This window comes from Lithobates pipiens, unplaced genomic scaffold (genome assembly GCF_037356315.1).
Source record: "Lithobates pipiens isolate NorthernLeopardFrog02 unplaced genomic scaffold, aLitPip1_a1.2 Scaffold_8, whole genome shotgun sequence".
In the NCBI taxonomy this organism is placed as follows: domain Eukaryota; kingdom Metazoa; phylum Chordata; class Amphibia; order Anura; family Ranidae; genus Lithobates; species Lithobates pipiens.
The window spans coordinates 210,385,954-210,674,311 of record NW_027507903.1 but is presented as its reverse complement, the minus strand read 5'-3'; the positions used below and the strand labels follow the sequence as shown (position 1 = coordinate 210,674,311).

The following is a 288,358-nucleotide window of genomic DNA, read 5'->3' as shown; positions in this document are numbered from 1 at the left end:
GGTGGACATCAGTACTGAATGCCCAATGTCTGAAAATGCTACCAGCAGGAGGAACCATTCCTGACACTATGATAATGATAAAGTGGGGAAAATCCAACAGGGTGGTTGTACAGAAGTCGATCAATAGATTGACTTCTGTACAACCATAGTGCATATACGTGGTTCAAAATTTGGCCAGTATCCATGTATGGTCAATGTAGGCAATACCTGGATGCCTCAGGGATACAGAAGGTTTTCTTTCTGCCTGAGGCTCCCCCCCACCTCCATATTCCTCAGGTGCCCCGTCCACCCTACATATATTCTTTTATTTTCTTCTCTTCTACCTTTCTCTTCTCTTACTTGTTATGATCTGCTACTTACCAAGATAACAATGACCTCACAGTTGGGCCAACCCAATACCTAATTAATGTACCATTTATATTGATGATCAGACCAATGTGGATACATTATGACTTTGGGTATAAAAGTTGTTGATTTGTGATCATTTGGGATTGTTATGTAACATGCCAAAATATGGAGAAGGATTCAACTCCTGTAAAGGTTTTATTGCTATCTAGGGCTCTGGCAAAGAATTTTACATTTATTTACTTTACTGGTTACAGTAATATCACCATATGGGACATACTGGAAAAAAACTGTAAAGTTTGGGGGATTGTATCTCCACAGGACAGAGTGCAAACTTTAAACAAAGAGGTTTTTATTTTGAACAGGGAAATCAAAATAAGGCTCCCAACAGCACACAAGCATAACAATACCAAATAAAGTCTGCTTATCTTCAGCACAAATAAAAAGTAAAAAAGCACATACAGTTCCCGGATGGGTCTTCACCCCAAGGTTTCAGCAGGCGGCTATTTTAGCAGCCTCCAGCACACTACAGCTCTCCAAACAGGTGTCTACACATAACTCCTCCTCACCACCACACCCAACACTACTTCCTGTCTTTTAGAGCTGCATCCTAGAGTTTCTTAACCCTGTGTGTGCTAGAATCCCTTCAGGGCCTCAAATTCTGGATCCCAAATATCTCGCTATTAACAAAAAGAGAACTGCGAGTCAGTCCTCTCCTGATTATAGCTATTCCCAGAAATTCCTCACCCATCCTGGGTGACCCACTGAATACTACCACACTTCCCTTAAAGGGACCATAATGCAAATATTGGTGCTCTATAGCACCCGTCGAGGACCCAACCTCGGCGTTACACATCATACAGAAACACAGACAAAAATATTTTGTTCCAGTAGGCTAAAAGAAGGTCAGGACCCCCATCATCTTTTCATTACTGTCTCTGCTGAAGAATGCAACCCCCCCCCCCCCCCCCCCACACACACACACACACACACACACACACTTCTTGCCTGGTGAAATCTTTGTCAGTAAATATGAGGGGAATTTCGATAATGGAACCATAAAATGAATTGAAATAAAAATCCAGGTTCTAAGGCCACGTACACACGGGCGGACTATCCGTCCAACTAAGTCTGTCAGACAATCCGACAGACAGTCCGTCCTACTTTTGAATGAACGGACTTGACCACACACGATGAACAGACAGTCCGCTGAAAGCTTGCGCGATGACGTGTACAGCACGTACGACGGGACTAGAAATACGACGTCCAATACACTGCAATGCAACCTTCGGCCGTGTAAATCCTTTCTTAGCATGCGCCATACTTAGTCCGTCCAACTTGCCTACTCACGAGCGGACTGTCCGCTGAAACCAAGTTTGGACGGACAATATTACGGAAATTCCGAAAGACTTAGTCCGCCAGACTGTTCGCTGAAAAAGTCCGCTGAAGCCCACACATGAGCGGACTGTCCGCTGAAACACGTTTCAGCGGATTAAGTTGGACGGACAATCCTCTCGTGTGTACGCGGCCTAAGTCTTGCCGTCTCTATCAAAATCTCAAAAAAGGATTGGCTTATCATTTACTTCAATACCTATTCTATTGTGATGTTTTCAGCCAAGGACCTAATGGGCTCCATTCACAAAAGTGAATGCATGTGGTATATACAGTAGGTAGGTATTAAGACACATTTTCCCTCAATACTGCATGCGATCCTTATCATTCTGTGGTATTTGTCCCAAAACACTGAAAACGGTTGGTAAATACTACATGAACAGACATTCAACTTAATTCACAGAAGGAGATAAATAATTAAATTAATGTGGTAATTAAGTAGTGATCAAAGCATGCAATATTTGGGGAATGTGTACTGGTTTTTAAAGAGGGGGCAGCTACCGGTGTCCTTAACAACCAGTAAACAACATGGTTGTTAAGGAGCAGGTGGCTGCCGTGTCCTTAACAACCAATGAGCCATTAGCTGTCAGCAGGGTTGAGAGCTGAATGTAAAAAAAAGAATTGCCGGCAATGGAAAAAAGGCCCTTCAAGTCTGGTATGGATTTTGAGGGGATCCCCAACACCAAAACTTTAAAAAAAATGGCTTAGTGTCTTGCCCAAAATCCATACAAGACCCTTATCTGAGCATACAGCCCAGCAGGTCAGGAAAGGGGAGGGAATGAGAGAGCGCCCCCCCTACTGAATCATAACAGGCCCCATGTTCTCAATATGGGGAGGTGCTCTTCCCTCCAAAGCACCTTGCCCCTATGTTGTCGGGCCTCTTTCTCACAACACTGGCCAGTGGTTGTGAGGGTCTGTGGGTGGGGGGCTGATTGGAATTTGGAAGCCCCTTTTAATAAGATATCACCCCCCCATGTGAATGAGTAGGGGTACATATTACCCCTACTCATTCACAAAAAAAGTGTAGTGCAAAAAAACAGGAGCCAGTTTTTGTCAAGTCCTTTATTGAAAAAACAAAAAATTTCAAAAATGTCCCCTGGTGTAGATTCATCTTCAATCACGATGCCCACCGCCACTGCCGACCCCCCCAAAAAAGCCTGGCTGCCAGTTCTTAACCACTTTTGGACCGCCAACCAGACATATACTTCGGTAGGGTTGCCTGGCTGCGTGAGACAGTGTACCTGCACATTGTTTCAAGCATGAGATACTGTGGGCGCGCATGTGCCTGCGGCATGCTGGGGGGGGTTGCGCGTGGGTCTGGCAGATGTAATGTCCACTGGCCACCCATGATCGCTCCACAGAGAGGCAGAATGGAGATCTGCCTATGTAAACTATGTGGATCTCCATTCTGATATGGGACAACACTAAGATTGACTGTTTCCAGCGATGTGTTTTATCAGTGAGCCCATCCTTCACACAGTTAGAACACACACTAAGGGAACACAGCTAATCCTTTGATCACCCCTAATGTTAACCCCTTCCCTGCCAGTGTCATTTATACATTGATCAGTGCATTTTTTTAATACTGATCACTGTATTGGTGTCACTAGTCCCCAAAAAGTGTCACTTAGGGTCAGATTTATCTGTCGCAATGTCGCAGTACTGCTAAAAATTGCTTTGGTGGTATTTGATCACCCCTGCGGTTTTCATTTTTTGCGCTATAAACAAAAAAAGAGCGACAATTTTGAAAAAAAATTTATTATTTTTTAAATTTTGCTATAATAAATATACCTCAAAAATATATTTAAAAAAATAGGGGATAGTTTTATGGCATTTTTATTTTATTAATTAATTATTTTTTTACTAGTATTGGTGGCGATCAGCGATTTTTATCATGACTGCGACATTATAGTGGACACATTGGACATTTTTGATACATTTTTGGGACCATTGTCATTTATACAGCAATCAATGCTATACAAATGCACTGATTCCTGTGTAAATGACACTGGCAGTGAAGGGGTTAACCACTAGGGGGCAGTGTATGGGTTAAGTGTGCCCTGGGAAGTGTTCCTAACTGTGGGGGGCGTCGCTATGTGTGACATGTCACTGATCTCTGCTCCCGCTCTCAGGTAGCAGAGATCAGTGACACTGTCACTAGGCAGAACGGGGAGATGCTTGTTTACGTTAGCATCTCCCCGTGAGGCGATCGCGGGTATCCCCACGGCAATTGAGTCAGACGGACCCGCAACCCATCTCATGGAGCTTGCCGCGTGTGCCTGGTGTCCGCCTCCTAAAGGGCCATGTATAGGTACATTCGTTTTCCTGTACGAGCCCTTCTGCCAACGTATTTTGGCATGAGGCAGTCAGCAAGCAATTAAGGGGGTAAATCCTTTCCGGGGCTGAAGTGGTTAAGTAACTAAGGGGAGGTTCCACCTGGTAACATCACCAGGCAGCACCACCCCCATGTGATGTCACCTTTTGTGTTACTGGGCTGTACTGTTAGGTTGGAAGCTATGAATGTCTGTCCTCCCTTTCCACATCTTTAGAGGCTTGAGAAAGGGTAATTGATCAAAAGCACATTGCTTATTAAATCCAACAAAAGCTAACAATTGCTTGTAGGTAACAGAATGTGATGAAATGACAGTTCAATTCTGATCCAAACAAACACCAAAGTGAGCTTGATCAACAAATTGTGCCACCACCTTAAGAAAAACTCACTCACAAGCAAAACCAGACAGATGGCTTTAGCCTAGCCAAGACCTTTGCTTGTATGGAAGATCGTCTGGCAAGCTTTGATTGGATGGCTGCATAAAGTCTCCAAACGCTCCTGGCGCCATACAACTCGGACTTTAATGCTCAGTGCCTCAGCCATGCATAAGGAGAGAAGACCAACCATAGCATAATATGGCCTCAAACAGTATTTATTATAAAATTAGGTATTGCACTTACATTAAAAAAAGTTAAAATCACGCATAAATAGAAGTCGGCTACAAACAAAACCTGTTCCCCTAGCAAGACAGTGTGGTGACGTCAGCCCGTATCCTCCTCCAGACGTGTTTCGTCATATGTGACGTTGTCATTGAGGAAAAACACAGGTGTAAGAGACTTGTAGCGGATGACATTTTGGACAGTGTCATACAGATGAAATACAGATGAAAATGTAGTTTTTGCCTCAGAACAGTAGGGGTTCTGAGGGTTAATTATGTAGGTTGGCCTTGACATCAGTCTGGCTGGGCTATGTTAGAAGTTCTGCCTGGTCATGTGCACAGGGAGGTGCACATGACAGGCTAGAACCATGCCTGGTTGGACGTTTTGAGTATCAACCTTCTCGGAACCAATCAGTGGGAGTGTCGGGCCCGCTGGGGAGTCTGGGAAGGGGTACTTAAGATGTGTGGGTCACGTGTTCAGGAGAGGAGTTCATGAGGCCCGTGTGGTCTGGTATGTTCCAGGAACGGGGTAGCCCCGTGAGGGATCCCGGTCACGTGGTGTTTGACATCCCGCAACATGTTCCTGTTAGATGCCCCCAATAGACCCATCTGGTCTGGGGCAGGGATCCGTCTGTTCCCGAGTCTCTGTACCGGCTGGTCCGAGGCGCAGTAACTGAGGGAGTATTCAAGGTGTCCGGGTGTGCTCTCGGCTTGGAGGGGCACCACAGCTCATGGAAGTGACCGGGGGAGGACTCTTCGGAGGAGGGCCGACAAGTGGCATCCTGAGAAGTGTCTGGTTACTGAGTTGGGAAGGATATTGACGAATCCACGCTTTTTCCAGTACTATTAAGGAGACAGAGAACATTCCACGTACTGAATAAAAAGGTTCCTGTTCACCCTTAGTTACCACTTGTACAGCTTCATAGGCTCATTTCAAGTTTTGAGTCTACGTGCTGAATGCCATGATCTCTGGCTAGAGGTCTGTTCAGCCTTGAAGTATCCAGCTGCGAGTGGCTACTCTCTGGGTGGAATTAGAGACTTTGTTAGATCTGCAGTTCAAGGTGCCTGAGTTCTTCACCCGTGCCCTCTGTTCCCATGAGAGACTGTGTTATTGGATGTTATCAATGCAAAATAAAACCTTTCAACAGGACTTTATTTGTGTCAGAGTTCAAGTTGTTGGGTATCAACCCTGGGAACCCCTAGACGTGAAAAGACAAGCCAAGCGGAGGTAACCAGTAAGCCCAGTTAATTAAGGCCGCCCTACAAAGGGTTATGGCCACTACAGAATGATGGGACTAGCAGTAAGAAAAAGAAAGACAGTACATCAAACTCACTGTGAAACATTACTAAGCAGCAAACACTGCCCGTATATGCAGTTATTAACTATGACTGAAAATCTCAGCACACACATCAGATGTTCACCAGAGCACCCCACAAGGAGTGATAGACTTTACTGGTGAGTGTACCAGGTTGCAGCCCTGAGATACACCTGTGGTTATGGAAGTTGACCAGCAATAAAACCAGACTATTATGGAAAAAAATACATAGGGGACCCTCTGTGGTATCTGTGTGTTGCCAATGGTGTCATTTCTTAAAATGACAAGGTGTACACCCACCTCACCAGAGCACCTTGACAGGAAAAACAAACATTTCTCATGGGTGTAGAAAAAAAATAGAACTAGAGCATTGTACACAATCGACAGGTAATATCACAAACAGGGATAAGTAAAAGGCCAGGGCGAGTGTCAAACAAGCATAGTCAGATACAGGCTGAAGTCAAAAATGAAGAAACAGCAATGCAAGAAATAACATGGGATGGGTCTGGGGAAATTAACCTAATGTTTAGTATGCAGGCATTATTATTATTTATTATTATACAGGATTACACATCGCTTTACAATATAAAAGGGAGACAATACAGTTATAATGCAATAAAATACAAGAGGCATTGGTATGAGCATAGCTAATCAGTGAGTTTGACTGATAGGCTGGGTGGTGACTTATCCTGTAGGTGATATAAAAATCAGCAGGTGGGTTCCAGTAACATATAACTCCCAATCCTTGTACAAAGCTTGCTGCAGCAAGGAAGGAGTGACCACATATAACATATCTATTTTACTGCTGATCTGTAACATAAACTAGGTATTATTAGAAGGAATGAAAGGCCAACAGTCTTTTAAACAAGATGGAACGGGCAAAAAAACTGAGCTTTGATAGAACCAAGAGCCAAACATTGAACCAAACCCAGAAATGTTTTTTTAAGTGATTTACAGATTGGCATTTTATTATCTTTTTCATTTCAATTTTTTTTTGTTTTTTTTCCCTCATAGGCTGTCCCTACCCTGTTTAAGCAAACCTCGCAGGTAGGGACAGCAAGTCTGTAGTGTAAGTGAAATGCTTACAAGCAATCACACAGTATCTCCTGAATTAAAACTGAAACATCCTTTTTCTGCTTCTACAGATGTGTATACCAATAGAACAGTGTTGCTATTACTATGCATTGGAAGTAAAGATCTAAAGAGGATTGATATGGATGCCAAAGCAAAAGGTCTTCTGTCAGGCTTACTTTATTGTGGTGATCACACGGAGGCCAAGAAGATCAAAGTTAATGAATATTTTCTGATTGAAAAAGCAGACATTACTCCCTTGCCTGACAGAGAGGAAGGGTTTTAAAGGAATGCACCAGCCGATATTACTAAACAACCCAATGCTTATAGCATAATTACCATTTATGTAGCTCATTGTGTAAGGTCCTAAGGTCTAAGGCCTAAGGTCCCTTTCACATCTGCATTGTCAGTGGAAAATAAGCTGGTTGAGGTGCTTTTTTTTAACATGCTTTATCCACTTGTCAAAGCCTAGAAAAGACTGCCAACCAGCACCATATACAATTTCACAGGCAGGATTCTTCGCAGCAAAAAAAGTAGGGCAACCTAAAAAAGTAGCCTATTGGATGCAGCTGCAGCACATTGAAGAGGAATTTCAGTATGAAATAACTCTTCAAACAGGCATGTAGGACATGCATGCAAAATGATCCCCTGCGGATCATAAGTCAGCAGCAATGTTGTCAGCAGCAGTGTTGCATGTAGACCACTGTGGAAGTGGCGTAAGTGTATTTAGTAGGAATGGACCTCTGTTCGGTTCGCACCAGAACTTTCGAACACTGCAAAATTTCAGACCTGAATATGGAATCCCATTAAAGTCAATGGGATCCAAACATCAAAAATCAAAAGTGCCCATTTTGAAGGCTTATATGCAAGTAATTGGGCATACAATGGTTATAGGTGTCCGGTTCCTGCCCAGGGGGACATGTATCAATATTTTTATTTATTTTTTGTGAAAAACTTCATTTTTAAATGAGCAGTGATTTTTTTTTTTTTTAAAGTGAAGGCATAAAAATTAAAACAATCTTCCAATTTAGTGCCTGGGGGGTCCCTTTAGTCTACCTGTAAAGTGGCATCTCTGTACCATGTCTAGAATCTGCTGCAGCAATAATTGCATTTATAAAGCCAAACATTTTCCCTGCAAGCTGCCTTTATGTTGCTCAGCAACAGCTGGGGAGCCAGTGTGTATGATGAGGCTACAATGGACTGTAGTGCACTAACAGAAAAGAGGATTTCACCATGTCAGACCAGTGTGTTGCTGCCACATCCCTAATTTTATATCAAGAAAAGAAAATCTCCCTTCATTGGGACTTTGCAGGCAACAACCACACATATGTAAATTTAGAAAATATAATTTATTGAGTGGACATAAAATAATTCGGTCATAGCAATGACCTTTAATATACCTTTAAAAAGGTATAACAAAAATAATACAAAAGTGTACAAGAATTGAAAAAAGGGAAAAACTAAGAAAAGACAAAAAACAACAGGTTATATGGTTTGTTACTCTCCAGGATAAAGTGGTCTTCTGTACCCGACGTGTTTCTGGTGCAAGCACCTTCGTCAGGGGGATTTAATAAGCGTGTATACAGTCATACTTTTGTCTTATCACAAAAAATAGAAAAAAACATATCATAGCAATAAAGAACATGAATATTTGACAACCATAGGGGACAGATGATCACCACTAGTTAAAGGCGGCACCCGCCATGCAAAATGTTCCACCATGCAACTTGGAGAAATCAAGCACTGCCAGCGGGAGTGTCAATGAATGCCCACCAAGGGCATCAATGGTATGGGAAAAATATCTGAAAAAATATCAGAGAAAGGGACTTGCCTACTGAAATTTTGCCTGATGATCACAAGGAGTCATATGTGGCGAATTGCCAACTGGTGAGTAAACAGAAAAAATAAAAATAAACACAAAAGAAAAAGAGAAAAAAACAAAATAATATAATAAAGAATAAGAAAATGAAATAAAAAATAATGTAATTCACTGAAAAAATTATTGGACAAAAATAAGCAATATTTCTAAACAAGAAATATGCCTATGTATCCATGTTAATTCTCAATTGTCTAATTCAACATAATGCCAAAAATAGTTTTGAAGAAAAAATGGAATCAAATAACAAAGAACAGAATATTTACCAAGGTTTGTAGGTTATGAGTAATATCCGAAGCCTTAAAATGTGGCTTCTTATCCATATGTAGCAGCCCAGTCATTTAGCCTTAGACCTACTAGGAGATATCATTATACAAAGAAAGGAGTATGAATAATTACCAAAAGTAACCATTGGTCAAAGATTATATAAATATAAATAGATTCCAGATAGAAAGCAAAGGCAAGGCTTATCCTATAGGCGAGAGACCCTCTGTCCAAACATCATCAGACTGCCCAGAGTGGGGGTCTATTTCAGTAATGGCGCCGGACGGCCACGCCTGAGCAATCGGCCGCCGCAACCAAGTAGTGCGTGATGATGCAGCGAGAACACGCATTGGGCGCCAAGTGGTCACCAGGTGGTGGAACGCATGATGCAGCCCCCACATCAGAAAGGGGGCAGTGCCTTGCACGCCACAGAGGCAGACAAGTGGAGGACAGTAAGAGGCAGTGAAACCATAACGAAATTTAGGATCCAACGAAGTACAAAAAAAGGAAAGAAAAAACAAGTGCAGAGTCTACTAAATGATTCAATGTGATCACAGGTTAAAAAAACCGAATGTATATATATATATATATATATATATATATATATATATATATATATATATATATATATATATATTGCATAGCAAAACAATACCATCAGCGGGCAGTCACAGCAGCCCTGTGGCCAAAGCGCCATCAAGTGGAAAAAAGATAAAATTACAATGAAGGAACATCGCAGGGGGAAGGTGAAACCTAAAACGCTCATAGGGAATGGGGATAAGCTTGCATATTGGACTATAGTTAGTGGGACACAGATTGAGATCTATCCCATATATAGAAGAAATTACATGAAAGAGCAAGATGGCATGGTTGCCAGAGGCAAGAAATCAGAGTTAGGAACACCATGCCCCCTGTTCTCCTGTTTCCCCCAACCCCTCAATTCACCAAAAATGGAAGAGGGGAGGCGAGAGGACAACAAAGCAATGTGAAGAAACCAAGAAAATGAAAGAGAAAGAAAAAGAGAAGAGAGAGGGGGACAGCCAACTAATGTTGATTAGAAGGGGGAACTAGCCCAGTCCTTACCATCCGCCTGATGTAAACCCTCTAGGAAGGGGCAGTAGCTTATACAATCATTGAGGCCTGATGAAGAGGTGGCCCATAATGCCATTATCCACCTAGTTTCCCTCTGAAGCATAGAATTGTCCCAGTCCCCACCTCTGGCGCTGGAGTGGACAAGGTCCAGTACCAAAAATCTAATATTAGGGAATTTACCCTGGTGAACATCGCGAGTATGACTAGCTAGTGGGAGATCTGGGTTACAGGTTTTTATGCTGTGTACATGTCTATAGACCCTCTTATGCCGTTTCAATTTCATTTTGCCGACATAAAAACAACCCCAGGGACAGGTCAGGAGATAGACCAACCCGGGTGTTCAGCAATTTGCATAGTGTGAGGGTCTATAGGACTGGTCTGCTACATATGGATAAGAAACCACATTTTAAAGCTTAGGATAGCGCTATTACTCATAACCTACAAACTTTGGTAAATATTCTGTTCTTTGTTTTTTTATTCCATTTTTTCTTCCAAACTATTTTTGGTATTATGTTGGATTAGATGATTGATAATGGACATGGATACATAGGAACATTTATTGTTTAGAAATATTGCTTATTTTTGTCCAATAATTTTTTCTGTGAATTACATTGTTTTTTATTTAATTTTCTTATTCTTTATTATATTCTTTTATTTTTTCTCTTTTTCTTTTTTTTCTATTGTGTTTATTTTTATTTTTTCTCTTTACTTTGTTTACCAGTTGGCAATTCGCCACATATGACTCCTTGTGATCATCAGGCAAAATTTCAGTAGGTAAGTCCCTTTCTCTGATATTTTTGCATACCATTGATGCCCTCAGTGGGCATTCATTGACACCCCCGCTGGAAGTGCTTCATTTCTCCAAGTTGCATGGTGAAACATTTTGCATGGTGGGTGCCGCCTTTAACTACTGTTGCTCATCTGTCCCTTATGGTTGTCAAATATGCATGTTCTTTATTGCTATGATATGTTTTTTTTTCTAGTTTTTGTAGTAAGACCAACGTATGACTGTATACACATACACAATACATATACAAGGTGCTTGAACCAGAAACGCATTGGGTACCGGAGACCACTTTATATCAGAGATTAACAACAATTTTTTTGTCATGCAAACCATGTAACCTGTCTTTTTTGTCTTTTCTTTGTTATTTTTCTTTTTTCAATTTTTGTACACTTTTTTATTATTTTTGTTATACCCTTTTAAATATATATGGTCATTTCTATGACCGAATGATTTTACATACACTAAATGTAGTGCACTGGGAACAAGATTAGAGATTTTTTGGATAAATTCGGGTATGACTTTGGATAGAAGTAATGGGTGCATAAAAATTGGTCTTTGGGTGTTGGTGGCGCCTTCCCCTTGTAACCCCGTAGAATTACTCTTGATGAAAGAAAGAATTGGCATTGCTGTAAAAAAATTGCAATAATATGCACCTGTCAAACAGCTGCAGAAAAATTGGTCTTTGGGTGTAGGTGGTGCCTTCACATTGTAACCCTATAGAGGTACTCTTGATGAAAGCATGAATTGGCCTTGCTGTAAAAAAAATTGCAATGATATGTACCTGTCAAACAGGTGCAGAAAAATTACTCTTTGGATGTCGGGGTCACCTTCCCACCCTAACCCTATAGAGGTACTCTTGATGAAGGCAAAAAAAAATTACAATGATATGCATCTGTCACACAGGTGCTGAAACATTGGTCTTTGGGTGTTAATTGTGCCCAGGAAACCTATACCAAAAACATTCTTCCAGATGAAATGATTGAACACCGTCAAAGCTAGGCAGTCTTGAAGTCCTGCAGAGATTCCACATCCCAAAAAGGCTTAATCAGTGACATCAGCATTAGGGGCTTCATAGCTGGTAATCCAGGACTGATTCATTTTTATAAAAGTCAAACAGTCCACAGAGTCTGTGGACAGACACATTCTATGATCAGTAACAAAATCTCCTGCAGAACTGAATGCTCGTTCTGAAAGTATGCTGGATGCAGGACAGCCCAACAACTCAATAGAATACTGGGCAAGTTCTGGCCAGTGATCTATTCTCATGACCCAGTAAGTCAGTAGATCATCAGCTGGAAAGCTCTCCATCTCTGTTTTGGCCCCGAGGTAATCATCCACCATGTGATGCCGATGCTGCAGATGGGATGTGGAAGCTGACAGCCCTGGGTGGTGATGACTAAAAAAATTCTGAAATGTCTCACTTAGGTGGACGCCTTCTTCAATGCTCCTCTCTTGACCAACAGAAGACTCAAAAATTTGTTTTTCCCCAAAACTGTAACCTACTGGAGTCAGGAAAAACATTCAATAAAATCATCTTTAATGTGTCCTCAAGAGATTTTATCTTCTGCACTCTCTGTGGGGATGCGATTAATTCTGAGACCTACCCCTTATAACGGTGGTCAAGGAGGGTTGCCTATCAGTAATCATCCTTCTCCTTTATGCCACATATTCTTGGGTCCTTTTGCAGGCTTTGAAGAATGAGGTTGCCCATATGCCTCAAATTTGCAGAGGCTTGAGAAGCAGACTCTTCAGGGTCACTCAGGATGACAGCATCTGGAACTTTCTCCTCCCAGACAAGTAACAATCCCAAGGGTCCTGGGATTGGAAAGCCATTGCTTACAGATTTATGCATGTCTTCTTCTTCTTCAAAGCCTATGAAAGTTCCATAATATTCCTCCTCATCCTTCCCCCTTCTCTCCTCCTGTGTGTTCTGTGATATAGGAATGATGGTGTCTGGATAAAGTGGGCCTTGAGAGGAAAGGAAGTCCTGCTCTTCTTCCTGCAGCTCTGCCTCCAGTGTCCTGTCCATAATGCCACACAAAGTCTGCTCCAGCAGGAACACAACAGGGATTGTATGCACTGTCACAGCTCACCATTCTTGTGGCCTCCTCAAATACTGAAAATACAGTGCATGCATCCTTAATGATCAGCCATTAGTGTGGGGAAAAAAAGCAGAGGCGGCCTGAGCCTGTCGTAGTTCCGCATTCGCACAGGTACTCATTGATGGCCCTCTGCTGCATGTATAGCCACTGCAGCATTGACAAGTTGAGTTTCACCTGTTGGGCATGTCACAAACCACGCTGTTTACCGGCAGGTGGATTTCCTGCTGAATTTCAGCAAACTGAGCAGTGGCTGTGTATGACCACCTGAAATTTCTACAGACTCTCCTGGCCAGTTTTAGCACATCTTGTAACCCTGGGTATGTACAGTATTTAGAAAACGCTGCACCACCAGGCATGGCACAGCTATCAACTTTCCCTGTCTAAGGGTGGACAGGAGGTTTGAGCCATTATCGCACACCATCATTCCTGGCTCCAGCTGGCATGGTGTGAACCACCTCTGGGCCTTTCCCTGCAGAGCTGCAAGAATCTCTGCTCCAGTGTGGTTCCTGTCCCCTAAACACACCAACTGAAGCACTGCATGGTACCTTTTAGCCTTACCCTGAGAATAGTCCTTTGAACACTTAGGGGGTAACTGATGTTCATAGGACAATTCTGCAGAGGAGGGCATGGAGGTGGCAGAGGAGGAGGAAGAGGAGGGGGTAGAGCTCACAGATCTGGCATCATCACCACCAGCTGTATGGAGACATGGGGGCACAACAAGCTCCAGCACTGAGCCCTGTTCTGCATCCTTTTGAGTTGCAAGCAGCGTTACCCATTGTGCTGAGAACGAAATATATCGTCCCTGCCCATGCTTGCTGGACCATGCGTCAGAAGTAAGGTGGATTTTATGGCTGACTGCCTTGCCCAACTATGCCAGAACATTCCCTTCCATGTTATGGTAGAGAGATGGAACAGCCTTACATGAAAAGTAGTAGTGAATGGGAACCTGCCATTGTGGTACAGCACATTGTGCAAATTCACGGAAGGGGGCAGAATCCACCAGGCTGAAAGGCAGAGGTTGGAGAGCCAACAGCTTTTACAAGTTTGCATTTAGACACTGGGGATGTGGGTGGCAGGGACTGTATTTGTTTTCACTGCAGCAGATGGGGCAGAGAAATTTGCTGGCTACAGTCTACAGCTGATGGTGTGCTACTGGCATATGTGCTGCTAGGACCTGAGACACCCTTTGCAATACAATCATCCCTGTCAGTGGAGGCTGCTGAGAGGAAATGACTCAGTATAACAGAGGCAGCCTGAAGTGGGTAAGGAGGAGGAGGAGGAGGGACAGATTTGTGCCCTTTTTGTGTGGCTTTTAGGTGCTCTTGCCAATGGGATGAGTGGTTCAACGTTAAATGCCTTGTTAAGCATACAGTACCCAAATTGTTAGTGTTTTTGCCACGTTTGATGTGCCTGAAACAGTTTGCAGATAGCAACAGTGTAATCTGCTGCAGATGTGCTGAAAAAGGCCCAGACAGTTGAGCTTTGGGGAGTGGGCCGGGAGATAACAGCTGCAGAATGTGATGGAATAGGGAGGCTGCTCTCTACTCTTTCTTGATGTCAGCCTCCTTGGGGTTGTGCCGCCCTTCAGTTTCCTCCTCTGCTCTATCTGGCACCCAAGTTGCATCCGGGACCTCATCATCATCATCTCCATCATCATCTCCATCTCCTCCATCTTCATCAATTCCACTGGAGACAACATGGCAATAAGCTGCCGATTGGGGAACATGAATGCCAATTTGTCTACCAGTGTTCCTCCCTCTCTCTAGGCTCATTTTCCTGTCATCCTCAACCTCAGAACCAACATCTGTCTCCGGTAATGGCTGGGCATCATCAAGGGGCAAGTGGCTGAAGCTGTGGTCAAATAACTCAGCTGACTCCTCAATGGCTGATGTTGGGGCTATGGCCGGAATAGAGGTGGACAAAGAGGCAGGTGTATCCACTCTAGCAACTGCAGAAGACTGTACACTTGCCTCTGATTGTGTGACAGATGATGAGGAAGGTTTAGTAAGCCAGTCTACTACCTCCTTTGCATGCTGTGGCTAAATAGCATGGGCAAACTCACTAAACAGAGGAAATGTTGCCCTGCCTGAGGACTGACCACCACGTCCACCTTTGCTTGTGCACACATTTGTTGCTGTCCCCCTTACAGTGCCAAGGGAATGTCTGTCTCTCCTTGTTTTCTTCCCAGACATTATTGGGAGGGAGGGGTGGCGATGCTAATAAGCAAATGTAAAGAAGAAGTTGAAATCTGTACGTATATGCACTTTAATTAATCTAAATAGGTGTTTGGTGCACTTTAATTTGAGTACTCACACTACACAGACACAATCCACAGATACACTATAATATACTGCAATATATTGCGCCAAACGTACAGTGACGCACAGAACTATAGGGCATTAAACTGGCAGTAATGCACATAAAATTACATGGCGTTAAACTGGCAGTAACACAAACAAAACTATATGGCATTAAACTGGCAGTAACACACACAAAACTATATGGAGTTAAACTGGCAGCAACGCACACAAAACTATTTGGCACTAAACTGGCAATACCACACACAGAAGTAAATGGCATTAAACTGGCAGTAATTCACAAAACTATATGGCGTTAAACTAGCAGTAATGAAAACAGAACTATATGGCATTAAACTGGCAGTAATGCACAAAACGATATGCTGTTAAACTGGCAATAATGAAAACAGAACTATATGCTGTTAAACTGGCAGTAACGCACACAAAACAATATCCCGTTAAACTGGAAGTATCGTACACAGAAGTAAATAGTGTTAATTTAAACTTGCAGAAAAACAATCAAATCGAAGTGTTCAACCGTCACTACACTGACACTATCTGAACTGTCCCTACTCTAGCTATACACTACTGTAAAAATTACTGGTACAGTCTCACTACACTACATTGAATTGATCTGAGCTGTCCCTTCTCTACACTGATGTATGAATGACGCAGTCTCACTACACTACAGTGAAACTATCTGAGCTGTCCCTACTCTAGCTGCAAACTATGCAAAGCTGAATGATGGTCCTCCTCATTACACTCACACTATCCGTAGACTGACACTAAACTAATATTCTACACTGACAATTGAAGTAAAATAGCACAGTGTAGCACACTAATTAACTAACAGCACTGAACAGAGCCCTGTTCTATCTCTCTCCATGTCGAAATCACACTGAAAATAGCTGACATTGAAATAATTCTTTTATACTGTGGGGAGGGAATAATCCATGATTTGATAAAGTCAAGATTTCACTGCTTCAGCCAATCAGGGCTTGCAATGCACTGTTGAGCACCGCAATGCATTATGGTCAGTTCAGGGGGCCGAACAAACAGTCAAACGACCTGTTTGTTCGGATGTTCATTGAACAACGAAAGTTCGGCCCGAACTTATGCTCGGGCCAAACCATTCGGCCATCCCTAGTGTTTAGGCAGTTACTTCCATAACTTACTACATAGTTACATCATTTTGCACTGTGTGCCCTTAAGTCACACTGACTGTATTCATTTACCTATTAATATTGCATAAAGAATTTCTAAATTAAACAAAATTAAGATGCTATAGAGAATACAGCAGTGTAAAGTTGGTCAGCAGCTGAACAGTTGTATTCAGGAACAAAAGGCCTAACCAGTGCATTTAGAATTTTTATTTAAATGGTAATAAACCTTTTTTTTAAATTGAAATAAATAAATAAAAATATGTGAGACATATGCTCTGTGCAATCTTATTTTACAAAGAGGTGGCTTGCCTCCCATTTTTTGGTACCCTGCTGGAGCTGTCTGCTTCTTCTTTTTGCGGATGCCTTCATAACAAGCCATGCGCTGTACACACATATGGTGTGGCTGGGCCAGAATCCCACTCCCCCCTCACAGGAGTTGACAGGATTTGACTGACTGACTCCCGCTGCTCTCAGTGTTTCTTGTGAGAGCATAAAAAAGGAGCAACGCCGCTGCAGACAGACTCGGGGGGGGAGTGAAATACGCTGGGGGAGTGACCTATTTGGGTCCAGGCTGAGGTTGCCACTCCATGCACCTCTCTAGGATACTACAGGTGTATGACTTTCAGGGGCTACCCCCCTCTTTCGCTTGATAATTTGGAGGAGTCATCCCCTGTCAGCACTCCAGAATAAGTTGCGGATGCCTAATGCCGTGCTGGTGGAAATTCGGCCAACAAAATTCAGATGGAGAATACACACGTTCGCATCAAAAGCTCTCATCTGTCTTTTGCTGGCCGAAGTTCCGATCATGTGTGTACGTGGCATAAGTGTTTACAGGGGGCACAACATGCGGTGGGGCTTTTTTCACCTTAATGCAGGGAATGTATTAAGGTAAAAATGTTTTAACTAGACATGTGCATGACAAAAAAATGGTTTCTTTTTGTTTAGTTTAAATTAGTTAAGCTAGTTATTTAGTTTTGTTAAATTTGTTTGATTTCTTCAATTCGTATTCCGAATCCATATTCAGAGATCATATTCGGAATTAATTTTATGTCTTTTTCAATTTTCTTTCGAATTTACAGATTTTTTTCGGTTTGAAATGTTCGAATCGATAAATTTTGAATTGGTCGAATGGAAAACTTTAAAAAAAATGTTCTATTCAAATGTGGCAAAGTAAACAAACAAAAGAAAAATCTTCATCAAATAATTACAAACACTCTTTAACCACTTGGGTACCGCGCTATTGCAAAATGACGGCAATAGCGCGGACCCACATTTCCGGGACTACGTCTATTGACGTCATCCCGGATACGAGCGGCCTGCGCGCCCCCTGAGGGGCGCGCGCGGCGCGCTCTGTGATCGGCGAGTCCGTGAGACTCGCCTGATCACCGATCCGTGTAAGGGGTCGATCCCGACCCCTTATCACGTGATCAGCTGTCAGCCAATGACAGCTGATCATGTGATAAAACGGAGCCGGTAATCGGCTAGTATTCCTCCTCGCGCTGACAGCGCGAGGAGAAAAAAAAAAAGCCGATCGCCGGCGGCCGTGTTCGGGACATCAGTCCCGATCACGGCCAGCAATTTAAACGGACACCTGCCCCCTGCCAGTGCCCACCTGCCACCCGCAGTGCCATCCTGAAATAAAGTAAGTGCCCCCCTGTCAGTGCCACCCAGCAGTGCCCATAGTGCCCACAGTGCCACCCAGCAGTGCCCACAGTGCCACCCAGCAGTGCCCACAGTGCCACCCACAGTGCCACCCAGCAGTGCCACCCACAGTGCCACCCAAAATCTGCCTCAAAGGTGCTGCACCCCAGTGCCGCCCATCAGTGCCCAGCAGTGCCGCCCATCAGTGCCCAGCAGTGCCGCCCATCAGTGCCCAGCAGTGCCACCTATCAGAGCCACCTATCAGTGCCACCTATCAGTGCCCATCAGTCCCATCTATCTGTGGTACCTATCAGTGCCCATCCGTGCCACCCATCCGTGCCACTTATCCGTGCCACCCATCCGTGCCATCTTATCTGTGCCCATCTTTGCCCATCAGTGCCGCCTTACCTGTGCCCATCGGTGCCGCCTTATCTGTGCCTATTAGTGCCGCCTTAACTATGCCTATCAGTGCCCACCAGTGCAGCCTATCAGTGCCCACCAATGCAGCCCATCAGTGCCCACCAATGCAGCCCATCAGTGCCCACCAATGCAGCCTATCAGTGCCGCCTAATCAGCGCACTTCAATGAAGGAGAAAAATGACCCGTTTGCAAAATTTTATAACAAACTATTAAAACATGATTTTTTTTTTTTTGCATCTTTTTTTGTTTGTTTAGCAAAAAAATAAAACTCCGAGCTGTAACTAAATACCACCAAAAGAAAGCTCTATTTGTGGGAAAAAAATGATAAAAATTTCATTTGGGTACAGTGTTGTATGCCCGCGCAATTGTCATTCAAAGTGCATCAGCGCTGAAAGCTGAAAATTGGTCTGGGATTGAGGGGGGTTTAAGTGCCCAGTAAGCAAGTGGTTAAAGCACCTTTGGCTTAACTAAAACAGCATTATTTTGAAATGGCAATCTAATAACACACACAGTCTTTGATTTCAGAAACATGTTTACAGTTTGAATCCCACTGGAATTTGATCTATAATTTGATTTGAATTTCAATTCAAATGTCGGAATTCGGACAAATTTTGTTTTGTTATTCGGAGCATTCAATTGACTTCATTTATACAGTAATTTGGGTATTCAGAATTTCCAAATCTCTGAATAATGATAAATTTGTCCGAATGCCTAGTTTTAACATTAGAACCACTTTAATCTAAGGGATAGGGGGTGTGGGTAATGTGAGTGGTTTATGTGCACACTGTGCTTGCACTTTTTTTAACCACTTCCTTATGAGGCACTTCCCCCCTTCCTGCCCCGGACAATTTTTAGCTTTCAGCGCTGTCGCACTTTGAATGACAATTTGAATAAAATTTTTATCATTTAACTTCCCACAAATAGAGCTTTCTTTTGGTGTTTTTTGATCACCTCTGCGGTTTTAAATGTTTGTGCTATAAACGAAAAAAGACCGACAATTAAAAAAAAAATCTGATAGGCACTGATAGGTGGCACTGATAGGCGGGCACAGACGGCACTTATAGGCGGCACTCATGGTACTGATAGGCAGCACTGATGGGCACTGATAGGTGGCATTGAAGGACATTGATTGGCACTGATAGGTGGCACTGGATAGGCAGCACTGATGAGAACCTACAGACAGGCATTACTGAGTTGCACTGATTGGCACTTTGATAGGGCACTGACAAGCATTACTGATGGGGCACTTATTGGAACTTTTTGGGCACTGATTTGCACTGTTGTGGGCACTGATTGGCACTGTTGTGGGCACTGATAGGCGTTTATTATGGGGACACACTAGCAGGTGTTGGGCACTGATTGGCAGCTGATGGGCACCTTTTATCAGCACAGACCCCCCTCTGACAAGGAGAGCTGCCGATCAGCTCTCCTTGTCAGTGTGAATTGACGAAAAATGTTTACCGGCACTTCCTGGTTCATGCGATGATCAGCTGTAATTAATTGGTCACATCTCATCATGTGGTAAGAAGCCTCTGTCAGAGGCTCCATACCACAATCAGAGTTGCGCGCGCTGGCTGTGTTATCCTGATATCCTGATCATGTCATATGACATCCGGTCAGGATAGCACAACCACTCTTCCGCCATCATTCTGCTATATGGCGGTCGGCAAGTGGTTAAACAATGCGAAAAAAAACAGCTTTTAGATGGTCTGTCAACAACATGTGCCTGGTGTGCTTTATTCATCCAAAATTTGTAGTTATAGCCTAACATAAAAATAAGTGAAGATACCCCATCAATTAGTTATTGCAGACAGATAAAAAATAATTTTGGGTGTACAGATCTGTGTAGATAAATACAAATCCCCAGCACTGAAATTAAAAGAGCACAAGTATAGTTTGTTAATGTAGATGTAAACCCGACCACCAATATGCTATATGCTCTTTAGCAGCTGGTAATACTGATATAAAGGTCCTTGTCTGAGCACTTTGTGCTATGGGGTGAAAACACTCAGCCCTGTCTTCCACAATCTCCTGCCTGCAAATCGTTTTGTCACATACCTTCCCAAAGGAAGAAATATGCTTCTGTACTGATGCATTTTGAACTGGAATATTACACAGTTTATACAAAAAACTGCCTTTTTAAATAAAAACACACATTCATTCATAACTGTAAAAGATGCGAGTGTGGAGAGGCTGTAAAGAGACTACAGGACACATATCAGCAAAATACCCCAAGATGCATGGCAATTTTCATCCTACAGGACAATAAGTTAGAGTTTATATCTACTTTAAAGCGATTGTAAAGTCTTGTGTTTTTTTTTAAATAACAAACATGTTATACTTATCACCTCTGTGCAGTGGTTTTGCACAGAGCAGCCTAGATCCTCCTCTTCCAGGTCCCTCTTCACCACTCCTGGCCCCATCCCTTCTGTCGAGTGCCGTAACCACAAGCAGATTGCTATGGGAGGCACCCAACCCGAGCTGCAGTTATGTGTGTCCATTCAGACACAGAGCTGCCATTCGGCCCACCCCCTCTCTCTCCAGATTGGCTAACTGACTTTGACAGCAGCGGGAGCCATTGGCGCCACTGCTGTGTCTCAGCCAATCAGAAGGGAGAGTCCTGGACAGACAATGGACATTGTTGGATAGAGATGGGGCTCAAGTAAGTATTAGGGTGTGTTAGGGCGGCTGCTATACACAGAAGGCTTTTTATCCTAATGCATAGAATGATAAGGTAAGATAAAAGATAAAAAACCTTCTGCCTTTACAACTCCTTTAAAATATCAGTGCCTACAGGCACTACATTGATCTTTCCCTATGCACATTAAGCCTATGCTTTACTTAACCAAGCACATTGCTCATGTGGTTCACGTTGTCATGCTACAACCAAAAACGTATGTATTTTAATAGGATTTTATGTGATAGTCCAGGGATATTCAAACTACGGCCCTCCAGCTGTTGCGGAACTACACATCCCATGGGAGTATAATGGTATGGGGCTGCATGAGTGCTGCTGCCACAGGGGAGCTACTGTTCATTGAGGGAATCATGAATGCTAACATGTGCTGTGACATACCGAAGCAGAGCATGATCCCCTCACTTCAGAGACTGGACCGTAGGGCAGTATTCCAACATGATAACGACCCCAAACACACCTCCAAGACAACCACTGCCTTGATAAAGAAATTGAGGGTAAAGGTGATGAACTGGCCAAGCATGTCTCCAGACCTAAACCCTATTGAGCAACTGTGAGGCATTCTCAAACGGAAAGGTGGAGAAACACAAGGTCTCTAACATCAACCAGCTCCGTGATGGCATCAATGCATGGGGGAGTAGAAGAGGACTCAAGTGGCAAGAAGTGAATCTCTGGTGAACTCCATGTCCAAGAGGGTTAAGGCAGTGCTTGAAAATAATGGTGGCCACACAAAATATTGTCACTTTGGGCCCAATTTGGAAATTTTCACTTTTTAGTGGACTCACTTTTGTTGTCAGCAGTTTAGACATTTTTGGTTGTGTTGAGTTATTCTGAGGGGACAGCAAATTTACACTGTTATACAAGCTGTACACTCACTACTTTACATTAGCAAAGTAGCAAAGTGTAATTTCTTCAGTGTTGTCACATGAAAACATATAATAAAATATTTACAAAAATGTGAGGGGTGTACTCACTTTTGTGAGATACTGTACTCTGGCTGTATGTTTAGGGTTGTTGTCCTGCTGGAATGTGAACCCATGCCTCATTTAAAACTAGCAGTTTGCTTTTAGGCCAAAAAGTTCAATTTAGGTCTCATCTGACCAGAGCAACTTCTTCCACATGTTTGCTGTGTCCCCCACATGGCCCCTCACAAACGGGACTTCTTATGGCTTTCCTTCAACAATTGCTTTCTTCCTGCCACTCTTCCATAAAGGTCAGATTTGTGGATTGCACGACTAATAGTTGTCCTGTGGACAGATTCTCCCACTTGAGCTGTGGATCTCTGCAGCTCCTCCTGAGTTACCATGGGCCTCTTTACTGCTTCTCTGATTAATGCTCTCCTTGCCTGTCAGTTTAGGTGGATGGCCATATCTTGGTAGGTTTGCAGTTGTGCCATACTCTTTCCATTTTCAGATGATAGATTGAACAGTGATCAAAGATGTTCAAAGCTTGAGATATGTTTTTATAACCTAACCCTGCTTTAATCTTCTCCACAACCTTATGCCTGACCTGTCTGGTGTGATCCTTGGCCTTCATGGTGCTGTTCATTATGGTTCTCTAACAAACCTCTGAGGGTTTTACAGAACAGCTGTATTTATGATAAAATTAAATTACACAGAGGGGGACTCTATTTAATATTTAGGTGAGTTCTGAAGGCAATTGGTTCCACTAGATTTTAGTTAGCGGTATCAGGGGGCTAAATACAAATGCACACCACACTTTTCAGATATTTATTTGTAAAAAAAAATTGAAAACCATTCATATTTTTTCTTTCATTTCACAATTATATGCCACCTTGTGTTGGTCTATTATATAAAATCCCAATAAAATCCATTTACATTTTTGGTTGTAATATGACAAAATGTGGAAAATTTCAAGGGGTATGAATAATTTTTCAAGGCACTGTATAATGGTCCTTCAGTATAATGCATTCTAAAGCACGTTACTGTGCATGTAGCCTGCCACTTGCTTTTTTATCACCTGAGTCAAAGACAACATAAAAGGCTGTACTGTCAGGGGAGAAAAGCAACCACCTGCAGGAAGGGAGTGGTATAGTTCAGTTTTGTGTATTTAGGGAGTTAGGGAGGTGGGCTGGATTGTTTTTTTATAGTTTTCTGAATGTGTCCTTTAAATGCACAAGACTGTGTGACATGTGACACAAAGCAAGTAAGTAAAAAAGAAAAAAAACATACATCTTTCCTGAAAAAAAGGAAACCTGGCCCTGTTTGAATATATGTTAAATATCAACTCTAGATCTATTGGCTGCTGCTGACCTTATACCTCTTTTCTAAATATGTGAAGATAATTGTTTTTACTGTTATTGTCTAAAGTAACACTTCCCCTAGTCCAGTAATGAATGCATTTAAAAAATCAATACTATATATATTTCAACATACATTATTTAATATATGTGTTAAAGAGGAGTTTCCATTTAAAAAAAAAAAGAATTAAAGTCAGCAGCTACAAATCCTGCAGCTGCTGACTTTTAATAATCTGACACTTACCCGTCCCAGGGTCCAGCGATGTGGGGGATCGAGGCCCCGCTCATCCCCCCTCTGCTTGGCGGCGCCGACTTTGTAACTGTGGGCACCCGGCTGCGGCTCTACAGCTAGGCACCCACTGTGCATGCGTGTGCGGCGCCACTCACTGTGATTGGCCGCACATTCACCTGAGACCTGTCAGGAGGGAGGGGGCAGAGCTGAGCCCTTCCTGCGCCAAGGGGAAGTGATGTCACCAGCCCAGGCACTGAAGGAGGCAGACTACGAGGGACCCCCTAGCAACGGGCATTTAGAGGTGAGTTAAAAAAAAAATTTCCAAATGTTTATTTATTTATTTATTTTCAGGAATATTAATGATTTTTTATTTTTTGAGTGCAACACCACTTTAACCCCCATACACACTATCAGATTTTCTGCTGATTTTTGTCTTCAGATTTACCAAAACCATATAATATGAGGTCAAACCTTAGGAGTTTCAATTTGTATTCAATCAGGCAGGCCCTTGCACTACATGGCTTTGGTAAATCTGAAGACAAAAATCAGCAGAAAATCTGATAGTGTGTATGGGGCTTTAGTGTAACTCTCTGAGAGTGAAACGTTATGCACAGTGAGCCTTACAGACTGTATTGAATTGCTCAATCCTGCCAAACTAAAATTATGCTAGCAACTAAGACAGGTATTCAGGCCTTTCCAAAGAGATGGAGAACACAGGGAGTACCTGAGTTGAAGCTCTTTTATAGTCCAATAACAGACGACAGAGGAATTATAATGTAGATGTAATGGAGATTAGTGTTGTGAAAAGTGATGACATTATACTGGCTATGCAAAGTAACACTGATGTGTTAATCACAAAAGTGTCTAAACAGGATTGCAAAGAGGGTTAATTAAATCATGATAATAACGATTGTATTCTTTGAATATTTGCATATCTGATCTTAAGGCTAAAAATCCAAGGTTACCAACTATACTGCAAGGGTTCAATGCTTGTTTTTCTTTAGGACACCATTAAAAAGCTAATTACCATTTCTCTTGTTCCCATGGGCTTCCTCCTTTACATATGACAGGTGCCCCAAAGTCACTGCTCTTTGCCATTCATTTCATCCCAGGCACTCTGACATCATCAAATTCAGTGCAGGAACTGCATTCTTGCATTGTAAGAAAAGACCTGGAGGGCCCGCTCAAAACCAAGAGTGTCAGAGGGAAGTTATCCATGGCTTGGATAAGGTAATAAATGACCCCTGATGCAAGAGTAACTATGGATTTTTCCCAGAGATCAATTTTAAAGTGGAATTTCAGTCCTAAACGAACTATACCTAAACCTACTCCCATTCCATTCTAAGCCTATTCTATCTACCATGCAAAAGATCTGTATACTTACCTATTCTGAGGCCACAATGGTCTAGTCACATAATTGAGTCCCAGCGCCGGCTTCAGTATAGAGAAGGGACTGTCAACAATGGGATGCCCCATTGTAAGCCTATGGGTGACATCATCGCAGAGGAGCTGCAGCCATTGTTGGTGATCTCTCCTCCTCACTGAGGCCACCCCCTGGAGAGATCATGTGACTGGGCCAGATTGTTCTTAGCATAGGTAAATATAGACTTCTTTCCTTTACAGTTTAGTCAGCATAGGCTTAGTTAGTATTTGACTGTGCTTCCACTTTAATTCAATGGACAGCAATTTTTTTCATGAATTTTATGGTTATCTGCAGATTGCATACATCTGAATGCATGATTTCATACTGATGGTTAATTGCTAATTTTCTAACAGGAATTTAAATATGTATTTTAATTGTTTATTCAAAGAGAATGTGCAATTTTAGGGGTTTTCTTTCCCCGCATAGGCTCTAATGTCCTCCACTTACCCCAGTATCCATGATAAGTGACATACTCACCTATCCATATATTGTTGATATCTTGCTTGTTCTCAATGGGAGTAGGGGGAGCTCTATACGGCTATGTGGAAAATGGTGCTAGGGTCCAATATGTGTATGTACACAAAAAGTGAACTTACTTTTTCGCAGTTTGGCTGGCATCTGCTCTGTCTCTGAAGCTTGTCATATCATTTCCAGAGCTTGCAATTATGTTTCTCAGTGTCACGGTGTCACAGCCTTTCCTCCTGAAGCATACTTGAGCTCTGCCAGAAATCTGTTTGGCTGCCATAAGACATCACTAGCACCTGAAACATAAAACTATTCTAACCGCTGTGTGAGAAACAAGACTACAGTTACAGTACTGTGCAAAAATTGTAGGCACCTATAAAGGGATGCAATAAATAGGCTTTATTTAACAAATAACATCCTACAAAGTGCATAAAAAAATCAAAATCAATATATGGTGTTTTGCCTTCAAAACAGCATAAACCAGGGGTGTCCAAACTACGGCCCTCCAGTTGTTCAGGAACTACAATCCCCATCATGCCTAGTCATGTCTTTGAATGTCAGAGTTTTACAATGCCTCATGGGATGTGTAGTTCTGCAACAGCTGGAGGGCCGTAGTTTGGACACCCCTGGCATAAACCGTCCTAGATCATTAACTCTCCTAGGTTTACTTGCACACAGGTTTTTTTTTTTTTTTTTTTTTTTATGGACTCAGCAGATAGGCTGTTCCAAATAGTTCTTCTGTGAATCTAAGGTATCCTGGTTGTTTCTGTCTGTTCATGTAATCCCAGGCAGACTTAATAATGTTAAGATCAGAGCTTTGTGGGGGACATATGATCTCTTCCAGAACCCTGTGTTCTTTTTTTCATTGAAGATAGTTTCGCATGACATTTGCTTTATATTTTAGGATTATTGCCCTGCTGCAGAATGAATTTCCGATTGATCAGATGCCTCCTTGGTGGTATAGGTATCCACTGGTACTTTCCCTCATTGAGGGATCACTCACTCCGACCAAGTCCATGTGTTGAAATTCAGCTCCAATCTTGCAACCTCCACTATGCTTCATTTTTGATTACAGGCACTTATCCTTGTTCCATTCTCCAGGCCTTTGTTGAACAAACCGCTGTAACTGCCAGCTATTTCAAATGTGGACTCATTGGTCCAGAGCATCTGCTTCCATTTTTATGTTCACAACATCTTGTGTTTTTGTTTAAAGGCAAGTTGCTTGGCTTTGGTTTAATGTTGAAGGTGTGGCTTTTTAGTGACAAGTCTTTGGTGAAGACCATGAAGACAACCGCTGGCCCAACTAATTGGAAATCTCAAGGCACCCTTTAAAATTATGTAAAGTCTCCAGGCACCCCATTCTAAAATGTAAAAACCTATTCTAATAGTTTACCATAATACATCAACAACCAAACACGTAGGACACCCAATGTTAGAGGTGATTTATTCTTCCAAATCCAATACACTTTTGCACACTGGTACTTACTAGTATTCCAATGTTTTTCTTCTCCCTCAGTTTTTCTCCATCACTCAGCTAATGTACCTCCAGCACTAACAGGGAAGGGCAGGGAAGGGTCATTGGTTGTTACGATGCCGCCGGCTAGAAGGTCGTAATGATGCACAATGAAAACGTGTGGCTTTGTGTAACTAAAAGGCAGGCTTTATCCATCAGCTGCCTTTTTTAAAATTTTGGGGCAATTTTTATGTATTTTTGCCAAGGCACCCTTAAGAAACCTTAAGGCACACCAGGGTTGAAAAAAGGCTGCATTAGACTATATGCCTGTAAAATCTTAGCGCTAATTTTACTAATTTTATGCTGAAAATCTGACATGCTGGTTGTACTTAAGTCAATCGATGGTTCAACTTGGGTAAACCAGCCTGCCCATATATGGTTCGAATCCCGGCTGGTTCCTGCTGAACTGGGCGAGATTTGAACCATCTATGGCTGTCTTTAAGTTTTTTTTTTTCTGTTTATGCACTTTGTAGATTGTTAATTAACAAATAAAAACTATTAATTTTATTATTTTTGAAAGCACCCTCACTTTGTAAATTTTTGTTTCATGGTATTGTACATTTATAAACTCCTCAAGTGAGCCTGGTCCAAAACTTCAGATTTTGTGTAGGAAATACTAGAAGTAATCATACAAACTACATTTGAAAATAGAATTAGTCATTATATATTAACTGGAGGCTTATGTATTTGTATGCTCTTTTTCTTAAAGTTTTTAGGTAAACAATATTTATACAGAGTTCACAAAGTTCATAAAGTTTCCTTTGTGATATCAGGACAGTCTGCATCATGGAATTAAGAGACAGCGAGGGGCTTCATGTACAGATCAGGATCAATTTACAGCTGTCTATGTTCTGCTTGCTAACCCTGTAAATAACTGAAGATGGGGTGCACCTATTACCACCATGGTGTACTGTCAGCTGATGATAAAAATAGTAGAAAGAAAATGTCTGTTGCATGTCTGGAGTAGCCTGGGATATACTGGTGTGTATTATTATAATGTGTAACTAGAATAATGACAGAAGAGGTATTTTCCTGAAAAGATGATGTCAGTGACAAAGGAGGAGAGGTGGAAAGTAGAGAAAAGTGTGAGATTTCACTCAGGTAATTGTAAATATAGTGTAAAGAAGAGATGAACTGGCATTGACATGGAAGACATCTAATTTCACAGAAGTGAGGAAAATATAAAATAACAGATGCCTAGGAATAACAGAAAAACACATTTTAAGCCATAGTAATGCTCATCATACACACAATTCCATCAGGAAAGATTATTTATAGCTAGCATTTCATGGACAATCACCAAGTCACTAACACTCCGAAAAACTTTTGTTACGTATTTTGATTATTTATCATATTTATGACTTTATCACCAAACGTTTTGTGCAAAATTGTTATTTAAAAAAAAGAACTGCATTGTATTCTCAGTGATTAGATGACAGAAATATTCTAATTTTCAGTACATACACCTTTTCTGTTTAATTTTTGCTTATTTAACCACTTCAGCCCCCAAAGGATTTACCCCATTAATGACCAGGCCATTTTTTTGCGATACGGCACTGTGTTGCTTTAATTGCACAGTCGTTGATGGCCTGTTTTTTCCACAATTTTTTGGTGGTATTTGATCACCTCTATGGTTTTTATATTTTGTGCTATACAAAAAAAAGACCTACAATTTTGAAAAAAAAAACAATATTTTTTACGTTTAGCTTTAATAATAATTCCAACAAAAAAATTTAAAAAACTAATTTCTTCATCGGTTTAGGCCAATATATATTCTTCTACATATTTTTGGTACAAAAAAATAGCAAAAAGCATATATTGATTGGTTTGCTCAAATTTTATATCATTTACAAAATAGGGGATAGCTTTATGGCATTTTTATTATTATAAATTTTTTTACTAATAATGGCTGTGATCAGTGATTTTTAGCTAGACTGTGACATTGCGGCAGACAGATCAGACACTTTTGACACTTTTTTGGGTCCAGTGACATTTATACAGTGATCGGTGCTATAAAAATGCACTGGTTATTGAATAAATATCACTAGCAGGGAAGGGTTAATGCTAGGGAAGGGTTAATGCTAGGGGGTGATCAAGGGAGTGTACTGACAGGAAGTACAGAGAGATCACTGTTCCTAATCGCTAGGAACAGATGATTACACTGTACTCCCCTGACAGAACAGGGATCTGTTTTGTATACAAAGGCAGATCCCCGTTCTGCCTCTCTGTGGAGCAATCGCGGGTGGCTGACGGACATCACGACTTCTGGCCACGTGCATTGACTCTGGCGCATGCTGTATCTATTAAATTAAGCGCCTTACTGGTATGACGATTCATGCAATACAGCCGCCCTGCCGCAGTATAACTGTGGCGGCTGGTCAGCAAGTGGTTAAACTGTTTCAGACTAAAGGTTTATTACTGGAGATAAAGGAGACACAAAAAATTCTAGGTGATCGCCTACAACTTTATTTGTTTATTTATTTTGTTATAAAGGATTTGACTTCCTGTAACTGATTTGTTGTGGAAGACTGTCAGCTAGCTAAATCATCAAAACATATTTGCATGTCTTAGGGGATGAGAAACAATGGGGTGATTTCAGCAGGGTTTCTGATTCCATTTATTATGACGAAGGTTGGGCTTCTCCCATACTGCAAATGTTAAGTGCTTATTTATGCCTAGGGCACCAGTAAAAGGGACTTTTACTTAACCCCCTGGCGGTATTCCCGAGTCTGGCTCGGGGTGGAGATTCTATACCAAAAGCGGTAACCCCGAGCCAGACTCGGGACCGCATCGCTGAATGCAGGGAGAGTTTACTTACCTTCTCCCCTGGATCCAGCGATGGCCCCCCCCCCCCCGCTGTACGAGCGAGCCGTGCTCCGCTCAATCTATCACAGAGCTGATCTCCATTCCCTGCGAGTGTTGTGATGCACGGGAACGGAGAACGGCACCAAATTCAAAAAATGAAACACACACTATACATACAGTATAATGTAATCTTACAGATTACATTGCTGTATGTAACTATTTCACCTCCTCTTTGTCCCTAGTGTTCTGCCCAGTGTCCTGCATGCAGTTTTATAATATAAAAACTGTTCTTTATGCCTGGAAACTGGAGATTGTCCATAGCAACCAAAACTGTCCCTTTACATCAAAAATGGTTTTAGACCAGCTAGAAAACAGCGATAATAAATTACAATCACTTGCAGAATTGAGCGATAGCGATTTGTGGGGAGATCCATCATTAAATACTGAAAAGTAATGACAGTGACAATTCTACGACTGAGCAAATTTCAGTGTTTTTGATTTGATTACATTATGGAATAATTTTTATTATTGTTATATTGTTATTTGGTATAATTATTTATAGTTATTTATTATATTATAATTTATGATTTCATTTTACAAACTTTATCATACCTTGGATGTCTGCTAGACTCTGGTTTGGACAGATTTAAGAGAGTTATTCCTAAGAATTACAGGACTACAATATAAAACGCCAAATTTTCATGCAAAATAACTGTACCGCTTTCAGCTCCTAAAATCTGAAATAATCATACCGTCAGGGAGGTTAACTATTCCCTCACTCTTGCAGGCTCCTTCCGTGTTATAAGATCAGCTGCTGCAGCCTATTCTCTAAGATGCTCTGGTGGTCTCTGGAACTCTGACGTCATGAACTATAATGCAATAGCCCTTCATTGCACGTGGTGACGCTGAGGGACTGCCCACAAGCCGGAGTGTCAAGGAGAAGAGATGTGCGCTGGATGCAAGGGAGTGAGGGCTAATGTAAATAACAGTGCTTTTTACTGGTACCCTAGGAATAAACAAAGCATTTAACTCTTGCAGTGCAGGGAGAGCTCCCCTAAAAGGTTTAAGGTCAATTTCAGCTTTTACTGGCAATTCTCTCAGCATCCACCCATAACCACAACATCAGGTCTAGGTGGGTTCACTTTTTCGTAATTCCTGGATCCCATTATAGTTATTTACATTATCTAAAATGACGACAATACAGTATATCAAATTAATTTTAAAATGAATGTATGGAGCTCCTTGTATATGTATACGTATGTTACACCCAAATGTTATAAAGTATACCAAGATGATGTAGATTTATTTTTTAATTAGTGCTCGTTTTACTTATTTTGAATCAAGCCAAAAAAGTCTAACGCAATATTTAAAGCAAAAAATGGCTAGGAACTTTTTCTTTTTTTTTTTACTAGAGGATGCATGTTTTACAGCAGATCCATAAATGTGTTTTCAGTGCAAACACTGAAACATGTTAAATTTACTTATATTTATTATTATTAGTAATATTTTCTTTACATAAAGCATTTATACAAAACACAGGACTGTACAGTTTGCAAATAAGAATTTAACAATACTAATTAATAATATAAAACAGAGTCAACATATAGTACATAAATTGAAACAAATAGAAAGGCTTGCAAAAAAAAAAAAAAAGTATAAATAAATAATGTTATTTATATTGATAACAACAGCAACTGCATGTGTTTGTATGTTATTTCTGTTCATGTGTAGACAGGGATGTCACAGTCTGATAATATCTTATCCTTAAGAATGTGAATAAAGTCCTTGTTTACAATAATACTTTTGAATAAGATTTATTTTTCTACAATGGTCACTATGTAGGTCAGCATTTCAGAAATCCTATTTGAGTTTTGTTGTCATTTAGTATATCAAGTCTAGGTTCAAAGCACAGTTGCATTCCATGATACTTTATATCAATCAGGATTTGATGTTCACTTTATGTTCATTTGTGGCATGTTGCTTTTGTGTTACGTTATGCTCTTTAACTAAAAAAGAGCATAATGCGTCTTTGTCTTGAAATATGTCATTATAAACAGAAATTCTGCCTAATGTTAGATGTGCCTTTAAAGTTATAACACAGGAGTAACAACAAAATGACACATTTTACTTTCAAAAGCCTAATGGAACATCACTAAAGAATACAACTGGTTATTCCCAAAAAATGAATATAAAAGCTTTCTGGCTTGCAATGATAGGATCTAAGTACATATATTAGATCCAAGGTGTCCTTATTCTTCAATTTTAAGGATCATGCTGTTTTGTCTCTATCAAAAGTCACTTTTTACTAAAGCATATTGTTCTATCTGGTCAGATTCCTAACCTTTTGGAGACAAGGTGAAAGCTCAAACTTTTTGTAAAGTATACCTATTCTTTATTAAAATATCTGAGATGATTTATTCAGTCAAACCATCATCTACTCATCAGCAGGAGAACAAGGTAAGGAGGAATTATATCTTTTCTAGCATAACACTTAACGTGCAGCATTTTGATCTAAAAGGCAGAATTGTCCCTTTGAGTAAAATAAAAAAAAAAAAAATTCAGTGTCTCTAACCCTGTGGCAAGAGAGACCTCTTGTGGCCAAAATTAGTATGTTTATAAACATGCTTTCTGTTTGCATTCTTTTTCGGTGAGAAAATGAATGAAGATGTGCTTAAAGGGACTTACAACATGAACAGAGTAAATGGAAATTATAGAACTAAATAGCATTCTCAAATTGCAATTAAAACATAAAAAAAAATTAAAAATCACAACTCCATATTCTTATGGTTTCTATCATTAGAGAAACAAGAAATGTTGAAATTGTGAGCAGTTACCTTTACAGGTTTAGTGAAGTTTTGTGAATGGAGTAAAGTATTTCTGCCTATGCATAAAAAATAGGAGTCAAAAAATTAAAATTTACCAAATTATCTTTAAATTAAGCTTGATTATGTTAAGCTAAATTATCTTATAAAAAAAAAAAAAAAAAAACTTTAAATATATCACTTACATTTTTTTAAGGAAACACAAAAGGTACAACATTGTTATGGCCTGCATTCATGTCAGCCTAGGTTTATTACGGGCTGTGTGTTTTATATTGTAATCCTTCTTTTTCATTATTTCTCTTTTTTATTGCCTTACAATGTTTTGTTTATGTAAAAAAAAAAAATGTAAGGTATTACACATCTATTTAACTCCTTATTAACACCCAAAAATACAGCCATTTTAAATTATTTAATGCGTACAAATTACATACATAGTATGTAAAAAATGTTCACAACTCTACCTTAGTAATTTAGTTCTGCAACAGCAGTGTTTGTTTTGTTGTTCAAAATGTTTATCATGTGGCTTTACAGTTTTCTGTGTTTATGCTTAAAATAATATATGCAATATATTATAGCAACTAGGAATCAGTTTAATTCCTTTTTTAGGGTAAATTCAAATATTTCATACATGTTTTACATAGATGGTGAATCCAGTTCTAATTTCCTCTATCTGAAGGAAATCCTAAACATACTAATATTATCATTAGAAACATTTTTTAATTAATATGCATTTTTTTTATTAAGCAAGTGACAAATACAAGTGACATAAAGCAGCGGATATTATCTTATATGTCTATAATGTTTTCAGATTTTAAACAAATTCATGTTTAAAGTACAGTGCAGTCAAAATACTCTTACTAGGATATATATTTTGTTAAGTGTAATATTTAGTTATCCAAAATCAGACAAGAATAAAAACACTATTTTGATACAGAACATTGATTGTCTTGTTACATTTTCTACTGTTTACTGTTGATATTAAAAATCAGCAGTCATATTTCAACCCAATTGAAGTGAAATTGAAAAAAATGACTATACATTTATATTTTAACATTGCAATATTTATAATCGCCACCAACATCTTTAAGAAACACTAATGATTTTTTTATGCAGTTTTAAATGTATTTATGTGTGTTCATTGCATGCTCAGTCAGATATGATTATGTACATGTGTATCTTTTTTTTTTTAAAGTGCAGTCACAATGTGATCCTAGTAAATACCCACAAAAACATAGTCTATAATTGACTCTGAAAATTTAAACAACCATGCAAACCTGAAAATAGTAACCATAATCAATATTGTAATGTGATCTAATCTTTTTACAATGAATCTGTCACAAACATAGACTATTCAGAGAGAGCGTAAGATGAAAAAAACTGCATAAGCACAGAGTACATTCAGTGAAAAGTATATGTCAAAATGATCAGTAGATCAAGAGATGCGGGTGCTAATGTTATATGCAGATTTACATTTTTTTTCCTGCAAGGGGCAAATCTTGCATTTTCCCATTAGCATTATCATTCATACAAATACTGTAAAAGAAGCATAATTCATAAGATCAAGGTGTCCTAGAAAATATGCAAGTGAATGTCTCAATCATTTTACAATTCAAAAAATAAAAGTCCTGTTTTAGAGAAAATACCACTAGATGCCAGTTTTTAAACTGTTGGACTGAAAATTCTGCCCTGTGTGCTCTGAAATAATTTTTAACTTAAGGATTGCAAATGGATTTCCCCTGTTTAATAAGTATGTCCTTTTTGACTATTTGGACAGCTAGAGTACTTACCTCTGAAGTCATGGGCATCAAGAGGTTGATTTACTAAGGGCAAATAGGCTGTTGACTTTGCAGAGAATTTGCCCTTTGCAAGGGAATTTTCCCTTTAGCTTAGTGAATGGGGTGAAACTCTGCTGATTTCCATCATTCAGCCATGTGCAATCAAAAATTATCATTTTTATTTTTTACGTGAATGGGTACTCCTTGAAAAGTGGAATTTCACTACATTCACTAAGCTCTGGGGAAAAATTCTTGCAAAGTGACCAGCCTATTTGCCTTTAGTAAATAAACCCCTAAGCCTATAGTAACAAGTTGAATTTAGTTTCAAGGATGCACTCAGAGAGGTGATTTCTTGGTAATGCCATATGATGTACACTCTTAAGCAAGACTTTTACTTTAAGTGTATAGACTAACAAAATGGTTTCAGTGTCCATAGTCTGATGAGTTGAAGTATTTATCTGGTACTTACTTTTTTAGCACTTTTCAAATCACATTCTCCATTAAAAAGCAGCATCTTTATGTAACTTACTTACCAAATAGTAAAGGAAGGAAGAAGGTGATGTGGTCTTGGGGATTGCACCTTCAAAACAAGTCCCTAATGGCAAATGAATTATCCTGACATTTTCTATTACAGGATACCTTCAGTTAAGACATAACTGATCAGGCGGTTTACAACATAAGTATTTGGCTGTGACTATTTGGTATTTGATTGCTTTATTTGACTTTCAGAGTCCCCTTAAACATGTAAAAAGTCATATTCCAAGTATATTAACTTATTTTCACTTTTAGATGTGTCTGCTTTTGACATAGAAATCACATATTCAGACCACATTATGAACTGTGATCAAACAAATTCACTGAAAGATCATATATTATCAGAACACCTGGCACCATGTCGACAACTTTAAAAAAAAAACTTTTAAATGTCTACCTCAGGAAGCAAAATATACAGAACTATGGAAATTGTTAAAGAATAAAAAATCACACACATAGGTTGAACTGGATGGACCTGTGTCTTTTTTCAACCTTATAAAATGTATATACTGTATGTAAGACAGAACTGCATAGGGAAAACATGCTACTGGTAAGTCATCAGAAGTTCAGTGGGCTTAACATACATACACAGAAGTCAAATTTGCTCCTTTTAGGTCTTTTGTCAAGGCTATAAATGCTGTGCTGAGCAAACCCTGGGTTGCCAATAGGTTGAATACTGCAAAAAGGCTTTACGATTCATAGTAGGAAGAATTCTGGTGTAGGAGTGTTAGCTTTACTTCAAACAGTGTCAGGGGCTGAACATGAAGATGCTAGTAAGCAATTCCTTTTAAAATGTTATTCATTCATGAAATGTATATTTTGCACGTAACAGACTTGATCCTGTCTAAGTTTACATTTTGAAAGCATGAGGTCCAGAAAAAAAAATTAAGATATTGATCATGTATGTCCTGTGATAGAGGTACAATTCTTTATCAAATATTTTTTTTTTTTTTATAAAAATTGAATGCAAGTTTTTATTAGCAAACACAAATGCAAAGCAACATCAAATAGTTAATCTATTTATAAAAACTTAACCAAGTAAATAAATAAGAAATAAATGTACATTTACTTGTAAAACAACGAAGTCAAAGGTACAAAAAACAGTAAATAATCCACTTAAAACATTACTAATTCTTCTACTTTGTGTACTGTATTCTTAAACCCTAATTCTGGGCATTTTAAACATTTTGGATATAGTGGTAAAGAATTACATTTGTTGTCTATTGGAACACTAAGTCCCAGACAGCAATTTAAAAAAAGTCCCATGCTCTAGCCCACTACTACCAAAAATGCATTTTTGTTTGCATCCCCAATAAATAGACTTTATGTCATGACAGGATATGATAAATAAAATCTCTCACAAAATGTACAGATGTAAAAAAAAAAAAATTCACAAACTAAATTAAATGCATTGGCTGCAGTTGGGCTTTAAACCTCTGGTGCCTGTTGAGATATCTAATATGTGTAGCATAGTATATATGTGAGTTTTACTTTTGCAAATTTGTATACTGTGCGTTGTGTTTGTGTGTATAGTGATATTATATTTATTTTTTGTCTTTTTAAATTAGTTTTGTATATCTTACTATTTTAGATTTGTGTTTTCCTTAACTTTATTACTGCCAAAAAGGGACTGCAAAGTCCCATGTATAATAGTATGTAGAAATGATCACAGTTCAATGTATGGTCTTCTCTGTATGGCACAGAAGGAAATTGAGGAAACAGGGAACTAATCACTTATGTGTTCAACGACAGCTGAAAGGAAACTGATGAATCTAAGCTCCCATTTGCTAGCATCTACCATTCTTGCACATTATATCTTTGGAGCAACAATCACCTATCTGGGCTTGCAGCTGTGACTTATTGGATTGTTTTACTTCCGGTATTTGTTACATTGTATACCTTTGATATTGAGTTATTTCTGGATTTGCTACAGTTAGTTTAGTTTGAGCCCATTCAATCAGTGTTTTTTAGGTATACGGTCCATATGTCATGCGGCTGGCTAGCTTCATCTTGTGGATTAATTTATACCTACTTGGCTCTCAGGGTTAAGAGGTGGCTCTTTCCTGGGATCTGTGGTGGGTTTCCCTAGTGGTCACAGCCATTTGCCATTTAGGTCTGTGTGCCCTTTCTGGTGTTGGATTATACTGCACCTGGCACATGTATAATCTGGGATCAGCATTCCCTATGAATGAGGAGCCTTTAAGTTAATCACTCTATCCACCATGGTATTATTGGCCTTCTTTAAATCATGTAAGCAGCATTTTTCATAGCCCAGACTGACAATCTGATTAGTATTTTATTTTTCTTTGAAGCAAGAATTTTCCAGGAATAAATGTTATATCTCAGGTAGAAGAAGAGCTCATTAACAGTATTTGTGATGACAATGATGCAATAACAGAATCTAAAGGTAAACCATGGGTTGAAAGGGAACATAGCATTGACTCCTCAACTTTGGGCATTTTCCTCTTCAAGACAAGATGACATTTCCTTCACAGTTTGCAGCATGTCAAGGAAAACGCTAATCCTTGACTAGGTGGGCACATAGTTGGTTTCTTCAGTTCACATTTACAATATGAAATCATATGAATATGAAATCATATGAAAGAATATGAATATGAAAAAAGGGGCTAACAAGCACATACTCCTCCCCCTCTTCTGTGAACATCATTGTTCTCATTATCACAATCATCTGTCATTGCTGCTAATGACCACAGTGCATGGTCCAATTGTACTTTATTTTCTATAATAAAAAAAGAGAGACAGTAATAAAAAGTGGAAACTTAGTGGCAACTTCCCCCCCATGTTTTCCTAGATGGATCCATCATTTTTAACATGGAACTGCTCACATCCCTAAACATGCAATCTCTATGTGGAACATGCTGAAATAGTAGGAGTACCTACACTGACATTGTAAGCATTTTATAAAAATACTCAGAAGCCTCCCTTGATGGTTTATTCATAGCAGACATATTAATTGGGGGGGGGGGGGGGGGGGGGGGTTGATGAAGAGCTTAGATGGGCACACGCACAGTCCACTATGATTCAGGAAACACAATAAAGAGAAATAACCATGAGCAATAATGATATTCAAGGTATATATATATATATATATATATATATATATATATATATATATATATATATATATATATATATATATATATATATATATATATATATATATATATATAACAATGATATAGCAAATAGGATACTAAAAAAAACTGACTAAACAGAGAGTTTATATACCATAGCAGTTCTGGATTTGTACTGGTTGTCTAAAGAAAATCAACTGAACATTTTAAGATATTCAGTCTCATTATTGGATATGGTATATCCATAAATGGTGATGTATAATTACAACATACAGTATAACTGCTTTGATCAACAGCTAATATGATACAATTATGTTACCTACATGACATATTAGTTTTTATTTTGATTAAGTGTATATTGAGGCTGATGTGTAATAAAAAATGCCAATGCATGGTGTGTGAGAGTGGCCCAGAATTTGGGTAAAGGAGGTAGTTAATGCCGCTGCATGAATTTATAGGCACAAGCTGCAGCATCTGTTTAGAACAGTGATGGCGAACCTTGGCACCCCAGATGTTTTGGAACTACATTTCCCATGATGCTCAACTACACTGCAGAGTGCATGAGAATCATGGGAAATGTAGTTCCAAAACATCTGGGGTGCCAAGGTTTGCCATCAGTGGTTTAGAATAAGAACTAGCATGTGTGCTCAAAAAATTATCCAAATATAGGATCTAAATAACACCATTTCAGCTGTTAAAATAGCATTATAGCAATGTTAGTGGAGCATGACACACAACATATTCAAGTAAAACAGATTAGGCCTTTTAAACTAAAAGATGTGAAATTATAAAGGAAGCAATTCATCTGGATAAAGAGGAAAAACAAAAGGAAAAAATTAGATAACTATATAATGGACTTTTTTTGCTATCTGAACCAATGACTGAGATGTTTTAAAGTTCAAATGTGTTCATTACATAAAACATGTATTTATTATCATCTATCTATTATTTATAATTGTCTCTTTAAAACTGATTTAGGTATGCCAAGTGAATGGCATAGTGGGAGAGTGCATGGCAACCAATCCGATTTTAGATTTTTTTTTTTCAAGGCTTAACTGGACAAGCTGAGGCTAGAAACTAATTGGTTACTATGCACAGCTGCTCCAAATTCTGTCAGCTCCAGCTTTAGTAAATTCCTCTCATTGCTTCTCTAGAGTGATGATGGACTTGCATTATCATGTGGTTGAAGTTAATTGATTTTCATAAGCCAGTCAATAAAACTAGGTTTATTGGGTTGGAATCAGTGTGTAAGTAATATATGCTTTTGTTTGCACTTGTAAATTGTATGCAGCACATTTGAATTTCCTATGTTAGTGAGAAAAATACGGAAAATATTTTTGATATATATATATATTTATGATATATATTTATATATATATATATACAGTATTGATTGATTGAAGAAGAAAAGTAAAGTGTAAAATCCCCCTCCTCTGTCATTTTATCATCTTCTTCAAATTTGAGTAACTGTCACCAGTATCAGGCACTCTGTGATTTTCCTCATCAGAAGAAAAGTTTGTTGTAATATCTAGTGTTCCTTGCTCAACCTATCCTTGCCCAAATATTGAACATAGTCTAGCAATGTTGCCTTCCTTTTGGATGTGTGCACGAGTTAAATCATTTACAATGGGAAAAAGCTGCTTAAATCTAACCCTGGTTGTAGTTTGTGTCAAATTGTCGAGAATAACTGAATCTTACAGTTGGTAATCTGAGGTGTTTACAAAAATAGTGGGCTCTGCCCATGCATGTGTTATTGCTGTCAATTAACTGCCCACAACTGCTGGCTTTATATTCCCTCCCATTGTGGAGGAAGCATTGTTCTTATCTGTTCCATGCCCACTGCAGCTTTCCTGTTTCCTTGCATCTGGAAGGTGCATAATTGACTTTTCATGTTAAAAAAAAAAAAAAGCATGCTTAAATATTAGTGGCTCACAATATTTTTAAACCAGTGTATAAATGCCAAACAATATTGATCAGGTCTATAAAGAGAGAATATCAGGGACAATTTGTCAGAAACTTTTTTTTATTGCAAGAACACATTTTATACTCTATATTTTTTGTAATTCTTTATTTATCAGATCATATAAAAGACATCAGATATAAACTTGTTCTGATAAACGTTGCCATAACAACAATTCCATCAGCAAACAATGAATAACAAAGCTCAGTAGCACGTTTAAAAACATATAACATTCAGATGAGAGAAACAGTATCAAACGTATGATATCTACTCATAGAAATAATTATGCACAATAAACAGATTGTCCCATTATTCAAGTTGGCTAATGCAATATAAGGTTACTTTATATTGGTTACTGTAGAGATCAGGAGAAAAGGAATGCACTTCAGTAAAGAGAAAGATCAAGAGAAGTGGAGATCAGGGTGATGGTGAAGGAGGGAGTACACTGATTTAAATTATTGTTAGAGTAAGATAAAATGAAGTAGAGATTTTCACTCCCCGGGGGAGAGAAGGTGATGGCAAGGGAAGGGGTAGGGTGTTATAAAGGTGGACTAAAATCTTGGGTTATTTCTCGTAAGTATTGATCAGTGGTTGGAAAATGTTGCCATGGTCTCCATTTCATTCTAAATATCTCTTCAGTATTACGTAGGGTAGATGTGAAGTCTTCCATGTATAGGATGTAATTTATTTCGGAATACCAAAGGGATCTGAATGGCAGTTGGTTGCTTACATAGGAGGGGAATGAAGGCCTTAGCCGCATTCAGCAATCAGATAGTGAGTTAAGCTTTATACTTTGAGACAGGTCTCTCTGTCAGGTGGATCAAGAGATCAGAGAGAGACATTATACCAAAATGATTGGAAATTTGTACAAGACCAGAAAATGTGTGTGTACTTACTGACGAGCTAGAGTACCAACATGTACCTGGGACTGGATGATTCCTTTAATGTACCACAGCGGGCACCTTATACCATTTGGTTAATATCTGATATCCCATCAGCTATCAATGATTTGGGGGAGATATGTAAAAAAAAAAATCCTGTTGTTGAGGTGTTAGCTGTATCTCTAGCTCAGTTCCCATTTCTGGAGAAATGGCAGGGAGTACTCAGCACATAGCATAGTCAATAGATTGTAAATAAAGGTGAGTGTATGAAAGATTGGCTCCCCTAATTTGTTTTGTAATTCATAGGTCATGAGTGCACGGGGGAATAGCAATGTGATGGTGCAATAGACAAGAGATGATGTCAAAATTGTCATGTACTCCTAAAAGCTAATGGAGAATCAAACACAATGGCCAGATCTCTCTGAGTGGGCATTGTATTTTGGTGCAAGCAGTCTATCAGTCAAATTTTACCTAGTGTCAAGAAGCATTAACCCCCCCTAGCGGTAATCCCGAGTCTGGCTCGGGTTGGGAATTTACTAGCAGGAGCGGTAACCCCGAGCCAGACTCGGGATCGCATCACAGTGAGAGTTACTTACCTTGTCCCCTGGATCCAGCGATGTCCTCCGCGCTGTGTAATCGAGCTGTCCTCCACTCGATTCACAGTGCCGAATGCCGCTGAGCTCCGTTCCCTGCGGTGTTACAGCGCACGGGAGAGGAGAACGGCGGCAAATTCAAAAAAGTAAAAACACACAAAACACACACAGCACTGTAATCTTACAGATTACAGTGCTGTATTAAAAAATACACACCCCTTTGTCCCTAATGGTCTGTGCAATGCCCTGCATGCACTTTTATATTATAAATACTGTTTTTTTCTGCCTGAAATTTGGAGATTGTCCATAGCAACCAAAACGTGTCCCTTTTTCAGTGTTTTAGGATTTGATTACATTATTGAATAATTTTTATTATTCTTTATTATATTATAAACTTTATCGTACCCGGGATGTCTGCTAGACTCTGGTTTGAACAGATTTAAGAGAGTTGTTCCTAAGAATTACAGGATTACAAAATAAAACGCCAGATTTCCATGCAAAATAATTGTACCGGTTTCAGCACCTAAATCCAGATTGAATCATACCGCCAGGGAGGATAAAGATTATTGCTGGTAAGGCCTGGTAGAAAGTCAGGATTCCCAATTACTGGGGTTAAAGGTGAAGAACAAGGAGAAATAGAGGTAGAACAGAACGTCTCCTTGGCATTGCAAACAGTATTCCCCAAAATGATGGTGGTCGTGGACAGCCAGGGGCATCGCAGAAGAGAACCATGGCAGACCTAAAGCTGGTATGGGAAAATCCTATATATCATAAAGCTAAACATATGTGAGAGTCTGAGAGGGCTGCACACCCCAATTAAAGTCTTTGAAAGGAAAAAGGTGGAACGGGGCTTTTTAGCAGCAAATATTTTGGGAAAATCCTGTATTTCCATGGGGACCTACTGCTTGGCGAAACTATTAGAGCACCAGCCCATACTCTATATTTAAATGGTGATAGGGACATTTCTTAAATTCTGTAATCCATGCAATCATTTTGTGAAAGAGGGTGCTAAATAATTATTACTATTCATCGGACCTTGGTGTATACTGAACGCACAATGCAGTTGAGCCTTGTTACTTAGCCACAGAAAGCCTTTTGAGAAAACACATTTCTGTGAATTGACTGTGAGAAGGTGGAATATGGTTCAAAAACGTGTTACCTGTATCCACTTTTCAATTACAAGGATTACAGTTTTCTGCAATAGTGTGACACATATGAGCACAGGTATTGTCATTCAACAATTCTCACTAGTATATCATAGGTGAGTAGGAAATAGTTTGTTTCATATTGATGTGTAATTATTTTATTGTTTTCCAGAGTTTCATTTTTTTTTATTTAGGCTAAGTTTACATCTATGCAAGTTGCAGTTGATGGGTTTTCCGGTGCATTTTGCATTTTTGAAGATGTGTTTTGATGCATTTTGCATGGTGTTTTCTGATAGGAAAGCATGACAGTTCTGTTCATGACGTGTGACTGACGAAATTTGATGCGACTTTTCACTTTCTGTCACTCTAATTGCATAAAAAACACGTTAGGGTTAGAAGCTAGGGTTAAAGCTAAGGTTAGGGTTAAGAGCTAGGGTTAAATTTTAGGGTTAGGATTCAATTTAGAATTAGGGTTAAGGTTAGAGTTAGCGGAAATTGTTAGGGTTATCTGTAATCATTAGACATGTGCAGACTGAAATATTTTGTTTTCGGAATTTTGTTTTTGTCCGAAAAATTAATTTATTTAGTTACTCCTGAAATTTGTTTTTATTTATTTAGTTTTTCGTTAAAAAATTGCATTCGTCCAAAAATCCAAATGAATTAAGGTTGAATCTGTCATTGAAGGCTAATGGTGTCTGCCGAATGTTTAAAGAAGATTCGACGGAGCAGCGAAACTCACTTATGATGCTGCAATCATACATTCCCAGTCGAAAATATCGAATACAAGCTATAGTAGGATTCTAATGTTGTACGTCTTCTATGTTTTTTTTTAAGGCTATTTGCATTGCACACAGGTCATTGGCATTAGCATTAAGAAAAAAAATGCGTGGGGGTCCCCCTCAAAATCCATACCAGGCCCTTCAGGTCTGGCATGGATTTTAAGGGGAACTATGCGCCAAAAGAAAATGGTATGGGTTCTCCCTCAAAATCCATACCAGACCCTTATCCGAGCATGCAACCTGACAGGCCGCAGGAAGAGAGGGGGGGATGAGAGAGCGCCCCCCCTCCTGAGCTGTACCAGGCCACATGCCCTCAACATTGGGAGGATGCTTTGGGGGTAGCCCCTCAAAGCACCTTGTCCCCATGTTGATGATCATCAACAACATGTTGTGGGGGTCTGCGGGCGAGGGGCTTATCGGAATCTGGAAGCCCCCTTTAACAAGGGGACCCCCAGATCCCGCCTCCCCCCCTGTGTGAAATGGAACGGGGGTACAAAAGTACCCCTACCATTTCACCAAAAAAGTGACAAAAAAGTGTTAAAAATGACAGGAGACGGTCCTTTATTAAAGTCTTCTTTCATTTTCTTTCTTCTGGTCTTCTTCCTTCTTCCTTTGGTTTCTTCCTCTATCTTCTTCTTCCTCCGATCCTCTTCTCCCTCCGATCCGCTTTTTCTTGCTCCGGTGTTCTCGTCTGGCATCTTTCTCCACGACGTCTCTTCTTGGTTCTTGGGCCGCTCCGCGCAACGGGATGCTCCCGCTGTGTGACACTTCTCTTCTTCTGACAGTTCTTTTATAATGGAGGGCAAGGCCACCCAGTAACTTCGCCCCCCTCTGATGCATAGAACTGTGCTAAAATTCGGACTAAAATGCATTTGGACGAAAACGAATGCACATGTCTAGTAATCATTAGGGTTATCTATAATGATTAGAAATTAGGTTTAGCAGTAATCATTAGGGTTAGGGTTAGCATTCTAACCATAACAATTACCATTAACCCTATTACCTATAACCATAACCTTAACAATTACCACTAACCCTAACTCTAACCCTAACACTAACTCTAACTATAACTCTAACTCTAACCCTAACCCTTACCTTAACTCTAACTGTAATCCTAACCCTAACATTTAATCTTAACCCTTAATCCTAGCCATTAACCCTAATACTAGCTCTAGGCCTTAACCCTAACGCTAACATGAAACTTTGGCAACATAAACGTTCCTGCACTACTTTGATGCAACTTTGAAAACCCTAATCCTTACCCTATCTCTAACTGTAACACTAAACCCTAACAATTAACCCTAAACCTAGCCCTTAACCCCATCCCTAGTCCTTAACCCTAATGCTAGCCCTTAACCCTAACCCTAGCCCTACTTTGGTGCAACTTTGTTGTGACTTGAGTGCCAGAGAGTGTAAAGTTGTATCCAAGTTGCATTAAAGTCACACTCCATGAAGACTACTGTCATACTTTCCTATTAGCCCAAAAAAACACGAAACACATCAAAAACAAAACACTTGCATTTTTAGTGCTGGTCCATTGAAGTCTATTACACACAAAATGCAGTTTCTTGCAGGAAAAAAGTCACTAACCCTTTCCAAACAACGCACTTTCTCAAAACGCACAGATGTGAACTAGATCCATAAGAAATGTTAAAAGAACTGTTAAATGGACAGTAGTGAGTTTCTGCAAAATGCAACAAAAAATGCATAGGTGTGAACCAAGGTTTATACAGTGTGTGTATAAGGATTGGATTTATCCATTCAAAAATGTTATTAGTGGTGGCATAACTGAGATGATTGTGTCAATAAAATACCCCAAATATTATATAGTTGAAGAAGTGTTGTTGCTGAATTTGTAGTTGGTCTAGATATTTATTGCTTTAAGAGCAAGTGATTATTTCATGATGGATACAACTGCTAATGTTAGATAAAAATCTAGACAGTATTTAGTATTTTTAGAAAAGAAAAAAGTCATACTATGTGTGATAGTAAAATTACAATTTTATTGTCAGTCGGAATGCATTGTGACTCATTTGCTTGGTATATTAAGGTTTAATAATGCATCTTAAACTTTTGTTCTAGTTTAAAGTCTTTAAATATGTCACTCTTATTTTATATTACAATTCATTTATAACTTGCATCTGTCATTTTCAAGGACATACAGTACGGATAGATTTATGAAAAGTTAGCCTGCATTCTAAGAAGGAAAGAATTAGCATAACTTTGTGAAGCTTTCTGTATATTAAGAAGCTTGGATCACCAGTAAAAATCTGTTTCATGCACTAGTCAACCATCCTTGCTTAAATATTAAGCAAGGGAAATGACCTGTGGCCTAAAGGATCACTACTATATAACAAGTGTAATATCTATTAGCTGTCAGGGAGTGCCACGACCACAGCTCTCTCAAGGCACCCTTTTGTGGACATTATTAACATAACCCTTCCATTAAGCATCCTCACAGCAAATAACCTTGGGCTTATAAGGGTCAAACTAGAATTCTTTTAAGGAACATTAGGTGAATTTCTGCTTTTTGTCACTGTGAGATTGACTATGAGCAGCTGTCATAGTTTCTAAACTAAAACTGCTGTAAATGATTTGCCATCAAATACATATATGCTATGAATAAGGATGGTTTGAAACATATGTCTGTCTATAGCAAAGAAAATAATTGGTGATCTCTGAGGCAAGATGTCTGAAAGATGAGCCCTTCAATATTAATGCTAACATTTGATTTTTTTATGATGGAAAGCAGTAATATTTATGTTGTTAAAAAATAGTAAAACATATAGTATAGGGTAAGCTGCTGAACGCATTGTTTTAATCAGCTATAAAATATTAGGACATTGTAGTAATAGTATTAGAACTGAGTGGTAAAATTGTCTATTGGCTGAAGTAACAAATTACATTTGCTGACAATCAGATAATGAAAACAAATGTCATTTGTAATTATAGAAAACATATGTTAGCATTCACAGTTCAAGCACAAAAGAAGGAATTATACCTTCAATAATATTGTTTGATCTGTAAATCAGTAAGTCTACCAAACCAGAATTCTGCCACTAGCCGTCCTTCTGCCCTCTCCCATGAAAACACAGCAATATAATAGATTTTCAAACTCCTATGAAGCACAGAAAAACTCCTTACAGTTCTGAGATACCATGTACTCCAGCTCCTTCTGTTTGTAGGACCGGGAACACATAAGGCCTGGTTTACTGAAGCTTACACATGTATGCTGGCTAGGAGGGAGGTCTGAGTTCACAGTGACAATGAGTTCATCAATAACCCTAAATAACCTGTATGCCTGCCTCTGAAATTAACCTTGCAGTTGCTGCAGGAACTCATACATTTATTAGCGATTGATTGTGACAGCTTCCTGTTTAGGAACATGAATCCACTCTCTTCTCTGGTTGCTAGGATGCTGGCTGTTCTCTGCATCCTGACAACCAAGCAACCAAGAATGTGGCAAAGGCCATCCACCTGCATCCTGGCAGCCAATTACATAATTTTATTTTAAAACAGGCAATGCTAAACCCCCAACAAAACTTGTGATAAATTTTAGGTGGACAAATTTTCAGCTGCTACATTAACCGCTTGCTGACCAGCCGCCATCATTTTACTGTGGCAGGTCGGCACAATCCTGCTAGCCGTCGTAGCTATACATTTGGCTCATGGGATCGGGATAGCAGACATTCACGTGCCGCTGTGCAGCAGGCGCATGCTGATGCTCATGGCTGATGGTCGCGATGACAGGCCAGCCACGAGCGATCGCAGGCATTAGAGGCAGAACAGGGATGTGTGTGTGTGTGAACACACACATCCCTGTTCTGTTCTGTGAGGAGTGACAGATTGTGAGTTCCTATTACCCAGGAACCACGATCTGTAATTTCATCTAGGTCAGTCCCCTCCTCCCTACAGTTAGAAACATACATAGGGAACACACTTAACCCCTTGATCGCTCCCTAGTGTTAACCCCTTCCCTGACAGTGACATTTTTACAGTAATCAGTGCATTTTTATAGCACTGATCGCTGTATAAAGGCCAATGGTCCCAAAAATGCATCAACAGTGTCCAATGTGTCCATCATAATGTCCCAATCCCAATAAAAATTGCAGATCACCGCCATTGGTACCGCCAGTGGTAGTTGGAACAATCATTAATTCACAACTGGACTACGCAAACTCGCTTTACATAGGATTACCACAATATCAACTTGCGCGATTACAACTGATCCGAAACACGGCGGCAAGGCTGATAACAGGAAAAAAACCCTGGGAATCCATCTTTCCTTCACTGAGGAGCTTACATTGGCTAACCGTAAAAAATCGGATCACGTTCAAGACCCTGTGCCTCACCCACAAATGCGTGCATAGAGAAGCTCCGCAATACCTAATGGAGAAAATAAATCATTACACACCAAACCGCAGTCTTCGATCAGCCAACAAAAACCTCCTCCTCGTGCCCAAAGCCCGGTATAAATCCAAGGGGGATCGGAGATTCGCTGTCCAAGGGCCTCAGCTATGGAATGCTCTACCAATCAACATCCGCCTGGAAGAAAATCACCTGGCTTTTAGGAAAAAACTCAAGACCTTCCTCTTTTAGCAGATGATCAAAGCTCGCCACAGCGCCTAGAGGCGATTCAGTTCGCATTGTGCGCTATACAAGTATTTCATTCATTCATTGCTAGTAAAAAAAAAAGAAAAGAAGAATAAAAATGCTATAAATCTATCCCATATTTTGTAAACGCTATAACTTTTGCGCAAACCAATCAATATACGCCTATTGTGATTTTGTTTACCAAAAATATGTAGAAGAATACATATCAACCTAAACTGAGAAAAAATGTGCTTTTAAAAAAAATGGGGATATTTATTATAGTAAAAAGTACAAAATGTTATATTCTTCTCAAAATTGTCTCTCTATTTTTATTTATAGAGCAAAAAATGAAAAACCGTAGAGGCGATCAAATACCACCAAAAGAAAGCTCTATTTGTGGTAAAAAAAATACATCACTTTTGTTTGGGTGCAACATCGCATGACCGCGCAATTGTCAGTTAAAGTGATGCAGTGCCGAATCGCAAAAAATGGCCCATCATTCAGCAGCCAAATATTCCGGGGCTGAAGTGGTTAAAACAAACTTTTTTTTTTGTTTAAGATCTTAAGATATATATCAGACACTTATCCCCGGAGGGGCCTAGTGACATCAGTTCGCACAAAGAGGACGCTATCACCCTGTAGATTTGTTGCTATCACGACAGCCAAGCGATCCTTAATGGTTTAGCACACCTTGAATGTGCTAGGTCTGTGATCAGATTCGGTGCACCAACAAATGTGAGTTTTATACTTTTTTAAGTGTTTTATTAAAGTTTCCTATAAAGATTCAGCACTATGTTAGTCCTTTCCAGTTCCCTTTAAGCACCACTGCTCAGGATGATCATAGAAAAAGTTGCAAGTACCTGTCAGAATTCCTTACCATCAGTGATCACCAAAGACACCAACAGAGGATTTAACCATCCACCAGGGGATTCATATACCCTTAAAGGGGAAGGCACAGGGTGACCTGTATTAGGTCTAGCATAGAGGTGAGTGTATATGAGTGAAGATTGAGGGACACTGGAGGTGTTTTTGTTGTTTTTGTCAGCACAGATCACTGATTCTGTGGACAGTTTTTTGTCATGCTCTATGTTTTTTTCCGCCTTAAACGCATGAGACTCTGCTCACGGACACTGGCATCAAAGTGGTGGTTTATTGCATTTGGTTATTTGTTTAAAGTGACACTGTTGTAGTGTCCTCACTGTTGTATTCCTTATTTCATGTTTTATATTATGTTGTCATCCTCAATTGAGGACCCACACAGAGTATTGAATTAATTGATCTCCGCACTTATTAGGGGAGTGCTTTACCATCACTTGTGTTAAACTATACATATAAATATGCACATATAGGAATGTAATAAAGAAAATGTATATTCTACTACAAAAAACATGAATCAAAAGTTCCATAAATCCATCAATAACGTGATATCCAGTGTTCTTTGTGATTCTTGTACAAGTTTCTTCACAGTATGAAATATAGGTATAAACAGTCTTTTTTCACCAAGGAATACTCTAGGGTACAGGTGTCAAACTGGCAGCCCTCCAGCTGTTGCAAAACTACAAGTCCCATGAGGCATTGCAAAGCTGATAGTTACAAGCATGACTCCATCAGGCAGAGGCATGATGGGACTTGTAGTTCCACAACAGCTGAAGGGCCACCAGTTTGACAGCCCTGCTCTAGGGAATGATTGTATTTGTAGTGGTTCAATTCCACCACCAATGTTACAATGCTCTCACCTCATGGGATAAATCCAATATATATTAGGTCAGCCATGCTTTCTTCTTAAATATAGGGTTATTTTACTCCTCTGTGGATGTTTCCTCTTGGCTGATGCTTTACTTGCCTCTCAATCCATCGCCATCTTGGGTTATTCTAATGTATACTCTCATGCAAGACCCAAAAAGGAATAATAGGCATAGTGCTCTTTGTTTCTACCTTTATTTTTAATAGATGATTAAAATAAAATTCACAATTTATACAATATGAAACCGCCTCTATGTTATCCTATGGATGCAGCCTTTGAGTGCTCTGTATACCTTCAATAAAATGGCACTCTGCTCCTCTCTGGCTGCGACGTGATGTCACAGGCTCCTCCTCTCTATGGGATACATCACTAGGTCACGTGACTTTATCAAGGGATTTATTAACATAGAAAAAATGTTCTAATGTTGTTGCTGTTGCATGTTTATGTAAGAAAAAAACCTTTTACACGTGCATCTCATGTAGGAACAAAACCTTATGTATATGCAGATTGTGCTACAAACATCTCTACAAAAAAGAAGTTGCACATGAGCAGATATTTATATTGTAGGCTAGGCCATGACCGATCAGACTTATTCTGATTCCTCTGAAAAGGTCTTCAGTGATAATTGCTCCCTACGTTTTGAGTCTGTGGACTCTGTTCTCTTTAACAGGCCCTCATTTATGAATCAATATATATACCTTCAGTGATAATTACTTGTACATATACTGCCTTGTTTTACTGTGAAAGATTAGTGTACAGGTTTTTTGACATGCTTTTTTGCTTGCCACATGCATATTTCATTGCTTAACTAGCTGGTCGCATTTGTCTTTAGGATTGTGTTTGTCATCATTTCTATGTTCATTGCACTCAGCAATTAGATGGCCTTTACCAAATAGTGACAGGAGACAGACGAGGTTGCATCTATAAGTTGTTGTATCACTACACTGTAAGCCTGCACCTATTCTACAGCACTTACTATACAACACTAGCATCCTAGTTGTAGTGCTGTATTGCGTTTTATGACTATTTGAGCCAAATCTGATAGTTCACTTGAAAGGATAAGTTACATGTTCCACATGTTTTCAGGATGAAACAAGTAACATGTTCATGACCCTAAAGCAGCTTCTCAATCCCTGCACTCCCTGTGACAGCAGGTCAGGGATCTTCTCCTCGTACCCACTGTCACTATTTGAACAGTACGCAGCCGCGTGGGGCTCCACCTTTATGGCTACGTAATTCATGCACAGTTCTGTGAATAAATTAACTACAAGTAATTTCGTTGATTCTTCCTGTCTTTGTCAAACTGCCTGCCCATACGATGTGCAAGGAGACAGCTTACACTGACAGTCTGCAGGAGTCGACCCACAATGCTTTCCAGGCTCCTACAAAAAAAAGAATAAATGCACATTTTTTTACCTGCACTTTAAAGAGCGAACTTATCATTTAACTTTTACATGTATGAAGTAGTCTAAGTATGCTTGGCTGTTAGCAATAGATTTAAAGCATAAGTAAGCAGAGGTAATGTGCCTCAAATATAAGCGTCATTTATCCTCCCTCCCAAAGTTTTTATCTACAGGATTTGTGGATGGTTATAGCATTTCAATTGTGCGAAACATAAAGGAGCACAGTAATACTGCTGTCCCTTACGTATAATTTTCAGTAACAAATGGCTGCTGCGCCATTAAAGGAATAATATGCTGTTTGAAAGACAGTCATGGAAATATTAAGCATGCAAATATAACTATAGCTGAAAGAAGAATTATATAGCATTGCAGCTAAGCTATGCATTATAATATAAAAAGCGCATCTTATTTTGAGTCCTACACACTTGTTCAACAATACAGTTGTTATACTCAATTTTAAAAATTTTGAAGTGAGCGAATGTGAACCAAAGTAATATGCACCTGTACAATTCTGACATTTATATATGAGCATAGAAATATACAATATAGAATCATATTCATGTTACCGATAGCTTGAAGTGCACATAGATTCAATTCACCTCACTTAACATTTAATTTGTGTGTTTATTTGGCCTTGAGGTATTTGAACTATTATTCTTTTGGAACTGCATATACAATATACATTTTCATAGTCAGGAATACAGGGAGCACCACATATACATGGTACTGTCTATGCTTCTGAAAAAATGTCTATAGAGCTTACAGTCCCTATTTTAGTTTGCAGTTAAGAAAAAATTTGAAATGATACTGCTTATTGATAGAACATAATAGCCATGTGTCATATGTTAGCTTTTTTTTTTTTTTTTTTTACATAATTACCTATGTATTGTTACTATTTAAACAAGCTGAAATACTGAAAAATACTTATAGCGCCACATCCCGTTATCCATCCAATAAATACCACGTTTCTATGGGACTTTTAAAGCGCAACTACGCCAGATTATAAAAAATATATACATTTTAATACAATTTACAAAATGCATAATTAGAAATTGATACAACAATATAGCACAGAATCAATATATACAGTTGCAATGCGGATACATCTCAACATCTTTCACCGTACATCATTAGGCTTCTTCAAAAGAATTTTTTAATCTCGCATGAACAAATAATCAATGATTATAAAAAGAAAAAATCTGAAAAAGTATAAAGACACTGATAAATACATTACAATTTACCACCACATAGGCTATCGTGAAGATGCAAAATGACTCCAAAAGCTGACTTGTGCATTTTAGTTGAAAATAATATAAACGTTCCTCTCATGGTTGAATAAAAACAAAGATCATATGATGATACCATAGAGAGGGGTGTATTGTACACAAAGACTATGCCCTTAGGGGATCCATCTGTTGAATTAGATCAAACATAAATGAATATAGCAAGTATCCAATGATCCATAATAAATAATAAAGTATACACATATATATGGCCCACTCAATAAAATACATACCTCCAATATATAGATAAAATCTAAATGGCCTCACTTCCAATAAACTTTTATATAGTGGTGTAAACAGGGAAAACCTTTTGAATGTAAAAATATTTTGTAATTAAATTGGTGTAGTTGCGCTTTAAAAGTCCCATAGAAACTTGGTATGTATTGTAACTAATTTATGTAGTGCTATCACTGTGCATGAGCATGCTACATGGTAAGGATCCTGCTATAGGTTTTATTGGACTGATCATTTTGTCCAAACATTTGTCAAGATTTGTTGATATTTCCTCACAGTTATATTGTGTAGGGACCTTGCCTTCAGCTAGAATGTCTCTAGCTAAATTTTGTATTTCTACCTAGGCTTTATGCTGTATACATTTTATCTGTGTTTGTTAGGTATCTCCTATTCTCATGATATATTTTTTTTCTGCTTGCTGATGTTGAGTTGTTTGAGTTGTATTTAAGCCTCGTACACACAACCGGATTTTCCACAGACAAAACCTCGGAATTTTGTCCGAAGGCATGTGCTTGAATTTTGTCTTGCTGTCAGGTACTCACCAGAGCTGAAGTGCTGATAGTGGCTTCCCTTGCAGCTGGGTGCACAGTACCCCTGAGGATGGAACAGTGAGTGCAGGGCACGGAGAGGCACAGGTTGCCAGCAGGTGACTTGTATGCGGAAGGTCTTCTGAAGGAAGAGATGCCCATGCAGATGGTCTTGGAACCAGTTAGAAGGGAATGCCCGGTAGGTGTTCTAACACCTGGAGTGAAGGCCGAGGGTCAAACACAGGTATCAGTCCTTGAGACAGAGTATATTCCAGAGGCAGGCCGAGGGTCAAACGCAGGTATCAGTCCGTGAAACAGAGGATATTCCAGAGGCAGGCCGAGGGTAAAACACAGGTAACAGTCCGTGAGCCAGCAAGGCTAAGTGCAGAAAACAGAAGATATTCCAGAGGCAGGCCGAGGGTCAAACACAGGTATCAGTCCGGGAGTCAGCAAGGCTAAGAGCAGGAAGTCTGTTAAACAAACCAGAGGTCAGATCAGGAGAGAATCAGAGTAGTCTTCAAGCAATCTGGGTCACAACAGGAAGTGGTAAACAGGAACAGGAAACAGAGGAACACAGGTGAGCTGAGGAGACAAACCAGCAAAGACACAGAGCACATTGATGCCTTTTATAGGCCTGCAGGCCAATCAGGTAAGGCCCATAGCCGTGTGCACAGGTGTGCACATGCGCGTACGACATTGTATTGTATCACACATATGCGTGCGTCGTTGTGCCGCTCTTCCCCGCAGGCGCACGGGGAAGTGCCGACGTTGAAGTCTGGTGATTCTCTGACAGTGCCCCCCCCCCAAGGGGCAGCCTCCGGATGCCCAATCTGGCTGGTAGCGCGGGGTGTCTCCGGTGAAAATCCCATATCAGGCGAGGAGCGTGGATGTTACTGGAGGGTTCCCAAGAACTGTCTTCAGGGGGATACCCTTTCCATTTTACCAGGTATTGGGTCCGTCTTCCCCTTCTTCGACAGTCCGTTATGGCTTTCACCTCGAATTCTTCCTCACCTTCGACTTTGACGGGTGGAGGTGGTGCCACTTGTCTTTCGGTGAAAGAACTCGGAATCACTGGTTTTAATAGGGATGCATGGAACACCGGGTGAATTTTGTAAGAACTAGGTAGCGCCAGTTCAAAAGCTACTGGGTTTACCACCCTTTTGATCTCGAAGGGGCCAATGAACTTGGGACCGAGCTTCCGTGACGGGTATGGCAATCTCAGGTTGGCAGAAGATAACAAAAACCTTATCCCCGATCTTGAAACTCGGGCAACTCCTTCTTCCTCTATTGTAGTACACCTCATAATCTCTTTGAGCCTTCTTCATGGCCTCCTGCATCTGTAGGAAATTGTCCTGAATTGACTTTACCCGTTCTTGAACTGCAGGAGCGGAGACTTCAATGACGGAATCTGGCAGGAAAGAAGGGTGATAGCCATAGTTCGCCCAAAATGGAGTTTGGTTGGTAGCGGAATGTACAGAGTTATTATAGGCGAATTCCGCGCAGGGCAGGAGAGAAGACCAATCGTCTTGGGAGCAGGAGCAAAAGCAACGGAGGTATTGCTCTAACGTTTGATTCGTCCTTTCTGTTTGCCCGTTGCTTTGCGCATGGTATGCGGAAGATAGAGAGGTCTTGATCTCCAGTGCCTTGCAGAGATTCTTCCAAAATTTGGAGGTGAACTGAATTCCCCTATCAGACACAATATTGGAGGGGACACCATGTAGCCTCACGACTTCCTTGATGAAAATACTCGCTGTAGCCGCAGCAGAGGGAGTGCCATACATGGGTAGGAAGTGTGCCATCTATGAGAGGCGATCTACTACTACTAGGATCGTGGTAAACTTGTAAACTTGTCTGAAGATGGCAGATCCACAATAAAATCCATAGAGATCTCTCTCCAGGGACGTTCTGGAATAGGTAAGGATCTCAAAAGTCCCCATGCTTTGGTGTTAGCCCCCTTATTTTGTTGGCAGATAATACAAGACTGGACATAGTTCCTGCAATCCTTCCTCCAACCCGGCCACCAGAAGGAACGATAGATCAGATCAGCAGTCTTCTGGACCCCAAAATGTCCTGCCATTTTATGATCGTGAAAGGTCTGCAAAATCCGGAGCCTTATAGAGGGAGGAATGGATATCTTGCTGTGTGCCCATAGTAAACCATGTTTCTTTTCTAGGGAGGATGCTGTAGTTTCAGAAATTTGATCAGTGGCTTGTTTAATGGCTGTTTCTAGGTCAGGCTGGATGATTTGGAGGAAGTTGTGTGGAGACAGAATAGTTGCAGGTTCAGATGCTTCTGGAAACATTCGGGAGTGTGCGTCTGCTTTTCCATTTTTGGAACTGGGGCGGTAGGTGATGTGGAAATTGAACCTGGAGCAAAAGAGGGCCCAGCGTGCTTGTCGGGGTCTGAGGCATTTGGCAGCTCTGAGGTACTCCAAGTTCCTGTGGTCAGTAAAGATCATGATGGGTTGAGCCGCACCCTCCAATAGATACCTCCACTCTTCTAGGGCGAATTTTATAGCGAGAAGTTCTCGGTCCCCGACATCGTAATTCATCTCTGGAGGACTGCATTTCCGGGAGCAAAGGCGACTGGTTGAAGGAGAGCCTTCGGGCCACTCCTTTGAGAAAGAATCGCCCCTGCTGCGGATTCGGAGGCGTCTACCTCCAATACATAAGAAAGACTTGGGTCGGGATGCCGCAGGATAGGGACTGATGTGAAAAGTCTCTTTAGTTCATCAAAAGCTTCCTGGGCTTGCTGAGACCATTGGAATTTAACTTGCTGACGGGTTAGTTGAGTAATAGGGGAAATGATCGTGGAGAATCCCTAAATAAACCTGCGATAAAAGTTGGTGAAGCCAACAAATCACTGAACGGATTTCTTGTCTGTGGGTGCTGGCCATTCTTGAATAGCTTTGACCTTTTGTGGGTCCATTGAGATTCCCCCTGTGGTGATGATGAACCCTGAGGAATTGCATAGTGTCTTTTCATACTCACATTTCTCTCCTTTTAGGTAGAGCCCGTGCTCTCTGAGGATGAGGAAGACCTTCCTGACGTGTGTTCGGTGTGTTTCTAGTGAGTTGGAGAAAATCAAAATATCGTCAAGATACACAATTACAAATTTGTCTAGATACTCACAGAATATATAGTTGACGAGGTGTTGGAATGTGGCCGGGGCATTGCAGAGCCCGAAGGGCATCACTAGGTATTCAAAGTGTCCAAATCTGGACCTGAAAGCCGTATTCCACTCATCTCCATCGCGGATTCGGACTAAATTATATGCTCCCCGCAGGTCTAGCTTAGTGATTACCTTAGCAGTTCTTAGATATTGGAAGAGTTCAGGGATGAGGGGAAGTGGGTACCGGTTCTTAATAGTAATTTTATTAAGTTCCCTGTAGTCCACACAGGTTCTGATTGAACCATCCTTTTTCTTAACAAAAAAGATGCCTGCGCCAGCTGGAGAAGAGGATGGTCGGATAAATCCTTTTTCTAGGTTTTCATCAATGTAAGAGCGCAGAGCTTCCAATTCGGTTTCCGATAATGGGAAGATCCGCCCGAATGGTATTTCGGAACCGGGTAGCAGATCAATCGGGCAGTCATAGGGCCAATGGGGCGGCAGAGTATCAGCTTTTTTCTTGTCAAAAATGTCCAAAAAGTCATGATAAGCTGAAGGGACATGCGGGAGATTATCAGGACTAGTCTGTATTGTCAAGCAAGAGGTGGACTTGTGGGAGGTTGGCAGGAGACAGTGCTTTGAACAGTAGGGAGAAGGAAAGGATACTTCCTTCTTGTTCCAGTTAATCAGTGGGTCGTGGGCTTGTAAACAAGGAAACCCGAGGATGATCGTAAACATCGGAGAATGGATAATGTCGAAGCAAAGAAATTCACGATGGCCAGAATCAGTGGATGTCAAGATTGGTTCAGTTTCTTTTGTTGTTGTTTCTTAGTGCAGAGAGGGATGTGCAGTTTCCGAGCTAAAGTTAACTCCATTAAAACAACTGCAGGCTCCAGAGTCAATGATGGCTCCCAGCCGAACCTCCTCTTCCACCACCTGTAATGAAATCGGGAGGACAAGGTGAGATTGGGTGAAACCCGAAGTTTGAGAATTCACCGCAGCATGAGGTCGGCACTTACTGGGCCTTACAGGACAGCTGCGCAGGAAATGACCCGATTCACCACAGTACAGACAAAGGTTGACATGACGCCAATGGAGTCTTTCATCAGGGGTGAGTGGAGCCCGGACTAGGCACAGCTGCATGGGTTCACTGTCAGCAGAGGAGGAAGGGACTGGAGCAGGTATAGACAAGGGAGGTACCCGGGGTAGCATCCACATGGGTTTAGATTACTGAAAACGCTCAGAGCGACACTCCCGTAGACGTCGGTCAAGCTTGGTAGCCAACTGGACCAGGTCTTCTAAAGATGCAGGGGTATCTACCCGGGCCAGTTCATCTTTTAGGGTCTCAGAGAGGCCCAGGCGAAATTGGTATTTAAGGGCAGCCTCGTTCCAGTGTCCCCAGACCATTTGCGAAACTCTAGAATATAGTCCTCTACTGATCTTTTTCCCTTTGTTAGGGAGTGCAGGATGGCTTCGGCCGTAGCGGTGCGTTGAGGGTCATCGTACAGTTGTGACATGGCTACAAAAAAGGTCTCTACGGAATCAAAAAGGGTGCTCTTCTGTTCCAGGAGGTTATGGGCCCAGGAGTGTGGTTCATCAGAAAGCAGGGAGATGATGAACCCCACCTTCACTGATTCAGAGTGGAAAGTCCTGGGCTGCAGGGCCAGGTACAGGAGGCATGCGTTTTTGAACGCCCTAAACTTCTTTTGGTTGCACGAAAAACACTCAGGAGTAGGGACCCTGGGTTCCGGAAGGGTCATGACTACTGCAGGTGTAGCACTGCCTTGTTTCTGCGAAGCGGAAGAGCTGCTGGCTGTAGAAGGTGAAGGATCCGATGGATTGGGAGAGATTGCCAGGTGCTGTAGACGGCCTTCAATCTGAAAGTAGCCATCCTGGAGTCGCTGCACTGCCTGAGTGAGGGCTGCAACTTGCTGGCAGAGAGCCTCAAGAGGTGAGCCAGCTCTGTCGGCTTCTGACATGGCTGGTTTGTACTGTCAGGTACTCACCAGAGCCGAAGTGCTGAGAGCGGCTTCCCTTGCAGCTGGGTGCACAGTACCCCTGAGGATGGAACAGTGGGTACAGGGCACGGAGAGGCACGGGTTGCCAGCAGGTGACTTGTATGCGGAAGGTCTTCTGAAGGAAGAGATGCCCGTGCAGATGGTCTTGGAACCGGTTAGAAGGAAATGCCCAGCAGGGGTTCTAACACCTGGAATGAAGGCCGAGGGTCAAACATAGGTATCAGTCCGTGAGACAGAGGATATTCCAGAGGCAGGCCGAGGGCCAAACACAGGTATCAGTCCGTGAGACAGAGGATATTCCAGAGGCAGGCCGAGGGTCAAGCACAGGTAACAGTCCGTGAGCCAGCAAGGCTAAGTGCAGAAAACAGAGGATATTCCAGAGGCAGGCCGAGGGTCAAACACAGGTATCAGTCTGGGAGTCAGCAAGGCTAAGAACAGGAAGTCTGTTAAGCAAGCCAGAGGTCAGATCAGGAGAGAATCAGAGTAGTCTTCAAGCAATCCGGGTCACAATAGGAAGTGGTAAACAGGAACATTAAACAGAAGAACACAGGTGTGCACATGCACGTACAACATTGTATTGTATCACGCATATGCGTGCATCGTTGTGCCGCTCTTCCCCGCAGGTGCGCGAGGAAATGCCGACGTTGAAGTCTGGTGATTCTCTGACACTTGCATACAAACTACAAGGAATTGTCGGCCAACAAACACGAACGTAGTGACGTACTATGTGGTTTTTCTGCTCTTTAGCACCACCCCTTGGGCTCCTTTGTTTGTACTTTGGACTTTTGTCTGACGGACTTGTGTACACATGCTCGGAAAATCCAAACAACAAACATTTGTCCATGGAAAATTTTAAAGCCTGCAATCTAACATTTGTCCGCAGAAAATCCGACAACAATTGTCTAATAGAGCATACAAAACGGTCAGATTTTCCGCCAACAGCCTGTCATTACACATTTCCCGTCGGAAAATCTGATTGTGTGTATGAGGCTTTAGTGTGTGAAGTAACAAAGTATTATGAAGATGCATCTGCTTTAGCCAATCACAGAGGGTTTTTTTTTCAGTGATGTGAGCTGAAGGGAGAGGCTAAATATTTGCAGCCACCTTCTAGAAGAGACTTCCCAGGCAGGTTTTTACCAGGAGAGAAAACCAGTGGGAGGTCTTTTTTCTGGGTCTAGTTCCAGTTGGAGATCTGAGCCAAGTCCCAAGGAATGAAGATGGCTGACTGTCTGGAAGATCTTCAATAGGGTCTGCTATGTGCAATAATTTAACCGCTTGCCAACTGCCTCACGCTGATATACGTAGGCAGAAGGGCTCGTACAGGCACGTTAGTGTGCCCTTTAACTACTTGACCACTGGGCACTTAAACCCCCTTCCTAACCAGACCAATTTTCAGCTTTCGGTGCTCTCACCATTTGAATGACAATTACTCAGTCATGCAACACTGTACCCAAATTAAATGTTTGTCCTTTTTTCACACAAATAGAGCTTTCTTTTTATGATATTTAATCACTGCTGGGTTTTTTATTTTTTGCACTTTTAATCAAAAAAGACTGAAAATACCCACGATCATCTCACAGAGAGGAAGAATGGGGAGATGCTAATGTAAACAAGCGTCTCCCCGTTCTGCCTAGTGACAGTGCCACTGATCTCTGCTCCCTGTGATCAGGAGCAGAGATCAGTGACGTGTCACACGTAGCCACGCCCCCATGGTTATAAACATTTCCAAGGACACACTCAACCCCTACACTTCCCCCTATTGGTTAACTCCTTCATTGCCAGTGTCATTTACACAGGAATCAGTGCATTTGTATAGCACTGATTGCTATATAAATGACAATGGTCCCAAAAATGTGTCAATAATGTCCGATGTGTCTGCCATAATGTCACAGTCATGATAAAAATCGCTGATCACCACCATTACTAGTAAAAAAAAAAAAAATGCCATAAAACTATCCCCTATTTTGTAAACGCTATAACTTTTGCGCAAATCAATCAATAAATGCTTATTGTAATTTTTTTTTTACCAAAAATATGTAGAAGAATACATATTGGCCTAAAACTGAGATATTTTGGGGGGATATTTATTATAGCATAGTAAAAAAGAATGCGTTTTTTTTCAAAATTGTCGCTCTTTTTTTGTTTATAGCGCAAAAAATAAAAAACACAGTGGTGATCAAATACCACCAAAACAAAGCTCTATTTGTGGGAAAAAAAAGAACATCAATTTTTTTGGGAGCCACGTCGCATGACCGTGCAATTGTCAGTTAAAGCGACGTAGTGCCGAATCACAAAAAGTGCTCTGGTCAGGAAGGGGGTAAATTCTTTTGGGGCTGAAGTGGTAATACTCCACTTTTGTTGAGAAAAAAGCAAACCCTCTGGGTGAGTAATTTACATTGCAGAAATGTTAACAAACTTTGATTCAGATTCCTACCTGTTTCTGCTCTGAAAGAAAAACTGTTGGTTGTGCACAAAGTAATCTGCATGACTTTTTCATTTTTAATCAACTGATGCACTTTCAGAGTTTTAGTGTTGAGAGTTGCAGGGTCTTGATCTCTTTAGAAGTGATTAACCATTTGGGATTTTACCACCAATAAATAACATTTTTGTTGCAGATGATGCCTTATTCGGACATCTTAGGGCAGACTATTGGAGAAATCAGTGAGCCAATCACACATGTGGGAAACTACATTTCTGAAGAAGTTCTGTATACTAGCTGTGTACAGAAGGCCTGCAGGTCATCACATTGCATTTCATTTTACATAAAATTACAACTCTGCAGATTGAGAGTGGGTTCACATATGAGCTGCATGTAGCTCACAGCAGGAGTCTGGTGTGTCCTGGTTCACCATTACAGGTCCGATTTCAGCCCGAATTTTGGGCTGATATAAGACCTGAAATGGACCAAAAGATGCACAGCATTTTTGTGCAAATCGCATTGACTGGCTGCGAAGATGTGTGAATTGGCCCCATGGAGAACCGGTAAAAATCTTCTGTTATTGCAAATTAGGAAATCTACATCCAATAAGCAATGGTGTAAACCCAGCCTGAAAAGGAGAGGTTATGGGAGGCTGCAATTCCAGTGTCTACCAGCAGGCGTCTCCCAGCAACCAGCTGTCTCCAGCTGATGCTGGTTACTGTGAGGGTGTATATATGTCCTCCTCTGCTATTACACTGCACCTCCACGTCAGTGTTTTGCTTTTGCTTTGCTATAGCCTGATTTTGCTGCTGCCAGTAATCCAGATCTTGCTCCTGCCCTGTACCTTGTACTTTGTATCCTGCTGCCTTGTACCTTCTCTCCTTTGTTCTGGACCCTAGTTTTGGTTCGTCCTTCCCATCTACTTCCCTGCATTTCTAATGTTCCCTGTTTCTCTCTATTCCCCATGTTGTATATATTGCATATAGTTAGTGATTAGTTAGGATTCCTGTTTGTTAGGTTTACTAGTCAGGAATTCTGTTACTGGAGTTTTTGTGTACATTATTTTTATGTTTGCTGAAGAATTTTGTTTCACTGTAAATAAATCTCACCTAAAGCATATACTGTCTGGTCCCAGTTTTCTGGATGTAGCCACCCAGATCTGGTCATCTCTGCTGCTGAATCCTGACAAAAATATTGCATAGATTTTATATGATGTATTGTTTGTTTTCTATATTTTTTTTCCTACAAACATGGAGCTATCCTCTAAGGGAAGCTGCTGCTGCAGTGATGTTACATAGATACCTCATTACTAAGAACTATGTTCCTCATTACTAAGGAACATATGCCTACTAGAGTCTGAGTGCCTATTTCTATTGGCAGGCTGCTTCTGTTAAATCTAGGACCACCAATAGTGTTTTTTTTTTAAAAAGCATTAGTAACTGGGGGCTGCTACTGAGGGATCTAGGGGCAACATTCATTTTGACATAACTGGGGGGCTGTTACTAGAATACATAAGCCCACTACACACTATCAGATTTTCTGCAGATTTTTCCTTCAGATTCACCAAAACCACATAATATGAGGTCAAACCTTAGGAGTTTCAATGTGTATGCAATCAGGCAGGCCCTTGCACTACATGGTTTTGGTAAATCTGAGGACAAAAATCAGCAGAAAATCTGATGTGTGTATGGGGCTTAATAGCCACCAACCTTTTTTTTTGCTGTTGATATAAGTAGGCCACAAGTTCATTGAGCAAAAAACGTACAAAAAGACTAAAAGTGAAAAGGCTTAATTGCCACTATTAGTGTGTTGTTAGACACAGCTACAGAGTGGGTCATCACCACTAAGGTAGGAGAACCCATGAAATTCCAGAAGCTCCATTAGGGGCAAGTGCAAGAATTAATTGTTTTGAGAAAACACAAACCTGCTAAAATACCTTACTTGTAATAGAAAAAAGCACGACAGGACCTCTTAAATATGAGATCTGGGTTCAAAAAGACCTCAGATCTCATATTTACACTAAAGTGCAATAAAAAAATAAAATAATTAAATGTTGTTTGAAAAAATAAAGTTGCTTTTAAGAGCTATGGGCGGAATTGACGTTTTGACGTCGCTTCCATGCTGCAAAGCTATGGAGATGGGTTGGGGCCATCTTCCCCTCACTCATCACCATACCTAAGCCCTTGTACACACGGTCGGAGATTCCGACAACCAAATCCGTCGGATTTTGTCCGTCGGATTTTGTCCGAAACTGTTGCATACACACGGTCGGACAAAGTTGTCGGAAAATCTGACGTTATTACGTTAGTTTGTTACAATGGGATTATGTTCACGCTAGTAGCCAATAGCTTTGGTGTAGGAATTTGATCTGAGCATGCGTGGCACTTTGTCCAATCGGAATTCTCTACACATAATCGGAGTATGTCCGATCGGAGCATTTTGTCTGAAAATTTTACCAGCAAGTTGGAAAACTTGGTCCGTCGGATACTCCAATGGAAACTGTCCAATGTAGACCACACATAGTCGGAATATCCGACAAAACAGTCCGATCGGACACATTCCGTCGGAATCTCCGTCCGTGTGTACAAGGGCTAAGAGGAGACAGGACCCAATCCCCTCTGAGGCTGCCAGTGTCTCTGATAAGTGACATAAGTGACAAAGGGCACTGGAGAACAGCGGGCTGTCCATAAGTGGTTAAACCTGGATCATGTGCATATCTAAACATTCTGTAAAAGGCATGTCTAAAAAGACAAACACTTTCAATGACATACAGTCAGACTATGTGCTAAATTAGAAGGATCTACATCCTGGGCTATTAAAATAATTATTTTAAATTAGATTTTATTGAACCATTTTGAAGTAGGTACTTATGCCCTGTATACACGGTCGGACATTGCGACGACAAAATCCATCGTATTTTTTTCAGACGGATTTTGGCCCAAACTTGTCTTGCATACACACGGTCACACAGTTGTCAGAAAATCTGATCGTTCAGAACACTTTTGTCTAATAATTTATTTTGAGCATGCGTGGCACTTTGTTTGTCGAAATTGTCTACACACAATCGGAATTTAAACAATCAAATTTTGTTGTCGGAAAATTTTAGATCCTGCTCTCAAACTTTGTGTGTCGGAAATTCCGATGGAAAAAGCCCGATGGAGCCCACACACAATCGGACTTTCCGACAACAAGAGCCGAGCGCACATTTTCCATCGGAAAGTCCGACCATGCGTACAGGGCATTAGTGCCACGTACCTGAAAATGGAATTGACATGGAGAGGAAGGCGATCTCTTACACTTTCAGCATGGTACTCCTGATAAAGTAAACTGGAGGCACGGAAGCCTGGAGTGGCACGAGGGCCTAAAAGGTCAGGTGGTGAAGGCTGTAGATGAGCAGATACGTACTTGGATGCAGTCTGGATCGTGACACAGGCCAGAAGATAATTGGCAGGCTGACAGGTGGCAGGTGGCAGACAGCAGGTACTTGGCAGGCTGGCAGGTGACAGGCTGCAGGTGCTAGGCAGGTGACATCCAGCATGTATTTTGCAGGCTAGCAGGTAGCAGACAGCAGGTACTTGGCAGTCTGGCAAGTAGCAGACAGCAGGTACTTAGCAAGGCTGGCAGGTCTCAGGCAGCAGGCACTTGGCAAGTTGGCAGGTAGCAGACAGCAGGTATTTAGCAGGCTGACAGGTAGCAGACAGCAACTACTTGTCACCCAAAGACAGCAGACAGCAAGTACTTGGCAGCCTCTTCTCCCACTCTCTGGTTATTCTGCCGCTATCTTCTGCTCTTTTGCTACTCTTTTGCTAGTGGTGGCCTGGTCTTCCCTGTTGTCTTGATCCCTCTTCTCATCTTCCAATGTTCACACGATGCTCTCTCCTGCTGTAATGCCATGTGCGAGGTGCGCAACAACTTATATAGGCATGGGTCATGGTCACCAGGTGATGTCACCCAGTGACCCCGCCCTTATGACATCACAGTCCCGGGGCATAATGGGACATCACAGACCCGGGGCATGATGGGACTGTGACATCATAAAGGGCAAGGTCACCCGCCATGGGTTCCCCTCCAAGAGAATACAAGGCCCTTAGGTCTGGTATGGATTTTAAGGGGAACCCCCTTTCCCCAAAGCACCCACCCCCATTTCGAGGGCATGTGGCCTGGTACAGTTAAGGGGGGGCGCTCGCTCATCCCCACCCCCCTTCCTGACAGGCCCGGCTGTGTACTCGGATAAGGGTCTGGTATGGATTTTGGGTGGAACCCTCCAAGCCGTTTTTTGGCGTAGGGGGTTCCCCTTAAAATCCATACCAGACCTAAGGGCCTGGTATGCTCTTGGAGGGGAATTCCCTCTCGCAATCGCTGCAATAGGAAAATGTGTTTTTCCTATTGCAGACAGCGCGAGATGTACAGTACCCTATCGCAGAGAACCAGCACGATGGGATTGCGCTGGAAACACATTCTCGTGGACAGGTATTCTTATACATATTTTGATAAACAAAAATCCCAATAAGTGTATATTGATTGGTTTGCGCAAAACCAATATCATCTATAATTTATGGAATAGTTTTATGGGCTTTTACATTTTATTTTTTTGTTTCTACTGGTAATGGCGGCAATTCAGTGATTTTTAGTGGGACTGTGACATTGCGGGATTGTGTTGCCTGGGAGTGTTTTCTAACTGTGTGGGTGGTGGACTTACAGGACTTACAGGAAAAACACACAGATCAATGTTCCTGCTTACAAGGAACAGAAGATCCTTGTGTACATCCCTGTTCTGCCTCTCTGTGGTGGCCACAGTATCCATTGCACAAAATGATGTACATGTTTCGCACAATAGAGCCGCCCTGCCACCACAGTATATATAGGGAGGTCTTTGAGTGGTTAAAAAAATCTACTGATCTGGCCAGAACCACCTCTTTAGGAAGTATATTCCACACTTTCACAGTTCTTACTGTGCAGAAGTATTTCCGTATTTGGAGATGAAATCTCTTTTCCTCCAGACGTAAAGAGTGCCCCCTTGTCCTCTGCGATGACCTTATAGAGAATAACACAACATCAAGTTCACTGTATGGACCCACTATGCATTTATAAATGTTGAATATATGGCCCCCTTAATCTGGCCCCCTTAATCCCCCTCTTGTCAAGAGAGAATAAATTCAGTTCAGTTAATCGTTACTCATAACTGAGCTCCTCCATGCCTCTTATCAGTTTGGTTGCCCTTCTCTGCACTTTCTCCAGTGCCCAATATCCTTTTTATAAACTGGTTCCCAAAACCGAACTGCATATTCCAGATGATTTGTACTATATGCCTCTCTTAATACAAGAAAGGATTGTGCTTGCTTTAGAAACTGCAGCTTAGCACTGCATGCCATTATTAAGCTTATGATCTACCAGAACACACAGATCCGTCTCCCCCATTGACTCTCCCAGCCGTTCTCCTCCTAGTATGTAAGATGTGTACATGTTTCTAGCCCCTATGTGCATAACTTTACATTGATCAACATTAAACCTTATTTTCCACACAGTTTCCCAGTCGAAGCAGGGTTCCCACTTTAAAAAAAAAATATTAAAAGTCAGCAGCTACAAATACTGCAGCTGCTGACTTTTAATGATCGGACACTTACCTGTCCCAGGGTCCAGCAATGCGGGGGATTGAAGCCAACATTTTAACTGAGTGGAGACACCCTAAGACACCAAGGGTATTACTGCCCAGAACACTAGGTGATAAAAGGAAAAGTAAATAAAAAAAAAAGTAAATTTAAAAAAGAAAATTAAGCAAAGTAAATGCAGTAAAGAAGATATTTTATCCCGGATTTACACTTTTTTACTTCCATTGAGCTCCATTAGCATAGCTTTTGCTATACTTATGGTATTTCTGTCAGGTTTTCTGTCAAAAAATGCGTGGCTCTTCTACACCATAACTGTGCTATTGTTTGCTCCTCCTCTGCTCTTGTCCAATCACAGAATGTTTTATATTCTGTGAACCATTTGCAAAATATAATATGCTTACGGATGATGGAAATATGAGTAAGCTTTAATACCAAAGCTTAACCCCCTTCATGACTCAGGGTAAGACATGTCTTAATGCTTTCTATATTAAGTTGCACTATGCTCTCATATAAGTGAATTCTAGCAATAAACGTTAATAATGTTATATTTTATATGTAAAGCGACTCCGTGCATAAATGAGAAAATTGATTGGTGAATTATCACATTGTATCATATTTTGAATAGTCCGCTGTGTTAAGATGATTTTCAAACATGAAACTGGCACACTATGCACCCAAATGTTGTGGTTGAGAAAGAGAAAACCTCCACCTCTACACACATTGCCGCTTACCCACTTCAAATGATCTCCTATTACAGGAGATCACACTCGCTTGTGGCTTAATACCCAGCCAAGGCCTTTAAGAGATGGAGCGATAATCCCCAGTGTCTTCCCAGAGTGTAATCCTTCAAAGGCCCATATTGCCCATTGGTCTCCATAAAAACATAAAAGCTTCCATAGTGTAACATCCTAGGTGACTTTATTACATAAAAAAGTATTGCACTTACAGTTTAAACAATGATAGATTGCAGTATAAACAAGACGGCCAGCTCTTGATTGCAGCCCGTCACTCCGGGACCTGTGTGAAAGCGATGATGTCAGCGCATCTCTCCTCCCTGCACGTTTCGTCACACCTAACGTCATCCTGGGGCATGGGCGGCGTGCCGATTCACCACCTTATATCCTTCCAATCATTCAGAGACTCCACCTCAGTCTGAGCTTTGGGTGACACATCCCTAATTTGCCATCTTACAAGTGGGAAAATGCCCACACTCAGCTGAATGTAGCTCTAAAAAGTAAACCAGGGGTAACTACTCTGCCATAGCCAAAATCATCTCATCCATCTCAGCCATACAGCGCAACCCCCCAGTGTTGTGCAAAACGATTGAAAGTTTATTTAGTTAAAACTAATGTGTCAATACCTAAATTCGCCATGCATTTCTAACTACAGGCATGATGGCTGAGTGGTGGCGCCATATAGACCACAGTGTGACGAATTTGTCATACCTGTCGTCAACCTTCACCTGTAGCTCCTCCATGACCATCACATCATTAAGGATGTCGACCCATCCTACCATAGACAGGTACAATCCTTTTTCCAGTAAAGGGTGATATTATGGCGGGCAGCAGAGAGAAGAAATCTGAGGAGGCAATTTTTGTGCGATTTAATGGAGCCCGGTATGATGGACAGGAAAGCGACCAAGGACGAAGGGGACAAGGCAGTCTGATACATAGCATTATACGTCTCAAAAACCTTATCCCAGAAAGGACGGACCTTAGCACATTCCCACCACGTGTGAAGAAATGTTCCTTTTCCTCCGTGGCATCTCCAGCACATATCAGTTGATCCGGGGAACATCTTGTGCACCGAGACTGGAACTCTGTACCAACGTGAAATCAGTTTGTAATTCTTCTCCTGAGTAAATCCTGATCTGGAGGATTGGTGGGTAAGTATGAAGGCTGTTTGCCATTGCGTTGGGGTAATCTCCGCGCCAACGTCACTGGACCATTTGTGAGTGTATAGTGGAAGGGAGGTGTAGGTGGATATCTTTATAGAGGAGAGATAAGGTATGTTTAGGAGTGTGCGGGAGGGTGCAGAGTTCCTCAAACAGGGTGAGCAGCCTATGGATACGACCGGAAGTGTGTAGTGACCTACAAAATTGGTTTAGGGATTGCATGGAAAGCCAGTCCAAACAGGTCGAGGGCAATGGCATTGACAGCTCTCTCAGTTGTCCGGTGGAAGGGTGAACAAATTGATTAGCCGTAGGCCAGTCCTTTCTGTGGTATGCCCCAATATGTTTTCCTGAGAGGTAAGTGGGTAGTTGTGCATTATCAAAGAGGGGGGAGAGAGGACTGGGGTCCGTAGACAGGCCGAGTTTACAAGACGTCTCATACCATTTGGTAAGGACCGCCAGCGTTAGCGGGGAAATCTGTCGGAGCGAGCGATATTTGGCATGGTATCCCCATATGAGGGCTCTGAGGTCAACTGGGACCATATCTTGTTCAATAGCAACTGAGGGTTTAACCACTTAATAACCGCCCTATAGCCGAATGACGGCTTTAGGGCAGTTTCTTAACTGTGGGAGGCCGTCATATGACGTCCTCCCAGAATTCCGCTCTCGCGCGCCCCCTGGGGCGCGCACTCGAGAGCATCCGTGACCGCCGGGTCCACAGGACCAGGCGCATCACGGATCACGGATCTCGTCGCGGCCGTTTACCACGTGATCGCTCCGTCAAATGACATAGTGATCACTTGTAAACAAACCGGCGTCATGTTATGACGCCGGTTCCTCCCTCCCCCTCTCTGTACCGATCGGAACAGCGGAGGGGGAGGAGATCGGTGTCAGCAGCGATGTGGGCTGCATCTGCAGTGCCCACATCGCTGCTCACCGAAAATGAACCCCTCAATTCCCTGCAAAAACTCTGCAATACCCTGCCATTACTCTGCAATACCCTGCCATTACTCTGCAATACCCTGCCATTACTCTGCATTACCCTGCATTACTCTGCATTACCCTGCATTACTCTGCATTACTCTGCATTACCCTGCATTACCCTGCATTACTCTGCATTACTCTGCATTACCCTGCATTACTTTGCATTACTCTGCAATACCCTGCAATACTCTGCAATACCCTGCAACACCCTGCAACACTCTGCAATACCCTGCAACACTCTGCAATACCCTGCAACACTCTGCAATGCTCTGCAACACTCTGCAATGCTCTGCAACACCCACCAATACCCTGCAACACTCTGCAATGCTGTGCAACACCTGCCAATACCGTGCAACACTCTGCAATGCTCTGCAACACCCTCCAATATCCTGCAATGCTCTGCAACGCTCTGCAACACCCGCCAATACCCTGCAACACTCTGCAATGCTCTGCAACACTCTGCAATGCTCTGCAACACCCACCAATACCCTGCAACACTCTGCAATGCTCTGCAACACCCGCCAATACCGTGCAACACTCTGCAATGCTCTGCAACACCCTCCAATATCCTGCAATGCTCTGCAACGCAATACTCTGCAACGCCATACTCTGAGATACCCAGCCATACTCTGATATACCCAGCCATACCCAGCCATAGTCGGTGATACCCTGCAATACCCAGCCATAGACACCCCCCCCTCCCGCCGCCCTCCGGTGCTTCTACCGACTCGCCAATACTATCAAATCCAGAATCTTTTTTTTTTTTTTTCAGGCTTCCCAGCTTAGAGGTGAGATGCGGGGTCTTATTGACCCCACATCTCACTGTAAAGAGGACCTGTCATGCCATATTCCTATTACAAGGGATGTTTACATTCCTTGTAATAGGAATAAAAGTGATCAAAAAATTTATTTTTGGGGAAAAAAATGTCAAACTAAAATAAATAAAGTAAAATGAACAATAATTTTTTTTTTTTTTTTAAAGCGCCCCTGTCCCCATGTGCTCGCATGCAGAAGCGAACACATACGTAAGTCCCGCCCACATATGAAAACGGTGTTCAAACCACACATGTGAGGTATCGCTGCGTACGTTGGAGCGAGAGCAATAATTCTAGCCCTAGACCTCCTCTGTAACTCAAAACATATAACCAGTAAAAAAAAAATTAAATCGTCGCCTATGGGGATTTTTAAGTAGCGACGTTTGGCGCCATTCCACGAGCCTGTGCAATTTTGAAGAGTGACATGTTAGGTATCGATTTACTCGGTGTAACTTCATCTTTCACATTATGCAAAAATTGGGCTAACTTTACTGTGTTTTTTTTTTTTTTTTAAGCACAAAACAGTTTTTTTTCCAAAAAAAGCATTCGAAAAATTGCTGCGCAAATACCGTGCGAGATAAAAAGTTGCAACGACCACCATTGTATTCTCCAGGGTGTTTGCTAAAAAAAAATATATAATGTTTTGGGATTCGATGTAATTTTCTAGCAAATAAATGATGATTTTTACATGTAGGAGAGAAATGTCAGAATTGTCCTGGGTGCTCCAGAACGCCTGATGGCGCTCCCTGCATGTTGGGCCTCTGTATGTGGCCGCACTGTGTAAAAGTCTCACACATGTGGTATCACCGTACTCGGGAGTAATAGCAGAATGTGTTTTGGGGTGTAATTTGTGGTATGCATATGCTGTGTGAGAAATAAACTGATAATATGACAATTTTGTGAAAAAAAAAAAAAAAAGTAAAAAAAATCTTGATTTTGCAAAGAATTATGGGAAAAAATGACAACTTCAAAAAACTCATCATGCCTCTTACTAAATACCTTGGAATGTCTTCTTTCCAAAAAGGGGTCATTTGGGGGATATTTGTACTTTTCTGGCATGTTAGGGTCTCAAGAATTGAAATAGGCCGTCAGTACTTCAGGTGTGATCAATTTTCAGATATTGGCACCATAGCTTGTGGACTCTATAACTTTCACAAAGACCAAATAATATCCACCAATTTGTACTTATTTTTACCAAAGATATGTAGTGGTATAAATTTTGGCCAAAATTTATGAAGAAAAAATTACTAATCTGCTAAATTTTATAACAGAAATGAAGAAAAATTCATTTTTTTACAGAATTTTCTGTATTTTTTCTTTTATAGCACAAAAAATAAAAAACCCAGCGGTGATTAAATACCACCAAAAGAAAGCTCCATTTGTGTGAAAAAAAGGACAAAAATTTCATATAGGTCCAGTGTTGCATGACTGAGTAATTGTCATTCAAAATGTGAGAGCACCGAAAGCTGAAAATTGGTCTGGTTATTAAGGGTGTTTAAGTGCCCAGTGGTCAAGTGGTTAAACAAGGGTCTCGGAAACCATTCCAGAAGTCTGGACAATAAGGACGCCGTGTGATACAATTGGAAGTCGGGTAAGCCGGTACCAACTCTGATTTTGGGGGCACAGAGGACTTTATGTTTTAATCTGGAAGGGTGATTTAGCCATATAAATTTAATTATCGTGGAGCGAAGGGAAAGGAAGAAAGCCCTGGGGAGGAGTATGGGTAATGTTTGAAAGAGATATAAAGCTTTAGGTAATATATCCATTTTAATGGCGTTCATCTTCCCCCACCAGGTGAGCTTCAATTTGTGCCATGATTCGAGAGAATGCCTAATGTTGGTCAGCAGCGGGCTAAAGTTCAAGGAGTAAATGTCCTGTATGTCCCTAGGGATTTCAGTCCCTAGATATTTAACTGAGCGTGACTGCCACCGAAATGGAAATTTTCCTTGGATGGCCGTCAGCTCCTGCTGGGGTAGCGGGATGTTAAGGGCTTCTGTTTTTGTGATGTTTAGTTTAAACTTACTATAGCTACCAAAGCGGTCCAGCTCCGTCAGAATAATCGGTATGTTAGTATGGGGCTTCGGGACGTACAGAAGTAAGTCATCGGCATAAAGTGACAGCTTGCGGGGAGCCGAAGGAGTGGGAATACCATGAATAGACGTATAGCTTGTGCTAGGTGTTCCATCGTAATTGCGAACAACAAGGGCGAAAGAGGGCAGCCTTGTCTCGTACCGTTACTAATTTTGAACGGTGTGGATGATTCCCCGTTAGCTGTAACTTGAGCAGTGGGCTGGGAATATAGGGCCATGATTTTCGAGAGCAGTCTAGGACCTAAGTCTATTTGTTGTAGGGATGCCTTTAGGAACGGCCAGCTCACCCTGTCGAATGCTTTTTCAGCATCGCAGGCCAAGAGGCAGGTGGGGATATTATGTTCTTTAGCGTAGGAGATTAGGTGGAGCATTTTCGTGGTGTTGTCCCTGGCCTCCCGACCAGGGACAAACCCTACTTGGTCACCGTGTATTAAAGAGGGGAGAAGGGGGGCCAAGCGAGTAGCTAGAATTTTAGCGTAAAGCTTCAGGTCAACGTTCAGTAAAGATATGGGGCGATAGTTACCACATAGTGTGTGGTCTTTCCCGGGTTTGGGGATCACCACTATTTGGGCTTGCAAAAGCACGAGAGAAAGTAGATGGTGGTTGTCCACCTCCTCAAATGCCTTTGCCATTATTGGGGCTAGTTGTTGCGCATATTATTTAAAAAATAAAGGTGTGTAGCCATCTGGGCCAGGGCTCTTGCCCTTCTTAAGCCCTTTTATGGCAACCAAAAAGTCAGATGTGGTCAGTGGTTGTTCCAGGTCTGCCGCCGCTTCTGGGGTTATCCGTGGCAATGCTGTGTCTTGTATGTATTGTAAAGGGTCCGATTGCGAGGAGGGGGTGGGGGTGGTAGCTGCTGGGAGATTGTACAGAGATGAATAAAAGTCTCGGAAATCCGAGACTATTTCCGAGTTTTTGGAGTGTTTTACTTGGGCGGGGGACATAAGGTGTGAGATATTTTGTCTACGTTGTTGGGGGTGGATCGTGCGAGCTAGGTGCCTCCCACATTTATTTGCGTGGGCATAGAAGAAGTTTCTGCCTTTAATACAGGCATTCACAGATCGCTCTGTGAATATCCGTTTGAGGTCCCTACGCGCATTAGAAAGTTCTGCTAATGTCCTAGAGTCCAGGGAACACTTATGGGAATCTTCGAGGGTAGATATCAGCTTGAACAGTCGGCTGATATCAGCTGTGCAGGCTTTTTTTAATCTGGAACCATGCTGTATGAAAATTCCTCGTAAAACACACATTTGAGTGCCTCCCATTTGGTTAGGTTAGAGGTTTCATCATGAGCATGGGTCAAGTTAAATTCCGCAATCGCTGCGGTTATCGCCACACTGCACACAGGGTCATTTAGGAGGTTGTCATTCAGTCTCCAGGATTTATGTCTAGGGAGGTGTGGGGGTCTCCCCAGCGTCAAATGCATCGGGGCGTGGTCAGACCATATTTTCAGGTCAATCTCGCTGACAGGGTCACAGTCTAACATTGATTGGGAGATAAGAATGTAATCAAGCCTACTGTAGGAGTTATGTGCAGGAGAGTAGTAAGTATAATCCCTCTCAGATGGGTGTAGTACTCGCCACGGGTCCACTGGGGACATGTCTTTCAGAGCGGATGGTGGTATATTCGACTTACCAGTAGATGAGTCCAGTCTTCGGTACAAGTAATATGTTCAGGTCACCTCCCAGGATCAGATTGTGAGTTCCAAAGGCTTGTAGGCGGGATGCCACGGAAGAAAGAAATCGGTACTGATTCTGATTTGGAAAATAAACATTAGCAATGGTTAAAACAGTTTGTCGAACCTGTAGTTTCAAAAATACATATCTACCATTAGGGTCTATTTCTTGATCAAGTACGGCAGGGTTAAAGGAATTATGGAAGGCCACGGAGGCCCCTCTTGTTCTAGCGTCGGGGTTGGTACTGTGAAACCAAGACGGGTAACGTTTGTCAGAGATGGAGGGGATTTTATCTGACCTGAAGTGAGTTTCTTGTAACAATAAAATTTGTGTTTTAGCTTTGTGAAAGTGATGTAGAATTTGTCTGCGCTTTTCTGGGGTGTTGAACCCTCTACAATTAAGAGAGGAAATTTTGATTTCTAGGGAAGACATAGTGGGGGGGGACACATGGGGAGTACTAGGGTCCTGTCAAGGGAGCTGGAGGAGGTAGCCTCCAGCTTTGAGGGTAAAGGGTCAGTGAGTGGAGGGTAAACTCAGGAAAGGGGAGGGCGCCAAGGAAATGGAAGATTACCAGCCCCAGCAGAGGGGTCTGACACTAACGTCCAGGGAGGATACACGGGAGCACCGTCACCCCCGAGAGGGCCCCAGTGGACCCGTGTAAATATGCTAGGATATAACACCCTTAGGTAGGGTAAGCAGGGTGCAGTTAGACTACACCCTCTAGTGTTCAGTGGGGAAAAGGGAGATGAACACTATACAGTGGTTCTAAGAATATATCAAGAAACAGAGGCAGTAAAGACTCTGCACGCCCTAACGTGGGGAACGTGGTAAGGCGAATCGCAGGGGCTCTGCCCCAACATGTTAAAACAACTAATAAAAAATGCTTATCTAGAGCGCACAGCACAGTGCGTTAAGAGAGCTTAAACCAACAATTAACAGTGCAAAATGAGTTTGTGTCCGAATCAGACACAGGTCCGTGTTCAAGGTGGCTGTCAGATGGGCCTGAACTGAGTCCAGCGGTTCCGAAGAGATGGCAAAAACAGTTAGACCAAGCAGGTAGAAAGGAAGTCCTGGAAAGGAGGTAGAGCTTTATGGTCGGCAATGCATTGCTAGCACTCAAAGTCAAGTCAGGTGGTCTCTCTGGAAAGTAGCGGAGGAATCACGCATCATCGGCCACTGCAAAAGGCAGACCGGGACATCAAAATAACATGAGTTAAAGAAAAAAACAGGGGGGGTTCCCCCATAAAGGGGCGAGAAAATCATCCCGAAGGGGATTTAGATGTGCGGGATCGGGATCTCTTCTTCCTGGATTACTTTTCCCATCTGGGGGCCTTAGGAAAACCTGGGGTGGCCGCTTCCAATGGCCAATCCGGAATTCTAATCTGGGGCAGTTGAAATACTCCTAGGAAATTAGGCAGGTCTCCGAGGGTGCGAAAGGTAGCCAATTTAAACTCGTGGGATGCAAACAAGTGGAAGGGAAAGCCCCACCTGTATTTGAGTTGCTTGGAGTGAAGGGTATCCGTGAGCGGTTTCAGGGCCTTCCTCATAAGTAGAGTCTGCCTTGAGAGATCCGTCGGAAGCATAATGGGTGAGCCATTAAACAAGATGGAGTCTTGGTTGCGGGCAGCTTGCATGATCTCAGATTTGGTGTGGAAGAAGTGAATGCGACAGATGATATCCCTAGGGTATGCTGAGTTTGGGTTGTGAGGGCCCAGAGACCTGTGAATTCTGTCAATTTCCAGATGATCATCCTTAGGTTTGTTCAGTAGTTGATTAAACATTGCTGTGGCCGCCTTAGCCACGTCCTTGTTCTCGACCGACTCGGGGAGCCCTCGGATGCGAATATTGTTGCGGCGACTTCTATACTCCTGGTCGTCGAAACCATAAAACAACTGCTGAATCTGATTTGTATGCTCTTGCAATATGTGATCGTGTTCAATGTTCCTGGTCACTGACTCCTCAGTAGCTTCAATATCTTCAAAGCGCTGGCCTATATCATGGCGCAGGTCAGTGATTTCACATTTATATGAGCGCTCCAGCCTGCTGATGTAGGCCTCAATGTCCCCTTTAGTGGGGAGAGCTTTAATATAACTCTCCATATCCCATGTCCCTTGCTGGTTGTGTGTTTGAGGCGACGGCTCCTGGGACGCAGCGGGCTCCGAGGGTTCTAGTTTCCCGGCACAGGGGATTGCGGTGAGGAAGGAGAGGGTGCAGTCTGCATAGCCAGTACCTGTGAGGCAGTGAGGGCTGCCTGTGCTGCTGCCGCGCGGGTTGCCGCCATCTTGGAAGCCGGCGTGGTCCGGCTTGCGGGTCCTTTTGTGGTGAAATAGCTGCCAATTTCCCCGTTTTTGTGGTTCCCCGAGGTGCGGGGTGTCTCCGGTCCCCCTCCTGCTCATGAGGGAAGGCTGTGTAGCGATAGCTGGCTGTGCTGTGCGCCGTATCGTGCTGTGGAGCGGGAGCTGAGGTCTCAAGCTGCCGTCTCCTTCATGCGCCAAGCCATTACCCCTGCAGGTAACTTTTAGGCGGTTGGAGGGAGAGGAGGTGGGGGAGAGGGAGAGAGTGAAACTAATAAGTAGGGATGAGCCGAACACCCCCAGGTTCGGTTAGCATCCAGAACATGCGAACAGGCAAAAAATTAGTTTGAACGCGTGAACATCGTTAAAGTCTATGGGACACGAACATGAATAATCAAAAGTGCTAATTTTAAAGGCTTAGGCCGCGTACACACGGGCGGACTGTCTGACGGACTTGGTCCGCTGAAACGTGTTTCAGCGGACAATCCGCTCGTGTGTGGGCTTCAGTGGACTTTTTCAGCGGACAGTCTGGCGGACTAAGTCTTTCGGAATTTCCGTAATATTGTCCGTCCAAACTTGGTTTCAGCGGACAGTCCGCTCGTGAGTAGGCTATTTAGACGGACTAAGTATGGCGCATGCTCAGAAAGGATTTACACGGCCGAAGGTTGCATTGCAGTGTATTGGACGTCGTATTTCTAGTCCCGTCGTACGTGCTGTACACGTCATCGCGCAAGCTTTCAGCGGACTGTCTGTTCGTCGTGTGTGGTCAAGTCCGTTCATTCAAAAGTAGGACAGACTGTCTGTCGGATTGTCTGACGGACTTAGTTGGACGGATAGTCCGCCCGTGTGTACGCGGCCTTATATGCAAGTTATTTTCATAAAATGTGTTTGGGGACCCGGGTCTTGCCCCATATATTAATGAAAAAAAAGTTTTAAAAATGGCCGTTTTTTGGGATTAGTGATTTTAATAATGCTTAAAGTGAAGCAATAAAAGTAAAATATTCCTTTAAATTTCGTATCTGGGGGGTGTCCATACTATGCTTGTGAAGTGGAATGTTTCCCGTCTTTAAAACAGTCTCAAAATGGCATTTCTAAAGGAAAAAATGTTATTTAAAACTACTCGCGGCTGTAATGAATTGTCGGTCCCGGCAATACACATAAAAGTCATAAAAAAAATGGCATGGGATTACCCCACAGGGGAACCCTGAACCCAAATTTAAAAAAATATGCGTGGGTGTCCCCCCAAATTCCATACCAGGCCCTTCAGGTCTGGTATAGACATTAAGGGTAACCCGTGCCAAAATTTTAAGAAAATGGCATGGGGTCCCATTCAAAATCCATACCAGACCCTTCATATCTGGTTTGGATTTTAATGGGAACCCTGTGATGAAATTTTAAATAAAAATGGCGTAGGGTCCCCCCAAACATCCATATCAGACCCTTATCTGAGCAGGCAGCAGAAAAAAAGGGGGGACGAGAGAGCGCTCCCTCCTGAACTGTACCAGGCCACATGCCCTCAACATGGGGAGGGTGCTTTGGGGTAACCCCCTAAAGCACCTTGTCCCATGTTGATGGGGAGAAGGGCCTCATCCCCACAACCCTTGCCCGGTGGTTGTATGGGATCTGCGAGCGGGGGGGTTTAACAAGGGGGCCCCCAGATCCCGCCCCCCCCGTGTGAATTGGTAATGTGGTACAAATTTACCCCTACCATTTCACGAAAAATTTCAGAAATTTAAAAAAAGACAATAGCTGGTTTTTGAAAATTCCTTTATTAATGTCTTCTTCTTTCCCCACTTCTTCTTCCATCTTCCTCTGCTTCTTCCTCTGGTCTTCTGGTCCGGCATCTTCCTCCAGCTTCTTCTTCCCTGCTTCCCCGAGACGATCCGCCTCAATGGAAGTCTCCTCCTGTGTGATGCTTCTGTTCAGGTAACAGCTCGAACTCGCCCCCTATGACGCACGGGGTCTTCCCTATGGCTTCCCCTGTGGTATCAGAGGTGGGCAGGGTCAGCCGTTTACATAAACAAGTGACCCCGACCCCCCCCCCCCCCCGACACCATAGGAAAGCCATAGGGAAATCCCCGTGCATCAGTTATATATAAGAGCTGTCACCTGAACAGAAGCGTCAACAGTGGGAGACTCCCATTGAGGCGGATTGTCCGGAGCAAGAAGACCAGGGGAAGAAGCAGAGGAAGATTGAGGAAGAAGCAGGGGAAGAACAAGATGGAGAAAGAAGAAAATTGAAGGAAGAACAGAAGAAGATGGAAGAAGAAGCGGGGAAAGAAGAAGACATTAATAAAGGAATTGTCAAAAACTGGCTATTGTATTTTTTTTTAATTTTTGGCACTTTTTTGTGAAATGGTAGGGGTACATTTGTACCCCATTACCAATTTACACGGGGGGCGGGATCTGGGGGTCCCCTTGTTAAAGGGGCTTTCCAGATTCTGATAAGTTCCCCGCCTGCAGACCCCCACAACCACCGGGCAAGGGTTGTGGGGATGAGGCCCTTCTCCCCATCAACATGAGGACAAGGTGCTTGGGGGGCTACCCCAAAGCACCCTCCCCATGTCGAGGGCATGTGGCCTGGTACAGTTCAGGAAGGGGGCGCTCTCTCATCCCCCCTCTTTTCCCGTGGCCTGTCAGGTTGCGTGCTTGAATAAGGGCCTGGTATGGATTTTTGGGGGAACCCCACGCCATTTTTTTGAAAATTTTGGCACGTGGTTCCCCTTAAAATCCATACCAGCCCTGAAGGGTCTGGTATGGATTTTGAGGGGGACTCCCACACCATTTTCTTTTTTTAATTTTGGTGCGGGGTTCCCCTTAATATCCATAAGGCCTGGTATGGAATTTGGCCATTAATGCCATTTTATACAATGACTTTTATGTGAATTGCTGGGACCGACAATTCATTATAGCCACAAGTAGTTTTAAATTACTTTTTTTCCTTTAGAAATTAAATTTTTGCTCTCAGACTGTTCTAGACACAGGAAACATGCTCCACTTTACAGGCGTAGTATAGACACCCCCCAGGTATGAAATGTAGAGGATTATTACACTTTTATTGTTTCACAGCATTATTAAAATCACTGCTCCTGAAAAAACAGACGTTTTTAAAAATAAAATTGTATTGATACATGTCCCCTGGGGCAGGACCCAGGTCCCTAAACACTTTTTATGACAATAAGGCCCCTTTCACATGGACGGCTGTTCTGCCGCAGTTTAGCATGTTTATTTTTTGCATGAAATCCAAGACTCCATGCACAGCGATCAGCTGCATTTGTACAGTGCAATTACCTGCGTTTATGTGCGTTTCTGTGCACTTGCGTTCAGCTGCAGTTATCTAATATAGTCGTTCCCATAGCAACCTTTTTTTAAATTTATTTTTTTGGTCCCTTGAAACCCTTCTCACGCTGCTATCCGCAGTTGACACAATAGACTGAGATTACCTGCGGTTATGTGCATATAGCTGTGCTACATCGCATCTGGATGCATTCAATTCTATTTTTTCTATTCTCAACGAACTGCATGTAACAAAATCACAGCTAACGCTGTGTGTGAATGGGGCCATAGGAAAGCATTGTGTGCTTTTAGCTGCGGTAAAAAACTAGAAAATCCGCAGCTAAAAGCACCATTCTATCCGTCTGTCTGAAATGGGGCCTAACTTTTTTTTTTAACCTTTAAAATTAGCACTTTTGATTTCTACCATAGTGTTTTAAAGGGTGTTCTGCGGCTTTCGAATTTGCCGCGAACACCCCAAATTGTTCGCTATTCCGCGAACGGTCGAACATCCAATGTTCAAATCGAACTCATGTTCGACCCAAACATAAAGCCCATCCCTACTAATAAGGTAGTGATCAGGGAGAGGGAATGGATAGGTAGAGAGGTTGCATGGAGTGCAAAGGTGAGAGAAAGCGAGGTCAAGGGTATTTCCTTCAGAGTGAGTGGGAGAGTGTATCCACTTCTTCTGGTCAAAGGAGGAGGTTAGGCTGACAATTTTGGAAGTGGCAGGAATGTTAGTATTAATAGGGATGTTGAAGTCACCCAGAATGATTGTGGGTATTTCAGAAGAAAGAAAGTAGGGTAGCCAGGCAGAGAAGTCATCAAGAAAGGTTTATACTGGTTCAGGGGGCCTGTAGATCACAACTATCCTAAGAGAAACTGGAGTGAAAAGACAGATGCAGTGTGCTTTAAAAGAGGAGAGTGACAGAGAGGGAGGTGGTTGAATTACCTGAAAGGTGCGATGTGGGGCTAGAAGGATTCCAACACCTCCTCCATTACATCCCCTGGATCTGGGGGAGTGAGTCCAGAGAAGACTACCATGGGATAGGGCAGCAGAAGATGCAGTGTTTGTTTTAGGAAGCCAGGTTTCGGTAATGGCAAGTAGATTCAATGAGTTAGTGATAAACAGGTCATGGAGAGAGGTGAGTTTGTTAGACAGAGCGGGAATTCCAAAGGGCACAAGAGAAAGGGAGTCTGGTCTTGGGTGCCCTTTATCACCACTTTCTCGACCCAACATTATCAAATAAATAGGATCATCCATAAAAATTGGCATCTGTTGGGCAATGATTGGGTTATTAGGACTTTTTTTTACCAACCAACCCACAAGTGTTTTTTAGGGGAGCCCTCTCACTTAGGGATAAGGTTGCCCACAATGTTGTGGATCCTCCCACTAAAAAAATTGTATTTTTTTCAAAATTTGACAGGGTACCATCAATGCTGAAAATGCCAAGTCCTCTCTCTAAATAAGAATAGAAGCAGGAGAACGAATGTTTTTGTTTCAACGAGCACCTCAGTGGAGCACAGAATTTAATCATTTATCACTTGCTCCACGACAGGTGAGGCTTATCTGTTGCAATGTCCGTGTGGGTTGCAATATGTGGGTAGGACCAAACGCACCATGCAGATACACTTGGGTGAACATATTGGCAACGTTAGAAATGGTTTTACATACCATTCAGTTTCAAAACACTATGCCACATACCACAACAAAGATCCAGTTAATACATTATTTATAGGTATCGATAAATTTAGCGGTCATTGGAGGGGCAGTTCCCTGGTTAGAGAGCTATCACAATTGGAAATGGTATCAATACATAGAGCATGGTGCTATATCCCTTTTTGTCTCAACATAGATGTGGATGTCAATGCATTTATAGACAATTCCTGAGTATATAGATTGTTGCATTGTAAACCCGATTTGAGTTTTGTGATGACTACATTTATTTTTTAGGTGAAAAGCTAATTTCTTGTCGAATTTCTTTTTAAGTGTATTTCTTTCTTCCCAAGTTTAGCAATATCTTGCAGAATCTTTGGAGATAGGATGAATATTTTTTACCAGCTTGGGTAATCCTAAGAATGCCACTGGTGACTCGATTTTATAGTGTAAATTCTGCCTATTCAAAGGTTAGGTTTCCAGTAAGGGTTATAAGGGGGATTTTGTCAATAGACAATTACCTTTTTCCATCACTGGGGACAGAAACCTGAAAGCTGGGTATCCCTAGCGATGCCCACTTCCGGCTCACTGACATTAAGTCTCAGGTAGAGATGGATATTTGTAAAAAATGTGGTTTTCCTTTTTTTTTAGGTTTTTAATTTTCCACCTTTTTATATGTAATGGGAGCACATCCATACACACATAGAATCTTAGATTAATTTACAGTGGTGTGAAAAAGTGTTTGCCCCCTTCCTCATTTCCTGTTCCTTTGCATGTTTGTCACACTTAAGTGTTTCGGAACATCAAACCAATTTAAACAATAGTCAAGGACAACACAAGTAAACACAAAATGCAATTTGTAAATGAAGGTGTTTATTATTAAAGGTGAAAATAAATCCAAACCATCATGGCCTTGTGTGAAAAAGTGATTGCCCCCTAAACCTAATAACTGTTTGGGCCACCCTTAGCAGCAACAACTGCAATCAAGCGTTTGCGATAACGTGCAATGAGGCTTTTACAGCGTCCTGGAGGAATTTTGGCCCACTCATCTTTGCAGAATTGTCCTAATTCAGTTACATTAGAGGGTTTTCGAGCATGAACAGCCTTTTTAAGGTCATACCACAACATCTCAATAGGATTCAGGTCAGGACTTTGGCTAGGCCACTCCAAAGTCTTCATTTTGTTTTTCTTCAGCCATTCGGTGGTGGACTTGCTGGTGTGTTTAGGATCATTGTCCTGCTGCAGAACCCAAGTCAGTTTCAGCTTGAGTACACGAACAGATGGTTGGACATTCTCCTTCAGGATCTCTTGGTAGACAGCAGAATTCATAGTTCCTTTTATCACGGCAAGTCTTCCAGGTCCTGAAGCAGCAAAACAGCCCCAGACCATCACACTACCACCACCATATTTTACTGTTGGTATAATGTTCTTTTTATGAAATGCAGTGTTCTTTCTACGCCAGATATACTTGGACACACACCTTCCAAAGAGTTCCACTTTTGTCTCATCGGTCCACAGAATGTTGTCCCAAAAGTCTTGGGGATCATCAAGATGTGTTGTGGAGAAATTGAGACGAGCTTTGATGTTCTTTTTGCTCAGCAGTGGTTTTCTCCTTGGAATTCTGCCATGCAGGCCATTTTTGCCCAGTCTTTTCCTGATGGTGGAGGCATGAACGCTGACCTTAACTGAGGCAAGTGAGGCCTGCAGTTCTTTGGACGTTGTTGTGGGGTCTTTTGTGACCTCTTGGGTGAGTCGTCGCTGCGCTCTTGGGGTAATTTTGGGCGGCCGGCCACTCCTGGGAAGGTTCACCACTGTTCCATGTCTTCGCCATTTGTGGATAATGGCTCTCACTGTGGTTCGCTGGATTCCCAAAGCTTTTGAAATGGCTTTATAACCCTTTCCAGACTGATAGATCTCAATTACTTTCTTTCTCAATTGTTCCTGAATTTCTTTGGGTCTCGGCATGATGTGTAGCTTTTAAGGATCTTCTGGTGGACCTTACTGTGTCAAGCAGCTCCTATTTAAGTGATGCCTTGATTGTGAACAGGTGTGGCAATAATCAGGCCTGGGTGTGGCTAGAGAAATTGAACTCAGGTGTGGACAACCACAGTTATAGTATGTTTTAACAAGGGGGGCAATCACTTTTTCACACAGGGCCATGATGGTTTGGATTTTTTTTCACCTTTAATAATAAACACCTTCATTTACAAATTGCATTTTGTGTTTACTTGTGTTGTCCTTGACTATTGTTTAAATTGGTTTGATGTTCCGAAACACTTAAGTGTGACAAACATGCAAAGGAACAGGAAATGAGGAAGGGGGCAAACACTTTTTCACACCACTGTATATAAATTATGTGTTTTTTCAGTTTTTTCTCTAGATCTGAAAGGGGATTTTAGTAGTTTAATATCATGCCCTTAGCAATGTATGGTGAATTGAGACATTGATACATCTTTTTTAATTCAATTAACATTTAATGGCATTGTATAATACTGGGGGGTTGCTCCCGTAGGGATGAGCTGATACGAGACAGTTTTTGCTGTGGCAGAGAGGTGACCTCTTGTTTATATTTATTTTTATTTATTTTTATTGTCATTTTTGTTAGCATAACTAGCAGAGTGTGGGCATTGGCGAATTAGAGGTGTGCTATCCAAAGCATAGACAAGGGTGTGTTTTTTAAGTGATTGGAGAAACATAAGGGGGCGAGTCAGCACGCCGCCTATGCCTTCCTTTGACCACTTGGGACAGAAAGATCTGGAAATTGGGTGTCACCGGAGATGTGATTTGGTCCACTTCCTGCTTGCCAGCATGAAGATTTTTATTAGATATTGATATATGTAATTAGATTGTGGTTCCTTTTTTGGGCTTTTCCTTTTCTACATTTTTTACATGAAGGGAGAGTGTATTCGTACACATGGAGGAATGTGGATCCATCTATGTGAACAATATGGCTCCTTTCTTATTTGATGCTTTTCCCCAGATTTGAATGGAGATTCCAGCAATCTAACGTCATGCCTGTAGTTAGAAATGCATGGCGAATTGAGGTATTGACACATTAGTTTTAACTAAATAAACTTTCAATGCACAACACTGGGGGGTTTCTCCTGTATGGCTGAGATGGATGAGACAGTTTCGGCTATGGCGGAGCAGTTACCTTTGGTTTATTTTTTAAAACTACATTCAGCTGAGTGTGGGCATTTGCCCACTGGTAAGATGGTGAATTAGGGAGGTGTCCCCCAAAGCTCAGACCGGGGAGGAATCTCTGAATCATTGGAAGGATATAAGGTGGTGAGTCAGGTGTGACAAAACGTGTAGGGAGTAACGACATGCTGACGTCACCACATTCACATCGGTCTTGGAGTGACGGGCTGCAAGGGAGAGCCGGCCGGCTTGTTTATACTGCAATCTATTATTGTTTAAGCTGTAAGTGCTATACTTTTACATTTAATAAAGTCACCTAGGATTTTAAACATTTTATGGAAGCTTTTATGTTTTTATGGGGACCAATGGGCAATACGTGGCTTTGAAGGATTAAACTCTGGGAAGATGCTGGGATTATCGCTCCATCTCTTAAAGGCCCGGTCTGGGTATTAGGCCACAAGCGAGTGTGATCTCCTGTAATAGGTAAGCTGCAGTGTGTTTAGAGTATCTTTGTCAACCACGACTTTTGGGTGCATCGCGTGCCAATTTTACATTTGAAAATCATCTTAACACAGTGGACTATTCAAAATATGATACAATGTGATAATTCACCAATCAATTTTCTCATTTATGCACAGAGTCACTTTACATATAATATATGGACAATGCTTTAAATTGGTATTTGGCACCATCGAGTGGCCTAAAGGTAGAAGGGACTTTGTCTATTTCTGTTGAAGAACATAAGCGAAACATTACAGGAAATTATTCAATTGCTTACATCATACAGGGACTGACCTACCCACAATGCTAACTAACCTACCCATGAATACTTAGTACTGAATTGCATGCTGGATAGGCTATAAAGGGCTCTGCGCGGCCATTTTCTGTCTCTATCTTCTGGACGCATGGCCTGCCTACAAGGATCTTTGAGGAGGTGTTACAGAGAGCACGGCCTACAACAATTGCAGAGCAGGACAACCAGCGACTCTGCCTCATACCAGTGTACTGAAGAGACAGTGTGACCGGATCGGGAAGGATCCAGAGACACCTGAATGAGCCATTCGGAGGGGCCCGGTCATTTTGCGGAACAGAAGCAGCACAACGGTGCTGGCGTCAAGCAGGACTGAGACAACCGGAGCATAGGTTTCCTATTCTTCCAGTCCTGGTTTGGTGAGAGGGCTGCTGCCCATAATTATTTATGCACTTTTACACACTTAGACTCAGACCACAGTGTCGCTGGGACCTGTAGTCCCACAGAGCAGGCCTCAAGCCTATACTCTATTGAGAACTGATACTGTGTGATTTGGAGACAACTACATAGGAGCAGGAGGCAGTTATAAGTGGCTACATCACAAGAACAGTTTCAATACTCAATCTACACTATTCATTGTATGTAAAACCCTTTGGATTACAATCACTTCAATGCAATAGCTAGCACAAGACAGAAGACCAAAGACTACATCCTTTATTGTAAGCTTTACGTTCAATCACAATAAGAGAGGACTGCATTATAAAGAAGGGGGAGCTCCTTTGTATTGTGTGGTGTTAATAACTTTTTATTTCTGTGATTATTTGGGTGTGCTGGAAGTGGGAAGGTGCCCAGAGTCAAGGCATTGCCACTATGAGCATTGGTCCCACTTGGAGACGCACGTACAGGGGTTGGTCAAACAAACCCTTTATACTGAAGAAGTTGTGAATATTCATTGCATTTCTGCATTACGTTTGTGTAGCAGTGTAGTTATTGTAACCACTGTTTATACCTGTTCTATTAAATATCTTGTGCTTGTGCTTAATCTCCTTCAGTAAACTTATTCTAAAATTTACTTACAAAACAGTGAGTTGTCTTATTGCAAGCATGGAACCTGAAGTGTCAGAGGTAAGGGTAGCCCCGAATGACTGGGATGGTCGGTGGGAAAATGAACAACTTTGCAGCTCCCAAGGGAGTAGTGCGCTACACTTGCAACAAATTATTTCTTACTATTATCATAACCTACAAAGAACAATGCAACATATAAATTCTTCTGCTACTGACAAGCACAGCAATACCACAGACTGTATATGTATATTATTTGTGGCTTGTACCCATAGTAGGGACCAGAATCAATAGTGTATGTTTTGCTTTTTTATCCTACCTAAAACACACACAGACACTAACTGAAATTTATTCTAAATGAAAAAATTCTGACCATGACTTTGACCCTAACCATTACCCTGACACTGATCTAGATTAAACCCTGATCTAGCTATTATATTTTTATTTTATACTATTATTTTTTTACATACACTTTACATACACTTTCTCCAGCCAGGAGAAAAAAAATACAATGTATACTTTCTCAATTTAAGAAGAGAAAACAACCCAAGGGTGGGCTGTAAAGTGACTGATCACTATGATAGCATGTCTTTGATAAAAAAATACAAAAAAGTGTACATTGATTGGTTTGTGTGACAGTTATAGCATCTACAAACTATGACTGCATTTTTTTTATACTAGTAATGGCAGTGGTCAGCGACTGATAGCAGGACTGTGATATTGTGGTGGACAATTTGACCCTAACTTACACTTTGTGGGAACTGGCTAACTGCCAATGACATCTCCAGTGACACTAATACAGTGATTAGTCCTTATAATAAACACTGACACAGTACGAATGACACTGACTGGGAAAGGGTTTACATCCGGGGTAATCAAAGGGTTAAATGTGTGCCTGTGTGTAAAGTGTTTACTATGCTTTTACTAAGGTATTTGCTAGTTTCTTACTCCCTGCTTCGCCGGGGGGAAAAAAAAGGAGGAAGCTGCCAGGAAAGAGCTTTGAGCTGTTTACATACACAAAGCTGTCTCCTGTCACTCACTCTGATTATCGGCATGTCCCGGTCATAAATCATTGGCCGGGTGTCAGTTATTGGCATGTGCTGGAGCCAATAACAGCACTGTCGGGTGGGCGGAACATGCACGCACGTGTTCCCTACCCAGGAATGCAAAATCATACATGATTCTGAGCAGCTAGCCGGCACTGTAGAGGTTAAACTACAGTGCATGGTCGGCAAGTGGTTAAGGATGCTTCTTCTACAAAGCTAATGTAGGAAGCTTAGATTATTGCATTAAGGAAATACAAGCCATGGAGCTTCAGGGCTCATTTCTTAAAGCTAATCCTGCCAGAAGTTCTGTGTGCTCCTAACTGCTTGTGCTGCACTGAAATGCCAGGCAGTGTTCTCAGCCTAGCCCAGTTCTCTCCTGATGTAATGCAAACATATACCCTTTACAGTATGTTATGGAGAGGGTGCACCTATGTACTTATAAAAGGAAGACTGAGTGGGGTTGACAACACTGCTTTGAGCTTTAGTGCAGAAGAGGCACTGGATTTCTGACAGATCAACTTCAATTTTTCTGCAGGTACAGTATTTCTGTAAGCAAAAAATAGGAATATATGCAAATAATGAAATATACGGAATATGTTTTATTTTTCTTCTCAGACATACACTTTAAGATAGGAGGAAAATTGATTGTTAATTTAGTGTCTGCTCAATGTAGTTGTTAAAGTGGATGTAAACCTGATTCATGAAATTTGTGCTGCATTGTTTTGTTATCTCTCTTCTAAGCACTTAAGCCTCATACACACAATCGGATTTTCCGATGGGAATTGTGTGATGACAGGCTGTTGGTGGAAAATTCAACTGTTTGTACGCTCCATCGGACAATTGTTGTCGGACTTTCTGCAGACAAATGTTGGATGGCAGGCTTTAAAGTTTTCCATGGACAAATGGCTGTTGCTGGATTTTCTGATCGTGTGTACACAAGTCCGTCAGACAAAAGTCCCAAAGTACAAATGTGCATGCTTGGAAACAAGGACGAGCCAGTGGTTGGTCTTGTAAACTAACATTCGTAATGGAGAATTACCATTTGTGACGTGGAAAAAGTATTAAATCTCGAAATGCAGCGCACATTCTCTTCTTCTCTTTAATGGGATAATAATGAAGCAGCTTTGTTGGTGATACTGATGGAGTTCTGCCAAGCGTATTTTAAAAAGCTTTTATTTTGTAGTGATATCAAAAATAATATTATTATGCTTGTTTTTTCTTTTTTTTTGGGCAAGTTACCACAACACCATTATCCTGTAGTTTTTAAGGTCAAAGATACAAGTATGTTGGTGTCCCTTGTTAATTTTACATTGTATTTTTTTAAATGCAACTGCCTACTCCTATGTAAAACACAGCTAAGTATTATTCTCCACGATTTTTTTATTGTGCGTTAAAAAAAAAAAAAAAAAATTAGACATACTATCTGCCAATAGAACTTAACCAAAAAGTGTATTCTATGCATCCAAAAATATAGAAAATATACCAAATGAAATCATTATTCTACCAAAAAAAAAAAAAAAAAAAATCTCATGCATGTGTCCTGCTTCTTAATATAGGGGGTCAACAATGCCAAGAGTTGGTGAAAGCAGGGGTCCAACATACCAGGGATAATTCCAAAAATCATCAGGATTATTCTCCTGGAGATCCAGCAGCAAAGGCATATGACACAAGTGATCTCAATTAATAAAGCAATCAATTTTTGGTCCAAGAAATCCTCCTCCTTCTGTTCCTGGACTGGACTTCAAAGCGTTAACTCCAAGGCCAATAATAAATAACATGTTATCTCCTCTGATTCCGCAACATGTCTGGTTGACGACCAACTGTTCAGAAACAAACTGAAAAGCATGAAATAAAAAGCACAGACTGAAAAACGCAAAATGAAAAGTGCAAACTAAAAAGCGCAAAATGAAAAGCGTCAAATGAAAAGAGCGATTCAACACTTACCAAACTTCTACTAACATGAAATTAGCAGAAGGAGCACAAATGGTGAAAAGCGAACGTAGTACTTCACTACATTTGCACTTGTTGGACGACAATTCCTTGCCATTTGTATGCAAGTCACTTTCCTGGCCAATGCCCTTCAGACAAAAGTATGAGGTTTTGTCTGTGGAAAATCTGATCGTGTGTACAAGGCTTAAGTCTCTTAGCTTTGTCCTGCAACATTCCCCTTTGACAAGCTCTCCGAGGCCTGGATATAGACCTGTGTTTCAGAGGAGGTTGCTATAAATAGATTAGCACACTGCTGCACAATTCAGAGGCAAGCTCTGCATGTGTGGGGAGGGGGTGTGTGCCTTTCCTCCAATCAGCTGTCTCACAGTGTCTAGTAATAATCCACTCCCATAGGGAAATAAGGAAGTGAAAATTCTAACAGGACGTTCACTTTCTAAACCATATATAAATGTGAAGACATCAGATAAAGAAGTAAAACTTATGTAGGGAGATATGTTTCATCCCTGTGTATCACCTGAGGCTGTTCACTTCACTGGGTATATGTGAGGACAATTTACATCCACTTTAATCTACAAATCTCTATGTGTAATACAATAACATAACTATAGAAGAGCAAGCTTGTAAAAATGTGTTTGTCACAATATATTGCATACAATCCCTTTGAACACTCTTCTTGCAAAATGGAAAGAATTCATGCTGGGGCATCCAAGAACAACAGGAAGGGGATCGCATCACCGAAGCCTCAAAAAGACATGCAATGCCAATATGCTATTCAACTTACAAACATTTATCCATAGCATAAATATCAACAAAGCATATATTCTATAAACCAATGCATGTGTCACCATTTACAACAAAGCTCTGTAAGCAAGATCAAATAAAATGAAGAGTCATGTTCACATAAAAGTGGATGTCCTTGAAAGCTAGAATGTCTGTGTGATTGAATTGGATGTACCATATTAACTGTTTTTAAAGTATGCTATTATCCACTGCATTGTCTAGTAACATTTAACCTTGACCTTCAGAAGAAAAAAAAATTGTCTCACAATGGATTATACATTCAGTATTTAATGTTCATGTTACAGTCACATTTTGTTTCATAGGACAATACACTGCATACAGTTTAATATTAGAGGTAATTTAAGGGATCTATTGGCGTCATAAATCAGGAAAGGTCTGCTGAAGCACTTTATGAATAGTAGTAAAACTCTGAACCTGAACTGCATCATTATAATCAGGTGCCACATATTGTTATTTATAATTGTGTCTATCAAATGTCTATTAAATGTTACTGCTTACAGGGTATTCTATTTTGATGATAAAATATGATCAGTTTAGTCCTTGTAATATTATCTTATGAGTAGTATGTAATATAAAAAATAAAAAAATACAAGGGATCTGAAATAGTGAATGGCATGTGTTGTCATAATAGCACACAGTTATGTAGAATTTAAAAAAAATCTGAAGACTTGTAATGTATTTCAGGAAGATGTTGACAAAATGGCAACATAGACAGTAAGATTTTTACATTTTATAGTGAAAATGGTAACATTATGCATCTAGGTAAGGGGAATAACATAATCACTATATCATAAATGTAATACAGACAAGCAAAGCAGAGGTAAAGATAGACTTATACATACTTTTTAACAATAATCTTAATGGCAACACCCAATGCCAAGTGGCAGCTGCAAAAGCATAAACAATACCAGAAAGTATAACAATAGAAATAGAATAGTGTGATTAAAATTTAAAGTGCCCTCTGTATCAAACATGTGTAATGCCCCATCTAAAATACAGGGTCCCATTTTATATATTTTTAAAAAAAAGGATAAAGCAGTTTCAGATGTAGGCAACTAAATGAATAAATGGGGTTCTTAAAAAGTGAACTTAACTATTATGTCTAAATTAGGGATGAGCCGAACACCCCCCGGTCGGTTCGCACCAGGACTTTCGAACGGACCCCAAATTCGAACGAACTTTAGAACCCCATTGACGTCTATGGGACTCGAACGTTCGAAATTAAAAGTGCTCATTTTAACGGCTAATATGCAAGATACTGTCCTAAAAAGGGTTTGGGGACCTGGCTCCTGCCCCAGGGGACATGGGTCAATGCCTAAAATGTTTTTAAAAATGGCCATTTTGGCAGGAGCACTGATTTTAATGATGATTAAAGTGAAAAAAAAGTGAAATATTCCTTTAAATATGGTGCCTGGGGGGTGTCTGTAGTATGCCTGTGAAGTGCCACGCGTTTCCCATGTTTAGAACAGTCCCTGCACAAAATGACATTAAACAGAAATAACATCATTGAAAACTGCTTGCGGTTTTAATGTGATATCTGGTTCCTGCAATATGGTTGAAAACCATTGAGAAAAATGGCATGGGTAGCCCTCCCTGCCCATTACCAGCCCCTTTGGGTCTTGTACGCATATCAAGGGGAACCCTGTACCCATATTAAAAAAAGGAAATGCGTGTGGCCCCCAGGCCCTATATACTCAGAACAGCAGTATACAGGCAGTGCAAACAAGACAGGGACTGTGTAGGTTTGTTGTGTTAAGTTGAATCTGTTTGTAATTTTCAACTGGTACATTTTTAAAGTGTAGCTCCAGTCAAAAAAACTATTTTTAAGCTTTTTGGAAAACATAGGGAAGGGTTATCACCCCTGTATAATTTGTTTTGTCGTCCATCTTTTTTCATCTCACTTGCTGTTGTCTCCTTCCGTTTGCAAGTAGGAGATGTTTGTAAGTTGGATGTTTAAAAGTAGGGGCCTGCCCTATATGCTCTGCAGAAATGGCGGAACAAGGTGTTGGTTTTGCCACAACATTGTAAGCCCTCAAAGTGACTCTTGCTGGGCGCTGGAGCGCCCTGCTGTGAACGATTATATCAAGAATTGTAATTACATGCCATTGTTGAACAGTGGTAGAAAAATTGACCTTTGGTGGTTGTGGTGCTGGTGCCACAACACTATAAGTCCTCACAGTTACTCTGGGTGGGCACAGGAACGGGCCCTCCTGTGAAATTTTATATCAAGAATTGTAATTACATGTCCCTGTTAAACAGGGGCAGAAAAATTGGGCCTTAGGCACTGGTGCTGGTGCCACGACACTGCAACCTCTCCCATATACTCTAGTTTTATTGCAGGAATTAGCCCTGCTGCAAAGCATTGCATCAAAAATTGTACTTAAACGCCCCTGTTAAACAGGGGCAGAAAAATTGGGCCTTAGGCACTGGTGCTGGTGCCACGACACTGCAACCTCTCCCATATACTCTAGTTTTATTGCAGGAATTAGCCCTGCTGCAAAGCATTGCATCAAAAATTGTACTTAAACGCCCCTGTTAAACAGGGGCAGAAAAATTGGGCCTTAGGCACTGGTGCTGGTGCCACGACACTGCAACCTCTCCCATATACTCTAGTTTTATTGCAGGAATTATCCCTGCTGCAAAGCATTGCATCAAAAATTGTACTTAAACGCCCCTGTTAAACAGGGGCAGAAAAATTGGGCCTTAGGCACTGGTGCTGGTGCCACGACACTGCAACCTCTCCCATATACTCTAGTTTTATTGCAGGAATTAGCCCTGCTGCAAAGCATTGCATCAAAAATTGTACTTAAACGCCCCTGTTAAACAGGGGCAGAAAAAATGGGCCTTAGGCACTGGTGCTGGTGCCACGACACTGCAACCTCTCCCATATACTCTAGTTTTATTGCAGGAATTAGCCCTGCTGCAAAGCATTGCATCAAAAATTGTACTTAAACGCCCCTGTTAAACAGGGGCAGAAAAAATGGGCTAATGGCATCACCCAGAACCAGAAATGTTCTTCCAACATATCAGCGGAGGAGGAAGAGGATAGACAATCAACATAACAGGACAGTCACTCAGCATCAGCATAGGCAGTCTTGAAGGGATGTGATATTTCAAAAAAAATTATTCGGTTACATCAGCTTCAGGTGCTTGGTAGCTGTGGGTGATCCAAGACTGATTCATCTTGATGAAGGTCAGTCGATCAACTGATTCGGTGGACAGGCGCACCCTGTGATCGGTAACAAAGCCACCAGCAGCACTGAAGGTGCGTTCCAAAAGAACGCTGGATGCAGGACAGGCCAGTAGCTCAATTGCATACTGTGCAAGCTCTGGCCAGTGATCCATCCTCAAGACCCAGTAAGCCAGAGGATTTTCGGAGGGAAAGGTGTCCAAGTCTGACCTTGCCCCTAGGTATTCCTGCACCATGTAAATCACACGCTGGCGATGCTTGCTGGAACTGATCATACCTTGGGGCTGCGGACTAAAAAATTGTCTGAAAGCATCAGTCAGACGGCCACCTTCTCCACCGCTCCTTCTGACCGATGCCTCAGCAACACGTTGTCCAGGACCAGGAGTTTGTAACCTCCCAGTCTCTGGGAACGCGTTGCACAGACCTTTCTGCAAGGCCTCCCGGAGATGTCTCATCCTCTGCTCCCTCTGCGATGGCAAGATAAGGTCGGCAACCTTACCCTTGTACCGTGGATCAAGGAGAGTGGCCAGCCAGTAATGGTCCCTCTCCTTGATCCGAAGAATACGAGGATCCTTCCGCAGGCTTTTCAGGATCAGGGAGGCCATGCAGCGTAGGTTAGCTGAGGCATTCGGTCCGGAGTCCTCTGGGTCACTAAGGGCAACATGATCCGCAGCTACCTCCTCCCAGCCACGTACAAGTCCACGTGTTTCTTGGGACTGTAAATCATCCCTACAAGACTGCTGCTGCTGCTGATGCTGAGTGCCAGCCTCCACCTCCATGCTGACACAATCATCCTCCTCCTCCTCTTCCTCCTCCTCATCCTCTTCCTGTGTGATGGGTGGCACAGCAGGAACACTGTCTGGATAAAGGGGGCCTTGAGAGGCAAGGAAGTCCTCCTCTTCCTGCCTCTGTTCTGCCTCAAGTGCCCTGTCCATTATTCCACGCAGCGTATGCTCCAAGAGGTGGACAAGAGGTACAGTGTCACTGATGCATGCACTGTCACTGCTCACCATCCTTGTGGCCTCCTCAAACGGTGACAGAACAGTGCATGCATCCCTGATCATGCCCCACTGGCGTGGTGAGAAAAAACCGAGCTCCCCTGACCCTGTCCTGGTGCTGTAGTCGCACAGGTACTCATTGATGGCCCTCTGCTGCGTGTGCAGCCACTGCAGCATGGCCAACGTTGAGTTCCACCTGGTGGGCATGTCACATATAAGGCGGTTCTTGGGCAGGTTCAACTCCTTTTGGAGCTCAGCCAGCCGAGCACAGGCATTAAATGATCGGCGGAAATGCACACAGACTTTCCTGGCCTGCTTCAGTACATCCTGTAAGCCGGGGTACCTGCCCAAGAACCGCTGCACCACCAGGTTAAGGACGTGAGCTACACAGGGCACATGGGTCAGTTGTCCCTGTCGGAGGGCGGAGAGGAGGTTGGTGCCATTGTCACAAACCACCATTCCTGGCTTAAGCTGGTGTGGCGTCAACCACCTCTCGGCCTGCCCCTGCAGAGCTGACAAAACATCCGCCCCAGTGTGGCTCCTGTCCCCCAAACAAACCAGCGCAAGCACGGCATGGCATCGTTTTGCCTGCGTACTTGCGTAGCCCCTGGAACGCCTAAGGAGCACCACTGGTTCTCAGGACAGAGCACTGGAAGAGGCCATGGAGGAAGAAGAAGAGGAGGGGGTGGAGGAGAGAGGTGTGTCACAACCAATAGTAGCATTTTGGAGGCGTGGTGGCGGAACAACCTCCAACACTACTGCACCTTGTCCTGCATCCTTCCCAGTTGCCAGAAGAGTGACCCAATGGGCCGTGAAAGACAGGTAACGTCCCTGTCCATGCCTGCTGGACTATGAGTCAGCGGTAATATGCACCTTACCGCTGACCGCCCTGTCCAGCGAGGCAAGGACATTGCCTTCCACATGCCGGTAGAGAGCCGGAATCGCCTTCCGTGAGAAAAAGTGGCGTTTGGGGACCTGCCACTGAGGAACCGCACATTGTACAAACTCACGGAAGGGGGCCGAGTCTACCAACTGAAAAGGCAGCAGTTGAAGTGCTAGCAATTTAGCCAAGCTAGTATTCAACCGCTGGGCATGTGGATGGCTGGGAGTGAACTTCTTTCGCCGGTCCAGCAGCTGGGGCAGGGACATTTGCCTGCTATAATCGGACGTGGGTGTACCGCTAGCAGAGTTCCCGGAAGCACTTGGCTGTGACACACCTAATTCTACACCTTCATTCCTCTCAGAGCAGGTTTCAGAGAGGACTGAAGGTCTAGTGGGGTTGGAGATGCCAGCTGATGAGGAGCAAGGAGAGGTCCGCTTTGTTCTTTGGTGTGGGTCTTTGAGGTACGCTTGCCAACGAGCTGCATGGCAGGTCAACATATGTCTGGTCAAGCATGTGGTGCCCAAGCGGCTGATGTTTTGGCCACGCGAGATACGCTTGAGACATATGTTGCAAATAGCAGCGGTGCGATCTGATGCACTCGTCTCAAAAAAGGCCCACACCAAAGAACTTTTAGAATAACGTGCAGAGGCAGCGCCCTGCACAGACGAAGCACTGTGGTATGATTCAGTCGGTGTGCTGGCCATGTGAACATGACTGCCAGATTGCTGTCCTTCTTGAGCATCCCCTCTCTCTGCGCTCACGCTACTGCCTTCCTCTAGCTGAGTGTCATCATCAGAGCCCACAAAACACTGGGCATCCTCCTGGAGCATGTACCCAACACTGTGCTCAAAGAGTTCAGGAGACTCCTCAGGAGGACGTGGTGGGTCTAGGGAAGGAGTCACTGATGATGACATTGAGAGGAGGGAAGACGATGCGTTGGCAGCTGCTTTGCTAGTACCCTGAGACTGGGTGAGAGAGGATGAGGAGGATGAAGAGGGCTTGGTCATCCACTCTACCAAGTCGTTGGCATGTTGCGGTTCAACATGTCCAGCTGCCGAAAAGAAGGACAAGCGTGTCCCATGGCCACGTGCTGATGACAATGCACCACGTCCACGACCAGCACTGTTGTCTCTAGACACAGAGCCTGCTTGCCCTCTTTTATCGGCTCACGCCTGTCTGCCTCTCTTTGCTGGCCTTCCAGACATGGTAATGGCCTGAAGAGAGTTGGGTAAAATAGCAGTGTAATGGAGTCACAAAACACCCACTAAGCCCTGCAGATTGCTCTATTAGAGAACAGCAATAAACGGTAGATACAGGTGTATATTGTGCTGGAGTCACACAACACCCACTAACTCCTGCAGATGCCTTTATTATAGAACACCAGAGATAAAGGGGTATACTGTAATTGAGTCACATAACACCCACTAAGCCCTGCAGATGCCTCTATTAGAGAACAGCAATAAAGGGTAGATACAGGTGTATATTGTGCTGGAGGCACAAAAAACCCACTAACTCCTGCAGATGCCTTTTTTATAGAACACCAGAGATAAAGGGGTATATACAGATGTATACTGTGCTGTGCTGGAGGCACACACAACTTCCAATAACTCCTGCAGATGGCAAGTGGGCTCAAATAGAGAAGAGCTATGTAGGTGGATATAGCGGTGTGTACTGGGTACAGAGCACGCAGACAGCACGCACAAGCTCCTAACACTACTGACTGCAAGCTCTATTATAAAAGATAGATCACTAGCTATATAGGTGAGGTGAATATAGCGGTGTATACTGCGGTCAGGGCACACAGACAACAACCACTACAAAACAGCAAGATCGAAAATCGGCCGAAAACGTTTGGTGTGTACTGTGTTGAAGGTACACAGAACACCCACTAACTGCTTCAGATGCCAACACACTACACTAGGCCGCCGCGCTGGCGGCCTTATATAGTGTGGGGCGTGTACTACACAGCCTGAGCTATGATTGACCACAGGCATCTTGCCTGTGGCCAATCATGGCTCTGCTCGCTGCTGGCGCTGTGATTGGCCAAGCAGGCGGGGTCACAGTGCATGCTTGGCCAATCATGAGCCAGCAATGCACTGCGATGACGCAGTGCATTGTGGGCCGTGAGCGTCACACGAATTTGGCGCGAACGGCCCATAACGTTCGGAATTCGCCGAACGGGCGAACAGCCGATGTTCGAGTCGAACGTATGTTCGACTCGAACGCGAAGCTCATCCCTAGTCTAAATATATCCAAGGCCTGAATAAAGACTGGGCAAATTAACCTTTTATACCAAAATGACTTTACAAGGGACAAGGAAATGTCAGTTGTGTTCAGAATAAAAAAAAGATGTTTCCATCAGTATAAGAAAGGGTTCTCTACATTAGCAGTTTGTCCACTTTTTGAACTAACATATTACACAAAACGTTTCCTTCTTTACAACAAATTAAATGGCAGCCATTTCTGCACTCTGATGCTTTATATGAGCATTCAGTTATAGGAAATGTAAGATTATATGTGTCACCATATAAATCTCGAACTAAATATGAAAAAAAACATATTCACTAGTGATACTAAAACGTGAAACCAGGTTATAGCTATTAAATAAAGTACAACTATAAATGAATATAAGTGACACAATAATAAAACGTGAAAAATGAATACTCCTTCACGGAATATTCTCAAAGGGTGTCCCCTAGTGATACTTAGGCATGGAACCAAGTACAAACTATTAATTACAAAATAAAAAATAAATTCAGATTAAATTAAATACAAATAGGATTAAATATAAATGGAAAAGGTAAACAGATGAACAATCCTTCACAGGTTATTCTTAAAGAATGTGCAAGTGCTGAAATAAGTCCAAAATGTAAAATTCTAATTAAATTTGTAGAAGGAGGACCTTCCAAATGTGTACTCTTCATTCACCACCGTGAGAATGGGGGAGGCTTATTGGAAAATTTGGACTTAGCTGGGCGTACGCCCCCCAAGTCTTGTAGGCTTATATATGGAATTCAATAAGTGTAGACATTCAGCAAACTCAACTTGCACTGCCGCATCAATTGGACGAACACTTCATCAATATCCAATGAGAGATAGAGCAATGGTATTGTACATGTAACCATAAAGATAAAAACCCAACATAGCGTGATACTGTCTCAGAATGTACTTTATTAAATAAGCGTATAAAGGAAACTCACATTTTGTAGATGTCAAAACGGCATGTACATGAATAGAAGGCAAGCAATGTCTACAAAGAGGTCCACCCAACGTGTTTCGACTACAGAATCATCATCTGGGGTGTGAACCTTCTCTTCCAGCATCACTTATATAAGGATGGTGACCCCCAGGTTGTTTGGAACGCCAGGAACACTTCCGCTCGACTTCACTTCCGGTTGTAAACCGGAAGTGTATAATTTGTATAAGCGTTGTGTGTTAGAAGACTAAATAGCCCTCTTTAATGTTCCCCTGTACGTTCCGTCTTAATATATCCCAAATTGTATAAGTAAAAGTCTATTTAAGTGAGCGCATACCCACGATGGGCTCTGTGTTTATTAACACTAGCCAAGCCTCATTTGGGATCTGTCTGTGGCCAATCGAATGTCGCTATTCAGGCCTCGCTATGAAAGCGAGGCGTGGCTGCTCTCACTTCCGGTTTTTGGATGGTTACATGCACAATACCATTGCTCTATCTCTCATTGGATATTGATGAGGTGTTCGTCCAATTGATGCGGTGGTGCAAGTTGGAGTCGCTGAATATCTACACCTATTGAATTCCATATATAAGCCTACAAGACTTGGGGGCGTACACCTAGCTAAGTCCAAGTTTTCCGGTAAGCCTCCCCCATTCTCACAGTGGTGGTGGTGAAGCGTGCATGAAGAGTACACTTTTGGAAGGTCCTCCTTCTGCAAATTTAATTTGGATTTCACATTTTTGGACTTATTTCAGCCCTTGCACATTCTTTAAGAATAACCTGGGAAGGATTGTTCATCTGTTTACCTTTTCCATTTATATTTAATTCTATTTGCATTTAATTTAATCTGAATATATTTTTTATTTTGTAATTAATAGTTTGTACTTGGTTCCATGTCTAAGTATCACTAGGGGACACCTTTTGAGAATATTCCGTGAAGGACTATTCATTTTTCACGTTTTATTATTGTGTCACTTATATTCATTTATATTTGTACTTTATTTAATAGCTATAACCTGGCTTCACATTTTAGTATCACTAGTGAATATGTTTTTTTCATATTTCGTTTGAGATTTATATGGTGACACATATAATCTTATATTTTTTTTTGGTCATAGCGTTACCCATTTAATTTTCTTTTGTTTATGCTTTTTTGTCTAGAAGCTGGGTTGACAGCTTGACCAAAAAGTTTTCTATCACAGCGAAGTATACTTTTCAATATTATTTTCACAGTTATAGGAAATGTGTTTTCTGGGCTAGAGTTGATGCTAGAGGCAATGAGGAAGCCAGATGATAGCACAACAAACAAATAATTTTAAATAAAATAATGCAGATTGTGGTCTCAAGGGTCAAAAATCATGCCATCATCTGCTCCATCCAAAATTATCTTGGCTTCTTAGAATTCTGGTTTAAGGAATAGGTTCACTTTCTAGACATGTGTTACATATTTCATTTGTAGTTAGGGTGTAACATGTAACTTGTTCAGCATCCCCCACCTCACCCTCATTTCCCTGTGACAGTGGGTGGGAGTTCATCTCTCTGCACCATAAAATTCCTAAAAATGCCTAAAATGCCACACAAGTTCTACTGATAGCGAGTACAATGCTTACTAAAGGGGAACTTGGCCTTTAAGAAGATTATTATTATTATTATTCAGGAATTATACAGCGCCAACAGTTTGTGCAGTGCTTTACAACATGAGCTTACAGTCTAAAAGGGGGGTCAAGTGATACAAAAGGTAAAAGCTGTGGAGGATGAGCTGATGAAGAAAATTAAAGTACAGTTGTTAGGTGGAGGCAGAATAGACTTCTCTAATGAGTAGGGTTTTCAAGGATTGTCTAAGTGTAGACAGAGTAGGAGACAGTCAGACAAATTGGGGTAGAGATATTGATAGTATAGGAATGTCCTGAAAAGTCCTGGAGGCAAGCATGGGAGGTGACAAGGGAGTTAGAGTGCAGGATGCCTTGGGAGGAATGAAGTGAATGATTTGGTTGGTATTTTGAAACTAGGTTAGGGATGTATCTGGGGATTGAGTTGTGGATGGCTTTGTAAGCTGTTGTTAGTATTTTGAATTAAATTTGTTGAGTGAGCAGAAGCCAGTGAAGAGTAGTCAGAGAAGAGTAGCACTGAACGGTTGGTAAGGTGGGAGTCTGACAGCAGAATTCATGGTGGACTGAAGGGGGCATAGCCTATGTAAAAGTGAGCCAATAAGAAGTAATTTGCAGTAGTAGAGGAGAGAGATGGCAGGGAGTGAATTAGTGGTGTCATTGGCTAGGAACAGACATATTTTGGAGATGTTGCGTTGGTTGAGGCAGCAACTTTTTTTACAGTGATTAGATGTGGGGCCAAAATGATATTTCAGAGTATACAATAACACTTAGCATCTTGGCATGCAGGGACGGGTTGTTAGTTGTGGCATTGATCTTAACAGAAAAGTCAGCACATGGGCAAGGAAATATTATGAGCTCAGTTTTGGATAGATTGAGTTTGAGGAAACGGTGTGATATCCAAGCTGATATTACTGTTAGTAAATTAGTGACGCATGTGGAGACTAATGAAGTGAGCTGACAGGTAGAGAGATAGATTTGGGTATCATCAGCATAGCAATGGTATTGGAAGCCATGGGAGGCTATCAACTGATCCCGTGTGGAGGTGTATAGCAAGAATAAAAGAGGTTCAAGAACAGAACCTTGGGGACCCCGACTGATAAAGGAAGAGGAGAAGAGGAAGTAAAATTGTAAGTGACACTGATGGTGCGGTGGGATAATTAGAGAACCAGCAAAGAGTACAGTCATGGGGACCAAAGGAGTGAGGTTTTTTTTTTTTTTGAGGAGGGGTGGTCTACTGTGTCATCCCTATTAGTAAAGAGACGGAGCCAATTTATTAAATACAAAGTGTAACATATTAAACACATGAGCCTTAGGCGGTCTCCAGTGATAGCCAATAATTCGCCATCTGTAGCCATTGGCTGACAGTCTGGTTAGGATGTACTAGTATTATGGCTTGTGTTTTGTTTTCTGGTGCTCTTTAGCACTATGAGCCTCAATGTAGCTGAGTTCCTTCTCCTGGTAGTACGGTATTACAGATAAGTACATATAATAGGATTTTTTCCCCTTCACCATCTTACTCAACTGCATATATATATATATATATATATATATTTATGGTCAAAGCCCTATGGCCGATACGGATATGAACAAGTAGCCTCTACCATAAGATTAACCACATGAAATGGACCTGAAGTGTGCCCTGATCTGATGGTCGGTATACCAAAATAAGGGGGCAAAACATTCAGGTAGGGGTGCAGTTTATTAGTTTTAGCTTAATTAGTTGAGCAAGTTTGGTGAACGCTTGTGCCATTTCCACCCGAGGATTGGGAATGTACCGGGCGAGGTAGGCAGGGTCCCAACTGCTTAGTCTTTCAATGACGTGACTTGGGACCCACGCCAACATGCTGCCAAGGGTGCTCAAACACTAAGAGTGTCCAGGGTATGGACCGGGGTCGAGGTGTAGGCTGTGTAGAAGAACCCCATGTGTTCGGGAAACTGGTAGGTACACAAGTGTTGGCACGAAAGCAACAGGGAACAAGAGTCTACGCGTTCCGGTAGGAGTGACAGTAGGTAGTCGAGTACGGTTACTTGATACCAAGCCCTGCTTCTCTATAGAAATGGACGTCCATCCTGGAGTCAGATTGCTGGGTTTTAGACACTGCAAGGAGGAGGATGAAATGAAGTTGGTAGCGAGCCAAGTGACGACTATGCAGAACTTGGCCTGCGGGATTGCTAAAGGCCTGGAATGAACATACAATGGACATTAACCTGGTGCCACCGGGCTAACTGCAGCAGTCTGTGCAGGAAGGACACAACCGAGAGCGGTCCAGACCTGGCTTCAATAACCAGATGAGCCTCGGCCCAGTTGTCGGTGGTGAAAACCACCGCCTGTCCTGTCCTGACATGACCCCAGATACGAGAGGCTGTCATGACCGGGTATAGCCTGAAGAGGGAGGAAGTCCAGGTAAACCGGGGTTTAGGAGTATCCCTGATGCCATGGTCCTGTAAACCAGTGGTGGCCAAAAATTCCCGCGAAGCCTGTGGAGGCTGTGGCATCTGTCACTACCGGGGGCGACAGGGGCATCGTAGACGGTTTAAACACCGATACATCGATCCATGCAGTAAGGAACCTTCCGACATTGACAGGTCTGCTATTGCCACGGCATCTAAATTAAGGATCTGAGAAGGGTCCTGTGTCCGTGAGAGGAGGACCAGGAGGCGTGACATAAAGATCGATCCTGGGGAATGGCCCGTATTGCAGATTCGAACATTCGTCAGGTAGTGTCTGTGTAGAACCTGGCTGCCAGTGCTCCCAACACTAAATTGGCTAGGCCATGGAAAACCACAAAGGGCCACGTAGATGGCCGCTTAGATGACCAGACTGGGAAATATGCGAGGATTTCATGTCCCTAAAGATGGCAGTTGTGATGAGCGAGCGTTTCCGTTGGCTATGGGTGATGCCTCTGGATGCCTCGAAGTGGGGATCTTGCTGTATGAGCCATAAAGACAGGTGGCTCTCCGGGCCCTGTAAGGATGAGAAATGCTGAACGCTGGCTAGGTAAAGCCTGAGCGTGTTACAGGAAGAAGCCAGTTGCGTGTGTCGACACGATCCAGGTGCTGGATGGAGGTTGAACTCAACTATCCTATTTAAACGTGTGCTTGCGACAATTGCGTGGGAGTTTGTCACTGGAAATGTGTTCATAGTGACTGTGAGAAATTCGTATTATCGCATGTGCTTTGCGAAGACTGCAGGAGTTGTGCTTGAACATGTGATTGGGTGCATGCTTGCCACGATTGTAAGATGTTATGCCAAGATGCGTGCTTGCAACGATTGCAAGATGTTATGCCAAGATGCGTGCTTGCAACGATTGCAAGATGTTATGCCAAGATGCGTGCTTGCAACGATTGCAAGATGTTGTGCTAGGATGCGTGCCTGCAACGATTGCAAGGAGTTACACCAGGATGCGTGCTAGCCATGATTGCAAGATGTTATGCTAGGATGCGTGTGTGCAATGATTGCTAGAAGTTATGCCAGGATGCGTGCCTGCAATGATTTCAAGGAGTTATGCCAGGACGCGTGCCTGCAACGAATGCAAGAAGTTATGGTAAGATACATGGGTAGCCAGGTCGGAAAAGACGGAAGTCCATCCAGTCCTAACCACAAATCAAACAAATAAATATCGCCCAACCCGACCCCCAATTCTACACCCACAGCTGATCCAGAGGAAGGCAAAAAACCCCAGCAGAGCATGGCCCAATTTGCTACAGCAGGGAAAAAATTCCTTCCTGATCCCCCGAGAGGCAATCGGATTTTCCCTGGATCAACTATACCTATAAAATAAGCACCCCGTTACAATGTACATTTAGGAAAGTATCCAGGTTTTCCCAAAGCAATCTATTGAGCCAGCCGGAACTGCCTGCTAGCAATGATTGCAACAAGTTTGTGCCTGGACATCTGCTCGCAATGATTGCAAGAGGTCTTATGCTCGAATGCGTGCTAGCAATGATTTGCCAGAGGTCTATGCCTGAATGTGTGCTTGCAATGATTGCAAGAAGTCTATGTTTGGATGCGTGCCTGCAACGATTGCAAGAAATCTACGCTTGGATGCATGCTTGTAATGACTGCAAGAAGTCTACGCATGGATGCGTGTTTGCAATGATTGCAAGAAGTCTATTATTGTATGCGTGCTTGCTATGACTGCCAGACTTCCATGTTTGAATGCGAGCTTGCAACGATTGCACGAAGATTATGCTTGATGCGTGCTTGCAATGATTTGCAAGAAGTCTATGCTTGGATTCGTGCTTGCAACGATTGCAAAAATCTACGCTTGTATGCGAACTTGCAACGACTGTACGACGTCCATGCCTGAATGCGTGCTCACAACGGTTGCAAGAAGTCTACACTTGAATGCGAGCTTGCAACGATTGCAAGAAGTCCAGGCCTGTATGCGTGCTCGCACCAACTGCAAGACGTCCATGCTTGACTGCGTACTAGCAACGATTGCAAGAGGTCCATGCTAGGATGCGTGTTTGCGATGATTGCAAGAAGTGTACGCTTGTGTGCGTCCATGCTTGGACGCGTGTATGCAAAGATTGCAAGAAGTCTATGCTTGAATGCGTGCTTGCAACGATTGCCATAAGTCCATTTAATGAAAACCTGTTATGACAGAGGCATAAGCCGGTCATGCCGTGACTGTGACTGATGACGAACCGGACTCTGGAGCATGCACTGAAATGAGGCTAAAGCACTGGGGCACACCGTAACGAATCGGTGCATGTATGCAACTGGATTCGAAACGGAGCGCGGTACGCGGTGGAGAAATTTATTTGATTGCCATGACAGAGGCACTAGTCGGTCGTGCCGCTGTTGCGACTATCCGTTAATCGTGCATGCTCTAAAGCAAGTACTGGAATGTGGCTGAAATACCTGGGCGCGCCGGGACGAATCGGTGCATCGTAGATGCGACTGGATTCGTATCGGACGTCCTACGTGACAGTGAAATTGATTTCCCATGACAGAGTCATGAATCAGAGAACCGAAACCTGCAACCAATAATGAATCCTGACTCTGGAGCATGTACTGAAATGAGGCCGTAACCAACTGGGGCACACCGAAACGAATCGGTGCATCACGGATGCGACTAGATTCGAATCGGAGCGCGGTAAGTGACAGTGAAATGAGTGACAAAAGTTTGCCATGACAGAGGCCCGAATCGGTCGTGCCGCGATTGCGACTGACAACGAACGGGGCTCCGGAGCATGTACTGAAATGAGGCCGAAATACCTGGGGCACGCCGGCACGAATTGGTGCGTCGTAGACGCGACTGGATTCGTATCGGAACGTGATACGTGACAGTGAAATGATCCCATGACAGAGACCCGATCGCTTAGCAACGAGCGGGCTCTGGAGCATGTACTGAAATGAGGCCAACGTAACTGGGACACGTCGATCGAACCTGTGCGTTTTCTTGAGAAATGTGACTGGTTTCGACTCGAACGTACTAGGTGACAGTGAAATGATTCCCATGACAGAGACCCGATCGATTAGCCACGAGCGAGCTCTGGAGCATGTACCGAAATGAGGCCAACGTAACTGGGACACGTCGATCGAACCTGTGCGTTTTCTTGAAAAAATTTGACTGGTTTCGACTCAAACGTACTAGGTGACAGTGAAATGATTCCCATGACAGAGACCTGATCGATTTAGCCACGAGCGAGCTCTGGAGCATGTACCGAAATGAGGCCAACGTAACTGGGACACGTTGATCGAACCTGTGCGTTCGAGAACTGCGACTGGTTTCGATTTGAACGTACTAGGTGACAGTGAAATGAATTCCCATGACAGAGACCCGATCGATTAGCCACGAACGAGCTCTGGAGCATGTACTGAAATGCGGCCAAGCAGTTAGGGGCACACCGGAATGAATCGGCGCATTTAGCGGATGCGACTGGATTCGAACCGGAGCGCCGTGCGTAACAGAAATGAGTGAAATGATGAAATGACCTACGTGAGCCAGCTATGGCAGAGGTAGGAGTCGTTGTGCCGTGAGACACGACTGGCAATGATTTTGACTGTGGAACACAGTAACGAGACTATATAACAAGTACTAAAACAGTGCAGTTTTTCCTACCAGCAATATCTACCGAAATGACGCCCGTGAAATGAAGGGCGCTGCGAAATAGGAGCGTATTGAGTGATAACAACCGGTATCATAACGAACGATTCGATATTTCAGGTTTTAACGACACTAAAAATAGTACAGGAAGGTCAATCGAGACCCTTACCTGCGGCAGTCGAGCTGGCGACGTTGTACAGAGCCGGCGACGTTGTACAAAACGAACGGGAAAGAAAACCACGAGAGAGACGTTTTGTCCGGATGGAAACGAAACACGAGCCGTCGGCCTAGTGACGTAGTGCCGCGCACCGGAAACCGACAAAGACCACAGGCGAGCGGGCTGGTTAAATACCCTCCGGGCTCCTCCCATAAATTCAGGCCACCACACTGGCCTTCTTACATATATATATATATATATATATATATATATATATATATATATATATATATATATATATATGTGGGCAGTCAGGGGAGGCAGGTGAGACAGAACACTTGCCATAACCAGAAGAAAAAAAAGAAGGAAAAAACAAACAAACAAAAAAAAAAGCGATCAAGCTTTGAGGGTCGTAGCTCGGGGACCTGAGGTAAGCTACTTTCTGCATTCTTTGATTATAAAACAAAACACATCAAAATAATGTTTTCTTACAATCCTTTTAATACCAATGCCATATCATTAGTTTACATAGACGGTGTAAAAAAGTTTGGTTTCGATTTCAAATATTTAATAGATCAACAGACAATATAGACATTAAAGGTAAAATGACTGTACAGATGTCACCTTAAAAAATAAAGAAACATTGCAATGAATATTTTCACATAGAGGTCTATGGTAAAAGTTTTTAACTGCAATTTTACCTAATTTCTGAAGCCACCTTTGTATTACCTTCTTTTTTATTTACAAGCAACATCATAAATTTACTGTACAAAACAAAACAAAACAAAAAAAAATAGCCCTTTAGGAACAAAGCACAAAGGCATAAAAAAAGCAACAAAACAGTAACGTATATATAGAATTAAAAAGAAACTGATGAAATGTAAAACTGCATGGAATAATCAAATTATAAAACTAGGGAAAATCAAAAGACATATACATTATAATGATTTATGTTTTGTAAATCAGTTTTTAAGGCTATTAGGTCATGTGTATTTATTGGAGAATGCAAAATCTAGAAATACGTTTATCAGACAGGTAGTAGGAATGTGATAAAGAACCTCAAAGCACATTAATCAGTTCTTAGGGATCTTTTTGAGTAAGGTTTATGTACCATTTCTCAAGCATGTAGCACTCTGCACATGCTGTAGGATGAAAAATAATAATGATGATCAAGTGTCTGGTCATTAAAAGTTTAACATCACAACTTTTTGTACCAATCCAGATGTAAACATATTGTTATGTTCTCAAGGTATTTAATAGATTTTACAAACCTTTGTTCGGATTTAGTATTTATGATAATATTTTTGTGTAAAGAAAAACAATAAATACTAAAACATATTTACTGCAATCCTTGACATCATAAAAGAAGACACACCTATTTCCTGAAAACAGACTACTGTATCAGCATAACTTAATAACAACTGCATATATGAAGCATAATGGTTATAAGAGTTAATTATTGCTTGAAAACATCTACTTTCTAAAAAGCATTTTACTTACTGAACAGTCCTTGCATAATATGCCTTATAGCACATCCTCACACATTACTACATTAGGGCACATAAAAAGAAAAAGCTGCAAGGCTCCTTTTTCTCTTGCAGCAATGTCTGTAAAATTTCTGATTTCGAGAGTTTGAAAGAGTTTACGTTAAAAATGTATCACCATATCTTTGGTTAAAGTATAACTAAAGGCAAACATTTTTTTAGTTTTGGATAGAGTAGAGAGGGATTCGAATATGTGTCAGTTTTTATTACTGAGATTCACCCTCTCTATTTGCCCTATTTACCATTATCATTGAACATGAAAGTAAAAGAAAATCACACATTGCGGGTTGTCCCCAATAAAATAGTAGAGGGAAAATCTTCCAATGGGGACATTAGTTCCTGGTGACCAGGGGGTCCCCAAGGATTTCCCTTATTTGCAGGGATTTCTTCTCACTTCCTGTTTATCTATGGGACAGGATGTGAAAGGAAGTCTCCACAATAGAACACAGATGTTGAAAAAAAATTGAAAGAGGTTATAACCCTCCCTTGTTCTAACCAAAATAAAATAAAATAAAAAGCTATGGCTATAATTCTACTTTAACTGTATTCTGATCCAATGAATTTTTGGTAATTGATTTAGGCAGTGATACTCATAAACACTAGATTATGTCACATTTACTGATCTCCAATTTTTTAAGCCTTTGGGGATTCATGTTATTACTATGAAAGAGCTTTCTTGCTTCACTGTACGTTCTAATTAATTTGTTGAATTTCTGAATAATATCTTGATGTTATCTTGATCTTTTTGGAAACACATAAACAAATCACTCTTGCCAGTACATGTAACAAGGTTAACTTAATAAGTTAATACATAACACATAACATAGAAAGTTAATACATAACATAGAAATTTGCAGTCACTTATGGTTTATGTATTTATTTGAGAATAGTCATTTAAATAGCACCAATATTTTACGCATCACTTTACATACCGTATATTCACATAAGTCCCCGTCCTTAAGGAGCTTACAGTCTAAGGTCCTTATCTCATATGCATATGCACATACACACTAACTGGGGCCAAGAGCCAACATTTAGACAAGAGTCAATTAACCTACCAAGATGTCTTTGGAGTATGGGAGGAAACAGAGTTCCAACTGGAAACCTACACAAGCAGGGGAAGAAGATGCACATTTCATGCAGATATTGTCTTGTCCGGGATTTGAATCAAAGACCCCAGTGTTGCAAAGCAGTAGTGCTAACCACTAATAAGTTGTTAATCTCTCAAGGATTTTGAATGTAAGAAACATGTCCTAGAAACTTCAAAAAAGTTTCTTGGACCCATCTCTTATATCCTGCGCTCCTCTCCCTGCTGCTTTCCCCATTTGTCAAAATGACAGTTAGGAATTACTTTGTACAGGCATACCCCACTTTTAAGTACACAATGGCGTTTATTTACTAAAGCTGGAAAGTGCAAAATCAGGCTCACTTCTGCATAGAAACCGATGAGCTTCTAACCCCAGATTGTTCAATTAAGCTTTGGTAATAAAACCTGGAATCTCATTGGTTTCTATGCAGAAGTGAGCCTGATTTTACACTTTCCAACTTTAGTAAATAAACCCCATTGTGTACTTAAAAGTGCCTGTATTACACAGTATGAGAGGCTGTCAAAATGCAGCCGCCCCTGTGTATAGTGACACTTGTAGATAGTCTGCAAGTGCCACTGAGTAATACAGTGTAACACAGTATTGTTACACTTTAGTTACTATTTAATTTACATGTAGATCAAAGATGTTATCTTTGATTTGCACATGACATCATTTAAAGAAACCTTACAAGTCAAAATAATGTTTTTTTAAAATAAAATGTATTCCTATTTAATTGCTTAAAGACCGGAAGGATTTACCCCCTGAATGACCAGGTAATTTTGTGCGATATGGCGCTGCATAGCTTTAACTGACAATTGCATGTCTGTGTGACGTTGTACCCAAAGAAAATGTATGACCTTTTTTTCCACAAATAGAGCTTTCTTTTGGTAGTATTTGATAACCCCTGTGGTGTTTATTTTTTGCACTATAAACAAAAAAAGATTGTTTTTGTTTGTAAAAAAAGCTATATTTTTTACTCTTTGCTATAATAAATATCCCTCAAAAAATATAATCAAACACATTTCTTCCTCAGTTTAGGCCAATATGTATTTTTCTACATATGTTTGGTAAAAATATCGCAATAAGCGTATATTGATTGGTTTGCGTAAAAGTTATAGCATCTACAAAATAGGGGATAGATTTATGGCATTTTTATTATTATTTTTTTACTAGTAATGGCAGTGATCAGAAATTTTTAGCATGTGCCCACAAAAGCGAGTTACTGAGCCAACGTACAGTTATGGAGATTCACGTGATCGTGCCACCTTGCCGCAGTAAAATGACGACGGCTGGTCGGCAAGTGGTTATCCTCTTATTAATCCACAGTTAACACTAATCAGCCCTAATTAATTTCTTTCTCCCTTTCTCCTATTTCCTTTCTCTATTATGTTGATAGTGATCATTACCTAATAGTTCATGGGGGTTTTTTTTTTCAAATTGAAAAAGATTTTTTTTTTTTTTTTAATAACTTTATGCCACTTTGCACCAGAAACCACTGGTCAAAAATAGATTACAAAATGTATAATTTTTTTATTTTTTTACACCTTTTTGTCTATAGATATAATATATTTATACATAGAAAATGCAATCAATTTTTAAGGCATTATTGCCAAATAAAGCTTAGTTTGTACCTGCCAAAATGTATGTATTACTTTATTACCTTAAAGCAGTATTAAACCCAAAAGCAAACATTTATTATATTGCAGCTCACCTGTTCTTAGATGTGATGGCTGTATTTGTTTCTTTTTTTAGGCTTTCTTTCTACTATTTTCATCTGGTAATCCAGTCAGTAAGTATGTTGATTTTTAAAGAGAAAAGCTCTCTTGCAATTAGAGGGATGAGGCCGACCATTTAACACAGACGGAGGTGCTTAAACTATTCAGATTCTATTTATGTATGTAAAATATTTATCTCAAAAAGGAAAAAATACTGTTTGCTGTAACCGATTATAAAGAGTTAGCTGGAATTGAGCTTCAATTTGTTACTGTATTTATATCTGCTAGTACTTCTAACAATACCGTCCCCCAGACTGATAATGCTGCTGTCCTATTCTGCCTCATGTTCTCCTTTATTTAAAATGGTGTCTGTTTAATACAGTAGGGGTGTTACTGGCCAGATCACCAGGAGAAAATAGAGGGAAGAAACCCCTAAAAAAACTGAAAAAAATAAATAAAACAAACACAACCCCTACATCTAATGAATGGTAAGCTGCAATATATTACATTTTGGCTTTGGGTTTAATATAGTTTTAGATATTGAAAAAGTTATTGCAGAAAAAAAACAAGCCCACAGTGGAAATGTATACAACTGCTCTGGTCAATAAGAGGGTTAAATATGTGAAAGCTAATCTATTAAGGTCCATCTTTTGTAAGTTTAGTAAGGTTATTTCTGTTTGGTTGCTGCATTTAGCTTGTCATTATAAGTAAGTGCCATTGTGTGTCAAAAGCACGTATAGTTGTTTTCAATAATAGAAAACATGACATGTTTGATATTGGTTAATGGGAAATAATGAGATAAAAGAAGCAAAACTACAAACATGGACTATCTATTGATGTTCTCTAAGTTTAGTGTTGAATGCAAATTTTCATGATTGTTGAATTGTGCCTTTTGTTCTCTATATAATGCCATGCTTTTTTCTTTTAATTCTACATGCTGACCTTGAAAAAAGGACTGATAAATTAGACCTTCACTGAATTAGATCATCTCAGAAAAGAATTCTAATTTAATTAACGATGAAACATTCAAATAGGCACTCGTGATGACCTATGAAAAAGTATTGTAACAGTACAAGTGTTTGCTCCTACTTAAACTCACCAGGCTGTAAGTTACCAGTGCTTCTGGGCTATATTCTAACTTGTAGATACATATTTAAATTCATACTTTGGATGTGATGGATAACTGAGTATAGATAATTAACCTTGACAAACTTACTGAAAATTGCATAATACTGTATGTACTGCTTTATTTAATTCTCTGAGCAGAAAAAAAGCAATCCGTTAAAATATGGGTGTCCATGAATACGGGTAATTCACATAAGCATTCATATTATATGAAAAAAAGTTGAATCATAATTTTTCTGCAGGCTGTCTCTAAATCTCAGGTTAAAAATCACCTTCTTGAGTAGACCCCTAAAGGGGTTGACATTAGGATTCCCAGCTTCAGGGCTTTTCTTTTTACTTCCTGCCCCTTATGCTGATTGACTTTTACCAATGGTCACCCTAACTGACTAACTAGCACCTAAGATGGCCATACACCGGTAATATTTCATTTGAAAACATTTGTTTTTGAATGCTCTGACAAAGGATTATTCAGTATTTTAATATGAACAATCAAACTAAATACTACTGGCTTATGGCCACCTTTATTATCACAGTAACATAATTGGGTATCTTAGTCACTAAAGTCACACGTAACTTCAATTTTGTGAGATTGAAAGAACTAATTTGCCATGTTCGTGTCGGTACACCTGGAAAAGTGGAGAAACAGTCACCCTACTCATTAAGTGTTTGTTTCCAAATGCATAGATTCAAAGTGGTCAGATTGTATACTAATATACAATATACTATTCAATAAACAAATATATCCAACAATTTATACATGAATAGATAATAATGTGTTGTCAGACAGAGCAGTAGTATAAGTATTGTATCGTACACAGAAATGGGTTTCTGACAGTCATTAACATGATTTGTGTATACTGCCACTTGGGACCACAGCCACAAACCAATTATTATGGTGAAACAGCAGTCATAGTGATTGATTTACTAAAGGAATATTTTATGATCCTTTTGAAAAGAACTTGTGTTCATGCCAAACAATAATACCAATAATGTGAAGGCAGATTTTATATAACATACCTTTTCTTTTTCTTGGTTTAGGAGATCGGCTTCTTTTCATATTGTTAGCTAGCCAAATGAAACACATTTAACTGGTTATATAGAGAAACCAGAACAGTGAAACACTGACATCTTTTATTTTATGGATAGCTAAACTATGCAGTACTGTTTTGTTTTTTTCAATTAATATTAAAGTGTAATGCTGGATCATCTTTGCTTTTGATAGTTTTGGCTTGAGTGAGAAGAGTTTAGGAACCTCTGTCAGCTTTTCTTGCTGTCTCTGTCCCAAAAAATTCAAAATGTGGTCCTTATCAGCAGTTTGTGAATTGAGGGTAAATCCTCTAATAGGAGCACATTTTCCAGTAATAACTATCAAATGTGAGATTTCTTCCCATTATGAGATACTGCCATGTGTCCTTAATGGATAGTGTTAGTGTCACAGACAGTAAAAAACAAAAAACAAAAAAAAAACATGATAGACATGATAACCCTTACTATTTTATCCAAAACTAGAAAGAAATATGTGTTTTTTGGTTGAGAAATATAGTTATAATTTATCTAAATGTGGGTAGTTTCATATCTCTGTTGTGGTTTATGTGCTATAAATTATTCTGTGAAGTGTTTAGTAAAAAAAATGTTTTAAATGAAATATATTATTTTCCTATACCTCAAACTTTCTTTTTAATTTTGGTATGAACATATACTGTATTTAAGTTCTCTTTTCTTGAAGCAAACAATTACATGGCTACTGAAAAACATGTGATTGCACACAACATTTCAGAAACAAATTGTTCCTTAAAACACGTGAAATTTTTGCATTTTAAATGCTGCAATAAATTGCACTGCGTTCTCTATTTAAAGGCAGCAAGTGTCTACTGTGTACATGCTTAAGCAGCTATACTAATTTTATTTAGTAAAAGTAAGACGCATTTACCAAAGTAGAGAAAAGACAACTTAAAGTATATCTATACCAAAAACTTTTTTTGGGGGGGGGGGGTAAGGGTAAGGCTTAATTGACATCTGAGGCTCTGTTGGAGCGATTACTTCGTTTTCCAATCTGGCACAACGTTTGTCCACATGACAGGGGAAATCTCTGTAACAGCAACATAGACAGAAGAAAAACATCTTTAAAATTAAGTAGGGGATTGCTACAAAACCTGTCATTTTTTTTCTTTTTTTTCCCTGATGCAGATTTCCCCCCACAAAACAGAAAATGAGGGTAAATATCTCTAATGGAGCCGTGGATGGCAATAAAACCTGACTGGGTTTCTAACCTTTACACATTCTATCCAAAGTTAAAATAAAAAGTTTTAGGAAAAAAGCACATTTAATACAAATGTGAAATAGAAATGTCTATTATAATATACAAAGAGTATTTGAGATTTTTTAGCACATCATGTGATTTTAGAGGCCGGTAAACAGTGTGATCATTATTCATTAATTAGATAAAATCACTTAGGGTCCCTCCAACGGAATGGGTATATGATATATGCTGTCAAACCTGCTATTATAAAAGAGATGCTTTCTTTAACTGGAGTGGTTCAGCGCGTGCTCGAAAAACACTGGTCAATACTGTCCATAGTCTTTTAGTGAGGAAGCAAAAAACACGATAGATTAATGTCTCTTAGAAACCAGTCATTGTACTTATAGATCATCGTCATCATCTGTGCTGAAACTGCTCCTCCTGCTGCTTCCTTTGGAAAGATCAGGTGATGTCGCAGACAGGAAAGGGTCTGTTCCAAATGGAGACATCTCTTCTAGCATCTGTTCTTTTAAAGCAGCACTAAATGATAAATCTGTAAAGTGTGAGAGTGGATCTGAAAATCCCGTTGATCCATCACACAGGTCATTTGTTTTCCCAATAGAGAGAGGAAGCTGGTGAGCATAATCTTCTGGCATATTTTCTCCATATGCCTGCTGTTTAATAACTTGTGAGGCTAATTCCACGGTGCACATTGTTGGCAGTGGCAGGCCGTGTGCTTGGGCCTGTATTTCAAGTTCCTATAATGGAATAATGGGAATAAAATAAATACATGTTACCTTTAAATAAACTGCTGCATTTAAATTGGCAACACTGCACTTAATCTTTTTTTTTTTTAAGTAAATTTAAATAAACTGCTGCATTTAAATTAGCAACACTGCACTTAATCTTTTTTTTTTTTAAGTACATTTAAATAAACTGCTGCATATAAATTAGCAACACTGCACTTAATCTTTTTTATTTTTAAGTAAATTTAAATAAACTGCTGCATTAAATTAGCAGCACTGCACTTAATTATTATTATTTTTTTGAAAAGTAAAGGCCTGTAATGGACCCCCAAGGGCATTGTACACAGTTAGTGCCTATATTGCAGCAGGATTTGGCATGATATGTTACTGAACCAGCAGGGCTGTACAGAATTTGATCTGGAAAAGATGCTGTTTATTTATCAAAGTTAGTGTTCACCTTTGTTAAAATGCATGTTCATTTAGCTTAGTAGAAAAGGTAACACTGTTTTCACTTTAAATAACCAATTGTCTTCAAGGCAAAAATGGAATTTTGCATTATTTCTGATGAATGAATTGAACTCTATTCACGCTATTTACTAAGTAAATTGAACATTAACTTTGCTAAAAAAAATCTAAGCATGGTGTTTGCAAATATCTTGCTACCCTAATGACTTGATACCCTTATCAAGATGCAATTAAAAACGTTCAATCAAATAATTTTTTCCTCAATAAATATCTTTTTTGATAATGTTTTTTCATAATTTGTTGTCTCTGCTGTTTTAAGCTCTAGTTTGGTGAAGGGGGCTGGCAGGCTTTTAAACACATCACAGCATTCTGCCTCAGAGATTTATCAAAATGTATCATACTGTATGAAAGAACACATCCCTGGAATCTGTCCACTGGCCATTGGGTGCTGTTCAGTCTGCTGATTAGTTGCTTTTAATCATGCACATTTGAATGGATGCTGGGATGTGTTTTTTTTTCTCACATAGTGCCCCAGAACAACCTTCCAAATAGGATGATGACACATTGATCAGAGAGACAAGTGATTGGTGAATGACTGAAGTTGTTCAGCCAAGAAATGAAGGTGGGCTCAATATAGCTTCTTTATCTTCAAAGAGTTATATTGTGGAGATGCAAGTTTGCAGGGAATTGAAGTGCAATAATAACTCACATATACATTATATAGTAGTAAACAGTCATAAAATAAACATTTTGCACATTTTGCAGACTTCTGTCGGTTGCAAAATTTCAAATCACAACATAAACAAACATTATACTGATGTTTCTTCCCTGGCCACTCTAGCGCCAAAACCTGGGGACGATGTCTATGAGGACGAAACGCTTTGGGAGGACTCCACTGTCGCCTGTTTTATGAAAAGCGCTTGTTTAAACTACAGAAATGTGAGTTTGTTACTACCTTTTTAAATAAATTTTGATTTTAACGGAATTACGCTATATGGCCCTATGTTTTCCTTTTATGTGTTCATCACCTTGAATTGGGCCTTTATACGTGTGGAGAAAACCTATTGTGGTTGGGAAGACTTCTTGGATGGTTGTTTGGCATTCTAGCATTTGCCAGTTCCCGTTTTTTGGTATTCCAATGCTGGCCAGTTCAAGTTTCCACGACTAATAAAAAGCTTGCAGGACCCTTAGAATATATATTCTCTTGGGTCATATCCATCTGGTAAGCCTGCATCTGATAAGGTGGCGGTATCATCACATGGGTGTTCGCATGTTAACCCTTTTTTGGATCGGATGGTGTATCTGAAGTGTTATTTTACATGTGGGACTTGAATATTTATTCTTTATTTTTTATTTTTAGATACAAAGAGACTTTACACATATTAATTTTCTCCTCTATTTACTTGACATATATGAGCACAATGTTTTGGTGTTTATCCACTATAAATTTCACATGATCTATGTGGTCATACATACAGATGTTATATTGTTTATAATTTCTTTTCAGTATAATTGTTTAGCGCTACACTTTTTTTTATAATATTTGTACCCTTTTTTGCTAAAATATCCATTTTAGTGTTAGCAGCTTTTTTTTTATATTTGGATAGCACAGTGTTTTTTTCTTTGGTTTAGGGAAAAAATATTAACACCCTGTTTAAAGTATGTTTATGAATGCAAATATTTAAAGGGCATCCCTTGGTGTGTGTCACATTAACTCAAGAGCCCTTAGATATTTTTATTAACACAATACCAGTGGCTTTTATTTTGTGTAAGGGTTTCCAAATAATTCATTAACAGTTTTTTTAATAACTGAAAATTTTTGTTGACATACATTCTGTATAATAATTGGTATTTGCTTAACCGCTTCCTGACCAACCACCACAGTTATACTACAGTAGGTTGGCTCCCCTGCACGAGCCGTTGTAGCTATACATCGGCTCAAAGGGGTGAGATAGCAGGCATGCACCCGCTGCACAGCAGAGGTGCCAATACTCGTGGCTGAAAGTCGTGATTACCGCCGGCCACGAGCGATTGTGAGCAGGAGACACAGAACAGGGACGAGCGTGTGTAAACACACACTTCCCTGTTCTGTCCTGACAGGAGTGACAGATCGTGTGTTTCTATTAACTAGGAACTACGATCTGTCACTTCTTCTAGTCAGTCCCCTCCCTTTTCAGTTAGAATCACCTCCCAGGGAACACAGTTAACACCTAGATTGCCCCTAGTTTTAACCCCTTAATTGCCAGTGAATTTTTTAGAGTAATCAATGCATTTCTATGGCATTGATCGCTGTATTAATGCCAATGGTCCCAAAAATGTGTCAAAATTGTCTGATGTGTCTGCCATATTGTCGCAGTCATGATAAAAATCGCAGATAGCCACCATTACTAGTAAAAAATAATAATAATAATAAAATGCTATAAGTCTATCCCCTATTTTGTAGACGCTATAACTTTTACACAAACCAATCAATGTATGCTTATTGTGTTTTTTTTTACCCAAAATATGTACAAAAAAACATATCGGCCTAATCAGAGAAAAAAATTGCTTTAAAAAAATGGGGATATTTATTATAGCAAAAGATATAAAATATTGTGTTTTTTTCAAAATTTTTGTTATTTTTTGTTTATAGCGCAAAAGATAAAAACCACAGAGGCAATCAAATACCACCAAAAGAAAGCCATATTTGTGGGAAAAAAAGGATGTCAATTTTGTTTGGATGCAATGTCGCATGACCGCGCAATTGTCACTTTAAGCGACGCAGTGCCAAATCGCAAAAAGCGCTCTGGTCAGGAAGGGGGTAAATTCTTCAGGGGCTGAAGTGGTTAAACTCCAACTATTGTAATGAATTTATATAACATTTTAGTATGTAAGCTACCCCATATGCCAGGATCTATTAGGGCTTTACTCTCAGAACTATGTCACTGAAGAAAGCATCACAAGAAATTTAAGAAAATACTAAGTACTGCAAGTTTTTATACCATAATCCTCCACACCTTAAATCACTTGCGAATATATTCATCTATCTGATCTTTGTAAAAGGTTAAGCACATTTTGGAGCTACGAAATGGCTCCAGTGCATGATGAGAATAATAAATAAAATATCATCTGATAGAATTGATGGGGATGATTTCTGGAACTTTTTTTTTTAAATATTTAACCAACCTGAATACGAAGCAGCAGTCTCCTGTTGGCCTGCTCTAATTTTTTCTGTCTGTGTTCTAATTCTCTGCCTCTTTGTTGTTCTTTTTGTAGCCATTTGATGTATTCCACTGAAGCCTTTAAAATAGTTCCTTTGTTCCAGCGCATATCACTGCAAAATGGAGAAATAACCTTTTCACAACTGTGCACATCAGCAGAATTCCTAAGAACTTACAAAATCTTTTACATTAACCTGAAATAATGATTTACATGACTATTATTCACTGTTAGATATTATTGCTTCTGAATGGAAATTTTAATAGAATAGTTAAGAAGTCCTTATATAGTAAAATTGATCCTGGAATGAAAAAATGTGTCAAAAGAAACTAATAGAGAGACTTTTTTGTGAGAAGGCTAAATGTATTATCATGATTCCACCATTACAGTTTTTAAATTTTAAGTGAAAATTGCTTTTATTATTAACTCTCAGATTAAAATCTATGTTCAGTACTTATACATTAATGGAGAAGAAAATGTACATTGCCAAGGACTTCAGATTACATTTTAAAGATCATTTCAAGAATAATATTCTTTATATGTGGCTCTTTTCAGGAAGAGGAGATGGTTCCTTTGTTCGAATAAAATAAACTAAGTTATGAATAGTGATTGTTATTTAAATTATTACATTATATGAAATTATAATATTTGAGAAGCAAAAAAAAGAAAGAAAAAAAAACAGTCTATTTTATTTTTCACCAGGGATTACCAAACCAGTTTGGCTGTGTTTAATTGTATCTGTTGTAGATTCAAGAAACACCTAGTATGAATATACCATATCTCATATCTGTTTCAATAAAGTAAAAGCAAAAACTGGTGCTTGCTGTTGCATCTTTTTTTCGCCTGATATATATAATAATAATACTAATATAATAATAATATAATATTATATTAAGTTTGCCCTTACTACCTGGTTTGATGCCTGTTTTCTTTATACCCTCATCGGCCACTTTATTAGGTACATTTTGCTAGTACTGTATTGGGTTGGACCCCCTTTTGCCTTTAAAACTGCCTTAATTCTTCATGGCATAGATTCAACAAGGTAGAAACATTCCGCAGAGATTTTGGTCCATATTGACATGAGAACATCACACAGTTAAAAATGTATGTACTTGCGCGCTGCTATATTGTGCTATTGAGTTCTATGAGACTACAAAACATACTCAGCGGATCGCTCACACCTATACACACTCTCTAAATGTGTATCAATGTGCAAAATGATATTCAAAAAGTGGTGCCGCGCTCCCAAACATTAATGTGTTGGTATCCCTTTAAATCTGCTTGCAAAGCAATTTTTAAAATCAGCATATCATATCAAACCATATAAAACATTTACAAAACAAACAATGCATCAGTACATTAAGTGTCCTTTGGTACGAATTTGCTTGCATATGCTCAATCTTTCATTAAAAACAGGCTTGTGTTCATGTATCCAAACTACTTCCTTAATTAGTATTCACCACTAGGTGCCGCAATCATCCACATGCATTAGTGATAATCCCCTCATCTGATGTGCCCTCACCTGGGGGATAAGTCCAACCAATGGTCTATATGCGATTTTGTTTCACTCCTTTGCTGGCAATCTTGAGATTAGAATCCTCCTTCTCCTACACTTAAATCCATACACCCGAATCATAAAAAGAGAAAGTGTGATATCCCCCTGAGAAAGCCACATGACCATGTGGCATAATGCATAGGGGAGGGGCCAATCTGTTGTCACGCTAATTGTGAGCATACTGTGGTAATACTGTCTGATTGTCTTATACCTGCACTGTGAGGACAGAATGCTTTTTACAGTTTGGTGCACTCTAAGCACCAGGAAAATGTGAGTGTTTTTATACTTGGCGTTTAATAAACCAGTTGTTTTAAAAGATAAGATAAAGCACTATGTCCAGCTTTCTCTTTTTATGATTCAGGTGTATGGAGATAAGTGTAAGAGAAAGAGGATTCTAATCTCAAGATTGCCAGCAAATGAGTGAAACAGCATACAACAGATCCCCAGAGAGGAAAAAAAACGCATATAGACCATTGGTTGGACTTATCCCCCAGGTGAGGGCACATCGGATGTAAGGATTATCACTAATGCATGTGGATGATTGGACCACATAGTGGTAAATTCTAATTAACCACTTGCTTACTGACAACTTAAACCCCCTTCCTGCCCAAGCCAATTTGCAGCTTTCAGCACTGTCACCCATTGAATGACAATTGCGCGGTCATGCAACATTGGACCCAAATTGCATTTTTATCATTTTTTTCACACAGATAGAGCTTTCTTTTGGTGGTATTTAATCACTGCTTGGTTTTTATTTTTTTGTTAAACAAAAACTAAAAAAAGATAAAAAAAACTGTTTCATAGTTTGTTATGAAATATTGAAAACAGGTAATTTTTCTCCTTTATTTACATGCGTTGATGCGGCTGCACTGATGGGTACTGATAGGCTGCACTGATGAGCACTGACAGGCTGCACTGATAGGCTGCACTGATAGGCACTGAAAAGGCAGCACTGATGGGCACTGATAGGTGGCACTGATGGGCACTGATGAGGTGGCACTGATGGGTGGCACTGATGGGCCCTGATGGGCGGCACTGAAGGGCACTGATGGGTGGCACTGGTAGGCACTGGTAGGTGACACTGATAGGCAGCACTAATAGGTGGCACTGGTGGGCATTGTGAAGTGACATTGGTGGGCTCTGGTAGGTGGCACTGGTGGGCACAGATGAGTCAGTGGTGGCCTCATCTCTCCCTCTGACAGAAGCTGGTGATAGGCTCTTTTTCCTCCTCACGCTGACAACAAAAAGCTGATTATCAATCTTCTGTTCTTCTTTTTACATCATGTGATCAGTTGTCATTGGCTGACAGCTGATCGTGTGGTAAAGGGCCAGGATCTGTGATCAGCTGAGTCTCAATGACACGCTAATCAGAGAGTGAGTCGCGTACATGGATGCCCTCCCAGAAATTAAGGCCCATACTGTAGCTGTCTTTTGGCTATAGCGTGGGCGGGAGTAGGTTAAGGAAGCAGTTGTTTGGATATGTGAACACAAGCCTGTTTTTTATGAAAGATTGAGCGTATGCAAGAAAATTCATACCAAAGGACACTTTATGGACCGATGCATTGGTTGTTTTGCTAATGTTATGCAGTAAAACCTTGGATTGCAAGCATAATTCGTTCCGGAAACATGCTTGTAATTAAAAGCACTTGTATATCAAAGAAAATTTCCCCATTAGAAAAAATGGAAACTCAGATGATTCATTCCACAACCATTTATTCATAAATCCTTCAGTTTATAATCCATATAAAAAGATTATAGCAAGGTTGTGTAACCATAAAATGTCCATCCACAAATGGCAGCATCCACAAGGGGATTAGAAGCAAAATCCAGCAGGAGCTACAGTGTATAAAAGAGAAGAGAGGTGCCTCTAAGTATAGCAATATGGTTACATTTAATGAAGGTACAACATTTAGCAACTCACATGGTTGATGATTAAAACAGGCACATCTAAGTATGCAGGCATCTGGGGTAAAACTGTCCACATAGACCATCCCCTGCACCACCTGCTCTTACCGCTGTCAGTCTGCAATCATGACCAGGAAGACTACCCTGCAGTAGAGTTGAAAGTTGATTTGAAAGCGAGTGCAGCATGGAAGGGATGATGTTGATGGTGGTGTGGAGGATGGTCTATGTCAGGGATATGCAATTAGTGGACCTCCGGCTGTTGCAGAACTACAATTCCCATGAGGCATAGCAAGACTCGGACAGCCACAAGCATGAAACCCAGAGGCAGAGGCATGATGGGACTTGTAGTTTTGCAACAGCTGGAGGTCCGCTAATAGCATATCCCTGGTCTATGTGGACAGCTTATCCCCGGGTGCCCGCATACTTAGATGTGCCTGTTTTAATTATCAACCATATAAGTTACTAAATGTTGTACCGTCATTAAATTTAACCATATTGCTACTCTTAGAGGCGCCTCTGTTCTGTTTTATACTCAGTTGTCATATGATGCTACTTGTATATCAAGATATCACTTGTATATCGAGTCAAAATTTATTTTAAAATGTTACTCGTCTTGCAAAACACTCTCAAACCAAGTTACTCTTAAACCAAGGTTTTACTGTGTATGGTTTGATATGACACGCTGATTTTGAAAATTGGTGTGCAAGCAGATTTAAAGGGATACTAACACATTAGTGTTTGGGAGTGCAATATTAATTACCAGACCATTGTTCCTCATTTTTACTGACAGTCTACTGACTGGAATCGTACCAACTTATTGAAGAAAAGCCAATGTAGCACCAATATTTAAAGTGGTTGTAAACCCTTACAAACCACTTTGACCTACAGGTAAGCCTAGATTAAGGCTTACCTGTAGGTCCAAGCAATATCTCCTAAACCTATATGGTTTAGGAGATATTTGCCCGAAAACGGGCACCGCTGTCTATGGCGCATGCGCCGTAGACAGCGGCGCGCAGGCGCACTGAACGCGCCAGTTCCAAAAATGGAGCTGCCGCATTTGTCGACTCCCGTGCGCATGCACGGGAGTGACGTCATCGCGGCTTCGCCGAATGACAACGGCGGAGCTGCGAGACGCCACAAGCAAGATGGATGCGGCGGACTACAGGGGACAGCGCGACTTCGCTGGCTCCTGTGTCAGGTAAGTGACACATAATGGGCCTACTATGCGATGCATAGTAGTCCATTATGCTTTACCTTTGCAGGGAAAAAAAGAGGAAGTAAACTCATCAGGGTTTACTTCCTCTTTAAAAAAGGGCCAAACTACATCTTTGGGAATTACAGACCAGTTAGCCTAACATCAATAGTATGCAAGCTCTTTGAGGGGATAGAAAAGCACTATATACAAGATTTTAGTAAGGAAAACTGTATCATTATCAGTAATCAGCATGGATTCATGAAGAATCGTTCTGAACAAATCAATCTATTAACCTTCTATGAGAAGGTGAACTGCCATCTAGATAAAGCAAGGCCCATAGACGTGGTGTATCTGGATTTTGCTAAAGCATTTGACACAGTTCCCCATAAACGTTTACTGTACAAAGTAAGGTCCATTGGTATGGACCATAGGGTGAGTACATGGATTGAAATGGGAAATGCTCAGAATGGCCAGGGATGGGAAGATCTGAACAAATTAATAGGTTGGGCAACTACATGGCAAATGAGGTTTAATGTGGAAAAAATTAAAATAATGCATTTTGGTGGCAAAAATATGCAATCTATACACTGGGGGAGAACCTCTGGGGGAATCTAGGATGGAAAAGGACCTGGGGTCCTAGTAGACGATAGGCTCAGAAATGGCATGCAATGCCAAGCGGCTGCTAACAAAGCAAACAGAATATTGGCATGTATTAAAAAGGTGATCAACTCCAGAGATAAAACGATAATTCTCCCGCTCTACAAGACTCTGATCCAGCCTCACCTGGATTATGCTGTCCAGTTCTGGGCACCAGTCCTCAGGAAGGATGTACTGGAAATGGAGTGAGTACAAAGAAAGGCAACAAAGCTAATAAAGGTTCAGGAGGATATTAGTTATGAAGAAAGATTGCGAGCACTGAACTTATTCTCTCTGGAGAAGAGACACTTGAGAGGGGATATGATTTCAATTTACAAATAACATACTGGTGACCCCACATTAGGGATAAAACTTTTTTGTGGAAGTGAGTTTAATAAGTCACGTGGGCACTCATTAAAATTAAAAGAGGTTTAACCTTAAACTGCGTAGAGAGTTCTTTACTGTAAGACCGGCAAGGATGTGGTATTCCCTTCCACAGGCGGTAGTTTCAGCGGGGGGGGGGGGGGGCATTGATAGTTTAAAAAAAAACTATTAGATAAGCACCTGAACGACCACAACATACAGGGATATACAATGTAATACTGACATATTTACACACACAGGTTGGACTTGATGTACTTGTGTCTTTTTTCAACCTCCCCTACTATGTAACTATGTAACCACTTTTTGAATATAATTTAGCATCACGCAGTTGCTGCAGATTTTTTGGCTGCACGTCCATAATGCAAATCTCCAGTTTCACCACATCCCAAAAGTGCTCTATTTGATTGAGATCTGCTGAAGATGGGTATACTCTAGTCAAAAAGGATAGGTATGGTCAGCAACAACACTCAGGTAGGCCGTAGCATTTAAAAACTGCTCAATTGATACTAAGGGGTCCAAAGTGTGCCAAGAAAATATCCCCCACACCATTACACCACCACCACCAGCCTTAACTGTTTAAACAAGGCAGGATGGATCCATGCTTTCATGTTGTTTACACCAAATACTGACCCTACCATCTAAATGTTGCAGCTAAAATCGAGACTCATCAGACCAGGCAAACTATTTCCAGTCTTCTATTGTCCAATTTTGGTGAACCTGCGTGAATTGTAGCCTCAGTTTCCTGTTCTTAGCTGACAGGAGAGGCACCCGGTGTGGTCTTCTGCTGCTGTAGCCCATTTGCTTCAATGCTCTATGTGTTGTGCGTTCGGAGATGGTATTCTGCATACCTTGGTTGTAACGAGTGGTTATTTGAATTACTGTTGTCTTTCTATAGTCTGCCCATTCTCCTCTGACCTTTGACATCAACAAGGCATTTTCCTCCACACAACTTCCGCTCACTAGATAGTTCCTCTGAAAACCCTAGAGATGGTTGTGCATGAAAATCCCAGCAGATCAGCTGTTTTTGAAACACTCAGACCAGCTCGACTTGCACCAGCAACCATCTCTCGTTGAAAGTCACTTAAATCCTCTTTCTTCCCCATTCTAATGCTCTGTTTAAACTACAGCAAGTTCAACAGGTGTGCCTAATAAAGTGGCCGGTTAGTGTAATATATATATATATATATATATATATATATATATATATATATATATATATATATATATATATCTTATTAGAAAGCTTAATTAGACCTTAAGGGGTTGTAAAGGTCCGTTCATTTTTCTTTTTAGGACAAACATGGTCATACTTACCTCCTCTGTGCAAGGATTTTGCACAAAGGGGCCCTGATTCTCCCAGCTCCTCCTCTTCTCAAGTGCCCCCACGGAGACCCACATTCATTAGAGGTACTTTTGTGGGTGTGCTTCTGAATCCTGCTCCTGCGTTCATTTACACAGACAGTAGGACCCTGCCCTGTCCCCCGGCTGCCTGTCACTGGCTTTGATTCACAGTAGCAGGAGCCAATGCTCCTGCTGCTAGGAATCCAGCCAATAAGGACTCGAGACAGGGGCTGGAGCTGCTCTGCTTATCCAGAACGCTGGAACAATCGGGTTCAGGTAAGTAAAAGGGTGGCTTTTGGGGGCTGCTGCACTACAAAAGGTTATTCACTTAAATGTATAGAATGCATTAAGGTACAACCCCTTTAATTATTTCTTTTTCAGCAGGATTTCTACGACCAGACATAACCAGTGCAAACCAGCCACCCAGGGGTTTTACATTTGATTGGAATCAAGCCAATTTGCATAAGGTGGATATCTATAGCAAATTTCAGTTCAGTGAGTAACTGGCCCTTCAGATTCCTGCCATTTGTTTCTTTTCTTTACAGATTTTATTGACATTAAAAATATTGCTGCCAAAAATGGGATACAGTCACCATTTATACCCCCATGATACCAACCTGGGACATTAGGCATACAGGCTGGTATTTCCATAGCAAAATGGTTATGAATGACTCAGCCAACCACCTGCCATATTACTGCTTGTCTGTATGCCCTTGGGTAGGTTTTTCAAAAGAAAGATACAAGCATTGGTGTTACCCTTTTAAGTTGGTCCCAATGGCCTCAGAATCATTTAACACTACTAGTTCCAAAAAAGGTACTACCAGTTTGTCGTGTGTGGGGTACATATTTTTTCCTGGAGGAAAGTGTGAGCAGATTAAAAGCACATCTTGTAAACAAAACACCAAGTCCATCAATTTACCACTTCAGCCCCGCAAGATTTGGCTGCTCAATGACCAGGCCATTTTTTGCGTTTCTTCATTGCGTCACTTTAACTGACAATTGCGCGGTTGTGGCATTATACCCAAACAAAATTGGCATCCTTTTTTCCCACAAATAGAGATTTCTTTTGGTGGGATTTGATCATCCCTGAAGTTTCTATTTTTTGCGCTATAAACAAAAAAAAGAGCAACAATTTTGAAAAAAACACAATATTTTGAACTTTTTGCTATGATAAATATCCCCATTTATTTTTTAAAAAGCGAATTTTTCCCTCAGTTTAGGCTGATATGTATTCTTCTACATATTTTTTGGTAATAAAAATCGCAATAAGCGTATATTGATTGGTTTGCACAAAAGTTATAGCGTCTAAAAAATAGGGGATAGATTTATGGCATTTTTATTATTATTTATTTTTGTACTAGTAATTAGTGATGGACGAACTTCCGACGGGACGTTTCGCAAACGCGAAACGCGAACGGACACAAACGTTCGCGAAAACGACCGTTCGCCGCGGGCTCCATTGACTTCAATGGGAGGCGAATTTCGCAAACCTTTAGGTCGAATTTGCGGCCACGGGGTAATTATTAGGGGGTAGCACGTAGTCCCACCACCTGGACAATAGCATAATACATGTATGAGGTGAATTTGGGATCGATAACTACAAGCATTTTTTTTTTATTTGGGAAATTGTTCTGACAATTCAGGACTATGGAGCTAATGAAGGCAATGGAGGAGAGGGAAGGTCAGGGACCAGGGTAGGCAAACAAGAGGGTGCAGGAGATACAGAGCACTGACAGCAGCACCGTAATACAGAGCACTGACATCAGCACCGTGACATACAGCGCTGACAGCAGCTCCGTGACATACAGCGCTGACAGCAGCTCCGTGACATACAGCGCTGACAGCAGCTCCGTGACATACAGCGCTGACAGCAGCTCCGTGACATACAGCGCTGACAGCAGCTCCGTGACATACAGCGCTGACAGCAGCACCGTGACATACAGCGCTGACAGCAGCTCCGTGACATACAGCGCTGACAGCAGCTCCGTGACATACAGCGCTGACAGCAGCTCCGTGACATACAGCACTGACAGCAGCTCCGTGACATACAGCGCTGACAGCAGCTCCGTGACATACAGCGCTGACAGCAGCACCGTGACATACAGCGCTGACAGCAGCTCCGTGACATACAGCGCTGACAGCAGCTCCGTGACATACAGCGCTGACAGCAGCTCCGTGACATACAGCACTGACAGCAGCTCCGTGACATACAGCGCTGACAGCAGCTCCGTGACATACAGCGCTGACAGCAGCACCGTGACATACAGCGCTGACAGCAGCTCCGTGACATACAGCGCTGACAGCAGCTCCGTGACATACAGCGCTGACAGCAGCTCCGTGACATACAGCGCTGACAGCAGCTCCGTGACATACAGCGCTGACAGCAGCTCCGTGACATACAGCGCTGACAGCAGCTCCGTGACATACAGCGCTGACAGCAGCTCCGTGACATACAGCGCTGACAGCAGCTCCGTGACATACAGCGCTGACAGCAGCACCGTAAGCAGCCCCAGGAGGAAGTCAGCACAGCACAGGGATGGTGTGATCCCCTCATAATAAGAACCCCCAGGAGGAAGTCAGCACAGCACAGGGATGGTGGGAGCCCCTCATAATAAGAACACCCAGGAGGAAGTCAGCACAGCACAGGGATGGTGGGAACCCCTCATAATAAGCAGCCCCAGTAGAAATATGACACCGCTCAACCTCTTCAAAGAGGAGGGTAGGGGCATATAGTACGGTGTGCTTTTTTGGGTCAGGGAAGTGAGCCAAATGAATTAAGAAGGTCTGTGTGCTTGATTCCAAAAATTGTTTATAGACATATACATGGTCTACTGATCACATGTGTTGAATTCCTCCGAGATCCATGCCTCATTCATTTTTAGAAATGTGAGGTAGTTAACACTGTCGTGAGCTAGGCGAGTACGCTTATCGGTCACAATCCCCCCTGCTGCGCTGAACGTCCTTTCGGACAGGACACTGGATGAGGGGCAAGCCAACAGTTCGATTGCAAATTGGGCAAGCTCTGGCCAGAGGTCAAGCCTGCCCACCCAGTAGTCTAGGGGTTCATCACTCCTCAGAGCGTCCACATCGGCCGTTAACCCAATGTAGTCGGACACCTGACGGTCTAGGCGTTCCCTGATGCTGGATCCGGATGACACCTGTCGATGGGTCGGCTGAAAGAATGACCTCATATCCGAAGTCACCAACACATCTTCAAACCGGCCTCTTCTTGCAGGCGCTGTTGGATTGGTACCCGCAAATCCTTCTCTGGGAGTGGGAATTGCTCCTCTGCCAGCGCACGCAAAAGCAGAATGCAGCATTTCTCGAAGCAAGGCCTGGAAGTGCTGCATTCTGACAGCCCTCTGCGACGGCGGTAACATTTCCGCCATTTTGTGTTTGTACCGGGGATCTAAGTACGTTGCCACCCAGTACTGGTCCTTGACCCTCATGCTTTTTATACGGGGGTCCCTATTAAAACACTGGAGCATGAAGGCCCCCATTTGCACTCAAGCGGAAGGTATGTGGTGGTGGTGGTGTTGTTGGTGGTAGTGTCTTTGGGGGTGCACATAGCAGAGAGTGAAGAAGAGGGTGCAGATCGAGAGGATGAGGAGGGTGCAGAAGAATAAGGCTGAGTGAGCCACTCAACCAAGTCTGGTGCGTCCTTTAAAGTAATTGAACGCACCTTCTGCAACTTCCCACTTTGGCTCAAGGCTGTTGCTCCTGCCCTACCCCTACCACCCCTGCGGAAGGGCCTGCCTCTTCCTCTGCCTGTCATTTTTTAAATCACCCTGTGACAAAACTCTTAGTCCCTATACCGCTGAAGGACTGCTGCAGTATAGGGCAGCGGTCAGCAGTAGTGCACGTCAACCCTATGTATTGTGGACCGATAGCGGTCCTTACAGAACAGCAGACTGTACTGCACTCAGGCCTATGTACCGTAGCACCCTATACCAAGTTACCAGTCCTTATAAAAACTTTTGTGGACCAAGCAGGTTGTGTGTTAGTGTTTAGCAGACTGTGCGTCAGTCCCTATACCGCTGAAGGACTGCTGCAGTATAGGGCAGCGGTCAGCAGTAGTGCACGGCAACCCTATGTATTGTGGACCGATAGCGGTCCTTACAGAACAGCAGACTGTAACGCACTCAGGCCTATGTACCGTAGCACCCTATACCAAGTTACCAGTCCTTATAAGAACTTTTGTGGACCAAGCAGGTTGTGTGTTAGTGATTAGCAGACTGTACGTCAGTCCCTATACCAATGAAGGACTGCTGCAGTATAGGGCAGCGGTCAGCAGTAGTGCACGGCAACCCTATGTATTGTGGACCGATAGCGGTCCTTACAGAACAGCAGACTGTACTGCACTCAGGCCTATGTACCGTAGCACCCTATACCAAGTTACCAGTCCTTATAAGAACTTTTGTGGACCAAGCAGGTTGTGTATTAGTGTTTAGCAGACTGTGCGTCAGTCCCTATACCGCTGAAGGACTGCTGCAGTATAGGGCAGCGGTCAGCAGTAGTGCACGGCAACCCTATGTATTGTGGACCGATAGCAGTCCTTACAGAACAGCAGACTGTACTGCACTCAGGCCTATGTACCGTAGCACCCTATACCAAGTTACCAGTCCTTATAAGAACTTTTGTGGACCAAGCAGGTTGTGTGTTAGTGATTAGCAGACTGTACGTCAGTCCCTATACCAATGAAGGACTGCTGCAGTATAGGGCAGCGGTCAGCAGTAGTGCACGGCAACCCTATGTATTGTGGACCGATAGCGGTCCTTACAGAACAGCAGACTGTACTGCACTCAGGCCTATGTACCGTAGCACCCTATACCAAGTTACCAGTCCTTATAAGAACTTTTGTGGACCAAGCAGGTTGTGTATTAGTGTTTAGCAGACTGTGCGTCAGTCCCTATACCGCTGAAGGACTGCTGCAGTATAGGGCAGCGGTCAGCAGTAGTGCACGGCAACCCTATGTATTGTGGACCGATAGCAGTCCTTACAGAACAGCAGACTGTACTGCACTCAGGCCTATGTACCGTAGCACCCTATACCAAGTTACCAGTCCTTATAAGAACTTTTGTGGACCAAGCAGGTTGTGTGTTAGTGATTAGCAGACTGTACGTCAGTCCCTATACCAATGAAGGACTGCTGCAGTATAGGGCAGCGGTCAGCAGTAGTGCACGGCAACCCTATGTATTGTGGACCGATAGCGGTCCTTACAGAACAGCAGACTGTACTGCACTCAGGCCTATGTACCGTAGCACCCTATACCAAGTTACCAGTCCTTATAAGAACTTTTGTGGACCAAGCAGGTTGTGTATTAGTGTTTAGCAGACTGTGCGTCAGTCCCTATACCAATGAAGGACTGCTGCAGTATAGGGCAGCGGTCAGCAGTAGTGCACGGCAACCCTATGTATTGTGGACCGATAGCGGTCCTTACAGAACAGCAGACTGTACTGCACTCAGGCCTATGTACCGTAGCACCCTATACCAAGTTACCAGTCCTTATAAGAACTTTTGTGGACCAAGCAGGTTGTGTATTAGTGTTTAGCAGACTGTGCGTCAGTCCCTATACCGCTGAAGGACTGCTGCAGTATAGGGCAGCGGTCAGCAGTAGTGCACGGCAACCCTATGTATTGTGGACCGATAGCAGTCCTTACAGAACAGCAGACTGTACTGCACTCAGGCCTATGTACCGTAGCACCCTATACCAAGTTACCAGTCCTTATAAGAACTTTTGTGGACCAAGCAGGTTGTGTGTTAGTGATTAGCAGACTGTACGTCAGTCCCTATACCAATGAAGGACTGCTGCAGTATAGGGCAGCGGTCAGCAGTAGTGCACGGCAACCCTATGTATTGTGGACCGATAGCGGTCCTTACAGAACAGCAGACTGTACTGCACTCAGGCCTATGTACCGTAGCACCCTATACCAAGTTACCAGTCCTTATAAGAACTTTTGTGGACCAAGCAGGTTGTGTATTAGTGTTTAGCAGACTGTGCGTCAGTCCCTATACCGCTGAAGGACTGCTGCAGTATAGGGCAGCGGTCAGCAGTAGTGCACGGCAACCCTATGTATTGTGGACCGATAGCAGTCCTTACAGAACAGCAGACTGTACTGCACTCAGGCCTATGTACCGTAGCACCCTATACCAAGTTACCAGTCCTTATAAGAACTTTTGTGGACCAAGCAGGTTGTGTGTTAGTGATTAGCAGACTGTACGTCAGTCCCTATACCAATGAAGGACTGCTGCAGTATAGGGCAGCGGTCAGCAGTAGTGCACGGCAACCCTATGTATTGTGGACCGATAGCGGTCCTTACAGAACAGCAGACTGTACTGCACTCAGGCCTATGTACCGTAGCACCCTATACCAAGTTACCAGTCCTTATAAGAACTTTTGTGGACCAAGCAGGTTGTGTATTAGTGTTTAGCAGACTGTGCGTCAGTCCCTATACCGCTGAAGGACTGCTGCAGTATAGGGCAGCGGTCAGCAGTAGTGCACGGCAACCCTATGTATTGTGGACCGATAGCAGTCCTTACAGAACAGCAGACTGTACTGCACTCAGGCCTATGTACCGTAGCACCCTATACCAAGTTACCAGTCCTTATAAGAACTTTTGTGGACCAAGCAGGTTGTGTGTTAGTGTTTAGCAGACTGTGCGTCAGTCCCTATACCGCTGAAGGACTGCTGCAGTATAGGGCAGCGGTCAGCAGTAGTGCACGTCAACCCTATGTATTGTGGACCGATAGCGGTCCTTACAGAACAGCAGACTGTAACGCACTCAGGCCTATGTACCGTAGCACCCTATACCAAGTTACCAGTCCTTATAAGAACTTTTGTGGACCAAGCAGGTTGTGTATTAGTGTTTAGCAGACTGTGCGTCAGTCCCTATACCGCTGAAGGACTGCTGCAGTATAGGGCAGCGGTCAGCAGTAGTGCACGGCAACCCTATGTATTGTGGACCGATAGCGGTCCTTACAGAACAGCAGACTGTACCGCACCCAAGCCTATGTACCGTAGCACCCTAGACAGACCAAGTTACCAGTCCTGATAAAGAGCTTTGTGGAACAAGTGAGTTGTGAATGATTAGCAGACTGCAGCAGAAGGGCAGCAGTCAAGTATAATATTCTTTCTATATTTGGAAGAAAGAATATTATACGTGTACAAGCCTATTACCGTACCACTGATACCAGTCCTGAAAAGAACCTCTGTGGAACTAATAGTAACAGCAAGTCTTTAAAATTATCCTCACTGCCTGACACACTGCTTCCTGCCTGTCCCTATACAAATTGGCAAAAAAGAGTAGGCTGGAACGATTAGCTGGAACAGCTCTTTTGTGGACCTGATAGTAACAGCTAATGATGATGATGATGATGATGATGAAGAAAGACTAATCTGGCTGAGCTGTCCCTAAAATAGCAGCATACAGCGCTCTGTCCCTTTATCTAAACTGACAAAAGAAACTCAGGCTGCTGACCTAACACCTATACCAGTCCTGAAAAGAACTTTTGTGTACCAAATAGCTAGCGTTTTCTCTGTCCCTACTCCACACAGGATCCTTTCCCTACAGTGACAGAAGAAAGAATGTAAAATGGCCACCGGATCGGGTGTATTTATAGGTTAGGGGGAATGTCCAAGTGTCCATGAGCTGTCATGTCTCAATTGGTTGTCCTGTAACACATGATAAACGTGTCACGAAAGGTTAAAGTTCTTGTATACATTAAACACGTAAGTCCGCCGGGGCGAACGACGGAAAAAGGCGTTCGAACCCGCGGACGGCGAAAGTCGGAAATTCGCCGCGAAACGACCGCCGGGCGAAACGTTCGTCCATCACTACTAGTAATGGTGGCAATCTGCGATTTTTATTGGGACTGTGACATTATGACGGACACGTCAGACACTTTTGACACATTTTTGAAACAATTGACAATTATACAGCGATCAGTGCTATAAAAAAAGCCCTGATTACTGTGTAAATGTCACTGGAGGGGAAGGGGTTTACACTAGGGGGCGATCAAGGGGTTAATTGTGTTCTCTGACTGTGTGTTCTAACAGTGGGGGAGGGGACTGACTATAGGAGATGACAGATCATGGTTCCTAGCTTTTAGGATCACAATTTGCCTCTCCTCTCCTCACAGAACAGGGATTTGGGTGTTTACAGACACGTGTCCCTGTTCTGCCTCTCGTACCCACGATCGTGTATGGCGGTCATCGTGACTGCCAGCCACGAGCATGGGCACCCCCGCAATGCTATCCCGCTTGAAGGAGCCGAAGTACAGCTACGACGGTTCAGGGGATCGTGCCGACCTGCCACAGTATAATGATGGGGGTTGGTCGGCAAGTGGTTAAAGGTATTGCATGGTGGTTTGAAAAAATCTTGATTTCAAGAGTTTAAAACATATGTGGATTAAAAAAGAGTATAGTATGTGAACTAATGAAAGGAATGATAAGGGACTATATTCAAAAATTTGCTGATGAAGTAACATTAGAAGAAACCAACATGGATTTATGAAAGATCATTCTTGCCAGACCAATATTTAACATTCTATGAGGAGGTAAGCTGTAATTTGTATAGTCAAAGGAATGTGGATGTAGTTTATCTAGATTTCACTAAGCCATTTGATACAGTGCCCCACAAATGTTTAATTTACAAATTTAGTTTTTTTGGGCATTGATGATATTGTATATACTTGGACAGAAAATTGGTTGTGGGGGTGCATCCAGAGAGTAGTGAGTAATGGCACATTTTCTAAATGGTCTAAAGTTGTGAGTAGGGAGCCCCAGGTCTGTTCAACTAGTTCATAAATGATTTTGATGTTGGTATAAATATTTTACTCCCAGTATCTGCTGATGATACAAAACTAAGCAGGGCAAAAACTTAACAACAGGATGTAGCAACTTTACAAAAAGACCTTGTTTAAACAGAGGCGTGGGCGGCTATATGGCACATGAGGTTTAATGTTAAAAAATGTAAAAATATACATGCAAGTTACTCACTAGGAGGAGATACTCTGGGGGAATTGAGGATGGAAAGGGGTCCTAGTAGATCACTGACTCAGCAATAGCATGCAATGCCACGCTGCAGCAAGTAAAGCAAGAAAACTATTAGCATGCATTAATAAGAATTTTTACTCAAGAGATAGAACTATTATTCTACAACTTTACAAAACCATAGTTTGACCACATCTTGAGTATGCCATCCAGTTTTGGTCACCAAACCTGAGGAAAGCTGTGTTTGATCTGGAAAGAGTCCAGAGAAGGGCAACAAAGCTAATAAGTGGGCTGGAGGAGCTAAGTTATGAGGAACTATTATAAACATTAAACAAATTCACCCTGAAGAAAGGTCTCTTAACCAGTTGCCGACTGCCGCACGACGATGTACGTCGACAGCATGGCACGGGCAGGCATATGGGCGTACATGTACGTCCCTTGCCTCCCGCGGGTCGGGGGCCCGATCGGGCCCCCGCCCGGTGCCTGCGGCGGTCGGTTTTCGTCCGGGAGCGATCCGGGACGAGGGGGCGGCCATTCATTCATGGCCACCCCCTCGCGATCGCTCCCGACGAATAGAAATCCCCCGTGACATCACTTCCTCTCCTGTAATGTAAACACAGGAGAGGAAGTGATGTATTCTCTCCTCCGTGTCGGTATTTTTCGTTCCGACACGGAGGAGAGCGGATCGGTGAGTTGCACCAACACTCTACACACACAGTAGAACATGCCAGGCACACTCACACCCCCCCGATCACCCCCCCGATTACCCCTGCCCCCCAGTCACAGTGACACCAATGTCATTTTTTTTGCATTGGTGTCATTTGTGACTGTAATAACTGTTAGGGCAGTTAGGGTTAGCCCCCTTTAGTTCTAATGTACCCCCCTAACCCCCCCAATAAAGGTTTAACCCAGTGATCAGTGAACTGCCGCCGGGAGGCATGCGATGCGGGAACCCGCCGCGGATTCGCGGCGTTTCCGCATCGCTCCAGTGTGAACCCAGCCTAATAAGCGATCATTTTTCTGATCGCCGTATTAGTGTCACAGGTGACGCTAGTTAGGCAGGTAGGTATTTAGGTTCGCCGCAGCTTTTTATAGCGCCAGGGACCCCCATATACTACCGCATAAAGCCCCCTGATTGCCCCCTAGTTAACCCTTTCACCAGTGATCACCATATAACTGTTACAGGTGACGCTGGTTGGTTAGTTATTTTTTTAGAGTTTCAGGGCACCCGCCATTTATTACCTAATAAAGGTTTAACCCCCTGATCACCCGGCGGGTGTCATTTGTGACTAATAACTGTTAGGGCAGTTAGGGTTAGCCCCCTTTAGTTCTAAGGTACCCCCCTAACCCCCCCAATAAAGGTTTAACCCCGTGATCACCCCCCGTCGCCAGTGTCACTAAGGCTGGGTTCACATTGCAGCGGTTTATGAGAACGGATGTGATTCGCACCGCACTGCAGTGCAAATCACATCCGATCTCTGTGCGATTCGAGTTCAGCTATACAGATAGTATGGCTGAATTCGTGTCGCACCCGCCGCACCCGCCGCAAACTCGCACGGGACCCTTTTTTTGGTCCGCAGCAGAATCGGATCGCATGGGTGTTCACACCATGCGATCCAAGTTTGCAGATCGCACTGTGATATGCAAACTGATCTGGGGGTGTCATTAACATTTCACTGACACTCCCAGCAGTTCGCATAGGGCAGTGTGAACTGCCGCCGGGAGGCATGCGATGCGGGAACCCGCCGCGCATTCGTGGCGTTCCCGCATCGCTCCAGTGTGAACCCAGCCTAATAAGCGATAGTTTTTCTGATCGCTGTATTAGTGTCACAGGTGACGCTAGTTAGGCAGGTAGGTATTTAGGTTCGCCGCAGCTTTTTATAGCGCCAGGGACCCCCATATACTACCGCATAAAGCCCCCTGATTGCCCCCTAGTTAACCCTTTCACCAGTGATCACCATATAACTGTTACAGGTGACGCTGGTTGGTTAGTTATTTTTTTATAGTTTCAGGGCACCCGCCATTTATTACCTAGTCTCACTAGTGTACCCCTAAATTTAGGGGTGTCTACTTTCCAAAATGGGGTCATTTGGGGGGGGTTTGTGCCATCTTGGCATTTTATGGCCTTCAAAACTGTAACGCCCTTAGAAAGCCTGAAGGCGGTGCTTGGTTTTCGGGGCCCCGTACGCGGCTAGGCTCCCAAAAAGTCCCACATATGTGGTACCCCCGTACTCAGGAGAAGCAGCAGAATTTATTTTGGGGTGTCATTTCACATATGCCCATGGCATGCGTGAGCAATATATCATTTAATGACAACTTTGTGAAAAAAAAAAAGTTTGTAATTTTCCCGCAACTTGTGGCAAAATATAAAATATTCCATGGACTCAACATGCCTCTCAGCAAATAGCTTGGGGTGTCTACTTTCTAAAATGGGGTCATTTGTGGGGGTTTTGTGCCATCTTGGCATTTTATGGCCTACAAAACTGTAATAGGTAGTGAGAAGTGAACTCAAAAATGTACACCCTTAGAAAACCTGAAGGCGGTTCTTGGCTTTCGGGGCCCCGTACGCGGCTAGGCTCCCAAAAAGTCCCACATATGTGGTATCCCCGTACTCAGGAGAAGCAGCAGAATTTATTTTGGGGTGTCATTTCACATATGCCCATGGCATGCATGAGCAATATATCATTTAGTGACAACTTTGTAAAAAAAAAAAAAAAAAAAAAAGTTTGTAATTTTCCCGCAACTTGTGGCAAAATATAAAATATTCCATGAACTCAACATGCCTCTCAGCAAATAGCTTGGGGTGTCTACTTTCTAAAATGGGGTCATTTGTGGGGGTTTTGTGCCATCTTGGCATTTTATGGCCTTCAAAACTGTAATAGGTAGTGAGAAGTGAACTCAAAAATTTACGCCCCTAGAAAGCCTGAAGGCGGTGCTTGGTTTTCAGGGCCCCGTACGCGGCTAGGCTCCCAAAAAGTCCCACATATGTAGTATCCCCGTACTCAGGAGAAGCAGCAGAATTTATTTTGGGGTGTCATTTCACATATGCCCATAGCATGTGTGAGCAATATATCATTTAGTGACAACTTTGTGTAAAAAAAAAAAAAATTTTTTTTTTTGTCATTATTCAATCGCTTGAGGCAAAAAAATAAAATATTCAATGGGCTCAACATGCCTCTTATCAATTTCCTTAGGGGGTCTACTTTCCAAAATGGGGTCATTTGGGGGGGTTTTGTACTGCCCTGCCATTTTAGCACCTCAAGAAATAAGATAGGCAGTCGTAAACTAAAAGCTGCGTAAATTCCAGAAAACGTACCTTAGTTTGTAGATGTGACAACTTTTGCGCAAACCAATAAATATACAATTATTGACTTTTTTTTTACCAAAGACATGTGGCTGAATACATTTTGGCCTAAATGTATGACTAAAATTGAGTTTATTGGATTTTTCTAATAACAAAAAGTAGAAAATATCATTTTTTTTCAAAATTTGCGGTCTTTTTACGTTTATATCACAAAAAATAAAAATCGCAGAGGCAATCAAATACCATCAAAAGAAAGCTCTATTTGTGGGAAGAAAAGGACGCAAATTTTGTTTGGGTACAACATTGCATGACCGCGCAATTACCAGTTAAAGCAGCGCAGTGCCAAAGTGTAAAAAGACCTCTGGTCATTTACCAGCAAAATGGTCCGGTCTGAAAGTGGTTAAAGAGGAAGTAAACCCTGATGGGTTTACTTCCTCTTTGATTCCCTGCAAAGGTAAAGCATAATGGACTACTATGCATCGCATAGTAGCCCATTATGTGTCACTTACCTGACACAGGAGCCAGCGAAGTCCCCGCTGTCCCCTGTAGTCTGGAGCATCCATCTTCTCTGTGGGTCTCGCTGCTCTGCCGCTGTCATTCGACGAAGCCGAGATGACATCACTCCCGCGCATGCGCACGGGAGCCGCCACTCACGGCGTATCGCCGCTGATAGCGGCAAGCTCAGTGCGCCTGCGTGCCGCTGTCTACGGCGCATGCGCCGTAGACAGCGGTGCCTGTGTTTTGGCAAATATCTCCTAAACCGTGTAGGTTTAGAAGATATTTATTGGACCTACAGGTAAGCCTTAATCTAGGCTTACCTGTAGGTCAAAGTGGTTTGTAAGGGTTTACAACCACTTTAAGAGGGGATATGATCACAACATACAAATCTTTACGAGAAAACAATATAATTGGGAGAAAACTATTTAACTCTGGTCTCTAAAGAAGACACCTAGCCATCTAATGAAGTTGGTCAAGAAGCAGTGGTAAGGATGTGGAGCTCCCTTCCACAGTTGGTGATGTCAGTATGGAGTTTGGATAAATAAAAAAATAACTTTTAGATGTGTTTCTTAGCGAATGCAATGTACAGAGATATTGGAAATTGTAGTGACATAAACACACACACACACACACACACTTTGAATTGGATGGACCAGTGTCTCCGTTCAACTTTACCAGCTATATAACTATATATATTTTAGTCCGGTAAATATGAAATATTGCATATGAATATTGTGCAGTCCTCTATCTACCCAGCAGGTGAAACTATAGTCTCCTTTTTTTGCTTTCTCTCACCACCACTTCTTAAAAAAGCCAATTTCCAGAAATCTGGTTCTTGCTGGGCTGCACATTGGCTAAATGTTAGCACTTCTGCCTAGCAGTACTAGGATCATTGGTTTGAATTTCAAACACAGCACTACCTGCCTGGAGTTTGTATGTTCTCCCTGTGCCTGCATGGGTTTCCTCCGGGTACTCTGGTTTCCTTTCACACTCCAAAGACATGCTGGTAGGTTAATTGGATTCTGTCTAAATTGACCCTGGTATGTGTATGAATGTGAGTTAGGGCCCTCAGATTGTAAGCTCCTTGAGGGCACGGTCTGATGTGAATGTACAATATATGTAAAGTGCTGTGTAAATTGATGGCTCTATATAAGTACCTGTAATAAATAAATAAAATACAATTTGTGGATCAGTGTCAAAAAATACACACAGAACTAAATGAATCCGAGCAATAACTTATTGTTTAGTAGATGACTCAATTGGAGGTTTCAGTGAAAGACAGTTGTGACTAAGTTGGAGCTACTTTAATTTTATATGACAGTATTGAAGGACCTAGGAGAAACTGAGCTATTTTCGAGGAAGAATTTCTTTCTCTACTTGGCAGGCCTCCAAAGTGTGCAGGTAATGTGAATCAAAAAGTTCATTAAGTTTGAGGAATATAAGTCCATCATCTGTGTTACATTCACAGCGAGAGGAAACATATATCTTTTTTTTTAAATGTAAACTTTATCAATGCCCATTCAAGATCATTTGCACCCATCCAAGTGTTAGCAGCATCTTGACATTTTGGTGCTAGCACACCTAAACCACATCTTCCAAGATACAATTAAAAAAACAAAAATGATTATATGGAACATTTAAGTTTCCAAAATAAAGCAAAACAACAATTAATTATCATTCATTTGTAGATAGAGCAGCCTCTGTTTCAGAGAGTAAATTCACCTATCAAAATACCCCTAAGGCCGCGTACACACGCGGGGACTGTTCGCCCAACTTTGTCCGTCAAACAGTTTCAGCGGACAGTCCGCTCAAAATTAGCATGGACGGACTTGCCCACACACGACGAACGAACAGTCCGCTGAAACCGTGCGCGATGACGTGAACGGCACGTACGACGGGACTAGAAAACGACGTCCTATACACTGCAATGCAAACTTCGGCGTGTAAATCCTTTCTGAGCATGCGCGGAACTTAGTTTGACGAACAAGCCTACACACGAGGGGTCTGTTCGCTGAAACAAAGTTTCAGCGGACAGTTTTTCGGAATTTCCGAAAAACTTTGTTCAGCAGACTGTCCGCTGAAACTGTCCGCTGAAAGCCCACACACGAGCGAACTGTCCGCCGAAACACTGTTCAGCGGACAAAGTTGAGCGAACAGTCCCCGCGTGTGTACGCGGCCTAAGTTACACACTTCATGTTTATACAATTCTAGACACATTAAAAATACTTTTGATAATTACATACTGTATATACATATACACAGTTTACTTGAGCGACTAAAGTAGGGGTGGTATCTATTTACCCTGTGTTTCACAGTGAGCTTCGGCAAGAAAGTATAGAAACTATGTTATGTATTTTAAGGCCCAATACATACAGAATGCCACAGATCCATACCTATAGCTACCTCAATCCAGTGGATGACCTCATGGAGAGAGTAAAGCGTCCTCAATATTATATTCCAAGGTACCAGTCTTGTATGGCATAGCATTACAGGTTTCTGAATGTACCCAGTTCTTGTTCCAAGTTGTTAAACTTCTTGAGACCCCCCCCCCCCCCCCCAGCACATTTCTCTGCTATGGATTTACACATCTTTTTTAAGGAGGACTAAGGAAGAGTGACAGCTTGGAATAAAGAACTAGGTACATTTAGAAGCCTGACTTGGATGTGTTGCAATGTGTGCACAATTAGGCACTATTAATTAATTCTTAATATACTCCCCTTGCTTATGACCCCTTACATCACATATCATTGACCGAGTGATGTAAGGCATCATTTTAAATTATATAGTGACTTTAACAGAGATGAGATTGCTGATGTCTATGGATAAATAGCGAATTCCCATAAATGTGCTCTATTTAGGGTATCAATACCTCGGAACACAATATTGAGAGCTCTTTACTCTCCTCCTGCAATCCTCCACTGGACCAAGCAAGATGTGGGTATAGGCTTGCAGTATCCTGTATGTATTGGGCTTTAAACTACATAATATAGTATTTAGTTTTATTGACTGATTTACAAATAAAATTGAGCAAGTTTACTTGGCAAAGTGAATTTTAACTTTGCAAGGGAATTTTAACTTACAATAGCTTAATTTATAAATGGAAACTTCTAATAACATGCAAGTAAAAAGTCTGCTTTGGTTAGGTATTGTTTTGAAAGTCAATTATCACTGCATTTACTAAACAAAGAGAAAATTCCCTTGCAAAGTGCACATACTTTCTTTCTTTGGTAAATCAGGGTCGATGTGTGGTGGCAGATAAAGGGGGTTGATTTATTAAAGGCAAACATATGGGGATGTTGAACTTTGCAAGGCAGTGTGCCCTAGAGCTTAGTGAAAAAGGTGAAACTCTGTTGACTTCCATCATCCAATCATGTGCAAGCAAACATTATATATTTTTTTCCTTCCATGTGATTGGGTATTCTTTGCAAACTGAAATTTCACCACATTAACTAGGCTCTAGAGAAAATTCTCTTGCAATGTGCAACTTCCCTTGCAAAGTCACCAGCCTATTTGCCTTTATTAAATTGATCCAAAAGGTAAGAGCAAGGAAAAAATGAAAAGAATTGAAGGTTCTAAGCTTGGTCTTTACCTTACTCGATTATAACCTCCATGCTAAGAATACAAGTTATAAGTTAAAACATTTATCTTCTATTTTCTGCAGCTGCAGACACAGTTTTATATACTCACGGATCATTTGACTTTGGGATCAGTGTTCCAAGTTCCTTAATCCTGTAGTTAATGTTATAGCGTCGCCGTCGTTCAACTGTTGAAACAATACATTTTAATGATGGTTTGTTAGTCAATATTAGTACACTGAATATAATTTTTTATCTATCTATCTATGGATAGGGAATGCGTCCGGTTCAGCTGGAGCCAGCTGAATTTTGATCCGTGCATAGCCCTCTCTGACAGAAGCTGATCGTTAGATCAGTTTCTGTTGAATAGAGTTGTGCAAACGATTCGGGCCGAGTTTGGCCCAAACGTCACCTGTTTTCCAGTTCAGCAAACACCCAATTTGTGGGGCGCTCAGAGGGATGTTGACCCATCGAGCACCCCATAATTCGCTGTATGTTTCACAGTGCATTCTTGGGCCCTAAATGGATGAAGCAATGCACCTGACCGCTGCTCAGATGCAAGGCTTTGGCCATTCAGGACACAGAGCATTGTCAGAACCCTGATTGGGCTAAGTCATGATGACTTTGCCCAATCATACTCAGTGCTCACAGTCCCACCCCACACTATAAAAGGTTCCTTCCCAAAGGAAACTTTTCAGTGGGATGTTGGAGTGGCGCTAGATAGAGTGGGGCTCAGTTTGCTACTAGCAGGTTAGTTTGTTAATTTATTGTCACTTTGAGCATAGAGTGTTAGTGTAGTATAGTGTGTTAGTATAGTGTGAGTCTAGTGTGTCAGTATAGTGTGAGTATAGTGTAGTGTATCCGTATAGTGTAAGCATAGTGTGAGTATGGTGTGTGAGTATAGTGTAGTGTGTAAGTATAGTGTGAGTATAGTATAGTGTGAGTATAGTGTGTCAGTATAGTGTCAGTGTAGTGTGATAGTGTAGTGCAGTGTTTAACACATTACATAACATTTTGTGCTGTATGCAGTGTTATATACTCATTTTTATTTGGTTGCTTCATTTTTTTCTTTGTCCCCTGCCTGCCCCCCTTTTTTTTTAATTGTCAGCCTCAGTTTCTGACTGTGGTGCTGGTGTTCCCCCTTTCTTTTTTGTATTTTTTACATTTGAGTTTTAACATTTCTGTCAGTGGCTGCCCTCAATTTTGAGTGCACCAAACACCACTTTTCATTCAATAGAGTGCATCCAATCACACATTTCCCAGTTTCTATTAAATTTGGGTAATAAGCCCCTCATCATGTCTGGGAGGCCAACAAGGAGAGGTAGATGTTCCCATGGCACTATGAGCATGCCAGCAGTGTCTGTGTCTACAGGCAAAAGTGGATGTGGTCTGTCCTCAGGCAGGGCACGTTTGTCTCTGTTTAGTGATGTTGCCCATGCTTCCGAGCCACAGCATGCAAAGGAGGTGGTGGACTGGCTTACTAAACCATCCCATTCCTCCTCATCCTCTATGACCCAAGCTGAGACTAGTGTGCAGTCCACCACAGCTGCCAAAGTGGCTTATTCTGCATCCTTATCCACATCTATTCCTGCCATAGCCCCAGCATCATGCATGGAGGAGTCAGCTGAATTATTTGAACATAGTGTCAGTCACTTGCTTCTTGAGGATGACATTATTTGAGTCTGATGTTGGTTCTGAGGTAGTTGAAGGGAGTAACATGAGCCTACAGAGAGGGGAGAACACTGATAAACAACAAATTGGCAGTCGTGTTCCCCCAGCCACAACGTATTGCCAAGTTGGCTTTAGTGATAAGGATGGAGGGGATGATGATGATGAGGTCACTGACTTGGCTAGAGCAGAGAAGGAAAGTGAGGGGGAGGCATAACCCTAACAAGGCAGGATGTCCTCCAGAGGCAAAGGAGGGACTCTCTTCAAATAAAAGATAAAGGTCTGGAATGGATTTTGAGGGGAACCCACATTGTTGTTTTTTTGGGTGGCACAAATTCTGAGATTTATCAGGTAACATGCCCTGAAGAAAGCACATTAGGACAGATCCCCCCAAAATCTATACCAGACCTTGATTGATAGGAGCCTGGTATGAATTTTTAAGAGAAATCCTAGAGGTGCACCATTCAAGTGCAAGTTGAAGGCACCCCCAGGAATGTTATTTAAAGGAATTGTGTACGCAGGTTTCTGTTACATCAGAGGGGGGCCGGGTCACCCGCACATCACTGGGGAAGCCCGGGTTTCCCCTTGCGGGGTGACGTGACGGGTGGCCCCATCCTCAGCTAAGAGACCTATCAGGCTGCCGGAATACCCGCGGTTTCTCCGGTGGAGACAGGATGCGCTGCGCTGGACATCACCATTGGACCCTGGAGTGGAGAGTTCATCCATTGCTGGACCCTGGGGAGATGATCACCCATAGGGTGATAAAGGGTCTGGTATGGATTTTTGGGGGGAACTCCAAGCCATATTTTTTTTTTATTTGGCATGGAGTTCCCCCTAAAATCCATACCAGACCCTTCAGGTCTGGTATGGATATTTGGGGGAACCCCACATAATTTTTTTTTATTTAACGCAGGATTCCCCTTAATATCCATTCCAAACCTGAAGGGCCTGGCAATTGAATTTGGGGGGACCCCACGCATTTTTATTTTTTTATCAATCACTTTCAATTACTGTTCTCTGTATTACCGGGAGCCAACAATTCATTATAGCCACGAGTGCTTTTAAATTACTTTTTGCAGGGACAGTTCTAAGCACAGGACACAAGCACTACTTTACAGGCATACTATACATACCCCTTAGGTATGAAATTTAAAGGAATATCTCACTTTTAATGTTTCACTTTAAGCATTATTAAAATCACTGCTTTTAAACGGCTAAAAATGGCCGTTTAAAAAATAAAATAAAATTGCATTGATACATGTCCCCTGGGGCAGGACCCAGGTCCCCAAACACTTTTTATGACAATAACTTGCATATAAGCCTTTAAAATTAGCACTTTAGATTTTTCATGTTCGAGTCCCATAGACTTTAACAGTGTTTGGATGTTCAATCAAATTCATTGCCTGTTCACATGTTCTGATGCGAACTGAACTGGGGGGTGTTCGGCTCATCCCTAAGTATTAATATTACCATAGCACACATTCATGTAATGGGCTAAGAAGTAAATGTGTTCTACAGCAACAGCCCTCTGGAAACTGGTAATATTACAGATCAGCATACTTATTTGCCAGAAGGAAATTCAAGTAAAACCTCCAAAAGTTTTTACTCAAAGTGCAATGTTTGAAGGCCACATAGGACCACTTCGTCAGGCATGTGATCCTTGAATAAAAACTTTTGGATGTTTTTTGAAGATCCCTGGTGTTCTGCCAAATATGTACATTGATTTGTTCAAGTATATCACCCTTAGCCTGGTGGTTCATGCACTATTTTTAAAACACAAACCACATAGTAACCAAATTTATTCCATAATACAGATGCCAGATTAACCCCTTATTTCAGTAAATTCTACATTTTATAAGAAAGATATGGTGAACAGAGTCAGGTAATTTACCACAGGGTTTATGACTGATATCTGTTTCTGACATTTGTCTGTGTCACCATAGAAGCTGGTCCTTTCTATCTCTGCCACTCATTTGCTGCAATCTAGCTGAAATTCTCTTGTCAGATGACATTAACTATTCCTTATGACAAATTCTGTTGACCTTTTTTAAAAGCCCAAAGGCCAGATAAAAGATTTGATAGTTTCAAGTCATAAACATATTTCTGTTTAACTATAAGCAGTTTGAATATTAATGCATAATCATTATATTTTCAGATGAGCTATCAACAAGTTATGATTGTCACTGAATTATTCCTGCAATTGGAGATAGACATACAATACTTACTAAGATTATGATTGTCTTTTTTCTGCCTCTCTTTGGCCATTGCTCTTGTATCTGTATCTAACAAAAATGTCAGCATTAATACAGGAAGCTAAAGCATGTGAAAAAAAAAGACACAATGTGATTGGTATATCAAATATTATCTCAGATTTTGTTTAACAGTGGTTCTCCAAATGTATTTGACCAAACAGTCATAACTGAGTTTAGTATAAGGTAAATTGTATTTGCCACTCTTGGTTTCTGAGCTTTCCTCTTTTTGAATAAGGTTGCTAATTTGTCAAGGCAGCTGTGCCTGGCCAAAAAATGATATATATTTTTTTTCTTTTTTTTATTACATCCATTTCCCAGGTAATCTTATTGAAGAGAAATAAGGAATGATTTGCTGAATAGAAAAATATGGGAAAACCTTTTCTTTGTGCAATCTAAAATCAATTTGGTGTACAAGGCAAGTAAAGCTGCTGGTTTACTCCTGGCTTTGCCAAGCTTCCTCCCTTCACATTACAGTAATGGACCTGCCAACAAGCAAGTGTTACAGCAGCATTTCAGAATGTCATACATTGCAGAGACTTTTCATTTGCCACCTGCAGAAGAAATAAAGAAATATGACATTCAAGAGTCCCGTTGAAATTGTAAAGCAAGCAACGAGTGGCTAGGAGTGCTACTTTAAGTAAATTCTGATAATATTGAAGACAATCCTGTAATGACTGGTTGAGAGAAATAAAATATCTTTGTTTTTGAAAAAAGGGTTAAAGAGGAGCTCCACCTTAAAAAAAATAAAAAAGCCAGCAGCTACAAACAATGCAGCTGCTGACTTTTAATAAATGGACACTTACCTGTCCAGGGTGCCACTCATCTCTTGGTTGCCCCCGCTGCCATCCTCTGTGAGGGAATCAGGAAGTGAAGCTTTGCGGCTTCACTGCCCGGTTCCCTACTGCGCATGTGTGAGTCGCGCCGTGTGTCTTCACTGGTCCCCATTGTGTTCTGGGAACTGCACGTTTCCCGTAACACAACGGGGGGACAGGAAGTGATGTATCTGTGGATATTCTGCAGCTATCTATGCCCAGAAGTGGGTGCAGATACCTGTGTTATACGGGTATCTGCACCCTCCTCCCCCGAAAGGTGCCAATTGTGGCACCAGAGAGGGGGAGAAATCCGATGAGTGGAAGTTCCACTTTAGGGTGGAGCTCCGCTTTAAGCTAGCCATACATGGGTCAGTTCAATGTGTCCATGGGAATCCTCCCCACTGTGTCATTGTATTCTGATGGCAGGGAGATGCCTATTGCCTGTGGTGCTGATTGAGTAAAAATATACAGACAGGGTGGTTGAACAGAAGTCGATCAGTAGATTCAGCTGATCCTCATTGAACCAGACAAAAATCCATGTATGACCAGCTTTAGAATCAAGGTGGCATTAAAACTGAATATGACACAATGGGGGTTATTTACGAAAGACAAATCCACTTTGCACTACAAGTGCACTGAAAGTGCAGTCGCTGTAGATCTGAGGGGTAGATCTGAAATGAAGGGAAGCTTTGCTGATTTTATCATCCAATCATGTGCAAGCTAAAATGTTGCTTTTTATTTTCCTTGCACGTCCCCCCTCAGATTTACAGCGACTCCATTTCCAAGAGCACTTGCAGTGCACTTGTAGTGCAAAGTGGATTTAGTAAAGAACCCCCTGATGGTTCAGTATGAATAGCCCATTTATAAGGCAAACATATGCACAAAATAAGACTATAGTACTGGTTTGCTTTTTTCTTCTTCATTCCTTAAAAAGCAGCCCTAAAATAACAAAAACTTCTCTTGGTTAACATTTCTATTTAATCTAAATGCAAAAACTATTGGATGTGGGGAAAATTTGCTTTTCTTGGGACATAGCCAGATTTATAGTTTGTTTCCTTACAAAAAGTGTATTTAACCATCTGGCCATAGCTCTGGCTTCTTGCATTCCCTAGTTCAATTCTAATCAGATTTCGTACATATTTTTTACTGAAGGAACTCGTGTTTCAATTCCATGACATTAATAAACAGTAAAGGGTTTTAGAATGCTGAGTACTAATTGAATGTAACTTTTCAAGCTGTTAATCCGCTAATATAGATACTTATTGAATGGATTTTTAGTAAGCTCTAAAAAGCCATTTGTTCTATCATGAAACGCATTTAATAGGAGATAATTAATTTATGCAGTTGATCTGAAGCCAACATTTGAAAGAATCTTGTGTTTCCCAAAATAATTTGATTTGAAAAATGCATGATGTTCATAATGAGCACAAGGGAGCTATTGTTCATAAGTTTCTAAACTAAGAGCACAGAGTAAACATGCTTGTTGATCTTTGATCTGCCTTTACTAAAATAGCTAGCTTGAAAATTACATGAGCAGCTGTAATTTTGTAGATTATTAGTATCATTCATGAGCAAAAAGCACTATTTTGATTGTGCTGTATAGTGATAGACAGATCTGCTCGGGTTCAATTCCACAATTGTTTGTTGAATTTTGGTGAACCCAAACATAGAGCTGGATATTTTTAGGGCTATAAGGCAAACTACCAAAAAAAATAAATGCATAGGATACTTGCAACTGCCATAGGGGGCATGTACTAAAGCAAAAAAAAGAGAATTATATACATTTTTCTATACAGTGTTGAGACAGTATTTTCATGTGGCTTGGATGGCAACATACATATATAAAAATACGCAAACTCTTTAAATGACATTATTGGGGCTTGCCTTAAAGCTGTATGGAACACAATGGAGCAGTATAATTTTTATGAATAATTACAGGTACAGCATACACTAGCAAGGCATATTTGACTGTGGAATAATTTTTTTTTACAATTATCTATCTTACATACAGCAACACTCCGATCTATCCCAAAAAGTTTTTTTAGGTAGCTTTAATGGCAATACATGATTTTGTTCATGAAACTGTAATAGTATTATGACTATGGCTGATGAAAGGGACAGAAAAAAGGATTTGCATGAACCTACTCACTTACCCATAGGCATGGACTGAGTTCCTTGTTATGGAGTTTTGTGCTGTTATAAGAAGGTGATGCTGTATAATGCTGTGTTCTGAGTAGTATAAAGGTGGGCTTTTTGGTTCCTTTTTTACCAATTCATCCTGACTTTATTGGCTGTACTGTAGTTCACAGTTGCTATCCTTGTTCTCACTGATGCAAAACCATCCTGCCGTTAACCAATTTCTATCTCTCAAGAAATTGCATACTATGTAGCAGTGTAAAATTGGTCAGCAGCAGGGATATTTTAAGGAGAAAAAGAACAAAGGCCGGGGCTTTACTATAGGATTTACAATACTGCAAAGGATACAGTAGTGTGAACTTGGCCAGTAGCAAGATAGTTTTAATCAGAGATAATAGGCCAAAAGGTACAATAGGCAAGGAAATGTTTCCTTAACTTAGTGAATGAATTGAAGCTCTGCTGACTTCCACTACCCAATCATGAACAAGCAAAAATAAATGTTTTTGTTGTGTTTGGACAAGATTTGCAAATTGAATTTTCATCACTTCACTAAAGCAGGCTATACACGGTTCAAATCTTGGCTGGTTAAGCAGGAACCGGCCAAGATTTGAATCATGTATGGACAGGCTGAATGTACCAAGTTGATCAATTGATCAACTTGGGTATAACCAGCCTGCCGGGTTTTACCTGTGATTATCGCTAGTGGCTGCTATAGTACAGTAACATATGAATTCCACACTAAGCACCCCAAACTTAACAAAAAGTCAACATCAAATATAAATATAAACATCCACAAAAGAAATGAAAACTCCAAAATACCATCCCCCTTTTTTTCTAAAGGGAAGGCTTGCAGAAAAAAGTTTGCTATGTAAAAAAATTGTCCACTGATCTCAAATCAACCTCAAAATGAAAAAAAAAACAAAAAAAAAACAACTGACCCAAAAATGTCCCTGTTCTACCTTCAGAAACGTTCAATTCACTGATATTATGACTGCTCTGTGCAGCACCCCATCCTTTCTTTTACACAGATAGCATATTGAACCTCCTATTCCTGTTGCCCATAGTTTAAAGGATTTGCAGGGCATTATTATTACTTATACAGCTCTGTAAATTTATGCAGAGCTTTACGTATTCATATTGTACACTCAAAGCAATCCCTGCCACAATCTAAGGTCTCTAACTCCCATTCAAGCATACACATACTATGGCCAATTTAGACAGGAACTAATTAGCCTACCAGCATGTCTTGGGTGGGAGGAAACCCATGCAGGCACAGGGAGAACATGCAAACTCCAGGCAGGTAGTGCCATGGCAGGTATTTGAACGGATGACCCGAGTGCTGCTAGGCAAAAGTGATAACCACTTAGCCACTGTTATGGGTTTAAAAAAATTTCTCCTGGGTGAATCTGCACAAACATTCACTAGGATCACGAATCCCACAGGATTCATCTTAAATGCATGGTACTGACCAACCTGAATCTGATCTCCTGTACTTTGCTGTTCATTAAAGGGAACTTGTCATAATATATCCATTTGCTGACCAGACATTTTTCTTTTTTTTTTTTGCTAAGAAATGACTTGGAACCCCCAAACATTATATATATTCTTTTTGCAGAGACCCTAGAGAATAAAATTGTGTCTTTTTTTATGTCACACGATTTTTGCACAGTGGTTTTTCAAAAGCAATAAAAAAAAAAAATATATACCCCAATTCTTTTGTATAATATGAAAGATGATACCTAATATATCATGCTTTAAATTTCTGCATGCTCGTGGAATTGCGCCAAACTACAGTACTTAAAAATCTCCATAGGTGATGCTTTAAAAATCTCTAAAGGTTACCAGTTTACATTTACAGGGGAGTTCTAGTGCTAGAATCACTAGCCTAGTCTCTAAATGCCAACCTACTCGTTCTCTTCGTTCCTCTCAAGACCTCCTGCTCTTTAGCTCCCTTGTCACCTACTCCCATGCTCCTCCAGGACTTTTCCAAAGCCTCTCCATTCCTATGGAATGCCCTACCCCAGTCTGTCTGCTTATCTCCTACTCTATTCACTTTTAGACGATACCCTAAAAAGCCTTCTCTTATGAGAAGCCTACCCTACCCACACCTAACAACAGTTTTTTTTCATCAGCTCAGCCCTCACAGTTATTACCTTTTGTTTCCACTTGACCCTCCCTTCTAGATTGTAAGCTCAAACGAGCAGGGCCCTCTGATCCCTCCTGTATTGATTTGTATTGTAAGTGTACTGTCTGCCCTCATGTTGTAAAGTGCTGCGCAAACTGTTGGCGCTATATAAATCTGTATTATAATAATAATATATAATGTGATTCTAGGCTATTGCTTGCATTTTATTTGAAATTAAAATGATGTCCGCCATTGTAGGAACCAATCATCTGTATTGATACAATTACAATAATGCTACAACCGCCATATTGTTTACATGAATGTATAAGTATTTACCAAGGGTTAGTGTTAAAGCTAAAATCTTGTTTCATCCACCAAATACAAATTACAACAGCCTAATTTGTCACAGGAGCACACCAGCTTTTCTACAAAACACTTGGATCTTAAACATAAACTCCAGCCAAATGGTATGCATCAGCCAAATCTTAAGCATAAATAGGAAGAAATAAAAAAGTAGGAAACCCCTAATTATCTCATGGAGAGTGCACACCACTGGAGTTTCCAGAAAATGACAGAGACAAGAAACTGACATATTCTACCTAACTTCACCTACACCTAACATTACTTTTGGGAGTATAGGATTTTAGCCTCCAATTTATTACAGTGCCAATATTACTAATCAAGGCCAAATCTACATCAGAGAGAATTCTGTTCATAAGTAATGTATGGTGACAACCCCTATTACTTGTTTATATCTATTCCCTCCTAGGTAGATTTACATTCTCTAGATTTCACCTTGATTAAGTGATGGTAAATCCAATATTTCACAATTGTCACATAACAGGTGAAGGGAAATCTTTCAATAGGAACATTAGTTCTGGTGATAACTGTTTAAGAGGGGAGAATTCCCCTCTAAGGCCGCGTACACACGGGCGGATTGTCTGCCCAACTTAGTCCGCTGAACCGTGTTTCAGCGGACAATCCGCTCGTGTGTGGGCTTCAGCGGACTTTTTCAGCGGACAGTCTGACGGACTTTGTCTTTCGGAATTTCCGTAATTTTGTCCGTCCAAACTTGGTTTTGTCCGTCCAAACTTGGTTTCAGCGGACAGTCCGCTCGTGTGTAGGCAAGTTGGACGGACTAAGTATGGCGCATGCTCAGAAAGGATTTACACGGCCGAAGGTTGCATTGCAGTGTATTGGACGTCATTTTTCTAGTCCCGTCGTACGTGCTGTACACGTCATCGCGCAAGTTTTCAGCGGACTGTCTGTTCATCGTGTGTGGTCAAGTCCGTTCATTCAAAAGTTGAACGGACTGTCTGTCGGATTGTCTGACGAACTTAGTTGGGCAGACAATCTGCCCGTGTGTACGCGGCCTAAGAAAACTTTATTTTGCATCTCTGAGACAAGAGGTGAAGAGAAATCTCACTAATGAGATACAGGCAGCAAAAATATAAACTAACAAGGGGTTATTTAACTTATATCTATCTATCTATCTATCTATCCAAAAATAAAAATAAAGTTTTGGCTATACTTACACTTTAAAGTATAACTAAATGCAAATTAGAACCCCTGTCAGGTTTTTATAGTTGTCTGTGTCCCCATTAGGGAGATTCACCCCTCTATTTGTCAAGTTTACCATTATCATCTAAAGTGAAAGAAAATCCACAAATGTGGGTAATCCCACAACAGTAACAAAGGGAAATCTTTGGCTATAGAAAGCAAAATTGTGTGTTTGTAAGGTTTGGCGGCCATTGGTTCAGTAGTGCTGTGATTGGGTCTGAGGTAATTGAAATGCCAAACGATGTTGAGGGGATTTGGAAGATGTCGGACAACATTTTTTTAACAACAGGGCATGTCCAACAGATAAGCATATAGGTGCCCAACTCTTTGTAACCCCTAGAACAGTCAGGAGAGTATTAGGTATTAGAACTAAATACCAGAGGGAGAGTACCTTATAGGAAGTTTCTAGGGCAGGCACATTCAGTGAGTATGATTTAGTTACATTCCAGATTTTTGACCAGTCTTCTGGCTCCAAGGTGACACCAAGGTCAGCTGACCAGTTATCTATGTAGAAAGGGATGTTTGGGAAGAGCTTGTTTAGTACATACTGATAAATAGCAAGCGGCTGGATTCCCAAATAAAGGGTTTGCTGTAGAAAGTATAGGAATTATGGGGATAATCCAGATATATTGACAAACCCTTCAAGGATATTGAAAAGATTTGGTATGGAGATATGGGGAAAAGAGAGAAAAAGTAAGATGTTGTCTGTGAAAAGACTGAGCTTGTCGTGGAGTCCAGCCACTTTGATACCCTTTATGTCAGGGTTAGACCTAATAAGTCATGTCAATGGCTCTATGGCCATGGGGCAGTAGTGGGCATCCCTGTCTTGTGCCCTTTTCTATTGGGAAGTACTTTAGTACAATTTGTACCCCAAGTATTTCAGTTAAGCCTTCCGGTGAGAATAAAGTGATGAGATCCACTTTGTGAAGTGAGGGCCAAATCTCCAGTGTTTCAATATATAGTGCAGATAGAGCCAGGAGACAGAGGCAAAAGCTTTCTTGATATTTAATGAAAGTAAATACACAGGGATACTGCATTTCTGAGCAACATGTATAAGTAGTGTTGCTTTTTGTATACTATCTCCCCTCTCATTGGGGTATAAACCCCACCTGATCCTTGTGGATGAGTCAGCCTGATACTGAGTTAAGATAGAATGCAAGAACTTTTCCAAGAGGTTTGACATGCAAATTCAAAAGGAAATCGGTCTATAATTTGACAAAGTTGGATCACATGTGATGTTGGATCACATTTGGTTTTTGAATCATGCTGATGATTGCCATGAAATATTTTAACAGGGCAGAGTTACTGGTATAAGTGTTTTTAGCAGTATTCAGTCTGATCGATTTGTTTGTGTACTTGAGTTTATGCAGTATAAGTATGAGGAGAGTATTCAGTTTATGTGCTTTGACATAGTTTTTGTGTTTGGATCTGCAGATTAGCTTTTCAGAAGACTCAGCAAATGAGATCTAGCTTGGTTCGTGCTTTGTTCAACGAACGTTTATTAGTTATCGTGTGGTGTGACTGAAGTTAATTTTTCATTTTCCATTATCCCCTTTAGTTAGCCATTGACATATTCACAAAGTGGTGTAAACTATTATTTATATTTAATTACCAATAATTGTATTAGTAGATGTACATAAAACTCTTTCACATATTTTCTGGTATAGTGCAAATAGTAATGATGGGGTGCAGAAAGCACTAATGCAAAGCACCATCAATATTTGAGATCCTTATAATAAGGTGATGAAACAATGGACTCTGATAGGTTGCCAAGATTTACTGGATTTTACAAATCACATTTTGCCATGTTGGATAAATCTGCTTTTGAGTCACTACAAATACTTTACCTGGTACTTCTCTCTTTACACCAACGCTGCCTGTGCAAGATGTATTGGACAGCACCATACTGGATCCTGAAATGTCTTGCTCAGTATTGTAAACATCCAAAATATTATTAGACAGGGAATGCTGAAAGAAAACAAAGAGAAAGAATGTAAAAGATGTTATGAGTAATTTCCACAGGAAATTAACAATGTGGTTATATCACCATTGTAAATTTTCTTCCAATGGTCATTGAATGCAATTTAGTGAGGGAAATACCAGGTAAGCAGATCTCAGTTATGAGCATTTGAGAGAAGAGTTTTCACAAACAGAAACGAAAATCTGAAATTCTATTTTAATCTTCCATTCTGAATAGGAATGAGCTTCGAGTTCGAGTCGAACTCATGTTCGACTCGAACATTGCCTGTTCGCCTGTTCAGCAAACAGTGAACAATTTGGGCTGTTTGTGGCAAATTCGAAAAGTCAGAACACGAGTGAGTGTTCTCTGTATTACGGGAGCCGACAATGGAAAGTGATTTTAAAAGACTTTTTTTCCTGCAGAAATGACACTTTGTGCAGGGACAGTTCTAAGCACGGGAAACATGCGCCCCTTCACAGGCATACTATAGACACCCCCCAGGTACGAAATGTAAAGGAATATTACACTTGTATTGTTTCACTTTAATCATTATTAAAATCACTGCTCCTGAAAAAACGGCCGTTTAAAAAAAAAAATTGATCCATGTCCCCTGGGGCAGGACCCAGGTCCCTAATCACTTTTTAGGACAGTAACTTGCATATTAGCCTTTAAAATGAGCACTTTAGATAGTGAACATTCGAGTCCCATAGACTTTAATAGGGGTTCTAAAGTTCACGCAAAGTTTAGGTCTGTTCGCAGGTTCTGGTGCGAACCGAACAGGGGGGTGTTCGGCTCATCCTTAATTCTGAATAGGAAATTCTGGTTTCTTGCTGAAAAATAATGCAACCTAGTGTGAGATTTCTTTCCTCGTCAGTTAAAAAAACAACTCTGTTGTTTGTTCTCAGCTAGATGCAATATTGCAAATATAACAAAAGTGTGGTTACACATATGCATAGCATATATTGTAGAGGGAGTGGATTGTTAAAAGGGAACCTGTAAAAAATGACCTCCCTTTTAAAGACTAATTAATTTTTTAGTTTTAATTAGACTTGGGAAGAGTATACATATATCTCCTCCTACATCCTGTTTCTGCGACAGTAGGAAAAAAAACAAGTTAAAGGATAGGTTCATCTTTTGCAGGTAAAACATTTTTTTTTCTAAGGAGCCTGCAGAGCATGGCACCTGTGATCAGCAGATTGCGGGTGCAATGCCACGCTCCTGCAGACTCTCAGCATAGCTGTCTGTTCGTATCTCGTACGGGCAGACAGTTACCACAGAGCAGGAAAGTCAATAGAGTACAAGAGCGCTCACAGTGCCCTCGCAATTCATTGAAAACAACAAGCCATCAGCTGCAATAGCATTCATTCACAGGAACTTGAGAATGAATGACACGACCATGTGGAGAGCAGCAGGGAGAGAATTGCAGATGCTGGAACATGTTATAATGTTTCACCCTAAAAACGGGTGGAACATGCAACATGTTCCAAAAGTAAATTTATCCTTTAAGTGGTTGTCACTAAGACACAGACAACAATAATACTACCAAAAGAGGTTTTAATCCTTCCTCACTCTGTAGTTTTCCTGTATCTTTTGGGGAGATTTCCCATTACTCATATACTGCCAACAAGGGGAAATCACTTAACAGGGAACACAGATGCCAATAAAACCCAATATAAGCTCTAACATTTCCCAGTCTGACCAAAGAAAAAAAAAAAACATTTTAGTTAAACTTTTAGAAGGTTTAAAGTGGGAGTAAACTCCCATGCATGATTTTTACCTATAGGTAAGCCTATAATAAAGCTTACCTATAAGTACTGTAAATATCTTTTAAACGCACCCCGGTTAGGAGCTATATACTAGTTGCTAAGTGTTGAATTATTGATATAAATTGCTTTGTACACCGGATACCATAAATGTGAGAACTGCTTGAGAAAGGAAAATGGAGGTCACAAACCTTAAAAATTTGCAGCAATTAAATAGGGGTCTGTCTCCACCTGTTAAGTAATAGTTGATTTTTTATACAATATATACAGTATTTATAAATGCCATACTACAGTGCCTTGAAAGAAGTATTCATACCGCTTGACATTTTTCACATTTTGTCATGTTACAACCAAAAATGTAAATTTATTTTATTGGGATTGTATGTGATAGACCAACACAAAGTGGCACATAATTGTGAAGTGGAAGGAAAATAAAAACTGGTTTTCCAATTTTTTTACAAATAAATATGTGAAAAGTGTGGCATGTATTTGTATTCAGCCCCCTGAGCCAATACATTGTAGAACCACCTTTCACTGCAATTACAGCTGCAAGTCTTTTTCTGAATATTTCTACCAGCTTTGTACATCTAGAGAGTGACATTTATACCCACTCTTCATTGCAAAATGGCTCAAGCTCTGTCAGATTGGATGGAGAGCGTTTGTGAACAGCAATTTTCAAGTATTGCCACAGATTCTCAATTGTATTTAGGTCTGGACCGTGACTGGGCCATTCTAACACATGAATATATTTTTATCTAAATCATTCTGTTGTAGCTCTGCTTTTAGGGTCGTTTTCCTGCTGGAAGGTGAACCTCTGCCCCAGACTCAAGTCTTTTGCAGACTCTAACAGGTTTTCTTCTAAGATTGTCCTGTATTTGGCTCCATCTATCTTCCCAACAACTCTGACCAACTTCCCTGTCCACGCTGAAGAAAAGCATTCCCACAACATGATGCTGTCACTTGTTTCACGGTGGGGATGGTGTGTTCAGGGTGATGTGCAGGTTCGTTTTCCGCCGCACATAGTTTTGCTTTTAGGCCAAAAAGTTACATTTTGGTCTCATCTGACCAGAGCACCTTCTTCCACATGTTTTCTGTGTCCCCTACATGGCTTCTAGGAAACTGCAAACTTCTTATGGCTTTCTTTCAACAATGGCTTTCTTCTTATAAGTGGCAGTTGTAGATTCAAGTAAAGTTTAACCATGTCATCCCCTTCTCTCTGATACATATGACCTCCAGCCTGTCTCTTCAGTGAAATGTATATTAATCTTTCAGCTCTCTCATCCTGCACATCTCCGTATTAACCCATTCCTCTCCATCATCCCACTGTATGTGACCTTTATATTAACCCTTTCATCTCCTATTTCTCTGTGTTTGACCTGTGTGCACTGTATCTAGTGTGGCATTACCAAACTCCATGTTTAACCCCCACCAAATGCCAACATGTTCCAAAAAGTGTTAGGTCACTTTTGGGTGTCTATTTTCCAAAAAGGGGTCATTTTGGGGTCTTCATATTGACTTGGTATTTTTATTTTAGTGAAACATTTTTTCAACATTATATGATAAAAAACCCAGTGGTTACTAAAACCACCAAAGACACCAAAAGAAAGCCCTATCTCTCTCAAAAATTATATAAAATTATTTTGGGTTCAGTGTTGCATGATGGAGTAATGATCAGTCAAACTACCACAGAACTGGAAACTAAAAAATGGCATCATAATAAAGGAGCATTGGAAGCTGTTACACAAGTGGTTAGGGGATATGATAAAAAGCCCAATACCAGGTCATTGGCTAAAGTATGGAAAAAGTACAATGATGGGCAATGTGCAGTATCTGAAGAATCATCCGAACATGAAAAATATATCTTATTGGTTATATCAATTTAGGCATTGTACTTTGCCCTTGTAAGCTCCTTATAAACAAAATAGCATAATCATTTTAAAAATACCAATAACCACAGTATGTAGTATAAGGGCATACATGATTGGGTACAGGTAAAATAATCCCTCACAGAGTTTTGGGAAATGAAAGAAGTTTGTAAAGGGACTGAAAAAGAACTCCAGCCAAACAGAATACACAGATGAAACACATTTGGGTATATGTTTACCTGCCAAATTATTTGCATTTCTGCCAATCCAATTCTGAGAATTACACAGCTCTGCCCCACTGCAAATTCCTCCCTGGCAGGGCAGAAGACCTAGTTTTTCCCCAGTTCAAGTCAGTAACACAAACAAGTTTTCTCTTCATTGTCACTTTGTGACTGGATAGTGAAAGGGAAAACAGCAAACAGGTGATCTCCCCTCGCTATTACTCTGCTGTCTCCTCTTTTTGACATGCTCCTTGCACTAAAGCAAACTAATCGGCTTCTTGTGTTGCTTATTCCTTTTCCAGCCTGAACTCTGTTGTATAGGGGATTGCTGTGTTAATTTGTAAATTTTATATGGGATATAAGATAAAGCAGGGAGGGGGGGGGGGGGTAATTCAAGATAAAGTGCAGTGAAATTGCACTTTACTTTTAAGAAGAGCAAGCACATTCATAGGTAGATTTATGGTTTACCCTTATTAACATATTAACAGTATTGCTATGCTGATCCACTGGCCTGAATGCTTTGAGTTACTAACAAGTATGTAGATCAGGAATTCTGATATCACTCAGAATATATATATATATATATATATATATATATATATATATATATATATATATATATATATATATATATATATATATATATATATATACACACTTTCATGATATATAGTTTATACTGTACTTATTCCAACTCTGTAATTCCGAAGTTAATGTATCCAGATCCAATCTTTCAACTTGCATTTTCAGAAGGCAGTGAGCAGTGAAAGACTCCATAATTCTTTCATGAGTCTTCCAAGGTTTAACCACTTCAGCCCCGGGAAAGAATTTACCCCCTTCCTGACCAGAGCACTTTTTGCGATTCGACGCTGCATCTCTTTAACTGACAATTGTGCGGTCGTGCAATATGGCTCCCAAACAAAATTAATGTCCTTTTTTTCCCTCAAATAGAGATTTCTTTTGGTGGTATTTGAGCACCTCTGCAGTTTTTATTTTTTGCTCTATAAACAAAAAAAAAGTGACAATTTTGAAAAAAACGCATTATTTTTTACATTTTGCTATTATAAATATCCCCCAAAAATATATAAAAAAACTTTTTTTTCCTCAGTTTAGGCCGATACGTATTCTTCTACATATTTTTGGTAAAAAAAATCACCATAAGCATTTATTGATTGGTTTGCGCAAAAGTTATAGCGTTTACAAAATAGGGGATAGTTTTATGGCATGTTTATTAATTTTATTCTTTTTTTTTTTTTACTAGTAATGGCGGCGATCAGTGATTTTTATCATGAATGCAACATTATGGCGGATACATCCAACATTTTTGACACATTTTTGGGACCATTGTCATTTATACAGCAATCAGTACTAGACAAATGCACTGATTCCTGTGTAAATGACACTGGCAGTGAAGGGGTTAACCAATAGGGGGCAGTGTAGGGGTTAAGTGTGCCCTGGGGAGTGTTTCTAACTGTGGGGGGCGTGGCTACATGTGACACATTATTGATCTCTGCTTCCGATCACAGGGAGCAGAGATCAGTGGCACTGTCACTAGGCAGAATGGGGAGATGCTTATTTACATTAGCATCTCCCCGTTCTTCCTCTCCGTGAGGAGTCCGTGGGAACCGCAACCTGACTCACGGAGCTTACCGCGGATGCGCCCGCTGGTCGCCTGTTAAAGGGCCATGTACAGGTAAGTTAGTTTGCCTGTACGAGCCCTTCTGCTGACGTATAATGGCATGAGGCGATCGGCAAGAGGTTAAAGTGGTACTAAAGAAAAAACAATTATGATGTACTGCATATGATGCAGTCTGCCACTAGCATTAATCACTTCCTGACCCACGCATGCCGATGTACGTCGGCAGAATGGCACGGGCAGGCATATTGACGTACAGGTACGTCCAATCTTAAATGCCGCCCTGCCATCGCGAATGCGCCGCCGGTGGCGCGCTCGCATGCTGGTCGGGACCTCGTGAGTCACTGGTCCCGTGGACTCGATTGCCGCAGGCATACCCGCGATCGTCTCACGGGGCGGCTGAACTGGGAGATGCTGTTGTAATATGAAGTCCATCAAAATGTATTAGTCTATCTAAAGCCTGGTACACATGGGCCAATATCGGGTGGTTCAACAGAAACCGCCCGACATTCGGCCACTGTGTACACCACCCTGTTTGAAAGAAGTCACCCGAATGGATGGCTTCTGTTGACCAGGCATGCTGGAAAACCAACAACTGATCGGCATCTGATCAGCACAGGCAGCCAATGGCTGTGAGCGCTGACTGTTGTGTTCTGGTGCGGGGCACAGTCCCCCAGTCAAAACACAATAGCTCAGCAGGAATATCGATGTACTAACATTGAATAGTTAGTACAGCAAGCTCCTCCCGCTCCTCCCACTTGGACTACAATAGTTAGAGAATGACAGCTCTGAAACTGGAAGTAAAGAAATCCTCATCACTTCTGGGTTCATTGTAGAGGGGATTGTGGAATGGATGTTCCTAAATATCCTCTGTATCTGATTATTACTGACAGTTTGCTGTGGTCCTGGACTCCCTGAAGGAATGATTGAGCCCAGGAACCACTGCAGGCAGTGCCAATGGTAAGCAAGCCCTTCCCACTACAGTAAAATTGATTGTTACTTTTTTCATATGATTGTACAAATCTATAAATTAATACTTGCCTATAGTCAGTGTGTACAGAACATTCCTATCAACCTGTGGATCACAGGTTGATGGGAATGTTCTGTAAACAGTAATTATAGGCAATTATTAATTATAGAGTTGTACAGTTATGTGAAAAAGTAACTACACCCCTTAGAAACTGTTGGCTTTTTCAACTTATTTGGAAATGCGGACGTTAGATGTATTTTTGTAGAATAAATGATTGGTAGGTGAATTGGCTCCTATCTAATTTGGCCCTAGTTTATGTAAGTATGAATGTGAGTTAGGGACCTTAGATTGTAAGCTCTTTGAGGGCAGGAACTGATGTGAATGTGCAATATATATATGTGTAAAGTGCTGCGTGAATTGACAGCACTATATAAGAAACTGTAATAAATAAATCAATTGAAAAGGTCAGTTTTGCCTGTGTTCAATAATATTACCACTATCTGTAGGCATTATTTAAATCATGATCCAAAGTTGGTCATACGCAAAGGTATGATTGGCAGATAAACCAGGTGAAATCTGGTCAGTGGGCAGCCTTGTCACCTGCCTTTTTTTACCCCACCATGCCTCAACTGAAAATTTGAAGGAGGTGGGCAGAAAATTGTCATCCAAACAGAGCATGCATCCAATTGATTGAAGGCACTGTTTGCGTATTTAACCTGCTGATGGGGCCGGCTGTCACAATACAAAAGCTGCAGAGGTTCTGGTTTAGTGACAATATTTTAGGAAGAGATGTCCCTCACATTGTGGAGATTTTCTTTTCACTTTCTGTTGTAGCTCTAGAACAGGAACTGAATGGAGATCTCCTCAATCGGATAAAGACAGCCAAAAAAAAGGCTGACAGGGGTTTTCACTATTGTCTAATGTTAACCCTTTCATGACTAAGCCTATTTTTGGAATTTGGTGTTTACAAGTTAAAATCCATATTTTCTACTAGAAAATTACTTGGAACCCCCAAACATTATATATATTTTTTTAACAGAGACTCTAGAGAATAAAACGGCGATTGTTGCAATATTTTATGTCACACGGTATTTGCGCAGCGGTGTTTTAAATGCAACTTTTTGGGAAAAGGTACACTTTCATGAATTAAAAAAAAAAAAAAAAAACAGTAAAATTATCCCATTTTTTTGTATAATGTGAAAGATAATGTTATGCTGAGTAAATAGATACCAAACATGTCACACTTTATAATTGCACGCACTTGTGGATTGACGACAAAGTACGGTACCTAAAAATCTCAATAGGCGACACTTTAAACATTTTTTACGGTTACCAGGTTAGCGTTACAGAGGAGGTCTAGTGCTAGAATTATTGCTCTCGCTCTGACGATCGCGGCGATACCTCACATGTGTGATTTGAACACCGTTTACATACGCGGGCGCGACTTCCGTATGCGTTTTCTTTGCTTTGCGAGTTCGCGGGGACGGCGGGCGCTTTAAAAACATTTTTTTATTTTTTTATTTATTTTATTTATTTTAAAATTACTAAATTGTTTAAAATAAAAAAAAAAATTTTGATCACTTTTATTGCTGTCACAAGGAATGTAAACATCCCTTGTGACAGTAATAGGTGGTGACAGGTACTCTTTATGGAGGGATCGGGGGTCTAAAAGACCCCCCACCCCTCCTTTACACTTCAGTGTATTCAGATCGCCGAAAACGGCGATTCTGAATACCGGATATTTTTTTTAAACCGGCGCCATTGGCAGCCGAGTAAACGGGAAGTGACGTCATGACGTCGCTTCCGTGTTTACTATGAGGAGACTGGAACGAAGCCGATTACGGCTTCGTTCCAGTTCCTCCCCAGCGGCCGGAGGCATCGCAGCAAGAATCGGTGCTCCCGATCGAGCGGGAGCACCGGTAACAGCGGCGGGAGGCGGCGGGAGGGGGGGACGTCCCCTCCCGCTCCTCCGGCATAACAGCCGAGCGGCTTTTAGCCGCATCGGTTGTTATGGCTGGAAAGCCAATCGCCCACTGAACAAAACGGTACTGGGATGATGCCTGCAGGTGCGGGCATCATCCCGGTATACCCCCCGCAAGCCGAGTACACAGATCTGCGTACGCTTGGCGGGAAAGGGTTAAACTAAAAGAAAGGTTTTGGCTTTAGACATACTTCATACTTTTTGATTCAAATGTTTACTTGATAAGCTGTCAGTCCATGACAGTGTTGTAAAAAATGGTCTTAACAAGATTTAAGAAGAAAAACCTGTGCAATACGTATGTTTGTTTACAACCAACAATGAAGAAGCTTGCCCAGTACACTATGAGGGTTATTTACTAAAGGAAAATCCACTTTGCACTACAAGTGCAAACTACAAGTACAAAGTGCACTTGAAATTGCACTGAAAGTGCACTTGAAAGTAAAGTTGCTGTAGATCCGAGGGGGACATGCAAGGAAAAAAAAACAGCATTTTAGCTTGCACATGATTGGATGATAAAATCAGCAGAGCTTGCACTCATTTCAGATCTACCTCTTAGATTTACAGTGACTGAACTTCCAAGTGCACTTTCAGTGCAATTTCAAGTGCACTTGCAGTGCAAAGTGGATTTGCCTTTCGTAAATAACCCCCTATGTTTAAAAAAAAATAATAATAAAAACTATATATTTGCAAATTTTCTGGAACCCATTGTCTCTCAAGTTTAAAAAGTTTTTCTTGTAAATACATGATTTTAATTAGAAAATGTGTAGATTTAGGTCAGTAGACTGCATTCCATTTTATTTATTTATTTATTCTGTAACTATTATTAGGATATAATTATTTTTTATAAACAATAATAAAAAAAAATGTTTGATTCAAAATATTAGAATACTAGCATATCTACAATGTTTTTCAAAAATCAAAAAAAAAAAAAAAATGGATCAGCGATCAATATGCTTCATACATACCTATAATCTGTTCCATGTACATCCATTAAAATCTGTGCAGCAGTTGCTGAGCAGAATTAGTAGATAGATCCCACCACCCCCACTGGGTGAAGGGCCCCTGACAAAGTCACATCGAAGAAATGCATAGGGTGGAGCTTTGGGTGACATCACAATGCCACCAATGGCATCTCTGTACGGGGATTCCAGAACACAAGGTAGTAGAGGATGTAGCAGTGTTGCAGCCACAGGACTGGTGAGCGGCCTTGGGTGCACTAGATAACAGTGTATAGACGCACTGCATAAGGTCATATGTATTTAAAGGTTATACTGGAATTTAACCAGCTGATTGCTTAGATACAGAGTTTTTAATAAATGATAGGTTACTTGCTGACAGTGAACACTATATAAGCAAAAATTAGATTAACCACTTGGGTACCGCGCTATTGCCGAATGACGGCATTAGCGCGGACCTAGATTGCCGGGACTACGTCTATTGACGTCGTCCCGGTTACGAGCGGCCTGCGCGCCCCCTGAGGGGCGCGCGCGGCGCGCTCTGTGATCGGCGAGTCCGTGAGACTCGCCTGATCACCGATCCGTGTAAGGGGTCGATCCCGACCCCTTATCACGTGATCAGCTGTCAGCCAATGACAGCTGATCATGTGATAAAACGGAGCCGGTAATCGGCTAGTATTCCTCCTCGCGCTGACAGCGCGAGGAGAAAAAAAAAAGCCGATCGCCGGCGGCCGTGTTCGGGACATCAGTCCCGATCACGGCCAGCAATTCAAGCGGACACCTGCCCCCTGCCAGTGCCCACCTGCCACCCGCAGTGCCATCCTGAAATAAAGTAAGTGCCCCCCTGGCAGTGCCACCCAGCAGTGCCCATAGTGCCCACAGTGCCACCCAGCAGTGCCCACAGTGCCACCCAGCAGTGCCCACAGTGCCACCCACAGTGCCACCCAGCAGTGCCACCCACAGTGCCACCCAAAATCTGCCTCAAAGGTGCTGCACCCCAGTGCCGCCCATCAGTGCCCAGCAGTGCCGCCCATCAGTGCCCAGCAGTGCCGCCCATCAGTGCCCAGCAGTGCCACCTATCAGAGCCACCTATCAGTGCCACCTATCAGTGCCCATCAGTCCCATCTATCTGTGGTACCTATCAGTGCCCATCCGTGCCACCCAGCCGTGCCACTTATCCATGCCACCCATCCGTGCCATCTTATCTGTGCCCATCTTTGCCCATCAGTGCCGCCTTATCTGTGCCCATCGGTGCCGCCTTATCTGTGCCTATTAGTGCTGCCTTAACTATGCCTATCAGTGCCCACCAGTGCAGCCTATCAGTGCCCACCAATGCAGCCCATCAGTGCCCACCAATGCAGCCCATCAGTGCCCACCAATGCAGCCTATCAGTGCCGCCTAATCAGCGCACTTCAATGAAGGAGAAAAATGACCCGTTTGCAAAATTTTATAACAAACTATTAAAACATGATTTTTTATTTTTTTTGCATCTTTTTTTGTTTGTTTAGCAAAAAATAAAACTCCGAGCTGTAACTAAATACCACCAAAAGAAAGCTCTATTTGTGGGAAAAAAATGATAGAAATTTCATTTGGGTACAGTGTTGTATGCCCGCGCAATTGTCATTCAAAGTGCATCAGCGCTGAAAGCTGAAAATTGGTCTGGGACTGAGGGGGGTTTAAGTGCCCAGTAAGCAAGTGGTTAACCTTTTGTGAAAAGGATCAGTTATTTGGCCTGGACTGACTATGGTGATGAACCTCTGGCGGGGAAAAGCAATACTTGGACCTTTAAATCATTAGGTCCCATATAAGTTGAGAGCACAATTGCTGATGCTGGGAGAGGAGTCAAATCATGATTGAATTTTGAAATCTCAGTTTGTAGGTTTGTAGATAGTTGTACACAAGATTGAAGATATAAATGTTGTATGGAAGATATATATATATATATATATATATATATATATATATATATATATATATATACACACACACATATATATATATACATAATCTATCAAGGTAAAGAAGCAATAAAATGTAATGAATTAAACAAATGAATTCGGAAAAATTTTATTAATGAGCATGTAAAAGCTATTTTACAGTTTGTACAAAACACCGCTATTCCCCTATGTACTAGCTTGCTGTTCAGAATTAATTAATAACAATAGCAGACTCTGATGTCTCCAAGTACATAGACTATATTATTTTAATTTCATATATCCATTTTTTTTGTACTAGTACACAGAGTAGCAAGGCTATTTATTATTTTATAGCTACAATAAAAACGAATACATTGTTTTCTTACCTGAAGTTTGTTAAATCTGTGATGTCTTTGGTGCCTTCAATATGTTTGAAAATGGTTTTGTTCTCTGCAGCTAGATGAACTTTGCTACCTCTTGTAACTTTAGATTCTTGTTTTTCAAACTTACTTGCTAGGCAAATTGTCATGTTAATATTTGTCCAGTTCCTCTGCTATGTGCAAGTACTCTCAAGGTAATGTGTTTACATCATTGTATGCTAATTTCACATGCTGAGACATGCCTAGAATTATGCATATATTTCCCTACATTTTATAAATAGTTTATACTTATGAATAACTGAAAGTTATTTTACGAAAAATGTAAAATAAATAATTTCTTTGTAAAAGTCTGTTCATTAGCCTAAGACATACTTATTGCAAATAAATGAAGTTAAGGAATCATGTTACATGTTGATGCCCCCGACTTTTAGAACATTTATCAAAAGTTGCTGTATACATTATAATCTTCATGAACCTTAAAACAGGTAGTGGAGCAATGTTTTACCTTAATGCAAGGAATGATTGCATTAAGGTAAAAAAAGTAAAAAAAAATAGCACCACTTTAAACAGTGTCTATGTTTACAGGCATTGTTTTATTTGCTTAGTTATTAAATAGGACAAAAAAGTAGTATACAGTAAGCACATTATGTTCATTAAAGAGGAAGTAAACCCTTCCAAACAACTTGGACCTATAGGTAAGCCTAGATTAAGGCTTACCTGTAGGTCCAAGCAATATCTCCTAAACCTATATGGTTTAGGAGATATTTGCCCGAAAATGGGCACCGCTGTCTACGGCGCATGCGCCGTAGACAGCGGCGCGCATGCGCACTAAATGCGGCAAATCCAAGAATGGATTTGCCAAATTTGTCGACTCCCGTGCGCATGCGCGGGAGTGACGTCATCGCGGCTTCGCCGTATGACAGCGGCGGAGCTGCGAGGCGCGACTCCCGTGCGCATGCGCGGGAGTGACGTCATCGCGGTTGCGCCGCTGTGATTCGTCGGAGCTGCGAGACGCCACAAGCAACATGGATGCGGCGGACTACAGGGGACAGCGGCGACTTCGCTGGCTCCTGTGTCAGGTAAGTGACACATAATGAGCTACTATGCGATGCATAGTAGTCCATTATGCTTTACCTTTGCAGGGAAAAAAAGAGGAAGTAAACCCATCAGGGTTTACTTCCTCTTTAACCACTTCAAGCTTTTCTCTTTTTTTGGTGGTATTTTATCACGTCTGAGTTTTTTTTTTTTTTTTTTTGCGCTATAAACAAAAAAAGACCAATAATTTTTTTTTAAAACTAAAATTTTTTGTTTTTGCTCTAGTAAATATTCCCCAAAAATTGAAAAAAATAATGATTTCTTCATCATTTTAGGCCATTATGTATTGTTCTACATATTTTTGGCAAAAAAAATTGCAATAAGCGTATATTGATTTGTTTGCACAAAAGTTATAGTGTCTACAAAATGAGGGATATATTTATGCCATTTTTATTATAATTTTTTTACTAGTAATGACAGTGATCAGCGATTTTTAGGGGGACTGCGACATTGCAGCAGACAGATCAGACACTTTTGACATTTTGTTGGTACCAGTGACATTTATATAGCGATCCGTGCTAAAAATAGCCACTGATTACTATATAAATTACACTAGCAGGGAAGGGGTTAACATTAGGGGAGATTAAGAGGTTAAATGCTTCCTAGGTGGTTTCTAACTGTGGAGGGAGTGGACTGATTGGGAGTAGAGAGAGATCGCTGTTCCTGATCACTATGAACAGACAATCTTTCTCTACTCCCCTGTCAGAACGGGGATCTTTTTGTTTACATTGACAGAGCCCCATTCTGGCTCTCTGTGGAGTGATTGTGGCTGACCAGCAGACATCGCGGGCAGCAGCCATGCACATCAGCTCTGGTGGCTTGCCACAGGCATGCACGCATGCCTGCTATTGCTCTTGAAGCTGCTGCAGTATAATGACGGTAGCTGGTCAGTAAGCTGTTTACAAAAAGTGTAGCTGCTGACTTTAAGGGTCGGTTCACACTTGTACGATGCCAGACATCACATGTAATTCGCAGTGCACTACTGTTCACATTACATGCGATGTCTGTGCAGTGCGATATCAGTCATACCGATAGTATGGCTGATATCGTACCACATTCAGTCCAAACACACACAGAACCCTTTTTTCTGATCGGACCAGAATTGGATCGCATGCGTGTTCACACATATGCGATCCGATTCATGTCTGAACTGTCAGTTCACAATGCGATGTGCGAGCTGAAATGGGGGTGTCGTTAACATATAATGACACTCCCCAGCAGTTTGCATATGGCAGTGAGAACTGCCGTTCATGTCGTGTGCGATGCAAGAACCTGCAGTGGATTTGCAGGGTTCTCGCATTGCAATAGTGTGAACCGGCCCTTAAGCTCCCTGGTGATAATCCAGAGTGTGGCTCTGGGTTAAATTTAATTACCATTAGCGGTAACACTGAGCCACACTCGTGATTGCATTGCAGGATCCTGGTGCAGTGTACTTACCTTGTCCCCAGGATCCTGAGATGTCCCCCCCCACTGAGTCTGCAGGTTGTGTCCTCCGCCCGATGCCTCTGTGTGCTGGGCTCCATTCCCTGCAAGCTTTGCGACACATGGGGGTGGAGTCCAGCGGCAAATTCAAAAAGTAAACAATACATAACACATATAGTACACTGTAATCTTACAGATTACATTACTGAATGAAACAATTTCACCTCCCTTTTGTCCCTAGCGCTTTGTCCAGTGCCCTGCATTCAGTTTTATATTGCATGCACTGTTTTTTTACGCCTGGAAACTTGCGATTGTCTATGTCAACCAAAAAGTGTCCCTTTACGCCAAAAGTGGTTTGAGACCAGCTAGAAAACAGAGTAGATATTAAATTAGAACACTTGCAGAATTGAGGGATAGTGAATTGTGAGGAAATTAATTGTATTCTTATTATATTATTATTTTTATAATTTATAGTTATTTATTATATTATAATTTATGATTTAAATTTTATGATTTCAAACTTTTTCATAACCAAGATGTCTACTAGACTCTTGTTTGGACATATTTAAGTTAGTTATTACTAAGAATGACAGGCTTAAAATATAAAACACAACATTTCTATGTAAAACAATGCAATGCTTTGAGACGCAACAATCTGACATAATCATACCGCCAGGGTGGTTAATAAGCACACACTCACCTGTTCCATGATCCAGCAATGTGCTCACCCAAGCCACCACTTGTCTCCCTCTTCTCTCCCGGCACCAGCATTTTAAATGTGGGCACCCAACTGTAACACCTTGCAGCTTCAAGGCCGGGTACACACTGCACATGCGTGAGTCGCACTGTGTGTCCTGAATGGTCCGGCAGTCCTTTGGGACCTGTGACGTGTCCCAGAGGACTGTAGGGAGGGATCACCTAGGCTGACAAAAATGACACGCCAAAAGTGTCAGGGAGGGGGGAGGAGTACTTAAAGTGGAACTTCCTCTTTTGGGTGGATCTCCACTTTAAACTGGTTGTTAAAAAAGCCCATGCTTTGGTTGGAAGTGCATTGATCAAAGCACCCTTAGCAGGAAGCATTCCCAGTTCCTTGACCTTTAGTGGTTTTGAGCAGTACATATTGGTCAATGATCTATTAACAACCTGCTGCCTGGACAATAGAGAAGCATTGCTACACTAATGCGATCATCAGTTCTCCTCTTGTCAGTGAGTTCCTAGTGTTAGACTAATAGCACTGCATAAAGCAGTAGAGCCTGACCAAAATGCAATGCAGTTTCCATGTCTGAGTCTTGCAATTCCAAGTCTTGAACCTTACATCACTTATATCTAAACGTACATTTATTTAGATTTGAATTACTCTAGCAAATATTGGTCTTTCATATCTTTCTAGAATTCAGGTTTATACATATACAATTATGAACCATTTTCAAGGTTTTAACATCTATATTTTTTCCCTATTAGGCCACAAACTACTTTCTTGTGGATGCTTTTCTTTCATCTTTAAATGTTACAGAGTGATGTCCTAGTAAAGACTTTTCTAATGTCTGTAATAACTTTTCAGAAGTCTTCAATTTCATTGGAATTAGTATTATAATGTGGATAAAAACTGTATTAAAATGAAATGCCAGTGTGGATAAATGTAGGAGGTATAGAATAACTTTTTCCAATGAGAGAATTTGGCTGCACCTGAGTGAACTGATATTTCGTTTTTCGTTTATGTCAGTATTTGTAATAAAGGAAAAAGTTGTACAAGTTTGGTTAGAATAATAAATTAAACTAAAGTAGAAGATTTCAAAGGTAAAAATGCAGTAAACTTTAAAAAGTTATCTTGTGAAAAAGCCATTGAAACAATAAGGGCCATTTTTTTAAAAGAGGTACACAACAAAATCACCAAAATTACCAAGCATCAAGCCAGAAGAATTTCTCCTCCATCTTCAATTTGCCCGTTCTCAACCGTATTACAAATCTCTTGCCATGATTATGATAAATGCAGCCAAAATGTGCATCCTGAGATCCTTGGGTACCCCCAAAGTTCCTTCCATATTCGAATGGTACAAACAAATTAACAAAAATTGTGGAAATGCAACAACTCATTGCTGTAGCACGAGATTCCCCCTCTAAATACGCAACAACATGGGCAGATTGGTCTCAGTTCAAACTCTCTGACGCATAACGCAAAACTATGGGAAACAACCTGTAAAACGAATAAATTATTACAAAACATATTGCACCACCCTTTCAACAAGGCAGTGGTCATTACACACAACCAAAAAGCTCCAAGCCCACTGATGCCTCTAAGTCCTTCTTATACGTACATTGATTAGACACGAGAATGTATCTATATCAGTCCGTGAAATCATTATTGATCTTAAACAAACTGTTACGTGGAACTATACTTCATATATGTTTATTATTGACACACCTCAAAAAAAAAAAAACAACTTAAAAAATGCGTTCTACCTTGGAATTTGATATGTTCACCGATTATTCAATATCTATATCTCTCATTGTTCCCATCAAACACAATTTGTAAGAAACATCTTTATTCATTCATACTTTTTCAACAGTTTTTTCTTTTTGTTCTTTTCAACATTTCTGTTAAATATATTATCTTCCAATAAAATCTTTTGAAAAAAAAATATGGGCAACGTATTATTGTGCATTAAGATGCAATACAATACACCTTAACACAGTAAAAAATTGGCCTGACCCTTTCTTTTTTAATGCATCTGCATGCTGTTGTACAGGTGCATTGAAAATAAATAGCACAGCTAGGCACCGCAGATTACTATTACAATGCCAACATGTCTCTAACTTTAACTAGATCAGCTCTCGCATTTATTTATTAAGCATTTTTGCAGTACAAACAAAGCTTTATCTTGTCAACATTATCTTGAAAACATATTTATATTCCATGCAATCTATAAACAAAATATGCAAAAGGAAAAAAAAATGTTTTTTATAGTTCTGGTTTCTAGCCATTTTTTGCGACTCGGCACTGCGTCGCTTTTACTGACAATTGTGCGGTCGTGCAATGCTGACCCCAAACAAAATTGTCCTTTTTTTTCCCACAAATAGAGCTTTCTTTTGGTGGTATTTGATCACCTCTGCGTTTTTTTGCGCTATAATCAAAAGAAGAGCAACAATTTTGAAAAAAACACAATGGGGTTTATTTACTAAAGTAAAGTCCACTTTGCACTACAAGTGCACTTGGAAGTGCAGTTGCTGTGGATCCAAGGGGGACATGCAAGGAAAATTTTAGCTTGCACATGATTGGATGATAAAATCAGCAGAGCATCCCCTCATTTCAGATCTACCCCTCATATTTACAGCGACTGCACTTCCAAGCAACTATAGTGAAAAGTGTATTTGCCTTTTTGTAAATAACACCCAATATCTTTTACTTTTTGCTATAATAAATATCCCAATTTAAAAAATAAATAAACATTTTTTTTCCTCAGTTTAGGCAGATATGTATTCTTCTACATATTTTTGGTAAATTAATTCGCAATAAGCGTATATTGATTGGTTTTCACAAAAGTTATAGCATCTGCAAAATAGGGGATAGATTTATGGCATTTTTATTATTATAATTTTTTTACTAGTAATGGCGGTGATCAGCAATTTTTGTCGGGACTGCGATATTGCAGTGGACACATGAGACACTTAATGATACATTTTTGGGACCAGTGACAAATATACAGTGATCAGTGCTAAAAAAATGCACTGGTTACTGTATAAATGTCACTGGTAGTAAAGGGTTTAACACTAGGGGCGATCAAGGGATTAACTGTGTTGCCTCACTGTGTTCTAACTATGGGGGGGGTAGGACTGACTAGGAGAGATGACAGATTGGTGTTCATAATCAGTATGAACACACAATCAGTCTCTTCTCCCCCTAAGAGAACCAGGATTTGTGTGTTTACACACACAGATCCCGGTTCTCGCTCTGTCACGAGCGATTACGGGTGCCCAGTAGTCATCGTGCCCGCCGAGCACTTGCATTAGCTCCAGCAGCAAGCTATGGGCGCGCACATGCCCCCTAGTGGCCAAAAGGCAAAGTGACGTAAGGTAACGTCGTTTTGCCCAGGGGAGCCAACCTGCCGCAGTAAAACTGTGGAGGCTTGTAACGAATCGGTTAAAACAAAAACATAGGAAATAAACATATTAGGAAAATTACAGTGATTATTCATGGTGGCTGTGTAAATGGTTCAGACATTCTCACAGGTAATTATTTCTATCTATAGATCCCCAAGTGTCCCTGTCAATAAAAAGTGCACATTATGTTCCATAATTTCTCCAGTGTATAATGGAACAGGATTTTGCTTCATGTGCTGATTTTGAGCATACCTAACCTGTGAGTTTAAATAAATTGGGTCTGTGAAAACATGTTAGAAAGCATCTAAAATGGATATAAATACACTTTTCTAAAATTCACATCAAACATAAAATAACTATGGAACAATCACATCACCTCTCATGTGAGCATATTCTGAGGAAAAGGCTGACACAGTGCAATACACTGAAAAAATGATGAGTAAACCAAGCAATTTTCAATTCACTGGAAGTTCATAGAAAACTTGAAAAACATCCACAAACCCTAAATATAGTGCCTGAACCCCATTTAAGTATATGTGAGTCAAATCTTGTCATTTTTTTCTGGCCTTTTCAAGACCAATTTGTAAGCTTTTGGTAAAAAGATCTGAGCACTGCCATGTGAGACATACTAATACAAAAATTTGTACTACTGTATTATAATACTGTTCCATGGGCATGGGCCTTTTCTATTAGGTTTAAAGGACAACATCAACAATACACAATTCTTTTAAATGTCATGCTTTGTGCTAAAACCTGCATATTGTCTGTGTGTCTTTACTTTGTAATTTTTTATGGGGGATATCTGGCCCACTTTATCATAAAGTAGCCTCCATAGTCTACTAAGTCCCCCTGTAGATCCCCACATCTACCAAGTCAGTGATATGAGTACAAAGCCCTTGTCCCCATCAGTGTGGGAACAAGGTGCCTTGCCAGGACTAACAAAGTACCCTCCGAATGTTGAGGGCATCTGGCCTAGTATTGTTTAGGAGGTTCAGCACATCGATATCTAAAATATGTCTGGGTCTGGTGTGGATTTTTAAGGGAGACCAAAAATTATACGTGTACCCCATTTCCCAATGAACAATACCATTCCACATACCCTCAGCAATGGGATGGTGTCCTCCCAGGGCAAGACATCTTGTTCTCATGTTAATGGGGACAAGGACCTCATCACCACACCCCTGGCCTGATGGAAGTGACGGGTCATGGGTGGAACTTACCAGAATCTTGAAACTCCCTTTAGAATAAGTGTGCCCCCATATAGCCAGCTCTCCCCCTAAATGCATGAGTTACATAGTACACTCTGTTACTTAGTAACCAAAAAAATTAACAAAGTAAATAAACACACAGAAATCACAGAAAAAAGTACTATATTAAAAAAAGTCTCAGGGTTCATCAATCAGTGATGAAGATCTTTCTCCTATCACATGAATGGCCGCCCTACTGACTCACTCATACAGACACGATGATCCATGCTGACAATCTTTTCACACTGGACTCAGTACTCTCAGCCAGAGTGTTCTGGCATGGGGCTGCCCCCACTGTTAGAATACAATAGCACATTGCATAGTTAGTACATCGACTCTTCTTGAGCTGTCATTTTTTTTGTTCAGCCCGCTGAGTTGAATGAACAAAAACTAGTGGTCTGTCCTAGGCTTTAGTTTAGATTTATTTGCATTAGTAATCTCAGGGTAGCTTCAGTATTCCCACTAACTTCTGCAATTGGAACCTTGAACCAAAAGGTACTGTCAATGAACTCTCAACATAAGAGAATAAAAGTACTGCAATGACATTACTAATGACATGACTAATTACAAATAATAACGTGAAAAACAAGTCATGCTCATTTCGCCAGGCAAGCACAGACATCCCTCTAGCTGTAGCAACTATTTCTGAGCCTTCATCATCTCATCTAATGTACTTTTCTTAATATTTTTCCTTAATTTTTCCAAACAATTTAATTGCAATATCTCAGTACAATTAGGTAAATGTTTCAATATAAATAAATGTTATAATTCTGCTTGTAGAATACATTTGTATATTACACTTTTTTTTTGCATTTCTTCACAGGTCTCAAAATCGAATAAAATTGTGATCCTACATATAAGAAAACTGGCTCCTCTGTTCTGACACTTTAGGGATAACCAAACTTTAAGCCAACATCAGTCATATCTAAAATAATTTAAAATCTGTCTAATAAGTATATTTTAAAGGATAATAAAACATTTTAAGTTGAGGACAGCTGTCATTATTACCCCCCATTCTATAAACACCCACCACTGACCTCAGAACAACTGGGAACTAGTGGCTACCAATGGGTGTAGCTTATGCTTGCTCTGGTGACCAATGTTGTCTACAGCACACAAGAGGCTTTTCTCCATGTATCCTAATGCAATCTTGCAAGTGGACAGCTCATCTATAAGGATCTATGGAAAAAAGCCTTTCTTGCAAAGAACACTGTCTGAGTAGTGCAGTGTACGTTTTGTAAGATACCAAGAATAGGGAAAAGTTCCAGGATGGTGAAACTCTAGGAATTATGTTATCAGTGGACACTCAGTTACCAAGGATAGAAGATGAGGAGCTAGAAGAAGCAACAGTGAATATGACAACAGTGGAGTAACATGGGAGGGAAACTGCCAGCACTGGGGCATCCCCAGAGGTAATTCTGCCATAATGTGCGAGTATGCTGTAAAATTTTCAACATTATGCACAGCCTTGCAACCACACCACTACAGTTTTGTTTTAAAGAAGAAGTTGGTTAACCCTTGAATAGCACAGAGGATCAGATAACATCATGGCTAGATACAATTATATCTGCAATAATCCCTGAAACCACACTAATAACTCCAGAGAATAAAAATAAAAAACTCAATTTAAAAGGAATCAAAGGTGCAACTACCATTCTTAGATCCAGAAAAAAAATGAGAGTAGGATCAAAGATCCAACTGCTGAAAACTGATATAACATATTGTATAAAATTGCTACACAAGTAACTTAGTATGCTAATGTAATTTACCTCTACATCTCAATGTGGATATTATGATCTACTTAAATGGCTAAAAAGTAATATATTATATATATATATATATATATATATATATACATATACAGTATATATACATATACAGTACATATATTTTACTTGCTTACTGGCCCCCTGTTTGTATGCCTCCATTACCACCACATATCTTTTTTGAGCATCCATGATTACCTTGTTGCTTTTTTGAAAAGCTGGCACAGAGCTTAAGCTAGATTAGAGGCATTTCCTGTAGTAAGAGGGCTTTCACACGGCAACGCTGTGCCGTTAGCACTAAAGCACTGCTTGTTTTTGCTGCGCTTTAGCAGTGTTTTAACTACGCTTTTGCTCTGCTTTTCAGCCGCTAGAAAAAGGTAAAAAGTCCAGTTTTGCTGTGCTTTCAAATAGCTTTTAAGGCGCTTTGGCAATAGCACGTTGCTAATGTCATTACGCTCTCTACATTATTGAGGACTGCCCAACCCATAGAATAGGCTAAGAGGAAGAGAAACCTGTGGCTTCATGTGACCAGCCTGAAGACATTTGGAAAAGTAAATATAAAAACATAAATTACTAACTGGGAAACCTCTGGATGTAGCTGTGGGCAGGGGGACAGGAGCTCAGAGCTGGCTTCAACTGGCTTGGATGCAATGGATTATTGGGTAAATGAGCTTTTTACGCTTCATGGTAAAATAAAGCTGCACAGCTATTGCACAATAAAAATGTAGCCTCCATGTGTTTTTCTCACTTAGTTCATTGAGATAGGAGAAGATATGATGTATCTGAAAAATACTAGAATTTATGCAAAAATAATGGTGGTATAGATTTAATAGCTTACATTATTTGGTATTAGCATTGTAGAGTCTGTGCAGGTCACGCCATCATCATTGAAACTTGTTTCCAGACTAATTATGTCATCAATAACATCATCCATCTGTTGAAAATTAAATATAATGTATTTAGTGCGATTGTTTAGGCTAAAATATATTCATAGCTTGCATTATATGAAAAACTCCATTGTTCCCTAGTAGTCAGGAACTAAATAAAGAAAATGAAAACTTAATTTTTACTATCAATTTCCTGTGGTGTAAGCTTGCTGTAATGAAACAGCAGTGACATTCATGTCTGCATTTCACCTGCTTTGTCTAAACAAGGACAGAACAAGACTTAACCCCCATTAGTCTGCATAAACACCTGCAAAAGTGTATTCAGGGTGATTTTGAAGCCTTTTTTTTCAGGCATATTACAGGAATTTTACAAGCTTTGAGCAAGTGCTTTTGCACATGTATAAAGCTTCAAGTATTGATTTCCTGGGCTGTTCAAGGGGAGGAGAGCATTTCTAGAGGAGGGGAGGAGTTTTTTGGATGTAAAAATGTGCATATTCCCAAAAATGTGCATATTCCCATTTACAGGTAATTTAATTGAAGTCTATTGGGCCAAAATTACCTGAATAAAAGAAAAGTATTTACTTTTTGGAGAGTAGGGCATAGAAAGTAGAATGACTGAGCAAACAAGTGGGAAAAAGGGACAATTAGAAAGAATGGGATTTTGCATGATAAGTGTAGTCAGGCATTGGAATACAAGCTAAAAAATTGTCAAGGGTAAATGAGGGCTCAAAGTCAATTACTTGTAAGTCACAGTGGACAGGCAGAAGAAATGATGTGCCATTTTCAAATTGCAACATCAGAGATCAGTCTTAATTTGCTTTTTTTCTTATGTACTCTTGAAAAGAGTTACACATATGAGGGCACTGAAGAGTTATTACTTAGCACATACAATTGCAAAATCAGAAGAGACTTATCAGAAAATGTGTTTTTTCTAATAACTAACATAAAACTAACATTAAGACCCCTTTCACACTGGAGGAGCTTTTTAGGCGCTTTAGCGCAAAAAATTGCGCCTGTAAAGCACCTGAAAAATACCTAATCTGAACTCCCAGTGTGAAAGCCTGATTGCTTTCACACTGGGGCACTGCGCTGGTAGGATGGGCTGGCAGGATGTAAAAAAAAGTCCTGCACGCAGCTTCTTTGAGGCGCTTTAGGAGCGGAGTCCCTGCCCATTGATTAAAATCAATGGGCAGCTCCCCCAAAGTGTTTGCAAAGCATCTCGGCAGCAGCATTTAACCCTTTATTCGGCTGCTAGCAGCACTGTCAGCGTGAAAGGGCTCTAAAAGAGAAGTACAGCCAAAACTTATTTGGCTGTACTTCTATGGATCACAGGAGTGCAGTTCTTTCTGCACTTCTGTGACCCATTTTCAGCAGACAGCAGGCTGAAGTCCGCTGTCGGCTGATGTCACAGAGTCGGTCCAGGCTCAGGAAAGATCACGACCATATGGTCGGGATCCACCTAAATGCCTGGACCTGCACCTGGTTCAGCATCTCAGTGAGCTTTTGAGAGCCTGAGCTGGCCAAGCCGCCTCCACACCCTAGCGATCCATTGAGCATGGGGGGCAGAGAGCTGGTGACTGACAGCTCAGGGAGCTAAGAACTGAGCGATCAGTATTTAAATGCTCATTTCTCAGTGTTAGAGCTGGCTGGGGACAGATCAGCATAGGCCTGATGCTGCATCTACCTATGTAAGTATGATTCTGAAAAAATCCCAATTCCCATACTTCTGCAGGCGGTTTTAACCCTTATTGTGGTTTTAAATTTATTGCAGGTGGTTTTAAGCCTTTCTCGGCCACTAGCGGAGGGTAAAAGCGGCCCGCTAGCGCCCGAAATGTGCTGCAAATCCGACGGTAAAACGTCACTAAAAATAGCTGCGTTTTACCGCCGACTTTATAGGCTTGGCGGTGTGAAAGGGGTCTAAGGGTTCATTTATTAAAATAAAATTGACTGTGCACTTTGCAAGAGCAGTTGCACGCTGCAAGGGAATTTTCTCCAGAGCAGTTTTAAAGACATAAGGTTTGTTATATTAATGCAATTAAGATAAAAAGCCTTCAGTGTGCAGCTGCTCCCCTCAGCACCCTAATACTTACCTGAGCCCCATCTCTATCCAGCGATGTTGCACGAGAGACTCGGCTGTCCAGGGCACTCCCTCCTCATTGGCTAACACAGCAGTGAGGTGCCATTGGCTCCCGATGCTGTCAATCAAAGTCAGTGAGCCAATGATGAGAGAGAGGGGGTGGGGCCGGGCCAGTCTCAGCGCAGGTGCCCCATAGCAAGCTGCTTGCTGTGAGGGCACACAACAGGAGGGAGGGACAAGAAGCATCAATGAGGGACCTGAGAAGTGGAGGATCTGGGCTGCAACTGCACTGCAACAGGTAAGTATGACATGTTTATTAATGTTAGCAAAAAAAATTTAACTTTAGTATCACAAATCATAAGTGGTCAAGAATACCAATGGGCTGAGAAATTAGTAATTTTAGAACATCAACTAAAATACAGCAGTACAGCTGATGAAGTCCCGCCTACATTGGGGACGCAACGTGTACGGACCATGTGACCTGAGTCGTGACGTCACCCGCTTGCTTTGACGCTGATCCGTGCATGGATATTTGTGAATTTGGTTTCGATTTTGCCTGTAACTCGGCACTGGAGAGCAGTGCCATACTATGTTATTGTACTACATTTTATCTTGTCTTTTTTTAATAAATTTGATACGGAGAGCACTAGATGTTGCCATCTTATGTCTTTTATATATACATTACGGAATTGTGCTGATATATGGGATTTGAGATCGATCACACTTCAGGAGCACCAACATAAGAATGCTGATTTCTTTGATTAACCCGCTGTGGGGATATGCTCTTCTGACCTGTCTGACTTGTCAGGGGTCCATTGCTTAAGGTGAGAGTCCATCTTATCCATCTTATCTGTTGGTGGAAGTGATCACATCATCACTTCGGTTTGCTGGAAGGAGACACCCTGCACTTGCGGACTCTTGATGTTTACCTCATCTATTCTGCATTCTTTTTTATTTATACTTATATGTTTAGTATTTTTGTGTATCAGGTTTTATTATCTGCACTGTACTGCTGTATTTTAGTTTTCATTGTAGGATTTGGTATTTTGACCTACAGTATTCGAGCTGCAGTATTTAGTTAGGGATTTTTTTATTATTTTTTTATTTTATATGTTCAGCGTTGGTTGATTTGGCTTTTCATTTTACAACATCAACTGTCAGGCCCAATTTCTGAAAAATACTTCTTATGAAATTCCCTTTGTTAATGGGCCTGGGGCATTCACATTTTCTGGGCTAGAAACAAATACGGCATTTCTGAAGCAATTGTTTCTGCTTAAAATGTAAACAATGGAAAATAGGAAGAATCTTAAAATAATAGATCTACTGGTGTAAAGACTTGTAGATACATTCAATTCCAACTTAACACAATACCACTCATGCACTTTATTTTAAAATGCAGTTTAAATTCATTTACTTTGTATAAAACATTAAGGAGAAGTAAGGCCAAAGCTAGTTTGGCCACATTTCTTCTGTGGGTCCTGTGGAACAGCACTTAGTTATGCACTCCTGTGACCCAAATTTAGCCGACAGCGGGCTAAAGTTAAATTTTGGATGAAGTTGCAGAGCCGGTCCAGGCTCTCCAGGGATCCCAAAAATAATGTCTGGATACACCCAGATGCCTGGACACTACTCTGTGCTCAGAGAGGACATGAGAACTGTTTTTTGCTCAGTTTTGGGTGTAGGGCCAGCAGGGGACAGCTTCAGCTTGGATGGATGCTGCAGCTATCTACAGTAGGTGTGTATGTAGGTTTGTTTTCTTTTTTTTGGATCCAACACTTCTGTTTTCATAACATTTTCTTAAAAAAAAGGAAATTAAATGAAAATCATTCTTTATTTCATTGCTAACCTTAATACTATTCCTACATTTGGCAGTTTGTGGCAAACAGGTTTCACCAACAAAACAATGAAAACTTGGGTGAAAATCAAAGGAAATAACTTAAGCCACTCATAAGACATTGCCAATTCATTTTTTACCCAGTTATTGTAGTCTCATCATCACTTGAAACCAGGACATATTTGTGGCTGAAAGCTTATTCAAAGTGACAAAGTTGCCCAAAGTATGACAACATAAGTTATATTATGTTTCTATCAAACAGTAATCTTGAGAGGTTTTCATTTGGCCTTCTCCTGTGATGCCACCGTACAGCAACAGAAGAATATTATAAATTATAAATTAAAATTTGTGAAAGAAAGCCGAAGTCTATATACAGTAACTACCAACTAGACTATCAATGTTTACTTCAAAAATTGCACATTTACGTAGGGCTATGTACATCCACCTTTTCATCCAGCTGGTTTAGAGGTATTTGTTATTTTGGATTTACATTCTGGGGGATTAAATACAAATGGTTAACAAAGAAGTTAGTAAAAAATGAATCAAAAACTCTGTCTGGAATTCCAGTTGTACAAAACCCTTATCTTGACAATGTAAAGGCCAATATCCTGTTGAAATCTATATTTATAAATAGTTTTATATTAATTTTAAATCAAAATTAATTTTAAAATGTTTAGAGTTTCAGTTTTACTAGCCCAAAAGAAAAAAATCTATTTCTTAAAAAACAATTGTATTAGTCACCACAACACGTGATCCAGCAATATAATAAACAGGAGTAATCGTGCTTTAAACAGACCAGTGGTGAAAAAAAGGTAAGGATATACTACATAAGATTTCATCCATGTCCAATCAGATCAATGGACATAGGAAGGCACTAGAACCCTAACTGGATCTGGAATTGGTATTAGGAGAACACAAGGGTGTATTGTTATGCAAATTATAGATTACCACATTGTTATAGCGTTAAAACCTAATTTGTTTAAGTGTATACAGTAAATGTTTTGTCCGGCTAGATAAACTTTCCTTTCTTCTGAGACCTTAGGTCATTAAAACAGCAAAAAGAGACATCTCCTGGTTGTACATCTTTTCATGCAGCACTGCTAGTAGTTTAAACAATACCTCATTTCCGTGACAGGAGTCCAAAGTTAATAGCTTTGACACAGTATCATTTGCTGTGCAACTTTCAGCCACAGGAGACATATTTCCATTCCTTACAGGTGGTGTAATCCCTACTGGCTGAATACTGTGTGAGCGTGAATATGACAGAGTCTGCGCAGAAAATTTGGTGCCAAGTGTTAAGTACTGTTTTACTTGCTGCCTTTGTGCTTGTTGCAGATGATACTTTGCTGGGTTTTCCAGGTGTGTTTGAACCTGTAATAAAAATAGGTAAATGTATGTAACAATTACATTTATATATATGATTCAGGATTATTGTTTTATTTTAATCATTAGACAAAAATATGGCTAAGTTTTTGATCTGGAGACTGATACTAAGCTTTACGTTTTGGTTTACCAAAGAAGTAGAAGCTGTTCACCTAATAAACTGAATGTTCAACTTTCAAAGTGTATATTGACTTAATATACTGAATTAGATAAAGCTGTGTTACCTTAGAATACACAATAATCTGCATGGGTAAATAAAAAAAATAATAAAAAAGTTTGGGCTTCCATTTGACTAACGGATATGAAACCCAGCTTTATCTTAAAATATAGCAGCGCACTACTACTAGTGCTAGTACTACTACTACTTTACAAAACTTTATTGGGAAGATTATACATATGATTTAGATGACAAAAGTTTTTACAAAAATTGTAAAAAAATGTTTACAAATGCATAGCTCAGCTGCAAACATTTCAAACACCCTAAGTAAAATAACAGTATTGATCAATGCCAGTGGATTTATATGAATTGAAGATCGTATATATTATAAGAAAAGAAAAAAAAGCAATAAAAAGAAAAGATTGTTCTGTTTTTCTTTCTTTTTTTTTAAAACATTATACAAGTTTTTCCAGTTTAGTACTAAAATTAAAATTGTATCTATGGTAAAATGCTTTTTGGCATGTTTAGAACCATAATGTTATGTATTCATGGTTTATGTAAAATAGAAATACAGTTCAAGCAAAAACACATAAAAATTCAATAAGAAGGAAAAAAAGCGCATAACTAATTACACATTGCTAACATGTTCAATACTATTTGCATGACAGTCGGTGATATGTAATTTATATATACTTTTGCATACATGCATATACAAAAGGGTACATTTTAAAACAATTTAGAAATAACAGAAACCAGCATTTCTTACCTCATAGTAGGAACAGTCAGTTAAATGAGGCATTTTTTCAACAATTTTGACAGGAAAGAACTCAGTTAGGTCCTAGCATTGGAAGCACCAACTACACAGTCCTCTGGAGGTTGCAGTTCAATAGGGACAATGTTTGAACTCAGTAGGACTTTATAATCTTACTAAGCATGATAAAGGATCTAATTGGCTACGACGAAGCAATCCTTTGATTGCAAAGATTGACAGTTACTTCAAATAGATCTGCTTCTGTAGATGTCACATTCCTTTAATTTAACCACGACAGGGATACTATATACAACATAAACTGTATTGTCAATTGATTCTTGCATCTTTAGTCCAGTGGGCTTACTGATGGCTAATTGAGAAGTTGTAGTAATAAATTCTCCTTAAATACCCCAAGTGTAAGTATTTTTAATACGCTTTTAATGATCAGAAGTAGCAATGCTTGATTTACAACACGTATTTATTTCATTGCTACCTAATTACACAAACTATTTAGAATTCCCTTAACATACATTAACATGCATAAATAATCCACATGAAACACTCTGCATATAAATGAAGCTCATTTTGTCATCGCTTTGTAATAGTTACTCAGTTATTCACTTACTAGGTGCTTGACATCTTTACTGTTATTTTAATTCTTCCTTAGAAAATGAATAACAAAGATCCATGAAAAAGCTAAGATCCCTAATAAGTATTAAATGTGTTTATGCTTACACTACTTTAATGTTAAATATACCTAATTTAGAGGGTGTTGCACGCTATATATAATCTACAGTATAAAGGAGTAAATTTACACAGCTCTTTACATATACGTTGTACATTCACATCAGTCCCTACCCTCAAGGAGCTTACAATCTAAGATCCCAAACTCACATTTGTACATACTAGAGCCAACTTAGACAGGAGCCAATTAACCTACCAGCATGTCTCTTGAGTGTGGGAGTAAACCGGGGTACCTGGAGGAAATCCACGCAGGCACAGGGAGAACATGCAAACTCAAGGCAGGTAGTGTCATGGTTGGTGGGATCATTAGTACATATATATACATACACACACACACACACACACACACACACACACATATATATATATATATATATATATATATATATATATATATACACACACAGTATGTGAAAAAAACATTTTTTGTTGTGTTAATTTGTCTGAACAAACAAAATATAGTGAGTGTGTGTGTATACAGTGACAGATTCACTTGTCTAATTCCATCCCTTATCATAAAAATTATTTTGTTATTTTTGTGATATGTGAAGGCATGAGCCATGAATGCTTCTAAAAGGCTTTAGTGCGCTATGCACTGATTCCGTTGGAGGCTTGTTCAATTGTTTTAGTGTCTTCTCGCTATAACCTGTATGGTTATGCTGTCTCGCTGTGTCTCATGCCCTACTTGTTGTGAACTCCAATGCTGCACTGATGATGGCTAAAATTCTGTTGTTTGACAGTTGTTTTGCAGTTTGGAAAAAATAGTTCTATATTATTAAGCTATATTTGTTCTGAATTGTTCTGAATTTATTCTGAATTCCAGTGGTTTTGGATGTTCATCTGGCTGATGGGGCATAAAGAAATGTTATGCATGGCTTATCCCACTGTCTTAAAATTAGGAATAATCTTCTTATACCACTGCAATATTTTTCTTTACTTGCATTTTTTTTTTTACAATGCATAGATAAAGGACATTATCTTTTCTCTTGATCTGTTTGCCAATTCCTTCTGCTTTCACCCCCAGGCTTTCTTTGCACTTGTAAATTTACTGGGCATGGTTTACTATGGTTGCAGCAAGGTAAAATAAATCGGTATTCACTCCAAATATCCATTTATGTACAGCTGAATTTTAAAAATGTCCCTGGACATGTCTGTTTTAGGCAAACACTGGTTCATTTCACCTCAATTTACACTTGAAATAATTGTTGTCACTCGCCTATTAAAACTCTAACAATGAACTTCTCTTATTTGTTCCCTTATGATGTGATAAATATACCACTGAATGCATTGTTATTTCAGTTTTTTAAGTACAAAAATGAATCATGCCAAAAACATTGTCAAATAAAATCTTCCATTGCTCTCTATCTGTCCTGCATTATTTTACATTACACTGCTCCTAGATCTATGGATCCCGCTCCTTCATGTTATGGAGAAAAGCGGAGGTTCTGTAATCTTGTCCCATTTCTGCTGTCCTTATACATCTGGGTAAGTGAGCATTATCACCCCAAAACATAAAGGGGTTGATTTACTAAAGACTTTGCACTTTGCAAGTGCAGTCACACTCGTTTCATCCAGAGCTTAGTAAATGTGGTAAAGCTTCACTTTGTAATAATATTGGAAGGAAAGAAAACAATATTTTTCTTTGCACATGATTGGATGATGGAAATAAGCAGAGCTTCACAAAATTCATTAAGCTCTGGATAAAATGAGTGCAGCTGTACTTGCAAAGTGCACAGACTTTTTGTCTTTAGTAAATCCACCCTTTTATGTTGCTGGAGTGATAATTCTCACTTTCCCAACTATATGAAGACAGCTGAAATGGGACAAGACTACAGAACCCCTACTTTTCTCCATAAAAAAAAGGGTGGGGTTCTATAGTTATTCAAACACTTTACACAATGTATATTTGAATACTGCGCTAAAGTCTCAAGTATATAAGTATAAATATATTTATATATATTTTATATATATACTTGAGACTTTAGCGCAGTATTTACCTTATATTTCAAATATACATTGTGTAAAGTGTTTGAATAATATATGCATATGTTGTTTATATGAATGATGTTTATTTATTACAAAAAACATCCAGTATCATATATCCTCTATTTGTTTCAAATTGTACTTTTATATAGTTCCTTGCTAGCCCACAATACTGCTGAAGTAGAAAGACTGGCTAAGCATATTGCTCATTTGTTCCTGTCTGGTTTCTCATTTCCTCTCAATAAGAACTTCAGCAATTGCACAGACACCTGTAACTTGCATTGCAAAGTCTATACTTTTTTTTTCCAGTCAGCAAAATTATTTAGTGCTTATTCAATTGCAAGACTTCCTTTTTCAAAATATAGAATCTGTACAATTTATGTTCACTTGTCAAATTGGCCTGATATAATAATGTTACAATAATTTCAAATGAGAGGTGTTTTGAATGTTATTATTATTAGTAGTAGTAGTATGTAGTAAGTAGGTTGACCTTTCAAACGTTTCAAGCAATTTATTTTCCAAATGAAAAAACAAATGTAAGAACTTAATTAAACCAGCAAGTTATTTCTTATCACATTAGATTTGTGTTGTTATGAAAAAAAATCTCACTGTCATTTCTAGTGTAAGTGTTAAAACAGTTAGGTCAATGGGGATTCTACATGGTAACATTGAGAAAGCTGAGTCTGCAAGACAATGGTGTGATACATATAATGAGCACTGTCTTGCTTAGTCAGATTCGTAGACATCTGACTGCAATATCTGCTGCTGGCAGTTCTGGTTATGTCTACATAATCTCCAATGGTTGTCAGTGAGTGAGCATTAAGTGTACCAAGCGTCTTACTGACAGTAAGATCAGAATTCTGCATAGGAATTACACACTTACAGTATGAGCAACTTTTCTTGTTGTTAAATTACCTTAAAACTTAGAGCTATAGATTTGTTTTGAAAATGTTAAATTGTTACTGAACATCATTTCAGAATATTGCAAACAAACTAAGTATTGGATTTAAATTGTGTGTAAACCCAATATCTTTTATTTTTTGGGGACCCTGGAATGCTTTGTGTGCCACTCAAGCTCACTGAAGCGGGGTGTAAATCCCAAACATCCTCCACTGGGAGTGCTGACAAGGGAGCGAGCTCGCCCCAGCTCCTATGATCACTGAAAATTAAGGAAGGACCCCCTGGAGCCGCACATACGTGCTGTCTCTGTGCTGGGTATGTGAATGGCAACCTCAGCCTGGATTCCAACAAGGCCATGCCCCCGACGTGTGCTTAGTCATGGGTAAACTATCTTTTTTTGGTTGTTTGGATTGGCAAATTGGCAGCAGCATTGATAGCCTATGATGCAGCTATTTCAGTTGTCTGTTGGGCTGCTATCAGGTCTATCAGATGGGCAGCCGAAGGGCTAAAAGGTGAGTGCATAGTAGGATAATAATGCTACTGCTAATTGGGAGGCAATGCCTTAATGTTCTGAGATTGCAACAGAAAGTAGTGTTACTGGCAGGATCTCCAGGTAAAAAACTTTGCAACAGATTCACAAAAAAATTATAGTTTTTTATGAATACTGTATACAGTAAGACATAATGCCATTCATACTGAAAATAGAGTTTGATTTACATTATTTTTACTATATTATTATTATAATACAAGATTATAATTTGCACAGGGCTTTACATTATAAAGGGAGACAGTACAATTGCAATACAATTCAGAAAGTGGGTTAGGAGGGCCCTTCTCCTGATAGCTTGCAATCTGACACACTGTCAGTAGACATAAATAATATCTGAAACAATTATCTTAAAAATATTCAAAGTTAGGTTACATCCAAGAACTACTTAAAAGAGAAGTATGTGTTTTTTTATTTATTTTTATTTATGTGGATGGAGCATCAGACCAATGCTGCATCTGTCCCCGTCATCTCTGCACTGAGAACCGAGCCATTGAACACTGCCGAAGGCTCGGTTTTCACAGATCCCTGAGAGGAGAGCTGCTGACTGTCAATCAGCGTCTCTCCTCTCTGCCTCTCCACGTTCATTGGAGCGATGAGCTGTGGAGGGGTGGGGAGCTGCTGTCTCAGCGGGGAGCTGAGCCACTGAGTTTGCCATCAATTAAGGCAGCTGGCGGATCCAGACATGGAAGGCGGGATGATGCTCTGCCTCGACTGATGGCAGTGATGTCAACGGAGAGCAGACTTCAGACTGCTCTCTGCTGAAAAACGAATTGCACTCTTGTGACCCAGAGGAGAAGCCCAGCCTAAAAAGCTCACGCTTGACTTCTCCTTTAAGTTTATATACTTACATTATATCTACAATTAAAGTGATACTAAAAGGAGGAGTCTAGCCTGAGTTTTTTAGGCTGGGCTTCTCCTTAATTGCACTCATGTGGCCCATTTTCAGTGAAGAGCGGTCTGAAGTCTGCTCTCCACTGACATCACTGCAATCATTTAAGGCAGCGCGTCATCCCGGCTTAGGAAGTTTGAATCTGCCAGCTGTCTGGACTGATGGCAGTCTCAGCCTCTCAGCGAGCCGCCTCCCTGTCCCTCCACAGCTCAGCGCTCCAATGAATGTGGAGGAGCAGAGCAGGAGAGATGCTGACTGAGTCAGCAGCTCTTTGCTCGGGGAGGTGAGAGAACCGAATCATCGGCAGTGTTCGGTGGCTCGGTGTTAAATGCAGAGGCAGCGGGGGAAAGATGCAGCATTGGTCTGCTGCATTCACCTAGGTAATAGACATGTGCATTAGTTATCGTCTGAATGCATTTTCGTCCAAACTTCTGGGATTTTTGCATTCATTTTAACAAAACAATAACGAAAGCGCAGAACCCAAAATCTGAAAAATCCAAAATAAAAAAATGCTTTATTTTCGTATCCATTATATTTTCGTATCATTGCGACAACAGTTCGATATAGATAAATAGAAGATTTGAAATGACAGTGACAATAGTGATTTGTGTCTATTGAGCCTACGGTCGAATGTGCCTAACCTAACTCTTTTAGTCCAAGATTATTTGACATAGAGAGAAAAGATTCGACCTTATAGAGACACGAAGATTCGATGAAGCAGCTAAAAACATACGATCGTTGCGAGCAGGCATTTATGGTCAAATGCTCCGCCCATAGGTTATAGACAGACACCATAAGCCTTCAATTGTCAGATTCAAACTTAATTCATATTTTCGTACGAGTTTTCGTATGAGTTTTCGTATGAATGCATTTTTTAATGAAATAAATAAAAACAAATTTCAGGAGCATTTTTTTCAGTATGCACATGTCTACTAGGTAAGTATTAATCTACAAAAAAAAAAAAAAAACATACTTCTCTTTAAAGTCCATTTTTTTTGTTTAAAAATAACAAACATGTTCTACTTACAGTACCTACTCTGTGCAGTGGTTTTGCACAGAGTAGCCCAGATCCTCCTTTTCACGAGTCCCTCGCTGGCCCTCCTGATCCCTCCCTCCTTCCAAGTGCCCCCACAGCAAGCAGCTTGCTATGGGGCACCCAAGCCGAGCTGCAACTCTGTGTGTCCGCCCCCTCTCTCTTCTCATTGGGTCACTGACTTTGATTGACAGCAGCGGTAGCCAATGGCACCCACTGCTGTGTCTCAGCCAATCAGGAGGGAGGGTCCCGTACAGCCGAGTCTCTCATGGAATATCGCTGGATCCAGATGTAGCACAGGTAAATATTAGGGGGGCTGCTGCAAGGTTTTTTTATCTTATAGCATAGAAAAACCTTCTGCCTTTACAACCACTTTAAAGCAGAATTAAAACCTAACACTATTCTTAGAAATACTTTATTCCCCCTTCTCATACCTATCCCCCATACCTTGTGTACAAAATGTTCACTCCAGTTTGCTCCAGTCGGGTCATTTGATCCTGCAGCTCCAGCTCCCCTGTGTCGGTGGGCAGCCCATGGGTGTTGTCATGGCACTTGGAATTCCCAACCGTTATTGAGCACTCCATAGTAGAGGGGAAATTGAACTGCAGGATCATGTGACTGGACCAAATTAGATTGAAAAAAGGTAAGTGCAGATCCCTTTTTACACTGGGTAGGCAAAATAGGTAGGGGAAGGGGAGGGAAAATTATTTTAACAATAGTTAGTATTAGGCTTTAATTCCACTTTAAGGATGAGTTTCCAGAATGAGAATTACTTTGTTCCTTTAGATTATAAACTCATTTGAGCAGGGTCTTATATCTATTGTTTGGTATAGTAAAGTGTTTAGTAGTATGATAAATAGTAATAATCTGATTATTTCTGTGTTTATTGCCTTTATTTATATTGGAACTCATAATGAGTTTTTAGAAGCAATCTCCTATTTGTATGTTTAGTATACACTATTGCATTTATATTGAAGTGTGTTATCTCAGTATAAATAAAAAACAAAGATTTGGATCATCAATAAAAAAAAAATGAATGCAAATAAAATAAAATGCCTCGTACAACGTCGCATAATCTAATGAAGCAGTTTGATCAAACAAAATAAATAGATAAAGAAAGCAAAATTGAATTTAATAACATACTATTTTGGTCATTAAAACCAAGGTGACATATGCATTCCTTATTACCATATATTTCTAAAAAAAAGTTCAAAAAATTCACATTTCTTAAATTCTTTCAGTGTCTGCAGCAAATTAGCTGTCTCATGCTATCCACTGAAGACTTAGCATTACATTTTTGAATTAGTTTAAATCCTTGTCACCAACAGTTCACATCTAAAAGGAATGTCTTTTATCTACCAGGTAGATCAGTTGCTGAGACAATGTCCTACTCTTAGCTAGAGCATAATTCTAAGCTGGCTTTGATTCTTATTTCTGTAGCATTTAGAACATTTTTTCTCAGTCCATTAAATTCACACTTCATAGAATATTTTAATGATAATTAAGATGTCTTTTAATAATAAACAAATGAGTGCTTATTTTTGTTATTTTTTTGTTACCTTAATCTAATTTTTAATATGTACACACTGTACCTGTTCTGCTATAGGGAAGGCTATACATGAAGGCTTTCAACAACATCTGTACATAGCCCATGTTTTAGATGTCTTCTTCCATTATGACATATTGTACAGAGGAATACTGAGCACATAGTAGTAATTATTTCAGTGTTTGTTAGTCAAAGCCACGTTTTGGTATTTTAAATACAGTATGTTACAGGCATGTCACTCAATAGAAAAAAAAAACTTTATATATATATATATATATATATATATATATATATATATATATATATATATATATATATATATATATATTAGAGCTATGGAAATTAAAGATTAATTCCTCGAATAATCGATTTATTTATTTTTGATCGATCACAATTCTTTTGATTGGTACTCACCTCTCTCTGATTGAATGTAACACGTACAGGGGAGAAGCTACGATCCTTTTTATCATCTTTATGTGAGTAGTTTGTATTTGAACATGAAAATTAAATCTTATACTTAAGCGGTGAGCACTTAGATCTTTTCTTTCTTCTGTCCATGCCATAAGGTGAGAGTGATTAGTTAGGCTGGAGGTGGAGGGATTGTCACATCACTGTGGGGAAAAAAAATACTTACCGCAATGCTACAGTTTGAATGTAAAACGTATTTGTGTGAACTGTGATGTTAAAGGGGTGTTCTGGCCAATAATTTGTTTTTTTTAAGTCAGCAGCTACAAACACTGTAGCTGCTGACTTTTAATGAGGACACTTACCTGTCCAGCGATCCCGCAGTTTCAGCTGCCCCGAGGCCAATCCGTCCATCGGATCGGCAGCTTGCGCCTCCATCTTAACGAAGGGAAACAGGCAGTGGAGCCTTGCGGCCCCATTGCCTTCTGGGACACACACATGTCCCAGAAGGCAACGGGGCCGCTCACCGAAGAGGAGGATGTGCCACGGAATAGGAAGAGGCAGATTTTTGGGTGGACCTTCACTTTAAGTCATGGATTGTGGAAACTAACTAGTATCAGGTGATTGTATATAGTGTATACCACATTTACCACTGACTAATGCAGAGTTGCAATGCAAGGAGATCAGCTAAAAGTAGCTGGATCTGTATGTGCGTTATAATTAATCGAAATTAGTCGATTAATCGATTTAAAAAAAATTGATTAATCGAAAACAAGAAAATTTTAATCAGTAACAGCCCTAATATATATATATATATACATATATATATATATTTTTTTTTTTTTTTACTGTATATCTACATATAGGGGGTTATTTACTAAAGGCAAATCCACTTTGCACTGCAAGTGCACGTAGAAGTGCAATCGCTCTAAATCCTTTACCTTTAGTAAATAACCCCCATAGTGTATATGTACACATGCTGTTTATGTGCATTAAAACATACATACATAAAACATATGCATACCGTGGCTGAGACAAAGCCTGCCACCTATACAAATGGTGTAATTATCTCAAAACATTACAATGCCACCCCATCCCACAAAAAAATACATGAGGAGTGACTGAATGCCGCATTGTCTATAATTGCTACAGTGGCAGCAAGGCGATTAAAATGTGGCTTTAGTTTAGAACCAGGCTGCCACTTAGTTCTCCTTCCAACCAATGCTCCTCTAAGTGCAAGGAGCAGCATTGCAGGTTTATATAAAATTACTGTGAAAAAAATATATAATTATACACAATAAACACAAGCAATCACAGTTGGCAATGAAGACATGTGATAAAATTGTAAAATAAAATAAAGTCCCAATTGAAAAAAGAAGCAACAATTCTGTAGCAGAAAAAGATATTCTAGATATGAAAAAAATCTTCTATGGAGGTATTGAGAGTTCCTTCACCAGGAGAAAGAAACGGCACCCCATAGTGCTGGATATAAAATCTGCTTACCAGATGCAGGCGACTTCTTTAATTAAAAAGAAAGTCATATATTGATTATGCAGGATTGTGCCTGCTCACATAAGGAGATTGAAGATGGAATGGAAAGCTTCCTCTCCAGGTCAGTAGACATGGGATATAGAAAAGACAATAGAATTGCCCATAGCGTGATAACGTTTTTTTTAAAGAATTTAAAAACATAAGGAATGGCCAAACGGCCACTTACATTGGCTTGTGCCTACCCGGCACTGGGGCTGCTGGCTCATCGATGTGGATGCTGTAATTGAATGTCGTAGACCACCTCCGTGGTTAACGTGCTTTCACTCATCGAAAACAAACAACCAGGAAGCCGGATATGACGTAGGGTAACGTGACCAGGTACCGCTCCCAACCAGGTAACAGCTGTGTGCCTTACTCCCCTCCTCATCTTTTGAACTCCTATGGGCTCTTTCCCTAATCTTGATTTATAGTACTCTTGTGTTTGGGAGTTGAAGGGATAAACACCACCCAATATTGGGTGAAGCGGCATCACCTATGTATCAGCTGCAGCAACTAAGGTCTGCCTCACTGGAGCCATGGATACTGTAGTGGCTTCTTACTTTCAAAGTGCTGGACCAAGGATCAGTTTCATCCGAGAGAGCTCAGAAATTTTGGGGGATTTCCAGTTTGGCAGTTTTACTCAAGATAGCCAAATGACACTGTCTATCATCATCGGCTGATGTGGCTGTTCAGGCTCACACTTGGGAACTGTGTATTTCATGTATCAGAATAATATATTATTAGTACATATTTTACAATAAAATACCATATATAATATGAATAGAGAAACTTCTCAAATAAACATATAAGAGTAAAAATAATAAATCCATGTCTTAAAGATAAGGTATTTGAGTATGTGTAAAGTTTCCTGCACTTTTTAATTAATTATAATTATTATTGTTAGTACAATACTTGGTGAGGTTAAGATTAAACTACAAGAATAATAGTACAATATTTATAAAGATTGATTAAACAAAGTATTGTCTATTTATGACAGAACAGCTATCTAGGGACCTTCAGGAAAGGAGTCCATCCAAACTGGGCCAGGTTCCAGCTATTGGCCTGATTTGTCCCATATGGATGGACAATGATTCCGGCCATCCCAAGTATGTCTTATGTAACTTTACCTATAGTTATAAATATAAATCTATAATCTACTATATGGTTGAATAATATCTGAACTCAATATTTTATCTCCCCAATATTATTGATATCGTTATCCACCTCTCCAGGATTACCTACCCATGATTTAGAATACTTCACTTATTATTCTTTATTTGTTCATTCCTACTCCTTTTTTGTTTGTTTGATCATTACTGTATGTGTGTACGGTTTTAACTTTTTTTCAATAGTCTATTTATTTTTCATTTTGTGGGAAAAAAAAAACTAAAATAAAGGAGGGCGTGTTTCCTCAACAGGTCCAGGATAACTGTAAGGAGCTTTTGTAAATGTAAGGTATTATTTATTGGCAATTGCACCCTTAAAAAAAACAGTAGAAAACATCTTAATTTCACCACCCATATGATTCCATTGCCTTTTTAAAAAAATGACCAAGTTGTATCTAAACCTACAATTTTGTTTTGGACTTTCTGGGAAATAAAACCTCCTAATTTCACATCTCACTACTTAACAGTGACGATCATTTAAGGAGTATTGAAGAAGGATATCTGCTGAGTTTCCTTTGCAAGTAAAATGTAGATAGATAGATAGATAGATAGATAGATAGATAGATAGATAGATAGATAGATAGATAGATAGATATTTTCTTCGTTGTCAGTCTCCTATAATATTTACTACTGCTTCTGCTGATTTAATGCTGCACAAAAAAAGATGTGTATGTCAAGAAAGTCTATGTCAATGATTGAGCTATAGATTTCAGATGTTTTGCATGCCAAGGTAATATAGCCTATTGATGCAATAGGAATTTGGTACTTCTGGAACCTAATAAATTAGTCCACATGCTTTCTAGTTTAATTGACATTTTTTCTCTGTGCATAGAAATTTTGTTCTTCAAAGTTATTTATGAATGCAGTTATTTATGAATACGTATGTGATCACAGATGCATAATGAGATTGTTCAAATGAGCGCATACAGTGGCTTGGTTGCGCAGGCTGGATCTGTAAACAAAACTTTCAGTCATTCATATACATGCATAAATACCGACTCTGTGTATGTTTTGCATATTCTATTGAGAAATTATTTAACCCCATAACATTAAAGTTCAGCCCTTTCAAGAATAGCTTGACTAAAGAAGCAGCTGTTCTATGTTTTTCTCAACAAAGGTCAAACTTAAAATATCTAGCATATTTGCTGGTGCCTCATCTATTTCTGTATATGAACGACCTAATATAACTCCAGCAACTATAAATGATGAAATATGACATAAAATCTTACAATATCAGTCATGCCCGTCAGGCATATTAAAACATAATATATATGTATTTATAGGTTTTCCCACCAGCAGACTAATGTGTATTTTTAGATTCTATATTTATATATTAACTCTGTTAATTTATATTCATGTCAGATGTATTCACACTGTACTGCATTCAATTTTTCAAGGATGAATAAGATAAAAGAAATCTATTTTTGGTTCAAAGTCTAACATTTCTCACTAGAAAGAATTAGCAGAAGTAGTACTGGATAGAAACAGAGATGTACAGGATCAGATTTGCTAAACATGAAGGCTCCCTGGTAGAGAATGCTGGTGAAGTCTCACTCGGCTATGTCAGTAATACAATGTTCAACATACACACACACATAGACATTCACAAGAATGCCCCCTTTTAAAATAGACATATTTTCTTATTCCTACAACTATTGTGTAGAATATCCAAATTGATCTAACTTTGCAAAACTGAAATCCATTCGAAAATATTATCAACATTAGTTATTGTAGCAGATTTGTGTGGTCAAAGAATGACCAAAAGAAAATCTTTTGTACTTGTTTGTGAACAGTATTTAAGCTGTGTCGTTTTGATCTTTGACACTGAGGCAGTTTTCAGGCATTTTAGCACTAGAAATAGCGCCTGTAAAGTGCCTGAAAACTGCCTTACATTCATTGCATTGAGGGTTTTCACACCCGGGCTCTGCACTTGTGGGACTTTAGAAAAAGTGCCGCTTAAACAGCAGTAAAGTTCCACTAACATGAGTGGCGCTTTACAGCAAACGCATGGGTGGCCCCAGTGTGAAAGGGGTGTTAATCAGTATCTGCAGCAAATCATCTGCAGCTGCTGATCAGTGTATTCAAAGAAAAAACAACCAAAGAGAACAGCAGACCATGCTGTCAGAATACAATGCCACAGCAGGAGGGATTTTCCCATCCACCTCATTATGTGGATGGAGTCATCTGTTAACAGTGTATGGTCAGATTAAATCACACTGGTGCCTGTGTATGATCTGTTCCCTTGCAGATATTCCATTGATTATAAATTGGGTTCAACTGATCAATTCTCATTGCTGAACCTTAAATTTTCATGACATTATCTAATAATCTTTATCTTCAGACAAGTAAAGTCATCAAGGAACAAATGTAGTAATCTAAATCTCCACTCTTATGCCCCACAATCAGATTTTCCGACAACAAATATTGGATGCGAGCTTGTTGTCGGAAAGTCCAACCGTGTGTATGGTCCATCGAACATTTGTTGGCGGACATTCCGCCAACAAATGTTCGTTTAACAGGTTCTCAAATTTTCTGCTAACAAATTTTTGTTCTGATCGTCTGTACACAAGTCGGTCGCACAAAAGTTCACGCATGCTCAGAAGCAGAAGCTGTCGGCCTTGTAAACTAGCATTCGTAATGGAGAATTAACATTCGTGACGTGGCAAATTATGAAATCTCCAAATGCAGCGCACAGTTCTCTTCTTCTTTAACCTCCCTGGCGATATGATTCAGTCTGGTTTTAGGTGCTGAAAGTGGTACAATTATTTTGCAATCCAAATTTGGCGTTTTATATTGTAGTCCTGTAATTCTTAGGAATAACTCTCTTAAATCTGTTCAAACCAGAGTCTAGCAGACATCCGGGTATGATAAAGTCTATAATATAATAAATAATAATAAAAATTATTCAATAATGTAATCAAATCCTAAAACACTGAAAAAGGGACACTTTTTGGTTGCTATGGACAATCTCCAAATTGCAGGCAGAAAAAAACAGTATTTATAATATAAAAGTGCATGCAGGGCACTGCACAGACTACTAGGGACAAAGGGAGTGGGTATTTTTTTATACAGTACTATAATCTGTAAGATTACAGTGCTGTGTGTGTTTTGTGTCTTTTTACTTTTTTGAATTTGCCGCCGTTCTCCGCTCCCGTGCGCTGTAACGTCGCAGTGAACAGAGCTTGGCGGCATTTGGCACTGCGAATCGAGCGGAGGAGCTCGATCACACAGCACGGAGGACATCGCTGGATCCAGGGAACAAGGTAAGTAACTCTCCCTGTGTCCTCCCCTGCATCCAGCGATGCAATCCCGAGTCTGGCTCGGGGTTACCGCTCCTGTTAGTAAATTCCCAACCCGAGCCAGACTCGGGATTACCGCCAGGGAAGTTAATGGGACAATATTGAAGCTGCTTTGCTGGTGATACTGATGGAGTTATTGCAAACAAATTTTCAAAGGCTTCTTTTTATAGTGATATCAATAATAATAATAATAATAATAGCGCTAAATGAAAAACGCAAAAACAAAAGCGCGAATCAACATTCACCAAACTTCTACCCAAAAGTAAAGTTCGATCGTGTGTATGGGACATTAGTCTGTTATTATAATGCAGCACTTCCTCTACTGATTTTTCTGTATTTTTTTTTCTTGTCCAGAGACAAAGTACCAAGTTATAGGGACATCTTGTCCCCTATCTTACCTCAGTGTTGATAACAAGCATTTAAAAAGCTGTCATATAACAATGGTACAATGGTATTGTCAAGATTATAAAAAAAAAATGTGTTAACTGTCATCTTTACCTAACTCCACCAGCTCAAACAGAGTTATTAGTTATTGATCATGAGCTTAGACTATAGGAGTCCATGCAGCCTTAACGTGTAATTAAACCCAGCCTTTGAACAACTCTCATTTCCTACTATATAACAGAGTGTTAATACTCTCAAAGCCAATGTGTCTTTCTTATCCATGCAGTCCGTGTGACTATAGAGTCACACATGTGGTTTTATACACAGTGGTAAATGATACTCTTCTCCCTCCTTCCTCCTCCATGTCCTTCTATTGCTGAACACTATAGGGGGGGATATGGGTGGCACAGTGGTGTAGTGGTTAGCACTCTCTCCTAGCAGTAAAAAGGGTCGCTGGTTTAATTCCCAACCACAACACTACCTGCCTGGAGTTTTCATGTTCTCCCTGTGCCTGTGTGGATTTCCTCCGGGTACTCTGGTTTCCTCCAACACTACAAAGACATGCTGGTAGGTTAATTAGGTTCTGTCTAAATTGGCCCTAGTATATGAATGTAAGTTAGGGACCTTAGATTCTAAGCTCCTTGAAGGTAGGGACCGATGTGAATGTACAATGTATATCTAAAGTGTTGCGGAAATTGACGCGCTATATAAGTACCTTAAATAATAGTAATAATATAGTGTACTGATTGATTACATTCACCAAGAGACTCACCAAAAAGCTTAGTTTTAATATAAACTTCCCCTGATCTTTCTGTCTAAATTGATGGCATAACTATCAGCCCATCCCCACATGCCAAGGTCCTAGGAGTAGTCCTGGACTCTGAACTCTCCTTTAAGCCGCACGTCCAATCACTGTCCAAATCTTGCCTCCTTCACCTCCGGAACATCTCCAAAATATGCCCCTTTCTAACCAATGACACAACAAAGCTCTTAATTCACTCCATGGGTATCTCTCGCCTTGATTACTGCAACTCCCTCCTCATTGGCCTACCTCTGCATACTCTATCGCACCTTCAGTCCATCATGAATGCTGCTGCCAGACTCATCCACCTTACCAACCGCTCTGTCTCTGCTACTCCTCTATGTCAATCTCTCCACTGGCTTCCACTCACCCAAAGAATTAAATTCAAAATACTAACAACTACCTACAAAGCAATCCACAACTCTGCCCCCAGCTATATCACTGACTTAGTCTCAAAATACCAACCTAATAGTTCTCTTCGTTCTTCTCAAGATCTCCTGTTCTCTAGCTCACTCATCACCTCCTCCCATGCTCGTCTCCAGGACTTTTCCAGAGACTCTCCATGCCTATGGAACTCCTTACCCCAATCTGTCTGTCTATCTTCTACTCTATTAGCTTTTAGATGATCCCTGAAAACCCTCCTCTTCAGAGAAGCCTATCCTACCCATACCTAACTGTTTTTTCATTTTGTCCATCTGATCATCCCCACAGCTACTACCCTTTGTTCCACTTGTTCCCTTCTAGATTGTAAACTCTAAGGAGCATATCCCTCCTGTATTGAATTTTGTAATGTTGTAATTGTATAATAATTAACAATAATAATAATAATAATAAATAAGTATTACACGTATCAAATGTAATGCCTATAAAGTAAAAAAAGAACCTTGGATGCAAATGATGTCAGAACAAAATGAAAGCTAGTGTCAGTCTTCCTACACCAATTAAATGTGTCACCTACACCAAATAAATGCACAAAAATACCCATTTGATGTTCAGTAAAGATTTATAGGAAGTTATAAAATAGCTTTTTATATGTATAACTCAATTTGAATTGCTCTTCTAAAATACAAACAGACTAACACTGTAGAGAGCATACATCAGCAGAGTAAAAGCCCCACCCAAGGATCTTTCCCACGCATATGCCAAAAAACAGGGATCACACAACTGCAAGAATAAGGTACTTAGAGGATTTTAAAAAAATAAAAATACGGTGGCATCATATGCATGATTTATGTGAATAAATTCTAGCAATTAAGACTTCTCTGTTTTTTATCACATTAAGCCAGCCGTAGATACTTTGAAATTTGGCTAGTTCAGCAAGGCCTGTTCAAATTTTGATCCCTCTATGGGCAAGCTGGTTGTGCAGAAGCAAATCCCTTGATTACCTTCTGTACAACCAGCCTGTCATGTATTTTCCCTGATTCTGAGATCAGCAAACTCCCCCCCTGCTGTCAGAATACAATAGCCCTGTAGGGGAAGGGGGGGGGGGGATAAACCCCCTTTCAGGTTCTTATTACTGTCTGTGTCCCCATTAGAGAAACTCATCCAGTGAAAGTAAAAGAAAATCCCAATTTTGGGTTGTCCACAGTAAAAGTAATAGAGGCAAAATCTTCCAATGTGGGCACTAATTCTGGTGACTTGGGGGTCCAAAGGGATTTTCTTAATTAGCAGGGATTTCCTCTTACTTCATGTTTTGGTAATTCTCTTCAATGGGACACAGTTGGCAAACAAAAAAATATGCCAGGAGTTATAAACCCCCCTTACTGCCTATAGTTCTACTTTAACCCTTATAATACATTGCTGCAGGAGGTGGTCCAGTTGTTTCTTTGGTCATTCTAAGGACTACAGGGAGAGCAAACTTACACTTACACAAGCGGTAAAAGCAGCAAGAGTCATAGTTCCGCAGATTGCTAGTTAAAATGGAACATTTTTATCCAGGGAAGGGATGAAAACAAACCAACAGCCTATTTAAAGAAAATTTATATCAGTCACCCAAGGTTTTTATCTACCCTTCTGTGGACCAAAAACGTTGATGTTTGTGAGAGGTTAACCACTTCAATGCAGGACACTTTCACCCCCCTCCTGCCCAGGCCAATTCTCAGCTTTTAGCGCTGTCACACTTTGTCATACTTTGAATGACAATTGCGCAGACGTGCATTGTTGTATCCAAACAAAATTTGTATCTTTTTTTTTAAGATAGAGCTTTCTTTTGGTATTTAATCGCTACTGGGTTTTTAATTTTTTTGCTAAACAAACTAAAGAAGACCAAATTGTTTTTTTTTTTAAAGTGTTTCTTGGATTCTGTTATACAATTTTGTATATACGTCATTTTTCTCCTTCACTGATGTGTGCGGATGAGGCTGTACTGACAGGAACTGATAGGCTGCACTGATGAGGCGGCACTGATGAGGTGGCACTGATGGGCACTAATGAGGAGGCACTAATATGCAGCACTGATGGGTACTGATAGGCAGCATTGCTGGGCACTGATTGGCAATACTGATAGGCAAAACGTATGGCCACTGATAGGCTGTACTTATGGACACTGATATGTGGCACTGATTGGCACTGATAGACAGCACTGATAGGCAGCGCTGATGGTGAGGCACTGGTGGGCACTAACAGGCATCAATGATGGGTGCTGAAAGGCATCACTGATGGACATTGATTGGCATCACTGGTGGGCACTTATTGGCTTCACTGGTGGGCACGGATGGGCATCACTAGTGGGCATCTGTGGGTATCACTGGTGGGCACTGACAGGCATCACAGATGGGGCTGCAGTGAAAATCGGCTCTCCTTTCCACTCGTGCTGTCAATGTGAGGAGAGGAAAGCCAATAACTGGTCTTTCCTATTTACACTGTGATCAGCTGTGATTGGACACAGCTTATCACATTGTAAAGAGCTTATGCCATAGGCTGTTTACTGTGATCAGTGATGGGGTATGTTTAAGAGACACACAGCACCACTGATTGCCGCGCTGCACACCCCAGTCAGAACGGTAAAGCCACCACTCGTTCATCAATCGCTATAGGCCAGACAGGAAGGTGTTAAGCTATGTAACATTGAACAAAGTTCAGAAATATCAAAACCAAAGCTTGCATATCCCTCTGGACACCATGGAGTTGGTTTACTAAAGGAGTGGAGCATTTTACTTAGCAAAAGTGAACAAACATTGTAGCTGCTGACTTTTAATAAGGACACTTACCTGTCCAAGGAGCACATGATGTCTGCCCCCCGAGGCTGATCCATCCATCGGAACGGGTGCGGGCACCGCCATTCTAATTAAGGGAAACCGGCAGTGGAGCCTTTCGGCTTCACTGCCCATTTCCTACTGTATATGTGCAAGTCATGCAGCACTTTGTGAATGGCCAGCTGTCTTCTGGGACACACAAATGTCCCAGAAGACATTGAGGGGCTTGATGAAGAAGAGGATATGACGTCCTGCACCATGGATCGGATGGATCGGAAGTACAGGCTGTACTATCAGAAAAGGGTAAGAAGAAAAAAACATTTTTTAACTAGCCAAAAATGAGGGGTGGAGAGGTGGTCATTTCTTTTAAGACCACCTCTCAACTCTGGAACTCTGCTTTAAGTTCTTGAATAAAGTAAAGCTGTGTTCACTTTGATTACCAAATTATGTGCTAGTGAAATTACAAAAATAACAGGATTTTGTCTTGCATGTGAATGGATTATTGAAATGAACACAGCCTCACTACCCTTTTAGTAAATGTTTCTAAGTATCATACATTTTACAACATTTTTCTGCACGGACATTGTTGCATTTGTCATGCATTCAGCTTAATTTTCTCATTCAAGTTAGCTGCAATAGGGTTCTTAAATAGGGTTAAAAATGCAACCTTAAACTTACGTCAACTAATATTACTGCAACAGTGTCAACTTGTTTGTTACAATGTGAATACAATCTTACAGCTGTGCTTTACATTTCCAGAGAGGTATGACAGTGGTGGCTGGTGCTCAAAACTTTGGGGGGGGGGGGGGGGCACAAACAAACTGAAAAATTCTGAAAAATACTGAAAAAAAAACACATCAATTGCAGCCTCACTGTACCATCAATTGCAGCCCATGTGCCCATAAAATGCAGCCACTGGGCCCCAGAAAATGCAACCACTGTGCTCATCATATGCAGCACCTGTGGCCATCATATGCCACCTGTGGCCATCATACAGCCTCTGTGCTATCATATGCAGCCTCTGTGCCATTCATATGAAGCCTCTGTGCCCATCATATACAGCATGTGCCCATCATATGCAGCCTCTGTGCCCATCATATGCAGCCTGTGCCAATCATATGCAGTCTGTGCCCATCATACAGCCTCTTTGCCCATCATATGCAGCCTGTGCCCATCATATGCAGCCTCTGTGCCCATTATATGCAGCCTCTGTGCCCATCATATACAGCATGTGCCCATCATATGCAGCCTCTGTGCCCATCATATGCAGCCTGTGCCAATCATATGTAGTCTGTGCCCATCATACAGCATCTGTGCCCATCATATGCAGCCTGTGCCCATCGTATGCAGCATATGTGCCCATTATATGCAGCCTCTGTGCCCATCATATGCAGAATGTGCCCATCATATGCAGACTGTGACCATCATATGCAGCCTCTGTGCACATCATATGTAGCCTCTGTGCCCATCATATGCAGCCTCTGTGCCCATCATATGTAGCTCTGTGCCTATCATATGCCGCCTGTGCCTGTCATATGCAGCCTCTGTGACCCCCCTGCTTGCCCTCTGACTTGGACATCCTGGTAGCGGCTCAGGCAGTGGGTGACGGCGGCGAGCTCCTGTGTCCTCCATGGTTCTCTGTACTCCCGTGTGTGTTTTCTTCCATTACGTTAGGCGTCCAATCAGAAGCCTGTGCCTTCAGCCAATCACGTGACGGGTATTAGATCTGCACCTCCTGATTGGCTGAGAGGCGGTTCAGTGTTAGAAAAGCAAATATTTCCTTTGCTAACACACCTGGGGTGACTGTGAGCACAATGCTCTTCACTCGCAGTTTACCTTACATGTAAAAAAAAAACAAAAAGCAGTAGTAAAACTATGTCACAATGAAACAACTAGTGTCCTATGTTCAAATATAAAAATAAAAAAAACTACAGTATAGTGCCAAACCAAAAAAATGTAAAAATTGATACATATTGTACATAAAGAAACAAAGTAGGAATTTTGGATAGATTAAAGGCAATCTATTCGTATTAGCAGTTACTGTATCTTAGAAAACCAGTGTCATTAAGTGTACTGTTTCTGAGTTAAATCATTCCATTACCAGCATTACAGTTTTCCCTCTGTGTTTTGCCATGCTGTGTTAAAATAGTAATTTCAAGGTTTTGGGTGTTATAGCTGAGTTCAGAAACGTGATGACCCACAAGCATGCAATGAGTTTCCTGTTCAGGATATGTGGCAGTATATCTTTGCACATTCCATCTGGTCTGTCATTTTCAGCTGCTTTAAACAATTTAACATGCATTTTTGAATGTGTTGTACTGAATACTGGTGCAGTAAGCTAATTCATACACATTATATAGCAGGATGTAGAAATAGTTTCCATCCTGCATCAGTGTTAGACCTCAAAATGTATGTTTTTTTCTTTCACTATATTCATTAGGCAGGACATTTAAAAGTTGCCCAACACTCAGAATTCTGGTTTAGGGAAATTTTCCATTTCTAATTGATGTTCTGTATTTATATACTACTCGTATGGAACTTTGAACTCTACAGAGAATACTAACACACAAAAACAGTTTCTGCCTTAGCAAAGTTAATTGAATTAATTAATTCAATTTAATGTCACCACTATAGTGAAACAAGCACTCACACACATTAGTATCAGTCAGAAGTTAATTATGCTGTCCCAATCAGGGCCGGTGCAAGGATTTTTGTCTACTTAGGTAAAGGTGCAAACCGTGTTCCATCAGCTGCTTCCCCCAGCACTGATCCTTGAGAATGACAACTCCAGTCCAGGAAGTGATGTCATACATGTCACTTCCTGATCTGTGTACAGATGCGGATGGAGGTACACTGAGCTCCCCGCCTCCCTTTCCAGTGACACACGCCATGACAACACGGAGCCCGCAGGTGGGACAGCTAAGCCCAGTGAACATGGCTGGGGTAGGGGGATGGCACATTGCTGCAGTGGTGGAAGTGATAGGTGGATTCACAGCCACTTGTATCACTTCCACATGAAAGCCACCAGTCAGCTTTACTAAAGTTTATCTTAATACATTAGTTGCATTAAGATAAAAAACCTTCTGTGTGCAGCAGCCCCCCTAATACATACCTGAGCCCATTTCTATCCAGAAATGTTCAACGGGTGCTTCAGCCATCTGGCACTCACCCTCCTGATTGGGAGACACAGCAGCAATGCCACTGGCTGTAAAAAGTCAGTTAGCCAATCAGGAGAGAGAGGGGGAGGGTCCGAACTGTGGCTCTGTGCCTGAATGGACACACAGAGCTGTGGATCTGCTCAGGTTCCCCCTTGCTGTGGGGGCACTTAACAGGAGGGAGGGCTAGAAGCACTGAAGAGGGAACCAGGAAGAGGAGGATCTGGGCTGCTCTGTGCAAAACCACTGCACAGAGAAGGTAAGTTTAAGAAAAAAAAAGAGTCTTTATTATCACTTTAAGATTACAACCAACTTCATCTACTGTGATAATGTCTATTGAATTGTTTTTCCAGTGTGCTACACATACAATATATCTGTCATCTGTCTTTTAGCTTTTCTAAAAAAAAAAAAAATCAATAAAAATTGTCAATCGTAAAAAAGATAACAATTACAAAAGTGGGACTAAGTGGAGAATTAGAGAAATTCAAGGTCCCACAAGTGTGGGATGGAGAAAAAAAACTTGTCTTTATTCCCCTGTAACAGCAATTCTGACCGAAGTTGCTCCTGTTTCAGGAGAGATTGAATTGTGTATGAGGGACATTTGAACAAAGGAGGGTGCTCGCTTCTGTGGCCTATAGGTATAGAATTTACATTAACCACTTTCAGACCGGACCATTTTGCTGGCTTAAGACCAGACCACTTTTTGCGATTTGGCACTGTGACGCTTTAACTGACAATTGCACAGTTGTGCGACATGGCTCCCAAACAAAATTGATGTCCTTTTTTTCCCACAAATAGAGCTTTCTTTTGGTGGTATTTGATCACCCCTGAGGTTTTTATTTTTTGCGCTATAAACAAAAATAGAGCGAAAATTTGAAAAAATGCATTATTTTTTACTTTTTTCTATAATAAATATCCCATAAAAATATATAAAAAATCTTTTTTTTCCCCTCAGTTTAGGCTGATAGGTATTCTTCTACATATTTTTGGTAAATAAAATCACAATAAGAGATTATTGATTGGTTTACGCAAAAGTTATAGCGTTTACAAAATAGGGGATAGTTTTATGGCATTTTTATTAATAATTTTTTTTTACTAGTAATGGCAGCAATCAGCGGTTTTTATTGTGATTGTGACATTATGGCGGACACATCGGACATTTTTGACACATTTTTGGGACCATTGTCATTTATACAGCAATCAGTGCTTACAAATGCAGTGATTCCTATGTAAATGACACTGGCAGTGAAGGGGTTAACCAGGGGGTGGCAGTGTAGGGGTTAAGTGTTCCTAGGGGTGTGTTACTAACTGTGAGGGGCTGGGCTTTGTGTTAGTGAACACTGATCTCTGCTCTAATCACATGGAGCAGAGATCAGCGTCACTTGTTGCTAGGCAGAACGGGGAGATGCTGTTTACAACGGCATCCCGTTCAGCCGCCCTGTGAGACGTTCGCGGGTATCTCCACGGCGATCAAGTCCGCGGGACCCGCGACCGGACTCACAGGGTCCTGACTGGCACCCAACCGCACCTCCGATGGCGTGCACGCGATGGCAGGGTGGCATATTAAAATGGATGTACCTGTACGCCAATATGCCTGCCCGTGCCATTCTGCCGACGTACATCGGCATGCGCCGGTCAGGAACTGGTTAAGAAATCTTTTTCAAAATTGCACTCTGTAGTGTAACCTACTGGGGCCCCTTGACTGCATAGTCAATTTTATTTAAAAGATAAATATAGCTTTAACCACTTGTTTACTGGGCACTTAAACCCCCTCCTATCCAGACCAATTTTCAGCTTTCAGTGCTGATGCACTTTGAATGACAATTGCGCGGCCATACAACACTATACGCAAATTAAATTTTTATCATTTTTTTTGTTAAAAAAATAGAAAAAGACCGAATTTTTTAAATATATATATATATATATATATATATATATTTTTTTTTTTTAATTATTATTTTGTTATAACATTTTAAAACGGGTAATTTTTGTCCGTCATTGATATACGCTGATGAGGCGGCAGTGATGGGCACCAATAGGTGGCTGTGATGTGCACTGATGTTACACTAATAGACAGCACTTCTATGTGGCACTGATTGGCACCACTGGTGGGCATTGATAGGTGGCACTTGTGGGCATAAATAGGTGGCACTTTTGGGCATAGGTAGGTGGCACTTGTGGGCATTGATAGGTAGCACTTGTGGGCATTGATAGGTGGCAATTATGAGGCATAATTGCCTCTTCCATTTCAGGACCAATGTCACTTTAAGGGGAGCTGGTGATCGGCTTTTTTTTTCTCCTCCGTTGTCAGCGTGAGGAGAAAAAAAATGATCACTGAGCTTATGTTTTGATCATGTAATCAGCTATCATTGGCTGACAGCTGAGGACCTGGTAAGGGACCGGCCCCTTACTCAGATCGGTGATCACCAAGTGTCAGTGACTCGGTGAACACAGCGCGCTCCGCACGCGTCCTGCAGGGCGCATGCAGGGAGCATGCACAGGGGAGGCCATCATATGACGGCCTCCCGGGAATTCACATCCACGCTGTGGCCGTCATTCGGCCATAACGCGGATGCCAAGTGGTTAAATAAACAGACCCTGCCTCATATAATGGAACAGGAGTGGTCAAATGCCTCCCTCAGGATTTTGTAGAACTAAATGTCCTATGGGGCATTGCAGATGTACTTGCAATTCTGCAGATGGACTTGTAATTCTGACACAGCTGGAGGGCTTCAGTTGCCCACCCTTGTACTAGAGAAACACACCTCACTGACCACCAATAAGTTACAATACCGCTATCTATTCAAACTAAACTAAGTGCCTTTTTTATTGTGTAGAGAAACAATAAAGTAGGTCAAGAGAAGCAGTGATACTGAAAAGCAATGAAAAAAAAAGGCATCACATACAGTGAGCATTGTACCCCACCATTAAAAGAAAGGTGAACACTAGTGATGGACGAACTTCCGACGGGACGTTTCGCGAACGCGAAACGCGAACGGGCACAAACGTTCGCGAAAACGACCGTTCGCCGCGGGCTCCATTGACTTCAATGGGAGGCGAATTTCGCAAACCTTTAGGTCGAATTTGCGGCCACGGGGTAATTATTAGGGGGTAGCACGTAGTCCCACCACCTGGACAATAGCATAATACATGTATGAGGTGAATTTGGGATCGATAACTACAAGCATTTTTTTTTTATTTGGGAAATTGTTCTGACAATTCAGGACTATGGAGCTAATGAAGGCAATGGAGGAGAGGGAAGGTCAGGGACCAGGGTAGGCAAACAAGAGGGTGCAGGAGATACAGAGCACTGACAGCAGCACCGTAATACAGAGCACTGACATCAGCACCGTGACATACAGCGCTGACAGCAGCTCCGTGACATACAGCGCTGACAGCAGCTCCGTGACATACAGCGCTGACAGCAGCTCCGTGACATACAGCGCTGACAGCAGCTCCGTGACATACAGCGCTGACAGCAGCTCCGTGACATACAGCGCTGACAGCAGCACCGTGACATACAGCGCTGACAGCAGCTCCGTGACATACAGCGCTGACAGCAGCTCCGTGACATACAGCGCTGACAGCAGCTCCGTGACATACAGCGCTGACAGCAGCTCCGTGACATACAGCGCTGACAGCAGCTCCGTGACATACAGCGCTGACAGCAGCACCGTGACATACAGCGCTGACAGCAGCTCCGTGACATACAGCGCTGACAGCAGCTCCGTGACATACAGCGCTGACAGCAGCTCCGTGACATACAGCGCTGACAGCAGCTCCGTGACATACAGCGCTGACAGCAGCTCCGTGACATACAGCGCTGACAGCAGCTCCGTGACATACAGCGCTGACAGCAGCTCCGTGACATACAGCGCTGACAGCAGCTCCGTGACATACAGCGCTGACAGCAGCTCCGTGACATACAGCGCTGACAGCAGCTCCGTGACATACAGCGCTGACAGCAGCTCCGTGACATACAGCGCTGACAGCAGCACCGTAAGCAGCCCCAGGAGGAAGTCAGCACAGCACAGGGATGGTGTGATCCCCTCATAATAAGAACCCCCAGGAGGAAGTCAGCACAGCACAGGGATGGTGGGAGCCCCTCATAATAAGAACACCCAGGAGGAAGTCAGCACAGCACAGGGATGGTGGGAACCCCTCATAATAAGCAGCCCCAGTAGAAATATGACACCGCTCAACCTCTTCAAAGAGGAGGGTAGGGGCATATAGTACGGTGTGCTTTTTTGGGTCAGGGAAGTGAGCCAAATGAATTAAGAAGGTCTGTGTGCTTGATTCCAAAAATTGTTTATAGACATATACATGGTCTACTGATCACATGTGTTGAATTCCTCCGAGATCCATGCCTCATTCATTTTTAGAAATGTGAGGTAGTTAACACTGTGGTGAGCTAGGCGAGTACGCTTATCGGTCACAATCCCCCCTGCTGCGCTGAACGTCCTTTCGGACAGGACACTGGATGAGGGGCAAGCCAACAGTTCGATTGCAAATTGGGCAAGCTCTGGCCAGAGGTCAAGCCTGCCCACCCAGTAGTCTAGGGGTTCATCACTCCTCAGAGCGTCCACATCGGCCGTTAACCCAATGTAGTCGGACACCTGACGGTCTAGGCGTTCCCTGATGCTGGATCCGGATGACACCTGTCGATGGGTCGGCTGAAAGAATGACCTCATATCCGAAGTCACCAACACATCTTCAAACCGGCCTCTTCTTGCAGGCGCTGTTGGATTGGTACCCGCAAATCCTTCTCTGGGAGTGGGAATTGCTCCTCTGCCAGCGCACGCAAAAGCAGAATGCAGCATTTCTCGAAGCAAGGCCTGGAAGTGCTGCATTCTGACAGCCCTCTGCGACGGCGGTAACATTTCCGCCATTTTGTGTTTGTACCGGGGGTCTAAGTACGTTGCCACCCAGTACTGGTCCTTGACCCTCATGCTTTTTATACGGGGGTCCCTATTAAAACACTGGAGCATGAAGGCCCCCATTTGCACTAAAGTGGAAGCGGTGTGGTGGCCTGGCTCCTGCTCATCATCCAGGATAATGTCGTCCTCTTCATTCTCCTCTCCCCATCCTCGCACAACAGGGATCCCAGAAAGGTTTAAAGCATGCTCTTCTTGCTCCTGCTCATCCGCCCCGGCACCATCCTCCTCTGACTCCTCATCAGACTCCTGTTGTTGACTTGTCTCAGATAGAGTAGCCCCCCCTGGGAATTCATCCAGCATTGCGACTTCCTCATCTTCCCGCTCCTGCTCCTCCACAGCCTGATCAATGACACGACGCAATGCACGCTCCAGAAAGAAGGCATAAGGTACCATGTCACTGATGGCGCCATGGCTGCGACTGACCAGTTTGGTGATCTCCTCAAATGGCCGCAGAAGTCTGCATGTGTCGCGCATGAGCAGCCACTGGCGCGGTGAAAAAAAACCCAGCTCCCCAGAACCGTTTCTTTCGCAGAGTTCATACAGGTAGACGTTAACTGCACGTTTCTGCTGGAGCAGCCTATCAAGCATATAGAAGGTTGAGTTCCATCGCGTCGGGCAATCGCAAATAAGACGTCTGACCGGCAGATGGTGTCGCCGCTGAATGTCAGCAAGGCGAGCCATGGCCGTGTAAGATCTTCTGAAATGGGCCGAGATTTTCCTTGCCTGCCGCAAGATGTCCTGGACCCCAGGGTATTTGACAAGGAATCGCTGCACGACCAAGTTTAAGACGTGTGCCATGCACGGCACGTGCGTGATTTTGCCCTGTTTCAATGCGCTAAGCAGATTGGCACCGTTGTCACACACCACTTTACCAACTGTCAAATTGAGCGGTGTTAGCCACTCATCTGCCTGTGAACGCAAAGCTGAAAGGAGTGCCGGGCCAGTGTGGCTCTTTGCTTCCAGGCACAACAGACGCAGCACGGCATGGCAACGTCTCACCTGGCATGTGGAATAGGTTCTGGGGAGCTTGGGCGGTGCAGTGGAAGAGACGCTAGCAGCGGAAAAGGAGGAGGCAGCTGAGGAGGAGAGGGAGGAGGATGGAGTAGGAGGAGGAGAAGAAGAGTCAGGCCTGCATGCAATCCGTGGCGGTAAAACCAAATCTACACGGGTGCCACGGGTTACATGCTTGACGGCCGTCAGAAGGTTCACCCAGTGGGCAGTAAAACTGATATACCTTCCCTGCCCGTGTTTGCTAGACCACGTGTCTGTGGTCAGATGTATCTTGGCACCGACACTGTGTGCCAGAGATACATTCACTTGCCGCTGAACATGGCCATATAGCTCTGGGATGCCCTTCTCTGAGAAATACTTCCTTCCTGGGACCTTCCATTGTGGTGTTCCAATGGCCACAAATTTGCGAAAGGCCTCCGAGTCCACCAGTTTATATGGCAGTAGTTGGCGGGCTATGAGTTCTGACAAGCCAGCCGCCAACCGTTGGGCAAGAGGGTTATCCGGCGTCATCATTTTTTTACGCTCAAACATTAGGCCCACGGAAGCCTGCCTTTTTGCAGAAAAATGTGAGCTTGGCGTGATGGAAGGTGGAGTGGAGGACAATTGTGAGGAGAGAGGAGAAGGAGAAGTAGAAGACGAGGCTGGACGGTGAGAGCCTGCAGTGTGGCTTTGTGTGTTCCGTTGCTCCCACTGGGCTCGGTGATGGCTGCTCATGTGCCTTCTTAAGGCGGTCGTCCCTAGGTGAGTATTGGGCTTACCGCGACTAACGCGTTGACTGCAAAGATTGCAGATGGCAACGCTATTGTCAGCAGCGGACACGTTAAAAAAAGCCCACACTGCGGAGCCATGTGCCGGTGTCCTGGGAGCGCCAGATGTGACCGTACATGGTCGATGACTCGCTCCTGATACATTTGCAGTCTGCTTTGTCCCTGCTGTGCAATGTAAGTCATTGCTGCTTCTCCTCCCTATCTGCTGGTCCATATCTCCCTCTGAACTCCCCTCCTCTTCCTCTCTTGTGGGCACCCACGTGACATCACTAGACACGTCATCATCAACGTCACCTTCCCCACCGCTATAAGTAGAGTAGGCAGCAACACCGGGGACCAACCTCCTCCTTGGGCTGATCTGGGTACTGGCGTCAGACTGCTGAGTAGCGCTTGTTGCTACCTCCTCTTCCTGATCCAATACCAAGAGTGGCTGCGCATCAGAAATGTCCTCTTGATATGGATCGGAAAATAATTCCAGTGACTCAAGCGGAAGGTATGTGGTGGTGGTGGTGGTGGTCGTGTTGTTGGTGGTAGTGTCTTTGGGGGTGCACATAGCAGAGAGTGAAGAAGAGGGTGCAGATCGAGAGGATGAGGAGGGTGCAGAAGAGTAAGGCTGAGCGAGCCACTCAACCAAGTCTGGTGCATCCTTTAAAGTAATTGAACGCACCTTCTGCAACTTCCCACTTTGGCTCAAGCCTGTTGCTCCTGCCCTACCCCTACCACCCCTGCGGAAGGGCCTGCCTCTTCCTCTGCATGTCATTTTTTAAATGACCCTGTGACAAAACTCTTAGTCCCTATACCGCTGAAGGACTGCTGCAGTATAGGTGAGCGGTCAGCAGTGGTGCACGTCAACCCTATCTATTGTGGACCTATAGCGGTCCTTACAGAACAGCAGACTGTACCGCACTCAAGCCTATGTACCGTAGCACCCTATACCAAGTTACCAGTCCTTATAAGAACTTTTGTGGACCAAGCAGGTTGTGTGTTAGTGATTAGCAGACTGTACGTCAGTCCCTATACCAATGAAGGACTGCTGCAGTATAGGGCAGCGGTCAGCAGTAGTGCACGGCAACCCTATGTATTGTGGACCGATAGCGGTCCTTACAGAACAGCAGACTGTACTGCACTCAGGCCTATGTACCGTAGCACCCTATACCAAGTTACCAGTCCTTATAAAAACTTTTGTGGACCAAGCAGGTTGTGTGTTAGTGTTTAGCAGACTGTGCGTCAGTCCCTATACCGCTGAAGGACTGCTGCAGTATAGGGCAGCGGTCAGCAGTAGTGCACGGCAACCCTATGTATTGTGGACCGATAGCGGTCCTTACAGAACAGCAGACTGTAACGCACTCAGGCCTATGTACCGTAGCACCCTATACCAAGTTACCAGTCCTTATAAGAACTTTTGTGGACCAAGCAGGTTGTGTGTTAGTGATTAGCAGACTGTACGTCAGTCCCTATACCAATGAAGGACTGCTGCAGTATAGGGCAGCGGTCAGCAGTAGTGCACGGCAACCCTATGTATTGTGGACCGATAGCGGTCCTTACAGAACAGCAGACTGTAACGCACTCAGGCCTATGTACCGTAGCACCCTATACCAAGTTACCAGTCCTTATAAGAACTTTTGTGGACCAAGCAGGTTGTGTGTTAGTGATTAGCAGACTGTACGTCAGTCCCTATACCAATGAAGGACTGCTGCAGTATAGGGCAGCGGTCAGCAGTAGTGCACGGCAACCCTATGTATTGTGGACCGATAGCGGTCCTTACAGAACAGCAGACTGTAACGCACTCAGGCCTATGTACCGTAGCACCCTATACCAAGTTACCAGTCCTTATAAGAACTTTTGTGGACCAAGCAGGTTGTGTGTTAGTGATTAGCAGACTGTACGTCAGTCCCTATACCAATGAAGGACTGCTGCAGTATAGGGCAGCGGTCAGCAGTAGTGCACGGCAACCCTATGTATTGTGGACCGATAGCGGTCCTTACAGAACAGCAGACTGTACTGCACTCAGGCCTATGTACCGTAGCACCCTATACCAAGTTACCAGTCCTTATAAAAACTTTTGTGGACCAAGCAGGTTGTGTGTTAGTGTTTAGCAGACTGTGCGTCAGTCCCTATACCGCTGAAGGACTGCTGCAGTATAGGGCAGCGGTCAGCAGTAGTGCACGGCAACCCTATGTATTGTGGACCGATAGCGGTCCTTACAGAACAGCAGACTGTAACGCACTCAGGCCTATGTACCGTAGCACCCTATACCAAGTTACCAGTCCTTATAAGAACTTTTGTGGACCAAGCAGGTTGTGTGTTAGTGATTAGCAGACTGTACGTCAGTCCCTATACCAATGAAGGACTGCTGCAGTATAGGGCAGCGGTCAGCAGTAGTGCACGGCAACCCTATGTATTGTGGACCGATAGCGGTCCTTACAGAACAGCAGACTGTAACGCACTCAGGCCTATGTACCGTAGCACCCTATACCAAGTTACCAGTCCTTATAAGAACTTTTGTGGACCAAGCAGGTTGTGTGTTAGTGATTAGCAGACTGTACGTCAGTCCCTATACCAATGAAGGACTGCTGCAGTATAGGGCAGCGGTCAGCAGTAGTGCACGGCAACCCTATGTATTGTGGACCGATAGCGGTCCTTACAGAACAGCAGACTGTAACGCACTCAGGCCTATGTACCGTAGCACCCTATACCAAGTTACCAGTCCTTATAAGAACTTTTGTGGACCAAGCAGGTTGTGTGTTAGTGATTAGCAGACTGTACGTCAGTCCCTATACCAATGAAGGACTGCTGCAGTATAGGGCAGCGGTCAGCAGTAGTGCACGGCAACCCTATGTATTGTGGACCGATAGCGGTCCTTACAGAACAGCAGACTGTACTGCACTCAGGCCTATGTACCGTAGCACCCTATACCAAGTTACCAGTCCTTATAAAAACTTTTGTGGACCAAGCAGGTTGTGTGTTAGTGTTTAGCAGACTGTGCGTCAGTCCCTATACCGCTGAAGGACTGCTGCAGTATAGGGCAGCGGTCAGCAGTAGTGCACGGCAACCCTATGTATTGTGGACCGATAGCGGTCCTTACAGAACAGCAGACTGTAACGCACTCAGGCCTATGTACCGTAGCACCCTATACCAAGTTACCAGTCCTTATAAGAACTTTTGTGGACCAAGCAGGTTGTGTGTTAGTGATTAGCAGACTGTACGTCAGTCCCTATACCAATGAAGGACTGCTGCAGTATAGGGCAGCGGTCAGCAGTAGTGCACGGCAACCCTATGTATTGTGGACCGATAGCGGTCCTTACAGAACAGCAGACTGTACTGCACTCAGGCCTATGTACCGTAGCACCCTATACCAAGTTACCAGTCCTTATAAGAACTTTTGTGGACCAAGCAGGTTGTGTATTAGTGTTTAGCAGACTGTGCGTCAGTCCCTATACCGCTGAAGGACTGCTGCAGTATAGGGCAGCGGTCAGCAGTAGTGCACGGCAACCCTATGTATTGTGGACCGATAGCGGTCCTTACAGAACAGCAGACTGTACCGCACCCAAGCCTATGTACCGTAGCACCCTAGACAGACCAAGTTACCAGTCCTGATAAAGAGCTTTGTGGAACAAGTGAGTTGTGAATGATTAGCAGACTGCAGCAGAAGGGCAGCAGTCAAGTATAATATTCTTTCTATATTTGGAAGAAAGAATATTATACGTGTACAAGCCTATTACCGTACCACTGATACCAGTCCTGAAAAGAACCTTTGTGGAACTAATAGTAACAGCAAGTCTTTAAAATTATCCTCACTGCCTGACACACTGCTTCCTGCCTGTCCCTATACAAATTGGCAAAAAAGAGTAGGCTGGAACGATTAGCTGGAACAGCTCTTTTGTGGACCTGATAGTAACAGCTAATGATGATGATGATGATGATGATGAAGAAAGACTAATCTGGCTGAGCTGTCCCTAAAATAGCAGCATACAGCGCTCTGTCCCTTTATCTAAACTGACAAAAGAAACTCAGGCTGCTGACCTAACACCTATACCAGTCCTGAAAAGAACTTTTGTGTACCAAATAGCTAGCGTTTTCTCTGTCCCTACTCCACACAGGATCCTTTCCCTACAGTGACAGAAGAAAGAATGTAAAATGGCCACCGGATCGGGTGTATTTATAGGTTAGGGGGAATGTCCAAGTGTCCATGAGCTGTCATGTCTCAATTGGTTGTCCTGTAACACATGATAAACGTGTCACGAAAGGTTAAAGTTCTTGTATACATTAAACACGTAAGTCCGCCGGGGCGAACGACGGAAAAAGGCGTTCGAACCCGCGGACGGCGAAAGTCGGAAATTCGCCGCGAAACGACCGCCGGGCGAACCGTTCGGCCATCACTAGTGAACACTCCTTGACATCAGCTACTTGTGGCTCGAAGTGTACCTGTCATAAGAGATATTTGTTGGCGACCATTGCTGACTCTATCTGACTTCAAAACATTTGAGTAGCAGGCTAGACCAGAATAAGCATACCAAAGTAATCAAAAAGTCAGAATCTCTATTCATGTTAGTGACTGATAAAGTATTAAAATCAAAACTTCAACATGGCAGAGAAGCAAGTAACAATTTCAGAAGCAGAGGTCAGCAACTGCAGCATGCATATCCCTGTCATGTCAGGTTTATTTCAAGGATATGGCTGTATCCACAAATTGATAGTAACTGTAGGGAATCCCATTTTAACTGCTGGATGGATGATATATATATATATATATATATATATATATATATATATATATATATATATATTATGTATATATATATATATTATATATATATATATATATATATATATATATATATATATATATATATATATATATATATATATATATATATATATGATGAAATATGATAGATTGTTTTTCAAGGTTAACCAATTTCAAAACTGTTCAGTTTAATCATTTGTGTTGTATTGTGCTGAAGAAGACTCTTTTACAGGTTGCTGTACTGTGTGACTATTTTACATGGTACTCCAATATCTAGCTGACCAAATATTGCTTTAGACACTGAGCACACATGAGTTCAAGCACTTACGTTGAAATATTCTTTCTAGTGGATGTTGTGGGTCAAGAAAAATGCCAAAAATGTTGTGGAAGATTTTATGCTGGCTTTGAGGGGAATCATGCTATATAAGGATACCACATCAATTGAAACTAATACGGCATTTAATGGTAACTACTCCATGCTGGGAAGTTCATTTGAAATGTTTATTTAGTAAAAAAATTGCATCCTATACTGTATATCATTTACAGAAAGCTGTAATTTTGGTTGATGTCTTTTAATTACAATTCCTGTTAGCTGACTAACAAGCTTTACTATGTTACATTGTCTGAGATTTTTGAATGCCCATAGTTAGTAAGAGTGGTCTTCCTACATGTCTTAAATACACTGGGGCACATACAAATCTCAGAATGTAACAGAAACATTTTAGGATGTTATGCAAGATCTACAACAAGTTGGAAATCAGTGAGTGTGCTATGTACTCTGTTTTTCAATTTATATTACTTTATGTACCTTTATAATAATCAATTACAACTTTAACACAAATCTGGTATTTATTTTGTTTCTTTGTAGAAACCTTGAATGGCTACCTACTGTATCTCTCCCATGAGTTAAGTGGTGAATTCCTATATCTGTTCAATGTCTGTGGTGATTTCAACATTCCGTGATACGTCACACTACCCCAGTGGATCTACTATTGTGAAGAATAAACAAAAAAGACAGAATTCATCTATTCCAGACGCTTATGGCATAATAGGCCAGACTAACAATGCAAGCCACTGCCCGTATTTACAACATAGTCATGAAAAGTATATTGCTTTTTTGGAAGTTGTCTTTAATACGTAAACCTAACCTGGAAACATAACTAGCAAATTCATCTCACAAAATCTTCCCCTAATCTTAAAACGTAAGTCTCAAATCTTAAGTAACCAAACACTAACCTTAATCTTGTATAATAAAAAAAATGATAGTTTTTATTTTTGACAAAATTTATAGAAAGCTCTACATTCACCTCCTTCTCCACCCTTCAAGCATCAAATCAAGTTCCAAATAGGGAAAAATTCTGGTTCCTTCAAATTAGACACTTCTAGGCCACACACTTCAAAATGTCTGACATTGGCTCCCCCCTCTTTTTATGAAACTCTCTATCACAAAACCCCAAGGGGGAAAGGCCTTATATCAGAGATTTTCAGTCATCTGGTGAGTATGAACCCCCAAGAAAATCTACCATATATGCAGAAATGGGAATCAGACTGTAACCTGACTTCATCTCTGATTACTGGTAAGATTGCATAGTAAACCTTTGTAAATGTACTAGATCACTTAACATTCGAGAAACTGCTATTAACCTATTTCAGTGTATCTACTTAGGCCCCTTTCACACATGCGGACATTGTGTCCGTATTTCATCCATCCGTTTGCAGATGAAATCCGGACATACATGCATTCCTATGGGATAGCGGGTGTCTGCGGATAAACATCAGCAGACACCCGCTATCATCCGCCTCCGCTATTGTCCGATTCTGCAGACGGAGGAAAATCCTATTTTTCTATCCGTCTGCAGAGCGGATCGGATGAACACGGACAGTCGGTCCCCGCTGAGCAAGCGGATCATCACGGGGCTGATCATTACAGATCCGTCCCGTGTGAAAGGGGCCTTAAATGTACTGTTTGTACTTGTACCACCAAATTTTACCTGTTAAAAGTTTGTAAATAAAACAAACATAAAATATTTTTGAATGCAGTCTGTCATTAGCAGTAACACAATGGAGTTTATTTACTAAAGCTAGAAAGTGCAAAAACAGGCTCACTTCTGTATAGAAATCAGTCAGCTAATTGAACAAGCTGAGCTTAGAAGCTGTTTTTTGTTTGTTTTTGTTTTTATGCAGAAGTCATGATTTTACATTCTCCAGCTTTAGTAAATAAACCCCAGTATCTGTTTTTCTCAGTCCTTTCAGCAACTGTTTTATTACCTACTCATCCCACCAAAAGATCCATTATTTCCCAACTTCCTGTTATGGGGTGACAACGCTGTTTATTTCTAAATCACACAGCAGCATTGTCACCATGTGGACAGAGTCGTTTAAAAATGCCGTTTTAAATGGACTTTTAGTTCAAAAACATTAAAATCCGAGTTGCAGTTAATACATTTTAAGCAGTAACTGAAACAGTTAAGGCCATACAAGAAATGTAGTGTTATATGTTTTCCCAACCCTATTACTGTTGTGGTAATGCTAATGAAAAACTTCATCATAAATGTATATTTTATTTTCCCCATAGTTTTACTGCAAAACTACATTGTGATTGTATGATGGTAAAAAAAATAAAAATAAAAAAGAGAAGAGGTAAAAATGTACAATACATGTGGTCCCATACACACACTTTCATTTTTTTAAATTAAATGTTGAAACTTATGAATAACACTATATTACTTTAGATTGCGAACAGACCACTGAATATTATATCATATCATACAATCCCACATCTTGCACCAGGCTGAGATATATAAATTTTGTACATGGACAACATGTTTTATTGGCTTCTCCTTTCTAAATGACACATTTTGAAACACAAAGTTTGCAGTGATTGCTTCAGAGTACAACAAACTTTAGGTTAAAAAAACTGGTAAACATAAGCAGTTTTAGTTCTTTGTTTTCTGAATGGTTTCTGTCTCCTCAAATGTCATCCTGACCTATAATAAAATGATGCTTAAAGAATAACTAAAGGCAAAACATATTATTATTATTTTTTTTATGATTTAGAGAAAGTAGTAAGGCAATAGAATTACAGTATTTTTTTGCACGTATAAGGAGTTTTTTTTTCTTTCTTGTCCACAGCATCAGCATATATAAAAATGTGCAAGTTGTGTACTGCACTTTTAGAAAAAATATTATGTGGGGAACAATAATCACAATAATATTGCTGTCTGTTAAGGCCCATACACACGATCAGATTTTTTGACAACAAACATGCAAATTAGCTGTTTTGGAGCAACATCCGACTGCGTGTACGCTCCATCGGACAAACTTTTTCAGTTTTCATCGGACTTTTGTTGGCTGTGCAAACGGACAAACTTTCTGGCAACAAAAGTCCGATGGAGCAAAGTCTGATCGTGTGTACAGAAAACCATAGGACTTTTGTACAAAGTACAAACACGCATGCTCAGAACTAATGCAAAAGATCAGGCAACAATACAGAAGTTGACCAAAGGTGGCAGTAAAGAGCAGAGAAAACACGTGATTTGGTGAATGTTGGCTGAAAAAGTCCTGCCGTGTGTATGCAATACAAGTTCTAGGCCGACGCCCTTTGCACAAAAATCCGTAGGAAAGTTTGTACAAAGTCCGATCAGGTGTATGAGGCTTTAGGAAGATTCACTCTCCCTTATTGTCCTAATAATTAATGTCACAGGGAATGAAAGTGAGGGTAAAGACACAATTTTGAGTAAGGGGTAAGCTTCAATGGAAACACTTATTCCCATGATAACTATTTAAGAGGGAATTCTCTCATATTGAAAATATATCATTTCACTTCCTGCTGAATCTAAAAGACAACAAGTTAAGGGAATTTTCCCTTGAAAAAACTGACAGTGGTTATAAGCCTCCTCTGCTCTATCCAACATGAAAAAAGAAAAATATATCTTAGATGTACATTAAAGCATTTCTAAAACCCAAACCGTTTTTTATTGTAGTTTTGCATAGAGTGAGAAATGGTTAGAACCTTTGCTAGAGTTTTATAGCTGACTGTGCCCGTGTTTAGGAGTAGAGATGGCCTTGCACTTCGCCCGGCGGCCGGTTCGTGGCAAACTTTGCTAGTTCGCGATTCGCCAAACCGGCGGACTTTTGGCGCTGTTCGCGGCGGACATATTTGTTTACATTGTGAAGAACTTTGACCCATGGCAAATCCATCATGGGGTACAGGACAGCCAATTGAGACATTTCAGCACATGGACATACCCCCTACCTTTTTACATTCTGTCTTTTGTCAGTGTAGGGAAAGGACGCTGTGTGGAGCAGGGTCAGTCAGTCTGTTACTATTAGGTCCACAAAAGTAATTTAATGGACTATCACGGTGCTGGTGTCAGTGCTCTCTATCTCGGTGCTGGTGTGGTATCAGTGCTCTCTATCATGGTGCTGGTGTCAGTGCTCTCTATCACGGTGCTGGTGTCAGTGCTCTCTATCTCAGTGCTGGTGTCAGTGCTCTCTATCTCGGTGCTGGTGTCATTGCTCTCTATCACGGTGCTGGTGTCAGTGCTCTCTATCACGGTGCTGGTGTCAGTGCTTTCTATCTCGGTGCTGGTGTCAGTGCTCAGTCTCTTTCGCGGTGCTGGTGTCAGTGCTTAGTCTCTTTCGCGGTGCTGGTGTCAGTGTTCTATCTCAGTGCTGGTGTCAGTGAGGGAGATAGCAGCAGAGAAGCCAATCAGCAGGCAGTGCCAGCACCATGGCTGAGGATCAGCACTGGACTGGCACCTCCGGACCACCGCAGCGGAGCCCTGCATAGGTGGGGGTAAGGGCTGGGCAGAGGGAGAGAACAGGGGCTCAAGCACAGGTTGGCACACTGGGACACTGGCATAGGACTGCGCTGCCCTTACTGCGGCACTAATCATCTCCTGCACCCCCTTCATATCCTGGCCTGACCTTGCCTCTCCTCCATGGCCTTCATGCGCTCCTGAATTGACAAAATTTTACAGGTAAAAAAAGAATGCTTGTCGTTGTCGATCCCAGATTCACTTAATACTTCTGATATGTCAGTGTCCATGTTGTGGGACTATGTGTACACAGCTAGTAAGTATTTTGTGGCTGAAAATATGACCTGGAGGTTTTTAAGGTTCGCCTGCCATTAAAGTGAATGGGGTCCACCGCGGATCGCGTTCACGAAAAGTCCCGTCGGAAGTTCGTCCATCACTACTTAGGAGATTCGCTCTCTCTCTATTTATACTGGTGACCATTGTTACCAGCACAAAAAAAGAGTTGTCACAAGAAGAATGGGAGGAAACTTCCAATGAAGACACTTGTTCCATGGAAAATTATGCAAGCAATTACTTCTCATATTTTAGAGAGAGTCTGCAGGCCAGAAAAAGTGATGTAAAATCTCCCTAATGGGACACAGGCAGCAATAAGAAAACCCAGCAGGGTTTTATCCTTCTTCTACTATATCCAAAGTGAAAGGCAGGTTCCTGACTTATTTTCACGGCATCAAAGTTAGCTGCAAAATTAGACATTTTAGATTAATTATAATAATAAAAATATTTTTTTCATAATTGCCCAAGGTTGAGTTGAGAATATATTTGTTTATGTTTTTGAATACAAAGTAAAGGCTTCAGGTTAAAGTGATTGTATAGGATCTTTCTTTTTAAATAACTAACATGCTATACTCACCTGCTCTGTGCAATAGTTTTGCACAGAGTAGCTCCAATCCTCCTCTTCTGGGGTCCCCAGCTAGTGCTCCTGGCTCCTCCTGCCTTTCCTTCTGCTTTCCTCTTACCCCCCTAGCAAGCTCATGTGGACTTTACCCTGAGCAGCACTATGTGCATCTATTGACACATACAGTGCAGCTCAGCCCCACCCCCATTCTTCACCACTAGACTTGATTGATAGCAGCAGGGATGGCCAGTGAGGGGGGAAAGAGAGAGAGAGAGCAATGTTGCTGCTTGTCGGTATAATGCTGGATCGAGACCAGGCTCAGGTAAGTATTGGGGTGGGGGGGGGCTGAACCTAAAAGGTTTCCTTATGCCATGTACACACGATCGGAAATTCTCATCAGAAAAAGCTATGATGGTTTTTCCAACAGAATTCCACTCAAACTTGGCTTGCATACACATGGTCACACAAACGTTTGCTGAACTTTTGACTGTCAAGAACGCAGTGACATAAAACACTACGACGGGCCGAGAAAATAAAGTTCAATGCTTCCAAGCATGCGTCAAATTGTTTCCTGAGCATGCGTAGGAATTTTGCGCATCATAATTGCTACAGACGATCTGGATTTCCGATCAAAACTTTTTTTTGTCAGAAAAATTGAGAACCTGCCCTCAAATTTTTGCTGGTGGGAATTTGGCCAGCAAATATCCAATGGAGCATACACTCACAGTCTTTTGCTGGCCGAATTTCTGATCGTATGTGTACGCGGCATTACATTAATGGAGAGAATGCATTAAGGTAAAAAAGAACTTTAGCCTTTACAACCAATTTAAGGGTAAAATATTAAGCATATATTATACTAATAATAGAGTACAGTTCTTTTTTTTTACCTTCTAATAGTACACATTACAAGTGGATAAACGTATCAGGTACTCATCATAACACAAATAAATTATCAAAAGACATGACTACTAAAGAGGTCTCAATGGATATTTGTCCTGGGCTACCCAAGATTACCCAATGAAAAAAAAGGCATTTATATCCACTATGCCTATGCTAAATAATTCACAGACCTTTTCTAAGGAACAATTGTGATCAACTGTAGAAATCCTACCTGGCTCATTGACTTTTTTTTCTGGGGTAGGTTGACTAAGTAAGTAATTTATTCTAAAAATACTGCATATATATATACATACATAAACAAAAGTTTTAGCCCTTGTACACACGGTCGGACATTCCGATGGACAATGTTCGATAGGACCGTGTTGTCGGATAATCTGACAGTGTGTGGGCTCCATCGGACTGTTTCCGTCTGAGTATCCGACGGACCAAGTTTTCCAGCTGGGCTATAAAATTTTCCGACAACATGATCCGATCGGACTTTGTCCGATAATGTGTAGAGAATTCCAATCGGACAAAGTGCCACGCATGCTCAGATCAAATTCCTAGACCAAAACTATTGGCTACTAGCCTGAATGTAGTCCCGTCCTAACGAAATAACGTCATCACGTTAAGTGCGATCGCATTTTCTGACAACTTTGTCCAACCGTGTGTATGCAACAGTTTCGGACAAAATCCATCGGACAAAATCCGTCTGACAAAATCCGACGGATTTGGTTGTCGGAATGTCTGACCGTGTGTACAAGGGCTTACTCTGACATGTTTCGCTTAGCACATCTCTTTCTCAAAGTATTGCTGGTGCCCTTTATACAGTAAACTATAAGGGGCAAGGGTGCTGAAAACATGGTGGAGCAGGCAAGTGGAGCAGACAAGTTTCCTGGCACTGAGCAAAAGGGGTTTTGCTTGAAAATAAGAGCTTTATTCACTCACTTGCATATTTTGTTTCCATTGTAACAACCTTGACTTGATGTTTTGACAGTACTAATGAAAGGCAATTCAGACCTGCAATCTTATCTCTGTTTTTTATTTACAGTCTAGGAATAAGTTGTCTAACCTATGTGTAGTTAATTCATTACAAAGGCAGTTTGCTTATTGTTTGGAGAATCTGGGATTGCATTGACAATGATGGTATAGTACTTGGATGCTTCCAGTTCCTGTAAGATAGCTCAACCACTTTAATGGTACAACATTGTATATTATGTATTATTATGTAATGGTATACAATGCACAACAATATTCATCTTTAATATTGGAATACCGATAATTAACATATAACCTGCCATACGAGATTTGAGACACCTTTCCTTTCTGTATCTGCTTTGCAATCGGCCACGCATAGGTGTAAGGATGTGTCCGTTAAACATTGGCTTCAGTTTTTCCTTGGCTATAACTTCATTTAGAGTGCTTATTTTACCACTTCAGCCCTGTAAGGTTTTACCCCCTTCCTGACCAGGCCATTTTTTTTGCGATATGGCAGTACATTACTTTAACTAAAAATTGTGCGGTCGTGTGATGCTGTACCCAAATAAAATTAATGTCCTTTTTTCCAAAATTAAGCTTTCTTTTGGTGGTATTTGATCACGTCTGCGGGTTTAATTTTTTGCGCTAAAAGCAAAAAAAGACTATTTTGAAAAATAAAACAACAATATTTTTTACTTTCTGCTATAAAGCACATCCAATTAAAAAAAATCGAATTTATTCATCTATTTAGGCCAATATGTATTCTGCTACATATTTTTGGTAAAAAAATTCCCAATAAGCGTGCATTGATTGGATTGCGCAAAAGTTATAGTGTTTACAAACTATGGGATATTTTTATGAACTTTTTATTTTTTTAATTGTTTTTACTAGTAATGGTGGCGATCAGCGATTTTTAGTGGGCATGCGACATTGCAGCGACAAATTTGACACTGACACTTTTTGAGGTCCAATGACACCAATACAGTAATCTTTGCTAAAAAAATACACTGTTACTATATAAATTACACTGGCAGGGAAGAGGTTAACATCAGGGGTGATTGAAGGGTTAGGTGTGATCCTTGGGAGTGCTTTCTAACGGTGGGGGGAATTCTGTGACTGGAGAAAAACAGAGATCCATGTTTCTGCTTAGCAGAAACACAAGCTCTCATTTTCCTCCCTCGCAGAACTGCAGTCTGCCTTGTTTACATACGTAGACCACCGTTCTGCCTTTCCTCTGAATGACCGTGGGTGGCCGATGGCTATTGCGGCCACCAAACCCGCTGATCGGCTTCCTTTGTGTCCAATCACAGCGACATCTGGTCGGTGGCAGCGTGCATGCATTCCTCAGACCTTGTGCACAAAATCACATACAGGTATAGTAAGTATATATGCAGTGGGCGGTCTGGAAGTGGTTAAACATTGGCTTTCTAGCATGAGAAAAGATAATCATCGATAGTTTGGCAAAGCGCCTGGAATATGTTTACAGAATATAATCATAAATACTGATAAATATGTCTGGGACATATTTGGAACTAACTTTAATATTGTACAATAATCCACAAATATATACTTTCTGCAGAAGATGTGTATTACTTACTAACAGGTGTTATTAAGAGTGACAAACAATTCTATGAAAGGGGGTTTGCTTTTAATGACAAGCAATGGGTGGACATTTTTCTATTGGTTCAATGTGGTAAACATTACCCGGTCATATCATGATAATATATTGTATTTAAGATACTGGACCAGGAAATAAAAGAGATGAGTGATGCATTATTCTGTATCTGTGTTTTGACCTCAGTCTACATTGCTCCCCGCAGGGCTCTGTGTGTGTGTATGTCTGGGAGTGTGGAACGGAGAATGCCGGAACAGGTTAGTATAGGTGTAATATATAGGGAGTACATCCTTAACCACTTAAGCCCCGACCAATTTGAAGCCAAAGGACAAACAAAATTGGCGTCCTTTTTTCCCACAAATAGAGCTTTCTTTTGGTGGTATTTGATCACCTCTGCGTTTTTAATTTTTTGCGCTATAAACAAAAATAGAGCGACAATTTTGAAAAAATTCAATATTTTTAAATTTTTGCTATAATAAATATCCCCAAAAAATATATATAAAAACATTTTTTTCCTCAGTTTAGGCCGATATGTATTCTACATATTTTTGGTAAAAAAAAACGCAATTAGCGATTATTGATTGGTTTGCGCAAAAGTTATAGTGTTTACAAAATAGGGGATAGTTTTATAGCATTTTTATTAATATTTTTTTTTACTAGTAATGGCGGCAATCAGTGATTTTTATTGTGACTGCGACATTATGGTGGACACATCGGACATTTTTGACACATTTTTGGGACCATTGTCATTTATACAGCAATCAGTGCTATTTAAATGCACTAATTTCTGTGTAAATGACACTGACAGTGAAGGAGTTAACCACTAGGGGGCGAGGAGGGGTTATGTGTGACGTTATGTGTTTTTTTTATTGTAGGGGGCATGGCCTGGCATGTGACGTCACTGATCGTCTTTCCCTATAACAGGGAACAGACGATCACTGACAGCCACAGTAGAAAGCACGGGGAGAGGTTTGTTTACACAGACCTCTCCTCGTTCTCTAGCTCTGTGACCCGATCGCGGGACACCAGCGGCGATCGGGTCCACTGGTCTCACGGCCACGGTCACGGAGCTCAGGACCGTGTCGGGAGAGCGCCGCCGGTGGCGCTCTCCCGACCCACTGCTGGGCACTTAAAGAGCCACGTACAAGTACGTGATTGTGCCCAGCCGTGCCATTCTGCCGATGTATATATGCAGGAGGTGGTCCTTAAGCAGTTAATGACAGACAGGTAGTATTAACTTGTTGTAAGTCAGGTTGTAGCAGCCTTTCAATAGGGGTTGATTTACTAAAAGCAAATAGGCTGTTAACTTTGCAAGGGAAGTTGCACTTTTCCAGGGAATCTGACAATGTTTGCAAAGATTACCCAATCACATGCAAGCAAAATAATAAAACATCATGTTTGCTATTGAAATACGAATAAACACTATTGTTAAAAAACAAAAAACAAACATTATGTTTGCTTGCACATGGCTGAATGATGGAACTAAGCATAGCTTTGCTTCATTCACTAAGCTTTGGTGCAAATTCCCTAGCAAGGTATAACTTCACATGCAAATGGAGTCAGCATTCAGTGTATCAACACATAGTAAAGAGTCAATTAATTCAGTTTCCGAGGAAATAAACTTTACACAAACTCTAAATGAAATGACTACCATCCCCTAATCTTAGTAACCTTTCTACACATATAGCATATATTTAAAAAAGGTGTTTAACTACAGTCAAAGAGGCCCCATTGCAAAAAAATTCTGAAGGCCACCAGCAGCCTTGCATTGTCAACTGTGACAATACATGTTACTAATCTTAACATAAGGAATCCCTAGATGAAAGATAAGTAGCCAAGAACTGTCAGAACAATCAATATATTACTAGGGATCAGTATCATTGATTATAGATGAGATAAACTGCCCTGGGTTAGACTCAAACAGGGTTTGATGAAAGATACATAGACCAGTGCGCAAAGAAAAATGAACCTCTTACAAGATAGTCAAGATTTAGAAATTTTAGGAGGTCATGACAAGCATAGATAAGGTGGTATGATGTGAACAGCCTAATCTTGTTCTCACAACAGCACTCCTCAGAGAAGGAGCATATGCCCAATGGTCAGCATCCCAGCCTCCATACACGTGTCAGAGCTCGCAGAAAACCGAGAAAACCGAGAATCAGCTCTCCTTTGTACTCAGGCTGTGTCATATGACCTTTTTAAGACCGAGTACAAGTACCGATAATTTTTTTCAAGTAATCACTGATACCGATTACCAATAATTTTTTTATGTCATGTGACAGTGGAACTAATATGCGGAATTAATGATGTGTGGACCGTGTCAGTAGTTTTTATATATATATTTTTTTTACAATTCTATTTTTTACAATGCTTCTTTTTTTTTGGGGGGGGGGGGGTGTGTTTATAAAAAAAATTGTTATTTTTACAATTTAACCCTTTCAGTATTTACTTATTACAATTATTTGTTTTTATTAGCCCTGTTGGGGGGTGGCTTTAGTAAGATATCAGGGGTTTTAACAGACTCCTGACATCTCCCTTTTGAGAGAGGAAAAAGGACTGAGGACAGAGATTCCCCAGTCCTTTTCTCTGCAGCCTCAGTGGCACTGAAGATGAATGAACAAGAGATAGTGGCTCCTCTCCATTCATAAACTGAAGCACAGTTTACGATGCTCAGTGACCTCATAACAATCCACTGTGGACTCTCTCCCCTTCACAAGCGGGTGAGGGGGAAAGAGAGGATGACAGTCCACAGTGGATTGTAATGAACTGGGATCTGTGTGGTAGTCCTTGGTGGAGAAGAAAGCCAGGTGTGGTGGGGAGTAAGATGAGCCTGGAGTCAGTGTTGGGAGACCTGGTCAGGCTGCCTTGTGAGGCTCTGAAGGTATATCCAGAAATCGGATGTCATTGAGGCTGATGAAGGAGGCATGGTTAAGCTTCCGAAACATGTCCCGAATGGCTCACACAGCAGTTGGACTGACAACTCCTCTCACTACTCCTAGCTAGACGCATCGTCTTTGGATGGACATCCAATTTCTGGATATACCATACTGTCATCTTCTCTCTCCCCCTCACCCGCTTGTGAGTTCCATTTGTTTTATATGGTATTTTACTTAATAAATTGTGCTACACTATGCCAGTTTGGTACTTTCTTCCCTTCCTATTTTACAGATTGTTGATTTCCGGCCCATATATGAAAGCAGCCTTGCCAGCACCACAGTGTCACCCATTTTCTACAAATTAAAATTACCTCCAGGAATAAGTATCTTTCAAAACTTATTTTTTTAACCCGGTATATGACAGTTAATCACTATAGTGTCAGCACTAAAGTGTTTTTTGGTCCTTAATTAAAATAAAACTATTGCACTTACAGATAAAAAGTGTATAATTAAGTTTTAGAGAGAACATCCAACTGCAGGGCACAGTGGCAGTTTTGGAACGTGGTGCATCACAGCTCCTGTCTCTTCCCAATGCATTTCCCCATAAAAGGCATCATCTGGGAATGGAGGTTTGGTGAACCTCGAAGAAGTTTGGATGCTGAAGCCGGACCCCACTGAAATCAATTAGAGCTGAATCTGTCAAATCAAAATGCACATTTTCTGGGATAACAGGCAAAGAGTTGTCAAAAAATAGCATGAAGCAAGTGGACGACAGCTGGTATTTACAAAGTTATGGGGTCTTCCAGGTGTTATTATTGACCATATTTGGACCATATTGGTAGGTGTACATTGCGTCCTTTTTTTTTGTCTAATTAAAGGGCTTGTTAAAACTTGTGTATTTGTTTTTATTTGCACTTTACTTCTTTGTTTATGAATATGTACCTGTTACTCATTTACACAAGGGTACCATTTTCTGGGTGCCCCCTTATTGTTAAAGGGGCTGGTAGATTCAGGTAGGCCCCCCATCTGCAGACAATCTAAAATGACTGGGCCAGGGCTGTGGTATAGAGGTCCTTGTCCTCCGCAACATCAACAAGGACTCCTCCTGGAAAGGTACCTCCATATTGAGGGCATGTGGCTGGGTATTCTTCAGGAGGGAGGATGTATGCTTGCCTCCCACCCTTTGTGTGAGCCAATTTTTTTTTTTTTTAAAGCAGTATAATAACTCATGGTCTGGGTGTAAGCGCTAAACCCTGCCACCCATCACACCAGCACAATAAATGAATGCTGAATGTTATAGTCTAGTTATTTTTTAAAAAAGACTAGTAGTAGCAGCAATAATAAAAACTAATAATCATCATCATAATTGTACTATATAATGACATAATTATATGTGCTCTTGCACACTTTTACATACATTTTTTTAACAGAAGTACATACCTCAGCTGATTTTGTCAGTTTTTAGCTGAGGAGACACTCTGGGACTTTATAAAACCTCAGGAAGACTGAGGTTAATTTTAGAGTGGTTGCACTGTACAAAAAGCAATGAGGACAAATATATCTTCTTCCAGATCAGGAGGTGAATTGGTCTGTGCAGTTGCTTTCTGCAGAGAGAGATCCAGGGAGACTGTGACCCCACTACATCAACGACTGTACTGAATCTATGTTATCTTTACATGCACATATTTTTTATGTCCAATTTACCCTAATGGGACCCCCCTCTGACTCCCAAGCAAGGCTGTAGCTATGCTATTGCTTTCTACTCCTATGCTTACATTTTAACCACTTGCCGACCGGCTCACGCCGATATATGTCTGCAAAGTGGCACGGGTGTGCAAAACTGTGTACCCATACGTCGCTGCATCATCCGCGGCTAGCAGGTGCTGCGGACTTGATATTTGCCGGTGGCCCGCGATCATGGCATGGAGAGGCAGAGCGGGGAGATGCCTATGTAAACAAGGCATCCCCCTGTTCTGCCGAGCAACATGACATGCATCTACTGCTCCGCCCTACAGTTAGAACATGCTGAGGGAACACAATTAACCCCTTGATTGCCCCCTCGTGTTTAACCCCTTCCCTGCCACTGACATTTATACAGTAATCAGTGCATTTTTATAGCTCTGATTGCTGTATAAATGCCAATGGTCCCAAAATAGTGTCAAAAGTGTCCGATCTGTCCACCGCAGAGTCGCAATCATGATAAAAATGGCATATCACCGTCATTACTAATAAAAAAAAATATTAATAAAAATGGCATAAATCTATCCCCTATTTTGTAGATGCGAAAACTTTTGCACAAACCAATCAATATACGCTTATTGGGATTTTTTTTACCAAAAAATTGTAGAATAATACATACTGGCCTAAACTGTGGAAGTTTATTTATTATAGCAAAAAGTAAAAAATATTGCTTTTTTTTCAAAATTGTCGATCTTTTTATGTTTATAGTGCAAAAAATAAAAACCGCATAATACCACAAAAAGAAATCTCTATTTGTGGGAAAAAAGGACGTCAATCTTGTTTGGGTTCAACATCGCACGACCGCGCAATTGTCAGTTAAAGCGACGCAGTGCCATATCACAAAAAAGGGCTTGGTCAGGAAGGGGGTAAATCCTTTCGGGGCTGAATTGGTTAATGCTCTTTATTAAGAATTAGTAAACTTTGAAGTAAGGCTTCAGGCTTTCTTTTAAATACTGCCACTAAAACAAGCAATTTTTTTTTACATTTGATGCTGTTTTCATGTTCAGGAACCCTGTTGTACAATTTCTTCCACTTATGGTGTGTGCTGTAAACTTGCGTTCACAATTTTTTTTGCCTAGTTTTTAGGACCTATCCAAACAGCCTGTTATACATCAACACATAAAGAATTTTCTGTTATTAAATGTTCCATGTCTTTTCTGCGGGAACTCCTAAATTACCATGTGGCTATTCTGTTTCCTTCAATGATGGAATGGAGTAACCTGATAAAGCTTAGTGATGTTCATGACGGTGTTAATAGAAACAGTTTTAGAGGTATATCAACATCTAATAACAGAATGCACGAAGGAAACAGTTGTATTCTGGCTTCTACTACTGTCCAGTGCAAATTGAACAACTTGAATGGAAAAGCCTACACCTGTCAATCTTCAGTTTTGCAGCTATTTCCTTAAAGTGGTTGTATACTCGAATTTTTAATTTTTACCTACTGGAAAGCCTATATTAAGGTTTACCTGTAGGTAAAAAAATATCTCCTAAACCTGTACGGTTTAGGAGATATTCCCCTCGGTATGCGCCGCTGACTGCAGCGGCGCATGCGCACAAGGGGATACTCGGCCTGAAAATCCGGCAGTGGCCCGCTGGCCGTAATGAAATCTCCCGCGCGCATGCGCGGGAGTGACAATATCGCGGCTCCGGCCATTCACAGCGCCGGAGCCGCAATACCCGGAAGAAACGCAGAGGGAGCATGTCAGCTCCCTCGGCGTGGATCGGGCCAGATGTCGGGGCCTCGTTCTAAGGTAAGTATTTCATAATGAGCTAGTATGCGGTGCATACTAGCTCATTATGCCTTTTGCTTTGCAGGTTTAAAAAAAAAAAAAAAGAATTGCGGGTTTACTACCGCTTTAATGTATATCTTTGCTTCCCAGATTTACGTCCAAAACATTAAGTGAGAGTTTGTTTCATTTGTGATGATATTAAATGTATGCATTGTAATAGAACTTAATTATGAAGCCAGTTATACCTAAATTAAGAAAAACTGAATGTATGCTGTATTTTCCAGCACACAGTAATTGAATTTTCTGACCTGGTCAACAATAAAATTAGACTATTCAGCAATTTGCTTGCAGCCTTTCTAGATACAGGAACATATTTTATATAAAACCAAGACTATCAATCACTGTGGCTCATTAAGCCAGGCAGGCAACACAGTCAAGAATTTGGCCCAGTGTCTGAGGAGGTCCCATGGGTCCAATGAAACACATAGGGTACGGCTTACTAGAAAAAAAACTGTATCCCCTCAGGAGATCAGGAGAGTAAGTGAGAGATTCACATCTGTATCAGTACAGGTGCAACAGCAATGTATTTTTTTAACTTTAATTTTCTAGAAAAGTTTAGAAAAAGAAAAACATTTTAGTGCTATGGCAAATTTACAATCAGTTACATGTTGTACAGGCGTAGTGTAGAAAAATAGAGTAGCATATATTAGCTTTTTAAAGGGAGGGATCATAAAGCAAGATATATGCCAGCTATAAGTTTCCCTCAAGCAAAATCTTCATAATAAAGAGTCGGCAAAGTCAAAACATAGATAAAAAACAAAAAACAAAAAGGTAATGCGAAACATGGCCCAGTTCATCATCACTAAGACATGGCTCAAGGCCATAAAAAGACCCTCCTAGGGAAAATATCTGCATAATGCACTCTCTTTAAGGTACAGACATGTATAGTATAATAAATAAAGGTTACTGAACAGATAACATTCAAAGATAAGGTAAATTTTGAGTAATAAATCCTCGGTGCCCAAAAAGAATGAATTTTTGGTAGGGAATTATCTTTTTCCATGAACATGAATTCAAAGTGAGTTGTTAGGTTGAGAATGGTTAATAGGGATGGGCCTAACACCCCCCGGTTTGGTTCGCACCAGAACATGCAAACAGGTAAAAAATTAGTTTGAACACGCGAACACCGTTAAAGTCTATGGGACACAAACATGAGAAATCAAAAGTGCTAATTTTAAAGGCTTATATGCAAGTTATTGTCATAAAAAGTGTTTGGAAACCTGGGTCCTGCCCCAGGGGACATTTATCAATGCAAAAAAAAGTTTTAAAAACTGCTTTTTTTGGGAGCAGTGATTTTAATAATGCTTAAAGTGAAACAATAAAAGTGTAATATTGCTTTAAATTTCATACCTGGGGGGTGTCTATTGTATGCCTGTAAAGTGGCATATGTTTCCCGTGTTTAGAACACGTGAAACATATGCCACTTGAAGGGCCTGGTGTGGAATTTGGGGGGACCCCATGCATTTTTTTTTTTAGTTTTGGTTCGGAGTTCTCCTGTATGGAAATCCCCATGCCGTTTTTATCAATTAACTTTTATGTGTATTGCGGACCGACAATTCATTATAGCCACGAGTAGTTTTGAATTACCTTTTTCCTTTAGAAATGCCATGTTGCTGTCAGACTGTTCTAAACACGGGAAACATGCACCCCTTTAGAGGCATACTATGGACCCCCAGGTATGAAATTTAAAGGAATATTACACTTTTATTGTTTCACTTTAAGCATTATTAAAATCACTGCCTCCGAAAAAACCGCCCTTTTTAAAACTTTTTTTTGCATTGATACATGTTCCCTGGGGCAGGACAACAGTTTTTTTTTATTTCTATTATAAAATTTTGAAAATACATAATAATTTTTTCCTAAACTTAGACCAATGTGTTTACTGCTACATTTCTTTGGTGAAAATAACCCAAATTTGAAGTCTGTTGGAAATTATAGAATCCACAAAAATGGTATATACAGTATAGTGTCCCCCAAATCAACCCTTTTTGTAAAGTAGACAGTCCAAGGTATTTAGTAAGTGGCCTGGCAAGTTTTTTGAAATTGTACATTTTTTTCTCACAATTTTTAGGAAAATTAAGAAATGAAAAAAATATTTTTGTCAGAATTTATTTTATTTTATTTTTAGATACTGTCACTATTGCTGTTCAGCATCATCATATAACTGGTGTGGGGGTGATCAGTGACACTAACTTGTGACAGTATGTAAAAATATATATATATATTTTTTTTGTTTTTTTCAATTTTTTTAAACATTTTTGTTTTCTTTTTTTACGATTTTTTTTTACCATAGTAGCACTGTGCTTCTTTGGGGCTGTGATCATAATCGTTTTTCTTTTTTTTACACACTATGATATTAGATTCCACTGTTATAGGCAAACATTTTTTTCAGAATGAAATGTATTATTTAGTATTTACTATTGTGATTAACTGTAATTGGCCAAAGCTAATCACCTGGTACAGATGGGCCCTGAATGGCCTTTGTGCCATGTGATCACTGTGTCCAATCACAGAGATCAACACAATAGTACACAATCAATGGCATGAATGGAAGCCATCCATTGTGCACAATTGTCATGTGATATGCTGTGATTGGTCACAGCAATCACATGGTACCCACAGTGGGCTGGTACACTGATATGTCATCCGCTGTGTCAGGTGGACACAGCGGGTGACAGATCATGCCACAGCATGGCCTGTGGGGGAACTCATGAGGCATGTCCTGGGGAGGATGTCATATGACATCCACCCAGAAGGGCGAATGTCCCACCCAGCTGTCATTTTACTATAGGCCAGGCAGAAAGGAGTTAAATAGCATGCCTGGAGTGTGCTTCTGGGAAGCAGCACATCTGTAGGATGTACTACATTAAAAGTAACATTTAAAAATATTTTAAATGAGAATCACAAAAATAAAGTTGTAGGGTCTCCCCAAAAATTCATACCAGACCCTTTGTTTTGTTAACAGAGGTCTGGTTAATGAGCTGTCTAGGGAGAAGCACAGAGGTCATTGGCACAAGTGGATTGAGAATCATTGTTGGCAGTGGCACTATTGTATGTGAAATACACAGGGGTGAATACGTATTGCATTTATTCATTCAATGTTGCACAAAAATGCTTGAAAATTATATTAATAAACTGTTTATTTATAGTCTTGATTTTTTTAAGTTTTATTTAATATATATTTATATATTAAATATATAATTTCAGGCACATGTAGATTTATGTGTTTGGGAGTAGAGCATATCAGGCAAGATTTATTGTTTTGTGTGTTTATTATTACCTAGCATATACTGTAGAGTTAGTGAAGCACTGGATATACTGGACAATTTTGTTTATTATTGCTATTAAAATCAAGCACATATTTGTATATATTTAAAGAATGAGGTAAAGATTTGGTAGCATAGAGTATTATTAATTTATTAATTTGGCATAATGCACTGCACTGCATTCCCTCCTAATTTGACAAATTACACACTACTGCTGCAAGGTCCCTCACACTGGTGTGAAATTACTAAAACTGGTGCACTCAGAATCTGGTGCAGCTGTGCATGGTAGCCAATCAGCTTCTAATGTCATTGGTTTCCATGCAGAGTTACATGGACCAGATTGTCCACTCTCCAGTTTTAGTAAATAACCCCCACAGAGTCTACTGTGCAGTCAAGGCTACTATATTCTGTAAAAGAAAATATACATAGCACAATAGAGGGCTGTCCAAATATTCCTGACTAATTTGAAGAATAAGGTAACAGTAACACCACCACCATTGTGTCTTTGATACCATTTCACTTCAATGATGATAATGAACTGAGCTGGCTCATGTCTTGACATGCTCACACACACATTGCTTGTGTCAGGTCTATCTTGCATTAGTGTATTTTTGTTGGTATGTGGGCACTCAAGGGCTCTGGTCTTTGTTTTGGGCTCTGCTTTCTGATACTTCTCCACACTGATTAACACTAATCTAGTGAGCTTTCAAGCTCTGGAGGCACAGACTACCAACACTGACTGGTACCCCCCTGTAGTAAGGCTTGGCCCCATAATTCTGGTCCTCCTGCTTTTGCTTTCAACGGGTCTGTTAAACGGAGCTTCTAATTTGAGTACACAATATAACCACAAGTGCTCAGGAGCTTTCAGGTATCTTGTGTTATTGATACACACTCCAACTGTATATATTTTAGAAGGGTGCTTGGTGGATGGGATTACTGCAAACAGTGAAAAACAAAACCATTATACCACGTACACACGATCAGACCTTTCGACGGACTTGGTCCGGCGGACTATCTGCCCGACTTTGCAGTGGAGATCACTCCAAAAGTCGAACGTGATGACGTACGACCGGACTAGAATAAGGAAGTTCATAGCCAGTAGCCAATAGCTGCCCTAGCATTGTTTTTAGTCCGTCGGACCAGCACACAGACGACCGGATTTTTTGACCGGACTCGAGTCCATCGGAAAGATTTGAAACATGTTTTATTTCTAGGTCCGTCTGACTTTTGGGAAAGAAAAGTCTGCTGAAGCCCACACACGATCAAATTGTCGGACAGATTCCGGTCCGCCGGACCTTGTCCGTTGAAAAGTCCGATCATGTGTATGCAGCATTAGTGTGGGACAAAGAACACAGATATAATATCAGAGGTAAGTATAATTATACATAGATAATTTTATGACATATAAAGAAGTTGTAAGATCTAATGTTATAGAATTCAGCTAGGGCTACTAAACAGTGTACTGCATTATTAGATATCCATCATAGCTTGAAGTGCAATACAATGTTAGTATGCCTGTTTTCTGAGTTTTTTCCATTTTCCATTTGTTATAATTGCATCTTACCCTACTGTACCTCATGATGGCCTCTGATTGGCTGGCTCTTACTGCCAGTCAATCAAAAGCCAGAGCCAAAGAAGCCTGCTGCCACATTGCATAATATAGGAAGTCCTCATTTAATGCCTAAATTAAAGATACTGTATACAGCAGGGGTAGGCAACCTTAAAGAGGTGGAGATCTACCTGAACAACATGGGAAAAATCAAAGATCATCGGGCACAGTTTCACCTCCTTACACCTGATTTAAACCTCTAATTGCCATACTACCATGTTGCAAATGTGTGCATTGCACTGCAATCATAGGTTTAAATCAGGTAGGCAGGAGGCAACATAGCCTCTTCATCACCTGTCAAACACACTTGAATTGCTTTTCAGAGGAGCAACAGTGCCTGCTGAACTTGTGAATGAGCCTTTAGTTGCATTTGGCAGTGGCACCTTTAGGGCTCATTCACACATAAAGTTGAGGGGTAGCAAAACCCTGCAGTGAAGTCACGGTTTGACTGCCCCCAGTCCCTACCCCCCTTAGCTGCTGAGGCAGCAGCCAAAGGTGTACACATGCCACAGCTAGAATTAAGCCCCCTGCTGATTTTGGTGGGTGCTACCGCCTGCCAATCATGACTCATTTAGGTAAATGGGGCCACTCTGCAAGCACCCTTCAACTGCATGCTATTGCGAGGTCCAAGGGGTTAAAACAGGTGGGGAGAAAGCCACACAATGATGCCTGCTTTAACCCCTTGTTTGCTGTACAGCACCAGGTTGCAGTGCACTTGTAGAGTGGCCTCATTCACTTGAATAGGTCATGCTTGGCAGAGGCTACACCCACGAACCATGACAAGGTGTATAACTCTGGCTGTGGCTGCGACATGTGTACAACCCTGCCCACTGCAGCTAAAGGGGGTGCAGTTGGGGGAGGGGTAATAAAAGCACATCTTAATTATGGGGCTCCATATAAGGCCTGCTTTCACACTGATATGCTGCAATTTACCTGCACTGTGGGTGCAGTGCATTGCATCTGTGACTTTGCTGGGTTAGCTATGCTTTGCCATATACTTCTATTATATCATGGTGTGGTGCATTTTCTGAAAGCGCATCAAGCCCACAGGATATAGTAAAGGTCTATGGCTAAGCACAGCAAACCCACAGGAAAGCTGCAGGCACACAGTACTGCACTTGCAGTGTGGGTAAACCACAGAGCATCAGTGTGAAAACAGCCCTATACTAATTTGTCCAGTGTATTGCATCACACTAACTGAAGATCTCTTCTTTCCTGCTGCTGGCAACACTCTGCAGGCCGCTAGCCAGGATAAGAGGTGGAGTGCAGTTGGTATCATTCCGCATGCATTACAGAGGAGGTATCAGCTTATACAACTCTTGCTTCCTACTTACTACAGTTCCAACTTTACAAGTAGTCCCTCTGCATTGCACTCTGTTTGTTGCTCTGGGATGGCAGGTCAGCAAGCCTAGATCGCAATCTACCAGTCACCTGTCCATGATCTACTGGTTGCTGACCCCAGGTATATAGTATGTGACTGGATTGATGAAGGTTTTCCCCAATGGCTTATGTACATAAAAGGAAGGGTCATAAAGACAAAAGAGTTACAAAGTTGCATAGATGTGGTTGAACCAGGGTTTTGTAAAATAGTAGAATTACAGTTGTATCTGCTAGTGAATACCCTGAGTAAATACCTTTTTTTTTTCTTTTTTTTTTTTTTTTATTGAAGTATAGCAAATAAAACATAGACTTATCTCCCGCGCAGGGGATTACTATAAAGGTAATGCAAGACAGGAATGATGGCTCAGAAAACAAAAAAAAAAAACAAAGAAAGACAAAAAACGAGATAGAGACCCTTCCCGATGAGGAAGAGGCTCCAAGTCTGAGAATATAAAGACCATCTAATGTGTAATATTCAGTGTTCTGAGCAAATATCAAAAAGAAAGAGAATAAAATCCTCCAGGCAACAGAAAATAGTCCAACTAAAGGCAACAAAAGACATATGAGCAGGCGGAAACAACCTCTAGGAAGACCAAGGCCCCGACACCCCAACTGGGAGCACGCTGTGCCGGGGTCTCGAAACCCCCCTATCCTGCCAATGTAACTGGAGGACTTCTTGCCTAACAGTAGCGAAAAATGACTGGGTTAAGTAATAGATCAAGAGAACGTACAATGAACTAGGTGTGGGCCTCGGAGAGTCCCAACTGCTAACATAGTTTCAGACAACGTATGAGGAAAAGGCCCAGGAGTGGTGAGACCAATAGTGCATAGCTAGTGAGTCTAAGGCTACAAGGAGAGAAAAAACAAAACTGCTATGACGTGTCCTGAGTCCTAAAATTCCCCTAAACCCAGTCCATCTGGGCTTGAAGAAGGAGATGATGTAGACGAGAGAAAGATAGGAAAGAATAGGAAAGAGAGAGGGGAAAAAAGAGAGTGAGATAGGTGTACAGAGAGGGGTGCCTGGGCCAAGGAGAGTCCATGGAAACCGTTATACAAATTGGAACTGGGAGCTAAGCATGAACCGAGCCCTGAGTCTGGTCTTATATAAGGATCCCAACAAAGTTGGCCCAAGGTTCCCACACCCGCTTAAATTTGTCTATTTTGTCCAAAATTGAATGAGAAGTTTTTTCGTTGAACATAATCCAAGTAATTTTTTGCTTAAGTAATGGGAAGGAGACCCTGGGGGACTTCCAAGACCTGGCTATCGTCATTTTAGCACCAATGAAGAAAAAGTGGATCAGGACTCGGCTATGTTTAGTGGTTAGGGGTATCGATTGATTTAGGAGGGCAATTGCTGAGGATTGCGGAATAGCGAGACCAGTGACTCTACGAATAAGGCCAAAGGTCTTGTTCCAGAAGTTTCTGATCCTGCACTCCCACAGGATATGGAGGAGCGACCCTAGATGGCCGCAGCCCCTAAAACATAGGGGTGAGGATTGGGGGTAAAATTTGGCTAGACGGGTCGGGACCTGGTACCAGCGAGTGAAGACTTTGACGTCTGCCTCCATCAGAGAAATGTTAAGGATCCCCCTGAAGGCACTAGAGAAACGGGAGTGCCAAGTGTCCAAATCCCACTCAATATCGAGATCGCGCTCCCAGCTCAGCATGTATTGCGCTTTTTCCTTTGGATCGGCCAAAGCAGAGTAAATCAGAGAGATGCCCCCCCTCACGTCCATGGCTGACGAGCACCAAAGTTCATACGGGGAAACAGAAAGGGGGAGGGGATGATGGGAAGTCAGAGTGTGTAAGAAATGGGCTATTTGGCGGAACCTAAATCTTTCTGAGTCCGGCATCTCCAGTTTAGAGATGCAGTGCCCAAGTTTGAGTGGCCCAGACGGATTGAGAAAGTGCCCTATTCTATAAAGGCCTTTGTCTATCCACCACTGGAATGCCCTAATATCCATCCCAGGTGGGAATGAGGGGTTATTGAAGAGATACGTAAGGGGTCGCCACTCTGAGGTGAGAATGTTGGCTTTATAAACCGTGTCGCATAGAGCGAAGGAATGGGAGAGGGTAGGGGCCATGATCGGGGGTCTAGATTTCGGGGGGCGCCACATCAGGAAATCAATAGTGTGCTTAGGGATAGCTTGTCTTTCCATTTCCAGCCATTCAGGCTTTGGACCTCTCGAATATACGTTAGAAATCTGGCAGAGTTGTGCTGCCTGGTAGTACCACCAAAGGTTAGGTAACCCAAGACCGCCCTTCCGTCTAGGTCTAAATAGCGTTGTCTTAGGGAGTCTGTGGTTAGACTTGCCCCAAGTAAATCTAATGATCGCTGACTGTAGGGTTTGGATGTGGGATTTGGGGACCGGTATCGGTAGTGATCGGAAGAGGTACAATAGTCTAGGGAGGAGAGTCATCTTAATGGCATTGACCCTCCCTATCCATGGCAGCTTGTGGAGGGACCATTGCTCAAGGTCCTGTTTAAGTTTCTTAAACATGGGCGGGTAGTTATGTTTGTATAAATGTTCGATGGTGGGCGTGAGCTGGACCCCTAAATAGGTAATGGAAGAAGTGCTCCAGGAGAATGGGAAGTGCTCCTTGAGCCTGTTTACAAGGTCTGAGGGAACAGAAACATTGAGGGCTGTCGATTTGGCCATATTAACTTGCAACCCGGATACCACACCAAATTTTTGGAGGAGTTGGAGGATGTTAGGAGTCGAGGTAAGGGGAGAGGTTATAAAGAGGAGGGCATCGTCCGCAAACAAAGCGCATTTATGTGTTGCTTTTCCGCATTTAACTCCCTGAATGTCTGGGTGGCTCCTAATGGAAATAGCTAAGGTTTAAATGCCAATGGCGAAGAGGAGGGGGGATAGTGGGCATCCCTGTCTAGTACCTTTCCGAATCAGAAAGGGTTCCGAAAGGTGGCCCTGGAGTCTGATCCGTGCCCTAGGTTGGGAATAAAGGGCTTCCAGGAGAAGAATGAAGTGCGGGCCAAAGCCCCATCTTTCTAGCACGCCAAATAGGTATGGCCAAGTGATAGTGTCAAAAGCCTTTTGCAAATCTATAGAGAGGAGGAAGCCTTCCTGTGAGGATCCCCCGTCCCATCCTGATTTAAGTAGAGAAATAACATCTACCGCTCTTCTTATCTGGTCCGGTCCCTGCCTCCCTGGGATGAAGCCAACCTGGTCCTTATGGACATATGCTCCAATAAAAGAACCCAAACGGTTCGAGAGAATTTTCGTCATTATTTTTAAATCGTTATTAATCAACGAGATAGGTCTGTAATTGCTGACCAGGCTCTGGTCTTTACCCGGTTTTGGGATGACTGAGATGTAAGCTAAGTTGGCTTCAGGGTCCAAGGGTGACGCTCGGTTCAGGGAATTGAAGAACCGGGCCAGGTAAGGGGACAGAACCTCAGAGAAGGTCTTGTAGTAAGGTGTTGAGAACCCATCTGGTCCAGGGGCGGAGCCATTCTTGAGGGTTTTAATGACTGCTTTAATTTCAGCTTCTGAGATGGGGGCTTCCATCATTGATCGGTGTGCTTCCGATATCTTGGGGAGAGGAATGTTATCCATGAAAGTTTTAGATGACTGTGTGTTGTCCGGGTCTGGGCTAGAATAGAGCTTCGAGTAGAATGCATGGAACGCATTCAGAATATGTTTTGGGTTTTGTGTGAGGGAGCCAGAAAGAGATTTGATTTTAGGGAGGGCCTGGGTTCTAAATTTAGGAGACAGCTTCGACCGCAAGGAGCGGGCCGAATTTGTCCGAATTAAGATAAAATCTGCCCTGCACCCATTGCGCATGCCTTTCAGCACTAGAGGTAAGGGCAGTGTTGAGGGCGATTTTGGCTGCATCCAAAAGAGCCAGGGAGGAGGCCGTGGGATGTTTCTTGTGCGCTTTACTTAATGCTCGGAAATTTTTCTCTAGGTTAATAATGTCGATTTCTTTTTCGCGTTTAAGACGCGAGGCAAGTTGTATAAACTTGCCCCTCATTACCGCTTTGTGTGCCCCCCATAGCACCCCGGGGGATATGCCTTCAATATCATTAATGTGAAAGTATTCCTTGAGGTCAATTTCAAGGGCAGAACGATGAGCTGAATTGGAAAGCAATGCTTCCTTCAACCGCCATTGTGGAGTATTGAGAGGCAGCCCAATATTTTCAGGAGAACCAATGAATGGTCCGACCAAGGCACCTCGACTATAGTAGCGTGATGCGCATGGTGGATGTCAGAGGAATGCAGAAAGATATGGTCAATACGGGCATATGTCCTATGTGGAGCAGAATAGTGGGTGTAGTCCTGGGTCGAGGGATTAAGTTCCCTCCAGGAGTCAATCATGCCCAAGGCATGAAAGAGTCTAGCAATGCTGAGACTCTGTTTGGGAGGTCTTTTCAGGAGGGCTTTATTAGGGGCAGACTTGTCTAGCACAAGTAAATACCTTTTTTAATGAATGCTAATAGTCTGCTAGATTTCCTTGCTACAGCTTGGCATTCCATGCTGATGCTGAGTCAATCATCTACTAGGACTCCAAGATCCCCCAGAGGTATTGCCCCAGATGATGGTAAGAAAAGAAAAACAGGGTGCAATGATGTTGTGATAGCAAACCATGTAAACTAAAAAGATCAAATGCACTCATGAACAATCATAAGAGATTTGCCTGTTAGAACCCTTTTCAAGAGGGTCAGTGGCAGGGCTGCTAGTGCGAGCATGGAGCTCATTCCTGGATGCTGACTAGCAGATGAGAGAGACACACCAAGCGAAAAAAGACAGCAGTATTCTTGCAGCACCTGGACACCACTTCCAGACTGCAGTTACATTTCCTATGCAAATTCTTACATTTCCTAAGCAATTCTTCCCCAAAAAACTCACTTTCACTAAGTTGCTCACTTAAATACTAATAATGATTCACAAGAGCAGGATGACACTTAAACTGTACACTAAAGATATTCAGGATAAGATATCCTGCCGTAGTCTTGGAGTATATCATTATAGGGCTATGGTTGTCCATAATGACTGGGTCGACAATTGATTAAATAGTAATAAATACGTACTTAAAGCCCAGCTCTGGGCAAGTTTCTTTTTTCCCAATGCTGTGGGGCTCTGCTCGCACTGCATGGGTCAAATGTTCATGTTTTTTAGAGGTGAGCGCATACCTACCTGATCCACCAATCCTCTGGAAATCCCACTCCCTCGTGGTCTAGCAGTGGACTGTTCCTGTTTATGGAGCGTACTCTGAGTGTGCTGACATCAGGAACAGTCCATTTTCAAGATTTCTGGAGCGCAGGGGTACCAGACCTGTTTTGTGCAGGGAGGATGGACAGGTCAGGTAAATATATGTCTTCCTTTGAAAAAAATGAGCAGTTAACCCATGCAGTGCAGGCACAACTCCACTACACAGGGAAAGAAAATTGCCTGGACTTCGGCGCATCTCTTCTAATAATTTCACCATGTATTTGCTTAAATCCTCTGTACAGCAAGGCATGGAGTGCATGTCATATACAGCACATACTTTTGATACCAAAAGTTGTATTATCACCTTTCATGGCACTACCTAAGATGGTTACAGTGGTGGGGACAGTTTATAAATGTTTATAAAACTATGCGGTGAATGATGGGAAATGGGGGCATGGTGGTGGGAATAGCTCAGATAAGAGAAACAGCTGGGGGGGGAATAGTGGTACTAAGGCTAAACAATTTTGAAGAGAGGACATAGAGGTGAATAGGAGGCAGTGGGTATATACAGAGGTAAAGTGTGGCCAGAGAGTAGGCTCAGAGAAGAAGGGACATAGTACAGTGATCAGTCACATATCAAACAGGAGTACCGATCAAGGTAGAAAGTGCATTTAGATTTTAGTTTCAGGCTACTATTGTCAAGTAATCAGCAATATAAAATGTACAATTTTAGTGTATTTAACCTTATAGCATATATCTGTAGCAAAATGTAAACTCTAAATTATGTCTGCACCAGAGTAATTTTACAGTATTACAAAGGGTGGAGATTTACTAAAACTGGTGCACACAAAATCTGGTGCAGATGTGCATAGTAACCAATCAACTTGCAGGTTTAATTGTCAAAGCTTAAATGAACAAGCTGAAGCTAGAAACTGATTGGTTACTATGCACAGCTGCACCAGATTCTGTGTGCACCGATTTTAGTAAATACGCCCAAAATGTAACACAGAGGCAGACTTAGTAATGTTAGTAATTAGTGGGCTGCTGCATGTCACTTCAGAGAATAAATATTAAATATATTAAAAATTTATTAAACATTGATATCGTTGCTCGGAGGGATTATATTACTTTCAGTTTAAAAAACTAAAGAGTCATTTATTTAAGTTTCCACCCTTCAGTGAAACTCTACGCTTCAAACAACAAACTAGACAAAAGGAGTCATTTCTTCTTTTTTATTTTAAAACTGAGACTCCCTGACCAGAAAAAAAAAAACTTTAATAAATCATTACTTAATCATTAATGAATGCTAATAGTCTGCTAGACTTGCTTGCTGCAGCTTGGCATTGCATGCTGATGCTGAGTCAATCATCTACTAGGACTCCCCCAGAGTTATTGCCCCAGATGATGGTAAGAAAATAAAAACAGGGTGCAATGATCTTGTGATAGCAAACCATGTAAACTAACATGATCAAATGCACTCATGAACAATCAGAAGAGATTTGCCTGTTAGAATCAGTTGTACAAAATGTGTAGAACAAACTATTAATACCAAAATAACGAAATAGTACTAAGGTGAAGCCCATACCCTTAACCTTGCATTCTTTTTTACATGAGTATGTATCTTGTGTTCTCTGATGTTACATACATTACAAAACGATTGTACTGAGAAACCAAATGATCTAGGCTACTAGCTTTATGTAAATCTTAAATGGATCATTTTACCTGTAAGAAATATTATTTTTGCCATACGGTTCAAGTACTTACAGAAAAAGACTGGATTTTCAGCAGGGTTACCATCTTGACAATGGTTTCACAGTGTGTTGCTGTTGTAGGCTCAGTGTTACAGGCATTATGAGTACTAATGCATGGGAGATTCAGAGTGGGAGAGAAAAAGAGAAGTGACCGGTATGTGCATTTCCTAAAATGTGTCTGTTACATGGAAGGCATGACTATGCACTTTAAAAGAGCAAAATACAAGGTTTTAGTTAAGGATTTTTGTACCTTATTTTTAGAACTTTCCAGGAAACATGCAGAATAATTTATGTAGGGGATTTATTTTTCCTCTGGGTAGAATCATAGCAAGTTACAATCAGTAAATTGGTGGACACAATAATGCTTATTTGCAAAGGATATTTAGAAATCAAGTGGGAAAAGTCATATCTGCTTCTGGTGTAACACTCTTTCTCCTATACTGCACACAGACAGGCAGTTTGACTGAAACTGTCAATCAGCCCTTTCACCTTAAACCAGGGGTCTCAAACGGGCAGCCCTCAAGCTGTTGCAAATCTATGTAGCGCTGACATCCTGGTTTATTGATGTGATTATGCATGCTTTAATGTGAGATATATGGACATTACTGTGGTTTCACACTAAGGCCATCTAGTGGCCAAATATGGGTAACACACCTGTGTATCATTTACCTCAGAACGACCTAAAGACTTGTACAAGAAGTGACTGTTTGGATTCTGAAGGTTGGCCTTGTTACCCAGGAGTCCGTGTGTGACCTACCCATTACGCAGTGCATGCTGGGTAGGGGATATAAGAGACAGCAGCAGCCATTTTAGGTCTCTTGGGACCACGTTACCTGCCTGTGCGGATCTGTGGGGGGGGGTCCCGAGAGGCAGCGGCTAACGGCTATTGCGAATCGCCAGACTGCTCGCGTTTGTGAGTTGACCTGATAGAGCCTGAAAGATGGTAGCCAGATTGAGAAGGTCCAAAGGCACTCAGCGGAGAATCTGAGGACCGGATCGATTCAGCAGAGCGATACAGAGCATCTGGCCTAGCTGACGGAAAGACAAGCTACTGTCACCGGACCAAAGTGGGCTACAGCCCACTGTTTGTTTACTTTTGCATACAGTTAGACTCACATACAGGCCTCATTGGAATCTTCAGTTCCACGGAGGCGTATCAGAGCCACTGACACTGAGCAGGATTGAGACCTATTTACATTGGTGCCTCAGTGCATGTAAATAAGTTACTGGAGTTACACCAGGAGCATTTCAGCTTAATCTTCTACCTTACTTTGGATTACAAATACAAAGGAGTGACTTGAGCTAGCGAAGAAAAGTACTTTAGTGAGGCCTCACGTATAGCCTTTAATGTAAGGGGAGCTCCCAGGTTCATATAAATACATTTATATGCATCTGTTATACACTGTTATATTGAAATATATTGTGCTGTTGTCCTATGTTGGGATGACAGCTCAATTACCGTAACCACCTATTAAAATATTTTACAGTATACAATATTTCTGGTTAAGTATCCAGTTGTGTGGCGTATTGTTTTCCCCACCAGGTGGAGCCAGTGGATCCTGAGGGTACAATACAGGTACTTTGCATTGTTGTATATTGTACTCTATTACATTGCACCACAGCTGTGCCAAGGGGATTGAGTCAAGTCAGTGGGGTTTCTAGGTAGAGTGCAGGCCCAGTCAAAACCAGCAGCTCCTTTAGAGGTAAGTGCTACATCTACAAGTCCCATGAGGCCTTGCAAGGCTGACAGCTACAAGCATGACTCCCACAGGCAGAGGTAAATTTCACCATATTCAGTTGCCCCCTCTTGCACTGCAATCTGTCCAGGCCAGTTGTAAAACCCCACCCTCCTACAAGCCTGGTTTTACTAGCTTCTAATTGACTAATTTTGAATCATCCCCCCAAGACCTTCCTAGTATAAATGTAGTTAATTTCTTAGGACAGCTGGCGAGGGTTTAGGCTGGTCACTCCTGCACAAAGTGTCACGCCAGCAACAAGTGTTTGGCACTTGTACATGGGCACTTTGACTAGGGCACTACTACAAAAAAGTAAGTACAGACATTTCACTGCTATTTGGCAGGAAGTTCCTCTTAATACTCAAACTTACCTCAGCCTTCCTTCTATTCCCCTCTCCCCACCCTCCAACATGCTCACACTAATCTTTGTTATAACATCCTCTCTCCTCAAACTGTCATTTCTTTATCCCCCCTCTCCAGCCCCCAATCTGTATATATCTCCCTCTCTCCTGCCCACTCAATATCACTCAACTTACCACCTCCTGCTCATTCTAAGCCGACACAGTATCACCACGTTCATTCCACCACAGCATCTGCCCTCCTATAAATCCCACTTCCGCCTTACCACCCTCACCCTCCTACTACTCCTAATGTCTGATGACATTGCACCAAACCCCGACCCTCCCACACCCAATTCCCACCCCCCAAATATGCTGTTTACTTTCTCCAACAGTCGTAACTCCTACCTTCTCATATCAATTCCCCTGATTCCACAAGTCGGCCCCCCTCTTTCATGTGCCCTCTGGAATGCCCGCTCAGTCTTCAACAAACTAGCCTCTATCAATGACCTTTTCCTCTCCAAATCATTTAATCTATTTGCTATAACTGAAACCTGGCTCCAGGAATCTGACACTACCTCTCCAGCTGCCCTGTCCCACAGTGGCCTCCTTTGGACTCAATCCACCAGACCCAGTGGACGAAAAGGAGGTGGCGTCACAACTTCTCCTCTCCCCACAATGTACCTTTCAGGTACTTCCCACACCTCCCTCTCTTTCCCCCTGCTCTTTCAAAATGCACTGCATTCATCTTTTCTCTCCAATTTGTCTGAGGGTCGCAGTTATTTATCGACCTCCTGGACCAGTGTCACGCTTTCTGGATGACTTCTCTGCATGGCTACCCTATTTTCTCTCATCTGAAGTACCTGCTATCATCCCAGGGGACTTTAACATTCCAATCAATGTTAATACTGCTACCACTTCTAAACTACTCAACCTAATCTCTTTTAACCTAACACAATGGACATAAACCACCACTCACTCCAACGGTAACACACTCATGCTCGTATTCTCCCATTGCTGCACTCCCTGCAATCTCTCTAACACACCCTTTCCTCTCTCTGATCACAACCTTATCCTTTTCACTCTCTCCTTGTCTCCTACATCCCATGCTGCCAACCTACAAACCACTACCCGCAGAAACTTTCGCAACCTCAGCCCTTCCCTTCTTCACTCCGCTACTGATGGCCTTTATGACAAAATTGCACCCCGTCCTGCCGAGACCTAACCACTTCCAACTACAACAACACACTTTTATCCTCCCTAGACGTACTTGCTCCTCTTGCTACACCCCGTACAAGGCCCCGTCTGCCCCAAACCTGGCAAACAGACAACACCAGAAGTCTCAAGAGACACAGCCGTGCTCTTGAGCGAGAATCTAAGTCCCTGCAAGACTTTACCCTCCACAAATCTGCCCTCTTCAAATACAACTCCCTCCTCCAAACTGCTAAACAAACCTATTACAACACTCTCATCAAAACCCTCTCATCCAAACCTCGTCAACTCTTTTCTACCCTTAATTCTTTACTTCACCCCCCACTGCCCCCACCCACCAACTTGCTTACCGCTCAACAGATTGCCAACCATTTCAATAGCAAAATTGACACAATTTGCAAGGAGATATCCAGCATTCAACTTCCTCCCCTACCCAACACAACAGGTCCAACACCACGCTCTCTCCTATTTTTGCCCAGTTACCACAGATGAAGTTAATAAACTCCTCTCCACAGGCCACCTCACTAACTGTTCCCTGGAACCTGTCCATTTAAAATTACTGCTACCACCTTCCCACTCTTTCCTCAACTCCATAACTCACATCTTCAACCTCTCTCTCTCCTCCGGCACTTTTCCTTCCCTGCTCAAACATGCACTGGTTACCCCCATACTCAAAAAACCCTCACTAGACCCCACCTGTTTGAACAACTTAAGACCCATCTCCCTGCTCCCGTTTGCCTCCAAGCTCATCGAACGCCTTGTCCATGACCCAATGAGTCGCTACCTCATGGACAACAACCTTCTCGACCTGCAGTCTGGCTTCCACCCACAACATTCTACTGAAACTGCCCTACTAAAACTCCCCAATGACCTACTAACTGCTAAAACCAACGGCCACTACTCCATACTCATACTTTTAGACTTCTCTGCTGCCTTTGACACAGTTGGCCACCTGCTCCTCTTCAGCAAATTACGCTCCCTTGGCCTTCACGATTCTGCTTTATCCTGGTTTTCCTTCTACCTATCTCAGCGCACTTTCTGTGTCACTTACAACTCCATCTCCTCCACTCCCCTTCCTCTTTCTGTTGGGGTATCCCAAGGTTCTGTCCTTGGGCCCCTCCTATTCTCGCTCTATACCTCTTCCCTGGGCCAGTTGATAACCTCCCATGGTTTCCAATACCACCTCTATGCCGACGACACCCAGATCTATCTCTCCACTCCTCAACTCACCCCCTCAAACTCCTCACAGATCTCCAACTTACTGAATGACATATCAGTATGGATGTCACACCACTTCCTCAAACTCAGTCTTTCTAAAACTGAGCTTGTTATATTTCCTCCTTCACGATCCCTCTCCCCCCGTGACTTCACCATTAATATCAACAACACAACCATTGGTCCCTCCATGCATGCCAGGATCCTGGGTGTAATCCTTGACTTTGACCTCTCCTTCAACCCACATATCCAATCACTGGCTAAATCCTGCCACCTTCACCTCTGCAACATCTCCAGAATTCGACCCTTCCTGACTAAAGACACCACAAAGCAACTCGTTCACTCCTTGATTATTTCCCGACTTGACTACTGCAACTCTCTCCTTAATGGCCTACCCTTAAGCAGACTATCCCCCCTCAGTCTATTATGAATGCTGCTGCTAGACTAATACACTTCACCAACCGATCTGTGACTGCTGCCCCTCTCTGCCAATCCCTTCACTGGCTTCCCCTACCCCACCGTGTAAAATTCAAAATGCTTACCATAACATACAAAGCCATCCACAACATCGCCCCCATCTACATCACCAACCTCATCTGCAAATATCACCCAAATCATCCCCTCCGCTCCTCCCAGGACCTCCTGCTTTCTAGCTCCCTTGTTACCTCCTCTCATGCTCACCTTCAAGACTTCTCCAGAGCCTCTCCCTTCCTCTGGAACTCCCTGCCCCAGTCTGTCCGATCAGCCCCTACCCAGTCCATCTTTAGGAGTTCCCTGAAAACTCATTTATTCAGGGAAGCCTATCCCACGCCCACCTAACTGTCTCTGAGCCACCCCCATCACATCATTCTCTGCAGCTATTACCTTTTGTACCACCACCCCTCCCTCTAGAATGTAAGCTCTACGAGCAGGGCCCTCCTGTAGATTTTGTTTTGTATTGTACTGTAATTGTGTTGTCCCCCCTATACATTGTAAAGTGCTGCATAAACTGTTGGCGCTATATAAATCGTGTCTAATAATAATAATAATAATAGCTTGCAGTTTTGCAACTGCTGGAGGGCCGCCAGTTTGAAACCCCTGCCTTAAACCAATTTACCTACCAGTTCTTGCAGGATACTGCTCATTTTTTGCAGTTATGAGTTCTGACCCATTAAACTTTCATACAGTCTTTGTTTTAGACTCATATTCCAGGATTTTTTTTAAATGCTACTTAGATTATTTAGTTCTCAAGATATTTAGAATATATCTGAAAAACAGTTCCTTTAACACAGCATATAGTAAGAACAGCAACCTAGCTGCACGTGCTTGCACTACATGTTTTCTTCATGATTCACGATTCAATGGCCAAATTGAATTTATCTTAGGATGATTATATGTTCTTTTTATGCATCACCAAGACCCTTGTTCAGTACAAATGATTAACTGACAGCTGAGCGGCAGGCTCAGAGAAGGAAGGGCTGAGCCCCAGCCCTGACACGGGGAGCTGAACATAGAAGGTTCCTAAATCCCTAAGCGTTTACAACCACTTTATAAGGCTTTAATCAATAAACTTTATTTATCGTATTTATTTGTCTAATTTTAGCTTACATTTCACTGAGAATACATAAGCTTTTGCAAAACTCAGCTTAAGCAATTCAGTTATTATGTTAATTATATTTCTGCTTTGTCATCTTCTTCTAGCCCACCATGACTAGGATAGCATCCTGTGCTGTTGTAAGAATACTTTTACTTTTGATTGCACAAGGAATTTAGGTATTATGTTTATGTTTACAGTAAATAGGAGTGTTTAGGTACTTTTAGTGCAACTTAGGGGCTTAAAAAGATCACATTTTATTGAAAAAAATGTTGGAAGACAGAAATTTGTTTTAAACTAAGATAGTTTTAGTTCCCCACATAAAGACACTGTGGTCAGCCTTAAAGTAGTTGTAAACCCCATTCATGACATTTGACCTAAGCACATATATCTGTAGTGTTTACTTATCTCTCTCCAAAGCTATAAGTGCCATTTCTTTCTGGTGCTTACTTCCTCTGTGATCAGCAAAGTCACTTCTGACAAGTTCTCCGACACATGAAATAACAGCAGCTGAAATTTTGTGTCGGGGAGGGTGCTTAGAGGTAGATAAGCAGAGAGCTTGTCTATTCAGACTACAGCTCTGCAAGTTCTTTCAATTATCTGCCTATGTGGAGGGGAGTGTGTGCCTGTCCTCCAATCAGCTCTAACACAGTGTAAGCCCATACTTCACACCCACTGCTGAAACAGGAAGAAATATTTGTAACATGATTTGCACTTTGCAAAGAGTGTAGAAAAGGAAAGACAGCAAATATACAGGTAAAACGTGGTATGTAGGGAGATTTGTTTAATTTCTGTGGATCAACTGAGGCTAGTCATTCACTTCACTGGGTATAGGAGAGGGTTTACAACCACTTTAAGGCCTCATGCACACTGAGCAAAAAAAATTCAGATTTTATAGGCATCTAGCGTTATCTTTTTGCCTCTAGATGACCCTCTATGCTAGCCTATGTGTCCACGCACAAATATATGTTTAGAGATAGGGGTGTTTAGAGACAAAAAAGAAAAAAAACTGCCAGGACATCCAGGAACATTGTTTTGCCAGAAAATATGCTTGACAAGTGTAAACATGTCCAAAACGTGTCTAAGCCCCTGTACACACGGTCGGACATTCTGCCAACCAAATCCGTCGGATTTTGTCCATTGGATTGTGTCCGACGGATTGTGTCTGAAACTGTTGCATACACACGGTCGGGCCAAGTTGTCTGATTTAGCGGTTGCCAAGAACGTGGTGACGTAAGCCGTGTACGGCGGGACTAGAAAAGGGAAGTTCAGCTCCACGTGTGGCACCCTTTGGGCTCCTTCTGCTGATCTCGTGTCTATCGCATGTTAGTAGAAGTTTGGCGAGAGACGATTCGCGATTTTCAGATTTGTGATTCAGATCGCTACCGCTCTTCAGTTTGTGCTTGTCTTTGCGTATCTGATAATCAGTGCGTGCAGTCAGTAAGTATTTGTTGATCATTGTGGACTATATCTTGGTATAGTACGCTTTGAAAGGCATTTCTTATTGTTTGCTTGCTTCTGCTATTCAGGTCGTTCTTTCAGGCCTTGCTGTTTATCGGTGCTTTCTGGTGTCCGTTCTGACCAGCCGACCGTTTTCAAACCATGTTTCCTCTACGTACTCGTCGTAGAGTTTATGCTGTGCAGGGGCTTCATGTTGGGGTTGTTACTTTGACACAAGCCCGGTCCATGAACAGGGAGGGGAGGCGTTTGTGGACCAAGAATTGGTTGCGCCAGCGTGACCAGTTCTCGCACATGCCTTTGCTCCGTGAGATCCAGGAGAATAATCCTGATGATTTCAGGAATTATCTCCGGATGACGGACCCCGTTTTTCACCGTCTGCTGGCTTTGCTGACCCCTTATATCAGCAGGCAGGATACCTGCATGCGGCAAGCCATCACTCCGGAGCAGAGGCTCATCGCCACGTTGCGCTACTTGGAGACTGGGAGAAGCCTTCAGGACCTCAAGTTCTCTACAGGCATCTCCCCCCAGGCTCTGGGGATCATTATTCCAGAGACCTGTTCTGCCATCATTCAGGTCCTGCAGAAGGACTATATGAAGGTAAGTTTTATCTTTTAACATCACATTCTATGTATTTCATGATTGCTAATGTCTTGCATTTCTTTCCTCATTCCCTAATTACCATCATTGCAATATGCTCTAATTCAGATACTCTGCCCCTTTTGTCCTCAGGCATATTTGCCTCACCAACTTCCCCACCATGCTCTTCTTGGCCCATAAAACTATAGTCTAGTCACTTAACAATGTCTTTTGGTAGCTCCATAGTATTGCTTTCCCCTAAAATGTCTACAAATGTGATGTGTGTGCTTCAATTCATGCAGAGTGTTTTTTTTTTTTTGGGGGGGGGGTTGTGCCAAACTCATTAGGAACCCCCCTCCCCCCAACTGTTAGCTCAGCTGATAGCAATCCTCTATCAGATGACTTTACCAAACTCAATGCACACTATACCTACATTTTTGATGCTCGCATTTATGGATGAATTCACCTAAGCATGTAGTGCAAGGGCCTGCCTCAATACTTTCAAATGCTTTTTTTTGGGGGGTTTAACCTATTAATTATCTGGATATGTAATAGCAGAATGTCAAAAAGTGCTTCCATTTTGGTTAATTTTTGTTATAATGACACTTCTTACCTGTCCCGTGGGCTGCCAATAGTGTAACTAAGGAGGGGCTTCCCAAAGTAGCACACATTATTTAGCCATTCAGCTCCCAATCAAGTGGAGAGGGTTACCTGTCCTAAACAACCCCCCCCCCTCATTTTTTATCAAGGGCCCATCATATGGGGGGGTGACGACTCTCATAAGGGGACATTAGACTTTAGGCTTTAAATACTCAGTTCCCAAAATGTTTGACTAATTTTGGCACACAATGTTTGTGTGTAATCTGCTTGTAATGTTGATTGGTCAAATTAATAATTTTTGTTCTTGTTTCACTCCACAGTGTCCTTCAACGCCACAGGAATGGCAGACTGTGGCCTCCCACTTTGCCAGTCGTTGGGACTTTCCCAATTGTGGAGGAGCAATAGATGGGAAGCACGTACGCATTGTCCCACCACCCAACTCGGGGTCCTACTATTATAATTATAAGGGGTTTCATAGTATCGTGATGTTGGCGGTGGTGTCTGCGACATATGAGTTTTTGTATGTGGACGTGGGGCAAAATGGACGGATGTCGGATGGTGGAGTCTTCGCACAGACGGAGTTCTACTGGCATCTCCAGAGTGGCAGTCTGGGCTTGCCACCCCCAGAGGAGAATCAGGAAGGACTCCCGTTCGTCTTCGTCGCGGATGAGGCGTTTTTCCTGGCGAACCATCTGATGCGGCCTTTCCCCATGAGGACCCTCACCCCAGACCAGAGTATTTTTAATTTCCGCCTGTCCAGAGCCTGAAGAGTGGTGGAGAACACTTTTGGTATACTGGCCAGCCGGTTCCCCTTTTTTCTTACGCCTATTCACATGGCGGAATACAAACTGAATCACATAGTGCTGGCGTGCTGTGTTCTTCACAATTATTTTAAAAAAGTTTCTGTAAACGATGCGGTCTCGGTTGGCCAACAAGAAGCAGACTTGATGGAAAATGAAGATAACCTCACGGGACTTCAACATGCTCATCCTGGCTTGCCCCCCCAAAGCGCCCGTGAGGTTAGAACACAATACATGGACTACTTTGTGGGTAGGGGGGCCATTGATATGCCAGACAATGTCTGAGCGGCATTTTAAAAATAAATTTTGATCTGAAACTCCTTCATTTACTGCTTGGCTTGGTTTTAGGTGTCTCCTAGGTATAATTAGGTTTTTTCAAGTTGTGCCTTTTTTCACCAACAGTGCAAACCCACATTCAGAGTGAGATGAGGGGACAGTCTCTTCTTAAGATAATGTTATTATGTTGTGGGTCTGCTACACACACACCTTCTTTTTTGGTAACTAATGTATGTAGTGCATTACTGACCAAAATCGTGCTCATTTTCAGCACCATGGCAGGAAAATGGCATGATTGTAAAAATGTACACATCACTGTGGGTAGGGATGAGCTTCGAGTTCGAGTCGAACTCATGTTCTACTCGAACATTGCCTGTTCGCCTGTTCAGCGAACAGTGAACAATTTGGGCTGTTCGCAGCAAATTTGAAAAGCCAGAACACCCTATACAAGTCTATGGGAGAAATCTAAAGTGCTAATTTTAAAGGGTAATATGCAGGTTACTGTCCTAAAAAGTGTTTGGGGACCCGGGTCCTGCCCCAGGGGACATGGATCAATGCAAAAAAAGTTTTAAAAACTGCCGTTTTTTCAGGAGCAGTGATTTTAATAATGATTAAAGTGAAACAATAAAAGTGTAATATTCCTTTAAATTTCGTAGCTGGGGGGTATCTATAGTATGCCTGTGAAGGGGCGCATGTTTCTGGTGCTTAGAACTGTCCCTGCACAAAGTGTCATTTGTGCAGGAAAAAAAGTCTTTTAAAATCACTTGCGGCTATTGTCGGGTCCCGTAATACAGAGAACACTCAATGAGTGTTCTCTGCATTAGCCGACAATTCATTCATTCATTGATAAAAAATAAAAAAAAGCGTGGGGGTTCCCCTAGATTCAATTACCAGGCCCTTCAGGTCTGACATGGATATTAAGGGGAATCCTGTGTCAAATTTAAAAAAAAAATTGACGTGGGGGTCCCCCTTAATATCCATATCAGACCTCCTTCAGGTCTGATATGGATATTAAGGGGAACCCCGCATCAAATTTAAAAAAAATTGACGTGGGGGTCCCCCTAAAAATCCATATCAGACCCTTTATCCGAGCACGCAACCTGGCAGGCCGCAGGAAAAGAGGGGGGGACGAGATGTCCCACCCTCCCTCCTGAACCGTACCAGGCCACATACCCTCAACATTGGGAGGATGTTTTGGGGGTCTGTGACCCCTCAAAGCACCTTGTCCCCATGTTGATGAGGACAAGGGCCTCATCCTCACAACCCTGGCCGTTGGTTGTGAGGGTCTGCGGGCGGGGGGCTTATCAGAATCTGGAAGCCCCCTTTAACAAGGGGACCCCCAGATCCCGCCCCCCCTGTTTGAAATGGTAAGGGGGTACAAAAGTACCCCTACCATTTCACAAAGAAAGTGTCAAAATGGTTAAATAAGACAAACACACTTTTGAAAAATTCCTTTATTAAAAATAAAAAAATAAAAAAAAGATTCCAGCGGTGCTAATCCACTCTTGCTATCCAGCGACGGGTCTCCGGGGTCCAGCGATGGATGATCATATCCAGCGACGGGGGATCTCTCAGTCCAGCGCTGTCCATACATCCTTCTTCTGTCTCCACTCCGGAGACACTGCAGAGATCCCAGCGCTGACGTTTCTTATATTAGGAGGGCGGGGCCACCCGTCACCTGACCCGCCCCTCTGACGCTGGAGAGGGAAGCCAGGTTTCCGTTACATCAGAGGGGGCGGGGTCACCCACACGTCACTGGGGAACCCCTGGCTTCCCTCTCCAGCGTCAGAGGGGCGGGGTCAGGTGACGGGTGGCCCCGCCCTCCTAATATAATTTGTGCAGGGACAAGCACCAGAAACATGCGCCCCTTCACAGGCATACTATAGATACCCCCCAGCTACGAAATTTAAAGGAATATTACACTTTTATTGTTTCACTTTAATCATTATTAAAATCACTGCTCCTGAAAAAACGGCAGTTTTTAAAACTTTTTTTTGCATTGATCCATGTCCCCTGGGGCAGGACCCGGGTCCCCAAACACTTTTTAGGACAGTAACCTGCATATTACCCTTTAAAATGAGCACTTTAGATTGTGAACGTTCGAGTCCCATAGACTTTAATAGGGTTCTAAAGTTCACACGAAGTTTAGGTCTGTTCGCAGGTTCTGGTGCGAACCGAACAGGGGGGTGTTCGGCTCATCCCTAACTGTGGGTGTTTTTTCATTAAAGACACATCCACTATGTCCTCCAAGTGCACTGCAAAAGTACACCTGAAACTGCACTTGGAGTGCAAAGTGGAGTTGACTTTAGTAAATCACACTCCTTCTCAGCACAAACTCAAATTGTACTCCAAATACATTTTTGTTGCCATGAAAAAGGAAGCCACACATTGTTGATAATTTAACTTTTTAATCCAAGCACATTCACATGTGCGTTTTGAAAATGTTTATACAACCAACCAAGAAATTGTGTGTTTCAAAAACAGAGTTTAATAAAAATTTGGTTTACTTGGTGTTTTTGGGTAAACAGGCATGTATCTAACTGTAAAATACAGAACACAGGAACTTAAAAAGTTCAACTTTGAAAAGTAAAGACAATATCAGACATGAGTATGTACAAACTGGGCTGATATTGCCTTCATCACATGGGGTGTCACCCCTGAAAAATCCAAATTTGGAAGATGCACACAGTGTGTCAACATGTGCTATCTCCCATCATGGAGGATCAATGTACATGCTTTGGGGCTGCAACCCCTTTATCTCAGACACTTTACACAAAACACGTACATTGATCCCCCATGATGGGAGATAATGCATGTTTACACACTCTGTGCATCTTCCAAATGTAGAATTTTGAGAAATACAACATTTTGTTTTAAAAAATTTAAAAACAAGACCCTATCTAGTTTTGGGTGTTTCACACTCTCCCCAAAACATCAATGATGTTCTTCAATTTTTGAGTTACATCACTGATGTTTTGCAGGATATGTTCCCAATCCTGATTGCACCCCATTATCTCCCCTATCTGGGAACTTTCACTGGTAAAACAGGAATCTTCTTCCACATCACCTACAAAACAAAGCAAAAAAAAGTAATATAAATATGATGACATACATTGATGAGCTTACCGGAAGCTGTGTTCTCCCACACTCACCTGTTGTGGGGACAATTTGCCCAACCTCCACAATTTCTCCTTCCTCCTCCTCCTCCTCCTGCTCCTCTGTTTGTGCTTTTGGAAGTTGTCCTTCTTTGTGAGGGGTGGGGTCCCTGGTGTCCTCATACTTGCCGAGTCTTCTCTCCCCTATGAGATTGGAAAAAAAATAAAGAATTAGCACACAGAGGGCAGATTTAACAATATAAAACATTGTTTGGAAGTGTTGTTCAATTGTTTATTTTGGCCGAGCTTCAAGGTCATAACATTATTGGGGACACTGTGTTCAGCTCGAATACTTACCGGAAGAACGATGTTTCCTACAAACGACTGAAACCATGAACTTGAAATTGGCCATTTTAAAATGCACAACATGAACTCAAAGCACATGGAGCAGTATACAAGCAATAATAATCATATGAACACACGACAACTACTTACTTTTGTCAAGAACACGCTTGATCCTTGATCCTTATGTACTGCTCGTGCTCCCTCAGTTTCAGGTCTGACCAGCGTTTTCTCAGTTGATCCATGGATCGGTGTACCACAAAATTAGGCAACTTTAGTCATGATCTTGGCCTTTCTGATATTTGAGTTTGGGTAAGGTTCATACTTCCCATCATAGTCAGTCCTGTTCAATATGTCCACCATCTCCAACATCTCTCCAAAAGACATATTTGAGGCCTTAAATCTTGTCTTCCTGGATCGGGATGTTTCAGGCTCCGGGCTTTCCTCACCCTCCTCCTCGTTAGTGTAATTATTAGTGCACACCTGTGTTCTCTCCGCCATGTGCTCTCCCCACTGCGCCAGGAGCGAAGGGGCGGGGAATAGTCTGGAAAGAACATCAGGGGCGGCCGGAGTTTGACGCATGCGCACGCGTGTGTCGTCCGTACGATCTGTGAACAGAGGGAGAAGCTGAGGCAACGAACGCGCAAACGAAGGTAAAATTTTGAACTTGGTACATTACTAGGCTACACTGCTTCTAGATTGAGGCCTGCATTAGTGGAGTTTAGCCTGACATTAGGGTTTGTCTTGTGTTGTGTCTTGCAGACATTATGGACGGGTTTAATGACTTTAGCTTCCTCCCTCTGTTCATCGATAAATACTGAGACATGCCCATCCTGTGGCAAGCAACACACCCTCTGTATAGTAACAGACAAAAGAGGCAGGCAGCACTGTTGGAACTGGTTGATGAAGCCGGTGGTCCCCAGGGCAGATGACAAATATATCAAAAAGAAAATTGGGAACCTCAGGAGTACATATCTGAAGGAGAGGAAGAAGGTGCTGAAGTCCGTGAAATCTGGAGCTTCAGCAAATGACATTTATGTCCCCAGCCTGTGGTATTATGACAGGATGCATTTTCTGTCAGACCAGGCTGAGGTCAGAGAATCCCTCTCTACTCTACCTTCCACGCGTCCTATGCTCCATTCCACACCCGCTGAGTCTTCTGACGCCCAACCTGGGCCTTCCGCTCAGGAAGAACTGGAGGAGCCCAGCTTGAGCCAGGTATAGTATTGTTGTACATATTTGTGTAGTCAAAATGAATGATGCTAACTTGATTTCTGCTCCCTAATTGCTGAGTTTATAAAGTGTTTCACATATCAATAGACAGTAGTGGCCAAAACCTTTGGGACCAGAAAGAAAAATGCTGGGCTCAGAATGATACTCTTTTCGATTGGTTAACATTTTGCAACAGTGTTGATGTGAAAATTGTGTGTGTTTGATGAACCAAAAACTAAAACGATGTCCCTTTTTCATACATAGGAAGAACTCAGCCAGGACCAGGAGGGTGTGGAATTCAGCAGCCAGGAGGTGGCTGTGGAAAGTGGCAGCCAGGAGGAGGCGGGGGTAAGCGGCAGCCAGGCGGTGGGCAGCCAAAGGAGCCTCACCGAATGCCAGGTCCCTCCCCTCCGCCTTCCATGCAGAAGGGCGAGAAAGGGGGGGGAATGTTGAGGAGTTGGCCCTGAGGCTGATTGGTGAGGCTTCTGCGGCACTCCAAGCCAAACCCAACTACCAAGAGGCCTTTGCCGCCATGGTTGCGTGCAAGCTTGATAAAATGGAGCAGGGGCAACAGATCTTGTGAGAGCAGGTTATTCTCCACACCCTCAACACGGGTATGTTGGGCCAAATGACACCAGAAACACACTTGTGTCGTTTGGCCCATGCCCCTGCTCCTCCTCCTCCTCCTCCTTCTGCCACACCTCCAGCACCACAGCCACAGCCTGGAAGGAAGCGTGGAAGGAAGACCAGAGAGTGATGACCTGGGTTCAGTCTGGTCTGAAAGAAGATGCAGCCTGTTGTAGTACCACAGCCTGGGAACATAGATGTCATCTGCTGCTGTTCCGGGTTTCTTGGCCTTCAGGACCAGACTTCTCTCCCTCAGATATGTATTCCTCAGGCCACCAATTTTGGCGTTTAACTAGCTGATGTGTGCCCTGGGGGCCCAAGGCTTCACGAATCTCCCCAGTTTCGACATTGCTGCCTCCCTCTTTATCTGTTACTGACACCGAAATAAAGGTATTTTTTGTTTGGATGAAATACTTGCGTATGTGTTTTTCTTCCAAAAGGACAGTTTATTTGTGAGCAGGCAGATACATTGCAAAAAAACAAAGTGAAATAAATAACAAGGGGTGCCAACACTAAACAACCTCCTGTAGATTAGAAAAGAAAAACAAAATCTAAAAAATAGAATAATGTTGTTGTAAGTTTACACACAAAAAATAAAAAAAAATGGAGAAATGAGCAAACTGTCTTTAAAGGAGATTTTTAGGGAATCCCCCAAAAAATACATCCAAAAAATAAAAAACCTAATCTAAAATTGTGTAGATGTGACGCAAACTAAAATTGTATTGCTGAAATGGTTAAAAAAGAGTAATAAAATCAGTTCGGGAGAAGTGTGTGTGACTATGAGCATCAAAAGAAGTTCGTTCTTGCAGCATTGTAAAGAACAAGAGAATGCGCTTGATGAAATAATTTTTAACATTGTAGCGTGACGAATGTGCTATATCGCTTACGAGCAGTAGTTTTACCTGAACGAGCACTTCCGTGTCGGAATTTGAATGTGAGCATGCGTGGCACTTGGTCCGATCAAAATTCTCTACACATGATCGGAGTATGTCCGACCGGCCCAGTTGGTCGGGAAATATTTACAACATGTTGGAAAATTGGGTCCGATGGATATTCGGACGGAATCAGTCCGATGCATACCACACACAGTCGTATTATCTGACTACACGGTCCGATAGGACACATTCCGACGGGTTCTCCGACCGTGTGTACAAGGGCTAACTGTGTGTTAACATCAAGTGTTTGAGCATTATCTAATTTTAATGTCCAGAATAAATTATAATTCTGGCAAATGAAATTAACTAATGCCCAGGTGCTAGATGTGCCTAAATGTTTACACACATCAAGCATTTTTTTCACCAAAAGCTGCTGTCAGGTGGAAAGGCATTTAGAAGAGCTGGGCAAACACCCTGTGTGCTTGAAACCTAAAGACTGCCTTAGCGTTTCAAAATCTGAAAACAAAATTTAGTAGAGGATCTATTTGTGTTTGAGCTAACCTGGATTGTACAATGTTAATAATTGGCACTTAATCACTGTTAAAAGGTCAGTCCTTGGGTCACTGGTCTCTGTCATAGAGAGAAAAAAAACTTCACACTTACCATAGCTCATTTTATCTGGTTGTAATAAACCCAAAACCTGCAGGCAATGTATGCACTTAAAATTAAACGTATTATCTTACAAAACTTTCTTTTTTATTTAACCAATTAAGGGCCACCCCAAGCAGATATACTTCGGCAGGGCAGTCCTCCTGCGCAAAAACATGTACAGGTACGTGATTTCATGCACTGGGTCCGGGTGGCCACTGTGACCCATCGATCGTTCACAGGAGAGGCAGATAGGGGGTCTGCCTATGTAAACAAGGTAAACCTCCATTCTGTGAGGGACAACGATGGAGATCTTGTGTTTCTAAGCAGAAACACGGATCTCTGTCTTCCTCCAGTCACAGCATCCCCCGCCCCCACAGTTAGAAAGCCCTACCTAGGAGCACACTTAACCCTATGATTGCCCCTGATGTTAACCCCTTCCCTGCAAATGTCATTAATACAGTTACAAAAAGTTCCAAAAGTGTCAGTTAGGTGTCCAATTTGATGGCGCAATGTCGCAGTCCCGCTAAAAATCGCTGATTGCTGCCATTACTTACCAGCCCTTGTCAGACAAAACTCTAAAGGACATGTTGATGTCACTGAGGGGGTCTCTTCACAAAGATATGCTGTCAATGATTAATCACATTAGAAAGGAAGAGGTAGGAGAGAGTGCAGCATGTGGAAGACAAAATGGGGGACTTTGCAGTGGCGCACACAATGAATTGGTAGACGCACACAACAAGGCTGAAGATGAACTACATGCCATTAAATCCAAGCTTTCAGACCTGGGAGACCGTTCCAGGAGGAACAATGTTACGTTTAGAGGTGTAGCGGAAACTGTTCCTCCTGCAGAATTACGAAACTACATGGCAAATGATCGCCTCTCTTCTACCTGAGGTGCCCAAGAGATAACTAATAAACATTAAGCAACCAACGTATAACTACTACGAAACTTTTCAAGTTAGGCACCTACGTAAAGACAAAGATATAAATTATATAGGTGTGAACAGAGAGATATGGCAGGAACTCCAAATTAGGCCATACAGAAAAGGGGGTATCTCTAGATGCTACACTAAACTACAGTCACATGAGGAATGTACAAAAATGACCCATATGCTAACATGGGAGGAAGACTTCAGAAACTCGTTTAGCACTAGAGACTGGTGGTCTTTGTTTTTTTTATTTTTCTATGTTATTGTTACTCCTTTTTTAAATTTTTTCCCCTTATTAAATTATGTTTGGAAAATATCTTAACAACTATGAAGTAGATAGTCAGAGTGCACTTACTCTGGATATCTTAGTGGGAATAATCATCTTGGACGATCTGCACTTAGATTGACCTACTGTACATTCATGGATATAAATGGAGAAACTAACCACCATAAAAGGACTTATTCCTCTCCGACTCTAAGGTGAGCGCGGGGGGGGGGGGGGGTGCCAGGCTGCGCTCCATGGCACAGTTAGCTCCCCATGGGGTGCCAGAGTGCAAGAGTGGTGTGACCCTCAAATGAGTGCCAACCCATAAATGGTAACATGATTTCGGTTGTGATTGAGCTATGGTTGTACCTGATAAGCTATTTACATGCTTGTTTACCGTATTGCAATCTGTAATATTCTAAGAAGCAAATTTAGAATGTCGTGTATCTGTCTGTTAACACTTGAAACTTCAATAAAAAACTATTGAAAAAAAAAAAAACTGCAGAGGTGATCAAATACCACCAAAAGAAAGCTTTATTTGTGAAAAAAGGACATCAACTGTATTTGTGTAGAGTGTTGCATGACCGTGCAATTGTCAGTTAAAGTAAAGCAGTGCAGTTTTGCAAAAAATTTAGTGGTCATGAAGGGGGTAAACCTTTCAGGGCTGAAGTGGTTAAGACACAGATAAAATTGAAAAAGTTCCTTTCCTGATGGACTCCATAGCAGCATAAGTATGGGTTAACCCCGATTTCTCTCCACTCCTATAGGACCCCACTCCCATATTTTTTTTTCTCAGAGCCAGAGACCGCGTTTTGTAACTAGCCTACTCATGACACTGGGAGGGAACTCCTGCTGCCATGGAGTCCATCAGGAAAGGAAAATTATGGTAAGTATTTAATAGGAAGTTTTCAGTTTTCCTGACAGACTTCATGGCTGCATACGTATGAGAACTAGCTGCCATACACCCTGTGCTGAACCAAAGGCTTTAATTTGTACCGCCAACAGGCAGGACCTTCAAGTCAAAATAAACAGAGGATAAAGAAGAAGAGTCTACACAATAATGAGCTATAAGGCCTCATGCACACTAGATGTTTTTGGATGATTTTACAGCAGCTGTTTTTGGCTTCAGATGCTTTTTTTCTACAGTCAATACGCTCCCCATCATGTTATCCTATGTGTCCATGCACACATAGGTTGTAATTACTAGTTTTTGGCTGGGGCATTTTTTGCCTTTAAAAAACCCCAAAACTAGTGGGTTCTGAGAAGAGTTTTTCAGCTGTTTTCAGTCAAAAAACGCTAATGAATGCTGATAAGCGCTAAAAAATGCGGCTCAAAAGTGTTTTTTGATGTTTTTGATCCATTAAAAAAAAAAATATATATATATATATATATATATATTTATGGTGAAGAGCCCTCTGACCGATACGGATAAGGATGATAGACAAGGACAACATAAACTCGCTACTTGAAATGGACCTGAAAGTGTGCCCTGGTCTAACATACGGTATACCAAAATAAGGGGGCATACCCTAAATGAAATGAATATGAAATGGGTGAAATGAGTACTCATATGAGGAGTATGCTAGAGTGAAGGCCTGATAAAGGGGACGGGTGGGCGGGTATCGCGCACCGGAACCGACGAGGAAGATGGGCGAACGGCTGGTTATATTCACCACCGGGCTCCTCCCATAATTTCAGGCCACCATACTGGCCTTTCTATTTATGGTGAAGAGCCCTCTGACCGATACGGATAAGGATGATAGACAAGGACAACATAAACTCGCTACTTGAAATGGACCTGAAAGTGTGCCCTGGTCTAACGTACGGTATACCAAAATAAGGGGGCAAAACACTCAGGTAGGGGATGCATTTTATTGAACCAAGACTGTTACTGGGTAAGTTTGACAAAGGCCTGGGCCATCTCAATTTGCGGATTGGGTACGTAACAGGCAAAACAGGAGGACTTCCATCTACCCAACTTTTTGATAACATGGACTGGGACCCCTTGGCGGGAGGCCGTTGAAGCTGCCCCGATGCGAAATGAATGTCCCGAGTAGTGCGCGGGATTGAGGTGAAGGATGCCCAGGAGTATCCTGACATGCTCCATGAACTGGGCTGCGTTGAGAGGTTTTGAGTGAAAGGGCAGAAGTGGGCCAGTCCCTGGTTGATCGGCCAAAAGGGTCAGCAAGCGGGTGAGGACAGCAACCGGACACCAGCGGTTGTAGGTCTTGTAGAGATGTATGTCCGTACCTGGGCCAAGCTGCTGTGTCTTTGAAACCGCTAAATGTAAGATGAAATGGTCCTCGAACCTGACTAGATGGTGCTTGCACAGCATGCGTGCCGAGGGGCTAGTACAGGTAAACTCTCCTGGCCGCAAGAAGCCGTAGAAGGCCAGATGTATGGCTGCTTGCAGGACGACACTGACATGGAGACCGAAAGGTGAGGAGGCCAGAATGTCTGACATGTCCCTAAACACTTCGCCTGTGATAGGCAGCCGTTTGGTGCTGGAAACCGGCCGACGTTTCTGAATGCCGCGCATGAGAGCCCGGACGGCGTGACAGGTGAATAAGGAGGGCTTGGTAGGGTCTTGGAGGGACGTGAAGTGTTGTACCCCGGCCAAGTACAATCGGATTGTGTTGAAGGACAATGCCAAGTCCGAATGGCAGTAGGAAAGGAAGGCAAGGACTTGTTTGACCCGGGAGGACTCTGTATTGTGAGATGATGTGAAGCGAGTAAAGGCCCTCCAGGCTGACTGATAGGCCTTGCGGGTATTGTCTGAGAGGGAGTGATCAATAAGTTGAGTCGCTGCTGACAAGTGTGGGGCTAATCCAAGGTCAGTTGAGACCAGTCCGGGATAGCTGCTGAAGTTGGTCCGGCTCCGGGCACCTGATCAAAAAATGAAACAAAGTTAAAGCGGGAGAGGGCATCCGCCGCCTGATTAAACTTGCCGGGGACAAAAGAACAATGAAGGTTGAACTGAAACAATAATGAGAGCTGGGTCAGTCGCCGCAGGAAGGACATAATCTGTAGAGACCTGGACCTGCCTTTATTAACAATCTCCGCAGTGGCCAGGTTATCTGTAGAAAAGACCACCGTCTGGCCCGACCAGCTGCGGCCCCAGGTGTGTGCAGCGGCTACAATGGGATATAGCTCAAATAGGGAGGACGTCTCAGTGAAGCCAGGAATAGCCAGTATCTGTGGAGGCCAGGGGGCTGCGAGCCAGAGGTTGCCAAAGATTGCCGCAAAGCCCGTGGAGGCCGCCGCGTCGGTCACCACCCGAGGTGAAAGGGCGGACACGGAGGGGACGAACAGGGACACTCCGTTCCAGGAAGATAGGAATTCCTCCCACATGGCTAGGTCTGCAACAGCCGCGGAATCCAGGCTGAGTACTTGCTCCGGGTCCTGAGAGTGGGATAATAAGGCTAACAGGCGTGACACGAACGAGCGCCCTTGGGGGATGATGCGCATCGCAAAATTGAGCATACCAAGAAGGGACTGAAGCTGTCTCTTGGTACAAGTCCTGGCATGAGTGAAGTCCCTCAGGACCGTCCTGATGCGGGTCAGTTTATCCGGGGGAAGGCTGGCCTGCATAGTGTTAGTGTCTAGGCTGATGCCGAGGAAGGTGATGGCCTGCGACGGACCCTCCACCTTGTGCTCGGCAATGGGGACATTAAGATTATTGAAGACTACCCTCAACTTACCCAGATCTTGTGGAGGCGAGCCGGGCGGCTCTATTAGCAGGAAGTCATCCAGATAATGAATGACTTCCCGACACTGGACTACGTGTAACAAGATCCAAGCAAGAGCCTGCGCGAAGGTGTCGAAGAGCCAAGGACTACTCTTGGACCCGAACGTGAGCTTAGTGGCAAAGTAGTACCGCTGCTTCCACTTGATTCCATGCCAGCACCAGAGGGAAGGATGGATAGGAAGAAGTTTAAAAGCATTTGCGATGTCGGCCTTGGAAAGCCAGGTACCTGTGCCTGTCTTAAGAATGGCCTGGATGGCCATATCTACTGATGCATATTTAAGGGAGAACTCCTCAGAGGGAATAAGGGAATTGAGGCTGGGGACCGTAGAGGAATGAGGCGCTGACAAATCATAAACCAATCTGAGTTTATTAGAGAACTTGCCCTTGACAAGCCCAATAGGGCTGACTCGCCAGGTGATGAATGGGGGCTGAACGAAAGGGCCGATGACAAAGTCCTGATCTAGTTCAGATTGCAGCAGTTGATCAATGGCTTGTTCATCCGTGGCTGCTGAGCGGAGGTTCTGGCACTCGTGCGTGAGGTGAGGGAGAGAGATAAGTCCAGTGTGAAAGCCTTCCGTGAAGCCCTGGACGAGGAAGGTGGACAGTGAGGGGGTAGGGTGACTGGACAGGTAGACGCTAAGCCATGACACATTGAGCCGGCTTAGTCAGGACCTTTTGAGCTGCTTGATCTCACACATGAGCCGGGGGTGAGCTCTATGACATTGGGTGCACACATGGAGCAGCCTACACTGGCTGAAATTACACGACCCACTGTTGTAATTATTGCAGATCGGAGCACCGCCCATGGTCTTAACTGGGCGCCCTAGCTTATCGGTCTGTGGCGGGCGAGCTGGTGCTTGCAGGCCCTGAGCGGTACCCGAGGTAGATGGACCGTCGAAGGGCGGGGCTGCCACTGAGGTAGCGCACCAGGCCGCAGTATGTGTTGCTGATTGGCAGATCGCACACAGAGGGGACCGTAGCCCCGCGAAGTGGCGGCAGAACAGTTCGGTGTCCATGGTGCTCCAATCCGTAGGGGTCTGGAACTGGGAGAGCCTGGCGGCTGCTTTAGCGGAGAAGGATCGGTGGTAGTCATAAAATGAAAACCCGCCGTACTTGTAGCCCAGGTCGACTACCACATGGAGGTACCGATCCAGCTCCTCCCTCCTGGCAGGGGAGGCTGAGCAAATGATGTCCCTCATCATGCCGAAGGCTAAGGTAAACTCGGTGACAGAGAGTTTCCTATCTAATCTGGGATCCTTAGCTTTGAGGACCACTGATACGTCCCCCCAAGTATAGGCCTTATTCTCTGCCAGCTCGTGAATTGAGATCAGAAGGGAAGCCAAATTGACGTCCTTGCCCTCTAAGATGTCCTTCCTGATGTTTGCTGACACCAAATGAGATGGGTACACTATTGGTGCACCTCCGGAGATACCTGCGGGAGGACTAACAACTGGCAGGGATGCTGGTACAGGCGGAGAAACAGAGGGTTGGGTCTCGAGGAGGGCCACTCGGCCCTGCAGATCTGACATCGAGGTCGTGATGGATGACACCAGGGTGTGGAGCTGCGAGATAGAAGAGGCGATGGAGCCTAAGGAGGCCTGCTGAGCAGAAGCCTCCACCTCCGCGGGGGGAGGAAACAGGAGCCGGAAAAGCTCTGCCTTCCTGGCTGTTGCTGGAAAGGGCACACCCCTGCGTCTCAGTTCGGCTGTTAGCCTGGGGATGGTCCATGCCCTGAAGGTCCTTTGGCTGCCATTTTCCGAAACGGATGGAGACAATGGAGCCGTGAGGTCCTCACTGCCAGCCTGGGACATGGTGGCAGAACGTGGGTCTGACGAGGCTACAAGCCCTCTGATGCGGGTTTTTCTCCTAATACGGACCTATAAGGGGTGACATGGATTACAACTGGTTGGAGACTGCTAAAGAAATACCTGTTTTAAAGAAGGACGTTTTGCTGAAGGGCGTTTTCCCCTGCTAGATGATTATGCTTACCTGAGGAGGCACCGTCCGACCAGGTGCAGGCTGGACCTACTGAACTCGACTGACCTGAGGAGATGAAGGTGAAGTTTGTTTGAGACTCCCACCTAACGAAGGCCAGCTAACAGTGGAGGTGAGACTTCAGACATGAGATAAAAGCGACACCACTTTTTTTTTTTGAAAGAAATAAATGAAATTTTCCTCTTCTCTTCCCCCCTGAATCACCCCCTTTATTACATATATACATACTATATATTTTCTTTTTTTTTTTTTTTTTTTAAACCCCCCCCCCTTTTTTTTTTTCCTTTTTTCCTTTTTTTTTTTTTTTTTTTATCGAAATGAGGCTGACAAGCAAGAGTCCCCCGACAAGAATCCAACATTGAAGAATCAACTGGACTAGAAGCGGGAAGCGATACGTGAGCGTGAAATGAGTGAATCTGCCATGACAGAGATCCGAATCGCCATGCCACAAACTTGCGACCGAGCACGAAACGGAACCTGGAGCATGTACTGAAATGAGGCCATTCCTGGGGCACGCCGGGACGAATTGGTCCCTAAATGTGACTATTCGTACCGGAACGTGATAGGTGAAATGAAATGAAACCCATGACAAAGACTGGAATCAGGAGACGAGCCCACGCACCTAACAATGAATCCCGTCTTTGGAGCATGTACTGAAATGAGGCGTAGCAGCTGGGCACACCGGGACGAATCGGTGCATCAAATAAATGCAACAAGATTCGAATCGGAGCGTAATAAGTGACAGAAATGATATCCCATGACAGAGACAAGATTCAACGACTGGACTGACGGTAGCAAATAAAGAATCCGTCTCTGGCGCATGTACTGAAATGAGGCGTAGCAGCTGGGCACACCAGAACGAATCGGTGCATAATAATATGCGACAGGATTTGATTTGGAGTGTAATAAGTGACAGAAATGATGTCCCATGACAGAGACAGGATTCAACGACTGGACTGTAGGTTACAAAGAATCCGTCTCTGGAGCATGTACCGAAATGAGGCGTAGCAGCTGGGCGCACCAGGACGAATCAGTGCATAGAGGAATGCGACAGGATTCGAATTGGAGCGTAATAAGTGACAGAAATGGTATGCCATGACAAAGACAAGAATCAGGGACCATGCGTGAACCTGCGAGTGATTCCGTCTCTGGAGCATGTACAGAAATGAGGCCAAACCCTGGGGCACTTCAAAGCGAATCGGTGCACCAGAGGTGCGACAGGATTCGCGCCGGAGCGCGACTAGTGACAGAAATGATTTGGAGCGGTAGAAATGACTGGGACTGAAATGATTGAACGAGATGAAATGAGACACATAACATAATTGCATAAATGAAGAGACATATTCGAGCAGAGCAAGTGAAACGTGCGGACTGATTGCCTTGTCGTAACAAGCAGTCGGTTGTGAGTCGAACGATTCGACCGGAAAAAATAGAAATGCACGGGCAATCGAACGGTTTCAAATGTATCGCCTGACGTGGCGTAATCGAACGTGTCGAATGATGACAACGACTACATCGAAAGTAGCATACAGTGACATGCGTACGAAGCCACCGAAAACATTTGATATGAAAGAACCGAGCGGCTCGTGCGTACAAGCGTGGTGACGGTACATCGAAAACATAATGAAAGAGAGGGTGCCGAAGCCCTACCTGCGACAGCCGGCCCGAGGCGTAGCGACAAATTCGATGGGTACGACGACGGCGAACCTACGGACGCTGATGGACGAGACGGGTTTGTCAAAAATCTGAAGACGAATAACGCGGGAACTGCCGAACGGCTCGCTGCGTCTGGTCTGGATAGTCGGCCCTTGATATCTGACGTATCAGGTATCGCGCACCGGAACTGACGAGGAAGATGGGCGAACGGCTGGTTATATACACCACCGGGCTCCTCCCATAATTTCAGGCCACCATACTGGCCTTTCTATATATATATATATATTTATATTTAAAACGCTTAAAACCACTAATGCGTAAAAATGCTAAAAACCAATAATAACGCTAAAAAACGCTATTGCAAAAATGTTTAAAACCATTGAAAAACTCACTGCAAAGCTCCTGCCATTTTTATAATGTTATTTTAACGTCCAGTGTGCATGAGTCCTAAATGTATTGATTGAGAACCACAAGGCCGCCCTACAGATTACATTGGAAACAACACGCTGTGAAGCTGTCCAAGACATAGACACACTTCTGGTAGAGTGAGCAGTCACTACCTCCAAAGGAGCCAAGCCCTCTGCTCTGTGAGCCTGTCGGAAGGCCCGGAAAACCCATGCCACAATCCTCTTACTTCTTGTTCTTTTTCATTTGCTAAGTCACTCATATTAGCGCAGAATTTTGATCACTGTTTTGTAAAAGAAAAGGCACTGCTGAGAGTCAAACCCAGGATTTCCCATTTACTAGATATGGGCTTTAACCAACTAAGCTACAACACGACCTCTTCCACATCTAAAGGATGCATATTAGTACTCTAAAAGTTGGCAGAGTAATTTCTTGGTTCCCATGAAAGACTAAAGTATCCTTGGGAATTGAGTCAAGCATAGGTAACAGCACCACTCACTCTGAAAAGAACATTAACCACTTAAGGACCAGGCCTCTTTTTCAGATTTTGTGTTTACATGTTTAAAAATTTTTTTTGCTAGAAAATTACTTAGCCACTTGCCGCCCGCCCTATAGCAAATAGACGGTGGCAAAGTGGTTGCATAATCCTGACCGGACGTCATATGACATGATCAGGATTATGAGCCACTGCGCGCCCCCGGGTCTGACACCCGGCAACTACGATCTCGGTAAAGTGTCTCCGACGGAGACTCTTTACCACGTGATCAGCCGTGTCCAATCACGGCTGATCACAGTGTAAATAGGAAAAGCCGGTGATCAGCTTTTCCTCACTCGCGTCTGTCAGACGCGAGTAGAGGAGAGCCGATCGGCTGCTCCTCTGACAGGGGGGGTCTGTGCTGATCGATTATCAGCACAGCCCCCCCGAGGATGCCCACACTGGACCACCAGGGACGCCACAAGACCACCAGGGATGCCAAGGACAAGGTATGCCACCCTAGACCACCAGGGATTCCAGTCAGTGCCACAATGGATGCCAATCAGTGCCCATAATGGATGCCAATCAGTGCCCACAATGGGCATCACTGATTGGCATGCATTATTGATTGGCACTGATTGGCATCCATTAGTACAATATATTATAATACAATGCCACCTATCAGTTCCCATCTGTGCCGCCTATCAGTGCCTACCCATGCCCACCTGTGCCGCCTACCCATGCCCACCTGTGCCGCCTACCCATGCCCACCTGTGCCGACTAACCCATGCCCACCTGTGCCACCTATCCATGCCCATCCATGCCAATCCGTGCCAGCTATCAGTGCCAATTTGTGCCACCTATCAGTGCCCATCCGTGTTGCCCATCAGTGCCACCCATCAGTGCCGCCTATCAGTGCCACATATCGGTGTCCATCAATGCCACCTCATCAGTGCCACTTCATTGGTGCCACCTCATTGGTGCCCATCAGTGCCGCCTTATCATTGCCCATCAGTGTAACCCCATCAGTGCCCATCAGTGAAGGAGAAAACGTACTTATTTGCAAAGTTTTGAAACTGAAACAAAAAAAATACATTTTTTTTTTCAAAATTTTCGGTATTTTTTTATTTGTTTAGCAAAAAATAAAAACCGCAGAGGTGATCAAATACCACCAAAAGAAAGCTCTATTTGTGGGAAAAAAATTATAAAAATTTCATTTGGGTACAGTGTAGCATGACCGCGCAATTGTCATTCAAAGTGCGACAGCGCTGAAAGCTTAAAATTGGTCTGGGCAGGAAGGTGTTTAAGTGCCTGGTATTGAAGTGGTTAGAACCCCCAAACATTTTATATTGTTTTTTTTCTAACACCCTAGAGAATAAAATGGCGGTCATTGAAATACTTTTTTTCACACCGTATTTGCGTAGCAGTCTTACAAGCGCACTTTTTTTTGGAAAAAATTCACTTTTTTGAATAAAAAAAGAAGACAACAGTAAAATTACCCCATTTTTTTTTTTGGTGAAATATAATGGTATGCCGAGTAAGGTGATACCCAACACTTGTCACGCTTCAAAATTGCGCCCGCACGTGGAATGGCGTCAAACTTTTAGCCTCAAAAATCTCCATAAGCGACATTTAAAAAATTCTACAGGTTGCATTTTTTGAGTTACAGAGGATATCTAGGGCTAGAATTATTGCTATCGCTCTGCCGATCGCGGCGATACCTCACATGTGTGGTTTGACCACTGTTTTCATATGCGGGCGCTACTCACGTATGCGCTCGCTTCTGTGCGCAAGCTCGTCGTGACAGGGTGTTTTTAAAAATCTTTTTTTTTCTTATTTATTTTAATTGATTTTATTTATTTTTACACTGTTTAAAAAAAAAATGGATCACTTTTATTCCTATTACAAGGAATGTAAACATCCCTTGTAATAGAAAAAAGTCCTCAGATCTCATATTTGGACTAAAATGCAAAAAAAAAAAAAAATGACATTTAAAAAAAGTATACCTTTAAGAGGTATGGACGGAAGTGACGTTTTGACGTCGCTTCCGCCCTCCTATGATTTAGAGACGAGTGGGGGCCATCTTAGCCTCACTCGTCTCCATACCCAGCTAGGAAAAGGACCCGATCGCCTCTGCCGCTACCGACGGCTCCGGTAAGCGGCGGAAGGTGCGGGAGGCCAGCGGGAGGGGGGTGGCACCTCTCCCGCCGCCGATAGCGGTGATCTTGCGGCGAATCTGCCGCGGAGACCACCGTTATCGTACAGACGACCAGCGCCTGAAGAGATGGATATCTCGGTTGTGGCAGCAGCTGCTGCCGTTACCGAGATATCCCTCTTCAAAAATAGGACGTACATCGACGTGCGCTGGTCGTTAAGTGGTTAAGAAAGGTTCTCCATGACTGATACTTCAGTTTCTGAGGCTTTTTCTGCCAACGTGATAGCCACGAGAAAGGCGAACTTGACAGAGGTCTTAAACAAAGACAGTCTTAGAACCCTCTACTCCAATTCCCAAGAGGGAGTCGAGAACAAGAGGGAGGTTCCATTTGGGAAGTCTCTTCTTACTCCGGGGTCTGAGCCTAGTTGCTCCCTTAAAGAACTGTCGGACAGACGTGCTGACTATTGCACTCTGAGAGAGCTGACCGACAGGGCCAGATCTATATCTGACTGGAGCAAGCCCAGAATATTTTTAACTTTAGGATCATTACCTGATCCGTCAGCGACATGTATTGCATAAACGTTGACCAGATTCTCCCATAATCTTTGTGTTCACTCTCCTAGTATTCATGAGAGTGAAGATTATTGGAAGAGCAGCCAAGGACCCCAAATCTCAACCATCAGATGCCACTGTGCTGCACATGGATGTAGAATTGCATCCATTGACAGACGGTCTGACCTGTGGGGGCTCTGGGTTATGGTAGCTGAGCTGTACTAGCAAGGGGGGCCATGGTTTATTAGGCCAATAAGGCATCACTGCCTCTACCTCCACACCTTCTGTTCTGAGTCTTCATAGAAACCCGAGGATGACTGGAACTGGAAGAGCCACACAGGCCCCGCTGCATTTCAAATGATCCATCAAGGCATCTGTCCTGAAGCATTGGAGATACTGGCCCCACTTGTAATGCTTTTCCAACTGCTTGTTGTACAGGGAGGCAAATGGATCAACTACTGGACTTATCCCCAGGGACAAAATCCACCTTAAAACCAACACATGGAAAGACACCATTTGTTGTTGTCCAATTGGACTCTGGAAAAAAAGTCCATTCTCCTGGACTCCAGGGACATAAGCCGCTGAGATGTCAGCTAGATTCTTCTGAGCCCCAAGCATTATTGGCTTGTAGGGTGCAGAAGGCCGCCCATAGTTTCTGCATGTTCAGCATAATCTTGTGAACCTGACAGCCCCACCTGCCTTGAGCTATTCCCGACAGGCAGTAAGCCCCCATCCCATATTGCTGTCATCGGATGTGATTGTGAACCAGGAAATGGGGCAATGGAATGGCAAATGAGTATGTTTCCCCATTGCAGCCACCAGGGACTCGTCCGTGACTGAGATCATGTAGATTACCTAAATTCTGTTTCCTGGCTCCCACTACTGGAGAAACCCCTTCTGGAAGGGCTGCATCCTACAGAGCATGCACTTGACCATCGGATCCATAGACACCATAGAGCCAATAATTGTAGACACTGAAAAGAGCGCAGGTAGCAAGAAGTCGGGGCCATAAGTATTCTGTTCCAGTTCATCGGAATCCAGGAACAAAGCAATAGTCCTCTTGATTATATCAAACTGGGCCCCGAGTTACACAAGAGACTGTATGGGCTTCAGGTGGCTTTTTTCCAGATTCAGCAGCCAGCCAAATTTGTGGAGCATTGAACATACCTGAGCTGTGGGCTCCAGCAGCTGCCCTCTGTCTTGGGATAGTAGGATAAGGTCATTCAGGTAACAATGCAGAAGTATGCCATTTGTTTTAATAAAGATTATATCAACCAAAAGACTTTTAAAAACATGCCGGGCGATGTTGAAAGCCCACATGGTAGATGAGTGAGCTGGAGATGGTCTTGACCTATGGTGAACCAGTGAAACTTGTGGAAGACTTCTACAATGGGCACATGCTAGTATGCATCTTTAGGTCTATGGAAATCAGCCAGTCGCCTGGCTGGACCCTTTATGAATCAGGCACAATGTCTCCATCTTGAACTTATTAAAAATAGTTTTAGGCACATGATAACTGGCCTCTGCAAGCTGTTCTTCTTCATGACCGTAAAGAGGGGCAAGTACATGCCCTGAAATCTTCCGCATTCTGGGACTGGCACAGCAGCACCTTTTGACACCAGAGACTTTACATAATACAAGAGTATATGCTTCCTTACCTTGAAGTGATTAGAAAAGGGGTGGTACGGCAGGGCTGTGTGAAATTTTGTTGTGCCACATCCGAAATGAAAATGTATAAACAGGAATCCCCTGGGGGTGGATTTTAATGGCACATACAACTTAGTTAAAAGACAATAAATGTTTTATTACATAAAGCAAAAATAATAATATACAATATACATAAAATAAATATGTCTGGATAACAACTGTATAGAAACACCATTTATGGCATTGTAAACAACATGTCACTTGGGTGACTATATTTACATAGACGATGTATAGGCTCATGTTGTTTACAATGCCATAAATGGTGTTTCTATACAGTTGTTATCCAGACATATTTCTTTTATGTATATTGTATATTATTATTTTTGCTTTATGTAATAAAACATTTATTGTCTTCTAACTAAGTTGTAAGTGCCATTAAATTCCACCCCCAGGGGATTCTTGTTTATAAATTACCTTGAAGTGAGGCAAATCTGTGGAAATTAATCTGAGATGAAGAGGACATCTGAAGGACCATGCATTTCCTGAAGCGGCCACTTTGACGTTCTAATAGGCTGAGGTCCAAACTCAGCTCCTCGAATACCCAAGGTAAATTTTTAATTGTTTTTGCAGATGTTTAAGGGAATATCTGGCCTCTTCACCAGCTAATCCTAAAATCCTGACCTGGCCTGTAAAAGCATGTTACCCCCGCACGTTCATAACTCATTTTCTGGCCTAGCAGGTGCCGGTCCTGAGGAAAAACCCTGACTTGCCAACTGTGGCCCTGGTTATGGTGATATTCAGCTTGTTAACAAAAGATGAAGCTCCCTCGAATGGATCCTAAACCACACCTGCTAGAGGCAGGGTCAGCAAGCCAAGGCCACAGCCATATCACTCACTTAGCCATAACTAACCAGAGCATAACCACTATGTGGATGATGTCAATTGAAGCCTCACCATGAAAACCGATGCCAGCTCAGGCTCCTGAACTACCGAGTCTCTGGCTACTTCATCTGAAAACACTCTTGAATACTACATCCACACATCAAAAATGATGCCCCTTAGTTCCATTAGGAATGGCAAATTAGAATGCTCTTTCTAGAGGTGCTTAAGGAACTTCCTCTTGCTTTGCAGGTGACTCTACAGGTTCTACCCATGTAAATTCCCCCTTCATTGCCTTGACCAAAGGCATCACAAGGGAAAAGTGACTCTCATCTCCCTCTGGGGAAGGAGTGCCTAAAGGAGTGCCCAGGCAAGTAAGGACAGAAAAGGGTTAAACACACCCTCTCATACCTGCTACACAAGGGCTGCCTCAATGTATGAGGTCTTCATAGATGGATGGCCGTCCTAGTGGGAGAACACACCTTAACAACTGCTGGACATTGTGTGTAGCTTGTACCCCACTCTTTACTGTATTCTTACACCACAAGTCTCACCGGAGATACCATTTAAGGGAAATCACCATCCCTTTCTTCAACCACCCTGGCATAGCATTGCTTACACAGAGACTTGCCCTCTGGGACCAGAGTCCCACATCCTCAGCAGACTCCTTCCTTGGTGTGGTGCCTAGAGAAGGATTCAGAGCTTCCACTATGAAGACTGGAGACTTTGATGGTGACTTATGATGACTAAATCTGGCAGAAGAATGTTAATGTTGTGACCTAATAAGGTCTTCATCATCTCATGCCATGAATTGTCAATATGACCTAGAGGGACTCACAAAAAAAAACAAAATAGGGCAGAAAGGAAAGGGTTAAAAAAACAAAAGGAGTGCACAGGCAAGCGAGGAAAGAACAGGGTTAAATACACCCTCTCATACCTGCTACACAAGGGTTGCCTCAATGTATGAGGTCTTCATAGATGGATGGCCTTACATCACAAGTCTTACCAGAGATACCATTTGCTGGAAATCACCATCCCTTTCTTCAACCACGCTCACGCATGCGTTTGCAAATGCGTGCAAACGAAACCCCTGTTTTTAACGCATACTGTTAGACAGGTTAATTTGGTTGTCTGTGAGCTGGTGGTAAGTAGGCTTTGGTTTTTTCCTGGACATTCCCCAGACATTGTTGGTTTCTTCAACCACCCTGGCATAGAATTGTTCACATAGAGACTTGCCATCTGTGACCAGAGTCCCACATCCCCAGCAGACTCCTTCCTTGGTGCGGCTGACATGGCGGTGGGTGAGGCAGTGATACATTCATAGTGTGAAAACTGCGCATACATCCAACCTACACAGGTGATAGAATCAAGGCAGGATCACAAACACAGGAAACTCACAAGGGTGTTAATTGCACACAGCATTTAGGGAAACTGCTACAAGCTGTCCATAGAGAAATCCCAATATCAACAGTACTAACCGCTAATTGAATTTCTCCACTGTAATAATGCCATCACCAATCACAGTGCGGATGTGCTGAGTCCTTGAACAGGAGTAACCCAGGGATGCCCGGCCTAAAGAGAGAGTGGCGACTTGGAACGCGCTCCAGATACCATAGGCTGAAAGACACTAGAGACAGGAAAGAACACATGGCACCCCCCACGTCCACGTCTGTATACAGAAGATGCTGCTGCAAGAGTGTTTATGGCCTCCCACTAATAGGTGGGACATTTGGCTGTACTGTCGCTTTACCTGCCAATGGCCAGGCTTAAGCTCTTCATGGCCCCACATCCATCACCCTTCTCCACCCTGCTAATAGCTGGGGACTGCTGGAGACTCCACATGTCTTTTCCTGGGCACAGCTTGCCGAACAACCAGACCTCGATTTTGAAGGGAGTTGTGTTGACTTTATCCAAGGTCAGACTTCAACCATTCTGGTCCTTAGAAGGAGGACAAAAAAGGAATGTGGCCCCTGGCTCTGAGCAAAACTTTATGAGAGTGGGGTCTTATAGGAGTGGAGAGGGTGCGGGGTTAACCCATATGTATGCTGCCATGGATTCTGTCAGGAAAGAAACATTTTGCAAAGTTTGCAAATGTCACCAATAATGTTATCCAGAACTCGCCGTGCATATTGCCATATTGAATAATTCTCTGCAGCTGGATGTAGCTAGTAAAATGTTGAATCAAATAATCAAATTATACAAAAATGTAGCATTTATGTGTTTATCACATAGCAGATTACCCCATTACCCCAGTGTTTTATTTAGCTCCTGAAATTCCTAAACATCTTTTGCATGACATAGTAGATCATAAAACGGAGTTCCACCCATAAAAATATATTTTTTCATAAATGTGCAGCAAATAACATAACAGATGACATTTGCAGAATTTTTTTTTTTACTTACCTTTTAATCCCTGTTGCTATGTGGTCCCTTCTAATCTTCCCCTTCCTCACCGCGGCTCCTGACGTCACTTTCCTTGACTCCTCTGCTCACTATTGCTCCTGGGAGATGTGTGTTATCATTTCCCAGGAGTCAGTGGGCAGCGCCAAGGGCTAGTTTGCCATAACAATGGGACGGGCACTTTTGACGACGACGCCCATTGTAATGGCAACTTGTATAGTTTACAGAGCCGCTACGTGCTATTACTGTGCATGTGCGAGAACAGGTGGTGCATGCTAGGAATACAGCAGCGCCGTATCCTGGAATAATATGCTTGTGGGCTTCTCCTGCCCACAAGCAAGATAGGAATCCACAAGAAGGAATCTAAGGTATTTTTTAAGATAAATATATAATAAAGGCAGTGTTAATGACAAGCATAAGAATAGTTTGAAATGCATTATGCAAGATTAAAAGTAATAAAAATAAAATAAAATCAAAGATGTGGGTGGAACTCCACTTTAAGGCTCCATGCACACTACTAGCACTTCTTTTTCTGCTTCTAGAAGCTAAAAAATGTTATCCTTTATGACCATGCAAACTACTATAGACTATTAGCGTTTTTTGAGCTTCAGTATCTAGGAGCAGAAAAAGAATTGTTTTTGTAGAGTTTTTGGAGCGTGGGTCCAGCAGAAGAAAATGCCAAACACTCATAAATGCTCCTGAAGGCTTCTAAACGCTTATACAGTAAATGATACAAAAATGTTCCTAACAGCTTTTTTTCCTAGACCCTAAAGCTCAAGAAACGCTAATAGCTTAAAGTAGTGTGCATGGACACATAGGAAAACACTACTCAGCTTCTAGGAGAAGAAAAAAGTAATAATAACGGCTTCTAGGAGCTTAAAATAATGCTAGTGTGCATGGAGCCTTCAGCTTTTAAAAGCTACTAAAAACGCTACTACAACCCGGTGCAAAAACGCTATTATCAGCATTTTTCATACATCGTCTTTTTCTAGCTTTTTTGAGCTTATAAAAAAATCCTAGTGTGCATGGAGCCTTCCTCAGATGCAACTTTTAAGACACCACTTAGAATGTGTGTCGATGACAATCAACTGAGAAAACAGCCAGGTTGTTTATATAACCAGGCAAGTACTGTGAAATGGCTGTTAATATATAACTTGCATATGTTGCAAGAAACAACTTAGTGTGAAGCGTAAAAGTGGTGGAGATCTCCTTTCAGTTAGGAATTACAGAGCCCAATTTTCATTGCTGTTTCCTTTAGGCACACAACCTTTTGGCACCCAAAACAAGAAAAAAAAAAAAACCTAAATAGAAACTACACATTTGATTTAATTCCATTTACAGCTAAAGTACATGAAACATCAATCTAGAAGCACTAGGATCATTGGTTTGAATTCCAACCAAGGCACTACCTGCATGGAGTTTGCATGTTTTCCCTGTGCCTGGATAGGGGGCCCCCCAGGTACTCCGGTTTCCTCCCACACCCCAAAGACATGCTGGTACGTTAATTAGCTGCTGTCTATATTGGCCCTAGTATGTGTATGTGAGTTAGAAATAGGGTGACCACATTTACAAACTGCCATTCAGGGACACCCCCCGGGGTTAGGTTGGGGGATGGGAGAATGTAGGTTGATGGGAAATTTGGCGGCGGGTGATTTGTCGGGTGAATAACTGGTGTTAGCACTTAAATCATCCCAACACCATGCTTGATATGGTGTCAGGATGATTGAAGCATATTTTTTCTATTACTACATTATAATATATAATGAAATAGGTCAACTTACCATAATGCAGAATCAGTGGGAACCCTGAGCAGGTCACTTGCCGCCAGATGCAGCTTGCCACTTGCCCACATCACTTGCCACCAGATGCAGCTTGTCACTTGTCACGTCACATGCCACCTGCAGCCTGCCCACTGTGCAGTGTCACTTGAACCTGCAAAATGCAGGAGTGTCACTTGCCACAGCAGCCTGCCCACCTTGGAGTGTCACTTGCTACTGCAGCCTGTTCACCTTTGAGTGTCGCTTGCCACCGCAGCCTGCCCACCTTGGAGTGTCACTTGCCACTGCAGCCTGCTTACCTTTGAGTGTCGCTTGCCACCGCAGCCTGCCCACCTTGGAGTGTCACTTGCTACCACAGCACAAGGGTTGGGGAGTCCCCTGCTTTAAAGCATGCTGGAGCCTGGAGCCTGGAAAGGAGGTTTGTGCCAGTGCCCGGCGGACGTCCATGGTGAAGGCGGAGCCGACCTGGAGATGATAGAGCAGGTGGGTGGAGTTGGTGGAGGTGAAGCCAGTCATACGGAGAGCACTAGGCATGGAGGAGGAGGAAGTTAACTCCTCCTCTGCTTTGAATGCAGGGCAGGGAGTCCTGGTCATGACGTCACTGGTTGTTAGAAGCAAGGCGGCTGTAGCAACCAGTGGCCTGGCCAGTAGAAGAGTCTCTTAGGTGATGGTGGAGGCAGAGCAAGCGTCAGAGCTATGGCGGGGTTTGCTCCTCTGTCACCTTCATTCCGGGACACTGTATTGGCCCAGAATGAAGGTGCCCGGCTCCTGGGACAGACCTGACGATTGCGGTACTGTCCCGGGCAATCCGGGACATTTGGTCACCCTAGTTAGAGACCTTAGATTGTAAGCTCTTTAAGGGCAGGGGCTAATGTGAATGTACAATATACTATATATGTAAAGTGTTGCGAAAATTGACGGCGCTGTGTAAGTACCTGAAATAAATACATAAATAAATAATAAGTTCCTAGAGGACAGTGACTGATGTGAATGCATGATACAGTATATATAGTATGTAAAGCACTACATGAATTTCAGTGCTATATAAATGCATGTAATAATTTAATAAGTAAATACATTTATTATGAAATTAAATGTAAAATAACATTTTGTTATTTTCTAAAAGCTAAATAGTAATTTCACAAAGTGCAGCTCACAACAGAAAACTGACAATTATCTTTCCATGTTCTAGCTGCTACAAATTGATTTATGGCGATGTTTTATAGGTTGTTATGTTTGATTTTATGTGGCATTATAGCCCCCTTGTGATTTTTTTTTGGCATATGGGAATTTTAAAAATAAAGAAGACATTGATAATATAGTAAATATTAGTAACAGAGATTAGAAGAGCAACTATGTATGAGGAAACTTTATAAAACCCCACTGAATTAATGCAAAAAATTGATCCTGACAGAATATTTATTATAAGTGTATGTTCTGCAGCTGTCTGTGCTGCATTGTTATCAGTTACTGTATTTTCAGCTATCTCAGTGGATTAAAAAACACCATCTCCCATGTTATGGAGAAAAGTAGAGGTGTTCTGTATTCTTAAGATATTCCTGTACTAGGGTGACAACTAGGGATCAGCCAAAGTTACCCAAGTTCAGCTTAAGATGGGTTCACGGAACATGACTAAAGTTTGGGTGCTGAATCTGATTCCCATAAACATTAAAGGGAACTGAATGTTAAAAAAAAACAGAGGTGGATATTTACTAGGTTAATAGGCAAAGGATTGTTAAACAAATGTAATGTGGGGCTGGGCACTGCCCTGGGAGACATGTACCAAAGCAAATAAAATGTTTTTTAAAATTCAGTTTATGGAGAACAATGATTTTAGTAATGCGTTAAGGTCAACATTAATTATGTTAAATTATTTTAAATACACTTGCCTGGAAGATCCTTTTAACCTGCCTGTAAAGTGACACATTTGTACAATGTTTACAACCTACCATAGCAAAACTGATATTTACAAAGAAAAAAATGCTGTTGAAATTGCTGGCAAATAACAACTTTGGTAGCTTTACTTCTGTTTGTAAAAACACAGATAGAGATTCTCTTCATCGATACCAGACCCTTATCTTAGATGAGGGTCTAATATAGATGTTAATGGGGGACCCCCACAAATTTTTTGGGAAAAAACACAATATTTTTTACTTTTTGCTATAATAAATATCCCCCCCCCCCCCCCAAAAAAAATGTCCTCAGTTTAGGCTGATATGTATTCTTCTACATATTTTTGGTAAAAAAAATCACAATAAGCGTATATTGATTGGTTTGCGCAAAAGTTATAGCCTCTACAAAATAGTTTGATTGCATTGTTATACTTTTGTTTTGTAAAAACAATGGCAGTGATCTGTGATTTTTATCGTGCCTGCGACATTATGGCGGACATATCGAACACTTTTGACACTATTTTGGCACCATTGTCATTTATACAGTGATCAGTGCTATAAAAATGCACTGATTACTGTGTAAATGACATTGGCAGGTAACGGGTAACCACCAGAGGCAATGAAGGGGTTAACCACTAGGGGCAATGAAGGGCTTAAGTGTGTCCTAGAAAGTGATTCTAACTGTGGAGGGCATGGGCTACAACTCACATGACAGCGATCACTGCTCCCGATGACAAGGAGCAGTGATCTCTGTCATGTCACAAGGCAGAACAGGGAAATGCCTTGTTTACATAAGCACTTCCCCGTTCTGCGGCTCCGTGACACAATCGCCGGGAAACTGGTGGACATCGAGTCCGCCGGTCCTGTGGGCATGGTCACAATGTATGCAGCGGGCCCCGCCAATTAAAGGGGACATACAGGTATGCTCATTTACCCACTGCTGCCATTGTGCCACCGTATATCATCGTGCAGCGATTGGCAAGTGGTTATTGACTCATGCGGAATGACATCTCCCGGGAGTCAGTAAATGAATGTAGCTAATGACATCACTGGTTTGTTAACCACATGCCGAGCGCTGATTTACGTCGGCAGAATGGCACGGACAGGCAAAAGGTCGTACCGATACGTCCCTTTGAAATTTCCACCTAGCGGGTGCGCTGGCCCGCCACGCGCTTGCATTTTTTTTACCACAAATATGTAGAAGAATACATATCGGCCGAAACTGTGGAAGAAGTACATTTTTTTATATATTTTTGTGGGATATTTATTATAGCAAAAAGTAAAACATATTGCGTTTTTTTCAAAATGAGCGTTCTTTTTGTTTATAGCGCGAAAAAGAAAAAGGAGGTAATCAAATACCACCAAAAGAAAGCTCTATTTGTGGCAAAAAAAGTACATGTGTGGGTACAACATTGCACAACCTCGCAATTGTCAGTTAAAGCAGCGCAGTGCCGAATCGCAAGAATGCTCTGGTCAGGAAGGGGGTAAATCCTTCTGGGGTTGACATGGTTAAGGAGGCAGTAGGTGCCAGCAACCATTGACAGATATGAAGCTTTCATATATAGTAGCAGAAGAAATACCACTACTATACTGTATATGATGCTCTGCTCCTGGTAGACAACTAAAACATCCAGCTGCAAGAACTTGTGTTGATATTGAACTTTAAGCTCATCCCTAGTGAAAAGGATTCTTCTCCATAGATATAGTCCAGAGAGTGAACATCAGTTAAAAAAAAAACAATGAAGTCACCACGTCTAAGCACTAGAAAGCTGCATTATATATTTTTTTGTTGTTTGTAGGTTATGCATTAACGTGGTTGCAAACCCTTACATGTACCCAGTAAAGTGACTGGCCTCAGGTGATACAGAGAGATTAAACAAATCTTCCTATGTACGTTTTATAAAGCTTGTCTGAGCTGTCAGAAAACAGGGGACAGAGAGCTGACACTACACACTACAGAGAATGTAAGGAAGGCACACACCCCCTTCACCATAGGTATGCACAGCCTATCGCATTAGGGTGTGCATCCTAAAATTCTGCAGTCTTATCTGCATAGGTGCAGTGAATGAATGGGATGTGCGCTGAGTGGCCTTGTTCATTCACAAACTGAACCACAGTAAAGACAATTTACTATTCTTCAGTTATGAATGGACACAGTGAGTGTGTGTGTTCATTTAGAGAAGGAAGGGGTCGGTAAATTACATATTACTAGGCCATTCCCCCACTTTCCATCTTGAAATGTCCAATACAGAAGTCGGGGTGAGAGGAGAGGAGGGAAGCCAGCAGCACTGTGGGGCAAACATTGGGGGAAGCCCAGGCAGTAGGGAGAATCGCCACTGCACATAGGGATTAGAGTGTGCCCAGGCACACCTGGAACACCCCCTTTGCATACCTTTGCCCTTCACATAGCACACATAGCACAGGAACAGAGGTAAGGCTGTTATTTACTTGATGTGCTGTGGGGATTCCTCCCCTGTCCCCTTTTTTCTTTGGATGTCAGGAAAACTTGTCAGAAATGACAACATAGCAGAGTAATGGGGAAGCAGACAGAAATGACTAGGGATGGGCTGAACGACCCCCAGTTCCGACCCCTAGTTCGGTTTGCACCAGAACTTTCGAACATCACGATAGTTTGAACCGAAAAACAAACCCTATAGAAGTCTATGGGACCCGAACGTGAAAAATCAAAAGTGCCCATTTTGAAGGCTTGTATGCAAGTAATTGGGCATACAATGGTTATGGGGGTCTCGGTACTGCCCTGGAGGACATGCATTCTTTTTGGGGAGTATGCTGGATGCAGCGCAAGCCTTTGGCGGCCTTTGGGGGACTAGTGAATTTGTTGCAGTTCCAGTGATATTTGCTGATAGCAGTATGGGCTTTTGCTCACTGCTTGTATACATGTGGTGCTATTTGGCTAAGGATATATGTACCATTAGCATTGTGGTCTGAAGACAGCCCTGTATGGTCGTGTCCATACCACCCCCCCCCCCCTCCTCTTCCTTTTTCAAGTCTCCTCTTACATGTTAATATTGCCTACATATATGTTATAAGATATCTTGAGTCACTTACTTCTGGTCACAAATATCTGAATGCTATATATGGCGATATATGATTTTTAGTGGGGAGATTACCTTCTATGGACTTTCCAACAAGATAGTGGGACCTGTTTTTTCAAACAACCCCTAAATGTGTCCTGATGAAGCTAAACGGTGAAACACATTAATGCACAGGGGCTCACTGCTATGTATATGATGCCTGTTCTTCTACATCATGTATTATGTTCAGTGTGTGCTATATGTTTTTTTTTTTTACATTTTTTTTGCTCTGTTTGCATACGTATTGTCATAAATAAAATATATTTTTATATACGATACTGTCCAACGTGCCTTTAAAGTCTGACCCTGGGCTATCTTTGGGTGTCGTGGTACCTTCACACCGTAACCATATAGAGGTAGTCTTGTTGAAAGCAAGAATTGGACTTGCAGTCAAAAATTGCAATAATATGCACTTTTTCAGGTGCAGAGATTTCATCTTCTGCACTCTCTGTGGAGATGGAATGAGTTCTGAGACTTTCCCCTTGTTACGGTGGTCAAGGAGGGTTGTCAACCAATAGTGATCCCTCTCATTTACGGCACATATTCTTTAAAGGGGTTGTAAAGGTAATTTTTTTATTTTCTACATAGGTTCCTTTAAGCTAGTGCATTGTTGGTTCACTTACCTTTTCCTTTGATTTCCCTTCTAAATGTTTTTTTGCTTTGTCTGAATATCTCACTTCCTGTTTCTCCTCAGTAAACTTCTCACCATCATCCGAGCTGGTGGTTAGTCAGCCAGAACAGCTTACTGAACAGCTTACTGAGGAGGAACAGGAAGTGAGAAATTCAGACAAAGAAAACAAAGAAAAAAAAACATTTAGAAGGGAAATCAAAGGAAAAGATAAGTGAACCAACAATGCACTACCTTAAAGGAACCTATGTAGAAAATAAAAAATTTACCTTTACAACCCCTTTAAGCCTTTCACAGGCTTTGAAGCATGAGGCAGCCCATGTGCCGCAAATTTGTGGAGGCATGAGCAGCAGACTCCTCGGGGTCACTGAGGATTATAGTATCTGGAATTGCCTCCTCTCAGCCACTTACTACTCCCAAGGCTTCTGTGGATGGAAAACCATCCCTTACTGTTTGACGTATGTCTTTCTCTACTTTAATGCCTCCAAAACTGTTATAATCCTCCTCCTTCCTCTCTTCTTGTGTGTTTGTTGGCATAGGAACAACAGTGTCTGCATAAAGTGGGTCTTGAGATTAAAGGAAGCCCTCCTCTGCCTCCCGCTGCTCTGCTTCGAGTGTCCTGTCCATGATGCCACGCAGAGTTTGCTCCAGCAGAAACACAACAAGGATTGTGTCATTGATGCATGCATTGTCATGGCTCACCATCCTTGTGGCCTCCTCAAATTGTGACAATACAATGTATGCATCCTTTATGAGCAGCCATTAGCGTGGGGAAAAAAAGCTGAGCTGACCTGAGCCTGTCATTGTGCCATACTTTCACAGTTACTCGTTGATGGCCCTCTGCTGCATGTGCAGCCACTGCCAAAGTCGAGTTCCACCTGGTGGGCATTTCATAAATCAGGCGGTTTACGAACAGGTGGAATTCCTGCTGAATTTCAGCCAACCAAGCACTGGCTGTGTATGACAGGCTGTGTATTTAGGAAACAGTGCATCACCAAATTGAGAACATGTGCCAGGCATGGCAAATGTGTCAACTTTCCCTGTCTAAGCCCTTGTACACACGGTCGGAGAATCTGTCGGAATGAGTCTTATCGGACCGTGTCGTCAGATAATCCGACTGTGTGTGGTATGCATCGGACTGATTCCATCCGAATCTCCGTCCGACCCAATTTTCCAACATGTTGGAAATATTTCCCGACCAACTGGGCCGGATGGACCTAATCCGATCATGTGTAGAGCATTTTCATCGGACCAAGTGCCACGCATGCTCATATCAAATTCCTACATCAAAGCTATTGGCTACTAGCCTGAATGTAGTCCCATCGTAATTAAATTACGTCATCACGTTCTGAAAGATCGGATTTTTTGCCAACTTGGCCCAACCGTGTGTATGCAACAGTTTCGGACACAATCCGTCCGACTAAATCCGACGGGCAAAATCCGACGGATTTGGTTTGCAAAATCTCTGACCGTGTGTACGTGGGCTAAGGGCAGATAGGAGGTTTGAGTAATTATCACACACTACCATTCCTGGCTCCAGCTGGCGTGGCATGAACCATCTCCGGGCCTGTCCCTGCAGAGCTGCAAGAATCTCTGCTACGGTGTGGTTCCTGTCCCCTAGACACACCAGCTAAAGCACTGCAGGCACCTTTTAGCCTGACTTATTGAATAGGCCCTTAAAAACTTAGGGGTTACTGGTGGTTAATATGTGGTTCACAGTTCAGCAGAGGAGAAAATGGAGGCAGAGGAGGAGGGGGTAGAGCTGACAAATCTGCATCATCACCAATAGCTGTATGGAAACATGGGGGCACAACAAGATGCAGCACTGAGCCCTGCCCTGCATCCTTCCGAGTTGCAAGCAGAGTTACCCAGTGTGCTGGGAACTAAATATATCATCCCTGACCATGCTTGCTGGACCACGTGTCAGCAATACCATGAAATTTGCAGCTGACTGCCTTGCCCAAAGATGCTACAACATTGCCTTCCACGTGATGGTACAGAGCTGGAATGGCCTTACATGAAAAGAAATAGCGACTGGGAAGCTGCCATCGTGGTACAGCACATTCTTTAAATTCATTGAAGGGGGCAGAATCCACCAGACAGAAAAGCAGAAGTTGTAAAGCCAGCAGCTTTGACAAGCTTGCATTTAGATGCTGGGCAGTGACTGTATTTTTTTCCTCTGCAGCAAATGGGGCTATAGTCTACAGCTGGTGGTGTGCTGCTGGCAGATTTGCTGCAAGGACCTGGGCAGCCTCTCAGTGGAGGTCATGAGGTATACTGGGGACAGACTGAGGTGAGTAAGGAGAAGGAACAGATTTACACTCCTTTTATGTGGCTTTCAAATACTCTTGTCAATGGGCTTCGTGGTGGGAGGTTAAATGCCTTGTCAAGCATGTGGTACCCAAATGGCTGGTGTTTTTGCCATGCTTGATGTGCTTGAAACAAAGTTTGCAAATTGCAATCAGCTGCACATATGCTAAAAAAGGCCCAGACAGCTAAGCTGTGTGAAGTGGGCCTAGAGATAACAGTTTCACAATGTGATGGAATAGAGTGGCTGCTCTCTCCTCTTCCATGATGGCTGCCTCATTGGAGTTGCGCCTCACCCTCACTTTCCTCCTCTGCACTATCTGGTACCAGAGTCACGTCAGTGACCTCATCATCATCATCTCCTCTATCATCATTGCCATTGGAGACAACTTGGCAATATGCTGCGGCTGGAGGAACATGACTGCCAATTTGTGTACTAGTGTTCTCCCCTCTTTGTAGGCTCATGTTCCTGCCTTGCTTAACTTCAACCTCAGAACCAACATCTATATCAAATAATGGCTGTGCAACATCAAGGAGCAAGTGGCTGACATTTTGTTCAAATAACTCAGCTGACTCCTCTCTGCCTGATGCTGGGGCTATGGCAGGAATAGCTCTGGACAAGTAGGCAGGTTTAGCCACACTGGCAGCTGCA

At 41.8% G+C, this 288,358-nt stretch overlaps 1 protein-coding gene across 3 annotated transcripts; it reads right to left on the bottom strand.

Annotated features, from left to right (window-relative positions):
* Positions 1-108,524: 108,524 nt before the first annotated feature.
* On the bottom strand, positions 108,525-244,440 carry TFEC (transcription factor EC). 3 transcript variants are annotated; one of them, XM_077473283.1, is made up of 8 exons: positions 244,325-244,440; positions 181,382-181,633; positions 176,303-176,398; positions 154,036-154,156; positions 145,529-145,585; positions 141,748-141,823; positions 118,218-118,365; positions 108,525-114,599 (listed from the first exon to the last, which is right to left on the bottom strand). In XM_077473283.1, exons 1-8 carry the CDS (start codon positions 244,355-244,357, stop codon positions 114,243-114,245), a joined length of 1,140 nt encoding a protein of 379 aa, XP_077329409.1. In that variant the 5' UTR covers positions 244,358-244,440; the 3' UTR covers positions 108,525-114,242. The 3 variants fall into 3 exon arrangements, with proteins under 3 accessions (XP_077329409.1, XP_077329408.1, XP_077329410.1); XM_077473282.1 differs by lacking the exon at positions 244,325-244,440 and adding an exon at positions 182,569-182,682; XM_077473284.1 differs by lacking the exon at positions 244,325-244,440 and adding an exon at positions 182,569-182,682 and having other exon boundaries at positions 145,529-145,579.
* Between the last annotated feature and the right edge of the window lie 43,918 nt (positions 244,441-288,358).

Excerpts from the sequence above, each read along its gene's own strand:
- TFEC (XM_077473283.1), bottom strand. The coding sequence starts at position 244,357 with ATGGTAACCCTGCTGAAAATCCAGTCTTTTTCT. Across the intron at positions 154,157-176,302 it reads CAATGCTAATACCAAATAAT|CATTCCCTGTCTAATAATAT; the intron begins GTAAGCTATTAA and ends GTTTTCTTTCAG. Across the intron at positions 145,586-154,035 it reads TGTAAAGAGAGAAGTACCAG|ATACAGATACAAGAGCAATG; the intron begins GTAAAGTATTTG and ends CATTTTTGTTAG.